Source organism: Myxine glutinosa, chromosome 7 (genome assembly GCF_964187855.1).
Source record: "Myxine glutinosa chromosome 7, kmMyxGlut1.1, whole genome shotgun sequence".
NCBI classification, from domain to species: Eukaryota; Metazoa; Chordata; class Myxini; order Myxiniformes; family Myxinidae; genus Myxine; species Myxine glutinosa.
Genome location: NC_136267.1, coordinates 33,310,848 through 33,585,635, shown reverse-complemented (window position 1 = coordinate 33,585,635; position 274,788 = coordinate 33,310,848). Strand labels below are relative to the sequence as shown.

Sequence of the window (274,788 nt, the reverse complement as noted above, 5' to 3'; positions counted from 1 at the left end):
GGAAATGAGAGTAATGCACACTGTGTATCAGTTTGTGAAAAGGGGAGTGGGGAAGGAGGGTGTGGTAGGAGGTGGTATGGGGAGGTGGTAAGAGGGGGTGGTAGGAGGTGGAAGGAGGCGGTGGTCAGAGAAAATGGTAGGAGGGCAATGGTAAGAGGGGGTGGTAGGAGTAGGTGGTAGGAGGAGGTGGTAGGAGAAGGTGGTAGGACGGGATGGTAGGAGGTGGTGGTAAGATGGGGGTGGTAGGAGATGGTAGGAGGAGGTGTTAGGAGGGGGTGGTAGGAGGGGGTGGTAGGAGGGGTGGTAGGAGGGGGTGGTGGTAGGAGGGGGTGGTGGTAGGAGGGGGTAGTAGGAGGTGGTAGGAGGTGATAGGAGGGGCGCAGAGCAGATATTTCACAAGTTTCAGAAAATGATGTCTGTTGGTATGGTGTTCTTCCTCTCATGAGTTGTGGTAGTGGTTAAATTAACTCACCTTTGCAAGGTGGTGACACACGTGTGCGTACACCTCAGAAAATTTGGATTCCTTTATCGCCTTGTCCAGGACAAGCTGTACAATGTCCTCAAGATCTTCTTCTTTGGTGATATTGACCCTCTTCATCTGATTTATGAGGCGGCCAAAATTTTCTGGTGTCATTTTGTTGAGGAGAACTCGAAACTGTCGACATACATCCTTGGGGAAGCAAATGGGAATAAAACAAAGGAGGTGTCATTGGTGAGGTGTCAAAATAATAAATGAGAGAAGAAAGGAAAGTTTGATGTTTTAACGTGAAATCGACACAAATGAGCATCCTCTCAAATAGAACACACCAAACTCACTTGATCACAACTTGTCATCCCTGTTTTCATGCTGGGCCTCCAGGCATTGTTGGAAGTTTTGAGGTCCAGACCACTTGGGATGACGTACTTAACAACGCGAGCACCCTGTGGAAACAAATGAAGAGTTTTTCAAATAAAACAGCAGCAGAAAAACATGAAATTGACAATACTGTAAAGTGGACACCGCACCTGCTCCAAAAATGATAATATTAATAATAATAATCATAATAATCATCATAATAAATGAGAGAAGAAAGGAAAGTTTGATGTTTTAACGTGAAATCGACACAAATGAGCATCCTCTCAAATCGAACACACCAAACTCACTTGATCACAACTTGTCATCCCTGTTTTCGTGCTGGACCTCCAGGTATTGTTGGAGGTTTTGAGGTCCAGAGCACTTGGGATGACGTACCTAACAACGCGAGCACCCTGTGGAAACAAATGAAGAGTTTTTCAAATAAAACAGCAGCAGAAAACATGAAATTGACAATACTGTAAAGTGAACACCGCACCTGCTCCAAAAATGATAATATTAATAATAATAATCATCATAATAATAGCAATCATCCAATTTATCACTGGAGAAGTCTTTGTTTGTGTGTTTGTGTGTTTGTTTGTGTGTTTGTCTGTTTGTGTGTTTGTTTGTGTGTTTGTGTGTTTGTTTGTGTGTTTGTCTGTTTGTGTGTTTGTTTGTCTGTTTGTGTGTTTGTTTGTGTGTTTGTCTGTTTGTGTGTTTGTTTGTGTGTTTGTGTGTTTGTTTGTGTGTTTGTCTGTTTGTTTGTTTGTGTGTTTGGTGTTTGTATGTTTGTTTGTGTTTGTTTATTTGTTTGTTTGTGTGTTTGTTTCTGTGTTTGTTTGTTTGTGTGTTTGTCTGTTTGTGTGTTTGTTTGTGTGTTTGTCTGTTTGTGTGTTTGTTTGTGTGTTTGTCTGTTTGTGTGTTTGTTTGTGTGTTTGTCTGTTTGTGTGTTTGTTTGTGTGTTTGTCTGTTTGTGTATTTGTCTGTTTGTGTGGTTGTTTGTGTGCTTGTTTGTCTGTTTGTTTGTGTGGTTGTCTGTTTGTGTGTTTGTTTGTTTGTGTGTTTGTTTGATTGTTTGTTTATTTGTTTGTCTGTTTGTGTGTTTGTTACCTCCACCACCAAAGGTGGATGGAGATTATATTTTCACCCCTGTCTGTCTGTCTGTCTGTCCGTTTGTCAGTTTGTCTGTCCGTCTGTCCGTTTGTGAACAAGATATCTCAAAAAGTTGTGGATGGATGCGGACGAAATTTGTCAGAGATGTGAGGAGGACGAAATTATTAGATTTTGGTGAAGCTCCGGATCCGGCTACTATAATTTTTAAGCGATTCTTCACCATCGGGAGATTGGGCCAAAAATGCTACAAAGCAGGATTTGTCAAAAAGTTGTGGACGGATGATTTTGATTAAATGCGATTCTGTATTGTGATTTTCTGGTCTACTCTGGGATACAAAACGTGAACTGTTCACCTTGCGGAGGTATGTCTCTACTGAGTGCAGTTATAGTTTGTTGTACACCGCACCTTTCTTATGCCATCTCCAGGCATTGCAAAACGTCATTGCCGGGCACCGAAGGGGGCTCGGCAGTGACGCACGCTGAAAGGGAGTACTCAGTTTTCACTCTGGTTGTTTGTTTTCTTGGTTGTTGTACACCGCACCTTTCCTATGCCATCTCCAGGCATTGCAAATCGTCATTGCTGGGCACCGAAGGGGGCTCGGCAGTGACGCATGCTGAAAGGGAGTACTCAGTTTTCACTCTGTTGTACACCGGTCCTTTCCTATGCCATCTCCAGGCATTGCAAATCGTCATTGCTGGGCACCGAAGGGAGCTCGGCAGTGACGCACGCTGAAAGGGAGTACTCAGTTTTCACTCTGGTTGTTTGTTTTCTTGGTTGTTGTACACCGCACCTTTCCTATGCCATCTCCAGGCATTGCAAATCGTCATTGCTGGGCACCGAAGGGGGCTCGGCAGTGACGCATGCTGAAAGAGTACTCAGTTTTCACTCTGGTTGTTTTCTTGTTTTCTTTCTTGTTTGTTTGTCCGGACGATATCTCAGCCATCCTTTGAGCTAGGAAGCTGAAAATTCGGCACAGTAGTGAGCAAGTCCGTTGTCAAAAACAGTATTTTTTGTTTTTTGATTAATCAATTAATTGAGGAGTTATTTAATTATTAGCGATTAACTATTAGCGATTAATTAGTTATCTAATCGAATCTAAACTAATCTAATCTAAACTAAACTAAGTTATAATATCTAAACTAATCTAATTAATTAGATTAATTAATTATTAGCGATTAATTATTAGCGATTGACTTCCGTTTCCGGTCTTGCTGGCGAGGGTTCGTTTATTCTCAGCTCTCCATGCTATCCATCGAAATCGAAGTTAAGTAATTGTTCCCATTTGTATTTTCGTTATAACTATTTATTTTATGGTGTATATATCGTCTCCCGACGAAGATTTTCGGTGCAAATCTTTCATACCTGTATTGAAAATCGTGTTAATTCGGGTCGTGTTTTGAGGCCTTGTAGTTGTACAGTGAATACTGTACAACCTTGAGGCTTTGTTTTTCTCTCAGCGGTCTGTGTTTTTGTGATCCAATAACTTTCGTTCTCTGTTTTCCCAATCTTTTCACCCCATAGCCCTCTTCCTTGTGTAAATCACAACTCAAAAAAATCCAAAAAAAAAACATTTCCTTCTCTGTTCTCATTCGTTTATTCATTCTTATTCGTTCGTTCGTTCATTCTTCGACCACGTGTTTCTCCCCCATTTCCCCAGATAGATTGTCAAATTTCAACTCGTTATTTTATCGTCCATGCGTTATTGTTTTGATTATAGTTACTTTTGGTTTGAATTTCCTGTAACTTGTAATTATTTAATCGTGTTCTGCTCCTCGTGTGCGGCTTGTAGTTGTACCCCCGTCGGTGTTTTGTTATCTTAATCGTGTTTTGCTTGGCTCTTAGTTTTTTTTTCCCTTCTACCCCGAACATAATACTCTGTCTAACGTTCTAAATCCCCACCTCCCCCCCCCCACCCCCAAAAACCAAACAAACAAACAAAAAAAAAAAAACATTTATTTTCCTTTCTCCACGTGTACTGTTGACTCATCCTGTATTTTCTGTCCAGGTGTGCTGTTCGCCCCGCCCCCATTAACTCCTTGCCATCCACCGTTTGCCCTTCACGTGACTCGTGGTGGTCCCTCTCGGCTCTCCCCACGTTGGTATTTTTGTGCACATAAGATTGTTCACGGTTCTGTTTAAATATTATTTAAATATGTATAACCTTTCCCCTTCAGTGTTTTACTCAGTGGTATTTTACAACACGCTGTTTTTCTTCCTATTTAAAAGGCTTTTCTCAATTTCCTCTCCAACTCATTCCATCTCAAAAAAAAGAAATTCAATATCTTATACGTCTCCCTCACTACATGGTCTAAATTCACATTCATTCCATCCCTCCTCCATCATTCTGAACCGGATTGCTAACTTGAAAATCACAACAAACCCAATTTGTTTTCAAAGTTCGTCTTTCATTAATCATCCACTTTCTAAACTCCCCTCTTGCCCCTCCCATCCAAATCCCTCCCCTTGCACCTACACTCCTAAACTCCCCCCTTGCCCCGCCACTCTTAAACTCCCCCCCTACCCCTCCACTCCTGAACTCCCCCCCTTGCCCTTCCACTCCTGAACTCCCCCCTTGCCCTTCCCCTCCTAAACTCCCCCCTCACTCCTTCCCTTCAAAACTCCCCCCCAACCCCTCCCATTCAAATCTCCCCCCATACCATTCCTCTCCAATTCTCCCTCCTCCCCCCTCCTCCTCAAAGCTGCCTCCTCCCCACTTCGTCTCCCTTCTATCTCATACCTCCACCCCCCCCCCAACCTTCTTCTTTCCTCTGCCCCCCCCTCAAACAACCCCTCTCTGTGCCTCATCCCTTCACCTTCAAACCTTTCATCCTCCTCATCCTTCCCTTTCTTGGAACTCTTCTGCAATCGCTGACACACTAACAACTGCTCTCCCTACCTCCCCCTCTCATCCTTCATCTTACCCTACTCCTCCCCTCCCCTGTACTGTACCCGATGCTCCCCCTCTCTCTTCATTAACGGTATGGACCTCAAACATCCGGGGCCTTCGCTCAAACCTGACTGATCTCTCCATACAGGTTGCTTCTGACAATCCAGACTTGATCTGCTTAACAGAGACTTTCCTCCTTCAAGATGTCTCTGATTCATTAATATCTCTTCCTGGTTACTCCCTCCTACGGTATGATAGACCTGAGCCTCGGCCTGGTGGTGGGGTGGCTATCTTTATCAAAAACTCTCTTCCTCACTCTCCTTGCACTGCCCTCTCTCCTCCTCACCCCCAGGAGTACCTCTGGCTACGTCTTCCTCTCCGCTCCCACCTTTTGTTCATATGTGTTCTGTACCGTCCCCCAAACAGTGATGACTCCATCTACATTTCACTGTCTGACAACATGGACAAACTTCTATCCACTCATCCCAACTCTCTCTTCCTCATATGTGGTGACTTCAATTGTCATCATGCCACCTGGTTGGGTGTGGGTTCCTCTCTCACCAGTCATGGCACCTTAGCAAAGGACTTCTGTGACTCACTGGGATTGACACAATCTGTCAATTTCCTGACCCGGATCTCAGCCAATGGAGTATCTTCTCTTCTAGACTTGGTTATGACTAACTTCCCTGCTAATGTCTGCTGCTCTTCTTCTGCTCCAATCGGTTCTTCTGATCATGTGCTTGTCAAAGTGGACATCTCTCTGGCCATTCTCAGAGAGCCTCCTCAGCGTCGACGCGTCTGGCATTTCACTCAGGCCGACTGGGACGGTCTTCAAGCAGCCATCAATCGTCTGGATTGGTCTCCCATCTCCACTGCCTCTGACATCAATTCTTCCTGGGAATTCTTCCAAAGCAAACTGATCTCTCTCATGCACAGATTTATCCCATCTCGCCTTCAGTTGTCTTACCCTTCCTCCCGTCCATGGTACACTGAATCTTGTGGTGAGGCAGTTGCCCTGAAACAACTTGCCTTTGCCTCTTGGAAGGCAAATCCAACTGAAGGAAATCTCAGTTCCTTCCACCAAGCTCGGAACAAGTGTGTGTCTACCCTCAGGAGTGCCAGGAAGCACTATCTCTCCTCACTCAAGAATGAACTCTCAAACCTGTCTCCTTCCTCCAAATCCTGGTGGCGTCTGGTCAAATCCGTTTCTGGTGTTTGTTCCCCCTCCATCCCCTCCCTTACCTCAAATGGCCACACAGTTGACATCGCACGTGACAAAGCCGAATGCCTCAACTCTGTGTTTGCCTCAAAATCCTTAGTCCCAAACCCATCTCTCTCTGTTCCCACCTTTCCCAGTCGAACCAAACTGCTCCTGGACTCTGTGACCTTCTCTCCTGACAAGGTGGAGGAGTTTTTGTCAAACCTCGACTCTGATTCTGCAACTGGACCAGATGGCATCAGCCCACGGGTCCTAAAATCCTGCTCTGCCGCTCTATCTCACCCTCTCTCTGTTCTTTTCACCCTATCCTTTGCTCAAGGTCATCTGCCAGCATCCTGGAAATCAGCAAACATTACCGCTTTACACAAAAAAGGTGCAAAAACAGATCCTTGCAACTACAGACCAATCAGCCTGCTCCCAATTATCAGCAAAGTCATGGAATCCATCATTGCTTCGGATATGAAATCTTTCCTCTTCTCCAATGAATCTTTCCTCTTCTTTCCTCTTCCCCTTCTCCAATGGCTTGATCTCTGATCATCAATTTGGTTTCAGACCAGGTCACTCTACTCTGGACATGCTGCTTCTGCTGTCTCAACAATGGATGGAGGTCCTCAATGCCAAACAGGAAATCAGAGCTGTCTCCCTTGACATATCACGTGCCTTCGATACGGTCTGGCACCCAGCTCTGCTCACCAAACTCTCCTCCTATGGTATCCATGGAAATCTCCATGCATGGCTTGCGGACTTCCTCTCTGGTCGTAGTCAACGTGTGGCCCTGAATGGATTTCTCTCATCTCCCCTTCCCGTTCAGGCTGGAGTTCCCCAAGGCAGTGTGCTGGGCCCTGTGCTTTTTCTGCTCTTTATCAATGATCTCTCTGACTCTCTGGAAAATCCTCTGTATCTCTTTGCTGATGACTCCACTCTCTGCCGCTCCATTCCTCTTCCCTCAGATCGGCAGTCTGCAGCCTCCTCACTCTCTGAAGACCTGGACAAAATCACAGACTGGTCAAACATGTGGAACATGTCTTTCAATCCTGACAAATCTCACACTCTTACTATGTCTCTCCGAAAAGATCGACTGGACAACCCTCCCATCTACTTTCTCAACAATCCTCTCCAAGAAGTTCTGTCGCTCAAGCTTTTGGGTCTCACCATCTGCCATGATCTTTCTTGGGAAAACCACATTTCCAAGCTGGCCTCCAAAGCCAGTCGCCGACTGGGCATCCTCCGTCGTGCGAAGTCCTTCCTAGGCACACCTGAGCTCCTCACCACATACAAGGCTTTCATCCGCAGCTCAATGGAATACTGTTCTCCCCTATGGGCTGGTGCTCCTGCCTCACACCTGGCTCGGCTTCACGCTGTTGAATCCAAAGCTTTCAGAATCATTGGAATCTCCCGCGATGAAGCTATCTCTGAGGGCCTTTCACTCACTCACCGCAGGCAGGTAGGTGGTCTTTCTGTCTTCTACCGACTCCTCTCCGGCCTTGCTCCCCCAGCTCTCTCTGTGCTCTGTCCCCCAAATATTCCTACAGGTCGCACAAGATCTGCCAGCCACCCTCTGATGGTTAAACTGCCGAAATCTCGGCTCTCTGCTCACCTTCACTCTTTCATTCCTCTTTTCTCCCGCCTCTGGAACAAACTCCCACACTCACTTCAATCACACTCCTCCCTCCAGGTCTTCAAAACAGCTGTTCACCACCATCTCTTATCTTCCCCCATCCAAAACCTTGATCTTTTCTACCCCCACTAATTCACCCCAGATCCACCTCGTTTGAAATTCCAACTTCTTTCCTGGAAGTCTTGGCAGTGTCCATATGTTTTATACCTCTACCACCCCCCCCCCCCCCCCTTCCATGCCTCCCCCCCAAAGCCCTCTCCCTCCCACAGTTCTCTCGATGTCTCCATGTCTCTCGGTCCCTGCTCTCAAATGTTGTGTTTGTGTCCTTCCCCCTCTCTCCCCATCTTGTCTACCGCTCCCGATGTTATTTGTTTTGTGTGTCTGTTTGTCTTTCTGTGTGATTAATGTTCGCTCTTTCACGAGCCTCGATCTTGTATACAAAAAAAAAACAAAAAAAAAAAATAAACAAAAAAAAAAACTAAGTACTTATTTAATTAATTAAATTTCCTTCTCTTCTGACCATTAACTCAGGCACCTTTTGAGTTAGGAAGCTGATATTTGGACATGCCATGACCAGGTGATTTGGCTGCAAAGGCTATTTTTGATTTATTAATTAATCAATCAATTAATCGATTAATTATTTAATTATTCGATTAATGACTAAAAAATTTTTTTTTTATTAGTTACAGATTCTGATGAAATGGTGGTGGTTTATGTGTTCTCTGACCAATTGATTAATAATTTAATTTGTTTATGATTATTATTTATTTCTTAATTTTTTAATTATTTAATTATTTGATTAATGACAAAATAATTTTTTTTTTTTAGTTACAGATTATTTTTTTTTGTTTTTTTTTTTTGTATACAAGATCGAGGTTCGTGAAAGAGCGAACATTAATCACACAGAAAGACAAACCGACACATAAAACATATAACATCGGGAGCGGTAGACAAGATGGGGAGAGAGGGGGAAGGACACAAACACAACATTTGAGAGCAGGGACCGAGAGACATGGAGACATCAAGAGATCTGAGAGAGGGCGAGGGCTTTGGGGGGGGGGGGGCATGGGAAGGGGGTGGTGGGAGAGGTATAAAACATATGGACACTGCCAGGACTTCCAGGAAAGAAGTTGGAATTTCAAACAAGGTGGATCTGGGGTGAATTAGCGGGGGTAGAAAAGATCAAGGTTTTGGATGGGGGAAGATAAGAGATGGTGGTGAACAGCTGTTTTAAAGACCTGGAGGGAGGAGTGGGATTGAAGGGAGTGAGGGAGTTTGTTCCAGAGGCGGGAGAAAAGAGGAATGAAAGAGTGAAGGTGAGCAGAGAGCCGAGATTTCGGCAGTTTAACCATCAGAGGGTTGCTGGCAGATCTTGTGCGACCTGTAGGAATATTTGGGGGACAGAGCACAGAGAGAGCTGGGGGTGCAAGGCCGGAGAGGAGTCGGTAGAAGACAGAAAGACCACCTACCTGCCTGCGGTGAGTGAGTGAAAGGCCCTCAGAGATAGCTTCATCGCGGGAGATTCCAATAATTCTGAAAGCTTTGGTTTCAACAGCGTGAAGGCGAGCTAGGTGTGAGGCAGGAGCACCGGCCCATAGGGGAGAACAGTATTCCATTGAGCTGCGGATGAAAGCCTAGTATGTGGTGAGGAGCTCAGGTGTGCCGAGGAAGGACTTCGCACGACGGAGGATGCCCAGTCGGCGACTGGCTTTGGAGGCCAGCTTGGAAATGTGGTTTTCCCAAGAAAGATCATGGCAGATAGTGAGACCCAAAATCTTGAGCGACAGAACTTCTTGGAGAGGATTGTTGAGAAAGTAGATGGGAGGGTTGTCCAGTCGATCTTTTCGGAGAGACATAGTAAGAGTGTGAGATTTGTCAGGATTGAAAGACATGTTCCACTTGTTTGACCAGTCTGTGATTTTGTCCAGGTCTTCAGAGAGTGAGGAGGCAGCAGACTGCCGACCTGAGGGAAGAGGAATGGAGCGGCAGAGAGTGGAGTCATCAGCAAAGAGATAGAGAGGATTTTCGAGAGAGTCAGAGAGATCATTGATGAAGACCAGAAAAAGCACGGGGCCCAGAACACTGCCTTGGGGAACTCCAGCCTGAACAGGAAGAGGAGATGAGAGAAACCCATTCAGGGCCACACGTTGACGACGACTAGAGAGGAAGTCCGCCAGCCATGCGTGGAGATTTCCATGGATACCAAAGGAGGAGAGTTTGGTGAGCAGAGCGGGGTGCCAGACCGTGTCGAAGGCACGTGATATGTCGAGGGAGACAGCTCTAATTTCCTGTTTGGCATTGAGGACCTCCATCCATTGTTGAGACAGCAGAAGCAGCATGTCCAGAGTAGAGTGACCTGGTCTGAAACCAAATTGATGATCAGAGATCAAGCCATTGGAGAAGAGGAAAGATTTCATATCCGAAGCAATGATGGATTCCATGACTTTGCTGATAATTGGGATAAGGCTGATTGGTCTGTAGTTGCTAGGATCTGTTTTTGCACCTTTTTTGTGCAAAGCGGTGATGTTGGCTGATTTCCAAGCAGATGGCAGTTGACCTTGAGCAAAAGAGAGGGTGAAGAGAACAGAGAGAGGGTGAGATAGAGCAGCAGAGCAGGATTTTAGGACCCATGGCCTGATGCCGTCGGGTCCAGTTGCAGAATCAGAGTCGAGGGTTGACAGAAACTTTTCCACCTTGTCAGGAGGAAAGGACACGGAGTCCAGGAGCAGCAGGGTACGACTGGGTATGGTGGGTACAGAGAGGGATGGGTTTGGGACACAAGATTTAGAGGCAAACACAGAGTTGAGGCATTCAGCTTTTTCACGTGCGGAGTCAGCTGTGTAGCCGTTTGAGGTAAGGGAGGGGATGGAGGGGGAACAAACACCAGAAACGGATTTGACCAGACGCTGACTCCGCAAAGATTCTGATGAAATGGTGGTGGTTTATTTGTTCTCTGACCGAATTGATTAATAATTTAATTTTTTATGATTATTATTTATTTATTTTCATTATTAATCATTTATTTATCTTCTTTCTCATTTGGCCAATATCTCAGGCACCTTTTGAGCTCAAAAGCTAATATTTGGACATGAGTGACCAAGTGATGTGGCTATCATGGATATTTTTGATTTATTGATTAATCAATTATTAATTAATCAATTAATCGATTAAGTATTTAATTATTTGATTAATGACTTCTTTTTTTTTTTTTTCCCAGTTACAGATTCTGATGAAATGGTGGTGGTTTATGTGTTCTGTGACCGAATTTATTGATAGTGCAATTTTTTAATGATTATTATTTATTTATTTTCATTATTAATCATTTATTTATTTTCTTTCTCATTTGGCCAATATCTCAGGCACCTTTTGAGCTGGGAAGCTAATATTTGGACATGACAGTGACCAAGTGATGTGGCTATCAAGGATATTTTTGATTTATTGATTAATCATTTAATCGATTAACTATTTATTGGTGAATCAATCAATTATTTAATTTTTTATTAATGACTTATTTAATTAAATTTCTAAAAGATACATCTTCGGATGAAGCATGAGTGGTTTCGTTATGCTATTAGCCAATTGATTAAGAAAGTAATTTGTGATAATCTTTTATTGATTTTAATTCTACAATTAATCAATCTATTAGCGTACACCTCTCCCTCCCAATGCAGCCTCTATGAGGTGCACTGCGGTATTGCCGGGCGCCTTAGGCGCCCCGGCAATGCCGCGCTGTAGGATATTTAATTATTTGGCATGGGGGCGGTGTACTTTGAATGTATCTGTACTTGTTGTACACCGCTCCTCCTTTCCTATGCCACCTCCAGGCATTGCAAATCGTCATTGCCGGGCACCGAAGGGGGCTCGGCAGTGACGCACGCTGAAAGAGAGTACTCAGTTTTCACTCTGTAGTGTATGCGGTTATGTTGCAATTAACAGGGGAGTGAAACTTTCATATAGAATCTTGAAACTGGTACTTATTGACTTCTTTAGATCACATAGGACTCAAAACCACCTGTTTCCAATTTTTTCCAGCATGGATACGCACTAAATCCAAGATGGCGGCCATTTAACACGATAATCGCTTAATCGCCAACTATTTTGGACATTTGTAATGGATATAGTTGTCCAGTATATCGTTTTATAGGTTTTTTTGGTCACTGAATTCATTGAAGTACTTATATCATCAATAACACAAAGCATAAAGTGAATAATCATCCAATATGAGGTATAATTGGTGCCATATGGCATGGCACACCCATATAAATACCCAATGAACAGTACACAAATATTTGGGTTATAATAATGATTATGTATATTTGTTTTTCAGCAAAATAAATCTGTCCTGATCGTTCTATGGAAGACTGCATGGCATGAGCCATAATAATGTAACCACAGGAATGGATGCATGGGTGCAATCTGCCATGAAATCAGAGTTGACCAGCTTATGAAGTGTCCATTTCTAAACATGTATTTTCTTTTCTACTTGCAGGTAAATAATGGCATCCGAAGCGGAACCTCTGGAGAAAAGGGCACGTACCGAACTAAATTTCAAGCTGTGCATCAAATGTCAAACTTCAAAAGAAGAACAATTAAAGGAACCCCCACAGTCCCAAAAGCAATCAACGTATGACAAATTTCTAACAGCGGTTTGTTTGAGAGCGCAGTTTGGAAACACTGACTTTATTGCACTCAACGAAAAAATTGGACAATTGACAGCACAAGATTTATGTGACAAACATGTTGTGTGGCACAGAACGTGCTATGCTATGAGCACAAATAAAGAACATATAATACGTGATGAAAAGCGCTACAACCGAGCGTGTGCAACATCCGATGTTACTCTCCTTAGTAGCCGAACCGTGGGGAGACCAACTGCTTCATCAACACTTAGTGCAACGGACGAAGAGCCAGTGTCAAAAAAGTACACCCGATCACAGTTAACTGCATATGACAAAACAGAATGTTTCTTCTGTCAAGGTAAAATACAAGGTCCCTTGCACGAATGTCAATCAGCAAATATTGGAAAGCAGATAAAGAACATAGTACACCACTCCAACAACCAAGAATGGAAGGTTAACTATGCCACTGTCCTATCTGACAATGATGCGCTGTCACGTGATATTGTCTACCACAAGAAGTGCATCACCGAACAGTGGCAGTTTCTAAAGCAGGGAAATGCTGCAGACAGTGGATCATGCCCTAAGACAGCTGACCGCTGCAACACAGATGCCAGTGGGCCGACAGTACACCACATCACGGCTGAAATTGAATTCTTTGCCGAAATACAAGATCGCATCAACGAGGGAGAATTTATTCCAATGGACGAAGCAGAAAAGCTATACTTATCGAAGATGGAACAATACAACATCCAGTATGTCTCGAAGTTTTCTAACGCCAAGTCCGAGCGGAGGTGGCTACGACAAAATATCGAGGAAAATGTTAATCTCGTTCAGTTCACACCATTACCGAAGAAGCCTACACTGATACATTCCAAAGCTGCACAAAATGCTGCAGTTGATGAAGCTGTCAAGAACAACACATACGATGACATGAAGAAGTTATTTGAAGCAAGCAGAGTCCTACGTAAATTGATCCAGGAAACAAAGAAAGACCCGTGGGTTTTCACCGGAACACTCGAAAATAGTGAGCATTGCGTAGTGCCACAGGAGCTCCACAGCATGGTGCTTTGGATCATGAAAGGTACAACCACAATTAAAACTGAAGCTCGTGCACAAGTGTTTAATAGATCTGCGTCAATCGTCTCTCAGCAAATAGTACAAGCCCACAAATCTAATCGGCAACTCCTGTATGACCCAAAATCACCAGTGGCTGCGTTTCGATCGACAATTGAAACTCCTATCACACTCGGCATCTCACTGTATTGTGACCACAAATGGCGAAGCCAGAAACTGTCAAATCTAGTTTCACAAGCCGGTTTGGGAGTTCCATACCGACGCGTAAAGCAGTGTGTCGCTCAAATTTCGGAAGGGGTACAGATGAACATGGAGAAGAACGATGGAAACTATTTACCACCAGGGCTTCACAAAAAACGAAGATTGCGATTCTCAATTGACAACGTTGATGCCAAGGTTGATACCTCTGATGGCAGGAATTCTTTCCATGCAACGGCAATGGCTGTGTATCAACGGGAACCCAGCATGGATGAAACCGTGGAGGTGGTCACAGAGTATGCAACCCCCACACACAACAAATCTGCAAGATCGTTGAAGGATGTCCCCATGACTGTCGTCCCACTGATTCCGAGCAACATAACAGGTACTCCTAAACCTCCCACGAGTCCTTCTTATCCGAACTTCAAACTGCGGATGAATGAGGAACAGCTCAGAGGACCTGCATTTGATGACCTATCATGGCTGTTGGTACGCCATTACCATCGCAATCATGCCAATCCAGTTAATGAGCTAGCTGAACCACACGACAGCTCTCGAGATGGTGAAATGATTCATGTGCGACACCAACCTGTCCCTGTCTGGACAGCATATAATTCACTTCTGCGTACGTCAGCATCCAACACTGAATCTATCAAACTGGACAAAGTGCATGCACTGCCCCTCATAAATGCACCAGCCCATGAGTGGACGACCCTTACCACAGCCCTGACTCAGCTCTCTAATCTCAACAAACTGATGGCCCGAGACAATCAGGACAATGAGCCAATACTTGTGTGGCTAGATATGGACTTGTATAAAAGAGTTAGAAAACTGAGCTTCCTGGATCTACAGTTCCAGGCCAACATAATCCCAAGTCCCGGTCCATTCCATGTAGTTCTCTGTGCCTTACGGTGTCTTGGAGCGACTCTTGAGAGCAGCGGTCTAGATGAAGCATGGATTGAAGCCGGCCTGTACAGTAGCGTAACTGTAGTACAGATACTGAATGGAAAGCACCACAACAGAGCCTTGGATGCTCACCAGATCACTCTGAAAGTTCTATTTGATTTGTGGATCGAGGCATTCTGCGAGTAACATCCAGTGCTACTCAACAAACTGACGTCTGCAATAGAAGATGTGAGAACAGCATGTCAAAATGGTCTGGATATAGCTGAAGCTCATCGTGAATTGGTGAACTTGGCATCCGATCTGAAGCAGGTGGAAACGCTAGAAGCATTCGACCACGAGAACGAGAAGTACCCGATGTACAAGTGGGCTCGTATGTATATGAGACAGGTCAACAACCTACTCCACGTCATGCGAGGTACCCGCGACCATAACTGGCTCTTGTACCTTGCCTCATTGGAAAAGATGTGCATCTACTTTTTCGCATATAACAGGCATGACTATGCACAGAACATTCCCGACTACATCGCACACATGTATCACCTGGAAAGCAGCCATCCCTCGATATGGCAAGAGCTCAAGAGTGGTGACTTTGACGTCAGTACGAACCCTGTTGCATTCACATCCATTGGACCTGATAATGCACAGGAACATGTGAACAAGATCCACAAAGGTGAAGGTGCCATTTCTGGCTTAACCTCCGATCCCCAGGGTCTGCTCAAATACTGCCTCGGCTCCCCAGAACTGGCAAGGCTGGCTGGAGAAACCGAGCGTATGCTAAACATATCAGATTCTATCCCAAAGAAGCACCACCAACACTCAGCATCTAAAACTGCATGACAGGAAAAGGCTGTGAGACAACTCAAGGATGTCATAGGCAGTGCAAACCCCTTCAATGCACCAGAACATGATGATGGATCTGAAATGAAGTTGGTCAACTTCGTCACCAAGCGGATAATGCCAACGGCAGTGCAGCGTGGCGTTTTGGACATAGAGGTACGCGGACACACGGCACTTGCAACATATGTTGATGAGAGGGTCAATGGAGACAAGAACATGCGGGACAAAATGTCGAAGCTCAAGTATCTGACTTGGAAAGATGGATGCAAAAGTATCAGTCTGAAGGCATCCTCCGAAGTAGTCAGCTTGAAAGCAACTAACTCCCTGTTCGTTCGCTTGCTGCTCGTTGCAAAGTCCTCAAGAGCACTGGACCTGCAGGACATTGTGGGAACACATGAATTTGCCCATTACAATGCAAGCCTAATGAGGCCCGATGGTTCTCTGCTACCTACTACAAGCAAGTCCACCCTCATCCATGAACTGGAAGGAGTGGTTTCGGGGACAGATACTTCTGAAGAATCCATAGAAGAGCCGATCATCCCACGTCAATCAGCACATGTCTTGACCAGCATCGTAATAGATGGCATGGCTCTCGTGCAGGAGATGGTTGTTCGGAAGGATGGTATAAAGTGTTGCCGAGACCTGTTAGGCTGTTTCATTCGAAGTGTTGACAACAAGTCGCGAGGCTACAGTGACATATACTTATTATTCAATAACTACACTGTTACAAACTCCATGAAAGACAGAACGAGACAGCTCTGAACAGCAGGAAGAGCACAAGACAAGGGATACACAATAGAAGATTCCACACCTATCAAAGACTTTAAGGTATTCCTAGGAACCAAGGAAACCAAAGCCAACCTCGTGCTATACCTTGCACAAAAATCTGTCCAGCTGTGCAAACTGCCGATCACTACCCACACACACAAAGGTGTTATGTCTTCCCAATCAAACATGGTGAACATCACAAGTACACAGGAGGAAGCCGACACGTTACTGGTCATGTATGCAGTAGCAGTGAGTAGTTTGGGTAATACACCACATATATACTCCTCTGACACAGATGTGTTGGTGCTCGCTCTGCGCAGGGTCCCAGACCTCAACACAGAGAGTCTCATCATCATGGGCTCTGGTGATCGACGACGGAAGATTAAACTCAAACCTATCTACATGGCCATTGGCACAGAACGTGCAGCAGCTTTGCCAGGATTCCACGCGCTCACTGGATGTGATACCACTGGCCACATCCAGGGAAAGGGAAAGCCTACTTGCTTCAAATCCTTCATGAAGGCTAGTGATGACGTAATCCATGCACAAGCTGGGCTTGGTGTTGGTGTGTATCCATCTCCGGAGGTGTTGGCTGGTTGTGAAAAGTTCGTGTGTCAGCTCTTCAAACCTGGTTATGAATCAGCTAAAGCACTCCGGTGGCATATGTTCAAGCAACTCAAGGGCAACCAGGGTGTAGAGAAACTACCTCCAACTCAAGGATCCATAACTGAACACATTCTGCGAGCACACTTCCAAGCTAACATTTGGGTGCAGGACACAGTAGCTGTTCCAAGTCTTCTAGATCCAGTATCGTTGGGATGGAAACAACTAGATGACGGACGTTGTGTTCCTGTGACGTCGAAAGTTCCACCGGTACCAGAGGCTGTCGTCGGCCTCGTGAAGTGTTCATGTATTGCCAGCAAATGCAGTGGACGGTGTTCTTGCAAGACCAATAATCTGTCATGCACAGAGCTTTGCAAGTGTGAAGGTGCTGAAGGATCATGCACTAATGTTGCAAATGAGGAGACAGAGAGTGATGATGATGATGACAGCGACAGTGATGAGGGTGATGACTAATAACGTGGCAGTAATAACTAGCATCCGGATACATGTATAATTGAGCATCCAATTTGATATGTGTATGAACACCATTTTGTTTTCCCCATGATTGTTAGATACATAACATGCCTAGGTAAATTTCCATAACACAAGTATGTTGATAAATGGTTTGATTTTTCTGTATATGGTGGCCACCATCTTGGACTTATTCTACGACATTAATGAAAACATTGAAAACTTCTTAAAGAAATAACATACTTGGTAGAAAAGAATATATTGTAATCACAAAAATGTCCTTAGGTTATCATTATACATGTACGTAAATAAATGGTTCAGATATAAAAAATATCGTATTTTTTCGAAATTTGGTGGACGCCATCTTGGATGTTGTCAATGGATATGAATGAAAACATTGAAGACAGTCTATTTCATACAACCATATGTAGATACAAATATATTGTAATCAAAAGCATGTCCATAATAAGCTTATCATTGTGCATATATTGAATACGTTGGTTCAAATATAACGATTTATTGCTTTTTCGGTATATGCTGGCGGCCATCTTGAATTTTGCCACTGGACATAAATTTAAAAATTGGAAACAGGTTGTTTTGTGTTCAGTGTGATCATAGAAAGTAAAAAATCACAAGTTTCCAGATTCTATATGAACCGTTCACTAAATAACACAACGACCTACACTATAGTCCTTGAGCCAGACCAAAAGTAATGCTCCGGCGGGGGGAGTAATTCTCATTATGATTTTCCATTAGACCAATGTCTCAAGTGTCAGAAAAGGTGTGATGTACATCTGAGAACGGTAGCTTAGTGCCCGGATGGACGCCATCTTTGAAACCACCCAGCTCGAAAATGCCCATTTGGTGGGGTACATTGTTGCACGTGTATCTGGACTTCTATACTAGCTATCGATGTGCGGTTGACGACTAAATATACGTCCGATGTGTACCGTCTAAATAAAAAATAATATGAAGCATTTTGTTTTAGATTAATTATTATAAAAATCAATTATCGAAAAAAAATCATATATTTTTCAATATTTTATTATTAGACTTGTACTTTTTTTAGTGAAACAACACTGGTATGATTTTCCAAATTATGCATTGTGCTACACCGTTTATCTGTCTATAAAAATAACTAAAAAACTAAAACATATCATCCACCACGAGTTTACAACAAATAAATGTAAAGAGGCATAAAATGACTTAGGCCGCCGCTGGCATTATCTATTCTGACGATAACGCAAGTTAGGAATGTCGTACGGAGAGGATTTTAACACCATACGATATCTAATAAGCAGGCGGAAATTGTTACATAGGAAATCTGCACTTTGGGGGCCATCTTGGATTTCAAAATGGCCGCCAATTATATTAATTATTCATTACTAGAGTTTGGAAAGACGTATGGAGCTGATTTTAACACCATACGATGTATATTCCTAATAAGCAAGCGGAGGTATCATTGAACATGTCATGTTTTAGTCAAATAACACCGGTATGATCTTCCAAATTATACATTTTGCTAAACCGTTTATCTGTCTATAAAGATTTTCAGGCAATTTGGCCTGCATTATAATAGAGAACAACATATGCTATACAATATACAGTGCACACAAAGTTAATCATCAGAGTCGCCATCAGAGTCATTGGCATCCTGAGCCACAATAGCATCATCCTGCACCATGTTGGAGCATCCCTGCAGCTTACACACAACAGTGCACTTCAACCCATTCAGTATGCAGGAACAATCTGACGGTCGACACGTCCTTCTGCATGTGCATGAGATGAGATTCAAGACGACATCTGGAGCTGGTAGACCCGCCATCCATCGGATTGTGAGCGAACCGCCATCATCGAGTTCCCAACCATGTCCTGCTGATGGTGTTGGGACGTCTGGTAGGTTTTCAAGGCTGCGTCGCCAGATAGCCGCCTGATAGTTGGCCCTAAGCGTATGCTGCATCAAGGAGTCTTCACAAGGCGGCAATTGTCCAGATTCGATCTGGCCCTTCTTTGCACAGAACATGTGATAACGGAGCGAATTAACACCGACGATCTTCGTGTTCTTGGCGTACAGCTGACACGTGAAGGCCTGAATGCTATTGAAGACGTTGGTACATTCCACGAAGATCCCAGATCTGTGAATGCTTGAAGATACAGCTCATTCGCTTGCACAAGCTTCAAAGCCTTTATCTTTCCTTGGCTAGCCAGAGCACTCACAGTGTCACACCCGCTCCATGCATGAAGCCCTGGCAATGCACTGCAAACTCCAGACCCCAATACCGCAGCCAACTTTCCAACGTCGATCATTCTGACTCGAACCTTTGTTCCTCGTCTGATGAAGAGCTGACTATCGATGGTTCTGCTGAGATGAAGACTGATGATCAGAACGTCGGTGTCATCTGCCACTAAGATGATCGTCTTGTAGTGGGTAGCGGCGTGCTTTGCGTGGAGAAACATACGCGTGTCTGCTTCCTCGTGGCTACATTCGAGTGCTTGCACCAACTTCCACCTATCGCGGGTCAGTACCAGACATTTTTCACCACAGGTGACATACAGTGTTCTGTTGCCTAGCTTTTCGCGATTTGTTTCATGTTTCCACGACTCCGCCAGAAACACAACCAGTTTCTCCTTTGTCTGGCTGCAAGCAAGGAGACGCCGCCAGTTCATGATTTTGTGTGCGGGTCTGATCTCGCTGAAACTGATGCCTTCATTTGAACCGCGGTTCACACGCTCAGCTGCTTTGATGGATTCTTCTGTGTATGTGTCAAAGACAACATTGATGCGCTCACTGCCTTGACCAGCGTGAAGCGCTGCAGCAAGGATGCGGTCAGATAGTTCTTCGAACGTGTCGTTCTCGCCATGCATCTTTTGTATGAGAGCCATCGCATCAATTATTGTTGCACTTCGCTTGTCAACATTCTCGGCTGGTTCCACAAGACCTTCCATGTGTTTCGCAAGTGCAGCTTTGTTCGTTTTTTTCATTGACCCTTTCACGCTCAAGCTGAAGTGATGACATGATGTTCAGAGCTTCTCTGAGGATTTCTTGCACTGTTGCCATATCTGTGGCAGGCGCGTTTATAGTCGGCAGGTAGCCAACTACATCTTCCGTCACCTGAACACGATCTCTAGTCATGATGTTGAAACCAGTCCACGAACTGATTGTCTGGTCGCATGGTTCCAGCATGCGAGTCATAATCCATACGTGATTTCGGCGCTGCGCAAGGGATGTTGCGCCTGCAAGAGTGTCAGAAAGATCTGCAGGCTTGATTGCAGGTGGGCCCTCTCGTTTCCCACCGCTGTATATTGGAACTAAATCGCTGGATGACGGGATAGATCGCTTCTTATCTGCTTTGGATACTGCCGATGGAGGTTGGGGCGGCAAACACGACTGCGACTTCGGTTGGACGATGATACCGTTGACGCGATGCGATGTTCCGCCACCACTCAGCGATTCCTCTAGCCTGTCGATGTTATCGAATGCTAATACAGTCGGGACCGAAGGGTGCACATGTGACGGAAGTGGTACTGTATCTTTCTCCACACTTGCTAATTTGTCTATGCATAGCGCTGTCTCGATTTCTTCCAGAACTGTGTACGAACATCCGTGCCCGAGTCGATTCAATATTCTGATGACCTCTGTATTACCGGTGAGCGTTTTCATGACCCACGGAAGTAGGACATGCTTCGATGTTCTGATGGTACCCCGGTGTACAGCATTGATGATATCTTGAGCCATCGACCATACCAGTGTGTCGGCACGCGCAGAGCTACCCCCACTCCCGCAAATCAAAGTATGCAGAAATACACGAAGAGAATCTGGTATCTTCACGTAATCTGAAGTGAGTTATGCTGGCTGAGGCGGCCAACGTTCATTGTAATGAGCATCTTTGATCTGGTGTCGCAGTGAAGTAGCTGCACGCACAATGTTACTTTCACCGTCCGTTCGTTCAAATGCTTTCACTTCTGCTTTCAGGTTTACGCACTCTGCACCAATCTCTCGCTTTGTCAGATTATCGGGCATCAAGTATACACGGTGTTTCACATTGAAGAAGATGAGCGATTCTCCAAACTCTCTTTGTAATGTGCGCTGCAGATTCTTCTTGATGGAGTCACGAACATCAACTGAAAATGTATCTGAAGACAGGATATCTGTTGCAACATCAACTATTGGAACAATCCTCGGGTTCAAGAACAAGTCAGTGCGAATGAAATTGAATATACATCGTATCATTTCTTTTTTCTCGATATTATCTTCAATGTCAGTTTCTACAATGAGGTTTTTGGGGCCGTGTGTAGTTTCTATAGCAGGAGAAGTGGTAGTGAGCCTCAGCTGCAACCATATCTCGTGTAGTCAATGCCAAAACTCTCTCATCATTGCGAGCTGTCGCAGCATCTCTTATTGTCTTATCTGCTCGAAGTTCAACAGCCAAGACAACTGTTTCACAGGTACGACTGCCTTTTATGAATTTTGAAGCACGCTGGCAAAAAATGCATTTATCATCGTAGACCGTTGAAGTTGATCCTGTCTCTTCCCGTGATGATCGCCGTCGCACCGCATCGCCAGTATCAACTGAAGAACTTCTAGCTGCATTGGTCAAAGTAGCTAGGTGGTTTTTGTGAGTGAAGTCTGATCTACAAGCCCTATGGTATAATATTGGAATATTAGGAAGTTCAACTGCGCCTTCTTGGACTAGCTTTAGAATTGGATAAAAGTTTCTAACTGCAGCTGCGTCACACAATGTCTTCCAAGAACTGTTGCCCGCTGCCTTGCTTAGTTCAGAGAGTGGCGACTTCTTGCTGCACAGGATGCACGTTCCGGACTCAGGTTCAATCTTCGCCCATTTCGCCTCGACACCGGCCATCTCAGCTGAAAGAACAAAAAGACTGACGTTAGATTACTCCGATATCCGAAAAGCTCGCCAGCTTACATAGACATACTCATCCAAGTCAGTGAACATGTTAGATGGCGCCACAATACAACTCTATAATAGAGTTGTATGTGGCGCCATCTAACATGTTCACTTTTAGTTCTTAAGCCACCCACCCCCCCCCCCCCCCCCCCCGCCCCTCAGAAATTAATCAGGTTACCGCAACAAATCTCAGACTGAGATATAGAATATAGAATATAGATATAGAATAGACTGACGTCACTTTCAGCACTGGGTTCTGTGGGTTGATTATCGGCGGGAAATTCCAACTGACATAGTTTCGGTTTGTGGAAAGTGCATGCCTTTTCATATATTTTTTGTGTACACTCGTGGTGGATGATATGTTTTAGTTTTTGAGTTATTTTTATAGACAGATAAACGGTGTAGCACAATGCGTAATTTGGAAAATCATACCAGTGTTGTTTCACTAAAAAAAGTACAAGTCTAATAATAAAATATTGAAAAATATATGATTTTTTTTCGATAATTGATTTTTATAATAATTAATCTAAAACAAAATGCTTCATATTATTTTTTATTTAGACGGTACACATCGGACGTATATTTAGTCGTCAACCGCACATCGATAGCTAGTATAGAAGTCCAGATACACGTGCAACAATGTACCCCACCAAATGGGCATTTTCGAGCTGGGTGGTTTCAAAGATGGCGTCCATCCGGGCACTAAGCTATCGTTCTCAGATGTCCATCACACCTTTTCTGACACTTGAGACATTGGTCTAATGGAAAATCATAATGAGAATTACTCCCCCCGCCGGAGCATTCACTTCAAAATATGGCCGGTTGGCTCAAGGACTACTACTGGTTGTTTGTTTTCTTGGTTGTTTTCTTGCTTTCTTGTTTGTTTGTCCGGATGATATCTCAGCCATCCTTTGAGCAAGGAAGCTGAAATTTCGGCACAATAGTGAGCAAGTCCTTTATCAAAAACGGTATTTTTTGTTTTTTGATTAATCAATTAATTGAGGAGTTATTTAATTAATTAGCGATTAATTAAATAGTTATTTAATTAATCAAATTTCCTTTCTCTTCTGACCATTAACTCAGGCACCTTTTGAGTTAGGAAGCTGATATTTGGACATGCCAATGACCAGGTGATTTGGCTGCAAAGGCTATTTTTGATTTAATAATTGTACACCGCACCTTTCCTATGCCATCTCCAGGCATTGCAAATCGTCATTGCTGGGCACCGAAGGGGGCTCGGCAGTGACGCATGCTGAAAGGGAGTACTCAGTTTTCACTCTGGTTGTTTGTTTGTTTTCTTGTTTTCTTTCTTGTTTGTTTTCTTGGTTGTTTGTTTGTTTGTTTGTCCGGGCGATATCTCAGCCATCCTTTGAGCAAGGAAGCTGAAATTTCGGCACAATAGTGAGCAAGTCTTTTGTCAAAAACTGTATTTTTGTTTTTTGATTCATCAATTAATTGAGGAGTTATTTAATTATTAGCGATTAATTAAGTACTTATTTAATTAATGAAATTTCCTTTCTCTTCTGACCATTAACTCAGGCACCTTTTGAGTTAGGAAGCTGATATTTGGACATGCCAATGACCAGGTGATTTGGCTGCAAAGGCTATTTTTGATTTATGAATTAATCAATGAATCAATTAATCGATTAATTATTTAATTATTCGATTAATGACTAATTTTTTTTTTTCAAGTTACAGATTCTGATGAAATGGTGGTGGTTTATGTGTTCTATGACCGAATCGATTAATAATTTAATTTTTTAATGATTATTATTTATTTATTTTCATTATTAATCATTTATTTATTTTCTTTCTCCTTTGGCCAATATCTCAGGCACCTTTTGAGCTCGGAAGCTAATATTTGGACATGAGTGACCAAGTGATGTGGCTATCAAGGATATTTTTGATTTGTTGATGAATCAATTAAACAATTAATCGATTAATTATTTAATTATTAGATTAAGTACTAAAAATTTTTTAATTTTTTTTCAGTTACAGATTCTGATGAAATGGTGGTGGTTTATGTGTTCTGTGACCGAATTGATTAATAATTAATTTTTTTAATGATTATTATTTCTTTATTTTCATTATTAATCATTTATATATTTTCTTTCTCATTTGGCCTCGTATTTTGGATTATGACGGGGTTCCTCGGGCGAGTGAGGCGTGCTTCGAGCTCTCCACGGCATCGAAGTTTGAGTGTTTTCCCATTCTTGTCTTTGTCAAATTTCCACTGGTTATTTTGCTGTGTACGTGTTATTGTGTGTTTCTGGTTGGTGTTGGTTTGTGGTTCGTGCAAACTTGTGTGTAGTTAATCGTTTAGTTTAGTGTAGTTAATCGTGTAGTTAATCGTTTTCTGAGTCGTACCTCGTGCGCGGCCTGGTGACTTGGGGCTTCCCTCCCCCCGTCGGTGTTTTGTCGGTTTGGGTTATTTCCTTCGCTGTATTGCTTGTCTCTTTTATTTTGTTTTCTCCCCCTCACCTCACCTCCCGAGACAAAGAATTCTATATTGATTCTTTCTCTCCTCCCAGACACGTGCTTGTTCGCTCTCCTCCTCGTCTCGGCTTGTGCCCCGCCCCCTGTATCTCGTTTTCTTCCGCCTCTGCTCCTTCTTTCTCAAATCCACGTTCTCGCTTGGAGACTTTTCCCGGATTGTTTTTTTCATCGTTCTGTTTGGATATTGTTGGAATATGTTTAAACCGCAGCCGTGATGCTGACGCCTCCCCCCCCCCCCCCCCCCCCCAGAATTTACATGTTTTAAACGTTTCCCAGTGTGTACCCTGGTCAGAATAGGTACACCGTATCCCTGCGTGTCGTAAGAGACGACTAAGAGGGTTGGCGTCAGGAAGGGCATCCGGCCATAAAAACATTGCCTCAAAAAGAGAACCATGACAATCACAAGTACATTTGGGCAGGGTGCAGCCCGAAGTGGAGATCGGTTTCTGAGGTTTGGGACATGGAATGTGGGGACAATGACAGGGAGATCAGGAGAAGTGGTGGAAGTATTGGTCAGAAGAAGAGTGGACATATGTTGTGTGCAAGAGACGAGATGGAAGGGAAGTGGTGTGAGAATGGTGAAGGGTAGGCAGGGACAGAAATACAAGTTTGTGTGGCAAGGGTGCCCGGAGGGCGTGAATGGTGTTGGTGTCCTGTTTTCTGAGGAGTTTGTAGACAGTGTGGTGAGTGGGACTAGAGTGAGTGATAGGTTGATGATGGTGAAAATGATGATTGGAAAGCTCTTGGTGAACGTCATCTCGGGATATGCTCCGCAGGTTGGTCGAAGCGATGAAGAGAAGGACAAGTTCTGGTGTGCGATAGAGAAGCTGATGGAAAACGTGAAAGATGAGGAAGTTGTTGTGGTGGGAGGAGAACTGAATGGACATGTGGGAAGGAGTATGGATGGTTTTGAGGGAGTTCATGGGGGTTACGGATATGGTGTGAGAAATGGAGAAGGTGAAAGGATTTTGGAGTTTGCTGATGGAGCTGATTTGTTGATTTGTAATACTCAGTTCCACAAAGAGGACAATAAGCTTGTTACATACACGTCAGGTGGGTCGACGACAACCGTTGACTACCTGATGGTGCGTCGGCGAGATAGGGGGCACCTCCGGGACACAAAGGTGATCCCGGGGGAGGAGGCTGTTTCACAGCACCACTTGGTTGTCTGCGACATAAGGGTGAAAGGTGCGAGGAGAGCTCGGCGGGTGAAGTACCAACCGAGAATGAAGGTGTGGAGGTTGAAAGAGGTGACAGTAAGGGAGGCATTAAAAGAGAGGCTGAGTAGGGTAGAGGATGATGTGGTTGAGCTTGAAAGTGGTTGGATGTCAATGAAAGCTAGTCTGTTGGGAGCCGTTGGTGAGGTATGTGGATGGACAAAAGGACCACCGAGGCACTCGGAAACATGGTGGTGGGATGTTGAGGTTGGAAAGAGGATTGACGAGAAGAGGAAGAAGTTCAAAGAGTGGCAGAAGGCGAAGGGTACGGGAGCAGAAACAGCAGAGCATGAAAGTTATAAGGCAGCCAGGAAGGCTGCAAAGAAAGAGGTAGCAAAGGCGCAGGAGGCATGTAGGAAAATGTTCGGAGAACGCTTGGATTTGGAAGAGGGTCAGAAAGCAGTATTCAGGATTGCAAAGCAGATAGCGAAAGAGAGGTGTGATGTGATGGGGGTGAGTTGCTTGAAGGATGAAGTGGGACAAATCGTTGTCGACCCAGATGGAATTAAAGGAAGATGGAAAAGATATATGGAAATGCTGTTGAATACAGAGAATGAATGGGATGGCAACATAGAGAGTAACCCAGTTTTAGGACCGGCAGAGAAGATAACTGAGAAGGAAGTTGAGGAAGCGATAAAAGCAATGAAGAGTGGAAAAGCGGGAGGGCCGACGGGAGTTGTGGGAGATATGTTGAAGGCAGCAGGAAGTTGGGGTGTGAAGAGAATGACAGAGATCTGTAATCTGGTGGTGAAAGAAGGCCGCATTCCAGTGGATTGGGAACTGAGTACCCTCGTCCCTCTATACAAGGGGAAAGGTGACCCTCTGGAGTGTGGCTCGTACCGAGCGATAAAGTTATTGGAGCATGGAATGAAGGTATTGGAAAGGGTGTTGGAGAGGAAGATAAGGAAGAAAGTGAAGATCGACGAAATGCAGTTTGGATTTATGCCAGGAAGAGGAACGACAGATGCGCTTTTCATTGTGAGGCAGTTGCAGGAGAAGTACATGGATAAGAGGAAGAAGTTGTTTTTTGGGTTTGTTGATCTGGATAAAGCATTCGATAGGGTTCCACGCAAAGTATTGACATGGGCATTGAGGAAGTTAGGAGTGGAGGAATGGTTGATCAGAGTAGTGATGGCAATGTACAAAAGAGCACGCACAGCTGTAAGGACGAAGGATGGGAACAGTGGTGAGTTTGAGGTGAAGGTGGGAGTGCATCAGGGGTCGGTACTAAGTCCACTACTATTTGCAGCTGTGATGGAGGTGCTGGCTCAGACCGTAAAGGAGGGTTTACCGTGGGAGTTGTTGTATGCAGATGATCTGGTGTTGATTGCGGAAAGTATGGATGGACTGAAGGAAAAGATGAACAAGTGGAAGGAATGTATGGAGACAAAAGGTCTGAAGGTGAATATCGGAAAGACAAAGGTGATGGCAAGTGGTAAAGCATGTGGTGAGGTGGAAAGAACTGGGAAGTGGCCGTGTGCTGTGTGCAGGAAGGGTGTCGGAGTGAACTCCATTCAATGTACAATGTGTGCTGAGTGGGTTCATCAAAAATGTAGTGGTCTGAGAGGGTCATTAACCAGTGTGGCAGCTACATTCAAATGTAAGGTGTGCACAGAGGGAGCTGCAGATGGAGGAAAGGTTGAGTTGGATCTTGGAGACGGCGTGAAGCTGGAAGGTGTGAAAACATTTTGCTACCTCGGAGACATGCTGAATGGAGAAGGTGGATCAGACTCGGCAACGGTTGCTCGAGTGAGATGTGCATGGAAGAAGTTTCGGGAACTGAGTGGCGTGCTGATGAGGAGGAGAGTGTCGCTGAAGCTGAAGGGAAAGGTGTATGCTGCATGTGTGAGAAGTGTTATGATTTATGGGAGCGAGACATGGGTAATGAACGTAGAGCAGCAACGAAGGCTGGAAAGGGTGGAAATGCGAATGGTTCGATGGATGTGCGGAGTATCGTTGAGAGAGAGGAAGACAAATGATGAATTGCGAAAGATGATGGGAATATTGCCTGTGATTGATGCTGTGAAGAGGAACAGGTTGAGATGGTTTGGTCATGTATTGAGGAAGGATGAAAGTGACTGGTTGAGAAGAGTGATGGAAGTTAATGTAGAAGGAAGTAGAGGACGGGGAAGACCGAGAAAGACTTGGCTAAAGATGGTGGAAGAAGAAATGCGGGCAAGGGGGTTAACAAGGAGAGATGCAGAAAATATGGCAAAATGGAGAAGATTGTCATGGGGACCGCAAGGCTAACCCCCACTCTAGCAGGGAACATGGCCTTAAAATGCATGTTGTTGTTGTTGTTGTTTCTCATTTGGCCAATATCTCAGGCACCTTTTGAGCTGGGAAGCTAATATTTGGACATGACAGTGACCAAGTGATGTGGCTATCAAGGATATTTTTGATTTATTGATTAATCATTTCATCGATTAATTATTTATTGATTAATTGATTAATTATTGATTAATCAATTATTTATTTAGTTTTTTATTAATGACTTCCTTAATTAAATTCCGAAAAGATACATCTTCTGATGAAGCACTTGTGGTTTAGTTATACTATTAGCCAATTGATTAAGAAAATATTTTGTGATAATCTTTTATTGATTTTAATTATACAATTAATCAATCAATTAGTGTACACCTCTCCCTCCCAATGCAGCCTCTACGAGCTGCACTGCGGTATTGTCGGGCGCCGAAAGGCGCCCGGACATGCCGCGCTGTAGGATATTTAATTATTTGGCATGGGGGCGGTGTACTTTGAATGTATCTGTACTTGTTTGTGTGTTTGTTTGACATCCATGCACTCCTGAACCACTGGACAGAATGAGTTGAAAACTTTTGGTTGTATGAGGGGTGTGCACAGGAAAGTTTTAGAGGGTAAAAACAATTCAGTCCCCAGGGTTCAGGGTGGACGTGTACACCAATTCTCTCTATGTAAATGTTTATCGTGTCTCGCCTCCTGGTGGTGAAAGTCGATATTACAAGTTAGACTAAAATACGCCATTTTCGACGGAATTAACCCGAACCTGAGGACGAGTTCTTCACCAGTAAATATCGTGTTCCAAAGTAAAACCAGATTGGAAAATGATTCGAATGTTCAGAAATGCGAGTTGGTTTCCGTGTTTTGATGACTGCCTAACAATGTTGTTTTTAACCTATAAAGTTAACCCATAAACTGTTATCATTAAAGATCTGGTGGACACTAACGGCGAGACTGGGTGTCGCCGGACGGGCCGGGCCGGGCGTGCCCGGGAACGGCGAGACTGGGTGTCGCCGGACGGGTCGGGCGAGCCCGGGAAAGGCGAGTCTGGGCATGTCCGGGCGGCTTGGGCGAGCTCGGCCAGGCGATCGCTCACTGGTTGCGTCTTCGGCCAGTGTAAGGCGATTGTGTATGTTCCGCGGCAACCGCTACAATATTGTATATCGCTTTTGGCGATGACATATCGCTTTTATATCCCAACGCTCAACGGTGAAGAATCACTTGGTACCCGGATCCGGATCTTCACCAAAATCGAATCAATTCGTACTTGTCACACACACATGTCCACCAAGTTTCGTCCGAATCCGTCCATAATTTTTTCAGACATCCTGCTCCTCACCCTCAACCACTGCTATTTTTACATGATATTACTGTCGATGCCTCAGCATTTTATCACGAGCAAAGATCTCAATGCGGGTATCTTGAACTTTATTCTCCTCACAATAAAACGCTCGCACACCATAATGAAGTTTCGAACTCCTATTGACACCGTAGAAACTATTACGGTGCAGACAACATACAAATAGCATGATACATGAACTCAAAAGCACACGGCTTGGGCCCAGAAACATGAGGGCCGAGGAGAAAACCGAAACTAAATAATACTAAAGCTCGACATTAAAACCCTTGAAACCACAAAATACTTTGTTCCATCGATGCCCGACATATTTATGCATTGAATTATAACCAAAGAATACCTCGTTGCCTCTTTATTCTGGGCTCGAAAGACGAGGTGCCGTGCTTGGATTATATAGGTCGTTCTCCCGTTCAAAGACGTGTGGCGAATGAATAAAAGGCGTTCGGACTACTTTCGTACATGGTCGAAATAATCACACACGTACATTACAAGATATTCCAATGCATAACTCTGGGCTTGACAAACACATATTGCGGTAACTCGGTGTTCAACCTAAAGTGTATCGATAGAAATCAGGGGTAATATACAGCACTATTTCCTGATTACGTATGTACACAAAGTTGCGATGCGGTCCTCGCCAAGAACGACGTACTGTATGACCGGAAATGCGTCAGAAATCAATCAAGATAGCAGTTGATTAAATTTAACATTACCAGTTGCAGTCGAACGAACATGAAAATATATCATATAATGAGGCGATATTTAACAACCACTAACGGCAAATATAATTATACGATGTTGTCATTTACAGTTACGTTATTATGTGCAATGCACATCAATGTGAGGTAAAGCCAGGGGCGGCTCCAGGAATTTGAAGACGGGAGGTGCATGAAACTACAGCGCTGGGGCGTGGGGGGTAAGAGGAGGGGGGGGGGGGGGGTGCGCACCTAGAGTCCCTTTATACAGAGAGTTACGACATGACGATCCGGGAAAATACGGTCACGTGACTCAGGGAGTCATTTTGGGGCCAAATTCGCGTTCGCTTAACTTCTCGCGTTCGCGTGTTATGCAAGTACAATCGATTCGACTACCTACGGAAGCCTTAGTTCACTGAAAATGCCGGGTTGTTGTGCATTTGGATGCACAAATAGACATGACGAGGGTTTCAAGATGTACAGATTCCCTTCAGATCCCAATAGACGTAAAATATGGGAGAATAAAGTCAGCCGTGTGGGCTGGAAGCCGGCTTCGTCTTCAAAGCTTTGCGAGGTAGGTCAAGTTACTGTTCAGTCCCACGTATTGTATTCCTTTAACACAGGGAGCACCCGGTTCCCGTAGAGAATTGGTTAACAAATATAATGATCAACCTGTAATGGGATGCAGCCTAGACAATCTTGAACACATATTTCTTTCCATTTCTTCTTCTTTCTTGATAAACAGGCACATATTGGTCCTCATCAGTTTGAAAGTAAAGTGAATTATTTAACTTTCACCTTGTGGCGGACACGATGGCTCGCTGGCGCGGTGACATCATTCCGCGCACCAAGAGGGTGTCGGCCACGCCCGAGGGGTAGGCGTGGCCTCGGGATACACACGGGGCGCGCAGCCCCCTGCCCCCAGCACCTCAGTGCTATAGTTGAGCTTTTGAATAAAGACTTTTTTTGTTACCCGCGTTGTTGCTTCTCTTCTTGGCAAACAAGTCGTGCGCATAGCACCGCACTTCAACCTTATAGAGACTACAAGTAATTCCCGCAACAAGTAGTCAATAGCTGTCATTGTATCATAGTGAGAACCGTTAATTTTTTTGTTTGAAAACATTCGATACTTTGCTTGACATTGTACTGTATTTTCTATATTTCTATTTCGAAAAAGAACGTTCAGTTCACAATATGCCAACAGTTTGATAATAGCTAGTATTAGGAATCATTTCTAGAGAATGGTTATGAATGGTTTTGTTGAAGTGTGGTGCTACGCACACAACTTGCTTGCCAAAGAGGGAGGCCACAACGCGTTTTATAACCAACAAAGTCTTTATTGAGAAAGCTCAAACTGTAGCACTGGGCGGGCTCGAGCTTGGAGCCCGCATATATGTGCCGGGGCCACGCCTCGTCCCCGGGCGTGGCCGATCGGTCGATGGGCGGGGCATGCCTCCAGTTCCCCGCCTGGACGTTCGCGCCACCTGCTGGTGCGTTGAATTCGTGTCCTCTTGCTTGTGTCCGCCACAATGTTGTAAATTCAACAGGGCTGGACAAAAAAGAAGAAGTCTCTGTTTGGCATTATTGTGTATTCGTGCATGCACCTTAAGAAATAGCTTGCCCATGTAGCATATCCACTTACCCTGTATTTGGTCTTGCCATTTTTTTTTTCAGGGGAACACAAAAGTTCTCAAAAAATTGCACATAATGCAATGAAAGTTTTAATGATTGTAAAGATAAAAAGCAGGAAGTTGCTATTCATATTGGGGTCTCAAACCTTACAAGACCTCTAATTTGTATCGTTCTTCAAAATGGTAGAGATAAATGCTAAAAAAAAAATCATCACATATTGCAATTTTGACAGCTGTACGACGTTTCATTTTTTCTGATTGTACCTGGATCTGTTGCTGAATGTGGTTAACTGATGAAAAGAAAGCTGAAAAGGTTAATTTACAGTATGTGTGCATTGACCGAGAGCCCGTGTGTGTGTGTGTGTGTGTGTTCATCCCGTGTGTGTGCATGTGTGTTTTAATGTGTTGATGTTTGTGTGTATGTATGAGTTTATTGGCTCTGAAAACTCATTAAATTTGTTACAGTTTGATAATGTTTACATTAAATTCATTTCTTTCAGACAAAACACGTGTGTTTTAGTCCCCCCCCCCCCCCCCCCCCCCCGCTTTTCCTATCCTCTTAATCGAAGAGGTTAAAGATTATTTTAGGTTACAAGACTACTTTGTCACATAGTATGTTCAAATTCTCTCCAGGCATTGTGAGTAACCCAAATTATTATTGCCAACATCGCGATAATGAGGATTCAGAAATCACCCATTTTCTCACTTCTCATCAACCGCTCATTTTTTCAGACAAACTAATATCCCATTATAGGCAATCTGGAACATAATGGAGCTAATACTCAGAGACCTACATCTCGATACAATTTAAAAAACCAAAAAAACATTCACCGTACTCCCTAACCCGCCCCGTGTTTGTGCAGTGGTGCATTATACACACATAGCTCATAGTGCACTGTGCATGTGCCGGTTCAGTGGTTCCACACAATTGGCCCCAAAATGGCGGCGTATTCTCAGTTGTCATAACTCTCTGTATAAAGGTATAAAGGGACTCTATGCGCACCCCCTGCCACCCCGCCCCCCCCCCCGTCCCTCTGGATCCGCCCCTGAAAGCTTTGCCAATGTGAGCAGGTTCTGTGTCTATTTATTCTGTTTCAAAGTCCACATAGTGCACAAATACAGTTTGTAACACAGTACACAAAATCCGTGACTTAGGGGCACAGACAGTTTTTTTGAAGGGCATGGACTATGGAGGAACAAGGCCGATATAGCACTGCAGATGGGTGAAACGATTGTTCAAAATGAGAAAAAAGTGTGAAATTTGGCTCAGATATACTACACAGTATACTGAATAATTTCTGATTAGGGGCCAAATTATTTTTTCAAAATGGCGGCAATTTTCAAAATGGCCGCCATTGTGACTGAAAACAGTAATTAATATAAACATGGAAATCGGTATATTAAAGCTATTTTTGTATGATTGAAAACACACAAAAAGTCTAGAAAGGGCACTGGTTGCCTGTTTCATCATTGCTGTTCTATGGTTCAAACCAACATGGTTTCTAAATTCAAAATGGCCGCCAAAATGTCATTGTTCGCTGACATGAATTTGAAAATTAATGTTTTTCTTTTACTTTGAGTGAAAGTACTGTGAAAAGTGAAAGTTTTACTCTCTGACCATTCTCAGGGAGCCTGCTCAGGGTCGACGAGTCTGGCATTTCACTCAGGCCAACTGGCACGGTCTTCAAGCAGCCATCAATCATCTGGACTGGTCTCCCATCTCTACCACCTCTGACATCAACTCATCCTGGGAATTCTTCCAAAGTAAATTGCTCTCTCTCATGCACGGATTTATCCCATCTCGTCTTCAGTTGTCATACCCTTCCTCCCATCCATGGTACACAGAATCTTGTGGTGAGGCTGTTGCCCAGAAACAACTTGCCTTCGTCTCCTGGAAAGCAAATCCAACGGAAGGAAATCTCATTTCCTTTCACAAAGCCCGAAACAAGTGTGTGTGTCCATCCTCAGGAGAGACAGGAAACAATATCTCTCCATTCTCAAGACCGAACTCTCTTATCCGTCTCCCTCTTCCAAATCCTGGTGGCATCTGGTAAAATCTGTTTCTGGTGTTTGTTCCCCCTCCATCCCCTCCCTTACCTCAAACGGCTAAACAGCTGACTCCGCACGTGAAAAAGCTGAATGCCTCAACTCTGTGTTTGCCTCTAAGTCTTGTGTCCCAAACCCATCCCTCTCTGTACCCACCGTACCCAGTCGTACTCCTCTGCTCCTGGACTCTATGACCTTTCCTCCTGACAAGGTGGAAAAGTTTCTATCAACCCTCGACTCTGATTCTGCAACTGGACCTAACGGCATCAGCCCACGGGTTCTAAAATCCTGTTCTTCCGCTCTTTCACTCCCTCTCTCTGTTCTCTTCATCCTCTCTTTTCCTCAAGGTCAACTGCCATCTGCTTGGAAATCAGCCAACATCACCGCTTTACACAAAAAAGGTGCAAAAACAGATCCTAGCAACTACAGACCAATCAGCATTCTCCCAATTATCAGCAAAGTCATGGAATCCATTATTGCTTTGGATATGAAATCTTTCCTCTTCTCCAATGGCTTGATCTCTGAACATCAATTTGTTTTCAGACCAGGTCACTCTACTCTGGACATGCTGCTTCTGCTGTCTCAACAATGGATGGAGGTCCTCAATGCCAAACAGGAAATTAGAGCTGTCTCCCTTGACATATCACATGCCTTCGATACGGTCTGGCACCCCGCTCTGCTCACCAAACTCTCCTCCTTTGGTATCAATGGAAATCTCCACGCATGGCTGGTGGACTTCCTCTCTAGTCGTAGTCACCGTGTGCCCCGAAATGGGTTTCTCTCATCTCCTCTTCCTGTTCAGGCTGGAGTTCCCCAAGGCAGTGTTCTGGGCCCTGTGCTTTTTCTGGTCTTCATCAATGATCTCTCTGGCTCTCTTGAAAATCCTCTCTATCTCTTTGCTGATGACTCCACTCTCTGCCGCTCCATTCCTCATTCCTCAGATCGGCAGTCTGCAGCCTCCTCACTCTCTGCAGACCTGGACAAAATCACAGACTGGGCTAACAAGTGGAACATGTCTTTCAATCCTGACAAATCTCACACTCTTATGATGTCTCTCTGAAAAGACCGACTGGACAACCCTCCCATCTCTTTTCTGAATAATCCTCTCCAAGAAGTTCTGTCACTCAAGCTTTTGGGTCTCACTATCTGCCATGATCTTTCCTGGGAAAACCACATTTCCAAGCTGGCCTCCAAAGCCAGTCGCCGATTGGGAATCCTCCGTCGTGCGAAGTCCTTCCTTGGCACACCTGAGCTCCTCACCACATACAAGGCTTTCTTCCACAGCTCAATGGAGTACTGCTCTCCCCTCTGGGCTGGTGCTCCTGCCTCACACCTAGCTCGTATTCACGCTGTTGAAACCAAAGCATTCAGAATCATTGGAATCTCCCGCGATGACGCTATCTCCGAGGGCCTTTCACTTACTCACCGCAGGCAGGTTGGTGGTCTTTCCGTCTTCTACCGACTCCTCTCCGGCCTTGCTCCCCCAGCTCTCTCTGGGCTCTGTCCCCCAAATATTCCTACAGGACGCACAAGATCTGACTGCAACCCTCTTATGGTTAAACTGCCAAAATCAAGACTCTCTGCTCACCTTCACTCCTTCATTCCTCTTTCCTCCCGCCTCTGGAACAAACTCCCTCACTCTCTTCAATCCCACTCCTCCCTCCAGGTCTTTAAAATGGCTGTTCACCACCATCTCTTATCTTCCCCAATCCAAAACCTTGATCTTTTCTGCCACCGCTAATTTCACCCCAAATCCACTTTTTTGAGGTGCTAACGTCTTTCCTGGAAGTCCTTGGTGTCCTTGCGTTTTATCCCTATCCTGCCTCCCCCCAGGCCCTCTCCCTCCCTCACATCTCCCGATGTCCCTGCTCTCAAATGTTGTGTTTGTGTGCTTCCTCCCCTTCTCTCCCCATCTTGTCGACCGCTCCCCTTTTTATATATTTTGTTTGCTTGTTTGTTGGATTTGTTTGTTTGATAAATGTTAACTCTTTCACGATCCTCGACTCTGTATACAAGGAAAAAAAAAAAAAAAGTAACACATTTTTACTAGTATTGTCGTCACGGGCGTCATCTGGGCGTCCGTCAACTTTTGGTTTCCGTCAATTTCGAGCAGAATGGCTTGTCCGATTAAATCCATTTTTGCAGTGTGTGTTGGGGTTGAGTATAGGAAGGCTCCTTTCGAAAATGGGCGCGCTGCGATTTTCAATATGGCCGCCAGGGCAGCCAACTTGAAATTGGTTTCCGTCAATTTCGAGCAGAATGGCTTGTCCGATTAAATTGATTTTTGCAGTGTGTAGTGTGTTGGGGTTGGGTAGAGGAAGGTTCCTTTCGAAAATGGGCGCACTGCGATTTTCAATATGGCTGCCACGGTAGCCATTTTGAAATTGGTTTCCATCAATTTGGAGCAGAACGGCTTGTCCGATTGAATCCATTTTTGCAGTGTGTGTTGGGTTTGAGTAGAGGAAGGTTCCTTTTCGAAAATGGGCGCGCTGCGATTTTCAATATGGCCGCAACGGCACCCATCTTGAAATTGGTTTCCACCCTGCATGGGCTGAGGGGTTACGCCCACTTTGCGGTGCTATTTATTGTTACTGCAATAACTTAAGAACGGCTGAAGGGAATGAATTAAAACCTGGTACAAGTATGCATAATGACGCAAAGATGAACTGATTAGATTACAGGGTGAAAAGGTCAAATGGCCAACGAGGTAAAATTCTGTTACTGCGCTAACTTGTAAAGCAGTGATGGGATTTCATCAAACTTGGTATAAGTATATATTATGATGAAAAGATGAACCGATTAGATTTTGGCATCAAAGGTCAGAGGTCATGTCAGGTAAAAATGCGATACGTGAGGACAGCTGAAGGGATTTAAATCAAACTTGAGGCAGTTGCCCTGAAACAACTTGCCTTTGCCTCTTGGAAGGCAAATCCAACTGAAGGCCATCTCAGTTCCTTCCACCAAGCTCGAAACAAGTGTGTGTCTACCCTCAGGAGTGCCAGGAAGCACTATCTCTCCACACTCAAGATTGAACTCTCAAACCTGTCTCCTTCCTCCAAATCCTGATGGCATCTGGTCAAATCCGTTTCTGGTGTTTGTTCCCCCTCCATCCCCTCCCTTACCTCAAATGGCTACACAGTTGACACCGCACGTGACAAAGCCGAATGCCTCAACTCTGTGTTTGCCTCAAAATCTTGTGTCCCAAACCCATCTCTCTCTGTTCCCACCTTTCCCAGTCGAACCCAACTGCTCCTGGACTCTGTGTCCTTCTCTCCTGACAAGGTGGAGAAGTTTTTATCAAACCTCGACTCTGATTCTGCAACTGGACCAGATGGAATCAGCCCACGGGTCCTAAAATCCTGCTCTGCCGCTCTATCTCACCCTCTCTCTGTTCTTTTCCCCCTCTCTTTTGCTCAAGGTCATCTGCCAGCATCTTGGAAATCAGCAAACATTCCCGCTTTACACAAAAAAGGTGCAAAAACAGATCCTTGCAACGACAGACCAATCAGCCTGCTTCCAATTATCAGCAAAGTCATGGAATCCATCATTGCTTCGGATATCAAATCCTTCCTCTTCTCCAATGGCTTGATCTCTGATCATCAATTTGGATTCCGACCAGGTCATTCTACTCTGGACATGTTGCTTCTGCTGTCTCAGCAATGGATGGAGGTCCTCAATGCCAAACAGGAAATCAGAGCTGTCTCACTTGACATATCATGTACCTTCGATACGGTCTGGCACCCAGCTCTGCTCACCAAACTCCCCTCCTGTGGTATCCATGGAAATCTCCACTCATGTCTTGCGGACTTCCTCTCTGGTCGTAGGCAACGTGTGGCCCTAAATGGATTTCTCTCATCTCCCCTGCCTGTTCTGGCTGGAGTTCCCCAAGGACCAAGGTAGTGTTCTGGGCCCTGTGCTGTTTCTGGTCTTCCTATCTCTTCGACTCTCTGGAAAATCCTCTCTATCTCTTTGCTGATGACTCCACTATCTGCCGCTCCATTCCTCATCCCTCAGATCGGCAGTCTGCAGCCTCCTCACTCTCTGCAGACCTGGACAAAATCACAGACTGGTCAAACAAGTGGAACATGTCTTTCAATCCTGACAAATATCACACTCTTACAATGTCTCTCCGAAAGGACTGACTGGAAAACCCTCCCATCTACTTTCTCAACAATCCTCTCCAAGAAGTTCTGTCGATCAAACTTTTGGGTCTCACTATCTGCCATGATCTTTCTTGGGAAAACCACATTTCCAAGCTGGCCTCTAAAGCCAGTCACCGACTGGGCATCCTCCGTCGTGCGAAGTCCTTCCTTGGCACCCCTGAGCTCCTCACCACATACAAGGCTTTCATCCGCAGCTCAATGGAATACTGTTCCCCCCTCTGGGCTGGTGCTCCTGCCTCACACCAAGCTCGGCTTCACGCTGTTGAGGCCAAAGCTTTCAGAATCATTGGAATCTCCTGCGATTAATAACTCCGAGGGCCTTTCACTCACTCACCGCAGGCAGGTTGGTGGTCTTTCTGTCTTCTACCGACTCCTCTCCGGCCTTGCTCCCCCAGCTCTCTCTGTGCTCTGTCCCCCCCAATATTCCTTCAGGTCGCACAAGATCTGCCTGCAACCCTCTTGTAGTTAAACTGCCAAAATCTAGGCTCTCTGCTCACCTCACTCTTTCATTCCCCTTTTCTGCCGCCTCTGGAACAAACCTCCCCCACTCCCTTCAATCCCACCCCTCCCTCCAGTTCTTTAAAACAGCTGTTCACCACCATCTCTTATCTTCCCCCATCCAAAACCTTGATCTTTTCTACCCCTGCTAATTCACCCCAGAGTCCTTGCAGTGTTCATATGTTTTATACCTCTCCCACCTCCCCCCAAGTCCTCCCGATGTCCCTGCTCTCAAATGTTGTGTTTGTGTCCTTCCCCCTCTCTCCCCATCTTGTCTGCCGCTCCCCTTGTTTTTTGTGTTTTGTGTGTCTCGGTTTGACTTTTTGTGTGATTAATGTTAGCTCTTTCACGAGCCTCGATCTTGCATACAAAAAAAAAAAAAAAAAAAAAAAACGCTGCAATTATGTTCTACATCTATATAATAATCTATATATACCGTAAGGACTCGACTTTGTTATCCCTTTTACGCCGCACCCAGTGACCCCATGCCCACGGCACTAATGCATTTTCCATCTACGAACCGCGCTCTTTGTTTATCACGTACAGCCATACTCGAAAAATCTGAATTCGCCGACTTTGGGACCCAAAAGCATCCGATTATCGGCCGATACGACGCCATCTTACGACACCATCGTATTGGCGTCTGCTGGGCGAAGGCGATGGTCAAATGGTCTTTATCGTCATTTTCATAAAGTTAAATGGAATGACGTTTTGGAAACGTTTTTTGAAGTTTGAAGTTTTTTCGAATCGAAGTGAAGAAGTTTTTGAAGTTTTGATTTTGGAAACGTTAAATGGAGAAACAGTTTCACAGGAAGAGAATGCGATGCGATGAAGAGGAATCCATCTTTATTTTATTTTTTTGAACCACAAAAGTTTGAAGCTCCACGAAGTCAAGAATGTGAAACTACGTGAATGTAATAAAATAACAAGTACAAAAAGTTTTAATTAAAACAAAAGCCGCGTCGATGTTACACAATGCCTAGATGCAGCTGTGCCTATAACGTCGATGTTATAAGCACAGGACATTCCTATTGATTCGATTACTTGATGTTATTTTTGTGCAAAGTGAAAATATATCTCGGCAATTTCCCGTGTGTGGCGACGAATTTTTAATATATCTCGGCATTTTCCCGTCTGTTATTTCAGACGGTGTATATGACTGACCATGCCGCGATTGGAAAAAAAATATATCTCGGCAATTTCCCGTGTGTGGCGACGAATTTTTAATATATCTCGGCATTTTCCCGTCTGTTATTTCAGGCGGTGTATGACTGACCATGCCGCGATTGAAAAATATATATATCTCGGCAATTTCCCGTGTGTGGCGACACGTGAACGAAGCTATGCTCCTCTCTCCACATTATTGTGACGACGTATAAATTAAATATTTCATCGTGACGATTGTCATCAAATGGACGAATTTTTAATATATCTCGGCATTTTCCCGTCTGTTATTTCAGGCGGTGTATGACTAACCATGCCGCGATGTAAAAAAATATATATCTCGGCAATTTCACGTATGTGGCGACACGTGAACGAAGCTATGCTCCTCTCTCCACATTATTGTGACGACGTATAAATTAAATATTTCATCGTGACGATTGTCATCAAATGGACGAATTTTTAATATATCTCGGCATTTTCCCGTCTGTTATTTCGGGCGGTGTATGACTGAGCATGCCGCGATTTAAAAAAAAGATATGTCAAATTGTCAATGGACTTGAAGTTACAGGCCTTTGAGAATTCATTTCGTTCTATAAAGGGCAACTTTCATCGCATTTTCTTCCCGTTTTTTTTCAACCGAGTCTAAAACTATGTTGGCGACTGTGAAAAATGAAATGATATATCGAATTTGATTTGAAAGAAAATTGTGTGAGAGGAAGACACCACGGGCCTACAAAACAGGCCTCAAAGCTATGCGAGTTAATAAAATGGTGGATATTTGTTTATATGAAGGCTCTCCCAGAATGGGTGGAGCAATGGTTCCCAGAATGGGTGGAGCTATGGTTCCCAGAATGGGTGGAGCTTTGAGGTTTTCTCTTCTCTGCAAGAACAACAAGAAGAAGAAGAAGAAGAAGAAGAAGAGGAAGAAGAAGACGTGGTAACAACAACAACAGCAGAGTGCACTCTATGAGCAGCGTCTGCGACGCGGCTAAAAATGTACATAAACGACACAGTTCTATGAAACAGTTTCACAGGAAGAGAATGCGATGAAGAAGAATCCATCTGTTCCGCCATTTGTGCCGGTGTCATCGATGGCGGTGTACGCTAACCTCATCACTCATCAGGTGGGTTTACCATAATTTCTTCCATATACTGTGATAACAACGAAGTGAAACCGATCAGCAGCCCATCAGTATCTGCTCTATTCACGGTGCTTAAGTTAATCCTTCAAATCATTTAAAAACAACCCAACGTTGAAGAAGCATGGCATACGAGGCCCGTTCAAAAAGTTCACGGAACGACGTACTCTCAAAGGTCTGAGGCCAAAATGTTTGTTTTTTTCCCCCCTTACACAACGGAAACAACAACTGGATAGGTAGGGCCGAGGCCTACGCTTACGTTTCGCTCCTGCATCTGCCACCGTTCATGATTATCAAAGTAGGCTTTACCCTGTTCACGATAAGGTAGAAATCAGTGAGGTGTATACGAAGAGATAAAAAGATGGCATTGACTTCGAGACGGTACGTGATAGTTGGCTGCGGCTGGCTGATGCCACGTTTTTTTTCCCCCTAAGTGCCATGGATGCTGATGGACATAATAAAGGTATCGGCTGATCTCTCATCGTAATATTACCCGATGGAAATGAACTGTTTCTTTGTTTGTCATTTCCTGTGCAATAATGTCAAATTGATAAGTCAGACATCCTTTTCTATTGACAGCTGCGCTCCTTTTCAATGGCATCGTCTATTGATATGCATGTTCTTCTTTCATATAATTTTACACATGCACAATCAGTATTTCAACTCTTGCAGACATTGGAAAGGAAGTTGACTCACAGGCCAACTCTCTGGCTCAATCACAGGCCGACGCACAGGCGATGTAATTGTGAGTAGCATTTTTGCACAAGTGAAAATTGAAAATACACGTTTTTGGTATGTGGCTATGTTATTTAGTGTTTGTTTTGTCTCTAACAATGTAAAATACAAAGTCAGGAGGTGACACTTTATACACAGTGTAAGTTGGATTCTACAAAGTGTCGCCTTTTTCTTGATTTTGTTCACACAAATCCAACCCACACCATATAGTCTCATAAAAAATGGCCAGAGTGGTGCTATGCCGATTCCTATTACGAATCCATTCATTTTTCAAAAGTATATCGTAGTGTTGTCATTTAAGTAGATTGCAATAAATACGTTGTTCATATACGCACTCTTCATTCTCATCTTTCTTCCTAACTCTTACTCGGACAAGCAAATCCCCTATGCCATCCATAATGGTACACTCTATCCATACACCACATCCTCCCTTCCGTGGATGTTCCACGGGTTTCGGCTAGTAATCATTAAAGCACATATTTATATCGGAAAGTAATTGTCAAGCAATCAAAGGCGAAAGGCAAAAAGACACGGAAGAGCAGACTTACCCCGAATACGTATTTCCCTCTTTCACAGACTTACTTCCACAAAGGACATGGCGCCATCATTCGTTCCCGGAAAAAAGGAGACAAGGTGCAGAAAGAGGCAGTTTGGAGCATTGGTTCGACTCGTCACTTGCCTCACGCAACCAAGAGGGGTTGCATGGGGTCAAATGTTGCGAGGTGGAGGGTGGGGGGAAGAGGTGGTGATGTTAGGAGGTGATGGGTTGAATTGTCAGTGCTGTATAGGAAGTACATGTAGCAAGAATTGGGTGACACCCAAGGGACTTCACCGCACCCTTACCTCTAATACCCTGGCTCGTGTGCTGCTTGCCTTCGGCCATGACTCAACTCACTCCTGTGCCTCGTACTACAGCGCAGCTGGGTCAAGCGCAACCCACACACAGACAGTCTCCCGCACAAGCATCCTACTCGTGCCCCTGGTGTATCAACAACAGCCACGAACAGAGCCGTGTCCTAGTCTTCATACGTACCACACCGGACGTGGCTTCAAGGGACCAAACTTCACATGGTATCCTTCCCATTTGTGCGTGTCCGACAGGGATGGGTACAGTGATGGGGTTGTGGAAAATCCCTGGGTTGTGATGTTCATATGGTGGCACAAGCCCCCGCTCCCTCCTCATGTGCAAGCACTTGAATGGCCTGGTGTTCACTGGCTATTTGCCAAACATTTGTGCACGGAAATGTTCCTTGCACTGTGTCGTGTTTGAGAAGCTTTGTCTCGTCTGACGAATGTGGAGTGCAGGGAAGGAAGAATGTGGGAAGGTAATTTGAACAGTCCGGAGGATTACTTGTCCAAAGGTGAGGGGGTTGGTTTGCCCGTTTCGGTTTTGAAGGAGGTTGGTGGTGATTTGGAGACAGAGGATCACGTCTGGGGTGGACAGACAGATGAACAGGTGGATATTGTGAATGATAAGAAGTGAATAAAAGAATGAGGGGTCTGAATGGTGAGGGAATAACCGAATGAGGAGTAACAATGTACAAACGGACCAAAGGACGAGAATATACCGACCGCGGGGTTGAAGGAAAGTCTGGTGGGGTGAAGGTGGGGTTGTTGAATTGAGGTTTGGTGAAGCGGATTATTGGTGGATTGAGGAGATTAAAAGTGGCAAATGGAGAGACATCACACCGGGAATACACAGACTAACCTCACAACACATTTCCTCCCTCAAACTCCTTGTCAAAGGGCAAAGGTCAACTTACCACATCAATTAAAGAAATAACTCATTCTGGGGAATCCTTCGTGTATATGAATGCTCTCCCCCGATGTACATTTCCGGACTTGAACTAAAAATCCGGACTTGAACCAAAATCGAATCTGCTTGTTCTTGTCACTTATGCAATTCATCCAGCAAGTTTTGTTATAACTCATCTACAGCTTTTGGAGATATCGTGCTCTATGTCGGTTTTGGCCCCATCACTCAATGGTGAAGAATCACTTAAAAAAATAAAAACAATCTCGTATCCGCATCTGGATTCGGATCTTCACCAAAATCGAATTAATTCTTCCTTGTCACATACCCAACATGTCCACCAAGTTTCGTACGAATCCGTCCACAACTTTTTTAGATATCCTGTTCACAGCCAAACAGACAGACAAACAAAGGTGTCATGCGGTATCATGACATGTATGACGACAATCGAGAGAATCTTGACCGTTGACCATGACCTTGACCTTTGACATATATCGTCAAATAACATTGACAGCCTTACTTTTTACCTTCGCAAAAGCGGAAGGTTATGTTTTGATCGCTGTGTATTTATTTGTATGTCTGTGTGTGTGTGTGTGTGTATGTTATTCGCATAACTCAAAAAGTATTCAACCGAATTGCATGAAATTTGGTGGGATGATTGGTTATTATACGGGACACATTTGATTAGATTTTGGGAGCAATCGGGTCAAAGGTCAAGGTCAAGGTCACGAAAAGGTCAAAATCGTATTTTTACCATAGCGCGGTAAATTTTTATCCAATTGGCATGCAACTAATGCCAAAATGTTCAGAATTCAATGCCCGATCTTGTGATATACGACATGACCCAGTGAAGACATTACCCTTGTTAGCGGTTGGGGGTCAAAGGTCAGGGGGGTCACGACCTTGCAAAATGTGCGTTTTTTGTCATAACTCGGTCAATTCTTATCCGATTTGCATGAAATCAGCACCAAACTGTTCACTGTTCTGTTCCCTACACTCCCATGCCAAGTACAGAACAGTAGCTGCGGCGAAGGTATGCGCTCTACCGAGTGCCCGTTCTAGTTTCCTTTGGAATCCTCTGGTAAAGTTTGACGAAGATAGCTGAAAGCGTTCGAGAGTTATTGCACTCACAGACAAACATACGTATATTCAAACAAACAAGAAGCCATCAGGTGGTAGCCTGACAGGTATGACGTCAATCGATATTAATGAAAAATTAATTATCAATGATAAAAAAATCAATGAAAAATTATTTTCTCCAAGTATCAGCTTCCGAGCTTAAAAGTTACCAAAGATATTGCCCAGCTGAGAGAAAATAAATGAGTGATTAATAATTCAAACAAATAAATAATAATCGTAAAATAATTAATTTCCTTATCAATTATTGGCTTATAGCATCCCAAAAACACCACAGTTTAATCTGAATCTGTAACTTTTTGAAAATAATTAATTCAGTCGTCAATCAAATAATTCATTGATTAATCAATAAATCAAAAATACGCTTTACATTCAAATCATTTGATCACCGTCATGTCCAAATATCAGCTTCCTATCTCAAAAAGTGCCTGAGATATTGCCCAAATGAGAAGAAAATAAACAACTGATTAACTGTGTAATAAAATAAATAAATAATATTCATAAAATAATTAATTTTCTAATAAATTGGCTCATAGCATAGCTAAACCACCACTGTTTCATCCAGATCTGTAACCTTTCGAAAATTAAGGAATTAATCGAATAATTAATTGATTAATCAATCAATCAAAATACTCTTGACAGCCAAATCACGTGCTCAATGTGGCGTCCAAATATAAGCTTCCTATACTAGCTTTGAACTGATATTTTCCTAGCTTTGAACTTCCTAGCTTTGAGCTTTGAACTGATAGAGATGTTGAACAGATGTGAAAGGAAATAAATAATTACTGAATAAATCAATAATAATTAATCAGTTAATTGATTGATCACAAAACATAAATACCGTTTTTGCCAGAGCTTTTCTTCACTACGTATGTGGCCAAATTTCAGCTTCCCAGCTCAAAAGATGGCTGAGATATCACCCGGACAAACAAATGAGAGAACATTGACCTTTGACCTATATATTTTTAAAAAAACTGACAGCCGAAACTTTAGTCCTTCGGAATCCTCTGATAAATTTTGACGAAGATATTTGAAAGCTTTCGCGAGTTATCGCACTTGCAGAAAAACAAATGAAAAATCACTCATATCAAAAACAAACTAGAACGGGCACTCGGTAGAGCGCATACCTTCGCCGCAGCTACTGTTCTGTACTTGGCATGGGAGTGTAGGGAACAGAACAGTGAACAGTTTGGTGCTGATTTCATGCAAATCGGATAAGAATTGACCGAGTTATGACAAAAAACGCACATTTTGCAAGGTCGTGACCCCCCTGACCTTTGACCCCCAACCGCTAACAAGGGTAATGTCTTCACTGGGTCATGTCGTATATCACAAGATCGGGCATTGAATTCTGAACATTTTGGCATTAGTTGCATGCCAATTGGATAAAAATTGACCGCGCTATGGTAAAAATACGATTTTGACCTTTTCGTGACCTTGACCTTGACCTTTGAACCGATTGCTCCCAAAATCTAATCAAATGTGTCCCGTATAATAACCAATCATCCCACCAAATTTCATGCAATTCGGTTGAATACTTTTTGAGTTATGCGAATAACATACACACACACACACACACAGACATACAAATAAATACACAGCGATCAAAACATAACCTTCCGCTTTTGCGAAGGTAATGAAAAATCACCAAATTCGAATGCACGCATGCATGCATGCCCGCACGCACGCACGCACGCCCGAACAGACGGACACACGGACGAAGGGGAAAACCATAGTCCCCCTTTCGCTCCGCGGTGCGACCGGGGACAAACAAAAGTGGTTGACCTTGGGCCTATGTTGACACTTGGCAAAAGAGAACAAAGGTGAATGGCACTCAGTAGACTGTAGACTGTAGAGCATCCTTTTGACCTCACAAATAATTGGTGGTTGAATTATGTGACCTGATTAGCAAATCGTCTTCAAATTTTATGTTAATCGGATGAAAATTGACTTTTTGAAAACTGGACAATGTTGACCTTTTGTTTGGCCTATGTTGACCTCAAAAATAGTTGGTGGTTGGTTTCAGTAAGCTGATATGCAAATCCTATTCAGATTTCAAGTCAATTGGATAAAAATTGAGGATTTTAGAAATTTTAAGGTGGTGGACCTTAGGCCTATGTTGACTTTTTGGCCTATGTTGATCTCAAAAATAGTTGGTGGTTGACTTCAGTTAGCTGATCTGAAATTGTTATTTAAATTTCAAGTTAATCGGATGAAAATTGAGGATTTTAGAATTTTTAAATGGTTGTTGACCCTTGGCCTATGTTGACCTTTTGGACTATTCTGATCTCAAAAATCGTTGGTGGTTCAATTGTGTTCGCTGATATGAAAATCCCATTCAAATTTCAAGTCAATCGGATAAAAATTTAGGATGTCAGAAATTAGGAAGAAAGTGGTGGACCTTGGGCCTTTGTTGACTTTTTGGCCTATGTTAATCTCAAAAATAGTTGGTGGTTGAATTTAGTTAGCCGATATGTAAATCCTTTTCAAATTTCAAATCAGTCGGATGAAAATTGAGGATTTTAGTAATTCAAAAAAAGTGGTTGACCTTTGGCCTATGTTGATCTTTTGGCCTACGCTGATCTCAAAAATAGTTGGTGTTTGAATTCAGTTTGCCGATATGTAAATCCTAATCAAATTTGAAGTCAATCGGATAAAAATTTAGGATTTATAAATTGGAACAAGCATTACGCCGAGGTCCGCCGTCGGGGAAGTGATGTGAAAGACGCAGAAAACATGCTGTGATATGATATTTCGCTCACAAGGTTCAGACATACATGGAAGCGGCCATCTTGGATTTTGACGTGGCGACACAATTTTCAATAGCGTTCTTCCATATGCCGAGATACACCCACACCAGATTAGAAGTTGGTACTTCGCTTATTTTTACCTTCGCAAAAGCGGAAGGTTATGTTTTGATCGCTGTGTATTTATTTGTATGTCTGTGTGTGTGTGTGTATGTTATTCGCATAACTCAAAAAGTATTCAACCGAATTGCATGAAATTTGGTGGGATGATTGGTTATTATACGGGACACATTTGATTAGATTTTGGGAGCAATCGGGTCAAAGGTCAAGGTCAAGGTCACGAAAAGGTCAAAATCGTATTTTTATTTAAAATGTTATGCACGAGTTATGAATAAACTTGGTGGATGCGTTGGTTAGGTGATAAGAACGAGCTGATTAGATTTTGGTTCAGATCCGAATCAAGATCCGGCCTGTCATTGGGATACAAATGTAAACTGTTCACCAGGCGGAGGTATGCTCTCTACTGAGTGCCCTTCTAGTTCAAGATATTTCGCTCACAAGGTTCAGACATACATGGCGGTGGCCATCTTGGATTTTGATGTGGCGACCCAATTTTCAATAGGGTTTTTCCTTACGCCGAGACACACCCACACACCAGATTAGAAGTTGGTACTTCGCTTATTACCTTCGCAAAAGCGGAAGGTTATGTTTTGATCGCTGTGTATTTATTTGTATGTCTGTGTGTGTGTGTGTATGTTATTCGCATAACTCAAAAAGTATTCAACCGAATTGCATGAAATTTGGTGGGATGATTGGTTATTATACGGGACACATTTGATTAGATTTTGGGAGCAATCGGGTCAAAGGTCAAGGTCAAGGTCACGAAAAGGTCAAAATCGTATTTTTGTTGTTCTGTTCCCTACACTCCCATGCCAAGTACAGAACAGTAGCTGCGGCGAAGGTATGCGCTCTACCGAGTGCCCGTTCTAGTTTTTCAAGATATTTCGCTCACAAGGTTCAGACATATATATGGTGGCGGCCATCTTGGATTTTGACGTGGCGACCCAATTTTCAAAAGCTTTCTTCCTTGTGCCGAGATACACTCACACACCAGATTAGAAGTTGGTACTTCGCTTATTTTTCAAGATATTCCGCTCACAAGGTCCAGACATACATGGCGGCGGCCATCTTGGATTTTGACGTGGCGACCCAATTTTCAATACGGTTCTTCCCTTTGCCTAGATACACCCACACACCAGATTAGAAGTTGGTACTTCGCTTATTTTTCAAGATATTCCGCTCACAAGGTTCAGACATACATGGCATCAGACATACTTGGCGGCGGCCATCTTGGATTTTGACGTGGGTTGCACCCACACACCAAATTCGAATGCACGCATGCATGCATGCCCGCACGCATGCACGCACGCCCGAACGGACGGACGGACGGACGGACACACGGACGAAGGGGAAAACCATAGTCCCCCTTTCGCTCCGCGGTGCGACCGGGGACAAACAAAAGTGGTTGACCTTGGGCCTATGTTGACCTTTTGATCTTTTGACTTCAAAAATATATCGGATTTTGTCGGACCACAAACTCTACCAATTGGTGAAGTTTCGTTAAGATCGGTTTAAAATTGTGACCTGTAGCATAGGCGAGTACAAGTGAGCGGACAAACACACACACACACACACACACACACACACACACACACACACACACACACACACACACACAACACACACACAAAAACAAACAAACAAACAAACACAAACACACACAAACAAACACACAAACAAACAAACACAAACACACACAAACAAACACACACACAAACAAACACACACACACACACAAACGAACACACACACAAACAGACACACAAACAAACACACACACAGACACACAAACAAACACACACACAAACACACACACACACACACACACACAAACAAACACACACACAAAGACACACACACACACACACACACACACACACACACAAACAAACACACACAAACAAACACACACACACACACACAAACAAACACACACACAAACACACACACAAACAAACACACACACAAACAAACACACACACAAACAGACACACAAACACACACACACACACACACACAAACACACGCGCACGCACACACACACACACACACACACACACACACACACACACACAAACAGGAGTGATCAACACTTGCAAAAAAAAATAAAAAAATTGCCAACTAACAAACGACAGACTGACATTTGACGAAAACTTTCAATTTTCACCTCCACAAACAGCCAGGGGTGAAAACAACGTCCATCCGCCTTTGGTGAATTTCTGTCTGTGCCGCAAATGACGCCCATTCTACAGAACATGCCTTCTCCCTCTCCTCAGGCCTCAGCGTCACAAGCACCGCCCATTAATCAAGCCACGCCTTTCCCTCCAGCGGGCCAGAAATCACCCCCATTTCTTTCACTCTGCACAGCAATTTGGCTTCATAGGACACTTAGTCTGTGAGATCGGTGTCTGTTACGTTTGAGAAGTATCGGGTCCGGACCACAGGCGGAAAAACAACCGGCTTTATTCGAACCACGCCATATATCAACTCTTCTTCTTCTTCACGTATTACCGTATTGGAGGTAATACCGTATTGCATTGTGAAACGCCCTCATGCATCCAAAAAGTGCAATTAGCATTTCCATCGTAAATATACAAACAGGGCACAGCGTCTTGCGGTCATGTGATCACGTAATCGTCTAATCGCAATCGTTTTCGCTGAAAACGAGTTCGCCGAACTCCAGTATTCTATGGCTGTGGAAATGTGCCCTTCTGGCGGACACGAAAGCTCACTGGCGTGAGGGCATCATTCCACGCACCAAGTGGGCGGCGGCCACGCCCGAGGTGTAGGCGTGGCCGCAGGATTTACACCGGGCGCGCAGCCCGGAGCGCGCCAGTGCTACAGTTGAGCTCGTTTAATAAAGACTCTTAAACTCACCGCGTTGTCCGCTTCCTTCTTGTTGTGCAAGCAAGCGCGCGTAGCACCGCGCTTCATTGGTGACCCTCCGACGTTCTGGTCAGCCGTCGCTGACCACCCGAATACGCCATCGCAATGGCAAACAACGCGGTCCAAATGAAACTCCCCGAGTTCTGGGAGACGCAAGCCGAAGTCTGGTTCCTGCAGGCAGAAGCCCAGTTCCGACTTCGAGGCATCACGGTGGACGAGACCATGTACTGCCACGTGGTCGCTTCCCTCGGGCCCGGTACGGCCGCCCGCGTCGTGTCGGTCCTGAGGAACCCACCGGCCGACGGCAGGTACGAGGCGATCAAGCGTCTCCTCCTCGCCACGTTCGGCCTCACGGTGGACGCACGGGCCGACCGCCTCCTGGACCTCCCCGAGCTCGGTGACATGCGACCGTCGGTCCGCATGGACCATATGCTGTCGTTGTTGGGCGACGAAACCCCGAACGCTCTTTTCCGGGTGTTATTTCGACGCCAGCTGCCGGCATGAGTCCGCCTCGCGTTGGCCGGTTCTGTGACAACAGAACCCCGGGCTCTCGCTGCCGAAGCCGACAGGTTCTTCGCGGCTTTGGAAGCGCAGGCGAGTTTTGGCGCGGCCGTCGTGCATCCCGAGGCTGACCCTGATGCTGATGCACCACACCTCGGGGATCCCGAGGCTGAGGCACGCCGCGTGGCCGCCGCCATGCCACACCCACCACCACCGCGAAAACCGCGGCCTCTGCCTTCGCCGCAAACCTGGTGCCATTTCCACGCCAGGTTTGGCCACAAGGCGAGGAATTGTTGCCCGCCGTGCTCCTTCGGCAAGTCGGGAAACTACAAAGCTGGCGCTCGGTAGCGGCCCTGAGCGTCGGCCATTCCGGCAGCCTTCTTTTTATAGCGGACACCTTGTACGGGCGCCGTTTCCTATGCGATACGGGGGCACAGGTGAGCGTTATCCCTGCCTCTACGTCCGACAAGCACACCATGGGCCGGGGCCCCGCATTGCTTGCCGCGAACGGAACACCCATACGCACATTCGGGAAGCGCTGCCTCTCCCTGCGGTTCGGAAGGCAACGCTTCGAGTGGACGTTCGTAACCGCTAGTGTCCCAATGGCACTGCTCAGTGCGGACTTCCTCTGTGCACACGGGTTGTTGGTAGATGTGAAGAACAGACGTCTCGTCCAGGCTGAAACGTTCAGCTCGCTTGCTTGCGCGCTGAGCAGCTCTTTGAGCGGCTCACTGAGCGGCTCACCGAGCGGCTCGCCAAGCGGCTTGCTGAGCGGTTCGGTCCCGGCGAGGTTAGTTTGTACACTTCCGGCAGCAGACGACTTCACCCGCCTCCTCGCCAGCTTCCCGGCCCTTACGCTGCCCACCTTCTCGGCGGGGGGCGTCAAGCACGGGGTGGAACACCACATCCCCACCGCCGGGCCACCGGTCTATGCCCGGGCACGCCGCCTCGAGCCGATGAAGCTCGCGGTGGCGAAAGCGGGGTTCATTACGCAGGAGCGGCTCGGCATCGTCCGGCGCTCCGAGAGTGCTTGGGCATCGCCGCATCACATCGTGCCCAAGCCCGGCGGGGATGGCGACCGTGTGGGGACTACCGGCGCCTCAATGACGCCACCACCCCCGACCGCTACCCCGTCCCCCACATCCAGGACTTCTCCGCCCGGTTGGCGGGCATGTCCTTCTTTTTGAAGGTGGACCTCATACGTGGCTACCATCAGGTCCCCGTCAGGCCGGAGGACATCCCGAAGACGGTGGTCATCACGCCATTCGGACTTTTCGAATTTCTTCGGATGCCCTTCGGTTTGAAAAATGCGGCTCAGGCGTTCCAGCGACTCATGGACAGCGTCTTGCGCGACTTGGATTTTGTGTACGTATACCTGGACGACATCCTCGTCACCAGCGCGTCCCGCGAAGAGCACCTTCACCATCTCCGCACGCTCTTCGAACGTCTGGGCCAGCATGGCCTCATCGTGAACCTCGCCAAGTGCCGGTTCAGCGTCGCCGACATTGACTTTTTGGGGCACCGCGTCACCAGGCACGGGGCCGTCCCCCTACCGGCCAAGGTGGTGGTGGTGAAGGGGTTTCCGCACCCCCGCACAATCAAGGGACTCCAGGAGTTCCTGGGCATGGTAAACTTTTACCATCGGTTCCTGCCCCACATCGCCCAGCTCCTGCACCCCTTGCACGAGGCCCTCCGAGGGAAGCCGGGCAAAGGTGACGTTACCTGGACCGAGCAGATGGACGCGGCGTTCGCAGGCGCAAAGCTCGCCTTGGCTAACGCCACCATGCTCGCGCACCCGGCGCCCGATGCACCGATCGCCCTCACCACCGACGCCTCGGACTACACGATGGGCGTGGTGCACGAGCAATGGGTGCGTGGTGCTTTGGCAACCGCTGGCGTTCTTCAGCCGGCAGCTTCGCCTGCCCGAACGCCGCTATAGTACCTTCGACCGCGAGTTGCTCGGGCTTCACCTGGCGGTCAGGCACTTCCGCCATCTGCTCGAGGGCCGTGCGTTCACGGCCTTCGTCGACCACAAGCCACTGGTCTTCGCGATGGGCAAGGTCGCCGAGCCGTGGTCGGCCCTGCAGCAGCGTCACCTCTCGGCCGTGTCCGAGTACACGACTGACATCCCGCACGTCGCGGGGAAGGACAACCCGGTGGCGGATTGCCTTTCCCGGTCCGTCGCCCACGCAGTCCACCTTGGCATCGACTATGCCCGGATGGCGGCGGACCAGGCCGCCGACCCCGGCGTCCAGGCCTTGCGGACCACCGCCACAGGCCTCCGCATCACCGAGGTGCCGTTCGACGGCGCGGCCCTCTTGTGTGACGTCTCCCTCGGGCGGCCTCGCCCCATCGTGCCCGCGGGCTGGCAGCGCCAGGTTTTTGACGCCATCCACGGCCTGTCCCACCCGGGCACGAAGGCCTCCCAGAGGTTGGTCGCCGACAAGTTTGTCTGGCATGGCCTCCGGAAGGCTGTCCGCACCTGGACCAGGACGTGCCACCCGTGCCAGCGCGCGAAGGTGCACCGGCACACCCAGGCCCCATTGGCCCCAGTCACGGTGCCCGAACGAATGTTCGACCACGTACACGTGGACCTGGTGGGACCTCTGCCCCCCTCGCGGGGTTTCACCCATGTCCTGACGATTGTGGACCGCACCACCCGGTGGCCGGAGGCTGTGCCTTTGGCAGCGACGACGGCGGCGGACGTCGCACAGGCGTTCATCGCCACCTGGGTCGCCCAGTTCGGCGCCCCCTCGGACATATCGTCTGACCGCGGCCCCCAGTTCACCTCGGAGCTCTGGGGGGCGGTCGCGCAGGGGCTCGGGGTCCAGCTGCACCAAACCACGGCCTACCACCCCCAGGCCAACGGCCTGTGCGAGCGGTTCCACCGCTCGTTGAAGGCCGCGCTCCGGGCCACCCTCCGCGACGGCGGCTGGGTCGACAGGCTCCCCTGGGTCCTGCTGGGCCTCCGGACGGCGACCAAGGATGACCTGCGCGCATCCACGGAGGAGTTGGTCTTCGGACAACCGCTGCGGGTGCTGGGCGAGTTCCTCCCCGACCCCACGGCACCATGGTCCGCGGCGCAGGAGCGCTCCGCGCTGCAGGAGATGGCCCGGAGGTTCGCCCCGGTGCTGACGGCGCACCACAGGCACCCGCCTCCCCACGTCGCCCCGGAGCTTCGCAAGGCGGAGTACGTCTTCGTCCGGCACGACGCCCACCGGACACCACTGCGGCCACCGTACGATGGGCCTTTCCACGTGCTGGAGACCGGGGTGAAACATTTCACCTTGGACATCAGCGGTACTCCCGACCGCGTCTCGGTGGATCGCCTCAAACCGGCCCACCTCAACGTGGACCACCCACCGCCGGTGGCCCGGCCCCCGCGTCGGGGCCTCCCCCCTGCGGGCGGACCCCCGGCACCGCCCAGGCCCACCGGCATGCCGCCCCCGGTCCTGCACCCATCCCGGGTGCAGCCGGAGGCATCCCAGCTGGCATCCCTGCACCGCGGACGCCGCCGGTCGCCAGAGGGCGCTTTGGCCGGGTCATCCGTTTGCCCCGCAAACTGGCCCTCCAGGTGCGTGGGAATTCTGGGGGGGCGCGTGTGGCAGACACGAAAGCTCACTGGCGTGAGGGCATCATTCCACGCACCAAGTGGGCGGCGGCCACGCCCGAAGGGTAGGCGTGGCCGCGGGATATACACCGGGCGCGCAGCCCGGAGTGCGCCAGTGCTACAGTTGAGCTCGTTTAATAAAGACTCTTAAACTCACCGCGGTGTCCGCTTCCTTCTTGTTGTGCAAGCAAGCGCGCGTAGCATCGCGCTTCACCCTCATCCTCCCCCTCAACTCCGCCCTTCCAGTCACTGAAATGTCATAAACTCACATTGGAAACCCCCAAATCAGTAAAGAAAGATGCCCAACATGAACACTTCAACTGCGACTATCCACTATCCAGATCTATCCACTATCCACTACTACTAACCACGATTACCCACTATTATCTCATATTATCTAATATATTATATATTATACATATTATATATTATATTGTAGCGGCTGCCGCTGGGGTTACACAATCGCTTTGCACCTATCAAGGACGCGGAGCGATCACCAGGCCGGGCTCGTCCAGGACGCCCGGGCAGGCCCGCGCTCGACTTGCCAGGCCTCGGTCGGGACGCCCGGGCAGGCTCGCCCTCAACTTGCCAGGCCGCAGCCGGGATGCGGGGCCGCGCCCCCTGGCGCCAGGCCTGGGCAAACCCCCTGGCGGAATAGATATATATTGCTGACCGTAAAACGTTTTTCCCAGAGTGCCTGAGTGTTTGATTCGAATAAAGCAGCTCAGATGAATTCAAGCTTTTTGTCGCGTCCATTCTTTCGATCGACGTGGGAGCCACAGCTCCTTCATTGGTGACCCCGACGTGATGAACAGTAAGTTGCCCGTGTGACTGTGGCCGGCGCTCATGGCAGGTAATGAACGCCGGCCTGGCCGTTTCCCGACCCGCCGAAGGTGCACGGGGGTCGGCATGTCCGGGCCTTCTGTCCGAACCTGGCATGATAGGAACACCACGCTTGGTCGGGTGGAGGCTTCGGACGTCGTGCTGGACGTGGTCGGCTCGGTATAGCGGCCGCCAATTGCGTCGGCAGTTCGGCCGTCGAACGCGCCGGGTGCTCGGGCGCCATGGATGGTGCATCAGGCGGCGGCGGGTCCCATGTCGCCGCTGCGATGCGCTGTCCCGCGGCGGAGATTTTGTCGGCTTCTCTGGCAAGGGCCCGGGGATCTGTGATCGTCGTGCTTGCCAGGGCGAGGCGTACCGGGTTAGGCAGCTGACGGAGGAACAGCTCCCGGAACAGGAATGCCGGAGAGTGCTCGCCGAGCAGCGAAAGCATGTAGTCCATTCGCTCGGAAGGGCGCGTGTCGCCGAGCTCAGGCAAATCGAGCAGGCGCCGTGCGCGTTCCGCCGCTGGGAGGGCGAAAGCATCGAGGAGAAGCTTCTTAATCGCGCCGTATTTGTCAGCGGCTGGCGGGCTCTCGCGGAGGCTCAGGGCGCGGGCTGCGGTGGCCGACCCGAGCGCAGCGACCACGTGGTGGAAGCGGGTGTCGTCCGCCGTGATGCCCCGCAGGGCGAACAGGGACTCCGCTTGTGCGAACCAAACCGCCGCGTGAGCCTCCCAGAAGGTAGGCAGTTTAAGGGCGACTGCCGTGTCCATGTCGGTAGGTCACCAATGAAGGAGCTGTGGCTCCCACGTCGATCGAAAGAATGGACGCGACAAAAAGCTTGAATTCATCTGAGCTGCTTTATTCGAATCAAACACTCAGGCACTCTGGGAAAAACGTTTTACGGTCAGCAATATATATCTATTCCGCCAGGGGGTTTGCCCAGGCCTGGCGCCAGGGGGCGTGGCCCCGCGTCCCGGCTGCGGCCTGGCAAGTTGAGGGCGAGCCTGCCCGGGCGTCCCGACCGAGGCCTGGCAAGTCGAGCGCGGGCCTGCCCGGGCGTCCTGGACGAGCCCGGCCTGGTGATCGCTCCGCGTCCTTGATAGGTGCAAAGCGATTGTGTAACCCCAGCGGCAGCCGCTACACAGCCGCTACAGCCGCCCGACGGTTTGCCCCCGTGCCGACATCCCACCACGGTGACCCCCAGTCCTACGTCCCCCCAGCACTCCGCACCGCGGAGTATGTTTTTGTGCGTCACGACGCACATCGGCGGCCACTCCAGCCGCCGTACGACGGGCCCTTCCGGGTGCTGCGACGGGACGACAAGTCGTTCGTCATCGACATCGGCGGCAGGTCGGACCGGATTGCAGTGGACCGCCTCAAGCCGGCGCACGTGGACGTCGACCACCCACCACGGGTGGCCCTCCCGCCGCGGCGAGGCCGCCCCCCGTCCACGGTGCCCCCCACTCGACCGCCCACCACCTCACCGGACCCCCTCCCACGACCCGCCAGGGGTCGCTTCGGCCGGGTCATCAGGACCCCCCTCAAGTTGACCCTGCCGGTGCAAGTCGATTCTGGGGGGACGTGTGTAGCGGCTGCCGCTGGGGTTACACAATCGCTTTGCACCTATCAAGGACGCGGAGCGATCACCAGGCCGGGCTCGTCCAGGACGCCCGGGCAGGCCCGCGCTCGACTTGCCAGGCCTCGGTCGGGACGCCCGGGCAGGCTCGCCCTCAACTTGCCAGGCCGCAGCCGGGACGCGGGGCCACGCCCCCTGGCGCCAGGCCTGGGCAAACCCCCTGGCGGAATAGATATATATTGCTGACCGTAAAACGTTTTTCCCAGAGTGCCTGAGTGTTTGATTCGAATAAAGCAGCTCAGATGAATTCAAGCTTTTTGTCGCGTCCATTCTTTCGATCGACGTGGGAGCCACAGCTCCTTCAATATATATTATTATTATATTATATATTATTCATATATATTCTATTATTATTGTTATATTATATATTATATTCTTATTATTATATTATATTATTATATTATTATTATTATTATATATTATTTTTATTATATTATTATTATTATTATATATTATATTATTTATATATATATATATATATATATATATATATATATAAATATATATATATATATATACATATTATTATATATTATATTATATTATTAATTTTTATTTATTTATTATTGTTATTATTCTATTATTGCTATTATTATATATGATATAATATATAAAATATATTATATATTATCGAATATACTATAAAATTATATTAAATTATTATTATTATATTATATATTATTATTATTATTACCTACTATTATCCACTATTATATATTATTATATTATTAGATAGACTATCCACGACTGGAACTTCAAACTATCCAGATAAAGTTGATGCAATCATGCAACACAGCACGACCTTGCATGGCTACTTGCACGATATTCTCAGGGGTTCAGTTCAGCGGAGACAGCAGGAGTGCAAGTCGGGTCGGCAGATAATTTTCGAATGTGCATTCCAGAATTGGATGACAAGTCACCTTGATCAAGATGACATATATCGGTGACTTTAGGGTATAAAACATGAAAGCAAGGTGAACATGAAAGGTATTCTGAGGAGGAGATTGTATGTGGATGATGTGGTCGTTGTGGTGGAGAGTGGGCGTGAGATGCAGGAAGTACTTGGGGAGTGGAAGGAGGCATTTTAGAAACATGGGCAGAAAATGAGCCTGGAGAAGATGGAGGTGATGTGGGTTTGGCATCAGAGAAAAGAAATGAATATCAGGCTGGAAGGGAGGGAGATCACACAGGGAAGTAGGTTTGAGTATCTGGGTGGAACAGTGACCTGGGATGGTAAGTCAGAGGCTGAGGTGCGGAGGAGGATTCAGGTGGGTGTGAATGTGTGGAGGAGGGTGAAAGGTGTAATGGCAGAAAGAGAGATTTTAAGGAGATTGAAAGGAAAGGTCCCGATGTCGTGTGTAACACCGGCCCTACCTTCACGGTCTGGAGACGGTGGCGCTGACAGCGAGACAACAACAAAGGCTGCAGGTTTGCGAGAACAACTGGGTCAGGAGGATTGTGGCAGTGAAGAGGGTAAATAGAAGGAGAATGGATGAACTGAGGGAGGAGATTGGTGTGCAGATGAGGTTGACGGGGAGATTGGTGAAATACTGGATGAGATGGGCTGGACATTTGGTGTGGATGGGGGAAGAGAGAACGGGAAAGAGAGCAGATCGGTTGAGGGTACAAGGTAGGAGGACCCGAGGTAGACCATGGTTGAGATGGGAGGATTAAGTGAGGAGGGATATCAGTGTAAGGTGGGGGTGCTTGGAGAGTGGAGGAGTGTTGTGGTCAAGGCAGGGCACGACCTCGGTGCCATCAGACCTCACCACTTATAAATGGAAGAGGAGGAGGAACAGAACAAAAACAACATTTGGGGTATAAAAACATTGGTTCCAAGAATGTAGCAAAAATCAATGCAACATTACATAATGACCTACACTATGGGGCACAGACAAACAAACATAGGTTGGCAACCATTGCGCAGGCTTCATGGGGGCTAATGGTCTCCTTCTGCGGTGTTTATAACAATAGGTTGGCAACCATTGCGCAGGCTGCATGGGGGCTAATGGTCTCCTCCTGCGGTGTTTATAACAATAGGTTGGCAACCATTGCGCAGGCTGCATGGGGGCTAATGGTCTCCTCCTGCGGTGTTTATAACAATAGGTTGGCAACCATTGCGTAGGCTTCATGGAGGCTAATGGTCTCCTTCTGCGGTGTTTATAACAATAGGTTGGCAACCATTGCGCAGGCTTCATGGGGGCGAATGGTCTCCTCCTGCGGTGAAGTTCATTTCAATGGAACTCGTGTTGGGGATTTCGTGGGAAAAGAAACGTTTGCAAGATTGATTGTGGGTTGTTTGTCTTTTCGTGAATGAACAATATCCACCTGAAAAATGAAACAAGGAAAAACATGGAATATCTGGAACAATTCAAGAAAACAGGAATTCGTCATGAGCTTCCCATGAAACAAGTTACCATTATTTTATGGTTAACCATTAAACATCTAATCTTGTGCAAACAGGGTGATTTGGAGAGTTGATATCATTGCCAGGAGTTTGGGTTCATTAATTTCGTTTTCCAAACCTCGGGATAAAAGGGTTAAGGGAGAGGTGGGTATAAAGAGGGTTCAGGACGAGCATAAAACAGACGCTGCGGAGACGGATCTTGTGGAACAGGATAAAAATGGAGGGGCTGTGGACATACTGCTTTGTGATTCTCTTCAACTCTGTTTATGGACAAGGTCAGGTTCAATCTCCTAAACTCCTTTCTTTGTCTTCTTCCCAGTAATCCTTTATGAACGTACCACCAACACTTAGCACGTAATAACAGGACATCTCAGTAGTAACCATTTTACCTGTTTGTACTCGATTCCCCAAAAAGGTAACTCTTCCAGGAGGGTTATTTACACAGTATGTCTTTTGAAAGGGGCATTTCCTTAAGGACAGACATTCCTGAATTTTACACAGAAATTATTTTATGGCTGACAATGCAGCTCCGATGTGTTGCGCTTTTCACTGTCTCGTCTGGGTGTGATTCCCAACTTGATAACTGTCATTCCAGGTGTTGCTAAAGAATGGTGTTGCAGTCACGAGTGTGCCGTCAATTGGATGTGACAGTTACCTTTGGACGGACTCTTCTGTCAGCGGTGGTTGTGCTTGTGCACGACAAAGATCCCAGTGTGTCTTTCCTATGGAGCAGGAAATTGTCACCAGCAGTTTGATCAAATTCCAACTCCATGTGCTGACGACTGCTGGGAGGAAATACCAAAGCACCCATTGTAAACCTTGCCATGAGAATGCTTCAGAAGCACAGAACCTGCCTTCGTTTGCAGATGTGAGATATCCGATGGCACCCTTCAACAAGGAAAACAAGAAGCAATCAGAGATTGCAGACCCTCGCCAGGATGTATTTTCAGTGGTTTTTAAGGCTTTAGTGTTAAAACAAATATGGCGACCGAACCACGTGACCGATGACGTCATCATTATTTTTTTCTAAACGAATTTATTCCTAGATTATGCTCAATAAATTTCATCTTGATCGGATGAAGTTTTGTACTTGTTGAATTATGACGTCATAATGGAGGCACCTATGACATCATCATTAACATATCTTATTCCCCATGGAGAGTTCTTTACAATGAGCCATGTCTGAATTTTTTCTATTCAGCGCTTTCGGAGATATAGAGGTGAAACGTTTTTCGGTTTTTCCAAGATGGCGGCCGAACCACGTGACCGATGACGTCATAATTATCATAAAACAATTCTACAGGTGGAGTTGCATCTATGGTGAAAATTTTCTGTCAATCGGACCAACGACTGCAGAGAAAATCATATTTATTCTGTGTGGACAAACAAACAAGAAGACGTCATGTGGAGTGCAAAATCCGCCCCCCCCCCCCACCCCCGTCCCCAAAAGTTTTTCATTGATACAGCAAATTGTCCATTTCATCAAGATGAAAATTGACGATCTTGATCAAAGCTCGGGTCAACAGGATGAAAAGTGACGATTTTTCAGATGAAAAATGATGATTTTGGAAAGTTGACCTTGAATTGACCTTTGACCTTTTGACCTCAAAAGTAGTTAGTTTCCCTCTTTAATGACTCGATGTGCAAATGCTGTTCAATTTTCAAGTCAATCGGATAAAAAATGGTGATTTTAGAAATTTGACCTCCAGATGACCGATGACCTTTGACCTCAAAATCAATAATCTTCTCAATTGTGACGACGTCTACAACTCGGTGAAGTTTCGTGACGTTCGGTTTGGAATTGTGACCTGTAGACCGGTGACAAAAAAACAGACAAACAAACAGACGACAGACAAATGTACTCAAATGCAATACCCTCTCCTCTGGTGAGGATAAAAAAAGACATAAAATGTCATAGCCCCGTGGGTTTAGCAATTTCGCTGTAAGGAATTAAAGGCCACCAGTAGGCCCTCTTTGGTAGGATTACAAAACAAAATCTTCTTCATATGTATACTCTCATGTGTCGTTCGTGTTATATATATATATATACTAGTGGGGGCACCTGTGCGAATCCCACGGGCGTGGACGTGTGTGACATTTGGACATCTTGAGTTTGATGCTGCACATTCAGTTTTACAAAATGATTGCTGCCAATTCATCAGATCCACAAATGATGTAATCTACACAATTTATTTACTTCACATAATATGTTACCTATCGCTCATCTCCTCTTCCCCCCTTCCCCCCCAACCTTTCCCCCGTCACTTCACGCCTCTCTCCCCCTCAATCCTCTCCAACTCCTCCTCCGCCTCCTCACTCCTCTTCTCTTTACTCCTCTCCCCTTCACTGCTTTCCATCCCCTCCCCACTCCTCTCTTCCCTTTCCTCCTCTCCCCTCACTCCCTTCCAACACCTCCCCACTCCTCTCTTCCCTTTACTCCTCTCTCCTCAATCCCTTCCAACACCTCCCCACTCCTCTCTTCCCTTTACTCCTCTCTCCTCACTCCCTTCCAACACCTCCCCACTCCTCTCTTCCCTTTACTCCTCTCCCCTCACTCCCTTCCAACACCTCCCCACTCCTCTCTTCCCTTTACTCCTCTCCCCTCACTCCCTTACAACACCTCCCCACACCTCTCTTCCCTTTACTCCTCTCCCCTCACTCCCTTCCAACACGTCCCCACTCCTCTCTTCCCTTTACTCCTCTCTCCTCAATCCCTTCCAACTCCTCCCCACTCCTCTCTTCCCTTTACTCCTCTCCCCTCAATCCCTTCCAACACCTCCCCACTCCTCTCTTACCTTTACTCCTCTCCCCTCACTCCCTTCCAACACCTCCCCACTCCTCTCTTCCCTTTACTCCTCTCCCCTCACTCCCTTACAACACCTCCCCACACCTCTCTTCCCTTTACTCCTCTCCCCTCACTCCCTTCCAACACGTCCCCACTCCTCTCTTCCCTTCACTCCTCTCTCCTCACTCCCTTCCAACACCTCCCCACTCCTCTTTTCCCTTTACTCCTCTCCCCTCACTTCCTTCGAATTCCTCTCTTCCCTTCACTCCTCTCTCCTCACTCCCTTCCAAGTTCCAACTCCTCACGAGAGATCTCGCGAGATCTCGGAGACGGTGGGAGGGATTTTCGAAGCCCCACACGGTCTCCACGTTTTTCGAAGTTAAGTCTGTTCACAATTGTATTTTGTCGAAACTGTATTTATCTTTCGGTGTGTGAAGTTATTGTGTGCAACTTTGGTTGTTTCTCGGTGTTTATCTTTCATAAATTGATCGTCTGTTTGCCGTGTCGCGAGCAAGGCCTTTGCCGCGTCGCGAACGATTTGAAATCGAAGTTAAGTGATTGTTCCCATTTGTATTTTCGTTAAAACTGTATTTATTTATGGTGTTGTACGTATATTGTGTCCCGACGAAGATTTTTCGGTGCAAATCTTTCATACCTGCATTGAAAATCGTGTTAATTCGTGTCGTGTCTTGAGGCCTTGTACAGTGTACACTGTACAACCTTGAGGCTTTGTTTTTCTCTCAGCAGTCCGTCGTTTGTGATCCAATAACTTTCGTTCTCTGTATTCCCAGTCTTTTCACCCAAAGCCTACTTCCTTGTGTAAATCGCAACTCAAAAAAACAAAAAAAAAAAAAACATTTCCTTCTCTGTTCTCATTCGTTTATTCATTCTTATTCGTTCGTTCGTTCTTCGACCACGTGTTTCTCCCCCATTTCCCCAGATAGTTTTCACTGTTATTAACCTTCAATGTTTCTCCTTCTGCGGAGAATGTTTCTCCCCTCAAGTTATGTATTCCGTCATATTTTATAACACCTTTTTCTTCTTCTTCTTTAAAAGGCTGCTTTCAACTTGCTCACCAAATCAATTCATCCCCAAAAAAATATCCATCTCCTATAGTGCCTTTTTTCTACATTCCCTAAACTCTCCTGCACTCCATCCTCCATCCAGCATCCTTAAACATATTTTTAACTCGAAGGTCACAAGAAACTCATTTTGCAATAAATGTTCGTTTCCCATAAATCGTACACTTTCTAAAATCCAATCTCACCCCTTCCCTCCAAATCTTCCCCATAACCCCTCCCCTCCAAATCTTCCCCATCACCCCTCCCCTCCAAATCTTCCCCATCACCCATCCCTTTCAAATCTCCCCCCTTGCCCACTCCCTCCTAAACTACCCCCTCACCCCTCCCCGCCAAGACGCCCCCTTGCCCCTCCCCTCCTAGACTCCTCCCTCACCCCTCCCCTCCAAATCTCCCCCATATCCCATCCCTTTCAAATCCCTCCCCTTGTCCCTTCCCTCCCAAACTCCCCCCTCACCCCTCCCCTTCAAATCTCACCACCCTCATTGCTTCTCAATTTCCCCCCTCTCACTCCCCCTCCTCAAAGCGTCCTCCCCGCTTCTTCCCCCTTCCAACTCTCACCTCCATCTCCCCCAACCTTCTGCCTCGCTCTTCCCCCTCCTCAAATAACACCTCATTGTGCCTCACCCAATCACCATCAAACCTTTTGTCCACCCCATCCTTCCCTTTCTCCGAGCTATTCTGAAATCTCTGACACACCTTCAACAGCTCTCCCTACCTCTTCCACCTCTTCCACATCTTACCCTACCCCTCCTCCCCCCTGTTCTGTATCTTATGCTCCCCCTTCCTCTTCATTAACGGTATGGACCTCAAACATCCGGGGCCTTCGTTCAAACTTAACTGATCTCTCCATACAGGTTGCTTCTGTCAAACCAGACGTGATCTGCTTAACAGAAACTTTCCTCCTTTATGATGTCTCTGATTCCTTAGTATCTCTCCCGGGCTACTCCCTCCTCCGGTATGATAGACCTGAGCCTCGTCCTGGAGGTGGGGTTGCTATCTTTATCAAAAACTCTCTTCCTCACTCGCCCTGCACTGCACTCTCTCCACCTCACCCTCAGAATACCTCTGGCTACGGCTTCCCCTTTGCTCCCACCTCTTGTTCATATGTGTGTTGTACCGTCCACCAAACAGTGATGACTCCATCTACATCTCGCTGTCTGATAATATGGACCAACTTCTATCTACTCATCCCAACTCTCTCTTCCTCATATGTGGTGATTTCAACTGTCATCATGCCAGTTGGCTGGGTGTGGGTACCTCTCTCACCAGCCATAGCTCCTCAGCAAAGGACTTCTGCGACTCACTGGGACTGACACAATCGGTCAATTTCCCTACCCGGATCTCAGTCAACGGAACATCTTCTCTTCTGGACTTGGTTATGACTAACTTCCCTGAAAATGTCTGCTGCTCTTCTTCTGCTCCAATTGGATCATCTGATCATGTCCTTGTTAAAGTGGACATCTCTCTGACCATCCTCAGGGAGCCTGCTCAGCGTCGACGAGTCTGGCATTTCACTCAGGCCAACTGGCACGGTCTTCAAGCAGCCATCAATCATCTGGACTGGTCTCCCATCTCTACCACCTCTGACATCAACTCATCCTGGGAATTCTTCCAAAGTAAATTGCTCTCTCTCATGCACAGATTTATCCCATCTCGTCTTCAGTTGTCATACCCTTCCTCCCGTCCATGGTACACGGAATCTTGTGGTGAGGCTGTTGCCCAGAAACAACTTGCCTTCGTCTCCTGGAAAGCAAATCCAATGGAAGGAAATCTCATTTCCTTTCACAAAGCCCGAAACAAGTGTGTGGCCACCCTCAGGAGAGCCAGGAAACAATATCTCTCCGTTCTCAAGACTGAACTCTCTTATCTGTCTCCCTCTTCCAAATCCTGGTGGCGTCTGGTCAAATCCGTTTCTGGTGTTTGTTGCCCCTCCATCCCCTCCCTTACCTCAAACGGCTACACAGCTGACTCCGCACGTGAAAAAGCTGAATGCCTCAACTCTGTGTTTGCCTCTAAATCTTGTGTCCCAAATCCATCCCTCTCTGTACCCACCATACCCAGTCGTACCCTGCTGCTCCTGGACTCCATGTCCTTTCCTCCTGACAAGGTGGAAAAGTTTCTGTCAACCCTCGACTCTGATTCTGCAACTGGACCCGACGGCATCAGCCCACGGGTCCTAAAATCCTGCTCTGCCGCTCTATCTCACCCTCTCTCTGTTCTCGTCACCCTCTCTTTTGCTCAAGGTCAACTGCCATCTGCTTGGAAATCAGCCAACATCACCGCTATGCACAAAAAAGGTGCAAAAACAGATCCTAGCAACTACAGACCAATCAGCCTTCTCCCAATTATCAGCAAAGTCATGGAATCCATCATTGCTTCGGATATGAAATCTTTCCTCTTCTCCAATGGCTTGATCTCTGATCATCAATTTGGTTTCAGACCAGGTCACTCTACTCTGGACATGCTGCTTCTGCTGTCTCAACAATGGATGGAGGTCCTCAATGCCAAACAGGAAATTAGAGCTGTCTCCCTCGACATATCACGTGCCTTCGACACGGTCTGGCACCCCGCTCTGCTCACCAAACTCTCCTCCTTTGGTATCCATGGAAATCTTCACGCACGCATGGCTGGTGGACTTCCTCTCTAGTCATCGTCAACGTGTGGCCCTGAATGGGTTTCTCTCATCTCCTCTTCCTGTTCAGGCTGGAGTTCCCCAAGGCAGTGTTCTGGGCCTCGTGCTTTTTCTGGTCTTCATCAATGATCTCTCTGACTCTCTTGAAAATCCTCTCTATCTCTTTGCTGATGACTCCACTCTCTGCCGCTCCATTCCTCTTCCCTCAGATCGGCAGTCTGCAGCCTCCTCACTCTCTGAAGACTTGGACAAAATTACAGACTGGGCAAACAAGTGGAACATGTCTTTCAATCCTGACAAATCTCACACTCTTACTATGTCTCTCCGAAAAGATCGACTGGACAACCCTCCCATCTACTTTCTCAACAATCCTCTCCAAGAAGTTCTGTCGCTCAAGCTTTTGGGTCTCACTATCTGCCATGATCTTTCTTGGGAAAACCACATTTCCAAGCTGGCCTCCAAAGCCAGTCGCCGACTGGGCATCCTCGGTCGTGCGAAGTCCTTCCTCGGCACACCTGAGCTCCTCACCACATACAAGGCTTTCATCCGCAGCTCAATGGAATACTGTTCTCCCCTATGGGCCGGTGCTCCTACCTCACACCTAGCTCGGCTTCACGCTGTTGAAACCAAAGCTTTCAGAATTATTGGAATCTCCCGCGATGAAGCTATCTCTGAGGGCCTTTCACTCACTCACCGCAGGCAGGTAGGTGGTCTTTCTGTCTTCTACCGACTCCTCTCCGGCCTTGCACCCCCAGCTCTCTCTGTGTTGTGTCCCCCAAATATTCCTACAGGTCGCACAAGATCTGCCAGCAACCCTCTGATGGTTAAACTGCCGAAATCTCGGCTCTCTGCTCACCTTCACTCTTTCATTCCTCTTTTCTCCCGCCTCTGGAACAAACTCCCTCACTCCCTTCAATCCCACTCCTCCCTCCAGGTCTTTAAAACAGCTGTTCACCACCATCTCTTATCTTCCCCCATCCAAAACCTTGATCTTTTCTACCCCCGCTAATTCACCCCAGATCCACCTTGTTTGAAATTCCAACTTCTTTCCTGGAAGTCCTGGCAGTGTCCATATGTTTTATACCTCTCCCACCGCCCCCTTCCCATGCCCCCCCCCCCCAAAGCCCTCGCCCTCTCTCAGATCTCTCGATGTCTCCATGTCTCTCGGTCCCTGCTCTCAAATGTTGTGTTTGTGTCCTTCCCCCTCTCTCCCCATCTTGTCTACCGCTCCCGATGTTATATGTTTTATGTGTCGGTTTGTCTTTCTGTGTGATTAATGTTCGCTCTTTCACGAGCCTCGATCTTGTGTACAAAAAAAATAAAAATAAAAATAAAAACTCCTCTCCCCTCACTCCCTTCCAACACCTCCCCACTCCTCTCTTCCCTTTACTCCTCTCCCCTCACTCCTTTCCAACACCTCCCCACTCCTCTTCTCTTTACTCCTCTCCCCTCACTCCCTTCCAACTCCTCCCCACTCCTCTCTTCCCTTTACTCCTCTCCCCTCACTCCCTTCCAACTCCTTCCCACTCCTCTCTTCCCACTCCTCTCCCCTCACTCCCTTCCCACTCCTCTCTGCCCTTCACTGCTCTCCAACACTCACTCCGCCAGTTGTTCCAAGCGAGCAGGTACGGCAAATATTAGAGGTAATTGACCTTTCTCTTGGAACAACACAGTGTAAATTCGCCCCTTGTCCTGTTCATTCATTTGTGAAATGTTTCGCAGAACAGTACACTCATGGTGACGTCATCAGACTCAGGCCACAATGATGATCTTAAACAATATTATCCGATACTTCATCCGGATTCATTACAGCTGCTCTTGTATATGTTTGCTGAGCACACATTACCTTCCAAAGTCTTTATTGCTCAGCATCCCGTGCACGTCTGTGTTAACGTTCATTGAATGTCTCGTTCAGTTCCCTCATTCTTTTATTAGTCCCCCACCGGTGAACACCGGAGGGGACTACAGGTTTGCACGCCGTCCCTCCGTCCGTCAGTCTGTCAGTCTGTCAGTCTGTCAGTCCGTCCATCAGTCCGTCAGTCCGTCAGTCCCTCAGTCCCTCAGTCCGTCAGTCCCTCAGTCCCTCAGTCCATCAGTCCCTCAGTCCCTCAGTCCGTCAGTCTGTCAGTCCATCAGTCCGTCAGTCTGTCAGTCTGTCAGTCCCTCAGTCCGTCAGTCTGTCAGTCTGTCAGTCTGTCCGTCTGTCCGTCATGCAAAGAACAGTTTTCCGGACTTTTTTTCTAAACTCTTGATGCTAATGATTTCAAACTTGGCACATGGTTTCCTCATGATAAGTTACAGATCAAGTTCGAACTTCCCACTCCTCCACTTGCAAAAAGTGCAAGTAGGCCCGGAGGAAAAACTCGTGGTCTGCCTCGGGCCCCCCGGAAGATAAGTCTGTCTTGGAACTGTAGTCTTCTGACCCCTAAAAGTCGCGGTATCAGATTTGTCCCCATAGTCCTCTCTAGGCCGTCTCCATGAAAATCTGTTCTCCGAACCTGATTTTCCATAACTCCCCTGGCTAACTCTAGGCGGGAAGTTAGATTTGTGGAGCCCCATCCTGTGTGTCAAGGCATTGTCATCTGCCACGGTTGCTGCCTCATCCAACTCTGGTACTTTCTTTTCCTCCAGATGTACTTTAATGTCCACATGGACAAACTGCTTGAATTCGTCCACCAAGATCAATTGTCGTAACAGGTTGAAGTCTTTCTCAATCTATTTCGAGTCACACCATCTATCAAACATGGTTTCCTTCATTCTGGCAAACTCCACATGGGTCTCACTCTCCCTCTTCCTGGCATTCCTGCATTTTTGCCGGTAAGCTTCAGGGACCAATTCATTGGCTTTGAGAATGGCTTTCTTCACTATCTCATAATCTGCACATTGGTCAATCGGTAAAGCAGAAAATATATCTTGAGCTTTACCCACCAGTCCACTTTGCACTAACATAGTCCAGGACCCCACAGGCCATTTTAGCATTTGAGCCACCTCAAAATGTAAAAAGAACTTGGCTACCTCCTTTTCATTGAAGGGTGGAACCAGCCTCACATGCCTACCAACATCCCAAGAGTTCTCACTAGTTGTCGAACTAGCCGGCATGGATACTACTTCTCTCCGTTCTCCCAGTAATTCCAGCTCCTTGAGTTTAAGTTCCTTCTGATACTCCATGTCAGGTTCCTTTAACTCCCTTTCGGCTCTCCTTTCCTCTGCTCTTTCCTCTGCTCCTCTTTCTTCTTCAGCTCTCCTTTCCTCTGCTCTTTCCTCTGCTCTTCTTTCTTCTTCAGCTCTCCTTTCCTCTGCTCTTCTCTCCTCGAGTTCCTTTTCAGCTCTCCTTTCCTCTGCTCTTTCCTCTGCTCTTCTTTCCTCGAGTTCTCGTTCCTGTTCTGCTCTTTCCTTTGCTCTTCTTTCCTCGGCTTTCCATTCCAACTCTTTTAACCTTTCCTGGCTCTGCAGTTGCATCTCCATTTTCCGGGGCTCCGCATTTCCTTTTTCCTCGGGTAACCAATCCAAGGCTACCTCTTCCCATGTTCCTTGTCCCACAAGAGACTCCACCACCAATGTCAGAATCTCTGCTTTCTTCATACTAACTCGGAACTCCAAGTTATAATATTTGGCCAATATCATAAGTTCCGATCTTTTTAACGCCTGGAATTGTGCCTCGTTAGGGGACGTCGCAAACTTTTGTACTTCAAACACCATTGTGACTATTAGTTAGCACCTGTTAACCTTCACACAAAAATTTCAAATTTTTAGAAATACAAATTTGGGAATTTTAGAAAATTCCAAATTTGGGAATTTTGGGAATGTTAGGGAATTCTATCCCGGACGAGCTCCCAATTTCTGTTATTTGCTCCTCCCCAAACCCCGGCCACGGTGTACCTCCGAGTCCCGAAAGGTGTCACGGCAGAAAGATGTGCTATTATGTGTGCCAATGACCAATGGTGAAACTGCACCAATCAATTGTTACAAAAACCAAGTGTTGTATTAAAACCACACAATAATAACAAGTAACGCACGTTCAAGAAAACCTCACTTGCACAGCAAACACCATATAATTTCTATGATGGTACCACCAATTTCCTGAATCAATAACTCACGGTATTCCCACGTGAGCAATCGGTAACATCCCCCAAAGTCACTGTGTCACGATACCAGGCCAAATTCGATCCCCTTGGCTCTCGCGATCACAAGAAAAGGTCGTACTGATACCTGAACCCAGAACGGCGAACAGTCGACGCTGCAGACGAGCCGCTTGGTGAAGTGTCGGGCCGACGTCGGTCCGGTAAAAGTTCACCCAAAAGGCGACTGGGAATTCACACCTTCGGTTCACTAGACAATGACGCTGACATGAACGATCAGCGGCTCCCAAGCGGAGAACCGTGAAGAACCGCGAGTTCCCAAGGGAAATCCACGAGAACCAGGCAAATGGCTGGTGCGAGGTGAAATGGCGGACGGGTCCGTAATGGAGGCGTACCTGCTCTCCAGCGATGATTCACTTTCAGAACCAAAAGCAAAACCCGTCACGCAGGTTTATTTGCCACAGCAATAACGACACTGTCACAGGAATCCCTTTCCCGGGGAAACCAATATTCGCTCCTGACCAATGTCCACCAGCGTCCGCTCGACCTCTCAAAGCAGACAGGCCTTCCTTTCCCGATATCACTCGATCCGCCTCTTCTTCTTTTTCTTCCGGTTTCGCCCTCACCCATCTCGTTTTCCTTCTGAGACATTATATTTTACCTTTGAAGACAGTTATCTCCATTTCTCACTCAAACTGTAACAATAATAGTACATGAAACTAAAAATTGCTTCAAGTGGATGACAACCACAAAGATGGAAGTGACGAATCCGTAACACTTGCCTTGGTCACGCGAGCAAACGGTCGCTTTTTGGCCTCGTGTGCGCCTGCGGAGACGTTCTGGAGCTCTTGGCGCGTCGGTTGGAAGGAGACAAGAGTGCGAGAGGACAGGCCAAACGCAATCCCTTCACGTCCGTAGCGAGATGGAGAGGAGCTCCGTGCCATTGTGTGCATCTCTCCCGCGCACGGCTGCAGGCCCCTTTGTGCTGCCGAATATATTTGACAGCCTCGCTTGAACAACGCTAAGTGCCGGCACTATAAATACCAATTTATTTTTACTTGTGTTTTCCCCTTGTTTGTATACAAGACTGAGTGGAGGGTCCCTTATTTAGGAATTTTAGTTTTTACCTCACCTTTCATTGTTATTTGCATTTATTATCATTAAATCATTATTTGTCGAATTTTACTTTCCTTGTATTGTGGATTTTGCTGTCCCGTCTTCGTGTTTGTGGGTTTGGATTAACCCCTGCATGTTTTCCGATCAGCTAAGGCCTCAAACCTTCCAGCGCTCGCGAAAAGATAATACCGCCAAGTTGGGTATATGCCTCGGTGTAAAGCTTGTTTTGGTCATTCCCAGAACGGTCATCAGACGTCATTCGTCCTCTTGGGGTCTTAACCCCAGGGACACGACATGATAATTAATTACATCTGTCACGAAAGGTGGATGGGGGTTATGTTTTCACCCCTGTTTGTCTGTCTGTGAACAAAATATCTCAAAAAGTTGTGGAAGGATTCCGATGAAATTTGGCAGAGAGATGGCGTATGTGACAATAATGAAATGATTAGATTTTGGTGAAGATCTGGATTCGGATCCGGCTAGTAGACTTTTTAAAGTGATTCTTCACCAATGGGTGATTGGGCCAGAAACGATACATAGCAGGATATCTCAAAAAGTTGTGGACGGATTTGGACGAAACTTGGTGGGGCGGTTGGGTGTGTGACAAGGCCGATTCAATTCGATTTTGGTGAAGATCTGAATATGGATTCGGATATGATAATTATTTAATTTTAAGTGATTCTTCACCATTGGGAGATCGGGCCAAAAACGATACATAGCAGGATATCTCAAAAAGTTAGAGATGGATTTTGAGGAAATTTGGCATATGACAAGGACGAAATGATTCGATTTTAGTGAAGATCCGGATTCGGCTACTATAATTTTAAAAAGTGATTCTTTACCATTGGGTGATCTCGGGCCAAAACCGACAAATAGCAGGATATAGTCAGGTTCACTATGTTTTTTCGTTCAAAATTTTGGTAGATTAGCAAAACTATACATTTCTGGAATACTCAGAGCATGAGGAATCCAAAAATTAATGTTTGCATTTGCATAAACACCTTTGCGAAAATGACCCTCAGGACAGTGATGAAGATCTGTAAAAGCAAATTCCTGAACGGTGTAGACCGAGTAGATCCTGTGTATAGGACTTATAGTTCAATCTGATACTAACAAGGCTGATTTCTTGCTTTATAAACCCATACCTATAACTTCAAAGGACTTGCAATATCATGTATTATGTAATACAGTTATATCACAAATATAAAGACAATGGTTTTCAATTACCTTTGTTTGTTGCTTTTCTATAATCCTGAGCACTATTTTGAGGCCTTTATTGGATTCCTTAACCCAGAAAACATAGGATTAGCATATTTAATTAAGTCTCTAGGTTGACGAGAAGCCGAGATAGCGCAAAATATGTATTTTATGGCGGCCATTTTGAAAATCCAAAGTGGCGGCAATGCAGGTGCCTGTGCAAATGCCAACATTGATTTTCGGATTCTCCATGCTCTGAAGATTCCAAAAATGTATAGTTTTGCTAATCTCCCAAAATTTTGAACGAAATTATATTTGTTAACATAGTGAACCTGACTAATATCTCAAAAAGTTATGGACAGATTTGGACAAAACTTGGTGGAGAGGTTTGGTTGTGTGCAAAGGACTAATCGTTTCGATTTTGGTGTGGAGATCTGAATATGGATTCGGATACAATAATTATTTAATTTTTAAGTGATTCTTCACCATTGAGTGATCAGGTGAAAATCGATATACAACATGATATTTAAAAAAGTTATGGACGAGTTATGAATAAACTTGGTGGACGAATTGGTTCGGTGACCAGAACAAGCCGATTAGATTGTGGTTCAGGTCCGAATCCAGATCCGGCCTATCAGTGGGATGCAAAACGTAAACTGTTCACCAGGCGGAAGTATGCTCTCTACTGAATGCCGTTCTAGTTCCTCATGAAAATATGACAATTCTTATATTCATGTTTCCATCAGGGGAAGTCTGCAGTCCTCCACAATCATGGATAGACAATGGCGATCTGATGAACTGGAAAATGGTGTTTCAAAAGGGTGAACGTGCAGAATATGAATGCAAAGAGGAGTACATGCTGATTGGAAGGAGGATTTGTAAGGATGGATCTTGGAAGGATGAAGCGACAGGGCGAAAGGACCACATCTGGTGCAAACGAAGTAACTTTTATGTGCTAATTTCCTGCTTTATGTTTTTTTATTTTATGTTAATTTTTTGGTGCCATTGACCTTTGCTGTAAACTTTTTTTTTTTTAAATCGATCATAGGCACGAATACTGCAGGTGAACGATAGAATGGGCAGCATGATAGCTCAGCTGGGATTATGATCACCAATGAACTGTCTACTTCCTGCTCGAAACCTGTCTGGGGCGGATTTAAATAAAAACTGCCGTTATGATGAAGTTCCAGCTCGGCTCTGTATCTCAGGTGGTGTTGTCCTTTGGATGGGGACATTAAGCTGGAGTTTCAAAGCTAAAAGACCCCATGATAAATTTCTCCCAAAGTCCCCACGATAAATTTCTCCCGAAGTCCCCACGATAAACTTCTCCCGAATTCCCCACGATAAATTTCACCCAAATTCCCCACAATAAATTCCTCCCGAATTCCCCACGATAAATTTCTCCCGAAGTCCCCACGATAAATTTCTCCCGAAGTCCCCACGATAAATTCCTCCCGAAGTCGCCACGATAAATTTCTTCCGAATTCCCCACGATAAATTTCTCTCTTGACGTTACCTGTATTATGTTGGAGAGCTGAGGGTGTGGAGAGTGCACAGGCAGGATCGGATAAATGGCCTCCTGTCTCAAAGTTTTCACTTCTAAACACAAAATGATTATTTGAAATTTTCAGCAGAAAAATGGCTGTGATTGAACATACAGTCACGTGAAAAAGTAAGTACACCCCATGTAAAGTTTTGACTTTTTCAACATATTCCAACATACAGCTATTTGATCTTCATTTAAACAATATTGATAGACAAAGGTGATATAATATAACAAATATCATGAAACATTTACATTTTGTAGTCCATTGTATAATTTAAATAAACATCAATGCAAATTTCGCATGTGGAAAAAGTAAGTACACCCTTGGCTCTAATAGGTGGTATTGCCCCCTTTGGCAGAAACAACCTGAAGTAGGCGTTTCTTATAACTGTCTACCAGTCTCTGACATCGACTGGGATAAATTTTTGCCCACTCCTCCATGCATGATGCTTTCAGCTGTGTGATGTTTGAGGGCTTTCTTGCATGCACAGCTCGTTTCAAATCCCCCCACAACATCTCGATGGGATTTAGATCAGGGCTTTGACTTGGCCATTCCAGAACCCCCCATTTCTTTCTTTTCAGCCATTCCTTGGTGGATTTACTGGTATGTTTAGGGTCATTGTCATGCTGCAAGGTCCACCTTCGGTTGAGCTTCAACTTTCCGACAGATGGCCTCACATTATCCTCAAGCACCCTCTGGTACAATGAAGAATTCATAGTGGATTCTATGATGGTGAGCTGCCCATGCCCTGATGCAGCAAAGCTGCCCCAAACCATAATATTTCCACCACCATGCTTTGCAGTTGGTATCAGGTTCTTGTGGTCAAATGCTGTCTTTGGTTTTCGCCAAACATGTCTTCTGGTACTGTGGCCAAATAGCTCTACCTTTGACTCATCTGTGCAGAGCACATTGTTCCAGAAGTGCTGGTCTCTGCCTAGGTGTTCATTGGCAAACTTTAGTCTTGCCCTGATGTTCTTTCTGGACAGCAAAGGTTTCCTCCTGGCACACCTCCCAAGTAGATCAAATTTGTGCAGCCTCTTTCTCATGGTAGACTCGTGCACTTTGACATCAACAGTGGCAAGAGCTACCTGTAGGTCCCATGATGACATTCTGGGGTTCTTAGAGACTTCTTTCAGCATCTTGCGGTCTGCACTCGGGCTGAACTTGCTGGGGCAGCCTGGCCTGAACAAGTTGGCAGTTGTTTGGAATCTTCTCCACTTGTAGATGATCTTCCGGACAGTCGAATGATTGATTTCAAATTGTTTGGAGATCTTTTTAAATCCCTTTCCAGACTCGTAGGCATCCATAACCTTCTTTCTGAAGGCCTCAGAGAGCTCTTTTGATCTAGGCATGGTGACGCCGCACACTTCAACAACAAAGAGCAAACCAAACTAAATATCTGAGGTTTAAATAAGACAGGTTCCTCCAAGATCCTCTCAAACGATGTTCTCATTATTTGCACCTGAGCTGGTGCACCTGATTCTAATTTTAGGTATTTGAAGTAGTGATAAATGTAGGGGTGTACTTACTTTTTCCACATGCGAAATTTGCATTTATGTTTATTTAAATTATACAATGGACTACAAAATGTAAATGTTTCATGATATTTGTTATATTATATCACCTTTGTCTATCAATATTGTTGAAATGAAGATCAAATAGCTGTATGTTGAAATATGTTGAAAAAGTCAAAAGTTTACATGGGGTGTACTTACTTTTTCACGTGACTGTATAATCCTGATTCCAAAGGCAGGAAAACGGATTAAAAGTGATAAAATAGTCTTGAGTGTGAAGGTTTGGAAGAAGCAAGTCTTTCACAATTTCACTTCAAGCCATTCCTTCCTTTTCTGCACTGTTATTATTTTTAAAATTGATTTTCAGCTAATCTTCATTATTAATCTTCTCTATCGACAATAACTTGGGAATCGTGTGTGCACGGAGTCCCCGTATAACCCTCCCCCAATTGTCATACACAATTTGTACATGCCGGCCCTATAGTCAGGTTCCTTGTGTAATTTCGCCGGAATTTCTTGGAGAGTAGCAAACCTATAGATTTTTGAGAAGTTTAGGATCTATTTAAATAAAAAAATGATGTTTCAGATTTTTTCAATCTGTTGGTTGCCATGGAAACAGCAGATTTGGGGTGAAAATCACTTTTTTCTAAATTTAAATTTAAAGAATTCTTAAACAATACAAGATAACCAACTGATGATGGATTACACTTAAATAGCTAACAATGGATTTTATAAGATAATGAAATGTTGCATTTTAACTGTTGGTTGCCATGGTAGCAGTAGTTTTGGGGTAAAAACGCTTTTGGGGTAAAAATCTGAAACATGGATTTTCTGTTTTGAGCTAATGAATTTTTTTTATATTTGCAGGACCAACGACAGGATGGATGAGGTACCACTGAGTGGTCAACACTAATGACTGTGCTGGAGCAATGTCGCAGATTGAAGGAGCTTGCTGTTGGGAAAGATCACCCAACTGTCATTTCTTGTGACTTGGCCCTCTATGAGAAAGTAGTTCAGCTACTGGATGCTCGGTCTGACTTGAAAGGCATAATTGTTCCCAGATTGGGAGAGCTGCACGTTGTCATGGCTGCATTGAGAGGTCTGGGTGCATCCATAGAGAACTCTGGCATAGATGATGCTTGGACAGAAGCCGATGTTTATGGATCTGCAACTACAAGACAGATACTGAAATGCACCCATTACAAACGCTCGCTACAAGCTCACATATACTCGTATGTGGCACTCTCTGAAATGGCAATCGAAGAATTCTTCAAGAACAATCCGCATCTCAAGGAAGTGTGCGTTGTTGCAACAGATAAGGTTCAAACTTCTTGTGGAGAACATGACAAAGCCCTGAAAGCTGAATCAGTGAAGAAAGCCAGCAACTGCCTGCTCCAAGTCATCATCGATGCGAACTTGGTAGAGAGACTTCATGAATGGGAGACCAGCCGCTCAAAGAATGCCATGTTTAAGGCCATGATGAACTACCTTCACAGAGTAGAGGTGATTCTGCATTTCGTTGCAGCTTCACGGAATGCTGACTTAAACCTTCATCTTCAAGCCGGTGAAGAACTCAGCAAGATATTTTTCGCCATGGACAGAATCAAGTACAAGCGGCTCTGGCCAAGGTACATATCTGACATGTATGCGCTGAAGTCCAGCCATCCAGAGACATGGAGGGAGCTCGAAGCAGGCTATATCTCAGTCACCAAGAATACTATCCCATTTGTATCGATCGGAGCAGACCACGCTGTTGAGCATCTGAACAGATTGCTGAAGGTTCACTCAGGTCTGATTGGCATATCAAATAATGCAAATGCCAGACAACGATTCTTTTTGGCTGCACCGGAACTGTCACGTCTGTCTTGCGAGTTTAAGGGACAGTTTGGACTCAAGGAAAGTGAGATTAGTGAGCACCATGGCCTTTCTCCAAGTGTCATCAAGGGTGAACACAATGCAATTGACCGAATCAAGACTGCCATACTTAGTCATGGGAATCCATTTGAAGTTGAGGGTAACCAGCTCTTCAATGTAGTCACCCATGCTTATGTGCCAGAAGAATTTGTACCACAGATACTGAATATTGATGAAACAGGACAGAAGCTCTTTGAAGAGTTTGTTGCTGAACGGATCAATGGTGATGTCAGCCTATGGGCGCCAGTGAAGAAGGAGAAGAACAGAATGTACAAGTCTGGCAATGCAACACTAGCAATCAAGATTAGGGACAAGACAGTGGATCTAAAATAAACCAAAGATTTGTATGGTAGACTGATGGTGCTCTCCAGATCCAGCAGGGATGTGAACCAAAAGGACACAATTGGCAACTTTGAGTTCACTGTGACACCGAGGGCCCTGTTTGCACCAGACGGTAGCTTACTTTCTTGCACAGACAAGTCAAAGCTTATCCACATCTTGGAGAAGTTTGCCAACGAGGCACAGTCTTCTCCAGAAGATGAGCTTGATGCCACACACATGGCACCAGTGTCCACTGATCTTGCAACCGATGGCAGTACATGCACTAGCAAGAAGCTCGCAGTCATAGATGGAATGGTTGTTGTCCAGAAAATGACCAAGAAACCAGCAAAGGTGGTGACTGTGAAGGATCTCAGTGAATGTTTCAATGATAGGGTGTTGAGTCTGACCAGGGGCTTCGAACACATAAGACTTGTTTTTGATACATACAAGCAGGATTCCCTCAAGAGCACAACCAGAGCCAAACGACGTCATAGAAAGGCACCTGTCCAGTATCAGGTCAAGGATGATACCAGTATCAAACACATCATGATGAGCCGATTTCTGTCTCATGATCAAACCAAGGCTGATTTGACGGACTACTTGGCAGAGAAAACTCTAGAATACAACCGTGATTCAACCAAGGTGGTAGTTGTCTCAGCATCTGGTCGGACGTCAAGCAACAGGAGTCTCCAATTTGAGGCAGATAACCATGAGGAGGCCGACACGCTGATGATCAAGCAAGCAATAGCCGCATCACAGCAACATAAGGGAGATGTTGAGCTGACGATATTCTCACCTGATATAGATGTCCTAGTTCTTGCAATAGCAAACTATCATCTGCTGCCAAGACACACATCTATCTCAATGGCATCTAGTGTTATCCAAATTGAGCCAATCTGGAAGGCCCTTGGTGAGGAGAGAGGCCAGGCATTGCCAGCCTTCCACGCTTTCACAGGTGCCGATAATACTGGGTGGTTCGCTAGACTTGGAAAGGCAAAGTGGTTCCAGTGCTATCTGAAGGCCGATGACGACATAGTAGCTGCCTTTGCTACGCTCTGTACGGATGCTGAACTGTCAGAGGACCTGTACACAACTTTAGCTGGATTTGTCTGCTCAGCTTATTGTCCAAAAGGTGTCAATATTTCCAGCATCCCTGAACTTCGTGGCATCTCTTCTGTAAGAACATGGCTGAGAACGACAGGCTACCACCAACTGTTGGTGCTCTGAGACAGCATATCATGCGGGTACATATCCAGGCATATGTGTGGGGTCAATCAGCCATTTCTCAGCAAACATTTCTCGATCCATTGAAGAATGGATACAACAAGGACACGTGTGATCAACTCAAACCGACTACCACAGACATTCTCCCTGCACCAAAGGCAATTATCGAGATGGTAAGGTGCCAGTGCAAGACTGAATGTTCATCACAGAGATGTTCCTGCCGGGCCAAGAACCTAACATGCACTGATCTTTGCATGTGCGGCACTTCGTGTGAGAATGACGAGGACTCAAACATTGAAAGGCAGGAACACGATAGCGATGATGACGATGGCAATGATGAGTGACATTGGAGTCAGTGATGCCATTCCTGCTTTTTGCAAATTAGCATAATTACTTGGCAGCTGTTTTAACGATGACAATAGAGTCGTTCTTCAAAAGTAGAATACGTAGCATCGAGTAGATAGTTGAAACTCTAAACCAGCATTGGACAACAGTCTGGTTCAATGATTGAGTGTTGTTTGTTTTCCGAATAATGCAACTGCTCCGGCCTATCGGCTTGTCGGAACGTTCTCGGCATCATGCAATAATCATGTTACTACTATTATTTCAATACATATAATAAGAGTTTTATCCCAAACATAGCTTTTGGCATGACAACTTTTAAGCCAAGTTGCACTCAATTCATATTCGGACTGTCACTGATCACTATATTCTATCATGCGTTACTTGATTCAAGTACTGAAAGCAATGCATTAAAAACGTTAATTTGAACAAATTTAAAGCAGTTTCCGTGGCAACCATTACTCAAAGTGCAGATATATATAATCTGGATCAAGAACAGTCCTCTAGTTAACAGTTATGCATCATCAGTTACTTCCTTGCGAGTAATTTTGAATTTTCAGAGCTAAAATTCGAAAAATTGGCTTTTTGCCCCAAAACGACCTATTTGACCATGTTATGTGCATTTAAAAAATCTGAAACATGGATTTTCTGTTTTGGCATTGTTTAAACTTTCCAAAAATGTGAGGGTTGGCAACTCTCCAAAATATTCCAGCGAGCATCAGATTATGGACACAAGGAACCTGACTACTCCATCCGCACCTTCCCACACATCCATCTGCACAAACAAAATTGTGTGTGTGTGTGTGTGTGTGTGTGTGTGTGTGTGTGTCTTGTTTGTATGTTTGTCAGAGCCATAACTCCACAGCAATTACAGCTAGAAACTTCAAACCTTGTATGCATACTAAGGGGACCCCAAAGGTGTGCAACTGGGTCAGATTTTTTAAATTTGGTTTAAAATTAATAAATTGCTTGCTTTTCCTGTCACCGGGATTGGGTACTTTTGCTCGTTATTGCCTCAGCAATGAAGTGCGTTTCGGGAAAATCCGTTCACGGGTCAGTGTTAAGCAGCCTGTGAACAAGACAGTATTGAGTAGAGTGTGACAAAAGGAAGAGCAGGGGGACGAGAAGAGGGAGGGAGTAGGTTGGGTGCAGGTATGGATGAGTGCCTTGAGAGTGGGGGTGAGGTGTTGACTGTGGAGGGAGAAGGGTGGGAGGAAAGGAACGAGTGCAGGAGAGGTGTGTGTGTGTGTGTGTGTGTGTGTGTGTGTGTGTGTGTGTGTGTGTGTGTGTGTGTGTGTGTGCGTGCGCGCGCACAGAGGGTTAGGATAACAGGCTACGTTAGTAGGTCCAGCAGATCAGCCTGGGAAAAACTGCTGATTGATGACCAGAGTGTCCCAAATTGATCATGATGGTACGAGCTATGCCAGGTTGGCCAGCGGTTCTGAAGCGAGGTCAGGCAAGGTAGTTTGAATGTGGGATCAATGGGGATGGGAGGTGCTGGGGGAGGGAGGTTGAGGGAAGGATAGTTATGGCATGGGTGGTCATACAAGGGCAAATGGTGTGAGTTATATTGGTTTATGGGCCACAGACGGGAAGGATTGGGGCAGAGAAGAAGGAATTCCGGGACGCACTGGAGAGGATGATGGGAATGGTTGAGATGGAGGGGATGCTGTGCATGGCAGGCGACTTTAATGCACATGTCAGAGTAGTGGACCTGGGTGAAGACGAATGTGTTGGTAAATTTGGTTGGGGAACGAGGAACAGAGAGGATCAAGAGCTGGTGGGCAGAATAGGATGGCCATAGCTGGTTCATTGTTTTAAAATCAGGAAAGCCACAAGAATACCTGCAAGAGTGGACAGAACAGAACAGAACTGTATGTGGTGGTAGTAAGGAAGCGACAGCTGTGGAGAGTTGGGGATTGCAAGGCAGTGGTGGGATAGCATGTTACCACCCAGCTCAACGTTGTGGTGTTTGTGGTGAGGATGAAGAGAAGTCGGGAGGTTAGGAGCAGGGGGCGGAAGGTTATTAGGTGGGGAATGCGTCTGGGAAACGTCGCCCTAGAGTACAAGGAGATGGCGAGGGCCATGCATGATCAACTTACCTAAGAAGTTGAAGGTTTGGAAAAGGAATGGAAGAAGTACGGAGAGGCATTTAGGGGAATTGCAGAAGTGTTGTGTGGACAGACGTCAGGAAAGGGTGCATCGTCGAGGGATAGAAACCAGGTATGGTGGACCGAAGAAGTAGTTAAAGCAGTTGGTGAAAAGAAGGTTTGGAAGAGGATAGGGAAGATCAAGGACAGAGGAGGGCAACCAGATGCACGGTTGCTGCACCTGTATTGGCAGAAGAAGAAAGCAGCAAGGAGAGCTGTGGATAAGGTGAGAAATGATATGGAAGAGGAGGTGTACAACAAGTTGGAAGGGGATGGTGGGAGGAAGATGATCTGTGAATTGGCTCGTGACAGGGATAGGGATGGGGATAGCAAAGACATGAAAGATGGGGGGAAGGGAGAGAGGGCCATGATTAAAGATGGTGGTGGGAAGCGAGTGACGAAGAGGGGTGCAGCATTCGAGGTGTGGGAAGGATATTTCAGAGATGTTGAATACGGAAGGAAGAAACGGCGATCTGGAGCTACCAAGTTGTGTGGATGGAAAGTGGAGTTGGTGGAAATCACAGAAGAGGAAGTGCAGACAGAATTGAATAGGATGAAAAAGGGAAGGGTGTCAGGCATTGATGAGGTGTGTACAGAGATGATAATTCAGTAGAGACATGATGTCAGTCGGACGAAAAAGTTGTTGAATATATGTCTGAAAGAGGGTTCAATTCCGGAGGAATGGAGGACAGGGTTAATTGTGCCGATATGGAAAGGGAAAGGGGATATTCAACATCCTGGGAAGTACAGGGGTAATACACTCCTTAGTCATGTCATGATGATGCTGGAGATGGTTCTGGATGGGAGGATAAGGAAGAGTGTGGATAAGGAGATTGGAGAAGAGCAGCATGAGTTTAGAAAGGGAATGGGAGCGACAGATGGGATGTTCGCGTTGAGACAGTTGGTGGAGAAGAGGTTGGAGATGCATGGTGAAATGGCATTGGGATTTGTGGATTTGGAGAAGGCCTACGACACTGTCTTGAAAGAAATGGTGATGGCAACATTGAGATGGGTGGGAGTGCTGGATGCAGAAGTTAGGTTGGTGGAAAGGATGTACAAGGGAATGAAGGGTGAGTTTGGTAGGTCCTGGGATGTCGGAGAACTTCAGTATGAACATCAGTTTGAGGCAGGGAAGAACTCTCAGCCCATTCCTATTTATCATGGTGATGGAGCTGGTAAGCAGGAAGGTAAACATGAAAGGTATTCTTGGGAGGATTTTGTATGCGGATGATCTGGCTGTCGTGGTGGAGAGTTGGCCGGAGATGCAGGAAGTATTAGGGGAGTGGAAGGAGGCATTTGAGAAACATGGGTTGAAAATGAGCATGGAGAAGATGGAGGGGATGTGGCGAGGGCAAGCAGAGAAAGTAATTGAACATCAGGTTAGAGGGGAAGGAGATCAGACTGGAAAATAGGTGGGAGTACCATCTGGGGGGAACAGTGACCGGGGATGGTAAGTTAGAGGTAGAGTTGATGTGGAGAATTCAGGTGGGTGAGAATGCATGGTGGAGGGTGGAGGTGTAATGGCAAACAGGAAGATTTCAAGAAGATTGCAAGGAAAGGTTCTGATGTAGTGCGTAATGCCGGCCTACCTTTACTGTCTGGAGATGGTGGTACTGACAGAAAAAAAACAACAGAGGCGACAGGTTTGCGAGAACAATTGGGTCAGGAGGATTGTGGGAGTGAAGAGGGTAGATAGAAGGAGAATGGATGAACTGAGGGAGGAGATTGGTGTGCAGATGAGGTTGAGGGAGATTTTGCAATGCAGGATGAGATGGGCTGGACATTTGGTGCGGATGGGGGAAGAGGGAATGGCAAAGAGAGTGGAGAGGTTGAGGGAACAAGGTAGGAGGATGACCAGTGACCACGTTTGAGATGGGAGGATTGTGTGAAGAGGGATATCAGTAAGGTGGGGGTGGTTAGAGGGTGGACAGGTTTGGCTGAGGATCGAGGGGAGTGGAGGGAAGAAGTATAGTGGTCAAGGCAGGGTAGGAGATTTGTACCAATGGACTTTACCCTTATGAGGGTAAGAGGAAGAGAAGAAAAAGTTAATAAAAAAAGAAAAGATTATTCGTTTGCCAAAAGTTGGTTATTCTCTCATCTGACTGTTTTGTGTTTGGTTTTTTTTTCTTCTGTTTTCTTCTTTAGTTTGTTGGAATAGAGATAAAATTGATGGACAGGATTGGGGAAGCTGATTTGTTATTTCCTACATTTTTACTTCCTTGAATAATGATCCCCAAGTGCAGGTTTTGATTACTGATGCAAATGTCAGCCTTTTTTAGTGGAACTCAGGCACAGATATTAAAGTGTAGAAGGATTGTTATCGGTCTTGAAAAATGAAAATAATTATTTAAAAATCCATTTCCTCATTTATTCCATGGCATTCTCCCTCTTTGTTCACCTTTTTTCCCTGTCTTCCTTCTTGCAGTAACATGTCACGTGACAAAAAATGACCTGGATGAAAAAAATCTAAATACACCAAGGTCGGTTGGAAACTTTTGGAAAGAAGAGGTAGGACTTAAATCGATGCTGGTTCAATCAAAGGTAGGATTTGTTTGATGGGCCCGGTACTGCGCCTGATGTCTGGCTGAACTGAGTGGTCCGTGGCATTCAAACCTTTTCCCAAAGTTCAAGAACAATCCAGATGGAAACTTTTTATTTCAAAAAAAAAGAAACATCCAAATTCCACTTGCCCACGATCTTGTCACCCACGATCTTGTCACCCACGATCTTGTCACCCACGATCTTGTCACCCACGATCCTGTCACCCACGATCCTGTCACCCACGATCTTGTCACCCACGATCCTGTCACCCACGATCCTGTCACCCACTATCCTGTCACCCACGATCCTGTCACCCACGATCCTGTTACCCACAATCCTGTCACCCACGATCTTGTCACCCACGATCCTGTCACCCACGATCCTGTCACCCACGATCCTGTCACCCACGATCCTGTCACCCACGATCCTGTCACCCACGATCCTGTCACCCACGATCCTGTCACCCACCACCCTGTCACCCACTACCCTGTCACCCACTACCCTGTCACCCACGATCCTGTCACCCACTATCCTGTCCCCCACGATCCTGTCACCCACTATCCTGTCACCCACTATCCTGTCACCCACTACCCTGTCACCCACGATCCTGTCACCCACTACCCTGTCACCCACTACCCTGTCACCCACTATCCTGTCACCCACTATCCTGTCACCCATTATCCTGTCACCCATTATCCTGTCACCCACTATCCTGTCACCCACTATCCCGCCACCCACTATCCCGCCACCCACTATCCCGCCACCCACTATCCCGCCACCCACTATCCCGCCACCCACTATCCCGTCACCCACTATCCCGTCAACCACTATCCCATCACCCACTATCCCGTAACCCACTATCCCGTAACCCACTATCCCGTCACCCACTATCCCGTCACCCATTATCCCGTCACCCATTATCCCGTCACCCACTATCCCGTCACCCACTATCCCGTCACCCACTATCCCGTCACCCACGATCCCGTCACCCACGATCCCGTCACCCACGATCCCGTCACCCACGATCCCCTCACCCACGATCCTCTCACCCACGATCCTGTCACCCACGATCCTGTCACCCACGATCCTGTCACCCACGATCCTGTCACCCACGATCCTGTCACCCACGATCCTGTCACCCACGATCCTGTCACCCACGATCCTGTCACCCATTATCCTATTATACCCATTCTGCACCCTCCATCCCAGTTATAAAACAAAGTTCCTGCCGACTCCAACTGAATAAGCTGAATTTTAATTATTCTTCTGATCTGTAATGAATTCAGATTCAATCATTCGTTCCATTCTTCTTTTTTTTCCTCCCTCTTCCATTCATCCCACTTAAAGACTCATTTAAAGAGATGTTCCTCACAAGCAACAGAGGACACAGGAGGCCATTCGGCCCATGAAAGCCTGCACAGTGGTTGCCAACCTCTGGTTGTCTGTCCACACACACACACACCGTGTATATATATATATATATATATATATATATATGTATATATATATATATATATATATATATATATATATATATATATATACAGATTTGGCATTTAATATGGAATATATATTTTTTCTTGACTTGGGTTTACTTTCTGAACTCAGTATATCAATCTGGTGAGTTTATTTTACCCTTCGGTGATGTCTTTGTTGAAAGAACCATGTGACTGATTGTCTTTCGCAGCAAGAAGTCAATAACAGGATTATATCACAGGTGGCGTGACAAAATGTAAGGACAGGTACATTTGACGATTGGCTTCACAATCGGGTATATAAGGGTTGTTGCGTTCTGTATTCGTGGAAAACAACTGCTGCACGTCTACAAAAGTTATTGCCGCTTCCTCTGGAGATGGTCCGTCAACTCGACAATGCTGTTTGTCATGGAGTGGTGGCTTTACGAAATTCTGGCATGAAACAGCGTGCTATTGCTCGGCAGTATGGCATCACTCAAGGTCAGGTGTCAAAGATCCTGAAACGAAATGCTCAGAGGGGTGTCCCTACTCCAATACCGAGGCCAGGACGTCCATGCAGAACCACAAGGAGAGATGATCGCCAGCTGCACCGATTAGTCTGCAATGGCCGTACCAAGTCAGCTAATCGGCTTAGGGCTGAGTGGCAGCAACTGACAAATGTGCCTGTATCCAGAAGGCTAGTCAACCAACGACTGGTTCAAGCAGGCTATCGTGCCAGACGTCCCCTGCAAAAGCCACGCTTGACCAGACAACACAGCCAGCGCCGATTGCAGTGGGCCAGAGAGCACCGTCAATGGCAGCCAGGACACTGGAATCACGTGACCTTCAGTGACGAGTCTAGATTTCTGGTCTATCGTCAAGATGGCTGTGTCCGAGTGCGCAGACAAGAGCATGAAGCCCACAACGAAGATAGTATAGTGCCAAGAGTCCAAGCTGGAGGTGGTGTGGTGACCGTTTGGGCTGCTTTTCATGCAGGGGGCAAAATTGACCTGGTTGTTCTGAATGGAAACCTGAACCAGTTCAAGTACAGGGTCATTCTGGAAGAAACATTGCTTCCATTTGCTCGTGCAGCCTTTCGAGGAAACTTTGTCTTCCAAGATGACAATGCACAGCCTCATCGTGCTCGCATGATCCAACACTTTCTTGCTGACCGTGGTGTAGAGCATAGGGAGTGGCCTGCCATGTCCCCGGATATGAATCCGATAGAGCACTTGTGGGCAGAATTAACGCGTCAAATCGACAACTTGGACCAGCAGCCTACCTCTGTGCGTGAATTGCAGCAGGCTATTGTCACTGCCTGGCAAGCGATTCCTGTCCAAACCTTGGCAAATCTCGTGAACAGCATGCCTCGACGTGTATGTGCTCTCCTGAATGCTCGTGGGGGTTACACGAAGTACTGAAATGTAATTTTACTGTCCGTAATCCCAGTCATAATTTAGCTTTTGTTTTTGTTAAAAAAAATTTTGGCTAATGTGCAAAATAAAGAGATACTTCTGGAAAACGTACAGAAGTTTAACACAGTACTGTCCATGAATTGAGTTCGATATCAGTTTACATCACTTTCAAGGATCAATTTATTTGCTTCGAAATGTCAAATGTGGTTTTTGTTTCTTTTAAAGGTCACATTAACAAAATCTAGAATAATTTCAACTTAATTTCAATGAACTTTTGGTCCCAAGTCATCTTGAAAAGTAAGTTCACTCCCACAAAAAAAAATATTCCATATTAAATGCCAAGTCTGTATATATATATATACCCTGTCACCCACATATATATATATATATATATATATATATATATATATATATATATATATATATATATATATATGTACATATATGAACTGAAACGCAAAATAAACTTACCACCTTTGAAACCTTTATCGGCCCTGGTGGACAGAGACACCCTCCACAACTCTGCAGATGACAGACCTCGATCAGGGAGGCCAAGAGTTGCAAGGCAGGACAGGCAGATGGTCCGAAGTCACCTGCGGGATCGATTCCGTCCAGCATCCCGCACTGCGGCAGAAACTCCGGGGCGTGCAAACCCACGGATCTCCAATGATACTGCACGAAGACGACTGCATGACTATGGTCTGACTGCCAGAAGACCATACAGAGGCCCCGTGATGACGGCTGCCCATCACTGCAACCGACAGAGATGGTGCCAGCAGCATCAGCGGTGGACCTTGGCGCAGTGGAACGAGGTCGCTTTCAGCGATGAGTCAAGGTTCTGTTTCAGCGATGAGTCAAGCGATGAGTCAAGGCCAATATCGTCTGGTGTGAACAGCCAAGGCGACGTGCCACCTCACGGTAGCTCAGTCCGCCTTGCAGCATGCCCAGGGCACGCTGCCGTTGATCCCTTGACAATCGTGGCATGTTGATTGAAATGCCCATTTTGCACTGGCCTTTTTAAAGCCAATATCAAGACATCACGTGCAGCTCATTAAAATCATCCCGTACCCCTTGGCTAATCATTGACAGTCAAAACGGCTGTTCAACAGCTGTGCTATGAAGTGACCATTGAAGGTTCAAGTGACCATCCGTGACGGTTTTGTCTGACAGTGAGGACACTATTGTCCACAAATAAGTTCACACATTTACTACACACAGTGTTATTGATGATATTTAAAGGTTTTAAAGGTGGTAAGTTTCTTTTGCGTTTCAGTATATATATATATATATATATATATATATATATATATATATATATATATATATATATATATATATATATATATATATATATATATATATATATATATATATATATATATATAATTATATATATATATATATATATATATATATATATATATATATATATGTATGCATATATGTATATATATATATATATATATACAGATATATATATATATATATATATATATATATATATATATATATATATATATATATATATATATATATATATATATATATATATATCTATATTATAATAGCCGTAGATGATTCTGTCTGTCTGTCTGTCTATCTGTTGGGTGTCTGTCCGGGGTGTGGCTTACTCGGTTTGCAGAGTAGCTCCACCCATAGCTCCACCCATTCTGGGAGTGGCTATAAACAAATATCCACCATTTTATTAACTCGCATAGCTTTGAGTCCTGTTTTGTAGGCCCGTGGTGTCTTGCTCTCCCCCAGTTTTATTTCAAATCAAATTCGATAAATCATTTCATTTTTCACAGTCGCTAACATAGTTTTAGACTCGGTTGAAAAAAAACGGGAAGAAAATCCGATGAAAGTTGCCGTTTATAGAACGAAATGAATTCTCAAAGGCCTGTAACTTCAAGGCCATTGAGTCTCTCTCACGCCTTTATCTCCAATCTAACTCACCATATGATTTCATTTTTATCGATGGTTTTACTTTTAGACTCGGTGTCAGCAATAATTGAGAACAATCCACACACGCGGGAAAATGCAGAGATATATTTTTTAAAATAGCGTCATGGTGTATCATACACCGCCCAACATGACACCGCCGGCAATGTGTCGATATATATTAAAAATTCGCTTTTGCTTTTCCGTTATGATATATTACTATTTCGTTTGATGATAGTCGTCACAAAAACGTCAACAATGATGCCGACATATATTTCTTCGTTTTTATTTCATTCAACATATTAGCCGGAAGTAAAATATGTTTCAGGAAATTACCGAGAGATATTTCTTCGTTTTTTTTATTAGTTATGTGCGCATACACTTTAAATAGGTTTATTTGAAATCTTTAATTTTCCACAAACATTCCACACACGCGGGAAAATGCAGAGATATATTTTTTAAAATCGCGTCATGGTGTATCATACACCGCCCAACATGACACCGACGGCAATGTGTCGATATCTATTTTAAATTCGATATATCATTTCATTTTTCACAGTCGCTAACATAGTTTTAGACTCGGTTGAAAAAAAACGAGAAGAAAATCCGATGAAAGTTGCCGTTTATAGAACGAAATGAATTCTCAAATGCCTGTAACTTCAAGGCCATTGAGTCTCTCTCACGCCTTTATCTCCAATCTAACTCACCATATGATTTCATTTTTATCGATGGTTTTAGAGTCGGTGTCAGCAATAATTGAGAACATTCCACACACGCGGGAAAATGCAGATATATTTTTTAAAATCGCGTCATGGTGTATCATACACCGCCTAACATGACACCGACGGCAACGTGTCGATACATATTAAAAATTCGATATATCATTTCATTTTTCACAGTCGCTAACATAGTTTTCGACTCGGTTGAAAAAAAACGGGAAGGAAATCCAATGAAAGTTGCCGTTTATAGAACGAAATGAATTCTCAAACGCCTGTAACTTCAACTTCAAGGCCATTGAGTCTCTCTCACGCCTTTATCTCCAATCTAACTCACCATATGATTTCATTTTTATCGATGGTTTTGGACTCGGTGTCAGCAATAATTGAGAACATTCCACACACGCGGGAAAATGCAGAGATATATTTTTAAAAATCGCGTCATGGTGTATCATACACCGCCCAACATGACACCGACGGCAACGTGTCGATATATATTAAAAATTCGCTTTTGCTTTTCCGTTAAGATATATTACTTTTTCGTTTGATGACAGTCGTCACAAAAACGTCAACAATGATGCCGACATATATTTCTTCGTTTTTATTTAATTCAACATTATTAGCCGGAAGTAAAATATGTTTCAGGAAATTACCGAGAGATATTTCTTCGTTTTTAAAAATTAGTTATGTGCGAATACACTTTAAATAGGTTTATTTGAAATCTTTAATTTTCCACAATATAATTTACTTGCCATTTATCATTTGATGATTACGAGACAAATTCCTCTTGAGGATCGTGACAATTCATGCGCTGCGTGGAAACTTCTATTTCCAAAATGAATGAGACGATCGATGAAGAACGCAGACTTGAACAGGATGCAGCAAGAAAACGAATGAGACGGGCGAACGAGTCCATCGACGAACGTCAATGCAAACTTGCGGGGTCACCCGTGGGAATCCCACGGGCATGGATGTGTGTGACATTTCGACATATTGAGTTAGATGCTGCACATTCATTTTTACAAAATGGTTACTGGCAAGTCATCAGATCCAGAAATGGTGTAAAAACCACCGTTTAGAGGCCATTTTTCCCCGCAAAGCGGGGGTTGGCCTTTTCGGGGACCGTGGTAGTTGTTGTTTTTTTGTCCCCTTTTTGAAGCAATGTTTTACGGCCGGATGCCCTTCCTGACGCCAACCCTTTTTGCCGCCTTCAACGACAAACAGGGAATTACCAGTGAACTGGTACTCAATTAGCCGACCTCGGAAGGATGACAGGCTGAGTCAACCCCCCTGGCATTAATTCGGCGATCGACCGAGATTCGAACCCAGGATCCTAAGCCGGCACCCTAGCCGCTAGCCCAACACCAGAAATGGTGTCATGAACACAATTTATTTACGCACAAGCACAAAAGCAAGACGGGCCGATTTCCGATTCCGACGGGCCGACGGGCGAGACGGGCCGATTTCCGATTCCGACGGGCCGATTTGGAGCAAGAAAAAGAACGAGACGGGAGAAAAAGGAGAGAAACGAGACGGGGAAAGCCGATTGGAGAGGCGAGTGAGGCGCGATTGGAGAGGAGTGTGAGGCGCGATTGGAGAGGAGTGTGAGGCACGATTGGAGAGGAGTGTGAGGCGTGATTGGAGAGGAGTGTGAGGCACGATTGGAGAGGAGTGATTGGAGGGGAGTGTGAGGCACGATTGGAGAGGAGTGTGAGGCACGATTGGAGAGGAGTGTGAGGCGCGATTGGAGAGGAGTGTGAGGCGCGATTGGAGAGGAGTGTGAGGCGCGATTGGAGAGGCGTGTGAAGGATTGGAGAGGAGAGGAGTGTGAGCGATTGGAGAGGTGAGGGATTGGAAAGGAGAGGGATGTGAGGGTTTGGAGAGGAGAGGAGTGCTAGGTGGAGAGAGGAGAGTGTCAGGTGGAGACAGGAGAGTGTCAGGTGGAGACAGGAGAGTGTCAGGTGGAGAGGAGTGAGGGGTCACATATTATGTGAAATAACTAAATTCACACCATTTCTGGATCTGATGACTTGCCAGTAACCATTTTGTAAAAATGAATGTGCAGCATATAACTCAATATGTCGAAATGTCACACACATCCATGCCCGTGGGATTCCCACGGGTGACCCCGCTAGTATATATATATATATACAGATATATATATATATACAGATATATATATATATATATATATATATATATATATATATATATATATATATATATATATATATATATATATATATATAAATATATATATAGTTACGGATTCGTCACTTCCGTTGTTGTGGTTCTCATCCACTGTAAACATTTTTGGTTCCATGTACTATTATTGTTATCGTTTAAGTGAAATAGAGATTACTGTTTTCAAAAGGTAACAAAAGTTAGTGTTTTAAAAGAAACCGGAAACTGGATCGGGCCCCGGACGAAGAACAAGAAAAAAAAAAGGAGGCGGAGCGAGTGAGGTCCGAGAAGGAGCCGAGCCGTGTTGAGGTTTTGAGCAAACGCTGGCGAACGGGGGTCACAAGTGAACTTTGGGGTTTCCTGGGAAAGGGATTCCTGCGACAGAGATGTTATCTCTGTGACAGATAAACCTGCATGTCAGGTTTTGCGGTTGATTCCGAAGAGAATCATTGGAGTGCCGTTACGTCTCGAGAACGGACCGTGGGCCATTTTTGCCTCGCGACCGATTTCCCATCGCTCTCGGCTCTTCACTTCGCTTCAACCATTTTCACAACCATCCAGACGTTAATCTGGTGTGTGTGTGTGTAACGTGGATTTTGAGTGGGAATTTGCGGTTCGCCGTCTGTGAGCAGTTTAACGTCGATACCCGAAGGTTAATTTGCGGTTCGCCGTTTGTGAGCCGTTGAACGTCCATACCCGAAGGTGTGATTTCCCAGTCGCCTCTTGAGGATACCTTTGCCTATCTTTGGCAGTGTGACTGTCAACTGAATGGGATTCTGGTCTCGCTACAACATCGTTCTGACGATCACTGGAGCATGGATAGACTTTGGCTTGAAGCTGGGACAGAGACTTTGGGAATGTTATTTTCACTCACTTGGAGCACAGTGAGTTATATTGTATGAAACTGATGGTACCATTGTAGGAATGATATATTGGTTGTACAATTGATTAATATTGTTATTGTACTGTTATTCTTGTGTGACCTTAATACAATACTCGTTTGTTGGTAACAATTGGTGTGGTTTCACCATTGATCTTTGACATACAGAATATCACATCTTTCTGCCATGACTCCTCTCGGGGCTCGGAGGTACACCCGGTCGTGGGGAGGAGCATGTAACAGAAATTTGGGGCTCGTCCGGGATAGAATTCCCTAACATTCCCAAAATTCCCAAATTTGGAATTTTCTAACATTCCCAAATTTTTCAAAAAATTGGAATTTTTTTGTGTGAAGGTTAACAGGTGCTAACTGATAGTCACCATGGTGTTTGACGAAGAAAAGTTTGCGGCATCCCCTACTGAGGCACAGTTCCAGGCGTTAAAAAGATCGGAACTCATGATATTGGCCAAATATTTTAACTTGGAGGTCCGTGTTAGCATGAAGAAAGCAGAGATTCAGACATTGGTGGTGGAGTCTCTAGTGGGACAAGGAACATGGGAAGAGGTTGCCTTGGATTGGTTACCCGAGGAAAAAGGAAATGCGGAGCCCCGGAAAATGGAGATGCAACTACAGAGCCAGGAAAGGTTAAAAGAGTTGAAATGGAAAGCCGAGGAAAGAAGAGCAAAGGAAAGAGCAGAACAGGAACGAGAACTCGAGGAAAGAAGAGCAGAGGAAAGAGCAGAGGAAAGGAGAGCTGAAAAGGAACTCGAGGAGAGAAGAGCAGAGGAAAGGAGAGCTGAAGTAGAAAGAAGAGCAGAGGAAAGGAGAGCCGAAAGGGAGTTAAAGGAACCTGACATGGAGTATCAGAAGGAACTTAAACTCAAGGAGCTGGAATTACTGGGAGTACGGAGAGAAGTAGTATCCATGCCGGCTCGTTCGACAACTAGTGAGAACACCTGGGATGTTGGTAGGCATGTGAGGCTGCTTCCACCTTTCAATGAAAAGGAGGTAGCAAAGTTTGTTTTACATTTTGAGAAAGTGGCTCAAATGCTAAAATGGCCTGTGGGGTCCTGGACTATGTTAGTGCAAAGTGTTCTAGTGGGTAAAGCTCAAGATATATTTTCGGCTTTACCGATTGACCAATGTGCAGATTATGAGATAGTGAAGAAAGCCATTCTCAAAGCCTATTAATTGGTCCCTGAAGCTTACCGGCAAAAATGCAGGAATGCCAGGAAGAGGGAGAGTGAGACCCATGTGGAGGTTGCCAGAATGAAGGAAACCATGTTTCATCGGTTGTGTGATTCAAAGGGGATTGGGAAAGACTTCAACCTGTTACGACAATTGATTTTGGTGGAGGAATTCAAACAGTGTGTCCATGTGGACATTAAAGTACATCTGGATGAGAAGAAAGTACCAGAGTTGTATGAGGCAGCAACAGTGGCAGATGACTATGCCTTGACACACAGGATGGGGTTCCACAAACCTAATTTCCCGCCTTGAGTTACCCAGGGGAGTTATGGTAAATCATGTTCGGAGAACAGATTTTCATGGAGGCGGCCTAGAGAGGACTATGGGGACAAATCTGATACCGTGACTTTTAGGGGTCAGAAGACTACAGTTCCAAGACAGACTTATCTTCCGGGGGGCCCGAGGCAGACCACGAGTTTTTACTCCGGGCCTACTTGCGCTTTTTGCAAGAAACCTGGGCATTTGATGTCCCAATGTTACGCCCTGAAAAGGAAAAATCAGGAGCTGAGTCAAACTAGTGAAACTCTGAATGCATTGGCCAATGCGAGAAATCGTCCTTGGAGGACAGTGCCTTGGGAAGGTTCCCGTGCCAAAGTTACGGCATCACAGAACGACCTTGTTCAAGAGGGTTACAAACCTTTTATTTCAGAGGGGTTTGTGTCACTGGATGGAGACAACCAACCAGAGACCTGTTAGGGTATTGAGGGACACAGGAGCACATCAATCTTTGATGCTTGAGGGCATTTTGCCATTGTCAGAGAAGACGGCAACTGGTGTTAATGTTCTTTTACAGGGGGTTGGTGGCTATGTTAAAGCTCCACTTCATGTCATCCATTTGAAGTCTGATTTGGTGTCAGGACCGGTCACCGTAGGTTTACAAGCCACTCTTCCTGTAGAGGGAATATCTTTTATTATCGGGAATGATTTGGCCGGTGGTCGAGTTTCTGGTAATCCGATGTTGGTTGAAAAGCCCAGTATGGAAAATAACACCGCACAGTTAGAGCAGGAGATTCCGGGTATCTTTCCATCCTGTGCAGTGACTCGTGCTATGGGTAGGAAGTGCTCTGAAGAGAAGGAGAAGGAAGGTGATGTGGATTTGGGTTCCTTAGCGATATTGGAGGAAAAGTCTGGACGAGATAATAGGAAAGGGAGTGACATCAAGGAACCGAAGGAAAAGGTGGCATCTGGAACAAAAGAGGAAATGGAGTGTCCGTCGGACACATCTGGGAACGAGGCTGAACAAACGGTGCTGGTCCGAAAGAGACTTGTTGAAGAACAACACGGAGATTCGGAGATCCGGAGTTTGATTGATAAAGCTGTAACAGCAGAAGAGGCTATGAAGATACCTGTTGGTTACTTCATGAAAGGGGAAATACTCATGAGAAAATGGAGACCACCGGAGGTGCCAGCAAGCGATGAGTGGAAAGTTCATCACCACATTGTGGTGCCACCGCCATACCGGAAGGAGATATTGAGTTTGGCGCATGAGACACCTTTGACCGGACACCTTGGAGTGAACAAGACATGTGACAGAATATTGGTACATTTTTTCTGGCCAGGATTGCGACGTGATGTAGCGGAGTTCTGTAAATCTTGCCACTCTTGCCAGCTGGTGGGAAAACCTAATCAGAAAGTCCCATCCGCACCTTTAAAACCAATTCCAGCTTTTGAAGAGCCATTCAGCCGTCATTATTAACTGTGTCGGCCCTTCACCTAAAACTAAGGCTGGACATCAGTATTTGCTGACCATCATGTGCGCTTCCACAAGGTCCCCAGAGGCAGTGCCTCTTAGAAAAATTACTGCGGTAGTTATTGCGAAGGCCTTGATTAAATTTTTCACTTTGGTTGGCCTACCTAAGGTCATCCAGTCTGATCAGGGTTCCAATTTCATGTCGACGCTTTTTCAGCAAGTGGTACACCTGTTGGGAGTGGAGCAAGTAAGATCAAGTACTTACCATCCCGAGAGCCAAGTGGCCTTGGAAAGGTTTCACCAGACATTGAAGAATATGATCAGAACGTATTGTTTTGAATGTGGCAAAGATTGGGATGAAGGAATACCCTTATTGTTGTTTGCTACGGGGGAATCTGTTCAGGAGTCATTGGGATTCAGTCCTTTTGAACTTGTGTTTGGACATGCAGTGCGAGGACCATTGAAATTGGTGAAAGAACAGTGGTTACAGGAGGAGTCACAGTCAACAGTGGTAGAGTATGTGTCAACTGTTAGGCACAGATTGGCAAAGGCTTGTGAAGTTGCAAGAAGAAACTTGAAAGTGACAAAGGATAAAATGAAAGTGAGACATGACAAGAAATCTCAGATAAGAAATTTCAGTCCTGAGGACCGAGTGTTAGTGTTGCTTCCTGTTCCAGGTCAGCCACTACAGGCTAGATATTTCGGTCCCTATGCAATCGAAAGGAGGGTAAATGAAACAGATTACGTGGTGACAACTCCCGACCGACGGAAAAAGCGGCAGCTGTGTATGTCAACCGACTGAAGAAATATTAAAAGAGGAAGCCTGTGGAGAAAATGGTTCCTGTCTCACCTGTCGTGCCTGTAGTCGGGGTGCAAGAGAATCCAGAGGTTGAGGCCGGTGTGAAGTTTGATAACATTGATGACCAGGCTTGTCCCAGATTGACGAACACGGAAGTGTTGAGTCATTTAGATGAGAAATTAGGTCATTTGACGAGGGAACAACAAGGGCAACTATCCAGCCTAATTTTTGAGTTTGCACATTTGTTCACAGATGTACCTGGTCGTACTGACTTGGTGTATCATGATATTGAGGTGGGCGAAGCCACTCCTGTGAAGCAACACCCCTATCGGATGAACCCTGTGAAGATGGAGTATCTTCGGAAGGAGGTTCAGTATATGTTGGAGAATGACATCATTGAACCAAGCAGCAGTGAATGGAGCTCACCATGTGTGTTGGTTCCAACACCTGATGGTAGTTTTCACTGTTGTACGGATTTAAAATGGGTTAATGCAGTGACCAAGACCGACTCATATCCCATCCCGAGGATTGATGACTGTATTGATAGAATAGGCCCAGCTAAATTTGTAACTAAATTTGACTTGCTGAAAGTGTATTGGCAGATTCCTCTTTCTGAGAGAGCCAAGGAAATCTCGGGTTTAGTCACACCAAATGGGTTGTATCAGTACAAGGTTCTTCCCTTTGGATTGAAAAACGGGCCTGCTACATTTCAACAGCTGATTAATAAGCTCATTGGAGACCTTGAGGGGGTGGAGGCTTATCTGGATGATGTCATCATACACACCATGACCATGGAAGATCATATTAAACAAATTCATGCATTTTTCAAGAAACTGACCGAGGCAGGGTTGACCATCAACTTATCTAAGAGTGAGTTTGTAAAAGCACAGGTGGTGTTCCTAGGCCATGTAGTAGGTCAGGGTCAGGTGCAACCGGTGACAGCCAAGATAGAAGCCATTGATCGCTTCCAAGATCCAAAAGGGAAGGAGCTTATGAGATTCTTGGGTATGGCTGGTTGGTACCGGCGGTTCTGCAGGAATTTTTCTGATGTGGTAGCCCCTTTAAAGAATTTCCTGAGGAAAGAGACTAAGTTTATTTGGGATGACAAATGTCAAGCTGCCTTTGCCCACGTAAAAGCGATATTAATGAGCTCTCCTGTCCTCGCAGTCCCGGATTTTCAAGCACCTTTCAAGTTGGCCATTGATGCAAGTGATGTGGGGGCGGGGGCAGTTCTATGACAGGAAGATGAGGATGGAGTGGATCACCTGGTGTGCTACTATTCCAAAAAGTTCAACAAACACCAGGCAAATTATGCCACCGTGGAAAAAGAGACCCTTGCTCTCCTGCTAGTGCTTCAGCATTATGAGGTGTATCTAGGAACTACTACCTTTCCTATACAAGTCTTCACTGATCACAACCCCTTACTCTTCATTCAAAAAAATAAAAATAAAAATCAGAGGTTGATGAGATGGAGTTTGGCTTTGCAGAAATTCAACGTGGAAATTGAGCATGTAAAGGTCAGGGACAATGTCGTTGCTGATGCTTTATCCAGAGTGAACTAACTTTGGAAATTCCTGTGGGTTGTTTGGAAGTTTTGTTGCTTTATTTTGGGAAATATTAATTATTGTTGCTCACGTGAATTGATCATTTGGGGGGTGAGTTTTACTTTTGTTTGTTAAAAGAGTTTTTGCATGCAAAGAAAGTTTTCACGATGTTCCAATTTTCTTTCTTGAGGGGGGGAAGTGTTACGGATTCGTCACTTCCGTTGTTATGGTTCTCATCCACTGTAAACATTTTTGGTTCCATGTACTATTATTGTTATCGTTTAAGTGAAATAGAGATTACTGTTTTCAAAAGGTAAAAAAAGCTAGTGTTTTAAAAGAAACTGGAAACCGGATCGGGCACCAGACGAAGAAGAAGAAAAAAAAAGAAGGAGGCGGAGCGAGTGAGGTCGGAGAAGTAGCCGAGCTGCGTTGAGGTTTTGAGCAAACGCTGGCCAACGGGGGTCACAAGTGAACTTTGGGGTTTCCTGGGAAAGGGATTCCTGCAACAGAGTTGTTATCGCTGTGACAGATAAACCTGCATGTCAGGTTTTGCGGTTGATTCCGAAGAGAATCATTGGAGTGCAGTTACGTCTCGAGAACGGACCGTTGGCCATTTTTGCCTCGCGGCCGATTTCGCATCGCTCTCGGCTCTTCACCTCGCTTCAACCATTTTCACAACCATCCAGACGTTATTCTGGTGTGTGTGTGTGTAACGTCGATTTTGAGTGAGAATTTGCGGTTCGCCGTCTGTGAGCCATTGAACGTCCATACCCGAAGGTTAATTTGCGGTTCGCCGTTTGTGAGCCGTTGAACATCCATACCCAAAGGTGTGATTTCCCAGTCGCTTCTTGAGGATACCTTTGCCTATCTTTGGCAGTGTGTCTGTCAACCGAATGGGATTCTGGTCTCGATACAACATCGTTCTGACGATCACTGGACCGTGGATAGACTTTGGCTTGAAGCCAGGACAGAGACATTGGGAATGTTATTTTCGCTCACTTGGAGCACAGTGAGTTATATTGTACGAAACTGATGGTGCCATCATAGGAATGATATTGTTGCGGACGTGGTTAAGATGTTATTTTGACCGAGCGGTGGTGTATTACCGCGACCGAACAGTTATTCCCCGATTAGAACCCGATTCCACCCAAACGTTGGCCGGATCGCACCGCGGCTGCTCAATGAGGGAAAAGACTAAAACGACGAATGCAAAGAGGAAGACGAAGGCAAAGAAAGGTTTGGAAATACTACTAAATTTATTTACTATTTACACACATAAGCAAAAAGAAAGCAGTCCCGTTTATTTACAACACATAAGACGCAGGTGACACAGTGCAAATACTAGCTTACCTACAGTCTTAATTAACCCAGGACAGAACAAACAAAAGACAGACTCACGCGGGGAATGACAGGAATGGCAGGAGGTGGATGGCTGGAGGTGAACGCTTGGTGGAGCCAACGCGGAGCTTGGTGGAGCCTTGGTGGAGGTGAACGCTTGGTGGAGCCAACACGGAGCTTGGTGGAGCCTTGGTGGAGGTGAACGCTTGGTGGAGCCTTGGTGGAGGCGAACGCTTGGTGGAGCCAACGCGGAGCTTGGTGGAGCCTTGGTGGAGGTGAACGCTTGGTGGAGCCAACACGGAGCTTGGTGGAGCCTTGGTGGAGATGAACGCTTGGTGGAGCCAACACGGAGCTTGGTGGAGCCTTGGTGGAGGTGAACGCTTGGTGGAGCCAACGCGGCTGGTGGGGGGTTGGTGTGACGGGTTCTCTCTCCTTCCCTCACAAGCTTCAGGACTCTTTCTCTCTCTTTCTTAGTCCCACCCAGTCCAACAACTTCCTCTCTTGCTTAGTCCAACTCAAGGCCTTTCTGTCTTCTGATCTCCTCCCTCCTCGACTCTACTCAAAGCGCATCTCTTTTGGGAAACGCCCCGCCGTGGGTTATATAGGCCCCGCCCCTCAACCTTTGTGAACCTCCCCCAAACGTTCTCTCTCCACCCTCTAAAGCCAACCCCTCGTTCTGGGTTGGTCGGCAAGGGCTGGTTCACTCCTCCCCTCTATGACGAGGTGGGGACCCGCCTTTCTTCCCCAACCCTGCCTCGTGGTCAATGGCGGCAATTGGAGCGGAGGTAGTTTCCAATCGACGAAAAGGGGGAATGGAGGTTTTGGGAATGGGAATGAAGGGAATCTATCTCTTTCACTTGGTGCAATGGAGTACTTCTATTAATGGGAGACACAGCCTTACCCTAAAACACAGAATAAGATATAACTATCGAACAGGGGTATTCTATGATTGGCTGACGTGTATGCTTGTGGACTAATTATGGGACGCCCTTTTGACCTTTACACAGCTCCGGAGGCAGGAGGCGCAGAATAACAATAATAATAATAATAAAGCACACAATCAAAAAAAAATACAGTCCTCATATCCGCAACAATATATTGGTTGTACAATTGATTAATATTGTTATTGTACTGTTATTCTTGTGTGACCTTAATACAATACTTGTTTGTTGGTAACAATTGGTGTGGTTTCACCATTGATCTAAGACATACAGAATAACACATCTTTCTGCCGTGACTCCTCTCGGGGCTCGGAGGTACACTGTGACCGGGGTTTAGGGAGGAGCACGTAACAGAAATATATATATTGTTACGGAAACGGAGCACAGCACTCCCCTTAGTGGGGGGGGGGGGGGGGTTAATCCCCCTTCTATTTGCACTGGCAGTCTCCGATCCTGAAGCCGCCCCGCTCCCTCCACGAGGCAGGTGGGCAACCTCGTTCGAGACCACGGGCAAGATGTTATTTTGCCGAGCGGATTAGCAGTCCGCGGATCGAACCGTTAGCAGGTACTAAACCCGATTCTGAACGTTGGCCAAATCGTGCCACAGGTGTTCAATGATGGAAAACTCTAAAACGAATGGATGTGAAGAAGCAAAAGGGGTAAAGAAAGAACACAGGGATTTATTAATTATTTACACACAACCAAAGCAGGGAAGAAAAGAAATGTAATTTACAGGGAAATGGAAGGAGCAGGACACAGAGCAATTTCTAGCTTATCTATGCAGTCTTACTTATACCCCAGGACAACACAGACAAAGAGACGACAATCAGACTCACACGACTGGGGAATGAAGGCAGGAACGAATGGCTGGAAGGAGAGGAAGGTTCAGCTGGATGCTGGCTGGAGCTTGATCCCGCACGGGACGTCGGGTTGGAAACGACGGCCACCGATGCCACCGCAATCTGGTTCACACAGCAAGGTTGCTCGAAAAACAGCACGTCAGGGCTTCACGCTGCTGGGCTGCTGAAACAGCGTCTCTCCCAGCAGAACCGCAAGCTCACCTCCCCACAGAATCTCTCCACTTACAAGTACCTCCAGCACGTATATCTTTTTGTGCGTCCTCCCTTGCTCATCTCTCTCTTACGCCTCTCAGCTCCTCCTCAACTGGACTCAGGTGGGGGCTCCGCGTGACGGGTTATATAACCACGCCCTAGAATCTTCTTGAACCTCCCCGAAGTTTCTTTCCTCCGCCCTCTCAGGCCAAACCCCTCATGCTTGGTTAGTTGATCGGGGCTGGCTCACTCCTCCTTCTCATGACGAGGTGGAGACATGCCTTTCTTCTTCGAGCTGACCGCGTGCGTAATGGAGGACGAATGCAGTTGGTAATGCGGTTGGCAATGCGGTTGGCAATACAATCGGCAATGGAGGTTTTGGGCAATTGAAAGGGGATCTATCTTATTTCATCTGGTGCAATGCAGTCAACTAATGGGAAACAGAGCCTTAAACTAACATAGAATAAAGAGATAACTATTTAGAAGGGCTTATGATTTTCAATGTGCATGCGATGGATTAACTAAGGGGACGACCTTTGATCTTTACACAAATTGATGGAGGTATTTACAAGAATCATGAAACTATTTACAGAGGGTGATATTTACAACAATTACAGGATTCTCAAATCCGTTACAATATATATATATATATATATATATATATATATATATATATATATATATATATATATATATATATATATATATATATATATATATATGTATATATATATATATGTATATATATATATATATATATATATATATATATATATATATATATATATATATGTATATATATATATATATATACATGTATATATGTAAAAATGTATATATGTATACTGAAACGCAAAAGAAACTTACCACCTTTGAAACCTTTAAATATCAACAATAACACTGCGTGTAGTAAATGTGTGAACTTATTTGTGGACAATAGTGTCCTCACTGTCAGACAAAACGGTCATGGATGGTCACTTGAACCTTCAATGGTCACTTCATAGCACAGCTGTTGAACAGCCGTTTTGACTGTCAGTGATTAGCCAAGGGGTACGGGATGATTTTAATGAGCTGCACGTGATGTCTTGATATTGGCTTTAAAAAGGCCAGTGCAAAATGGGCATTTTGACCAAAAAATTTGACCATTTTGACCAACTTCAAAAAGACCGAAAACGCAAAAGAAACTTATCACTTGTTTGAAATGTAATAAAATTGTAACAGTTCAAAATAAAACAAACCAACAATTGCTAATTGAAACATTGGCATTTTATTGATGACATGTCAAGTTTTTGACCAAGATACACCATCTCATCAGTTTGTTCTACAGTACAGAACAGCACAGGGTGCAATGTCAGTCCCCTATCAATAGCGTGTGTGGCCACCATTGTTTTGGATACAGGCAGTGCATCGTCGGCGTATACTGCCTACCAGTCTTTGGATGGATTGCTGCTGGATTCTGTCCCACTCAGTCCTCAATGTCTGAAGCAGCTCTGCCCGTGTCCTGGCCCTGCCAACTACGCGTCTCCCAAGCTCATCCCACAGGTGCTCTATGGGATTCAGGTCAGGGGAGAATGCAGGCCACTGCATGGTGTTGATGTTCTCGCCTTGGAGAAATGCAGTGGTAAAGCGAGCAGCATGGGGACGAGCGTTGTCATGCTGAAAGGTTCTCAGTTCTGGGTGGTCTAGCAGGAATGGCAGCAGATGAGGTCGCAGGATGTTATCCACATACCGCTGGGTGTTAAGATTCCCATCCACAACCACCAGTGGCGTCCTGTACTGGCCTGATATGGCGGCCCACACCATCACACTTGGGCCACCCCACCTGTTGGCTTGACGCACGCAACAATCGGCATATCGCTCACCAGTTCTTCTCCAGACACGCTCACGCCCATCAGGACTGTCCACACAGAACCTTGACTCATCGCTGAAAGCGACCTCATTCCACTGCGCCAAGGTCCACCGCTGTTGCTGCTGGCACCATCTCTGTCGGTTGCGGCGATAGGCAGCCATCATCACGGGGCCTCTGTATGGTCTTCTGGCAGTCAGACCATAGTCATGCAGTCGTCTTCGTGCAGTATCATTGGAGATCCGTGGTTTGCATGCCCCGGAGTTTCTGCCGCAGTGCGGGATGCTGGACGGAATCGATCCCGCAGGTGACTTCGGACCATCTGCCTGTCCTGCCTTGCAGTGGTGACTCTTGGCCTCCCTGATCGAGGTCTGTCATCTGCAGAGTTGTGGAGGGTGTCTCTGTCCACCAGGGCCGATATCGTCTGGTGTGAACAGCCAAGGCGACGTGCCACCTCACGGTAGCTCAGTCCGCCTTGCAGCATGCCCAGGGCATGCTGCCGTTTATCCCTTGACAATCGTGGCATGTTGATTGAAATGCCCATTTTGCACTGGCCTTTTTAAAGCCAATATCAAGACATCACGTGCAGCTCATTAAAATCATCCCGTACCCCTTGGCTAATCACTGACAGTCAAAACGGCTGTTCAACAGCTGTGCTATGAAGTGACCATTGAAGGTTCAAGTGACCATCCGTGACCGTTTTGTCTGACAGTGAGGACACTATTGTCCACAAATAAGTTCACACATTTACTACACGCAGTGTTATTGTTGATATTTAAAGGTTTCAAAGGTGGTAAGTTTCTTTTGCGTTTCAGTATATATATGTGTGTGTGTGTGCTTGTGGTGCTATATATATACTAGTGGGATCACCCGTGGGAATCCCACGGGCATGGACGTGTGTGACATTTGGACATCTTGTTTCGATGCTGCACTTTAAATTTTACAAAATGGCTACTGGCAATTCATCATATCCAGAAATGGTGTGATGAACACTTTATTTATTTCACATAATATGTGACCCCTCACTCCTCTCCACCTGACACTCTCCTCTCTCCACCCTCATGCCTCTCCAATCCCACCCCTCATCACACTCCCCTCCAATACCTCCCCACATGCCTCTCCAATCCCTCACACTCCTCTCCAATCCCTCACACTCCTCTCCAATCCCTCACACTCCTCTCCAATCCCTCACACTCCTCTCCAATTCCTCACACTCTCCTCTCCAATCGCTCCTCACTCTCCGCTCTAATCGGCCATCACTCTCCAATTCCTTGCTCCTCACTCTCCAACCCCTCGCTCCTCGCTCTCTAACACCTCGCTCCTCGCTCTTCATCCCCTAGCTCCTCGCTCTCCAAACCCTCGCTCCTCGCTCTCCAACCCCTAGCTCCTTGCTCTCCATCCCCTAGCTCCTCGCTCTCCAACCCCTCGCACCTCACTCTCCAACCCTTAGCTCCTCGCTCTCCAACCCCAAGCTCCTCGCTCTCCAACCCCGAGCTCCTCGCTCTCCAACCCCTAGCTCCTCGCTATCCAACCCCTCGCACCTCGCTCTCCAACCCCTCGCTCCTCGCTCTCCAACCCCTCGCTCCTCGCTCTCCAACCCCTCGCTCCTCGCTCTCCAACCCCTCACTACTCACTCCCCAACTCCTTGCTCCTCACTCTCCAACTCCTCGTTCCTCACTCTCCAACTCCTCGCTCCTCGCCCTCCAACCCCTCCCTCCTCTCCAATTTCTCGCTCCTCTCCAACCCCTAGCTCCTCACTCTCCAACCCCTAGCTCCTCACTCTCCAACCCCTAGCTCCTCAATCTCCAACTCCTCACTCTCCAACCCCTCGCTCCTCACTCCCCAACCCCTCACTCCTCACTCTCCAACCCCTCACTCCTCTCCAATTTCTCGCTCCTCTTCAACCCCTAGCTCCTCACTCTCCAACCCCGAGCGCCTCACTCTCCAACCCCCAGCGCCTCACTCCCCAACCCCTAGCTCCTCGCTCTCCAACCCCTAGCTCCTCGCTCTCCAACCCTTCACTCCTCGCTCTCCAACCCCTCACTCCTCGCTCTCCAACCCCTCGCTCCTTGCTCTCAAACCCCTAGCGCCTCGCTCTCTAACCCCTAGCTCCTCGCTCTCCAACCCCTTGCCCCTCACTCTCCAACCCCTCGCACCTCACTCTCCAACCCATCGCTTCCCACTCTCCAACTCCTCGCTCCTCACTCTCCAACCCCTCGCTCTCCAACCGCTCGCTCCTCTCCAATTCCTCGCTCCTCTCCAAATCCTCGCTCCTCTCCAACCCCTAGCTCCTCACTCTCCAACGCCTATCTCCTCACTCTCCAACCCCTATATCCTCACTCTCCAACCCCGAGCTCCTCACTCTCCAACTCCTCGCTCTACAACCCCTCATTCCTCACTCTCCAACTCCTCACTCCTCCAATTTCTCGCTCCTCTCCAACCCCTAGCCCCTCACTCTCCAACCCCTAGCCCCTCACTCTCCAACCCCTAGCTCTTCACTCCCCAACCCCTAGCTCCTCACTCTCCAACCCTTGCTCCTCACTCTCCAACCCCTAACTCCTCGCTCTCCAACCCTGAGCTCCTCACTCTCCAACCCCTCGCTCCTCACTCTCCAACCCCGAGCTCCTCGCTCATCTCCCGTCTCATTCATTTTGGAAATGGAAGTTTCCACGCAACGCATGAATTGTCACGATCCTCAAGAGGAAGTGTCTCGTAATCATGAAATGGCAAGTAAATTACATTGTGAAAATTAAAGATTTCAAATAAACCCATTTAAAGTGTATGTGCACATAACTAAAAAAAAAAAAAAACGAAGAAATATCTCTCGGTAATTTCCTGAAACATATTTTACATCCGGATAATAATGTTGAATGAAATAAGAACGAAGAAATATATGTAGTTTTTGTGACGACTGTCATCAAAAGTAAAAGTAATATATCTTAACGGAAAAGAAAACGCGAATTTTTAATATATGTCGACATTTTCCCCGACTTATTTTATGCGGTGTATTTTCGTGTGTCATCGTGGCGTGATTTTGAAAAATATATCTCTGCATTTTCCCGTGTGTGCGTGAATGTTCTCAATTATTTCTGACACCGAGTCTAAAACCATCGATAAAAATTAAATCAGATGGTGAATTCGAGATTAAATCGTGAGGGTGACTCAATGAATCGGCTTTATTTTACAGGCCTTTGAGAATTCATTTCGTTCTATAAACGGAAACTTTCATGGGATTCTCTTCCTGTTTTTTTTCAACCGAGTCTAAAACTATGTTAGCAACTGTTAAAAATGAAATGACATCGAATTAGAGTTGAAATAAACCTGTCTGAGAGAGAAAGACAGCACGGGCCTAACTAAACAGGCCTCAAAGCTATTCGAGTTAATAAAATGGTGGATATTTGTTTACATGAAGCCTCTCCAAGAATGGGGGGAGCTACTCTGTAAACGGAGTAAGCCACACCCCCGGACAGACAGACAGACAGACAGACAGACAGAATCACCTTCGCCTATCATAATATATGTATATATATATATATATATATATATATATATATATATATATATATAATTATATATATATATATATATATATATATATATATATATATATATATATATATATATATATATATATGTATATATATGTAAATATGTATATGTATATGTTTATATATGTATATATATATATATATATATATATATATATATATATATATATATATATATACATACATACATACATACATACATACATACATACATACATACATACATACATACATACACAGACTTGGCATTTAATATGGATTATTGTTTTTTTTCTTGACTTGGGTTTACTTTCTTAACTCAGTATATCAATCTCGTGAGTTTCTTTTACACTTTGGTGATTTCTTTGTTAAAAGAACCATGTCACTGATTGTCTGTCGCAGCAATAAGTCAACAACAGGATTATATCACAGGTGGCGTGGCAAAATGTACGGACAGGTGCATTTGATGATTGGCTTCACAGTCGGGTATACAAGGGTTGTTGCGTTCTGTATTAGTGGAAAACAACTGCTGCACGTCTCCAAAAGTTATTGCCGCTTCCTTTGGAGATGGTCCGTCAACTCGACAATGCTGTTTGTCATGGAGTGGTGGCTTTACGAAATTACGGCATGAAACAGCGTGCTATTGCTCGGCAGTATGGCATCACTCAAGGTCAGGTGTCAAAGATCCTGAAACGAAATGCTCAGAGGTGTGTCCCTTCTCCAATACCGAGGCCAGGACGTCCACGCAGAACCACAAGGAGAGATGATCGTCAGCTGCACTGGTTAGTCTGCAATGGCCGTACCAAGTCAGATAATCGGCTTAGGGCTGAGTGGCAGCAACTGACAAATGTGCCTGTATCCAGAAGGCTAGTCAACCAACGACTGGTTCAAGCAGGCTATCGTGCCAGGCATCCCCTGAGAAAGTCACGCCTGACCAGACAACACAGCCAGCGCCGATTGCAGTGGGCCAGAGAGCACCGTCAATGGCAGCCAGGACACTGGAATCACATGACCTTCAGTGACGAGTCTAGATTTCTGGTCTATCGTCAAGATGGCCGCGTCCGAGTGCGCAGACAAGTGCATGAAGCCCACGACGAAGATTGTATAGTGCCAAGAGTCCAAGCTGGAGGTGGTGGGGTGACCGTTTGGGCTGCTTTTCATGCAGGGGGCAAAACTGACCTGGGTGTTCTGAATGGAAACCTGAACCAGTTCAAGTACAGGGTCATTCTGAAAGAAACATTGCTTCCATTTGCTCGTGCAGCCTTTCGAGGAAACTTTGTCTTCCAAGATGACAAGGCACGGCCTCATCATGCTCGCATGATCCAACACTTTCTTGCATGGTGTAGAGCATATGGAGTGGCCTGCCATGTCCCTGGATATGAATCCGATAGAGAACTTGTGGGCAGAATTGCGTCAAATCGACAACTTGGACCAGCAGCCTACCTCTGTGCGTGAATTGCAGCAGACTATTGTCACTGCATGGCAAGCGATTCCTGTCCAAAACTTGGCAAATCTCGTGAACAGCATGCCTCGACGTGTACGTGCTCTCCTGAATGCTCGTGGGGGTTACACGAAGAACTGAACTGTAATTTTACTGTCCGTAATCCCAGTCATAATTTAGCTTTTGTTTTTGTTGAAATTTTTTTTGGCTAATGTGCAAAATAAAGAGATACTTCTGGAAAACGTGCAGAAGTTTAACACAGTACTGTCCATGAATTGAGTTCGATATCAGTTTACATCACTTTCAAGGATCAATTTATTTGCTTAGAAATGTCAAATGTGGTTTTTGTTTCTTTTAAAGGTCACATTCATAAAATCTAAGTATAATTTCAACATAATTCTAATGAACTTTTGGTTCTAAGTCATCTTGAAAAGTAAGTTCACCCCCACAAAAAAATATTCCATATTAAATGCCAAGTCTGTATGTCGGGAATTATATTGTGCGTCCATGAGTATTTGTCCATTTTGGTTCGTGCATTAATGGCTAAAGGATCTTGAGGTGTTTCAGGTGGACATTTGAGATATTGTCTGGTCCTCTAAAGTTGGAGTTTTTGGGTATTTTTATTAGCCCAACCCCCACACACTACATCCCTCATCTATACACGAACACCAATTTCACCAAATTCAACAACAACAAAAAAATGCTTGTTGGGGGAGAGACTGAAACTGCATTATCTCGGATTTTAAATTCATGAGAAACCATCGTGGTGTATGACATTGAGGAAAATAAATATTTGAAATTTGCTTTTTACCCCACACACTCCAAGGGGAAAACGGGGTTAAGCAATTGGTTTGTTTCCATCCGTCTGTCCATCCGTCTTATCAGTTCATGTTTGAAAAAGAACATATTTAAATTGAATGTTATGTTTTAAACACGAATCGAACATGAATCAGAACATGAATCAGAAGACAAATTTGCTATTTTACAGTACTTTGGCTCTGAATTTGGCCCCATTGCACATGCGCAGACAGGAGTGTGGTGATATTTTTTTTTACTCTGTCTGCCTGCCTGAAAGTGAAGCAAAATTGAAAATCATTCCAAACAGGAAGCATACTGTTTTTAGGGACGTCATCAAGGCCACAAACAACAGGCACAAATAAGTAATGTAATGTGTTAAATAAGGTGGTGTTCGCGGCCCATGGGTCCCCCAAAGCTCGAGACCAGCAACAGAATCTCCTGGCCCAAGCCGGTGACGTAACCGGCGGCCAAACCGGGGCGCCGAGGTTATAATCCTTTGCACCTGTCGGTCACATGACCACCAAAGCGTGCCTCGCCTGAGAGGCGTGGCTTTGGTTCTGATGTATGCTTTTTGGCTTGGATATATATATGCGAACCCGATAAACGGGCTTTCAGAGTTCCCGAGATGATTATAAATAAACATCTTCTCGGACGAGTTTGTGTCTTGTCCGTCACTTCATCCGTCTCAAGCAGGAGCGCTGCTCCTTCACTGGTGACCCCGAGTTTACGACACACGATGGACACGGCAGTGTCCCTCAAACTGCCCACTTTCTGGGAAGCACATGCCGCCGTCTGGTTCGCTCAGGCGGACTCCCAGTTCGCCCTGCGTGGCATTACGGAGGACACCACGAAATACCATTACGTGGTCGCCACGCTCGGCTCCGTGACCGCCACGCGCCGCCCGCTGCCTGAGCCTCCTCCAGAGCCCGCCCGCTGACGGCAAGTACGATGCCATCAAGGCACTTCTTCTGGGCGCTTTCGCCCTCTCCCTGGCTGAATGCGCACGACGCCTGCTCGACCTTCCTGAGCTCGGCAATACGCGCCCGTCCGAACGTATAGACTACATGCTCGCGTTGCTCGGCGAGCACCCCTCGGATTTCCTTTTCCAAGAGCTTTTTCTCCGCCAGCTCCCGGCCCAGGTCCGGGTCGCCCTGGCAAGCACGACCATCACGAACCCCCGCAACCTCGCCAGGGAGGCCGACAAGATCTATTCGGCAAGCCAGCTCATCGGAGCGGCGAGCCAGCTCGTCGGGGTGGCTGCCGGGAGCCCGCCCGCCACCCAGTCGGCGCCCGCGACGCAGCTTCCTTCCCAGAGGCTGCCGGGCCGGCGCGACTGGCAGCGGCGACGCCGCGTTGCCCGGTCCCGACGCGTCGACCGGAGCCCCCGCCAGACCCGGCCTGGTGTTATTTCCACGCCAGGTTCGGGCAGCAGGCCCGATCATGTCGACCCCCGTGCACGTTCGGCAAGTCGGGAAACGGTCGGGCCGGCGCTCACTACCAGCCATGAGCGCCGGCTATTCCGGAAACCTGCTATTCATCGCGGACCAAGCGTCGGGGCGGTGTTTTCTCTGCGACACCGGCGCTCAGCTGAGCGTCATTCCCGCTTCGGCTGAGGACAGGCGGGCCACCATTTGTGGCCCCTCCTTCATCGCGGCCAACGGCTCCGCCATCCGCACCTTCGGCCCATGCACCGTCGCCCCCGCTTCGGCAGCCAGCTCTTTCGCTGGGAGTTCGTGACTGCGGACGTCCCCATGGCTTTGCTCGGGGCCGATTTCCTTTGCGCCCATGGGCTGCTGGTCGACGTTAAACGTCGGCGTCTCATCAACGCCAAAACTTTCAGCTCGCTGGCGTGCGCCTTGAGCCGTTCCGCGCCCACCGAGCTTTCCTGCATTCTCCCGTTGGCAGACGACTTCGCGCGTCTCCTCGCGGAGTTCCCGGCCCTCACGCGACCGACGTTTTCGGCCGTCATGGTGCGTCACGGCATCGAGCATCACATTCCCACTATGGGCCCGCCGGTGTACGCCCGAGCTCACCGTCTCGACCCAGCCAAACTCGCCATCGCTAAGGCCGTGTTTGCCGCGCTGGAGCGCCTCGGCATCGTGCGGCGCTCCGACAGCGCCTGGGCCTCGCCGCTGCACATCGTCCCGAAGCCGGGGGGCGGATGGCGGCCATGCGGCGACTACCGCTGCCTCAACGACGCCACTACCCCCGACAGGTACCCCGTCCCGCACGTCCAGGATTTTTCCGCCTGGTTGGCGGGGCGGACCATTTTTTCAAAAGTGGACCTGATTCGGGGGTACCACCAGGTGCCCGTCCGCCCGGCCGACATCCTGAAGACGGCCGTTATTACACCTTTCGGCCTCTTTGAATTCCTCCGGATGCCCTTCGGCCTCAAAAACGCGGCACAGGCGTTCCAGCGCCTGATGGACGGCGTGCTGCACGACTTGCCGTTCCTCTTTACATACCTGGACGACATCCTCGTCGCCAGCACGTCCAGAGCCGAGCACCTCCTCCACCTCCGAACACTGTTCGGCCGCCTCAGCGAGCATGGCTTGATCGTCAACCCGGCCAAATGTCACTTTGGTGCGGCGACGATCGACTTTTTGGACCACCACATCACCCAGAACGGCGCCGTACCGCTACCGGCCAAAATCGAGGCCATCGCCGCTTTCCCGCGCCCCCGCTCCGTCAAGGCGCTGCAGGAGTTCCTCGGGATGGTGAACTTTTACCACCGCTTCGTGCTCCGAGCTGCGCAACTCATGCGGCCCTTGTACGCTGCCCTCCGCGGCCAGCCGGCGAAGCGCGACATCGTCTGGTCCACGGACATGGACGCTGCTTTCACCGGCGCGAAACGGGCCCTCGCCAATGCCACGCTGCTGGCCCACCCGGTACCCCATGCTCCCATCGCCCTCACCACGGACGCCTCCGACTACGCCGTGGGCGCGGTTCATGAGCAATGGGTAAACGGGGCTTGGCAGCCGCTCGCGTTCTTCAGCCGGCAACTCCTGCCCAACGAGTTGAAGTACAGCACTTTCGACCGCGAGCTCCTCGGGCTGTACCTGGCCGTCCGCCATTTTCGCCACCTCCTGGAGGGCCGCCCGTTCACGGCCTTTGTCGACCACAAGCCATTGATTTTCGCCATGGCCAAGGTCACGGAGCCGTGGTCGGCCCGCCAGCAGTGCCACCTCTCCGCCGTGTCGGAATACACCACGGACATCCGGCACGTCGCCGGAAAGGACAACGTCGTGGCCGACTGCCTTTCTCGAGCCGGCACCAATGCCGTCCACCTCGGCGTCGATTTCGCCCTGATGGCGACGGACCAGGCCACCGACGGCACGGTGCAGGCGCTCCGGGTGGTGGACACGGGCCTCCGCTTGGCTGACGTCCCCTTCGCGGACACGGTCCTGCTTTGTGACATCTCCCAAGGCCGACCTCGCTCCATTGTGCCGGTCACCTGGCGGCGTCGCATTTTTGCTTCGCTCCACGGCCTCTCACACCCGGGCCGGAAGGCGTCCCAGAGGCTGGTGTCGGCACGTTTCGTCTGGCACGGGTTGCGACGGGACGTCCGCGACTGGGCCAACGCCTGCACACCCTGCCAGCGGGCCAAGGTCCACCGTCACACTCAGGCTCCGCTGGCTCCTTTCACCATGCCCGAGCGACGTTTCGACCATGTCCACGTGGACCTGGTGGGTCCCCTGCCCCCATCGCAGGGGTTCACCCACCTGCTTACCATGGTGGACAGGACTACCAGGTGGCCAGAGGCCGTGCCCCTCGCCTCCACCACCACCGCCGACGTGGCCCCAGGCATTCATCGCCACCTGGGTCGCACGTTTCGGCGCACCGGCGGACATCTCGTCGGACCGCGGCCCACAGTTCACGTCAGAACTGTGGGGCGCGGTCGTCCGCACGTTGGGCGTTACCCTGCACCACACCACGGCCTACCACCCCCAGGCCAACGGGTTGTGCGAGCGGTTCCACCGCTCCATGAAGGCCACACTCATGGCCGGCCTCCAGGACGACGGCTGGGCCGACCGGCTCCCGTGGGTCCTTTTGGGCCTCCGCACGGCTCCAAAGGAGGACCTCCAGGCGTCCACCGCCGAGCTGGTGTACGGCCAGGCCCTCCGCGTCCCGGGCGAGTTCGTGCCCGACGCCACCAGCCCCTGGTCCGCCGCGCGCCAGCGCATGGACTTCCAGGAGGCCGCCCAACGTTTCGCCCCGGTGCCCACGTCCCGCCACGGCGACCCCCAATCCTACATCCCCCCAGCACTCCGCACGGCGGAGTACGTCTTTGTGCGCCACGACGCACACCGGGGGCCGCTCCGGCCACCATACGACGGACCGTTCCGGGTCCTACGACGGGACAACAAGTCCTTCGTCGTCAGCATCGGCGGCCGGGAGGACCGGATTTCGGTGGACCGCCTCAAGCCGGCCCACATGGACGTCGGCCAGCCGCCACGGCTGGCTCTCCCACCGCAGCGCGACCAGCCAGGGGTCGTTTCGGTCGGGTCATCCGGACCCCCCTCAGGTTGACCTTCCTGGACCAAGTCGATTCTGGGGGGGCGTGTGTAGCGACCCATGGGTCCCCCAAAGCTCGAGACCAGCAACAGAATCTCCTGGCCCAAGCCGGTGACGTAACCGGCGGCCAAACCGTGGCGCCGAGGTTATAATCCTTTGCACCTGTCGGTCACATGACCACCAAAGCGTGCCTCGCCTGAGAGGCGTGGCTTTGGTTCTGATGTATGCTTTTTGGCTTGGATATATATATGCGAACCCGATAAACGGGCTTTCAGAGTTCCCGAGATGATTATACAATAAGCATCTTCTCGGACGAGTTTGTGTCTTGTCCGTCACTTCGTCCGTCTCAAGCAGGAGCGCTGCTCCTTCAGTGGTTTATTTATAGACACTCCGTAAAACAGTGGTAAAACCTAGAATAAATGTATTTGTAGGACTTTTGCAATCTTTATTTTATTTATACCTTTATTATACTTAAATTGAATCGGATTGAAGAATAAATTGAACATGAATCGGAACACCAACCTGCTAGTCAGGTTCATTATGTTCAGATTTATAATTTCGTTCTTTTTTTGTGGAGATTAGCAAACCTATACATTTTTGGAAAGCTTATAGCACCAGGAATCCGAAAAACCATGTTTCCATTTGCGCAAATTTTTCTTTGGCGGCCATATTGGATTTTCAAAATGGCCACCATCGGAATCCTATTTTTCGCGATATCTCAACATCCGAACCACCTAGAGTGCTGATTCCAACACCTATACCCACATTTTTGGGGATGAGGAATCACATGAAGCCATCTAAAATAATCTACACCTACCCTGGGATACCAGGTGGCAGCCTACAGCGGATTTTCAAGATGGCCACTTTCAGGAAACATGTTTTTTTCTGAATATGTATACCACATTGAGTGATGTTTCGCCTCAGTACAGTCATAGTCATAAATGGGATCATTTCAACATGTTCAGTTCATGTACATGGAAAGTCATTATATCAGACCTAATAGTTCATTTAAAATAAACCTCATGAAGCTCACAATTACTTACCTGTTGTCGTTTTATATATTTGCAGGTCTTGAGAGAAGATGAGTGAAGTTATGACTCAGCCCACACAGTGGCAGCACTGCATAATTTGTCAAACCGCTTCAGCAAAATATGGAACGCTTGTCCAGCAGCCCAAACCGGACTCGTTTGAACACTTGCTACAAACCCTTAATGATAGAGCAGCCTACCATGATGGAAAATATGTTAAAATTCACAGTCGCTTAAAGGATGAAACAAGTGAAAGTCTGCAATTCAATAATGCAGTTTGGCATCGTATCTGTTATTCAAATGCAACCAACAAAGAGAAGGTACAACGTGCCAAAGACCGCCATCAATATCACATTTCAGCCGGCTCCTACACAGAGAAAAAACGTGGACAAAAGCGAAAAAGCACAGAACTGGACGAACCATCAACTTCCACCACCAGTCCGTTTACACGTTCTGCAACAGCTCCATTCATTAAGGAACATTGCTTTTTCTGCCAGGAAGATAACGAGCAAAAATTGTACACATTGAGAACAGAAAACGGTGGGAAAGCATTACACGATGCTGTGGAGCTGTCTGGAAATCTCACCCTGCAAACTAGGTTAAACACATCCATCTCACCCACTGATGCACATGCAATCGATGTTCAATACCACAAGTCATGTTGGACAACAAATGTATTCCATGTGTTACGTACCAAGGATAACAAGGGAACAACAGAGAGAGGTCATCCGTTTCAAACATCATGTTTGATTGAGTTGATTAGCCTTGTCGACTGTCAAACTCAGAATAAACAATACTTATCCATGGCACATATTGAAACAACATACATCAACTTGCTTGGTGGCACAGATGCATTGGCGCACCACTTCCCTGCATATAGTAGACACTGGCTCAAGGAGAGAATTCTTCTAGAACTACCACACGTAACGTCTGTTAGGCAAAAGGACAGGAGAAAACCTTCTGTTCTTTACTCCCCAGATGCATGCGAATCCGATATGGTTCAGTCTGCCATGATAGAAAGTGAAGTAGACGATCTGAATATTATCTATAAAGCAGCAAAGGCATTGCGCAGAATTATCAAGAACTTCCACCAACAGGAAAACTCATCCGATGCTATACAGGTCACTAGCAGCACAGATGGTGTTCCAGCAGCACTCCACGCAATGATCAGATGGGTTATGGTGGGGCCAACAGAAACACTAGAAACTGAAAAACGAACCACTCACGTTAACAGAGAAGTACTCACTGTTAGTCAGATGCTATTGGGTGGATTCAAATCTGACAAGCAAGTGAACTATAGGCCCAAAACTGATTATGCGACCTTCCGATCAACCAAATCACAAGAAACTCCACAGTCTCTAGGATTAGCCTTGGCAGTTCACCATGACACAAGAAACAAGAAACTCCTGGAAAGTCTCTGCTCTCAAGGTTACTGTGTCTCGTACAGTCGTGTTATGCACCTCAAAACAGCCCTAGCAAATGCCATTGTGGAAAACACCCTGAAGTTCCAAGGACTTTATGTTCCTCCATTTTTGAAGAAGGGAACTTTTGTGTTTTTTGCAGCTGATAACACAGACTTTGCTGAAGACAGCGTGGATGGCAAAGGGACAACCCATGGAACAATCATTGCTGTTTATCAAAAACGTGACACTCAAGGAGAAACATTGGCGCCACAACTGAGCATAGCTGACACTACCAGTTTGTCAGTGACCCCGTACCAGGTTCCTATGCTTCATTGTGACAAGCCGGTGCCGAAAACCATAAAGAGAACAGACACATTCCACATCAGCAAGGATGGTATATCACCAGCATATCACCTTACACATCTAGGATGGTTGGTTGCTTCTATGATCACCAGAATGCAGAAATCAAACAGCACATATATACCTGGTTGGGCAGGATACCACTCATTGCTGTCGGGTAGTCACAGTTTGACACAAGTCGGAGTCTTACCCCTTCTACCTGAAGTAGCACACGAGTGGTCGACTCTTCTGACCGTCATCTCTCAGACAACTCAGCTAAAGAACTTAGTTGTTGGTACAAGCCACCCTACAGTCATTTCCTGGGATATGGCTCTCTATGAAAAGGTGATAAGGCTGCTGGATGCAAGGCCAGACCTGAAAGGTACCGTTGTACCTCGGCTTGGCGAGCTGCATGTGGTCATGGCTGCTTTGAGAGCCCTGGGTACTTCCATTGAGAACTCAGGTATTGATGACACGTGGATAGAGGCCGACCTCTACGGACCTTCAACAACAAGGCAGATCCTGAGATGTTCGCATTACAAACGCACTCTCCGTGCTCATATTTATTCATATATAGCACTTTATGAAATGGCGCTGGACCTGTTCTTCAAAGATTATCCACAGTTGAAAGCCATTTGCTCAGATATGTCAGAAGAAATAGACGAGGCATGTTCAGAAAAGGACAAGTTCACCAAAGCCACAAGTGTGAAAGAAGCCAACACAAAACTGTTGAATGTCATCACTACAGCTGATGTTGTGAACATATTCAAGACTTGGGAAACAGAACAATCCAAAAAAGCCATGTTCAAGTCCTTGATGAATTACCTGCATCGAGTGGAGACAATTCTGTTCTTTGTGGAAGCTTCTCGGGACGCAGATCTCAAACTCCACCTCGAATCTGGTGAGGCACTCAGCAAGCTATTTTTCTCCATGGATCGTATCAAATACAAACGTCTTTGGCCGCGATACATAGCAGATATGTATGACCTGAGGAAGATGCATCCGGCCACATACAGGGAACTCGAGAATGGAAATATCTCAGTAACGAAATCTAGCATCCCCTTTGTATCAATCGGTGCAGACCACGCTTGTGAACAGGAAAACAGAGCAATGAAGGTTCATTCTGGACTTCCAGGCATCTCCAATAATGCCAATGCAAGGCAGAGATTCTTTATGGCCTCTCCAGAATTGTCACGGCTGACCAGAGAATTCAAAGATCAGTTCGACACCAAAACAGACAAAGTGACAGAACACCACGAACTTAGTCCGAGGGCAGTGAATCTGAACAATACAGCGGTTGAAAAGATCAAGGCTGCTATCATGAGTCATGGCAATCCATTTACCACAGAAGGAAATAACATATACAACTTGATCACACATGCCTATGTCCCAGAGGAGCACACGTCACAAATCCTGAATATCGACAACATTGGTCAACACTTGTACGAAGAGTATGTTGACGAAAGAATCAACGGAACAGTCAGCTTATTTGCACCCGTGAAAAAAGAAAACAACACGATGTACTTGTCTGGTGTGAAGAAGACCAAGATCATGCTCAGGGACAAGTCAGTCGACTTGAAGGAAACAAAAGACTTGTATGGAAGGCTGATGATATTGACAAAATCAAGCCGTGATGTTGACCAGAAAGACGCAATAGGCAACTACGAATTCACCCTTACACCTCGCGCCTTGTTCGCACCAAACGGTGACCTGCTTCCTTGCCTTGACAAGTCAAAGTTAATCCATCTCCTTGTGAAACATGGAGACTTAGCTCCGGGTGACTTAGCTCCGACCTCAAGTCCTCAAGCTCAAGTCCATAACTCTGCAGCTATGAAAATAGCAGTAGTCGACGCCATGGTTCTTGTACAGAAATTGTCGACAAAACCAGCTGCAACAGTAACCGTTGAAGATCTCAGTGTCAGCTTTAATACCAGATTGATGTCACTGACAAGACATTTTGACGAAGTTATCCTCGTGTTTGATACTTACAAGGCCGATTCGTTGAAGCAAAGCACAAGACAAAAAAGACGAGGGGGGCACAATCCAGTCCAGTACCAAGTGAAGGACAATACCAAGATCCAACACATCACCATGAAGCGGTTCTTGTCACACGATCAGACAAAGTCAGATTTGGCAGAATATCTGGCTGAGAAAACGTTGGAGTACAACAGAGATGCCTCCAAGCTGATAATTATATGTGCAGCAGGAAAGGCCAAGAGTAACAAAGGCGTGCATTTTGAAGACAATAATCATGAGGAGGCAGACACTCTGATGATTCACCAAGCAGTGCTGGCAACTCGCCGCAATCCCAACGCAGAACAGCTTACCTTCTTCTCTCCTGATACGGATGTCCTGGTCTTGGTCATAGCTAACTATGATGTTCTGCTCAAAAACACTGCTGTCTCCCTTGTGTCGGGCCTTGTGCAAGTACAACCAATCTGGAACAATCTTGGCGTCGAAAAGGCCAAGGCATTGCCAGCATTCCACACATTCACAGGAGCAGACAATACTGGACGGTTTTCGCGAATAGGCAAAACAACATGGTTTGAAGCTTTCGTCAGAGCCGATAGTGACGTGATACAGGCCATGAGAATGCTCGGTGATGCTGCAGATGTGACCGCAGATCAGATGTCCAACTTGGCAAGATTTGTATGTGCAGTGTACGTACCAAAGGGAATATGTATCAACAGCATTCCGGAGTTGCGCTGGTACCTCTTCTGTAAACACATGACTGAAAGTCACAAGTTACCTCCAACGCTAGGGGCTCTAAATCAGCATGTTGATCGTGTACATCTTCAGGCAAGGGTATGGGCTCAGGCTACTATCGCACATCAAGTGTTCCTGGATCCACAGCAACATGGCTACTTTAAGGACAACGATGGGGAATTGAAACCACTAATGACAGATGTACCACCAGCACCGAAAGCAATACTTGAGATGGTCAGATGTCAGTGCAAAGGAGACTGCTCATCGAGACGGTGTTCGTGCCGTGCCAATGACTTGGCATGCACAGACTTGTGTTTGTGCAGCTCCGAATGTGAAAACGATGATGACTGTCAACCTGTTCTCTGCTCTGACGACAGTGATGAGGACATTTGAAAACCTATGAGGACAAAATGTTGATGAATGTTGACAAAGATAAAATTTCATCTATGGGAAATATTCTATGTTCAAATAAAAGTAATTATTACATGTATAATTATGGATTGTATAGCCTCATCTCTATATACTTACCTCTTGAATACATAAATCACCTGTTTAGGATATATGAGGGATGTGGTTTCATAATTATGATCCGTGTGCCACAATGTAGCGAAACATCACTCAATGTGGTATACATATTCAGAAAAAAACATGTTTCCTGAAAGTGGCCATCTTGAAAATCCGCTGTAGGCTGCCACCTGGTATCCCAGGGTAGGTGTAGATTATTTTAGATGGCTTCATGTGATTCCTCATCCCCAAAAATGTGGGTATAGGTGTTGGAATCAGCACTCTAGGTGGTTCGGATGTTGAGATATCGCGAAAAATAGGTTTCCGATGGTGGCCATTTTGAAAATCCAATATGGCCGCCAAAGAAAAATTTGCGCAAATGGAAACATGGTTTTTCGGATTCCTGGTGCTATCAGCTTTCCAAAAATGTATAGTTTTGCTAATCTCCACAAAAAAAGAACGAAATTACATAACAAACCTGACTATGCTGTTTTGCAGTACTTTGGCTCTGAATTTGGGAAATTGTGTGGAATCTGGTCTCGAGCACGCACGAGCACAGAGGAAGGAGTAAGGTAATTGTTTTAGCCTGTCTGACAGTGAAACAAAATTGAAAATCATTCCAAACAGAAAATGTACTGTTTTTAGGGGTGTTATAAAGGATACAAACAACAAGCATGGAGAACTAATTTAACCTGTTCAATAAGGTGGTGGAAAAAAGATGCTGCATCAATGGCGGCAAACTTACAAAACAAGGTTTTTTTCGACATCCTTTCAAATCTTTATTTTATTTCATTTGAATTATATACCTGAACCTTAAAGAACACAAATTGCCTTCATCAATTTGAATGAACTTCTTCAATCATCAATTTTTTCGACAACCTTCCAAGAACCTCAAGTGTTTCATTACTTGGACTTATTCTCAGGTGGTGTATAACACATGAACACTGCTTCGACAGCACTAAACTTCTGGATATTTTCACAACCTTTAAAGTCATTATTTTATTGAAGTTGAAGTGCTGCATACATTTGAACACTGCACGTGGTATCGTGTTCTATGAACTCTCCAGTTACATATCGTTGCATAATGCATACATTTTCCACCATTAATTTATCGTAATTGTTGAACAAAAAAGTTAGAAACTGGAAAAAGTGGTTGAAATTTTTTACTTTCTTAATATTTCTTTCCACTACCTCCTCCTTCAGAATAAGGTTTATGTCCTCCAACCAGACACTGTTCATGTCTTCACCTGTCCTTTTTGTCTGGAAATGCGAGGCACAAACCCAACTGAGTGCTCTGAAGGGGAAATCGAACTTCCAGCATGTCAAATTGGTACGCATTCTTAGACTCTGCAGTTTTTTGTGGGTCGTACTTTCTTTCTAAATGTAATCTTGAGAGCATTTTAACCATTGTCTTGCTAACCCGAGTGTTTCTGAACTTCAGTGTGTTGCAGTGTATCACGTAATGACCTAAGAGAACGGAATCTGATGGATCCTCCTGCGTCCCAGAGGGAGGTATGAATCTCCGTGCTGTAAACTATGATGAACATTATGATGAACATAGGATGCACATAATGTTGCGGATTTGTAAAGATCCCAGGGACACATGAAAACAGCACATCCAACACATAAAAGAACACCGGAGTTTAGCTATTTCCATAGTGATTCTGTTTAGTTAGGTTGCACAACCCGTCGTAACAGGGACAGGGAGATTTAAAAAAAATTTTATGTTGGAGGCTCCAGGCATGGACTGTATAGCCTAGTGCTCTTTGAGCCCAGGCCTTAAATAAAAGAGACAAAAGTGTGTCATGAAAAGTGTATGGTGTTTGTTTGCGAGAACGAGAGATTGAAGCTGGCCCGGTAGCTATAGTTTGAGTGAGACAGAAAGTAAGACCAGCAATCCTGACATGGAGAGTAGAAGATGGTTCAACAAAAACGACCGGTAAGACTTATCTTTGAGGAAATTGGCAGAGGAAAAAGAATTTGATTGAAAATTGGATTGAAAATCAAAAATAAACACCTTTCAAAAACTATAAATGCAGAATCAATGTGTGATATAGTGGGTTCTGGGTTTGTGTTTGACAATATGGAACGAATTGGGAGAATGACCACTTTAAGATATATTTACTGAGCAGTTGTCTGTTACCCATCATCAGCCCAAACTGATTGTCTATCTCTGCACCAGGGATCTCGTTACAAGTTCGCTTTGGGTACCAACGTCAATTTTCGTTGTAAAGAACATCACAGCTCTGATACGCCTTTACAAATAGTTTGCGGAAATGAACATTTCAACCTGCCAAGATGCACACCAGGTACCCAATCTCATTGATGGTCTTTGTTAATCTGATTTCCAAAGAGTATTTGTTGTGTTAGGCTATCCTTTTTTGCACCAATATATAATTTCTTGCCTGTGTGTGATTATTACAGACTTATGTGACCTACAGACATCGGATTTTGAGAATAATCATCTTCAGGTTCCAGAGGAATACAAAAAGGTTTGTTTTTCTGGTTCTGAGTTAATCCCAGACCTCAGCGTCTTGCTTGGCAAATCCTCCATCATTATCCTCCAACGCTCGCGAAGCGAAAATAAGGGTTAGGCATTCGGTTGCATACGTGCGGCGTACATGTGGCGTATGTGCGTGTCTGTATTTTAAAAATTCATTTTCTCAGCAACCGTTGGTCCGATTGACACAAAATTTTACCACAGGATCGCCTCCGCCTGTATAATTTTTTTATCCATCAACATGATGTCATAGGTCACGTGGTACAGGCGCCATCTTGGAAAAATCGAAAAACGTTGCACCTCTCTATCTCTGAAACCGCTCCATGCAAAATATTTAAACGGTGCTTTGTGAAGTAGTCCCCATGGGGAATAAGATATGTTAATGATGATGTCATCGATATCTTAATTATGACGTCATCATTTGACAAGTACAATACTTGATTCGATCAGTATGATTTTTTTTTTCTCTGAAATTATTGATGCGATTGACACGAAATTTTTGCTATATTGGAGCACCTCCTCCTGCAGAATGTTTTAATGATAATTTTGACATCATAGGTCACATGGTACAGCTGCCATCTTGGAAAACCCGAAAAATGTTGCACCTCTATATCTCCAAAACCGCTACATGGAAAAATTGAAACGTGGCTCATTGTAAAGCACTCAATAGGGGGAACAAGTGTTGTTAACGATGACCATTTGGTGCCTTATTTATGACATCATAATTCGGCAGGGACAACACTTAGTCTGATCAGTTTGAAATTTATTGAGCGTGATCTACGCAACAATTATATTAGAGAATGTAAATTTATGATTTAATCGCTCATGTGGTCTGGCAGCCATATTGGATCAACGGAAAAAACCGTTCAAAAAGAGAAGGGTTGGTTCGCACCAAGTTGACTGTGCAGGGTAAGTATTCTAATACCATCTAGTTGTTTGATTATTCAGTTTGCACAACGACACAATTATCCTGATAATCACGCATTCCATCTTATTGAGTGACGCCTGGTTATCATGCTACTATCCATCTCGTTATCTGGTTTTAACTTCATTCTTATTCTGCAGAGGCAATACAGCTGGCCCTTCTCTTATGTCGAGTTACCCAAAGGTCAACAAGTCATACTGAAATGTGAACGAGATTACGTGACCTCAGAACCTCTCACTGTCACGTGTAAAGATGGGGTTGTGGAACTGCCTAAGTGCCACGCAGGTATCCTCTAGCAACAATGTAGAGAATGTTTCTTTTCTCATGAGCATTTGTCTGTATATTGTTACATTTATGGGGGGCATGCAATGACATACCTTAGGGCCAGGTAGGATTGTAAAGGGTAGTGTGCTCCTTATGTCGTGTAGCCACCTTGATGTACATAAGTCAAGCCAGATGTAGCATAAGGTCGTATCTTTGTCCCCATGGTGAGGGGTGGGCTATGTTAATTAGGTAGGGGTTAAGGGCAAATCCCTTGTATGTAAATTGTCTCTGTGACCTTTTCCTTTGTTCCTTATGACACTGCACTACACACACACATATCAGCCAAGCAATGGGCAATAATTATAGCACTATATAAAAGCAACCAGAACCAGGGCATTCAACTACCGCTGGGGGTGGGGGGGGGGGGGGGTCGTGATGCCCTGCCCCGAAAGGAGGATGATTGGTCTGGCCGTTGGAGTGATGAGATGGACTCTTTGATTGATTGGAGCACACGCGGACCTCATCAGATGACGTGGGAGGCCGGGAAGCAAAAGACTGCGTCCAGTCATTTTCTCTCTCTTGCTTGGGACATCGATAGCATGCAGTCGCAAGTTATACACTCTTGCGTGTGGGTACAGTTATTACGAGCAGACGCAGTTTATACGCTTTTGTGTTGGGACATTCATTGCGTGCGGTCACAGTACAGTTTGTGCGCTTGGTTCTTGCGCTGGGTTCTCATTTGCAGAACAGTTGCATTTGCTCTCTTGGTCCTGGCTTTCGTGGTCGCGAGCAGACGCATTCTTTCTTTTGGTCTGGGTGATTGGTGTGAACGGACGCACCTGCTTCTTCGTTGGTGCCGACTTCGTGGCGGCTGGGTGCACCTGAGAGACCGCGGTGCTGTGTGGAGCGGATGACGAGGACGGAGCTCGGCCTGCTCGTTGCGCGCTCAGCGGCTGGCGGTGAACGGACTTTGTGTCAAGGCGGGTGTTTTCCCGTGCACGGACTTTGCGCCAAGTCATGTGTTTTCCCGCGCACAGACGTGGGGCTCATTCGAGGACTGATGTGGTTCAAGAGCTGCTCAAAGCTGAGTACACAAACATGCAATTATTTTTCAGTTATTTATTCCCCTTGTGTGTATCTGAGTCTGTATGGAGGATCCTCAACTTAGGAATATTTTACTGTGCATTCTTTGTTCCCTGGCATTATTTTTATTAAACCCTTTGTTGTTGCATTTTAATTCTGCGTCGGTTTGATTTGTTTGACGTGGTTCGAGGATGCTCCAGTAGAAGCCGTCCAGGAAGGTTCGTCATTCTCCGTTTCCCTCGTGTGTAAAGAAGATCTGCCATTGTTTGATTGAACGCCTCGGAGGTAAGCTCGATCGGTCATCCGTCCGAGACCGGTCTTTATCGGCACGGACAGGACAATATTACCGATTACTTTAGTTTTCAATTTGACTAATAACATGAAAATAAATAACATATTCTCTCCTTTTATTATCCCTTTATTTATTGTTGTTCACGGGACTATTTTGTTATTTACGATACAAATTTTTTGACCATCCTGTTATCAAAATTGTGTGTGTGAATTTCTACTCACGTGTGGTCCTACGGTGGTTGGATGCTTGCTGGCAATCCTCCGTCTCCGTTCTGCTCGACGAACGAGACGCCAGTGGGCCAGAAATCACCACCATTTTTTTTCACTACACATATCTCTTTGACTTCATTGGTCCTTGGAGTACATTTGAAGATTGAACATTGCGTCTTCTATCATTAAATAAAGGTACCGTTTTGAGGAAACAAAGGTACATTTTGATTGCAACTCTTGCAGAGGAAACGAGGTAATGCATATTTTGTCCGGAGCGATTATGGCAACAGTATAATTTTATAAATATACACTGCCCAATGAAGGTACATTCTCATAATGCAGTGAAAAGGAAATAGTGGCCTTTAAAACAATAATAAAAATTTTGCCCGACTTTTCAAACTGTATTTCACATATAATTCATGACGTGAAGTAAAGTAAAACGAAAATCGGCTTGTTCGGGAAATGCCTGCTTACTTAATTAGTCGAGAGGTCAAGGAAATTCTCGAGAGATTTTTTTATTTTATTTCTTATTTTACAAGTTATGTCCATGTGCTCTTTAAAATGTCGTGTCCATTTTCGTACACTCAACATCATCTGAGTTTATATGTTGGAACCCATCTGTGGATCGGTCCCATCGGCCGATGGGTCTGACCCGTTTGCGGATCCGCAGATGGGTCGCCCATCGGCCGATGGGCGACCCATCTGTGGATGCACGAGAAATGACAATGCAGACACATCGGCCGATGGGTCTGCGCCATCTGCGGATGTGTTGTTCACCTTGAAGGAATGTGTTGACAGAATGGTGCTCTTCAATCAGGTACACAGTCATTGGAATTACATGTGGTAGGAATTTAACAGAGTTGATTTTTAAATGTTTTATTATCTATTTCTACCCATCTATTTATACATTTTGTCAATACATTTTGTAATTAACAGATACATGGCAGTTTTAGTAAAGCTTTACATAACATACTCAACATTCATACAAAACATTGTATGAATTTGTTGATATTATCGCCAGCTTTTTCGGGTTTACCAGGGAGAACAAGAGCGTTTGTTACTCCAAGAACCGGCAGATCCATGACTTGAAACTGTTTAGATTTCACCCAGTGTCTGAAGTGTGCGCCAACTGGATCACCAGGATTACTTAGATGACTAACAATTTTGTCGTACTTTTCGTCCGTAATAACCGGTGAGCGTTTACTGCCGATAACTTTTGCAACAAGTTCATCACAAACTTGACGTTGTCGTATTGTATCCATGTTGAATGCAATGATGGGAATGATTGAAAACGTGACCCAGGCCATATTTATACCATGTGTATTCACACGCCAGACACAAGACGTTTTACATAAACACTGAGGGCCTCATAGAATCACATAATGCGTTATTGTGTTTATATAATTGACAATGCCCCGATTACGAAGCCACACTTTCATCTTTAGCTTTGGGGTGATTAAGGCATGCCAGGAATTGCTCTATAAACAATGGAGAGCTGAGTCTGCCAGTGCCACCAGCGAAGTAGACCAGCGTTTTTAAATGGAGCGACATTATCTAAAACAAACCACATGTCATGGACTGCTTTATAAACATTTATGACATCAATTGCTTATTTTTAGGTTCAAATAAACATACTCATCCACCATTGATGCATACACATTCCTTCAAGGTGAACAACACATCCGCAGATGGCGCAGACCCATCGGCCGATGGGTCTGCATTGTCATTTCTCGTGCATCCACAGATGGGTCGCCCATCGGCAGATGGGCGACCCATCTGCGGATCCGCAAACGGGTCAGACCCATCGGCCGATGGGACCGATCCACAGATGGGTTCCAACATATATACATTAAAAAAACTAAAGCTGCATTGAAGACTGGACAAGTTACGTTTTCATTACAAGGAAAATAGTCATGATTAATATTTAGTTTAAAAAAACTCTCCTTTCGTCAACATTTTTTATATACAGTATGCTGTCCACATGTCCAGGTTTGTTTCAGTTACCAAGCAGCTAGCTAGCTTGCCAAGCTGTCCGTTCCCTCTCGATGGTTTTGAATGGAGTGCTTGTTTGCGTGCTTTAGCCACTTGAGTGTTTGAGTCACCCTTCATCCTGATCCCTGCTTCCCCCTCACCAGCCTCCTGCTCCCTCCTGATCTTCCCCATCCCCTTCCTCTCCTGCTCTTCTCCTCTCTCCCCCCCCCCCCCCCCCCTCCTCTCAATATTCCCATCAGTGAAGCAACTCTGTGTTGACCGGCAACACCGGATGCCTTTGCTAGTAGAACATACAACAAAGGGAGTGGGGGACAAGAGGGGGCAAGAGAGGGAAGCACAACAACAGTAGGGAACAGGAACATCAGGAGATCTGTGAAAGAGAGAGGGCTGTGGTGGGGTACACAGGATAAATAAGATGGACACGACATGAGGAAAAGGAAAGAATACAGGGAATTTGAAGGAGGTGGGTTTGTGGTCGATTAACGAGGGTAGAAAAGATCAAGGTTTTGGATGGGGGAAGATATGACATGTTGGTGAACAGCTGTTTTGAAGACCTGGAGGGAAGAGTGAGATTGAAGAGAGTGTGGAAGTTTGTTCCAGAGGCTGGAAAAAGACGAACGAATGAGTGAAGGTGAGCAGTGAGTCTTAATTTTGGTAGTTTCACCAGAAGTGGGTTGCTGACAGACCTTGTGCGTCCTGCAGAAATATTGGAGGGACAAAGCACAGACAGCTAGAGCAGTGGGTGCAAGGCCGGACAGTAGTCGGTGGAAGACAGGAAGACTGCCAACCTGCCAGAACGGCCAGAGAGATGGCCACTTTAACAAGCATATGGTTAAATGAAACATTTGGAAGGGAATATCACTTGAAGAACAGCAGACGTTTGCAGGGAAGTTCGTTATAACCAAATCCAGACGACATTGCCAATTTTTGTCTGAAATTTCAAGATCCCACAATTGTAAATAACTCATCACTCGCTGCCTTCAGTTTTACAGGCCATTCATATGCACTTTGGTTTCAGCCATCCAGAGCTCATTTGCTTGACCTTGATTCCATATGCCTTGTCAGTGACGGACGCGCTGAGGATTTGTTTCAGCGACTCTCGAATCCCCAGCAGCGGTCGTATCGATCTTCATCACAGTCATCGAAACCCAGTTGCAAACGTTTAGGTCCAAGCTACTCTTATTGCAAATAGGCAGGTCACCCTGCTGATCATTTCATAAGTTTTTGTCAGTTTCTTACAATTCTGGACAAGGCATTCTTCTCCATGATTTGTCAGTTCTCTGGCAAAGACCCCGATAATGACTGTCCTGGTGGTGACCCTGATGATCACAACAAGCTTTCATCAGTTCTGGATATTACTACCATCCAACCACATATTTCCACAAGGTGGGGGTCTACCAACCAACCGCTCACACATATTCTCCTTTTACAACGGCCATGCTACACCCCTCACGATAGACACTGGCACTGGAACTAACTTCATTTGTGTGACTTTGGCCCAACCAACATATCGGTCTCCTGGTCTCAAAAGGTTCACAACGTGCTGACTCAGCGCATGGTATGTCATTGGTGAAACCCATGTTGTTCTCAACAGGGCTGATCACATTTTGGCACTCGAAGCCTTGATTGTTGCAGAACTCAATGTCGACTTCCTCACGGAAATCCGTTCATGCCTCAAATTGACATTTCTATTCACCCTGCACAGCATCTCATTTGCATCGGTGATCACGATCGGTGCATGTATGATGATCTGTCCCTCAAGACAATCGGGGTCTTTTCAATCTGATGCACATACAGTCACATGAAAAAGTAAGTACACCCCATGTAAAGTTTTGACTTTTTCAACATATTTCAACATAGAGCTATTTGATCTTCATTTCAACAATATTGACAGACAAAGGTGATATAATATAACAAATATCATGAAACATTTACATTTTGTAGTCCATTGTATAATTTAAATCAACAATCAATGCAAATTTCACGTGTGGAAAAAGTAAGTACACCCCTACATTTATGACTACTTCAAATACCTAAAATTAGAATCAGGTGCACCAGCTCAGGTTAGAACATCATTAGAAAGGATCTTGGAGGAACCTGTCTTATTTAAACCTCAGACATTTAGTTTGGTTTGCTGTTTGTTGTTGAAGTGTGCGGCGTCACCATGCCTAAATCAAAAGAGCTCTTTGAGGCCGTCAGAAAGAAGGTTATAGATGCCTACGAGTCTGGGAAGGGATTTAAAAAGATCTCCAAACAATTTGAAATCAATCATTCGACTGTCTGGAAGATCATCTACAAGTGGAGAAGATTCCAGACAACTGCCAACTTGTTCAGGCCAGGCCGCCCCAGCAAGTTCAGCCTGAGAGCAAACCGGAAGATGCTGAAAGAAGTCTCGAAGATCCCCAGAATGTCATCACGGGACCTACAGGTAGCTCTTGTCACTGTTGATGTCAAAGTGCACGAGTCTACCATTACAAAGAGGCTGCACACATTTGATCTACATGGGGGGTGTGCCAGGAGAAAACCTTTGCTGTCCAGAAAGAACATCAGGTCAAGACTAAAGTTTGCCAATGAACACCGAGGCAAAGACCAGCACTTCTGGAACAATGTGCGATGGATAGATGAGTCAAGGTAGAGCTATTTGGTCACTACCAGAAGACATGTTTGGCGAAAACCAAAGACAGCATTTGACCACAAGAACCTGATACCAACTGTAAAGCATGGTGGTGGAAATATTATGGTTTGGGGCAGCTTTGCTGCACAAGGGCCTGGGCAGCTCACCATCATAGAATCCACTATGAATTATTCATTGTACCAGAGGGTTCTTGAGGATAATGTGAGGCTATCTGTGGGAAAGTTGAAACTCAACTGAAGGTGGACCTTGCAACATGACAATGACCCTAAACATACCAGTAAATCCACCAAGGAATGGCTGAAAAGAAAGAAATGGAGGGTTCTGGAATGGCCAAGTCAAAGCCTGGATCTAAGTCCCATCGAGATGTTGTGGGGGGATTTGAAATGAGCTGTGCATGCAAGAAACCCCTCAAACATCGCACAGCTGAAAGAATTCTGCACGGAGGATTGGGCAAAAATTTCTCCCAGTCGATGTCAGAGACTGGTAGACAGTTATAAGAAACGCCTACTTGAGGTTGTTTCTGCCAAAGGGGGCAATACCACCTATTAGAGCCAAGGGTGTACTTACTTTTTCCACATGCGAAATTTGCATTTATGTTTATTTAAATTATACAATGGACTACAAAATGTAAATGTTTCATGGTATTTGTTATATTATATCACCTGTCACTTTCAATATTGTTGAAATGAAGATCAAATAGCTGTATGTTGAAATATGTTGAAAAAGTCAAAACTTTACATGGGGTGTACTTACTTTTTCACGTGACTGTAAGTTGATCTGCGCTCCCCAGCGAGTGCAACCACACTATGGCCCGGTGAGTTCCTTGAAACCCTTTCAAACATCCCCAGCACAATAATGTGTTCCGACATCGCCACTGAGCTTAGACCAAGATCCCTGTGTACACAAGACTCGTCGACATGCAGATGTGACCTCAACCTGACATTGTGCACAGTGTATGCGACCACGTTCACATTCCAAATTATACTTCAAGTCCCATCACTATCAAGTGATATTCTAATTTAGACATCACACATGCTACCCAGATCCCTTGAGGTTGTGAGCCCCCATCCAGTGTTTCCTAAGTGTGCACCACCACCATCACCCCATGCCTGTGTTGACACCATCCACGTTGATCCTGACAACATCCTGGGGATGGATATTCGGGTGAAATTCCACTCCCTCTGTCGTGAGTTCTCACCTGTTTTTGACCCTAAAATTATTGATTGTAATGGGATTGTCAGGAACATTTGCGCCATTGGCAAAATGGATCGAACTCAACCCCCACGGTGCAAGAGTCATCTCCCTCAGTGTGGCTGAACAGTGAACACGCTACGTCAGCCTTCAGGCCAAGTGTGATGAGTTGGAAGATGTCGGGGTGTTCGTTGAACCTGAAGTCATTAAACTTGAGGACGCCAATTTCCCGATGTCTGTGTGGTGTGCGTGAATCCCCATGCTCCTTATCAAAAAGCCCGGTGGTGGATCTCGACTTGCTACTGCTTTCCTGGATGTTAGACATGACAGAATGCCGCATCCATCATTGATGCTGTTTGTCGAGTGCACTCTCTGCACCATTTTGGGATGGTCCTGTATCATTGTGTCTGACTTATCTCAAGCCTCTTTTCAGATGCTGGGCGCTGAAGCTGTTCTGGAGGAGTTGATGTGCCTCGTTCTTGGAGATTTACTCGAGGCTAGCTCTGTTGCTGGGGTCACAAATGGCTTGTCCTGTGGCACAGATTTGCGTGAGGAGCTATTGAGAGTTTGGTCAGCTGTGCTTCATATCCTGGATGGATGCGACCTTCGACTCTCAGCCACACAGGGTATCGTCTGCCCAAGATCCACTGCTCTCCTGGAATGGGTGTGGTCTTCGGGTCATTTGAATGCTGGTCCTTGCCAGGTCACCACTCTGCCCCTGCCATCCAGCTGCCACTGCGAGGGGCCTTTGTTGGTACCTGTAGGGTCCTTCTGCATGTTTTGCAGAATGCGGCTACCTTGTTGTCCCCCTTGGGAGATGCTTGTGCTGGCTGGCCCTCACAGGATCGTTTGTCGTGGACCGATGAATTAACAGCTGCTCTCGCTAAAGCTTGGGCAACTCTTTTTTTTTTTTTTCTTTTTTTTTTTTGTATACTGAATCGAGGCTCGTGAAAGAGCTGACATTTACTTCACAAACAAATCAACTAGACAAACAAAATATATAAAAAGAGGGAGCGGAAGACAAGAGAATGGGAAGCACACAAACACTTGAGAGCACACAACATTTGAGAGCAGGGAGAGGGCTCGAGGGAGACAAACAAAATATATAAAAAGAGGGAGCGGAAGACAAGAGAATGGGAAGCACACAAACACTTGAGAGCACACAACATTTGAGAGCAGGGAGAGGCAGGGAGAGGGAGGGAGAGGGCTCGGGGGGAGGAGGCGTGGGAAGGGGTGGGGGCGGTGGGGGGTGGGAGAAGTATAAAACACAAGGACACCAAGGACTTCCAGGTCAGAAGTTGGTGTTTCAAAAAGTGGAATTGGGGTGAAATTATCGGGGATAGAAAAGATCAAGGTTTTGGATGGGGGAAGATAAGAGATGGTGGTGAACAGCTGTTTTAAAGACCTGGAGGGTGGAGTGGGATTGAAGAGAGTGAGGGAGTTTGTTCCAGAGGCGGGAGAAAAGAGGAATGAAGGAGCAAAGGTGAGCAGAGAGTCTTGATTTTGGCAGTTTAACCATAAGAGGGTTGCAGGCAGATCTTGTGCGACCTGTAGGAATATTTGCGGGACAGAGCCCAGAGAGAGCTGGGGGGGCAAGGCCAGAGAGGAGTCGGTAGAAGACGGAAAGACCACCAACCTGCCTGCGGTGAGTGAGTGAAAGGCCCTTGGAGTTAGCTTCATCGCGGGAGATTCCAATAATTCTGAAAGCTTTGGTTTCAACAGCGTGAAGCCGAGCTAGGTGTGAGGCAGGAGCACCGGCCCATAGGGGAGAACAGTATTCCATTGAGCTGCGGATGAAAGCCTTGTACGTGGTGAGGAGCTCAGGTGTGCCGAGGAAGGACTTCGCACGACGGAGGATGCCCAGTCGGCGACTGGCTTTGGAGGCCAGCTTGGAAATGTGGTTTTCCCAAGAAAGATCATGGCAGATAGTGAGACCCAAAATCTTGAGCGACAGAACTTCTTGGAGAGGATTGTTGAGAAAGTAGATGGGAGGGTTGTCCAGTCGATCTTTTCGGAGAGACATAGTAAGATTGTGAGATTTGTCAGGATTGAAAGACATGTTCCACTTGTTTGACCAGTCTGTGATTTTGTCCAGGTCTTCAGAGAGTGAGGAGGCAGCAGACTGCCGATCTGAGGGAAGAGGTATGGAGCGGCAGAGAGTGGAGTCATCAGCAAAGAGATAGAGAGGATTTTCGAGAGAGTCAGAGAGATCATTGATGAAGACCAGAAAAAGCACGGGGCCCAGAACACTGCCTTGGGGAACTCCAGCCTGAACAGGAAGAGGAGATGAGAGAAACCCATTCAGGGCCACACGTTGACGACGACTAGAGAGGAAGTCCGCCAGCCATGCGTGGAGATTTCCATGGATACCAAAGGAGGAGAGTTTGGTGAGCAGAGCGGGGTGCCAGACCGTGTCGAAGGCACGTGATATGTCGAGGGAGACAGCTCTAATTTCCTGTTTGGCATTGAGGACCTCCATCCATTGTTGAGACAGCAGAAGCAGCATGTCCAGAGTAGAGTGACCTGGTCTGAAACCAAATTGATGATCAGAGATCAAGCCATTGGAGAAGAGGAAAGATTTCATATCCGAAGCAATGATGGATTCCATGACTTTGCTGATAATTGGGAGAAGGCTGATTGGTCTGTAGTTGCTAGGATCTGTTTTTGCACCTTTTTTGTGCAAAGCGGTGATGTTGGCTGATTTCCAAGCAGATGGCAGTTGACCTTGAGCAAAAGAGAGGGTGAAGAGAACAGAGAGAGGGTGAGATAGAGCAGCAGAGCAGGATTTTAGGACCCGTGGGCTGATGCCGTCGGGTCCAGTTGCAGAATCAGAGTCGAGGGTTGACAGAAACTTTTCCACCTTGTCAGGAGGAAAGGACACGGAGTCCAGGAGCAGCAGGGTACGACTGAGTATGGTGGGTACAGAGAGGGATGGGTTTGGGACACAAGATTTAGAGGCAAACACAGAGTTGAGGCATTCAGCTTTTTCACGTGCGGAGTCAGCTGTGTAGCCGTTTGAGGTAAGGGAGGGGATGGAGGGGGAACAAACACCAGAAACGGATTTGACCAGACGCCACCAGGATATGGAAGAGGGAGACAGATAAGAGAGTTCGGTCTTGAGAACGGAGAGATATTGTTTCCTGGCTCTCCTGAGGGTGGACACACACTTGTTTCGGGCTTTGTGAAAGGAAATGAGATTTCCTTCCATTGGATTTGCTTTCCAGGAGACGAAGGCAAGTTGTTTCTGGGCAACAGCCTCACCACAAGATTCCGTGTACCATGGACGGGAGGAAGGGTATGACAACTGAAGACGAGATGGGATAAATCTGTGCATGAGAGAGAGCAATTTACTTTGGAAGAATTCCCAGGATGAGTTGATGTCAGAGGTGGTAGAGATGGGAGACCAGTCCAGATGATTGATGGCTGCTTGAAGACCGTGCCAGTTGGCCTGAGTGAAATGCCAGACTCGTCGACGCTGAGCAGGCTCCCTGAGGATGGTCAGAGAGATGTCCACTTTAACAAGGACATGATCAGATGATCTGATCGGAGCAGAAGAAGAGCAGCAGACATTTTCAGGGAAGTTAGTCTTAACCAAGTCCAGAAGAGAAGATGTTCCGTTGACTGAGATCCGGGTCGGGAAATTGACAGATTGTGTCAGTCCCAGTGAGTCGCAGAAGTCCTTTGCTGAGGAGCCATGGCTGGTGAGAGAGGTACCCACACCCAGCCAACTGGCATGATGACAGTTGAAATCACCACATATGAGGAAGAGAGAGTTGGGATGAGTAGATAGAAGTTGGTCCATATCATCAGACAGCGAGATGGAGATGGAGTCATCACTGTTTGGTGGACGGTATAACACACATATGAACAAGAGGTGGGAGCGAAGGGGAAGCCGTAGCCAGAGGTATTCCTGGGGGTGAGGTGGAGAGAGTGCAGTGCAGGGCGAGTGAGGAAGAGAGTTTTTGATAAAGATAGCAACCCCGCCTCCAGGACGAGGCTCAGGTCTATCATACCGGAGGAGGGAGTAGCCCGGGAGAGATACTATGGAATCAGAGACATCATAAAGGAGGAAAGTTTCTGTTAAGCAGATCACGTCTGGTTTGACAGAAGCAACCTGTATGGAGAGATCAGTTAAGTTTGAACGAAGGCCCCGGATGTTTGAGGTCCATACCGTTAATGAAGAGGAAGGGGGAGCATCAGATACAGAACAGGGGGGAGGAGGGGTAGGGTAAGATGTGGAAGAGGTGGAAGAGGTAGGGAGAGCTGTTGAAGGTGTGTCAGAGATTTCAGAATAGCTCGGAGAAAGGGAAGGATGGGGCGGACAAAAGGTTTGATGGTGATTGGGTGAGCCACAATGAGGTGTTATTTGAGGAGGGGGAAGAGCGAGGCAGAAGGTTGGGGGAGATGGAGGTGAGAGTTTGAAGGGGGAAGAAGCGGGGAGGACGCTTTGAGGAGGGGGAGTGAGAGGGGGGAAATTGAGAAGCAATGAGGGTGGGGAGATTTGAAGGGGAGGGGTGAGGGGGGAGTTTGGGAGGGAAGGGACAAGGGGAGGGATTTGAAAGGGATGGGATATGGGGGAGATTTGGAGGGGAGGGGTGAGGCAGGAGTCTAGGAGGGGAGGGGCGAGGGGGTGTCTTGGCGGGGAGGGGTGAGGGGGTAGTTTAGGAGGGAGGGGGCAAGGGGGGAGATTTGAAAGGGATGGGTGATGGGGAAGATTTGGAGAAGAGGGGTGATGGGGAAGATTTGGAGGGGAGGGGTTATGGGGAAGATTTGGAGGGGAGGGGTGAGATTGGATTTTTGAAAGTGTACGATTTATGGGAAACGAACATTTATTGCAAAATGAGTTTCTTGTGACCTTCGAGTTAAAAATACGTTTAAGGACGCTGGATGGAGGATGGAGTGCAGGAGAGTTTAGGGAATGTAGAAAAAAGGCACTATAGGAGATGGATATTTTTTTGGGGATGAATTGATTTGGTGAGCAAGTCGAAAGCAGCCTTTTAAAGAAGAAGAAGAAAAAGGTGTTATAAAATATGACGGAATACATAACTTGAGGGGAAAGTGTAAACATTGAAGGTTAATGAGTGAAAACTATCTGGGGAAATGGGGGAGAAACACGTGGTCGAAGAACGAACGAACGAATAAGAATGAATAAACGAATGAGAACAGAGAAGGAAATGTTTTTTTGTTTTTTGTTTTTTTTTGTTTTTGAGTTGAGATTTACACAAGGAAGTAGGCTATGGGTGAAAAGACTGGGAATACAGAGAACTAAAGTTATTGGATCACAAATGACGGACCACTGAGAGAAAAACAAAGCCTCAAGGTTGTACAGTGCACACTGTACAAGGCCTCAAGACACGACACGAATTAACACGATTTTCAATACAGGTATGAAAGATTTGCACCGAAAAATCTTCGTCGGGACACAATATACGTACAACACCATAAATAAATACAGTTTTAACGAAAATACAAATGGGAACAATCACTTAACTTCGATTTCAAATCGTTCGCGACGCGGCAAAGGCCTTGCTCGCAACACGGCAAACAGACGATCAATTTATGAAAGATAAACACCGAGAAACAACCAAAGTTGCACACAATAACTTCACACACCGAAAGATAAATACAGTTTCGACAAAATACAATTGTGAACAGACTTAACTTCGAAAAACGTGGAGACCGTGTGGAGCTTCGAAAATCCCTCCCACCGTCTCCCCATATTGGGAAAATCCCATATTGCCTGGACATGAAAGAAAATAAACAATTACTTAATAAATCGATAATAACTAAGCAATTGATTAATCAAAAAGTAAAAATACTCGTTTTTCCAAAGCACATGCTCACTATTGTGCCCAAATTTCAGCTTCCTAGCTCAAAGGATGGCTGAGATATCACCCGGATAAACAAACAAAACAAACAAACAAGAAGACGTCATGCGGAGCACGATACTTACAAAATCTGCCCCCACCCCCAACGTTTTTCCAATGATCCAGCAAATTGTCCATTTCTTGATCAAAGCTTGGGTCAACAGGATGAAAAGTGACGATTTTTCAAATGAAAAATGATTTTAGAAGTTTGACCTTGAGTTGACCTTTGACCTTTTGACCTCAAAAATAGTTGGTTTCCCAATTCAGTGAGGCACTATACAAATGCTGTTCAATTTTCAAGTCAATTGGACGAAAATTGATGGTTTTTCAGATGAAAAGTGATGATTTTGGAAGTTTGAGCGTGAGTTGACCTTTGACCTCAAAAATAGTATGTTTTCCAATTTAGTGACTCGATATGCAAATGCTGTTCAATTTACAAGTCAATCGGTTGAAAATTGATGGCTTTATAGATGAAAATTGATGATTTTGAAAATTTGAACTTGAGTTGACCATTGACCAGTTGACCATTGACCTTTTTGACCTCAAAAATAGTTTATTTCCCAATTTAGTGAATCAATATACAAATGCGATTCAATTTTCAAGTCAATCGGATTTAAAATGGCGCTTTTAGAAATTTGACCTCCAGATGACCTTTGACCTCAAAATCAATCGGCTTCTCATTTTTGACGACCGATACAACTTGGTGAAGTTTTGTGACGATCCGTTTAGAATTGTGACCTGTAGGCCGGTGACAAACAAACAAACAGACAGAACCACAAATGCAACCGATCAATACATTTGAAAAATCTTCGATTTTGCAAGTAACAATAAATATGTCGTGCATAGCACGATACTTGCAAAATCCCCAAAATAAGTTGGCCTATGTTGACCTAAAAAATGGTTGGGGGTTGAATTCAGTAACCAGATATGCAAATCCTCTTCAAATTCCAAGTTAATCGGATAAAAATTGAGGATTTTAGAAATTCGCCCTATGTTGACCTTTTGGCCCATGCTAACCTCAAAAATACTTGGTGGTTGAATTTAGTGACCAGATATGCAAAACCTCTTCAAATTACAAGTTAATTGGATGAAAATTGAGGTTTTTAGAAATCCGGCCTATGTTGACCTTTTGACCGATGTTGACTTCAAAAATACTTGGTGGTTGAATTTAGTGACCATATATGCAAATCCTCTTCAAAATTCAAGTCAATCGGATGAAAATTGAGGATTTTAGAAATTTGACAAAGTTGGTGACCTTTGGTCTGTGTGGGCCTATTGACCTTTTGACCCCAAAAACAATAGGCTTCTTGCTTATGACCAACTGTTCCATTTGGTGAAGTTTCATGAAGATTGGTTGAAAATTGTGACCTATGGGCGACTGACATACAAACAGACAGACAGACAGACAGACAGAATAACGCACAAGACCAACCAATATACTTGGAAATCTTCGATTTTCGCAAGTAACAAAAAAACAGAGTGAAAACTGAGTACTCCCTTTCGGCATTTCCCCATTCGGCGCCCGACAATGACATCATGCAGGGCCTGGAGATGGAATAGGAAAGGGACGGTGTACAACAATGTTCAAAGCATGATGCAGGTACACCATTTCCTGATGCCCAGATTTTTCCAAACTGATAGCAGGAACCTTTATAAACAAGCATTCTGAGTATTGCGCTGCAATACATGTCCCCAACCAAAGTTCAAAGTGCCATAAGTTTGTCAAAAATGATCGAATATGCAAATTTATGCACGGTTGATGCTGGTTTTCAAACTTGATCTGAGGTATGCTGAGACACGTGTGTCACGCCTCGCCTCGTTGATAAGCCCGCAAGGTCGCTCCATGGAGCAGCCTGCACGTATTGCACTGTGTAAATTATATAATTACCAACTCACGGTCTGAGGTACCAGCGATTCAAGAGATATCCATTTAAAAATATATATATTTTCGTTTAATTAACGATATCTGCCAAACCACGTGCCCTATCACAAATTCCAAAAGGACATTTTAGTACACTGACATGCTGAACAGATCTGTGAAGTTTCCCCTCGATTGGATCAAAAATGAGGGAGGATCTCGGTTTTAAAGGTTCATGCTAAAAATGTCATAACTCTGAAACCATGTGACGCATGACATCATGCTCGTTGACTTTTTTGTTCGTCATGGGTATGCGATTCTGCCTTTAAAGTTTGGCCTCGATCTGTTCAGCCGTTGCAGAGAAAAAGGGGTTTTCGTGTTTTCACGAAAAACAATATGGCCTGTGACGTCATAATTACCATTAAAATATTCTACAGACCGAGTCCCCCCTGCAGTGAAAATTTGATCTCAATCGGTCCTATTATTGCAGAGAAAATCTTTTTTAAAGGAAATTAAAACTTAAAATGGCACTGAGTTCAGGATCATCAGAATTATCACAATTCCCAAAGTTCAAAGTGCCATAACTGTTAAAAATGATCGAAACGTCATGAAGTTTGAACTTGATCTGTAACTTATCATAAGGAAACCATGTACCAAGTTTGAAATCATTAGCATTAAGAGTTTAGAAAAAAAGTCCGGACAACTGTTCTTTGCATGACGGACTGATGGACCGACGGATCGAAGGACCGACGGACTGAAGGACAGACGGACCGACGGACTGACTGACGGACGGAGGGACGGCGTGCAAACCTATAGTCCCCTCCGGTGTACACCGGTAGGAGACTAATAAAGCAGCGAGGTACAGCACAATGAGCAGCAGCTTCATAACTATAGCAGCACAATGAGCTATTTTAACTTTAAAAAATATTTTGTGCCTTGACTTCTCCAGGTAGTAGGTTGTAGACAGCAAGCGCTCAGGGTAGTACGACTACTACCATCCAGACTTAGGAGCGTTAAAGTGGTGCCCGGAACCATCTTGCACTCTCCGTGTCAGGACTGATGGTTTTCCTTTCTGTCTCACTCAAACTACAGCTACCAGCTTCGCTTAAATCTCTCTTTCTCGCAAACAAACACCAAACACTTTTCATCATGCACTTTTCTTCACTTTTATTTAAGGCCGGCCTTGATGAGGACTACATTGGTTCGGTTAACAAAATAGTTTCCTTCGTATTATCGGATGCTGGGCTGAGGCAACCTTTGTTTCGTGTTCCCGTTGTGCCGGGAAGGAACGAGGTGCAATTATAACATCACAGTAATTTTTGATAAATACATCGCGGGGTCCCGTGCTCATGGTGTCTGTCGGCGTTTCCGGGTCGGCGCCCGGTTCATCGCGCAGTTCGTCGCACGCAGTTTCGGGTTGGTAAGTGTGAGTATCTCCGTGTTTCGTCGCACATCATGTCCGGATGGATGTGTGTTGTTCTATCGACATTTCTAGTTGTTCCCTGCTTGGCGCAGAACAAACCATCAAAGAACCAGGTGCGCATTTCTTCTCACAACGTCTTGATCGGTGCACGAAGAGCGCGACGCCGAACGGTCGAAGGACCATGTGTGTGTGTTGCGGAGCAAGGTGGCGCGAGGCCATACTCACACGCAATCCACAGTGAAGCTGCAAATTTTGCCAGTCGAGCAAGACTCATATGAACGGTGTGTCGGGCGAATACTTACATATCGGGAAGAGCGTGAGGACGCCTTTTGAGCCCTTGTTATACTGAGGAAGCCAGCCGAGAGGAATGTTCGAGCCACTCGAAGTGGAGCCGGATTCCAAGGCGGACCAGCCATTGGACAATCCCGGAGGGGACACATGAGCACCCAAGGGAACACTGCACGTGGAGGCAGATGGCCAGTATACTTTAACAAGCTTATTTAATGCTGTTCCACCCAACTGTGTTGCTCGAATGGTAACTGGTGCCGAAATATGTTTATCCAAAAGAATCCTGAAACCTTCCGGTTTGGAGAGCGGCACACATGGACAACTGAGTTTATCCAGTCTCGGAATCCTTACGTATCAATTGTGCAAAGGCTGTGGACACACGACAAATATTTCTACTTCACACTGATTCATGGTGCCAAACCCCTCCATGTCAGTACCATACCCCTCATCTGCTCCACCCCCCCCCCCCTTGTCCTGCTCCCTCTCAACTTCCACATTGTCCTGCCCCCTCTCAGCTTCACCCTTCTGCTCATCACGCCTGCCGCTCCCGGCTTCGCACGGTCCTGCACCCTCTTCTTGCAACTCTCCACATCCCCACATCCTATCAGCAGCTCCTCTCCCCCTGTTCCGAACTGTGTGGACCTCAAACATCCAAGGGCTCCATTCTAACCTGAAAGATCTTGCAATGCAGGCTGCTGCTGATAAACCGGACATTGTCTGTTTAACAGAATCCTTCCTCTCACAGGATGTCCCTGTCTTCTTAGTATCTCCGGCATTGTCTCATCTGGTCTGATTGACCTGGAACCCGTCCTGGTGCCGGGGTTAAGCTGTACATAAAAAACTCCATTTCTCACTCTTCTTGTACTGCTCTTACACTTCCCAAATCCCAGGAGTGCCTATGGCTGTGACTTTCCATCCGCTCCCAGATCATGTGTGTCTTGTAACGTCCTCCCAAAAGTGACAACTCCATCTACATCTTTCTCTCAGTTGACATGCAACAACTTTTAATCACTCATCCCAACTCTCTCTTCCTCATATGTGGTGACTTCAATAATTGTCAACGTGCTAATTGGCTGGGTGTTGGTACCTCTGTCACCAGGCATGGCACTTCTGCGAAGGACTTTCATGACTCCAAGGGACTGACTCAATCCTTGAATCTGCCCATCTGGATCTCTTGCAATGGCAAAGCTTTGCTTCTGGATTTGTTGATGACCACCTTCCCTGCAAATGTATTTTGGTGGCCTCTGCCCCAATTAGCTCACTTGTGAAGGTCAACATCCCTCTGTCTATTCTCAAAGAACAGCCTCAGTGCCAGCTAATCTGGGAGATCACTCGGGCAAACTAGCAGTGATTGAAAGCAGCAATCACACTTCAGGATTTGTGTGCGATATCTACCGACCCTGATATTAATTCAGCCTGGGAATACTTCCACAAAAACGTGATCTTTCTTTTGCATATTCATCCCATCGTGTCTTCAGTTATCTTACCCATCCTCCTGCTATTGGTATTCTGAATCCTGTGGTGAGACGGTTGCTGTAAAACAACTTGCTTTCTCTTGCTGGAAAGGAAATCCAAATGAAGGCAAACTTTGATCATTCCACAAAGCCTGCACCAAGTGTGCATCTCCTCTCAAAAGTGCCAGAAAACAACATCTGTCTAATCTCAAGAATGATCTTTAAAACTTGTCTCCTCCTCCAAAACCTGGGGGTGCCTTGTCAGGTCCATCTCTGGAGTATGCCGCCCTTCCATCACTTCCCTCCCTTCAATTGCACCAAAGCTAAATGCTCAGGAGAGGGCCGAATTCCTCAATTCTGTACTTGCTTCAAAATATTGTGTCCCTAACCCTCTCCCCCTCTCTCTGTACCCACCCTTCCCAGTCGTACCCAATTGCTCCTGGATTATACGTCTTTTGCACCTGCCAAGGTAACTATACTGGAGAGCATCAGCTCACGTGTCCTGAAAACCTGCTCTTGCACTTCCTCTCTCTGCCCTAGTTTCACCCTGTCATTTACCATTGGTCATTTTCCATCTGCTTGGAAATCAGCCAACATTACCTCTTTACACAAAAAAGGCTCAAAAACAGATCCTTGCAACTACAGACCAATCAGCCTGCTCCCGATTATCAGCACGGTCATGGAATCAATCATCGCTTCTGACATCAAATCCTTCCTCTTCTCCAATGGCTTGATCTCGGATCATCAATTTGGATTCAGACCAGGTCACTCTACTGTCAGATCTATTATGAAACAAGTGTCAGATTACTGAAACTGATGACGTTTATTGTCACACATGCAATTTTAGAATAAGAGAAAAAATATGGTGGCCCAAATGTGCCAACAAATATCTCATCCCAAGAACTCTTTGAACACTCCTTTCATAACTAACCGTATGAGGTGAATGGTCATTCAAAGATTGCCTATATTTTCAACATGATGCAATACAATACGACAGAAAGGCGTGTGAGTTTGAAATATTCAAATTAACATTTGTTTGAAATGTGAGCGATGGGGAAAAAAATCAGGAAACAAATAACAGATATAATTTGTGTCAATGATCTTCATTCATACTATGGTACCCAAGCACGCTCCCCCATTTGTACGCACCTATTAAACCTCCCTCACCTCTCCATCACTAAGTGTGCATGAGTCATAAATACATCACCCCATTACCCCATAGTATAGACATTGTATAGTTTACTAACGTGTTTGATTATTGAAACAAATGTTCTTTATTTTCTGTACTTGAACACCAATTCATTTTGTGCCGAATGTTATTTGTAAAACTTTCTGTGTGTGTTTCATATTCGTTTCTCTGTTTGTAGATTACTCCAGGGTTACAAAGGAAGAGCTGAATGCACGTTCCCTGGTTGTCCCTGAAGGATATGTGAGATATAAAATAGAGAAGGTATGAGGAAGTCTGCATTTCCCACACCTTGGTTTTTGTATTGAAGCAAAAGCCACATGTTGTGAATTCAATTCCGACTTTCATCGGATCAATAACACACTCCAAAAAGGTCTCTTCATCATCATTGTTCATCTAACATTCATCCCATTCCCTCTTTTTTGCTGCTTGCTTTATCCCTATAGTGGTACAGCTCTTCGTACCACTACGAGTTTCCCATCAATGCCGTTGTGGAAATGCACTGTGAAGATGGAACAAAATCACTTAAACGATCAATGAGGGTAGGCTGGAGCTCTGGAAAGATGGATCTCCCCTTCTGCGGAAGAGGTTTGAATTTGCGGCAATTCATCCCCTCCTACTGTCTATATAAAATTTCGATCGTTCTTTGGGAACAATTTCTATTGAACTGTCCATGGAAATTCTTTATGAAATTTCCAATGATGTTCTGTTGAACCTGTGTGTTGAAATTCCACAGTACTTTTGGACCATGTTCTGTAGAAGTGTTCCATAGAAATTCTGTATAAATTTTCTATCGACATTCAGTAAAACCTGTTTATATAAATTTCCGACAGCACTTTAGCACCAAATTCGATAGAACTATTCCATGGACCTTCTATATAAAATTTCTATGGAAGTTCTGTAGAACCTGTCGACAGAATTCTATCATACTTTAGGACCAAATACTACAGACATTCTGTAGAAACTCTCGACTTTTACTATCGATTATATTTCTATTGAAAATTTATTCTATCTCTATTGAAAACAAATGGAACAGTTATATCGATCTTTGTCCCAAAGTACTTTAGAATTAAAAGACAGGTTCTTGAGAAAATTTCGAATGCATTTATTTGAAACATGTTTTGCAGGTTTCTCTCTCATTTTGTCAAATTCCGATGACATTTGTTCACATGTAGGTGTTTAGGAATGCAGTGTTACCTTGCACTGTAATCCCATAATATATCCATCTTATCTCCTTCTTCTGAATATTTATCTCTGCATATGTTTTCCCTCCTTCCCTTAGACACTGATCCGTCCTGTTTGATACCAAGCAGGTCATTTCAAGACAATCATCTGAGATATCCGGAGGCGTATAAAAAGCAAGTACGTACCTGCGCATGTTCTCACCATTATGGACAAAATCTCAGCAGAATAAAATCTGTAAATGAGTTCTTTCTTGAACACAAAATGAACTGACATAAGATTTCTTTCGTTTTATCATTTCCCATCTGACTTGGAATAACTAAATAACTCATCGTGTTAATTGTTTCTGCGCTGCTCAGCTGGATCCTCCCAAAATGTTTGTACAGTCGTGGCCATCTGCGGAGTTTTGGGGGGTGGGCAGGGGGGCCCCGCCATTGCTTTTTTCAGTAGTTTACAATTAAGATAAAAACATCCCGTATTTAAACGTGAGTAACAAAGCGAAACGGAACCCAAGTGCGTGGATTTCTTCCTCCAGCCACGGCAGATATCGCGGTATTTGCATAGAGTGACGTGATTGGCTGCATCCTTTTTCAAATCAGATTAACGGTTAGATGCAGTCTGCAGTCCATGAGACGGAGCTGAACGGCGAACATTAACATAAAACTTATGCGATTCCAGTTTTAATTTAGAGTAGATTAATTTAATTTACCTCATCTAAAGAAAAGCCAAAATGCACATCAGGAAGTTTTTTGTGAAAACGAATGTTGAACCGCCTGCGGATGATTCACAACAGAATATCACAAGTGCACCACGGGCCCAGCTACCGCCGCATACCTCAGCTCTCGGCGCCGTATCATTGCAAGTACAGCAAGACAACCTCGAACCTTTGGAAGCAGTGAAGAGAATCTCAGAGAAAAAGGTTTGCAAAAAAGCACCTAAAGGACTCTCAGACTGTGAGAAACAAGATTCTGTGGGCTTTCATGTGTCTTTCACGAAGGAGAGGCTTCCGTCTGGCCACTCTGCCATAAAGCCCAGATCGGTGGAGTGTTGCAGTGATGGTTGTCCTTTTGGAAGTTTCTCCCATCTCCACACAGGATATCTGGAGCTCAGCCAGAGTGACCATCGGGTTCTGGGTCACCTCTCTTACCAAGGCCCTTCTCCCCCGATTGCTCAGTTTGGCCGGACGGCCAGCTCTAGGAAGAGTCCTGGTTGTTCCAAACTTCTTCCATTTAAGAATTATGGAGGCCACTGTGCTCTTGGGAACCTTCAATGCAGCAGAATTTTTTCTGTAGGCTTCCCCAGATCTGTGCCTCGACACAATCCTGTCTCTGAGCTCTGCAGGCAGTTCCTTCGACCTCATGGCTTGGTTTTTGCTCTGATATGCATTGTCAGCTGTGAGACCTTATATAGACAGGTGTGTGCCTTTCCAAATCATGTCCAATCAATTAAATTTACCACAGGTGGACTCCAATCAAGGTGTAGAAACATCTTAAAGATGATCAAGAGAAATGGGAGGCACCTGAGCTAAATTTCAAGTGTCATAGCAAAGGGTATGAATACTTCTGTCAATGTGATATTTCAGTTTTTTTTCTTTTTAATAAATTTGCAAAACTTTTTAAAATCCTGTTTTCTCTTTGTCATTATGGGGTATTGAGTGTGGATTGATGAGGGAAAAAATGAATTGAAACGATTTCAGCATAAGGCTGCAACATAACAAAATGTGAAAAAAGTGAAGGGGTCTGAATACTTTTTTCTAAATGCACTGTATGTACAGTCGTGGCCAAAAATATTGGCACCCTTGCACTTTTTTCAAATAACTCACAATTTTCTCGAAAAATAAGTTGAAATTGACAAAAGTATTTAGTCTCCACAATTCTTTATTTCACTGTTAATATTGCAGAACATTTGTTTTTGATATAGAACTTAATATATCCTTTTAAATCAGAAAATAAAAAGAAATGGCATTGACAAAATTATTGACGCCGTAGACTTAATATTTGCTTGCACAGACTTTGGACAAAATAACTGCAGTCAAGCACTTCCTATAGCCATGAATGAGCTTCCTACACCTCTCTACTGGCAGTTTGACCCACTCTTCTTGTGCAAACTGCTCCAATTCTCCCAGATTTGAAGAATGCCTTCTGCCAACTGCTGTTTTCAGATCTCTCCACAGATGTTCAATGGGATTTAGATCTCGACTCATTGCTGGCCATATCAGAACAGTCCAGCGTTTTGTTTTGAACCATTAATGGGTGTTTTTTGAAGTGTGTTTTGGGTCATTGTCCTGCTGAAAGACCCGTGACCTTCGACAGAGACCCAGCTTTCTGACACTCGGTTGAACATTACACTCGAAAATGCCTTGGTAATCTCCTGATTTCATGATGCCATGCACACATTCAAGGCACCCAGTGCCAGAGGCAGCACAGGAACCCCAAAACATCATGGAACATCATCCATGTTTGACTGTAGGGAAGGTGTTCTTTTCTTTGAAGGCTTCATTTTGTTCTTTGTAAACATAGAGATGATGTGCTTCACCAAAAGCTCTAATTTGGTCTCATCTGTCCGCATTCTCCCAGAAGGATTTTGGCTTGTTCAGGTGTGTTTTGGGAAACTCCAGTCAGGCTTCCTTATGTCTCCCTCTCAGCAGTGGGGTCCTCCTAGGTCTCCTACCAGAGAACCCCCTTTCATTGAGTTGGTGACGGATGGTGCGAGTTGAAACTGTCGTACCTTGTTTCTGAAGGTCAGCTTGAATCTGTCAGTTGATCGAGGTGCTTTCTCCACCATTCGAACAATCTTTTGCTGCAATCTTCGATCAAGTTTTCTCTTGTGGCCACGTTCAGGGAGGTTGGCTACAGTGCCATGGGCCTTAAACTTCTTGATAACATTGCGTACGGTGGACACAGGACCATCAAGGTCTCTGGAGATGGATTTGCAGACTTGAGGTTGTCCATGCTTGGCTACAATCTTGTGTCTGACCTCTTCAGATAATTATCTGGTTTTCTTTCTTTTCTCCATGCTCATTGTGGTGCACACAGTGACACAAAAGAGCAGAATGACTCCTTTTCTCGATTCAAACTGATTAAATGAGTGATTTTTATATTGCAGCCACTGGCACCTGCAACTCACCACAGGTGAGTTCAATTCCAAAGTAAAGGAGAATCACCATGCTTGAAGTCTAATTATTTCCAACAACTTCGAGAAGGTGTCAATAATATTGTCTGTGCCATTTTAGGATTTGTGGAATAAGCTAAGATTTTGGAGTTTTTTCTGCTTTTTTTGTCTTGTTCCACTGCAAACAAAAGAAATACATTTGTATTGTGGATTCCAAAAGATTTTTTTATTTCAACAATTTTTTGGACGAATTTTTTTTTTTTTTTTTTTGTATACAGAATCGAGGCTCGTGAAAGAGCAAACATTTATCACACAAACAAATCAAACAGACAAACAATGTATATAAAAAGGGGAGCGATAGACAAGATGGGGAGAGAAGTGGAAGCACACAAACACAACATTTGAGAGCAGGGACATCGGGAGATGTGTGGGAGGGAGAGGGCTTGGGTGGAGGAGGCGTGGGAAGGGGGGGGGGGGGAGAAGTGTCAAACAAAAGAACACCAAGGACTTCCAGGAAAGAAGTTGGTATTTCAAAATATTGGATTTGGGGTGAAATTAGCGGGGGTAGAAAAGATCAAGGTTTTGGATGGGGGAAGATAAGAGATGGTGGTGAACAGCTGTTTTAAAGATATGAAGGGATGCGTGGGATTGAAGAGAGTGAGGGAGTTTGTTCCAGAGGCGGGAGAAAAGAGGAGTGAAGGTGAGCAGAGAGTCTTGATTTTGGCAGTTTAACCATAGGAGGGTTGCAGGCAGATCTTGTGCGACCTGGAGGTATATTTGGGGGACAGAACCCAGAGAGAGCTGGGGGAACAAGGCCGGAGAGGAGTCTGTAGAAGATGGAAAGAACACCAACCTGCCTGCGGTGAGTAAGTGAAAGGCCCTCGGAGATAGCTTCATCGCGGGAGATTCCAATGATTCTGAACGCTTTGGTTTCAACAGCGTGAAGACGAGCTAGGTGTGAGGCAGGAGCACCAGCCCAGAGGGGAGAGCAGTATTCCATTGAGCTGCGGATGAAAGCCTTGTACGTGGTGAGGAGCTCAGGTGTGCCAAGGAAGGACTTCGCACGACAGAGGATGCCCAGTCGGCGACTGGCTTTGGAGGCCAGATTTGAAATGTGGGTTGCCCAGGAAAGATCATGGCAGATAGTGAGACCCAAAAGCTTGAGTGAGACCCAACAGAACTTCTTGGAGAGGATTATTCAGAAAGTGGATGGGAGGGTTGTCCAGTCGGTCTTTTCGGAGAGACATCGTAAGAGTGTGAGATTTGTCAGGATTGAAAGACATGTTCCACTTCTTTGACCAGTCTGTGATTTTGTCCAGGTCTGCAGAGAGTGAGGAGGCTGCAGACTGCCGACCTGAGGGATGAGGGATGGAGCGACAGAGAGTGGAGTCATCAGCAAAGAGATAGCGCGGATTTTCCAGAGAGTCAGACAGATCATTGATGAAGACCAGAAAAAAGCACAGGGCCCAGAACACTGCCTTGGGGAACTCCAGCCTGAACAGGAAGAGGAGATGAGAGAAACCCATTCAGGGCCACACATCGACTACGACTAGAGAGGAAGTCCGCCAGCCATGCGCGGAGATTTCCATGGATACCAAAGGAGGAGAGTTTGGTGAGCAGAGCGGGGTGGCATACCGTATCCAAGGCACATGATACAGTCATGTGAAAAAGTAAGTACACCCCATGTAAAGTTTTGACTTTTTCAACATATTTCAACATACAGCTATTTGATCTTCATTTCAACAATATTGATAGATAAAGGTGATATAATACAACAAATATTGTAGTGAAATCGTATTCGTACTGAACCCGGGGGTGATGCTCGCTGCTCGTTGACACCACTAGGGGCGTGACTATAAGACCCGCTGCTGCGGACGGAGCTCCGAGACTTCTCCTGTGACACGTTACATCTAGTAGACTCGCTAACGGAACGCCTGCATAGAATATCCAGCTTGCTTGCATTGAATGTTATGAATTGGTCCCATGTGATGTCACATCGTATACTTATTGTATTTCCTACTTTACAGGATGATGTCATGATCTAAATGCAATTAAACCACCCGTTGGTCTAAAGTTGTGTGGACCTGATTGGTTTTCCACAACACTTAATTGCATTTAAGATCTACCGACATGGCTGGCAACAAGACGCTGACGGTTTCCGTATTCTGCGCCGACCCGCAAGCCCCGGATGGTGGCTTGCAACTGAAGCACTGGCTCAGAACATTGGAGAATCTTTTTGATGAGCCTGAGACCGCGCCGACGGCTGCCGCGAAGCTAGCAACACTACATTCAAAAATCGACTACCGGGTGTACAACTCTATCGCTCAATGCGCGACGTATGACCTCTCCATCGCGGAGCTTAAACGGCTGTACATAAAGGAAAAAAGCCCGGTGTATGCACGATATTTGCTGCAAACGCGACGTCAGCAACCCAACGAGGCGATGGACCACTACGCCCAGGAGCTCTGGCAGCTCTTGCTGGACAGCGTCAGGGAGCCACGGACTCCCGCGCAGGCTCAGGATGATCGTCTTTTAGATGCCTTCATTGCAGGGGTCTCCTCCCAGGAACTAAGGCTCAAGCTCTTAGAGAAGACCGATCTGACCTTCGCTACGGCACTCGAGCAAGGGACAGTATACACTGAAGCGCGGATGCAATCGAACACCTATGATCGCACGCGCCTCTTGGCGGGCACCACACTACACGCCCGGTCAGAGAGTGCTACCGCCGAGGACGCGGATCCGCTCGCGGAACTCCGGGATGCTCCGGAGGAAGACCCAGCCCTGACGGCTGCCGTTACGACCAGACCCAAGGCCTTACGCGGGGCCGCATGCTTTTTCTGTGGGGGGCCACGCCATGCCCGGGTCGTGTGTCCGGCACGAGACGCTATATGCCATTTGTGCTCGCAAAAGGGACATTACGCGAGAGTGTGCAGGAAAACGGCATGCGGCTCGTGGCTCATTGACTCGCGCGGTCGCGGTCGCGCGGGCGCGGCGACCTTGAATGGGCTCATTGCGGAGCCCGCGAGCCGAGCCCGAAACCCGGCGCCTTACCCGACTTCGAAGGGGAGGGCCCCTCTCTGCGGGCCCCTGGGCGCTCAGACGTCCTTGGCGGGCGTCACCGGACAGCCACCACCGTCTCATCCTCCATCGGGCACGAAGTACGTGTCCTTGACCAAACTCCGGGCCACGCAAGGGGCTTTGAAGCCTCGCCAAGCCCCAGCGGAACGTTCTCCTCGTGTCGTCCACGAGCTAACGGTGGCCCACGCCCCGACAAAAGCGATTTCAAATACTACGGAGGCCTTTTGCTGCCAAAAGTGTCAAAAGGCGATTTCGAATACTACGGAGGCCTTTTTCTGCCAAAAGTGTCAAAAGGCGATTTCAAATACTACGGAGGCCTTTTCCCGTCAGAATTGTCAGATTTTGAATCGCGAAACACCGGAATGCTTGGGAAAGCCCTCTGATGGCGTTAATGGATTCCCCATGGTCAACGCAGACTCCGGCCATGACCGCAAAACTGCTGCTGGCGTAGGATCCACCCGCGAGGCTGGTCCGACCCATTCGGGGGGCTCAGTCCCGCTCCCAGCAGCCTCGTCTGGCCTGGCTCAAGCCCTTATTCCCCTCATGGTCGAAGGCCATTGTGTTCGGGCCTTGGTGGATACAGGGTCTACGGATAGTTTTATCGACCAGCGACTTGTGCTCAGGCATGGCTGGCGGATCTGGAGGTCTACGAGACGGATCTTCATGGCTTCCCAGGGGCTTCGACTCAGCACGAAGGGGGAATGCCGTTTGAAACTCGTGCTAAAGGGACGGGTTTTCCCTGATGTACACCTTATGGTTTTACCCGCATTATGTGCTGATATTCTGTTAGGACACGATTTTCTTAAGCTGCATGGACGTCTGGTAATGGAGTTTGGTGGGCCTGACACGCTTGTTGTGGGGGCGGACGACGCGCTTGCGGTGTGCGCCCTAGCGCAAATGGACGTCCAGCCGCTTTCACTGTTCCCCAATCTAACCTCCGACTGCACCCCTGTCGCGGTGAAATCACGGCGCTACTCTCGCGCAGACATGCAATTCATTGCGGACGAAACGGCTCAGCTCTTGAAAGACGGCATCATAGAACCTAGTAGGTCGCCGTGGCGCGCCCAGGTCTTGGTGGTATGCAGCGAGGCCCATCGCAGACGCATGGTAATCGACTATTCCCAAACGATTAACCGCTTTACACAGCTGGATGCCTACCCCCTTCCGGGGATGGACGCGCTAGTGCAACAGGTGTCCCAGTATTCGGTCTATAGCACTCTCGATCTCCGTAGTGCGTACCACCAGATCCCTATCTCTAGGGCGGATCGTATCTATACCGCATTTGAGTCGGGGCAGCGGTTGTACCAATTTACGTGATTGCCTTTTGGGGTAACGAACGGGGTCACTTGTTTCCAGAGGGCCATGGATGACCTCGTTGCGCGGGAGCACTTAACCGATGTTTTCGTCTACCTCGATAATCTTACGGTTTGTGGATATGACCAAGGGCACCATGATGCTAATCTGAAGCGCTTCCTTGAGGTCGCGCAGCGGTATCACTTAACTATGAACGAGGATAAGTGCCAATACTCCCTACGCACGATAGATCTTCTGGGGTACACCGTGACCCATGGCTCTGTCGCTCCGGATAAGGAGCGTCTGCGACCTTTGCTCGACATGGCCCCTCCCCGTGATCGGGCGTCCCTGAAGCGCCTCCTTGGGCTGTTCGCCCATTACTCCAAATGGGTGCAAAGTTTCTCCGCGAAACTTTGCCCCCTCGTGGCCTGCGACACCTTCCCCCTGAGTCCGGCCGCATTGGCGGCCTTTGAAGGCCTTAAGGCCGACATCGCCCGAGCCGCCGTGGCGACAATCGACGAGAGCGGCTCGTTCGTCCTCGAAAGTGACGCCTCGGATCAGGCCATCGCGGCGACCCTCTCCCAAGGGGGGCGTCCCGTGGCTTTCTTTTCACGGACTCTTACCACCGCTGAGCGGCGACACTCGTCCGTTGAAAAGGAAGCGTATGCGATCGTCGAGTCGATTCGGCGGTGGCGCCCGTACTTACTCGGGCGGAGCTTCCAAATCATCACGGACCAGCAAAGCGTTGCGTTCATGTACGACACCTTACGGCTTACACGCCCAGCGCATTAAGAACGAGAAAATCACTCGCTGGCGTATCGAACTCGCCGACTTCTGTTACACCATCAAATATCGCCCGGGGAAGGATAACCAGGCCGCCGATGCCTTATCACGACCGGCTACATGTGCGGGTATCACCTCTCTGGAGGGCCTACGGGTGCTGCATGCCACTGCGGGCCATCCCGGCGTAACGCGTTTCGCTCATTTTGTGCGGTGTGGGAATCTCCCATATTCGATTGACGATATCCGCCGTATCTGTCGCGACTGCGCTATCTGCGCGGAAATCAAACCGCGTTTCTATAACCCTCCCATGGGGACTCTGGTGAAGGCTACACGCCCGTGGGAACGCTTGGCGATGGATTTCAAGGGCCCATTGCCGGTGTCGAGCGGCTCTCGCTATCTGCTCACTATCGTTGATGAGTACTCGCGATTCCCCTTTGCTTATACGTGCGCGGACATGACTGCTGCCACGGTGATGCGATGCTTACAGAACTTGTTCTCAATGTTCGGTTACCCGGCCTATGTCCATACCGACCGGGGTGCGGTCTTCTTGTCTCAGGAGGTGCGCGGCTATCTGCTCCAAAATAACATTGCTTCTAGTTACACCACGCCGTACAGACCCCAGGCTAATGGGCAGATCGAACGCTTCAACGGGATTATCTGGAGGGCCGTCATGCTCAACCTCCGGACCCTCGGCCGGGGCCTCGATAAATGGGCTTGGTCGCTACCTGCGGCGTTGAACTCGATCAGGGCTCTCCTGAGTACGGCAACCAACCAAACTCCCCACGAGCGACTTTTCCACCACCCCAGGAGCTCGGGGTGTATACGGTCTTTGCCCAGTTGGCTCGCTGGGCCCGGGCCGGCCTACCTTAAACGGGCGGTTCGCGCGAGCAAGTACGACCCCCTAGTGGACAAAGTGCAGATTCTCCAGGCTAATCCTGAGCATGCTCGTGTGATGACGACTGATGGCCGTGAGACTACTGTCTCCGTCCGTCACCTTGCCCCTTGCGGGGTCGCCGACCTAAGTAGGGAATCGGACGAACCGATCGAACCCATCTATGAGACTATGGCCTCTCCCGACGCTCCCATCGCCGAAAGTCTACCGACCCTCCCCTCGCCGAGACTACCTGGGCCCGACGACTTGGAGTTACCCCCTTCGTCACCCGACCCTGTTGGCGCCTCCGACGCCGGGGACACAGGGATACGTGATGCCGTACCCGGGGAATTTCGGACGCGTGCTGGCAGAGAAATTCGCCGCCCGGCCCGATACGGTTGGGTCGACTGATGTTCCGCACCCTGTTCGTGCTGACGCTCACTCGCTTTAGCCGCGCGGCCGTATAATTCTGACGGGGGGTGAATGTAGTGAAATCGTATTCGTACTGAACCCGGGGGTGATGCTCGCTGCTCGTTGACACCACTAGGGGCGTGACTATAAGACCCGCTGCTGCGGACGGAGCTCCGAGACTTCTCCTGTGACACGTTACATCTAGTAGACTCGCTAGCGGTACGCCTGCATAGAATATCCAGCTTGCTTGCATTGAATGTTATGAATTGGTCCCATGTGATGTCACATCGTATACTTATTGTATTTCCTACTTTACAGGATGATGCCATGATCTAAATGCAATTAAACCACCCGTTGGACTAAAGTTGTGTGGACCTGATTGGTTTTCCACAACAAATATCATGAAACATTTGCATTTTGTAGTCCATTGTATAATTTAAATAAACATAAATGCAAATTTCGCATGTGGAAAAAGTAGGTACACCCTTGGCTCTAATAGGTGGTATTGCCCCCTTTGGCAGAAACAACCTCAAGTAGGCATTTCTTACAACTGTCTACCAGTCTCTGACATTGACTGGGAGAAATTTTTGCCCACTCCTCCATGCAGAATTCTTTCAGCTGTGCGATATTTGAGGGGTTTCTTGCATGAACAGCTCGTTTCAAATCCCCCCACAACATCTCGATGGGATTTAGATCCGGGCTTTGACTTGGCCATTCCAGAACCCTCCATTTCTTTCTTTTCAGACATTCCTTTTGTGGATTTACTGGTATGTTTAGGGTTATTGTCATGTTGCAAGGTCCACCTTCGGTTGAGCTTCAACCTTCCGACAGATGGCCTCACATTATCCTCAAGCACCCTCTGGTACAATGAAGAATTCATAGTGGATTCTATGATGGTGAGCTGCCCAGGCCCTGATGCAGCAAAGCTGCCCCAAACCATAATATTTCCACCACCATGCTTTACAGTTGGTATCAGGTTCTTGTGGTCAAATGCTGTCTTTGGTTTTCGCCAAACATGTCTTCTGGTACTGTGGCCAAATAGCTCTACCTTTGACTCATCTGTCCAGAGCACATTGTTCCAGAAGTGCTGGTCTTTGCCTAGGTGTTCATTGGCAAACTTTAGTCTTGCCCTGATGTTCTTTCTGGACAGCAAAGGTTTCCTCCTGGCACACCTCCCATGTAGATCAAATTTGTGCAGCCTCTTTCTAATGGTAGACTCGTGCACTTTGACATCAACAGTGGCAAGAGCTACCTGTAGGTCCCGTGATGACATTCTGGGGTTCTTAGAGACTTCTTTCAGCATCTTGCAGTCTGCTCTCGGGCTGAACTTGCCGGGGCGGCCTGGCCTGAACAAGTTGGCAGTTGTTTGGAATCTTCTGCACTTGTAGATGATCTTCCGGACAGTCGAATGATTGATTTCAAACTTGTTTGGAGATCTTTTTAAATCCCTTCGCAGACTCGTAGGCATCTATAACCTTTTTTCTGAAGGCCTCAGAGAGCTTTTTGATCTAGGCATGGTGACGCCGCACACTTCAACAACAAAGAGCAAACCAAACTAAATGTCTGAGGTTTAAATAAGACAGGTTCCTCCAAGATCCTCTGTAACGATGTTCTTATCATTTGCACCTGAGCTGGTGCACCTGATTCTAATTTTAGGTATTTGAAGTAGTGATAAATGTAGGGGTGTACTTACTTTTTCCACATGCGAAATTTGCATTTATGTTTATTTAAATTATATAATGGACAACAAAATGTAAATGTTTCATGATATTTGTTATATTATATCACCTTTATCTATCAATATTGTTGAAATGAAGATCAAATGGCTGTATGTTGAAATATGTTGAAAAAGTCAAATCTTTACATGGGGTGTACTTACTTTTTCACGTGACTGTATGTAACACCTTGGTGAAATTTGGGATGCTCTGCTGTGAACAGAATATACTTTGCGTTCAGGAAGCCACATCTACAACATTGTAGCACATGCCCATAGTCCACCTACAGGGTTGCCATTTGCAGGAGTAGTTCCGAACCATTTGGACCATGCAATGGACATCCCCTTTTGTGAAGTTGTGGTAGATGACCATCTCAGGTCTTTTTGCACCTTTTGACGACGACTTTGTCTTGGTGCATTGTCCTCAACAAAATGAAAAGCACATGAAGATAGACCTTGTAAAACTCATAAGTTAGGAAATCTTTTTATAATAAAGCAAACGTATATTGTTATGCATGTTTATATGCGACTAAAACGTCTTCTTCTTCAAATAAAATTAAAACCCTAAGCACAGTCCTTGAACTCTTAATTACGTTTAGATTGCTGAGGCCCCTCAGACCTTTGACGGCCCTTTAAGTCCCCCAAGACCCTCAAGACCACCAAGACCCCTGAAGACTCAAAATACCCGAAAAAAGACCCAAAAGACCCTAAAGAGCCAAAGGACAAAAAACACCCGAAGACCCAAAACACCCGAAGACCCAAAATACTCTGAAGACCCTGAAGGCCCAAAAGACCCCAAAGACTTGAAGACATAAAACACCCCGAAGACCTAAAACACCCTGAAGACCACAAATACCCCGAAGACCAAAAATACGCTGAAGACCCAAAACACCCCAAAGACCCAAAACACTCCGAAGACCCAAAAGACCCCGAAGACCCAAAATACCCTTAAAGGCCCAGAGGATCAAAAGACCCCGTAGACCCAAATGGCCCTGAAGACCCAAAATACCCCAAAGACCCAAAACACCCCGAAGACCCAAAATACCCCGAAGATCCAAAAGACCCTGAAGACCTAAAAGACACCGAAATGGTCAAAGATTCCTATCCCTCTGAAAGGACGTGTGGTGAGGTGTGCGGAGCGTGCCGAGTTACGCTCGTAATGAGAATAAAAAGAAACATACTTTTGTCAAAGGGAGAAACACGGTGGTTAATGATTTTAAAATGGAAAAATACCAAAAAACAAAAAACAAAATAATGTCGATGAATAGGGATGCAGCAACGGTTTGTACAACGCTCTCAAAAGGCAGAAGATGCACCGCACAGATCACTTTGTTTTCATTGTTCGAAAATAAAAATCATGTGAAGTAAAAAGAAAATACTTATTTTTGTCAAAGAAATTGAATCGCTGATCCGATTTGGAAGATCGTAAAATAAACATGAAGTTGAGAAAAAAAACTCAAGAAGTGCATGAGAAAACAAGATCTTGAAAGCACACAGAATATTTCAAAATAACTTTAATGAAGGACAAATTACTCAGGGCATTCCCCCAAAGACGGTGAACCTTGAACCCAATGTGTCATGTGCAAATTACAAAGGATACAAAGCAAAATTCAACCAACGGTCCATTGGACCCGAGCCATGTATTCTCGGGGTAGCGTTTTTATTAAATGTAAATAAATAATTCCCGTTAAAAATTAACGGAATAAAAAAAATTATGCCAGATGAAATGTTGGAAAAAAAATTGACCATGAAAGGACATGCAAATAGATATCGAAATAAGCAAAAAGGTCGTGCACAGCACGATACTTGCGAAATCCCTAAATTAAGTTGTTGGGCAAAAAAAAAAAAAAAAAAACACCTTTAGAGGCCATTTTTCCCCGCAAGCGGGGGTTGGCCTTTTTTTGGAGACCGTGGTTGTTGTTGTTTTTCGGTCCCCTTTTTGAAGCAATGTTTTACGGCCGGATGCCCTTCCTGCCGCCAACCCTTTTTGTCGCCTTTTACGACAAGCAGGGAATTACCAGTGAACTGGTACTCAAATTAGCCGACCTCGGAAAGATGACAGGCTGAGTCAACCCCCCTGGCGTTAATTCAGCGATCGACCGGGATTTCGAACCCAGGATCCTAGGATCCTAAGCTGGCACCCTAGCCACTAGCCCAACACCAGGGACTAATATGACCTCAAAAATAATTGGTGTTTGAATTCAGTGACCTGGTATGCAAATCCTCTTAAAATTTCAAGTCAATCAGATGAAAATTGAGGATTTTAGAAATTTGGCCTATGTTGTTGACCTTTTGGCCTATGTTGACCTATTGGCCTATGTTGACCTCAAAATACTTGGTGGTTGAATTTATTTACCAGATGTGCAAATCCTCTTCAAATTTCAAGTTAATCGGACAAAAATTGAGGCTTTTAGAAATAAGGGCTATGTTGACCTTTTGGCCTATGTTGACCTCAAAAGTACTTGGTGGTTGAATTCATTGTCCAGATATGAAAATCCTCTTAAAATTTCAAGTCATTCAGATGAAAATTGAGGACTTTAGAAATCTGTCCTTTGTTGACCTTTTGGTCTACGTTGACGTCAAAAATAGTTGGGGGTTGAATTCAGTGACCAGATATGCAAATCCTCTTAAAATTTCAAGTCAATCGGATGAAAATTGAGGATTTTAGAAATCTGGCCTATGTTGACCTTTTGGCCTATGATGACCTCAAAAATAGTTGGGGGTTGAATTAAGTGACCATACATGCAAATCCTCTCAAAACTTCAAGTCAATCGGATGAAATGAGGTTTTTAGAAATTCACCGAAGTTGGTGACCTTTGGCCTGTGTTGACCTATTGACCTTTTGACCCCAAAAACAATAGGCTTCTTGCTTATGAACAACTCCACCATTTGGTGAAGCTTCGTGAAGATCGGTTGAAAACTGTGATCTGTAGGCGACTGACATACAGACAAACAAACAGGCATTCAGAGACGGACAGAATAATGCACAAGACCAACCAATATACTTGAAAAATCTTTGATTTTCGCAAGCAATAAAAAGGTTATTTCCCCTCCAAATAGAGAAGTCAAACTACGCCTCTGAAGTATGCCTATGAACTATGCCTATGGTCGTTGCCAAAAATATTGGCACCCTTTCTCTTTTTTCAAATAATGCACCATTTCTTCCAGAAAATTGTTGAAATTAAAAAATATTTTGGTATCCACATATGTATTTCTTTGGTTTGCATTGGAACAAAACATAAAAAGCTGGAAAAAAGTACTAAATATTAGCCTATTCCACACAGAAATCCGAAAATGGCCCAAACAATATTATTGACACCTTTTAGAAGTTGTTAGAATAATTTGATTTCAAGCAGGTGATTCTCCTTTACTTTGGAATTGAACTCGCCTGTGATGAGTTGCAGGTGCCTGCAATATAAAAACCACTCACTCAACCAATTTGAATGGAGAAAAGGAGTTATTTTGCTGTTTTGTGTCACTGTGTGTACCGCAATGAGCATGGAGAAAAGAAAGAAAACCAGAGCATTGTCTGTGGAGCTCAGACACAAGATTGTAGCCAAGCATGGACAATCTCAAGGCTACAAGTTCATCTCCAGAGACCTTGATGTTCCTGTGCCCACCATACGCAATGTTATCAGGAAGTGTAAGGCCCATGGCACTGTGGCCAACCTCCCTGGACGTGTCCACAAGAGAAAACTTGATCAAAGATTGCAGCAAAGGATTGTTCACATGGTGGAGAAAGCACCTCAATGAACTCCCAAACAGATTCAAGTTGACCTTTAGACACAAGGTACGACAGTTTCAACTCGCACCATCCGTCGCCAACTCAATGAAAGAGGGTACTATGGTTGGACACCCAGGAGGACCCCACTGCCGAGAGAGACACAATAAAGCCTGACTGGAGTTTTCCAAAACACACCTGGACAAGCCAAAATCCCTCTGGGAGAATGTCCTGTGGGCAGATAAGACCAAATTCGAGCCTTTGCGGTAAAGCACATCATCTCTATGTTTACAGAAAACAAAATGAAACCTAAAAAGAAAAGAACACCTTCCCTACAGTCAAACATTTATGAGGTTGAGGCAGCGACCCGGGACCTGAGGCAGCGACCCTGCCTGACACCCCTTCTCAACTCCCCTACTGGCAGCCATTAACTCTGTGCAGAAAAATTACGAAAATCACGGGGGCTATGACAAATCATGTCTTTTTCTTCTTGTTTTTAATTGTGCCGAACATGAAAGATTGAAAAATACGAAATCGAGGTTCGTATTAGAGCTAACACATAGAACATATAACATATAACAAATATTATGAGCACAGAGTGCAGCTGGGGATAAGGTGACTCAGACTCAAAATACTTATTTTGAATTAATAATCATTAATTCCATGTAATCCCCATCATTATTGCAAGAAAACTGTATTCAAGGGACCTGTACCCCTATGTGCAATGGCCTAATGTGCATTGGACTTTCATGATGCAAAGAGAGTCTTGTTGTTCAGAAGAGTCTGATTTGCATGGAATAAGGTTATTGATTTTGAATGGAATTATTGGAAATTAAATGATTGGATTCTGAGTCTGTCAAAACCAACACATGTTAAAAATACCTGTTAAGAGGCATATAAAAATCAAGGACACATTGTTGGTTTAATATTGTTACGTTTGTGGGGGTCGAGGTGAAATACCTTCGGAAAGTTTGGAATGTTTAGTTTAGCATGGACCATGTGATGCGAACAAGAAGAATCTCCATGTAATAAGTAGGTAATCTGTACAGAATTAGATCGCATGTGTGTCTCCATACGAGGGGTAGAGCTATGCTAATTAGGTAGGGCGTAAGGAAAATCCCCAGTGTGTAATTGCCCCTGTGATTTGCCCTTATGTTTTATTTCATCAAAAAGGGCCACCATTACAACAACAATTATGAACAACAAGAATGGCCATAAAAGCTCCATTCACCCACAACACCGTCATGCCGACATAGACCCGAACATTTGCCAATCGGCAAGTAAACCCCACCCAGCCTAACATTCCCGAACGACGACTAGACTCCGTCCCTGATGACTCGGAACGGATAAACCACACCCCTAGCTTTGTGAGTAGCTAAGGAGATGGGATGAGGTAATGAGGCTCGGGCGATTGGTCGGAGGCTGACGTCAGAGCAGGGAGCCCGGGATGATAAAAGGAGGAGGAGGTGAAGAAGAAGAGGCTTTCTCTGGGACTGGCAGCGAATCGAGCGGTCGCAGCTTTTTAGCTCTCTCTGGCAGTCACATTCTTTGCTCGTGTGCGCTTGTGGAGAGAGACTGAGCGGGAGCGGTTCTGGGCAGTCGGCATCGCAAGGAAGCGAATCAGCGTGGGTGGTGGACTGGTTCCGTGTTCTGCTTCCCCTGGACAAAGGGACTTGCAGGAGAACCGGCTGCGAGAAGCACCTCACGTTGGGATGTCGGGGAGCGCGACTCCACATCAGTTTGTGCGCTTCCCGCGTGGTGGTTTGGAGGCAATGAACGCCAAGCCTATCGTTGAGACCAGAGCTAAGGGCCGGCCGGCAGAAACATTATTTATTTTTACTTTCGTTTTCTCCTTGTTTGTATGCAAGTCAGTCAAGTTTTAGATCGGCAGTCTGCAGCCTCCTCACTCTCTGCAGACCTGGACAAAATCACAGACTGGGCAAACAAGTGGAACATGTCTTTCAATCCTGACAAAACTCACACTCTTACGATGTCTCTCCGAAAAGACCGACTGGACAACCCTCCCATCCACTTTCTGAATAATCCTCTCCAAGAAGTTCTGTCACTCAAGCTTTTGGGTCTCACTATCTGCCATGATCTTTACTGGGAAAACCACATTTCAAATCTGGCCTCCAAAGCCAGTCACCGACTGGGCATCCTCCATCATGCGAAGTCCTTCCTTGGCACACCTGAGCTCCTCACCACATACAAGGCTTTCATCCGCAGCTCAATGGAATACTGCTCTCCCCTCTGGGCTGGTGCTCCTGCCTCACACCTAGCTCGGCTTCACGCGGTTGAAACCAAAGCGTTCAGAATCATTGGAATCTCCCGCGATGAAGCTAACTCCAAGGGCCTTTCACTCACTCACCGCAGGCAGGTTGGTGGTCTTTCCGTCTTCTACCAACTCCTCTCTCGCCTTGCCCCCCCAGCTCTCTCTGGGCTCTGTCCCCCAAATATTCCTGCAGGTCGCACAAGATCTGCCTGCAACCCTCTTATGGTTAAACTGCCAAAATCAAGACTCTCTGCTCACCTTCACTCCTTCATTCCTCTTTTCTCCCGCCTCTGGAACAAACTCCCTCACTCTTTTCAATCCCACTCCTCCCTCCAGGTCTTTAAAACAGCTGTTCACCACCATCTCTTGTCTTCCCCCATCCAAAACTTTGATCTTTTCTACCCCCGCTAATTTCACCCCAAATCCACTTTTTTGAAATACCAACTTCTTTCCTGGAAGTCCTTGGTGTCCTTGTGTTTATACTTCTCCCACCCCCCACCCCCCTTCCCACGCCGCCTCCCCCCAAGCCCTCTCCCTCCGACACATTCCCGATGTCCCTGCTCTCAAATGTTGTGTTTATGTGCTTCCCCTTCTCTCCCCATCTTGTCTACCGCTCACCTTTTTATAGACTTTGTTTGTTTGTCCGTTTGATTTGTTTGTGTGATAAATGTTGGCACTTTCACGAGCCTCGATTCTGTATACAAAAAAAAAGAAAAAAAAAGTCTGAGTGGAGACGTCTCAATATAGGAATTAGTTTTACCTCATCATGCATTTTTATTGTACCGCATTTATTATCATTAAATTCTTTATTTTGGCATTTCATTCTTGTTTTGTGAATTTTCCCTGTCATGTGTGTTTATTTGTTTGTGGGTTCGAGTAATAAAAGCCCTGCGGCGGCTGTCCGATCAGATAAGGCTTCGGGCCTTTCACCCACGCACGAACACTTAATCCCGCCAAGTTCAGTTTTACAGACTTGGCATTTAATATGGAATATTTTTTTTGTAGGGGTGAACTTACTTTTCAAGATGACTTAGAACCAAAAGTTCATTGGAATTATGTTCAAATTATTCGAGATTTTGTTAATGTGACCTTTAAAAGAAACAAAAACCACATTTTACATTTCGAAGCAAATAAATTGATCCTTGAAAGTGATGTAAACTGATATCAAACTCAATTCACGGACAGTACTGTGTTAAACTTCTGTACGTTTTCCAGAAGTATCTCTTTATTTTGCACATTAGCCAAAAAAAAATTCAACAAAAACAAAAGCTAAATTACGACTGGGATTACGGACAGTAAAATTACAGTTCAGTACTTTGTGTAACCCCCACGAGCATTCAGGAGAGCACATACACTTCGAGGCATGCTGTTCACGAGATTTGCCAAGGTTTGGACAGGAATTGCTTGCCATGCAGTGACAATAGTCTGCTGCAATTCACGCACAGAGGCAGGCTGCTGGTCCAAGTTGTCGATTTGATGCGTTAATTCTGCCCACAAGTTCTCTATCGGATTCATATCCGGGGGACATGGCAGGCCACTCCATGTGCTCTACACCACGGTCAGCAAGAAAGTGTTGGATCATGCGAGCACGATGAGGCCGTGCATTGTCATCTTGGAAGACAAAGTTTCCTCGAAAGGCTGCACGTGCAAATGGAAGCAATGTTTCTTCCAGAATGACCCTGTACTTGAACTGGTTCAGGTTTCCATTCAGAACAACCAGGTCAGTTTTGCCCCCTGCATGAAAAGCAGCCCAAATGGTCACCCCTACACCTCCAGCTTGGACTCTTGGCACTATACAATCTTCGTTGTGGGCTTCATGCACTTGTCTGCGCACTCGGACGTGGCCATCTTGACGATAGACCAGAAATCTAGACTCGACATTGAAGGTAATGTGATTCCAGTGTCCTGGCTGCCATTGACGGTGCTCTCTGGCCCACTGCAATCGGCGCTGGCTGTGTTGTCTGGTCAGGCGTGGCTTTCTCAGGGGATGCCTGGCACGATAGCCTGCTTGAACTAGTCGTTGGTTGACTAGCCTTCTGGATACAGGCACATTTGTCAGTTGCTGCCACTCAGCCCTAAGCCGATTAGCTGACTTGGTACGGCCATTGCAGACTAACCGGTGCAGCTGGCGATCACCTCTCCTTGTGGTTCTGCGTGGACGTCCTGGCCTCGGTATTGGAGTAGGGACACCCCTCTGAGCATTTCGTTTCAGGATCTTTGACACCTGACCTTGAGTGATGCCATACTGCCGAGCAATAGCACGCTGTTTCATGCCAGAATTTCGTAAAGCCACCACTCCATAACAAACAGCATTGTCAAGTTGACGGACCATCTCCAGAGGAAGCGGCAATAACTTTTGTAGACGTACAGCAGTTGTTTTCCACTAATACAGAACGCAACAACCCTTATATACCCGATTGTGAAGCCAATCGTCAAATGTACCTGTCCTTACATTTTGTCACGCCACCTTTGATATAATCCTGTTATTGACTTCTTGCTGCGAAAGACAATCAGTGACATGGTTCTTTCAACAAAGACATCACCGAAGGGTAAAAGAAACTCACCAGATTGATATACTGAGTTCAGAAAGTAAACCCAAGTCAAGAAAAAAAAATATTCCATATTAAATGCCATGTCTGTATATGCCTTGGGGTTAAAGCAACGTTAGGCTATCTTTCCAAGGCTGGTCTTTATCGACTATGGACTTGACAATATATTTGGAGGACACAAACTCAGAAGGATAATCAAATATGAAGACTGTTGAGAAATGCAGTCGATGGAAAGGGAGGAAAGAAAGAAGGTTATAAAAGGGAAATAATATTACACCTTTGAATGGAACTGCAAACACATGTTATGGGGATTTTACAGATGGAGTAAATCAAAAGTCCTTGGACTGATTCCCTTGCATGAATACATTCTTCATTTAGCGGAACGTTTACTTGATACCTGATGGAGAGCAAGTGAACTTCCAGTGCTATTCAGGCAGTGCACCCAACCTGATGCGCACATGCAGAAACGAAAATATTGACTTACCATCGTGTGGAACAGGTGATTATAACTTTGCAACCACTTCATGGTGTATTTTCTATTTATTTAACTATTGCAATAAAGCAAAAAAAGTTTTCCACTATTACAATGTTTTTGCTTCTTACTCCTAATTCACATAATTCTTGTTTATTTTGTTCTCTCTCTCCTTGTCGTGTGTGTTTCTGCTCTGCTTCACTTTCACTTCCTCTCTCTACCATTTTCACCCTGTCATTTACACAAGGTCATCTTCCATCTGCATGGAAATCCATTAACATCATTGCATTACATAAACGATCCAAAAACTGATCTACTTAACGACAGAGCTATCAGCTTACTTCCTATTGTTACGTATTACCTCCCCAAACCGGGGTTACGGTGCACCTCAGAGTCTCGAGAGGGAATGCGGCAGAAAGATTTGTTATTTTGAGTGTTCTAATAAACCATGGTAAAACCACAGCAATGCAATTGTAGAACAAAACAAGTGTTACGGATTTATGTGAATTTATGTGAATTACTATTCAGGTCTTTGCTTATTAATGTGTAGTCGATTAAAGGTTGTTGTGATTAAAGGGTCCAGAGCCCTTCTGGGGAAAAGGAGACCGGAAACGGAAGGAGAAAGACACGAGGTCCTGGAGAAGCGACGATCTTCTTCCTCTTCCTCGCCCAGCTCCGACGCGAGCGGTGTCGATATCGAGCAGCATGGGGAACGCTGCGTTTGAAAAGCCCGTCTAGCGAGAGGAGTTACCGGTGCGGGGTAATTACCGGTTACACGTCAAGTTGCCGTGGGTTCGTGCACGGAACCCAGCGTCTGGCACAGTTCGCCTCCACGTCTACAAGGACGCGTACGGGTCGCACCTTGGGCCTCGCGCGCGTTGCGAGCCCCGAAGCCGAAGAACTACAGGAGTACAGAGACATTGGGAGAGACATTGACCATGGAGGGAGTCGTGAGTGGGGCTCAGGGGAGAAATATATGAGATGGCCATCTGAGTAATATTGTTGATTGATTGTTGAGTGTGGTTGATTGATTGGGAATATATAATCCATTAATCCGGATCCTTGGTGTGGGGGTTTCTTATTGACTTGAATTGTTGTGTCTTTCATATTGATTGCATTACGAAAGCGTATAAATCATATATCTTTCTGGCGGGGTCCCTCCCACGGTACGGGGGTCACCAAGACCAGGTAGTTACCGGGAGGACCACGTAACAGAATTGGGGGCTCATCCAATTGAATTCTGGGATATAAAATTGTATAACATAATAAAATAATAATTTTTATTAATTAAAATTAATTAATTAATTATTAATTGGTAAATTTTTGAGAAATTGTGGTAAAGTCGTGGGTGAAGGTTAACAGGTGTTAACGATAGTCACCATGGCGTTTGTTGCACAGAACTTTGCGGTAACACCTAGTGAGGCACAGTTCCGAGCATTACTAAAAGCGGACCTCTTGAAATTGGCCAAACATTTTAACTTGGAGGTCCGAACTAATTTGAGGAAGGCAGAGTTGCAGACCACGGTGATACAATCTATGGTGGGATAAGGAACATGGGACGAGTTAGCCTGGCAGTGGCTACCCGAAGAACCAGAAGACGTTGAGCTCCGGAAACTGGAGTTGCAATTACGGAGCCAAGAACGGATCAAAGAAGAGGAAAGGAAAGCAGAAGAGAGGAGAGAAGAGAAACAAGCAGAGGAAAGGAGAGTGGAACGAGAACTCCAGGAAAGGTTAAAAGAAGAAGAAAGGAAAGCAGAAGAGAGGAGAGAAGAGAAACAAGCAGAGGAAAGGAGAGTGGAACGAGAACTCCAGGAAAGGTTAGAAGGGAGAAAAGCAGAGGAGAGGAGAGCTGCCAGGGAACTCGAAGCAGAGGAGAGAAAAGCCGAAAGGGAGTTGAAGGAACGTGATCTGGCGCTTCAGCAAGAGATTAAATTCAAGGAGCTGGATTTAATGAGAGAACGGGGAGAGGTACCACCCTTGCTGACTGGGTCGACACCTAGCCAGAACCCCTGGGATGTGGGCAGACATGTGAGGCTGGTTCCACCCTTTAGTGAAAAGGAAGTCACTCAATTTTTTCCACACTTTGAGAAAGTGGCTCGACAGTTAAACTGGCCGGAGGAGGCCTGGACCATACTAGTGCAAAGTGTGCTGGTGGGTAAAGCTCAAGAGATTTATTCGGCGCTACCAATGGACCAATGTGCAGATTATGAGGTATTGAAGAAGCACATCCTCAAAGCCTATGAGTTGGTTCCTGAAGCTTACCGGCAAAAATTCAGGAATGCCAGGAAGAGGGAGAGTGAGACCCATGTGGAGTTTGCCAGAGTGAAAGAAAACATGTTTGATCGGTGGTGTGAGTCGAAAGGAGTCGGGAACGACTTCGAAGCATTGTGTGACCTGATGCTGGTGGAGGAATTTCAACAGTGTGTCCACGAGGACATCAACGTGTACCTGCAGGAAAAGAAAGTACCAAAGTTGTGGGACGCAGCCACCATGGCAGATGATTATGCCTTAACACACCGGATAGGGGTCCACACACCTAGCTCCTCGCCTAGACTTCAGCAGGGGAGTTATGGAACACCCGGTGCGGAGAACGACAATACATGGCGGCGGCCTCGAGAGGATTATGGGGACAACGCGGATACCCCACCTGTTCGAAATCAGAGGGCTACGGGCCCAAGACAAACTTATTTTTCGGGGGGCCCGAGGCAGACCACGAGTTTTTCCTCCGGGCCTACTTGTGCTTTTTGCAAGAAACCTGGACACTTGATGTCCAGTTGTTACCTCATGAAAAGGGAAGACCCAGAGCGGAGTCCGACTATTACCACTCTGAATGCGATGGCAAGCGTAAGAAATCGCCCACAGAAGAGTTACCAACCATTTATTTATGAGGGGTTGGTCTCACTCAAGGGAGACTTGACTAACCCAAGACCGATTAGGGTTTTGAGGGACACAGGAGCCCATCAATCCTTAATGCTTGAAGGCATTTTGCCATTGTCAAAGAGTACCGCAACTGGTGATAGTGTTCGGTTACAAGGGATCGGTGGCTGTGTTAGTGCCCCACTTCATGTCATCCATTTGGAATCCGATTTGGTGTCAGGACCGGTCACCGTCGGTTTACAAGCCACGCTTCCTGTAGAGGGAGTATCTGTGATTATCGGGAATGATTTGGCCGGGGGGCAAATTTATGGTAACCCGAGGGTGGGTAAAGAGCCCCGCAGGGGAAATAACACCACCCCCGCTCGGAATGGCGACAAACGTTCCAAGTTATTTGTAGGGGGACTGAACTTCAACACAGAGGAAGAAGTTCTGACCTCTGTCTTCAACAGATATGGGCCGCTGGTGGAAGTGCGGGTGGTAAAAGACAGGGAAACGCAACGGTCAAGAGGGTTCGGCTTTGTCACGTTTGCAAGTACAAGAGACGCCAGAGAGGCAGAGAAGAATTGGAATGGTAAGGATTTGGAGGGTCGGACCATAACAGTAGGGAAGGCATTTCGTAGGCGTCGAGAGGTCTACAGAAGAGGACCACTTGGCAGTAGTTTTGGGGTTGGCAGCAGCCGATTTTACTATGGAGGCTCCCAGAGTTACGGCACCTCCCGAAAGAATGAATGTCAGAGCACTGGCCGAGAAGGAGACCGCCAGTCAGGTAACGGCTGGGACAGGGGGTCCCACCGTAACTGTTAGGAGTCTGGAGAAGTTGAAGCACTATATACGGGGGAGCCGCTGAGCCGGGGCTCCTACATGGACTAACCGTGAACGCCACGTTCTTAAAGGCGTCCAGGTAGTGAACTTTCCTGCACGGACTAACCGTGAACTCCACGTTCTTAAAGGCGTCCATGTAATGAACTTTCCTCCCCGGACTAACCGTGAACTCCACATTCCTTAAGGCGTCCATGTAGGGAATACTCAGCTGGGCCTCCCGAAAAAGTGCTATCGAGAGGTTTAAATTTGGGGGCTTTGGTCACCACCTCTTAACCGTCATTCAAGAGAAACTAGAAGTGGTTGACGCTTGGTCCAGAGGGAATTAATCTAGGGGATTGTGTGAAATTTTGTTGCTTTATTTTTAAGTGATAACTGTGCCCGGGGGGAACTGATGATTTGGGGGTGTGAGTTATCTGATTTGTTTATCCAAGTTGGCTGGCAAAGAAAGTTTTCGCTGGGTTCAAACTTTCTTTCTTGAAGGGGGGGAGTGTTACGGATTTATGTGAATTTATGTGAATTACTATTCAGGTCTTTGCTTATTAATGTGTAGTCGATTAAAGGTTGTTGTGATTAAAGGGTCCGGAGCCCTTCTGGGGAAAAGGAGACCGGAAACGGAAGGAGAAAGACACGAGGTCCTGGAGAAGCGACGATCTTCTTCCTCTTCCTTGCCCAGCTCCGACGCGAGCGGTGTCGATATCGAGCAGCGTGGGGAACGCTGCGTTTGAAAAGCCCGTCTGGCGAGAGGAGTTACCGGTGCGGGGTAATTACCGGTTACACGTCAAGTTGCCGTGGGTTCGTGCACAGAACCCAGCGTCTGGCACAGTTCGCCTCCACGTCTACAAGGACGCGTACGGGTCGCACCTTGGGCCTCGCCCGCGTTGCGAGCCCCGAAGCCGCGATCACGAGCACCGACCTCGGTGGGCTGCCGAGGGCCGTTCCCGGTACGGGACGTGCACGGTGGAAGCACGTCAGGAAGGGTCCGTTCAACCGCCCGCGTGCGGAGATCGAACTACAGGAGTACAGAGACATTGGGAGAGACATTGACCATGGAGGGAGTCGTGAGTGGGGCTCAGGGGAGAAATATATGAGATGGCCATCTGAATAATATTGTTGATTGATTGTTGAGTGTGGTTGATTGATTGGGAATATATAATCCATTAATCCGGATCCTTTGTGTGGGGGTTTCTTATTGACTTGAATTGTTGTGTCTTTCATATTGATTGCGTTACGAAAGCGTATAAATCATATATCTTTCTGGCGGGGTCCCTCCCACGGTCCGGGGGTCACCAAGACCAGGTAGTTACCGGGAGGACCACGTAACACAAGCAATTGTATTAAGAACTCTCACATACACAATAATAACACTCTTGAAGAAAGTACAATGAAAATATCACTTGCATCAAATGGACAATACATATGATGGTACCATCATTCCCCAATGCTCTCAAAGCAATGAACTCACGACGACAAACGTGAGTGGAATGTAACATTCCCCAAAGTCCGTGCATGGATCCCCACGCTGGGTGAAGCCGTGCAGAACGACGAGAACAGGCAGGTATCGGCACGACGGCGGACGAGGAGTTTCGAGGTGAGAGGTTGATATGGGAATTGAGCCAATTGGTAAACCAACGGCAATTAACACGATGAGGTCGATATGAAAATCCCAACGACAAAACAAGATGCCCCAAGCGGACAGTCTCTTTGAGGACAAAATGGTGTATAGGCCTGTAATGGAGGCGCTTGCTCCCTCCAACAATAACTCACTGTTGGTGATAAAACCTTACGCAGGTTTAATTGCAATCGCAATATAGGATGATGTCGCAGGCAATCCCTTTCACGGGAAGCATCAACTCATTCACGACCAATATAAAAAAAAGTCAGCTCGCTCGATGTGATTCACGGCTGTATCTCTCTGATGGCTGTCTATACTCTCTCTCTCTCTCTCTCTCTCTCTCTCTCTCTGTCTCTGTCTCTGTCTCTGTCTCTCTTCTTCCTGCTTCTTTGCCGCGTTTTTTCTTTTTCCTCCAGAAACATTTCTTTTTACCTTTTACGAAAGACATCTCCATTTCACACAGAAATCTGAACAACAATATTACCTGAAACAAAAAAACCTACAAGTATATGATAACAACAAAGGCGGAATTGACGGATCCGTAACACTCCCCACCTTCAAGGAAGAAAGTTTGAACACGGTGAAAACTTTCTTTCCATACAAAAAGTATATTTAACAACCAAAAGTGATACTCACCCCCAACAACTGTAAATCAAAAATATGGATGATCAAATCCCTTAAGCGACAAAAATTCCAAACAATGCACAGGAATCCTCAAGGTTAATTCACTCTGGATAAATCTCCTGCTGGAGATATTTCATCTCAAGAGGGTTCATCCGGTAGGGGTGTTGGTTCACGGGAGTGGCCTCCCCCACATCATTATCAGGACATACCAGATCGGTATGACCAGGTACATCTGTGAACAAATGCACAAACTCAGAAATTAGGTTGGATAATTGTCCTTGTTGTTCCCTCGTCAAATGACCTAATTTCTGGTCTAGGTTCCTTAACACTTCAGTGTTCGTCAATCTGGGGCAAGCCTGGTCATCAATGCTATCGAAATTCACACTGGCCTCAAACTCTGGATTCTCTTGCACACCGACGACAGGTGAGACAGGAGCCTTTTTTTCCACAGGCTTCCTCTCATAATATTTCTTAAGTCGGTTCACGTGACACAGCCGCCGCTTTTTCCGTCGGTCGGGAGTTGTCACCACATAATCTGTTTCATTAACCCACCTTTTGATGGCATCGGGACCAAAATACCTAGCCTGTAGCGGCTGACCTGGAACTGGAAGCAACACGAGCACTCGGTCCTCAGGACTGAAATTTCTTGTCTGAGAAGTCTTGTCATGTCTCACTTTCATTTTGTCCTGTGCTGCTTTCAAGTTTCCTATCGCTACTTCACAGGCCTTAGCCAATCTGTGCCTAACAGTTGTCACATACTCTGATACAGTTGACTGAGACTCCTCTTGTAGCCACTATTTCTTCACCAGTTTCAACGGCCCACGAACTGCATGTCCAAACACGAGTTCAAAAGGACTGAATCCCAATGACTCGTGAACAGATTCCCACCTGGCAAACAGCAATAAGGGTATTCCCTCGTCCCAATCCTTGTCACATTCAAAGTAATACGTTCTGATCATATTCTTTAATGTCTGGCGAAACCTTTCCAAGGCCCCTTGGCTCTCTGGATGGTAAGTACTTGACCTCACTTGCTTCACTCCCAACAGGTGTACCACTTGCTGAAAAAGCTTTGACATGAAGTTGGAACCCTGATCAGACTGGATGGCCTTAGGTAGGCCAACCAGGGTGAAAATTTTCATCAAGGCCTTCACAATAACTGTTGTAGTAATTTTCCTAAGAGGCACTGCTTCTGGGAACCTAGTGGAAGCGCACATGATGGTCAGCATATACTGATGTCCAGACTTAGTTTTAGGTAAAGGACCTACACAGTCAATAATGATCCGGCTGAATGGTTCTTCAAAAGCTGGAATCGGTTTTAAATGTGCTGAAGGTGTTTTTTGATTAGGTTTGTCCCCCAGCTGACAAAAATGACAGGATTTACAGAATTCCGCCACATCACGTCACAATCCTGGCCAGAAAAAATGTGCCAGAATTCTTTCACACATCTTGTTCACTCCAAGGTTCCCGGCCAAAGGTGTCTCATGTGCCAAACTCAATATCTCCTTCCGGTACGGTTGTGGAACCACAATTTGGTTATGGACTTTCCACTCGTCATTTGTGGGTACCTCCGGTGGTCTCTATTTTCTCATAAGTATTTCCCCTTTCATGAAGTAACCAACAGGTACCTTCATAGCCTCTTCCTCTGTAATGGCTTTACCAATCAGACTCCAGAGTTCAGAATCTCTGTGTTGCTCTTCAACAAGTCTCTTTTGGACAAGCACCGTTTGTTCAGCCTCATTCCCAGATGTCTCCGACGGACATTTCATTTTATCCTTTGGTCGAGATAGAACCTTATCATTAGGTTCCTTGGTGTCACTCCATTTCCTGCCGTGTCTCCCAGTCCTTTCCTCCAATATCTCTATGGAACCCAAATCCACATCACCTTCCTTCTCATTCTCTTCAGAGCACTTCCTACCCATAGCACGAATCACTGCACATGATGGAAAGATACCCGGAATCTCCTGCTCCAACTGTGCTGTGTTATTTTCCATACTGGGCTTTTCAACCAACATTGGATGACCTGAAACTCGACCACCAGCCAAATCGTTCCCGATAACAAAAGAAATTCCCTCCACAGGAAGAGTGGCTTGTAAACCTACGAAGACCGATCCTGACACCAACTCAGACTTTAAATGGATCACATGAAGAGGAGCTTTAACGAAGCCACCATCCCCCTGTAAGAGGACACTAACCCCAGTTGCAGTTTTTTCAGACAATGGCAAAATGACCTCGAGCATTAAAGATTGATGTGCTCCCGTGTCCCTCAATCCCCTAACAGGTCTCTGGTTAGTTAAATCCCCATCCAGTGACACAAACCCCTTGGAACTGAAAGATTTGTAACCCTCTTAGATAAGATCGTTCTCTGATGCAGTAGGTTTGGCACGGGGACCTTTACAATTCACTGTCCTCGAAGGACGATTTCCCGCACTGGCCAACACATCCGAGTTGAACCAGTCTGACTCCGATCCTGATTTCTCCCATTCAGGGCGTACCATTGGGACATCAAATGCCCAGGTTTCTTGCAAAAAGCGCAAGTAGGCCCGGAGGAAAATCCCGTGGTCTGACTCGGGCCCCCTGGAAGGTAGGTCTTCCTTGGACAGTCAATCTTTTGATTACTAAAATGTGAGGTAACAGATTTTGCTCGATACTCCTCTCTGCGCCACCTCCATGAGAATTTTCTTTCCAAACCTGATTTAATGTAACTCCCCTGGCTACCTCTAGGCGGGAAATTCGGTTTGTGAAACCCAATCCTGTGTGTCAAGGCGTAGTCATCTGCCACTGTTGCTGCCTCAGACAACTCAGGTCCTTTTCTTTCATCCAAATGAACTTTAATGTCTGTGTGGACACACTGTTTAAATTCTTCCACCAAAATCAATTGTTGTAAATGGTTAAAGTCTTCCCCAATCTCTTTGGAGTCACACCACCTTCTCTCTGGCAAACTCCACATGGGTCTCATTCTCCCGCTTCCTTGCATTCCTAATTTTTTGTCGGTAAGCTTCGGGGACCAATTCATAGGCTTTGAGAATGGCTTTCTTAACTGTCTCATAATCTGCACATCAGTCAATCGGTAAAGCCGAATAGATATCTTGAGCTTTACCCACCAGAACACTTTGTACTAACATAGTCCATGACTCCACAGCCCATTTTAACATCTGAGCCACCTTTTCAAGGTGTAAAAAGAACTTGCCTACCTCCTTTTCATTAAAGGGTGGGACCAGTCTTACATGCCTACCAATATTCCAAGAATTCTGACTTGTTGTCGAACTATCCGGTGCGGATAAGATTTTTCTCCACCCTCCCAGTAATTCAAGCTCCTTGAGTTTAATACTCCATGTCCCATTCCTTTGAGTCCCTTTCGGCTCTCCTTTCCTCTGCTCTTTCCTCTGCTCTTTTCTCCTCGAGTTCCTTTTCTGCTTTGCTTTCCTCTCATCCTTTTCAGCTTTCAAGTCCAACTCTTTTCATCTTTCCTGGCTCTGCAGTTGCATCTCCATTTTCCGGAGCTCCATATTTCCTTTTTTCTCTGGTAACCAATCCAGTGCTACATCTTCCCATTTTCTCTCTCCCACTAAATATTCTACCACCAATGTCTGAATTTCTGCCTTCTTCATATTAACTCGGACCTCCAAGTTACAGTATTTGGCTAACGTCCTAAGTTCCGATCTTTTTAACGCCTGGAACTGTTCTCCGTCAGGGGACATCACACAATTTTCCACATCAAACACCATTGTGATTATTAGTTAGCAAGCCTGTTAACCTTCACACAAAAATTGTCAAATTTGGAAATGTTAGGGAATGTCAAATTTGGGAATGTCACATTTGGGAATGTTAGGGAATTCTATCCCAGACGAGCCCCCAACTTCTGTTACGTATAACCTCCCCAAACCCCGGTTACGGTGCACCTCAGAGTCTCCAGAGGGAATGCAGCAGAAAGATTTGTTATTTTGAGTGTTCTCATAAACCATGTTAAAATCACACCAATGCAACTGTAGAACAAAACAAGTAATTGTATTAAGAACTCTCACATACACAATAATAACACTCTTGAAGAAAGTACAATGAAAATATCACTTGCAACAAATGAACAATACATATGATGGTACCATCATTCCCCAATGCTCTCAAAGCAATGAACTCACGACGACAAACGTGAGTGGAATGTAACATTCCCCAAAGTCCGTGCATGGATCCCCACGCTGGTTGAAGCCATGCAGAACAACGAAAACAGGCAGGTATCGGCACAACGGCGGACGAGGAGTTATGAGGTGAGAGGTCGATTTGGGAATTGAGCCGATAGGTAAACCAACGTCAATCAACACGATGAGGTCGATATGGAAATCCCAACAACAAAACAAGATGCACCAAGCAGAGAGTCTCTTTGAGGACAAAATGGCGTTTTGGCCTGTAATGGAGGCGCTTGCTCCCTCCAACAATAACTCACTCTTGGTGATAAAACCTGACGCACGTTTAATTGCAATCGCAATATAGGACGATGTCGCGGGCAATCACTTTCACAGGAAGCCATAACTCAATCACGACCAATATTTAAAAAAGTCAGCTCGCAGCCTCGATGCGATTCACGGCTGTATCTCTCTCTCTTTCTCTCTCTCTCTCTCTCTCTCTCTTTCTCTTTCTCTTTCTCTTTTTCTTTCTCTTTCTCTTTCTCTTTCTCTTTCTCTTTCTCTTTCTCTTTCTCTTTCTCTCTCTCTGTCTCTCTCTGTCTCTCTCTGTCTCTCTCTCTGTCTCTTTCTCTCTCTTTCTCTCTGTCTCTCTGTCTCTCTTTCTCTCTGTCTCTCTTTCTCTCTTTCTCTCTTTCTCTCTTTCTCTCTGTCTCTCTGTCTCTCTTTCTCTCTTTCTCTCTGTCTCTCTGTCTCTCTTTCTCTCTTTCTCTCTTTCTCTCTGTCTCTCTATCTCTCTGTCTCTCTGTCTCTCTTTCTCTCTTTCTCTCTGTCTCTCTGTCTCTCTGTCTCTCTGTCTCTCTCTATCTCCTTCCTGCTTATTTGTCGCGTTTTTTCTTTTTACCTTTTACTAAAGTCATCTCCATTTCACACAAAAATCTTCACAACAATATTACCTGAAACTAAAAATCCTACAAGTATATAATAACAACAAAGGCGGAAGTGACGGATCCATAACACTATCACCAGCAAGGTCATGGGATCCATCATCGCAGTTCAAATGAAATCTTTCCTTTTCTCCAACAATATCATCTCAAATCACCAATTTGGTTGCAGTCGATGCTGCTTCCACTCACTCCAACAATGGATGTCAGCCCTCAATGTTAGGCATGAGATCAGGGCCGTCTTTCCGGATATATCTCGTTCTTTTGAAATAGTGTGGCATCCCATCCTTGCTTTACAGTCTACAATCTGTCTGCCTATGGAATACAAGGCCACGCCACTTCCTCTGCTCTTCCTCTGCTCTCGTAGTCAATGTGTGGCACTCAACAGAATCCTTTAATCTCCTCTCCATGTCAAGGTTGGAGTGTCCCAAAGCATTGTTTATTGGAGTGCCCTATTCCTGATCTTCATCAATGATCTCTCTGGAAAATGCTTTTTATATATTTTCTGATCACTCTACCCTTTGCCGTGGAATTCTTTGCCCTCATTCTTCAAACAGGAAGGCTGCAACCTCGTTTCTCTTTTCATAACTGGACAAAATCACAAGATGGTCAAGCATTGGAAATATGTCCCTCAATGCCGACAAATCTCACACTCACTATCTCTCTCTGAAAGGACCATCTGACAACCCTCCTTTCTACTCTCCTAACAATCCTCTTGAGGAAGTTCAGTCTTTCAAACTCCTGGGTGTCACGATATTCGATGATCTTTCTTGGGGAAAACCACATTTCAAAGTTGGCCTCCAAAGCCAGTCGCCGACTGGACATCCTCCGTCATACAAAGTCCTTCCTTGGCACATCTGAACTACAATCCATCTACATGGCCTTCATCCACCTGCAAGAATAATTTTTTTTTTCAAATCATCACGTGACTGCCTTTTTTCCTTGAAATGGGGCATTTATTTTGTGCTGTTTATCACAACTCACAAGTTGATCTTTTGTCGGCAAGTTGATATCCCCTTCCCTCCCTGCCACCACCACCACCACCACCACCACCACCACCACCACCCTCAGGGGGCCCCACCTCAAGAGATTATGGACCACGATCGGTCATGGGGGAGCACTTGTTGCAGTTGCATGCGTAGTATGGCCCTCACCCCAGCATTGCTTCTTATAATTCAGTTTAATAATCAGGAAATTCCAACTATCAGAAACAATTTGGCTGTTCTTGTGCTGATAATGGATTTTGTAAGTGAATCCAGGTCTAGTAATCACACTGAATGCCTCAAAATACATCCGCTGAAAAATTCCTCATACTAAGGGAATGCAAAGAAAGCGAAGTAAAACAATTTACATTTTTCATTTTTAAGTAAAAGTAAAACAGCTCCATTTTTGTCTCTCTTCTCAATGCAAACATACGTTTGTGTATATCCATTGTTCACTGTAGTTTATGAAGATATGTTGAAACAATAAAGGTTCCTGTCTTAACAACCCTTGTCGTAACTTTTGGTTGGAGTTTGTTTGTTTGAAAAAAACGTAACTTTTATTCAACCTTTGTCTTTATTTATTTCTGTGTTTTTCTCAGGTTGCACATCGTGGATGATCAACGAAGGTGGAATGAAAAGCAGCCAGACATCATGGAGTGGCTGGGAGATTTCTATAACATGTCCTGCTGAACATCTTTCATATCGAACAAAGCTAAGGTCAGTTGTACTCTACCCCATTGGTGTTTCCTCACTCTTAAAGGGACACAATCATGAAATTTTTGAAATTTTGAAATAGCATGTTGTTTGCGAAGACCACTTCAAGCCGTCAGCGTTCGTATTTCATCAAAAGGCTCACAACCTGGGAAACAAGCCTTGGAAATTGCTGAAACATGACACTGTACCGACACCTACCGATCCGCTGTACCGATCTTTTCTACCCCCGCTAATTCACCCCAGATACACTTTTTCGAAGCCCTCTCCCTCCCACAGTTCTCTTGATGTCGCTGCTCTCAAATGTTGTGTTTGTGTCCTTCGCCCTCTCTCCGCATCTTGTCTACCTCCCCCCTTATTTTTTGTTTTATGTGTTGGTTTGTGTCGGTTTGACTTTTTGTGTGATTAATGTTAGCTCTTTCACGAGCCTCGATCTTGTATCCAAAAAAAAAAAATAATAATTGGAAAACCAACTATTTTGAGGTCAAAAGATCAAAGGTCAACTCAAAATCAAACGTCCAAAATAATCAATTTTCATCTGAGAAATCGTCAATTTTCAGCCGATTGACTTGAAAATAGAACAGCATTTGCATAGTGCCTCACTGAATTGGGAAACAAACTATTTTTGAGGTCAAAAGTCAACTCAAGGTCAAACGTCCAAAATAATCAATTTTCATCTGACAAATCGTCAATTTTCATCACATTGGTTTGGAAATTGAAAAACATTTGTACATTGAGTCACTAAATTGGGAAACCAACTAGTTTTGATATCAAAAGGTCAAAGGTCAACTCAAGGTCAAATTTCCAAAATCATCAATTTTCATCTGATTGACTTGAAAATTTAACAGCTTTGCATAGTGCCTCACTGAATTGGGAAACCAACTATTTGAGGTCAAAAGTTCAAAGTTCAACTCAAGGTCAAACTTCCAAAATCATCAATTTGCATCCAATTGACTTGAAAATTTAACAGCATTTGCACAGTTTCACTAAATAGGGAAACCAACTATTTTTGAGGTCACAAGGTCAAAGGTCAACTCAAGGTCAAACTTCTAAAATCATCATTCTTCATCTGAAAAATCGTTGCTTTTCATCCTGTTCACTCGTGCTTTCATCAAGATCGTCAATTTTAATCTTGATGAAATGGACAATTTGATGGATCAATGGAAACCTTTTTTGGCGGTGAGGCGGGGGGCGGATTTTGCAAGTATCGTGCTCTGCATGACGTCTTCTTGTTTTTGTTTGTTTGTGTGTTTGTTTGTGAACAAGATATCTCAAAAAGTTGGAGACAGATTCAGACGAAATTTGGCAGAGAGTTAGCGAATATGACATGGACGAAATGATTCGATTTTGGTGAAGATCCGAATTCGGATCCAGCGACGATAATTTTTTAAGTGATTCTTCACCATTGGGAGATAGGGCCAAAAATGATACATAGCAGGATATCTCGAAAAGTTGTGGACGGATTTGGACAAAACTTGGTGGACATGTTGGATGTGTGACAAGGACAATTATATTCGATTTTGGTGAAGATCTGAATATGGATTCGGATATGACAGTTATTTAATTTTTTAAGTGATTCTTCACCATTGAGTGATTTGGCCAATCAGGTGGAGGTATGTATGGTCTCTGCTGAGTGCCGTTCTAGTTATACTTGTAATACTTATAAATACGAAATTAATCTATGACCGAGGCTTAGGCTGAGAAAAACTCGCTTGCTACACAGCTGGAAACATTCGAATACAGACCAACTATTTGTACCTGATATCTGTAACGTTCACATAAGACAGTGGAAGTGGAAAGGTAAGCATGCCACATCGAACTGACATTATGATCAAGTCCATGTCGGTGATGTCGAAGAAACAAATATTTACCTGCTCAATACCAAGCCACTTTGAATAATGTATGAAGTGGCTTTTAATTTCAATGTGGATTTTCAATGCACGAAATACACAGGGAACCAATGATGTAATGAAGCAATTCAAGCCCTCGGCTTCACCCGTCATCATTAAAAATACGTAAGTGAAGCAATAATAATGTTACAAGAAAATATGGATCATGAAAAACACATTTTGTTGTGTTTTATAAGTAGTGGTCATAATTCTAACAATAATAATACTGTAATAAAAATCTTGCACCGCTATTGGTTTTTTCCTTTCTCATAGGTGTCTTGGCAAAGGTCCAGAGGGAGAGATCCAATGCTGTCTCAAAAAACCCCAACTCATTCAGGGGAATCTCGAGGTGATGAGACCTTTGAATGAGGATGATCATAATGTGTTCATCCTGGCGAAAGCAACATGTAATGATGGAACACGACTCGTGGGCTCTGAAGTTATAACCTGTCGAGGATCTCGCTGGCCGATGGATACCCTGTCATGCCAGCCCAATGGTAATTTTAATGATTACTCAGTGTTATCATTTTCATCCTGTGAAAGTTGCAAAGTTAAAATATTGGACCCATTGAAGGCTGGAGAACAGTGAAGCACTTACAGCTAACCAATCATTGACCCATGGGAGCCAGTTTTTATTTTGAATTGATGTTTCTGGTTCAGAGAAGGGACACCGGCACTGATGGAAGACAGGGGGCAGGAAGTGCTCCACACTTGATATGCGAATCTTGACATGGGTACCCCTGAATGCTCGGCATGCATGTGCTGAAACTCCTAGTGATGAGGTCCATCAGGATGGCTAGATGTATACCATGCGTGCCATACAAGGATTGTCCTGTGAAACGGCTCAGAAAGCTTTTAAAGAAGTCCAAAATACTTGGATAACTTACCTGTGATGAAGGGGTGTGCCTCTGCAAAACGAAAAATTTAATTAACTTTATGATCAACTCATCCAAAGAGTTGACATCTTGCAGCCCATACGATGTGGGCCGTGAAAGGCCCAAAGGTTTCCAGTTGAGCGCATTCTATCCAAACATTAGTGCTTTTTAACACCAATGGGAAGGTAATATCTAGGGCTTGTCGACGCACAGGGCAAGTTAAAATAATGATATTTACTATTTATCATGTTTGGGAGAAGAAGAGGGTGGGTGGGAGGAGGAGCTGTATGGGCTGTGAGGGCTGTTATAAATGTATAATTTTTCTGTGGTTCTGGGGCCACAAAATAGATTATGCTGAATTTTTTCATCTGTTGGTGAAAGAAGAGGCGTGTGTGTGTGTGTGTGTGTGTGTGTGTGTGTGTGTGTGTGTTAGTTTAGTTAGTTATTAACATGCCCGCTGCTAGCTAATTGCATTAACAGGAAATGGTATGAACCCAACTCCTCTCATCCATGGATATGTCTCATATTCCTATATTTCTGTGAGTTCGATTTGCATTCAGGAGCAGAAAAATTAGGGTTAACCATTTTGAAATTGCCACTCTTTTGTCTAAAATCGAAATTCTGAAAATTATGTTCAAAAGAAGATTTGAATCACACATTTTCTGCTCGTAACTGCAGGTTGAAAGTGTCCGGCGAGCATAACTGAATCGCTGTAAAAAAAAACAAAAAAAACACACACACACACACACACACACGGTATGGCAAAAGGCCTAATTTAGTATTCATACATCATTTTCACAGTAAAGAATTTTCCCAGCATTTCCATCAGACATCTGACTCCTCCACTAATTTTTAGAATTGGTGCTAAACATTGATTGCAAAGCAAAAGCACGGGTACACTTTCTTCCATCAAGATGGCAGATCTGCAGGATGTTTTAGTGCCAATTACAGGCAAACCATCAAAAAACACGGAATAGGAAATGACAAGGGAGTACACCAGGTGAGGAATGGAAGAGATCCCCACCTTCGACATGTCCACCTTCAACCTATCTAAAACTGGCAGAAGATGTTAGAGTAAGGGCCCATGCTTCGATTACTACCAAGAAAGGCCCTCAATATCCGCAAGTTAAGGCTTGTTATGCCAAGTCAATGAAATGTTTTTTTAATACAAAATCTTGTCCTATCAAAGAGCGGTGAGACAGAGGGGAACATGCCAAAGTACTGACAGTGGGGCATCAGTTGACTTAATAAGCAAGGCAATTGTGAACAGTCTCTGGAAGCCATTTAGATAAAGGGAGAAAGGAGGAATGAGAGAGTGAAGGTGGATGGGAAGGCTGGGTTTCTGCCGTTCAACCAGCAGAAGGAAGAACATGTGTTTACTGAAAGAATGCATGCATCCTGGGATGGTTAGAACGCTCAGAGAGCAGATCTGGCTGGCTTTCTTGAAGATTTGGTGAAAAAAATAGACCACCAACAATATGAACCTTCACATTATGTTGGAACGCTACATATTAGCTAGTGTGGTAATTTAGCATCATATGCATATTTGCGTAGGTTAGAGCATTTTCTTTAACCAGGAACCTGTTAGAGAGAAGTTGTCCTGTTCTTATGTATGCCGTGGTCTGAGCGGCGCTGTGAAATCAGTTGTCCCGTGTGATAGCACCACACTATGAACGAGGTTGGCGGAGCCGAGCTGTAAGAGAGGGATACATTGAGCAATGTGGGTATGGCTGTGAGGGAGGTGATAAAAGGGGCCACCCATGGGGGTGCGGATTGCTACAGTGGGGGGCAGTCAGTTAGATCGGAGAGGTACCAGAAGAAGGTTGAGTTGGTGAATTGAGCCAGGAGCTCGTGGACTGCCTCTCTTTGCCCTCTTCCTTCACCCCACTTGATATTCTCTCTATTGGATACCATGGCTGTGAGCTTGTCTGTGCTACTTGTGCGACCTAGTGGTTCCCAAGATAATTATTTTGTAGTTCGTGTTTATTATCGTATCGTTTTATGCCTTTTATCACTTGCAAAATTGAAGATGTTTCAAGTATATTGGTTGGTCTTGTGCACTATTCTGTCTGTCTGTTTGTCAGGCTGTTTGTCGGTCTGTCAATCGCCGACAGGTCACAATTTTAAACCGATCTTCATGAAACTTCACCAGATGGTAGATTTCGTCAAAAGGAAGAAGCCTATTGGTTTTGAGGTCAAAGGTCATCTTGAGGTCAAATTTCTAAAATCATCAATTTTCATCTGATTGACTTGAAAATTAAACAGCAATTAAATAGTGCATCACTGAATTGGGAAACCACCTATTTCTAAGGTCGTATGTCAACTCAAGGTCATACTCCTGAGCTTTGATTAAGATCGTCAATTTTAATCTTAATGAAATGGACAATTTGATGTATCCATGGCAACTTTTTTTTATTTTGGGGAGGGGTTGATTTTGTAAGTTTCGTGCTCTTCATGATGTCTTCTTGTTTATTTACTATTTTTATATTTTGTTATGGTGTACTTTTCTTGTCGGGATTCTCTGTTTTGGTTGTCCTAAGTCTTCTTTCAATAAACTGTTATTCCTCAAGTCGACGTGCCACCCGATAACTCAAGGAGTTGTGGACGGATTTGGACGAAACTTGGTGGCCAGGTTGGGCGTGTGTGTGACATGGCATAATTGATTCAATTTTGGTGAAGATTCGGATCCGGATCAGAGAATTTTTAAAGTGATTCTTCACCATTGAGTGATGGGGTTAAAAGAAACTTCTGGATGCATTCGGACGAAACTTGGTGGGCAAGTTGGGTTTGTGATAAAGAAGAACTGATTCGATTTTGGTGAAAATCTGAATCCGGAACCAGACACGAGATTTTTTGATTTTTTAAAGTGATTCTTCACCATTAAGCAATTGGCCCAAAAACTACATATAGCATGATATTTCAAAAAGTTGTGGATGCTTTATGACAAAACTAAGTGGATGAGTTGGGCCAGGGACAAGAAGAAGCCGATTAGGTTTTGGTTCAGGTCAGAATCCCGATCTGGCCTATCAGTGGGATACACAACATAAACTGTTCAGCCAGGTGGAGGTACGCTCTCTACCGAGTCCCTTTCGAGTTGAAGGTGATTTCAGAGCATTATTAACCATGTTCGATCACGAGAAGTGCTATCCTCTTCTATCCTCACAAATTTTTTTCTCAAAGTGCATTTGTTTCTTCGATCAAATTGTTTATTTTCCTTTTTTTAGTTTGGCCGGATAACTTGTCATTTGGAAATATCAAAAGTGTCGATTTTCCCACAAGGCCACAACCACCTCCAGCATATTGCAGAAACATTCTACATGAACATTCTCAGCCTACAATGGAACCTAGTCCATCGCTACAGTTTTGTTCTTTTATATTTGGTTTGTTGCAACATGCACAATGACCAATGTGATGAAGTAAGTTTAGCTTCTCAGCAATGCCAAAATGACTTCTTCTGACTTGTATTCTTTCTGTCATTGCAGTTTTGTTCAGTTTATATGTACCTGGATCTCACCTTCACTGTTCTTCCCTTTTGCCTCCTCAATCCCACTTAAGATTTCAAGAATATCCAAACAGGCCTGTGGAATGTGTCCCTTCATAAAGATGCAGGTAACAAGTGCATTTCAACACCTTTGTGATTTGTAAAAACATTATCCTAAGGCGGGTTGTTAAACTTGTTTTTTTCATTTACAGTGGTCTGAGGCTCATGGAGAGCTTGTACTTAACTCACATTGCGGACAAGGACACGAGGAAACATCAGTGTACTTTTAGATGAAGGACATAGATATTAATGGACAATGGAGAAACATTGTGTATGGTCGAGGTGATTTGGACCATGGTTCCCTGCTTGATTAGCGAGTGGTTCTGATCAGAATTCCAAACAAGCCAACCCACCTCACCTGTGTCTTATTTGGAGAATCTCAGGTTTAATCAAATGTGAAATACCTTTCTATCGTTAAGCTCATGAACGCTTCTCGACGGTTTCCACCTTTGTTGACGCATTTAACTTTATTAACTCAACTGGACTATGTCCAGCTGAGTTTTTGTCGACACCCAGTGTCCGTCGTCCGTCTGTCTGTCTGTCTGTCTGTCTGTTTGTCTGTCGTCTGTAAACAATTCGACGTCTACGCTCTAAAAGTCACAAATATTGATGAAATTTGATGAAACTTGTTACGCAGCATCTTTAAGACATAAACTAGTTTGGGATTGGATTTGGGCGTTTCACGCCCAAAAATGGGTGCGGCAGGGCGGCCATATTGAAAAATCAACTTTTGTCAATCTGGTACTTCCTAATGTAGCTAGAAGGCTGAAACTTGGTGTGTAGACAGTATGTAACAAACCTCAACACATATAATATTCTAACCATATTGATATAGACCAGTTGAGTTCAGGTTGCCTGGAACCTCTCTAGTTTATTTTTGGCTTGACTGTGATAAAGTAACACAAATGGCCCTTGGAACTTTGTAAGGATTTGTTGCGAGTCTGGAATAGGAGAAAAATAGAATGGTTTTCTGCATTTGTTTTTTTTAGACATGCGAGAGGGTTCTGGAGGAAATTTAAGTTTTCAAGCAAACAATTTGAGAGAGGCTCGGCTCACTTGGCTCAACCCTCATGTTTCCAAACCAACACTCCTTTGCTTTGCGGGGAAAAAATACTGGCAGATCAAGGTGGGTATCTTATACCTTTGGGAGTTTGTTTTCTCTGTACACAAGAAGGTAGACTGGGCAAAGAAATGTTTAAATGAGGACATTGTATGAAGCCACGTTGTGAAGTTTACCTGTAGATGCTGGTGGTTGTGTGCAGGTGCTAAAGAGTAATGTGGAAGTATATGAAAGGCAGGGAAGAGACGAACAAGAAGAGTGTTTGGAGATTGAGTATCATGAGGTAAGTACCTTCCTGATGTTTTCCTGTTTGAAAATTCCAAAACAGCAATGTACTCATTCATGGGAAAATTATTTTAACAGACATGAGGTGGGGGGGGGGGGGGGGGGGGGAGTGGAGTGGAGGTGGAGGAGGATGGGGGGTACAAAAGATTGAAGGTGAGCAGAATGCATGCACCTTTTATTGATTCACAAGGGAGAGATTATTGTTGGTTGGGGGAGGGATGAAAAGGGTGGAATGGATAAGTTCAGATGACACTGAGACGAAAGCTCTGTGATGCTCTTATGATAAATGTGTAATAAAACAGCAGGTCATGTGCATCACCCTCTTGGTGGGGAATGTTAACTCTGTTCAAAGATCTGGTTTCCACAGTATCCAGGAGTGAAAGAAAGGAAGGAGGAATGCCAGAACACATTGCAAAGCCGGATGTTGTGAAAGTGTTCAAAAATACCTTGTAGTCTGGAAAAAGAGTCTCGGAGTATCGAGCAAGCACTTGGATGAGGAGATAGTTTCCTTTGTTTTGGATTGAAAAGATTCCGGATTCTTGGAAATCCGATTTTACTGCATGGAAAAAGTGGTGGATGCAGGTGATGTCCAGTTAAAGGGATTGCACTTCTAAAGGGTGATCGCATAGATAAATTTGAGGGTTGGTTTGTAATCCTCGTTATCCTAAACGTCTCTTGAACAATTCCTCGTAATCATCTCCTTTCGTATGTATAAAGACCTGTCTCCTTGAGGTGCTTCTCATAACTTGGTAGAACCAAACCCCAAATCAGTCCAATCGTCCATGCTGAAACCTCTTTGTGGTAAGATGTCTTTCCTCAGCTGTGGTGACCAAAACTGCACACAATATTGTACGTCGGTGAGGCCTCCCAAATTCCTGTCCAAATTTCCGGTTAGTTTTTCCTGTGGATCGCTGGCACGGTGTTGTTTGCTTACACCCCATATTTTCGAAACCACCCCCAGATCCTTCTCGTGTGTCACCCGTTTCAAGATTGCCCCATTGCATTTTGTCCTCCATGTTTCTAATATTCTTACCAATTCCCAGCACTTTACATTTCTTAACATCAAACTGCATCTGCCAGTCAGTTGCACATGCCACAAAAGTGCCTAAAATTTCTTACATTTGATCACCTTTACAAAACCCCCAAGGTCTCCAAAACAATTGATGTTCAATCGACAGTTGTGCTTTCCCAAACTTGAGTGAATCGAAAAGATGAAAAGCAAGCACTACACAAACACACCAACACAGCACTGCACAATGGATCTTCTCTCCACTCCCTTCTCTGCTCCGCTTTTTACATTTAAAAATTTTTTTTACATACTTGGGCTAAGGCTCATCATAGAGCTGACACACACACACACACACACGGACATGTTGATGAGATAAACACTTAAAACAGCCACTGAGCTTGGGGGAAGTGCCGTCACTACCGTCACTACCGTCACTTCCCTTTCCTCAAGACATCACCATATGAAGTGACTTTTATTGGTGGTTCCATTTTTGTGTTCACGACCTGTATATGAGCCTTAACAACACACTTGTACTGAACAATACAACACATAACTATCACTCGAATAATTTTTTACGATCACCACCTTCTTAAACTGTCTGTCTCACCTCCAACCATGGTGTGCTCTGAAAATTTGGAAAGTTATCCATTCATTCCATTGTCCAAATCATTAATATAAGGTTACAAATAATATGGGTCCCTGAACTGAACCCTGAGGTACCCCACAACCATGAGGTGCCCCTGCACTTAACCCAAATTACACACACTGATGCAGACAGGGAAGTGAGATAACACCAATTTCAGACACAGTTGTGTGACCTTGCGGGGAAGTGATCGAACTTCCTGTACCACTTTTGGTGCCATTGTTGCCATCTTGTGACGTAGCTCATCTCTCTTACCAGTGGGACCAATTAAGGAGAAATCTATCCCTACCGATCCCGACCAAATGGGATGTCAACCCATGGGGTTTGAGAATATATCACATTCTAATTAATACACTGCCATTGATTTTCGATTCTTACTTTGCTATTAATTTATTCTCTTGCATATTTGAAAATGCGTGCTTTAAATATTATTTGACTTTGTTTTACTCTCTGTTTTTTCTCATTCTCCACCATCCAACTACACCTGTGCCCACCCATTCCCTCCACCATTAGAGCCCAATGAGTTCAAAGCTTGAGCTCCATCTGCTCTTTCATGAGTTCTGGTTTATTCCCAGAAATAAATACGAGGTTTATGACAGGGAAACAGAAAATTTGGATAATCACACGGGTGGAGTGACGGATGATGGAGGAACCACGACAGGAGAAGATGAAGATGAAGGTGGAGTGCAAGGCAGGTTCCACAATGAGATTTGACACAGGAAGAGGTCATTTGGCCCATTGTGTCTGCACTCTATCAACACTACCAGTTAAATCCAACAGTTTATCTCCTTAATAAGGTTAAACAAAGCATTTTCCAACTAATATTCACAAGACAGTAATTAGCTGGTGCGGGAAACGAAAAACGGGGTTATGCAAAGGGTTAACTTTGTCTGTCTTTTTGTCTGTCTGTCTGTCTACAAACGTTAGTTTTTGATTGAGGAACTACTACACTTACTTTCAGTTGAAGGTTATATTTTGAAAAAGAAGCGGAACATGAACTTACAGTTCAGCAATACTTTGGCTCTGAATTTGACAAATTGTACGGCATCTTGTCCTGATCGTGCATGTGCAGAAGGGGAGATAATGTTTTTGTCTGTCTGTTTGAAATTCATTTTAAAGAGGAAACATACTGTTTTTAAAATCATAAAGGATACAAACAACAGGTATCAATAACTATTCTAACATGTTAAATGAGGTGGGGGTAAAAGACGCTGCATCAATGGCGGAAAACTTCTAACAAAAAATAAATAAATTCTCCAACCTTTAAAATGTATATTTTACTTCAATGGAATTATATACTGTACCTGAACACTGGAGAACACAAATTGTCTCATTGGCACTTTCAAAACCTGGCAGTTTAGCACTACCTGGACAATATTGTTTCGGATTTGACTCCAACAGGGGACGTGAGTAGAAGTTCCCAGCCGACGACCCTGAAACCGACAAAGCGCGGATAACTCTGTGGCTTGACGGGTTGCTAGGCAACCACGGACACCGTCTGAGACACTTAATTTAAGAAGGGTCCAGAAATCAAATCCCGCCTTTCCTTCCTGGCAAATTAATCACCCCAGATAATGACTGCGCTTCCCAACGCTCCACTGCTATTCATCAAAACGTCTGAGCGATACTGCAAGTGGGACATTGGCTTTCGCTGATGAAACGGCGGGGCTGAACTCCCTGTAACTATTCACACACTATGTTCTAGCCAATAGAATATGACAATCAGGCAATTTGGAAAATCAAGGAAGCCCCCCCTCAATTTATATGAAACAGTTTCTCTGTATGCAACTTTAACACAGGGACTAAAAATTTGTTTCTTTGCTTCTACTGGACGAAATTGGCTGCAAATTTCAGAAGTAAATGCTTTGTACGTCGAGGTAATATGGTTCAAATTTCAGCAACGGCTGTTTCCACATTCTTGAGTTATTAACGAAAACCCTCAAAATCAACATTGATGTCTGTCAATCTGTCCGTCCATCCGTCCGTCCATCCGCCCAGAATGTGTTGGCGCTCATATCTCAAAGGCTATACATTGAAACTAGCTGAAACCTGGACTATACATCGGCCAATACGTCTAATTAATGGCTTTCAAAACAAAATCCAAATCTGCGACAAAATCCAAATCTGCGCGCATTGAGGAGGTCTAAAGGGGGAGGGGGGGAGGTTGATCCCCCCAAATAGGTATTTGCTCTCTTCTCTGAAACGACACACATGATGTTGGCCACAAGCTTCATATGTGATGCCAAAACGAAGGTGTATATATTTGTATATACTGTGGGACCCCACTATTTGTGGGGGATACATTCCTGGAAAATCCACGAACGGCGAAACCGCGAATAGCTGGGCATTGTTTCAATGGAAAAAGGGGGCATTGGTTCCCAAATCGTGAAAATCCACGAATCGTGAAGAACAAACCACGAATGTCGGCAATAATCCACGAATGTCGATGAAAATCCACGAATGCATGCTATGCCATTGTTTCAATGGGGAAAAGGGAAACAGCTAATTGCACTAATAGATACTGTGGAGTATTTTCATTATGTACAGTAATTCGTGGGGATAACATGTTATGCAGCTGGTGGGATATCCCGCGAAGCAATGTTTACCTGTGAACGGCGTCAGGATATCACGTGAAGCTATTCACAGTGTGAATGACGGGATATACCGCGAAACATTGTTTACGTGTGAACGGTGTAATATCACGTGAAGCTGTTCACAGTGTTAATGACGGGATATGCACTGATAACCACTGACTTCACTGATTTACTCACCTGCTTTAACCTCACTCAACATGTCGACTTTCCTACCCATATCCGTGGTCACATTTTGGACCTTGTCTGCTCCACTGGATTAAATTTGCACCATCTCTATGGCTCCGACCTCACCCTCTCTGACCACTTAGCCATCACTCTGACCATCAACATCCCCGCCCCAACACCAAGGCATTATCGCACAATCAACTTCCGTAAGCTAAACGCTCTTTCACCTACCTCATTCTCATCCACCCTCTCTGAAAAAATGTCCACTTCTCCCTTCATTGACCTCCACACCCCTTCCGACCTCACTGACTACTACAACCACACTCTCTCCTCCTGCCTTGACCAGCTTGCGCCTGTAAAAACCAAAACAGTTTCTTTCACCCATTCTGCTCCCTGGTTTACCCCTGAACTCCACCTGATGAAAACTCGTGCTCGCCAACTTGAAAGACTCCGCAATAAAACGGGTCTCACAGTTCACTCCCAAGCCTACAAGGACCACATACAACACTACAAAGATGCCCTCTCCCGCGCCCGCTCTGCCTACTACTCTCAAATTATCCACTCTGGCTCCGGAAACCCAAAAGCACTCTTCTCGACAATAAACAAACTCCTCCGCCCCCTGAACACCACCACCCAGTCATTCACAGTAGACAACTGCATCTCCTTCCTCTCTTTCTTCCAACGCAAAATTGACAACATCTACAACAGCTTGACCACCGCCGCACCCACTCCCCCTCCAACCACCTGCCCCCCCTTGTCCTGCCATCCCCTGTCTCGGTTCTCCCCAATCTCCCCTACTGACCTCTCTGAACTCCTCATAGGAATGAAAACTGCCACCTGCACTCTTGACCCCATCCCCTCCAGCTTTGTCAAAGCCTCCCTCCCTGCTCTCTCTCCACTTATCATTGCAACAATAAACTCCTCCCTGTCTACAGGCATCGTCCCACCTTCCCTCAAAATTGCTGCTGTTACCCCCATTCTAAAAAAACCTGGTCTAAACCCTGACACCCTAAACAACTTCAGACCCATCTCCAACCTACCCTTTCTGTCAAAAGTTTTGGAACGCGCTGTAGCCACTCAACTCAAACATCATCTCTCTGCCAATAACCTGTATGAAACATTCCAATCCGGATTCCGCTCCAACCACAGTACTGAAACTGCTCTCCTCAAAATCACCAACGACCTTCTCCTCTCCTCTGACGCTGGCAACCTCAACATTCTCGTCCTCCTCGACCTCAGCGCTGCCTTTGACACCATCGATCACACTATCCTCCTCACCCGACTTGAATCCACCTTTAACGTTACCGGCACTGCCCTCTCTTGGATTAAATCATACCTCTCTGACAGATGTCAGTTCATCTCCATCAATAACTGCAAATCCCCCACTGCTCCCCTCCCCCAAGGTGTCCCCCAAGGTTCAGTTCTTGGCCCCCTCCTCTTCATCCTTTACCTGTCCCCGCTCGGTCACTTAATCCGCCGTCATGGTCTCCAATTCCACTGCTTCGCCGATGACATCCAGCTTTTCATCTCCACCAAGTCCGTCTCCACCGACACCCACTCTATCCTGACAAACTGCATCACTGAAATAAAATCCTGGCTTCAAATCAACTTCCTCAAGCTTAACTGTGATAAATCTGAAATAATCATCATTGGCCCAAAAACGCTCACAAAATGCACCCATAACTTTGCCCTCAACATCGACGGTATCCCAGTATCCACCTCCCCTCACATCCGGAATCTTGGCGTCATCTTTGACCAAACCCTTTACTTCGACAAATACACTAAACAGATCACAAAGTCAGCCTTCTTTCACCTGAAAAACATTGCCCGTCTCCGCTCATCCCTCTCCTCCACGGCTGCAGAAACCCTCATCCACGCCTTCATCACCTCCCGTCTGGACTACTGCAATAGCCTCCTCTATGGTTCACCCTCAAAAATCACCAATAAACTCCAATACATTCAGAACTCCGCTGCCCGTCTACTCACCCATTCCCGGACCCGTGACCACATCACCCCCGTCCTTTACAAGCTTCACTGGCTCCCCATCCCCCAGAGAATCCAGTACAAAATCCTCCTCTTGACATACAAAGCCCTCCATAACCTGGCCCCATCCTACCTGGCTGACCTCCTCTCCAGACACACTCCCACCCGCAACCTCCGCTCTGCTGGTACCAACCTCCTGACCCCCTCCATCCGGACCAAATTCAGATCCTGGGGGGACAGGGCCTTCTCCATCGCTGCTCCCACCCTCTGGAACTCACTACCTCACACCATCAGAGACTCCTCCTCACTCACCACATTCAAAACATCACTAAAGACCCACCTGTTCAACACTGCATTCAACATTCAACCCACAGCATTTAACCCCTGACTATCTCTTCTCCTTCTCCCTCCTTTTGCTTTAAATATTTCCCTATTGATTCTTGTCTTTTTGCAATTGTTGTTTTCATGTATTGTTATGCATTATGTTTGCCACTCTGTCAAAGCGCCTTTGGGCTTCTGGAAAAGCGCTATACAAAATAAATGAATTATTATTATTATTATTATTATTATTATTATATCCCGCAAAAGCCATGAAAACGCGAAACACATGGCAGCGAACACAGGAGCAGGTCATGATCATGGCTCGTAGAAGATGTTTTTTTGCACATGTCCAGCTGCTTTATGCAAGGTTGGTGAAAGATGGGTTTCATCAATGTGTCAAGCTCATGGCTCGTGAAAATTTTTTTTCGCACCCATGAAAAACCGCAAATTCGTGGAACATGGCCGTGAATAGAAAAAAAGCTGCGAATTTGCGGGACACTTTTCCGCGAATAGAGAAACAGGTCGCGTTTTATCAACCGCGAATACGCGGAACCGTGAATAGCGGGGTCCGATGGTATTTCATTTTAAAGCAACAACTTTGGTACTGAGGTGGAATTTGTTTTGAAAGCCATTAATTAGACGAATTGGCCAATGTACAGTCCAAGTTTCAGCTAGTTTCAATGTATTGTCCTTGAGATATGAGCGCCAACACTTTTATGGTGGGCGGACGGACGGACTGACAGACACCAACTTGAATTTGGGGGTTTTCTTAATAAAATTCAAGAAGGCATCCACGGACATTGCTGAAATTTGGAAGACATTACCTCGACATAGACAGTAATTACTTCTGAAATTTGCAGCCAATTTCGTCCAATAGAAGCAGGGAAACGAATTGCAATCGCCCTACACCTGGCAAATACAATCCATCTACTTCTTCATGCAGCTGTATGGATCAAATGGGCACCCCCTTTATATTAAGTTTTCTCGAGCATTACTTGGTTCCTCATAAGAACACAAGGGTGGTACAGCATGCACACAATCTATTTTGAATGTCCCTTCTTTTTTGTTGTTTGGCATTTCCGACAAGCTATGGAATATCCCTTTTTTCTATAGTTTGCCACATGGCGCATACCATATAAAGGGGCCTTTTCTATGCCCCTCGCATTTTTCCCAAGAATAGTTTATATAATTTAACAAGGAGCACATATTTACAAGAAATGTCACGGAAGAAAGCTCTTACCCCAATCACAGAAGCCCAGTCTTAGTCACAATTCTACAACTCAGGTGTCTCAGTCATTCCAGGGAAACGAGGTAAGGAAGAGGTACAGAGAGAAGTAGAAAGAAGTTTGAGGTGTGTTTGCGCTCTCTCCCTCACCGGACGTACCCAGAGGGCTTATGCTGTCCGAATGAAAGAGAGGGGGGAATAAGAGGTGAGTACAGAGTGTAATGCCAAGTGTAAGGAGAGATGCAAATGGTGAATGCGTGCAGTGCTCTGAGGAAACTGTGACGTGAGTAAGCCAGCCCTGACAGGGACAAGGGCTTCTCCTTGATGCTTTGTGTGTTCAAAGGGAACTAATTAGATTTTGGGAAAGCAAGAGAGCGATGGCGTAAATCAGTGTTTATGTACCACCAAGGCATTTAGGAATTCTCTGCGGGCTGGCTCGTTCCATGCACGGAACCTCCCTCGCTCACACGCTCCACCAATCCTCTGGTCACCAGCTTGCTTGTCTCAGATCCCAGGCGTGCCAATATCAACGATCTGCTCAAATCTCCCGACTTATAAAGCCCAAGGAGAAGCGTGGCATGGGGATTGAGCAATCCCCTTTCTGTGCTCCCGAACGCTGCCTTGGTGTTTCTGACGTCTGCCTCTCTGTCGATGGAATGTGCCAGAACAGTTGCCTCATTGGCCCACCCTGTATCTAGGCACCACTCATTGGTTGCACCCAGCTCCTGCAACACTGCTGGAGATAATGTTATGATATCTCTATCTGGGGGAGCATGGGGCGATTGGGGCCTTTGGTGGAGTCTCTTCTCCACCCTTCTCCTCCCACCCCCCTGCTGTGTGGTTCTCCCCTGCACTGTCCTTTATTCTGCTCTTTTATGGATTGCTGGCTCGTACTGTTGGTTTCGCAATGTTGAGTCTTGTAAAGCATGTATGGATGTGGAGAGAGAGAGACAGAGAGAGAGAGAGAGAGAGAGAGAGAGAGAGAGAGAGAGAGAGAGAGAGAGAGATCGATCGAGAGATCGATCGAGAGAGAGATCGATCGAGAGAGAGATCGAGAGAGAGAGAGAGATCGAGAGAGAGAGAGTTAGAGAGAGAGTTAGAGAGAGAGTTAGAGAGAGAGAGAGAGAGAGAGAGAGAGAGAGAGAGAAAGAAAGAGAGAAAGAAAGAAAGAGAGAAAGAAAGAGAGAAAGGGAAAGGGGTTTGAGTCTTCCACAAAACACACCACATTTTCCTTTTCCACTGGTATGAGGGGAGAGGTAATTTAGCCACATAATATAGTACGGATATATCTACACTTGGGATTTTTCATTTTTTTGCTCTGTGCCTCCCTGGGGGTAATTCTGTGGTAATTCTGTGAATTTGAATCAACTGTACAGGTCAGCACTCTGTTGCAGGGCCACGCAATGATTGCCCTGAATCTCCATCCAAATATTAATCTTAACTTGTACCTTCCCTCCTTTCCTCAGATTCTAATCCTGGGTGTGAATTGTCAGGAGAAGTATTAGTGAAGAAAAACCTGACTCTTTCTTCTCGTTTTTTCACTGCAGTACGTACACGTGTGCGATGATGTCTGAAAATAAACTGACATAAAACACACACACACACCCACACCTCGATTTCTGAATGTACATGACAGCCCGATTTGCCCAGTCGCGTGAACTCATAAATGATTGTTTTGAACCTTTTATGTTGCTCCTCATGATGTCATGTGGCCTAAATAATGTTTTTCTCATTTAAGATCAAAAAATATCTTGTACACAATGTCTTGATATAAAGAAGTGAAGTTTTCCGATGTTTTCATGTGCATGTGGTGAACAAATGCGTGACAACGTTGGTGCAACTACTCACTCTAACTTTCTCACTTCCAGTACAATTATAATAAATTACAAAGTCACCAATTAATATGTTTATGTGGAAAACGTGCATGTGTTTGTTTGTTTGTGTGTCCACACCGAATATGCTAATGTAGGCCGCAAACGCCACCTCGTAGTTGTCAGCAGTACACGTTCTTTTTTTTAAAGTATGTGCAATTTGAATGTGAGTACATCTATAATGTATGTACAATTAGAATGTGAGTACGTCTATGAAGTATGTACAATTTCAATGTGAGTATGTCTATGAAGTATGTACAATTAGAATGTGAGTACGTCTATGAAGTATGTACAATTTCAATGTGAGTATGTCTATGAAGTATGTACAATTAGAATGTGATTACGTCTATGAAATATGTACAATTAGAATGTGAGTACATCTATAATGTCTGTACAATTAGAATGTGAGTACGTCTATGAAGTATGTACAATTAGAATGTGAGTACGTCTATGAAGTATGTACAATTTCAATGTGAGTATGTCTATGAAGTATGTACAATTAGAATGTGAGTACGTCAATGAAATATGTACAATTAGAATGTGAGTACATCTATAATGTATGTACAATTAGAATGTGAGTATGTCTATGAAGTATGTACAATTAGAATGTGAGTACATCTATGAAGTATGTACAATTTCAATGTGAGTATGTCTATGAAGTATGTACAATTAGAATGTGAGTACGTCTATGAAATATGTACAATTAGAATGTGAGTACATCTATAATGTATGTACAATTAGAATGTGAGTACGTCTATGAAGTATGTACAATTTCAATGTGAGTATGTCTTTGAAGTATGTACAATTAGAATGTGAGTACGTCTATGAAGTATGCACAATTTGAATGTGAGTATGTCTATGAAGTATGCACAATTCGAATGTGAGTATGTCTATGAAGTATGTACATTGTACAATTTGAATGTGAGTACGTCTATGAAGTATGTACATTTAGAATGTGAGTACGTCTATGAAGTATGTACAATTAGAATGTGAGTACGTCTATGAAGTATGTACAATTAGAATGTGAGTACGTCTATGAAGTATGTACAATGAGAATGTGAGTACGTCTATGAAGTATGTGTTATTATGATGTGAGTACGTCGATAAAGTATGTATTATTATGATGTGAGTACGTCGATAAAGTATGTATTATAATGATGTGAGTACGTCAATAAAGTATGTATTATTATGATGTGAGTACATCGATAAAGTATGTATTATTATGATGTGAGTACGTCGATAAAGTATGTATTATTATGATGTGAGTACGTCAATAAAGTATGTATTATTATGATGTGAGTACATCGATAAAGTATGTATTATTATGATGTGAGTACATCGATAAAGTATGTATTATTATGATGTGAGTACATCTATAAAGTATGTATTATTATGATGTGAGTACATCCATAAAGTATGTATTATTATGATGTGAGTACATCTATAAAGTATGTATTATTATGATGTGAGTACATCCATAAAGTATGTGTTATTATGATGTGAGTACATCGATAAAGTATGTATTATTATGATGTGAGTACATCTATAAAGTATGTATTATTATGATGTGAGTACATCTATAAAGTATGTATTATTATTATGTGAGTACGTCTATAAAGTATGTATTATTATGATGTGAGTACGTCGATAAAGTATGTATTATTATGATGTGAGTACGTCGATAAAGTATGTATTATTATGATGTGAGTACGTCGATAAAGTATGTATTATTATGATGTGGGTACGTCGATAAAGTATGTATTATTATGATGTGAGTACATCGATAAAGTATGTATTATTATGATGTGAGTACATCTATAAAGTATTGTTACAGACGTGGCTTAGATGTTATTTACCGAGCGGTTTTGGTATGACCACGTCTGCACAAGTTACCCGATTATACCCGAACGTTGACTAATCGCGCTGCGCTAGGCCAATAAAGGCAACAAAGGAAAAGGACACACGGCTGGGTTTCAAATGACACGACACCCAGGGTTCAGTTCTCAAGACCTCCGGAGGAGATTATATTCGTTCGGAAGGTCAGATTACAGGGACGAGAGGTACAACATAGAAAGACAAGCACTTAGACACAATCTTATATTATTCCCAACAGACGACAGATAAACGGGACAAAGCTGACTCACACGGGGATTGATGGAAAGGACAGCGGGTATCGATGGCTCAAGGTGCACTCTTGGCTCAAGGACAGGGTCGACCCGGTCCGGTCTAGAGATGCGGGGAGGTCGCAGCGCTCGGATGGCGTCTTGTCTGCTCAAGCTGGGGGCGCATCTGACGTCACATCCGGCGCGGGGCCGCGTATATCCGGCGGGGAGTGACACGCCCTCGGCCCGTTAGCTCCGCCTCGTGGAATCGGCACGTTGCTTCTCATTGGGTGCGTGCGGGGGGGTTACCGGCTCCGCCCTTGACGAGGAGCTGACAAGGAGCCCCTTTGTGGTAACCCCGTGGAGCGCATGGTCTGGAGCGCGTTGTCTGGAGCGCATTGTCGATGGCGGCTAACCGAGCCGGTGGGAGGACGCACACTCCCCCCCGCGCAGCGCCATGCCCCTCTGTTGTTGTAGACGGGGAAGAAGATGGGAGGAGGTATGGGAAAGGTCCTAAACTCACTACTGGTGCCATATAATCACATTCTGGTGCAACGAAGAGTCATAATTAATGGAAACGAGGCCTTAACTGACATAGACTAAGAATAACTAGCAAGATGTCCGAAAGTTGTCTACGTGTGGTGCGGTGGACCTGGGCACGACATTTAATGTGGGAATAAGGGGAAGGTCGGCTCTACTGATTGTTGTTTACAGACAATGGGACTAGGGAATGGGGGATTGGGGATAGTTGGGGAGTATTGGGGAAATAGGGGAATATTTACAAGCGGATATGGAGGCCAAATTCCATATTCGCAACATTGCACCCTTCTCTACCCTCGGGGCGTCCCGACCCGATAAATTTTTACCTACTTTAGTGTGGCACGCAATGTAGTTCCCTCTACTATTAACTCTACCCTGAGTGCGACAGTTTTACAGATATTCACAAATGAGTAAATATGTCCCCCTGCGACGTTGCACCCTTCTCCTCACAGAAACACACCCACAGGATAACCGAATCCGGAAAGAATCCTCAAACTAAACATACAGCCGGTAGGGAGCATTATTTACACAAGACTACGCTGATATTTACACTACGATCCAGGACCTGTTTTTGGAGGAACACATGCAGATGTTATGCATAGAGAGAGCACGCATGCTAGCATCGATACACCAACCCACGAGTGCTCTGTGGCCTACGGCCTTTAATAATGTGCAGAGCACCCCTTCCAAGCATCAAGCACCACCCCATCACACAGTGAGCACCATCCGGTGCACCAATAAAGTGTCTATGAATCATTGTGTGGCTGCTGCTGGTCTTGCCTTCGTGTGGTGCACTTGGCCTTCTTACTTCTTTTCAAAAATAAAGAAAGGCGGCAACCGCGTCCATTTCTATATTGCGGCCGTCAGGGGGCCAACTGTTAGTGGTTCACCTGTTTGGCATAGGTGCCACGTTGACCCATAGGTCCTTCCACGGGTGGTGCTTGGCCGCAAAAGAACTGCGGTCCATTGTGGGTGGCCACAAACATTGCGGTCCGTATGGTGTATCGATCCAAGCAGCAAGCAGCGAAAGTGCAGGCCCACAACTGCGTAGCAAGCACCTCTCTCTCCTCTCTCTCTACCCCAAAGCCAGATCCTCGGAGGTGGGAGACAAAAGAAGCAGACAAGTGAATAAGGTGGTAAGGGCGCAAAAGTGCACGCAATACAAGATGATGCACACTGGGGGCACATGGGAACCAGGTGAGACAGGTACGTTCCTATCGTACGCCCCCCCCCCACCAGGTAACCTACATGGCCCCTCCCTTACCCCTTACTGCATCCACAAAACACAACACTACCCATTAGGGCGGGTCATACTCAGGTGCCAAAATCAATCTGAAGGAAATACTAACATGAGGGGTGTCTATATTATGTGTTTTTTTATGGGGAATTCAAATATGAGTTTATTTTTTGGATAGGATAACTCTAACCTACATCAATTTGTATTTCTAAATTGCCAATTTTACCCTTTCGAACCCCTTTATAAGATATTAAAAGATATAAGGGAAATCATTCATATTGACACAGCCAAATCAAATGTACATATTTATTAACAGGTGAACTGCATGTATATCACTGGTTACAATTACAAAGATCAATCTCCTTACTTCTTGAACTTTACCAGGTTGCACAAGTCCTGCTTTGACTCATTCTTGGACATCAGCCTCCTGCTGGTCTCCTGAGCCCTGATGCCTCCATCCCTCTTTTCCTGTGAGAAGTACTTAGCAGAAGCCTCAGTCACCATTTTAACAACCCTCTCAATGTTTTGTGTGTGGCAAAGCCAGTTGAGCACCTCCATGGGGGTGTTGATGAAGTTTTTCACCTCCGAGGTGCTTAGGGAGCAGGTGAGAGGTGGCTCTGACACACCTTCTGACCAGCTGATCAAGTTACCAATGCTGAAGCATCACAGTTGATGTCAGGTGTCTTTCTGGTCCTGACAGAGGAGTCCCCCAGCTGAGTGTCTGGGTCTCCCTCTCCCCTGATGGCCAGGATTCTCTCCACCCCCTCAGTCCTCTCCTTCTGATCCTCAGAGCACAGCAGTGTTTGGAGGATGGCTTCACTGTGGGCATACCAAGCAGATCTTCTCACAGTCGGCATCACAAGGTCCAGCACCTCCTTCCTCTGGGACTTGAGGCAGTCCAGCTGAAACAAGATGTGCCTAGGCCCTTCGATCCAGGAGTGCTTGACTTTCACGTTGAACCAACATGGATAATACACTCCAATGATGAATTCCACAATGAATTGCAGATTCTTCCGGTTCTTTCCTTTCAGTCCATGCTTTGACACCCAGAGCCTGATAAGTCTGTTCGCTGTGGTGAGCCAGCGGCTGTGGTTTACTGGTCCAATCTCCACTAGAGCCAGCCTTGCAGGAAGCACTCCATCCCTGATTGCACAGACAATTTTATAGCCATAGTGTTGATCAGTTGAGAGATCTTCAATGGCCTTGTCAGACAGCTTGATCAGTGGAGGGCCAACAAAGATCCGGGTGAAGTTTGGATTGATATCCAAGTCTGTAGCAGAAGCAAGGAGCTTTCCTATTGGCCCGGAAAATGTGTTGTCTGACAGAGTAGGGCCATCAAGGTGAACAATGAGATGGCGCAGGGGAAGTTCACCAGTGTGCAGGTTGCACACGAACCAGACCAGCTTTCTCCCCAGGTGCAGCTCCAGCTTCCGCATTACTCCAGCTTTCACACCAGTGTTGACATTTGTTGAGTCTCCTCCAATGGCCCACAAGGTCTTATCAAAACCCCTCTCTTTCAGCCAGGCAAACAGGACCTTAGCAATCTGCTCCGCATGTGACTCCTCTTTAGTTGCTTTCTCTGGGGTAAAGTGGAACAGATAGTAGTTACCAGGCTCACTAACAACAGTATAGTGTTCTTCCTTGATCTTTGCAGGAAAAGATTGGTCATTGCCCTCAGCTTCCATCATCACATTGGTCAGGTCAATCCACCCATCAAAGAGGATGCAGGAGATCCCCCCTACTCCCTGCACTTCTCATCAAACTCTTCCCCCAGCTCTGTCATCAACCTCTCCTGTGCTCTATTGACCTTGTTCTTATGAATCACTTTACTTGTATTGTCTTCTGTGATGATTCCTGCATCAATCAGAGCTGCAGTTGCTATCGCTGCAGTTGGCCTCAGCCCTATGCCATACCTTACACTAGCAAGGGCAATGTTTGGAATCTCATCATAGTTTTTCTGGACCTTTGCTGAAGCTGCAGGCTCAGTGTCAGTTTCAGGGAAGAGCTCAACTTCAGTGACAAACTCATCTTCAGCACCACTTCTCTCCAATTCCAGATCCTCATCACCATCTGACAAAAATCTCTCAACATCCTTCCTGGCTGCCTTCTCTGCTGCTGCAGCATTTTCCTCCTTGCTCCTTCTCCTTTTCTCTGCATTCTTTTTATTTTCCTGCCTTTCCAATGTCCTCACCTGTCTCTTGTGCTCTGGCAGATCAGGGCTCCCCATTTGGTGGGGTCCTTTACTTCCAACCTTCTTTTTCTGTCCCTTAATGTAGGCAAGATCTTTCACAGGAATCATTTTCTCTCTGCTGCAGGAACAGTTAATGTGGGCTTGGATCACACAGCCCTCACCGGCCTCACAGCCTCCCCCCTCACAACTGGTAATCTGACACTTGCTAGTCAAAATATCAAATAACTTGTCTAACTTGACAATGAACCTCTCTTTGGCATCAAGTTTGCCCTTCCCAAGAGAAACCTTCACTGCCTGATTCCAGACCTCATTGAGCTTGGACATGATGGTCACCTTTTCATTGATAACAGGAGGCTTTAAAAGAGCATTAGCTTTGCTCCACTGGCAAATCAGACCAGGGTAGATGTCAGACACGAGCTGGTCCACTGGGTAGTTCCTCCTGTCATCTTCACTTTGCTCCCTCAAGTAGATGCCATACCTCAGGATATCCCTCACAGTTGGCAGTTCAGACACCAACAGCTCCTGCCCAGTGCCAACAAGATTACTTAAATGAGAACTTGATTTCATCCTTGTTCTGACTTGAGCCATTTTTAGTAGTTCACACTGAAATAAAAACAATAATACACAGGTAAGTATCCACTACAGACAGATATTAAGGTATTACACAGGTATTACAGAAAACCATCAAAATATTCACTTCACAGGTCACTATTTTCCTTCACATGTAACTCAGGCTGGCAATAGGTAAGTACACAAATCAATTAACAAATATAATATAAAACAAGGTAATTTACATCTAAAATTATTATCTATTTGTTCCTCAGGTTCCTTATCAAAAACGTACTTACTGGCAATGCCATAAGAAGAGAAGAGAAGACGGATGGATAAGGATTGCCAACCTCCTCAACATCGAGCTTTCAGCAACAAGATGGCTACAACTGCCGTCCCAACAGGAAGTTACCAAAATAAAAGCCCGAACTTCAAAATAAAAAACTTCTCTTTTTTCCAGAAGAATAGCAAAATAATCAAAAATTTAATAATAATCAACTGCAAATTGATGTAGGTTAGGGTTATCAGAATTTTTTAAAAACCTCAGATTTGTGTTCTACACACCAAAATACGTAATATGAACACCCCTCTCGATTGATTTCCAAAAAAAAAAAAGTATGGCCCGCCCTACTACCCATAAACATCTACTTTACAAATCAACAAACATCCCTACTGTCTTCCCCGTTCCTCCCATAAACCAAATTCGTCTTCTCTCCCTCCTAACCAATCAAATTTGCCATTTTCAACTCTCATCAAAATTTGCCATTTTCAACTCAACATCAAAATTTGCCATTACCAATTCATCATCAGTCCCTCCTAGGGAGGGAGAGATGGAATCACCCCAATGTCTCATCCACGTCGTGATGCGTCTCTCAATTCCACAGCAATCTCATTTCCTGCTACAAACCAAGAAAACACAGGTGTGGAGTCATCATCATCACCTCAGGTAAGTGGCTGCGTATGGTGCGACAGGTTCATCAATCCTAACTATCTCCTAAATGACTTTAACAACTTTACACTACCCGGGGTCTTTCTCCGGCCAAACCATTGGCCCTCTTACACTATGGGTTCTAAAAACCAATTCCCATTGGCCAAACTGTGGTGCTCTTCAATTTGGGGTCTCACTCCCCCGATTCATCTCCCGGTGCCCTCGCACAATTTCTGGGCTGCGACGTGTACCTCTCCCAGTGGGTCTACCCACCTGCACACCTCCACCACTGCAGTTGCCACCCGAGCTTACCTAGCTCCTCACCCTAACCTAACTAACTGGGGCAGGCCCTCTGGCGCTCTCCCCACTCGGTGCCCTCTCTGGCACTGGGCTACCCGATCCACACCCGGGATCCTCAGGCACCCACTCACAACTACCGGCTCCCAGAGCCCACCTGCGGCCTCACCTGGCCGACATCCTCACAGTGGTGGAGTGCCCAACCAACTACACACACTAACAGGCTACACGCCCAGCCATTTCCACAACACTAATGCACCCATCCACAACACCATTCTGCAACCGCACCACAAATGCCAATATCCAACCACAATTTACCTGTACCCTCTACCTAACACTTACACTACCCGCCCCGGGTATCCGTGATGGGGGTCCACTCTTCCCCCATTCACACCTTCGCACCATGCACACCACTCCGTACCACTTACTCCAACTCTCTCCACACACCTGTACTTGCACACCTGTGCTCTCACACCTGGTGCCACCTGCACCCTTCTCTCCCCAAGCGCATTCGCGCTGATCCACAACACTCACTACTCATACACTGCTCCACACACCTGTCCAATTGCACACCTGTGCTCTCACACTTGTTCCATCCTCACACACACGGCATCATCTCAGCTAACTACTCCCTTCTGAAACTTGCGCTTCCCAGTCGTCCCTTTAAACTATTGCGCTCCCACGTCATTATCATCCACACTAATCTACCTGCGTCCCCACTACAGGTATCAGTCACTAACTAACCTTAACGTTACCTAAGGTCATCTTCTCTAGATCCCTACACACAATATCCTAACCCACCCGGGCTAGTTTTCACTGCCATACACCCCATAAGCTATTGCTCCTTTGCCCCCCGCATGGGAAGGGTGGCAGATTTGCCATCCCACCCCATCGGGGGTCTCTCACTACCAATTTTGCACATCAAATTGCAACAAATTAAAAATTTGCCAATCACTACCCATCATCTGCCAATCACTACTGCCAATCCCTTGCCAATCATCAAATTTTGTTTTTCTCTAATTTTGGGTCCAAAACACTAACCTCATCACCCAGTCGACTCACTAATACCTCTCGGTGCGCCAATCCCTGTCCAAAGCCCGGCTTCGTAAAGCCAAGCAATGGATGCTGGTTGTTTTGTGCCATCGGCTGGATACGTCCCGCATTCGGTGCAGGGAAGGAGGTTTACCCGGGCCGAGATCCCACGCACCATCTCGGCACGGAGCCATCCCATGGCTCGATCTCGACCTGCCGGAATGCCTCAACAAAAAGTGGTCGCCATGACGACCCTTTCTATCTGGCTGCCCGCTCCGCCTAGTGGAGCACGGACGCGGCCGTTCCACGCGAGGCCCAGCACGCACCGAGGGCCCGCTTCGGCTAAAAGTCGACCTAACCTCTAACCTGGTTACCGTCGATGCTTCACCTGGATTCTTACACCCCGCAGCCCGTTCCTTGCTCACACATCCAGCCGTCTCCATGCTCCTCGTCGTACCTTTCCTTACACACCCAGGTACTCTCATTCCACTCACAGACTTGGTCACACACCTGACCACCGAACACCTTGGCACACATTCGTTGGTCGCACACCTCACTAACACACCTCTTCGCGCCCCCTCCTCTGTCACCTCCTCTGTGACAATCACAGGTGTGCTCTCATTCGCACACCCAACCACGTGCCTCACCACCAACTCCAGCGTGCATTCCCACTCACGCTCTACCATTCCAGGTGTGCATCCTTCCATCCCAGGTGTACATCCTCGCTCACCTGTCACAACCAACTCACTCTCCTTGTCACTCTCACTACTCTCACCTCCATTCTTGACAGCGCACTCACCCTTACTCTTGACAGCGCACTCTTTCCCCATGCACCTGTCCGTCACACACCTTTCTCGCGCACACTCCTGCGCACACTCTCCCGTCACACCCTCTGTAACACTCACCCCACCACGCTTCCATGTGCTCCCTCGCACACGCGCTACGACCGACTCACTCTCGCCAGCACCCTCACTCCTTGGCACGCACTTTTTCCTCACACACCCCAGAGTCGGACTTTCTCGCTCACCTCCTTTTTCGCACACCAGACCTGTCGCACACTTCACCCACGGCCTCTCACGAACACCCGGGTCCATCTCGACCCCCAAGCTTCTTAAATCCCCTGGCGCATCATACGCACGACCATATTGGTCACCACTTACACCGGGTCCTCTTCCTCTTCGCTTCTCCTCCATCACCTGCGAATCCCTCATCCGGTTAATGAGCACATCATCACGATCCAAACACAGACTTTGGACCAATTCTTTTATCTCCTCTTTTATCTCTTTCTTATCCCCTCTCCGTCGCTTCTTAATTTCGCTCATCCCTTCTTCCACTTCTTCTAATTTGTGCTTCACTTCTTTTATTCCCCGGTACGTCTCCTCAAGCTCGTCCTCCAAGGCTACCTTGACCGTTTCCATGTGCGTCCTCACCTGCCGGTCCTTCGTCTCCATTACCTCTATCACCTCGTCCAACCTCGTTGTCAGTCCCTCACGTACCATCTGACATTCCCTCTTCGTCGCCACCAAGTCATCTTTTATGTCGTTTTGTGTCGCTTTTAACCCTCCTAATACCGCAGTGTTCCTTTGAACCTGCTCCACTAACTCCGTTTGTCCCACCGTCAGCTGCTCCACCTCCTGCGTCAGGTCCTCTATGCCCCCTTGTAACTTTACAGTCCCCTTTCTCACCTCCTTCTCCATGTGCTCCTTACAGTGCCTCACCTCCTCGCGCACTCCTCCGACCTCCTCACTCACACCTCTTCTGATCTCTTCTCCCATCACTTGCATCTCCTGCCCAGATGCCACCCTCATCTGCTCCATTTCCTCCCTGTGAGCATCCAGTTTGGTTTCTACCCCCATTCTGACCCCCTCTATCTGCTGCCCCATTTGGTTAACTTCCCTTTCCGCTTGGTCCCTCATGTCCCTCAATTTGCCTTCCATGGTGTTTTCTAACCCCTCTAACCCTTTTTGCATCCCTTCCATTTGATTCTCTTGAGCGGCCATTCTGTTTTCTACCCCCGTTAACCCCTCCTGTATTTCCCCTAATCTATCGTCTAATTTCCCAAATTTCATGTCTAATCCCTTAAAATTATTGTCTAATCCCTTAAAATTATTGTCTAATCCCTTAAAATTATTGTCTAATCCCTCACTGGTACCCCTCGCTTCGTCCCTCATTACCCCTATTTTGCCCTCCAATCGCTCACCCTGAGCATCCATCCGGTTCCCCATTACCCCCATTTGGTCCTCCAATCGCTCACCCAATCGCTTACTATCAGCCCTCATTTGCTCACTATTAGCCCTCATATCGTCCTTCTGCAGGTTGAGGGACGCCTGCATTTGCGCCATAAATTGCTCCATGAGGGCCTGCATTTGGGCCATCCCTCCCACTTGTGCAGCGGGTGCGGCCGCCGTAGCTATTTGCGAGGCGCCATTTCGCGCGCCCGTTACCTCGTGCGTGACGACGCTATTTTGCGAATCTGCTACCCTCACTGCTTCGCTCTCCTCTTGTCCCATAATTTGGTCCTGGATCGACCCTGCCTCACTCTCCCCTACCGGACCCCAGCTGTCTTGGTCTGCCATAGCGCGACTTTCAAAATACGGGTTTTTATACAACAAAACAAAATTTCGACCGTTATAATTTCGTCGAGCGCAGTAAACGCGCTCCGAATCGATTCTACTTGTTACAAATTTGGGCCTAATAAATTTAGTCCCGGGTTCGAATCCCACTCCTCGACACCAATTGTTACAGACGTGGCTTAGATGTTATTTACCGAGCGGTTTTGGTATGACCACGTCTGCACAAGTTACCCGATTATACCCGAACGTTGACTAATCGCGCTGCGCTAGGCCAATAAAGGCAACAAAGGAAAAGGACACACGGCTGGGTTTCAAATGACACGACACCCAGGGTTCAGTTCTCAAGACCTCCGGAGGAGATTATATTCGTTCGGAAGGTCAGATTACAGGGACGAGAGGTACAACATAGAAAGACAAGCACTTAGACACAATCTTATATTATTCCCAACAGACGACAGATAAACGGGACAAAGCTGACTCACACGGGGATTGATGGAAAGGACAGCGGGTATCGATGGCTCAAGGTGCACTCTTGGCTCAAGGACAGGGTCGACCCGGTCCGGTCTAGAGATGCGGGGAGGTCGCAGCGCTCGGATGGCGTCTTGTCTGCTCAAGCTGGGGGCGCATCTGACGTCACATCCGGCGCGGGGCCGCGTATATCCGGCGGGGAGTGACACGCCCTCGGCCCGTTAGCTCCGCCTCGTGGAATCGGCACGTTGCTTCTCATTGGGTGCGTGCGGGGGGGTTACCGGCTCCGCCCTTGACGAGGAGCTGACAAGGAGCCCCTTTGTGGTAACCCCGTGGAGCGCATGGTCTGGAGCGCGTTGTCTGGAGCGCATTGTCGATGGCGGCTAACCGAGCCGGTGGGAGGACGCACACTCCCCCCCGCGCAGCGCCGTGCCCCTCTGTTGTTGTAGACGGGGAAGAAGATGGGAGGAGGTATGGGAAAGGTCCTAAACTCACTACTGGTGCCATATAATCACATTCTGGTGCAACGAAGAGTCATAATTAATGGAAACGAGGCCTTAACTGACATAGACTAAGAATAACTAGCAAGATGTCCGAAAGTTGTCTACGTGTGGTGCGGTGGACCTGGGCACGACATTTAATGGGGGAATAAGGGGAAGGTCGGCTCTACTGATTGTTGTTTACAGACAATGGGACTAGGGAATGGGGGATTGGGGATAGTTGGGGAGTATTGGGGAAATAGGGGAATATTTACAAGCGGATATGGAGGCCAAATTCCATATTCGCAACAGTATGTATTATTATGATGTGAGTACATCTATAAAGTATGTATTATTATGATGTGAGTACATCTATAAAGTATGTATTATTATGATGTGAGTACATCTATAAAGTATGTATTATTATGATGTGAGTACATTGATAAAGTATGTATTATTATGATGTGAGTACATCTATAAAGTATGTATTATTATGATGTGAGTACATCTATAAAGTATGTATTATTATGATGTGAGTACGTCTATAAAGTATGTATTATTATGATGTGAGTACGTCAATAAAGTATGTATTATTATTATGTGAGTACGTCGATAAAGTATGTATTATTATGTTGTGAGTACGTCTATAAAGTATGTATTATTATGTTGTGAGTACGTCTATAAAGTATGTATTATTATGATGTGAGTACGTCTATAAAGTATGTATTATTATGATGTGAGTACGTCGATAAAGTATGTATTATTATGATGTGAGTACGTCTATAAAGTATGTATTATTATGATGTGAGTACGTCTATAAAGTATGTATTATTATGATGTGAGTACGTCGATAAAGTATGTATTATTATGATGTGAGTACGTCGATAAAGTATGTATTATTATGATGTGGGTACGTCGATAAAGTATGTATTATTATGATGTGGGTACGTCGATAAAGTATGTACAATTATAATGTGAGCACATCTATAAAGTATGTATTATTATGATGTGAGTACATCTATAAAGTATGTATTATTATGATGTGAGTACGTCGATAAAGTATGTGCAATTATGATGTGAGTACGTCGATAAAGTATGAACAATTATAATGTGAGTACGTCGATAAAGTATGTGCAATTAGAATGTGAGTACGTCGATAAAGTATGTACAATTAGAATGTGAGTACGTCGATAAAGTATGTACAATTAGAATGTGAGTATATCTATAGTATGTATGGTTCAATTTGAATGTGACTACATCTATAAAACCACACAAAACAAGTCCGAGCAAGGGTATGCAAATCTTTGATTTCTTGTTTTCTTGTTTCAGTATGTCCTCCTTTCCTTCCTTCCTCTTCTCCTTTACTGCTCATTCATTTCCTTGGTGTTTGTCCACTCTCAGCTCCATCTTGCTCTTCCATGAGTTTCTGAACATGTAAAAAGGCTGTAGCTCTGTTCGTTTCGTGTAAAAAAAAGAAAAAGAGAGGGTGTGTGTGTGTGTGTGTGTGTGTGTGTGTGTGTGTGTGTGTGTGTATGTGTGTGTGTGTTTTGTTATCTCCATATGCGGGTTTTAGAAGGTGGAACGGAGTCCTCCCATGTCTCGAAGTATCCACCTCCATTTCAATGAGGGATCGTGATTCATGGACCAGTTTGCGAAGTTACCTTATTCTCAAAGTTTTGTTCCGAGGGCTCTTTTGAGATTGTCGCCGAGCCCCAGACATCTTCCAACTGCAGTTCATCTGTATAAATATTCCTAGTGATGGTTTTTAAGAATACTGTCAGGTTCTTTTTTATCATGCCCATTGCTCCAATAATCACTGGTACAATTTTGGTGCTCTTCATCTTCCAGGATGTTTTCACTTCATTTTTGAGGTCTTGTTGCTTGGTCATTTCCTGGATTTCTGCATTGCTTAGGCCAAAATTGCTGGGGACTGACACCTCCCTCAGCAATGCCTTCTTTTCTTTATTGTACCTCAATACTATATCTGGTCGCAATGCTTTGTTTTCTGTGTTCTCTCTTGATGGGATCATTAGGTCATACGTGGGCATGACTTCCTTGTTTTCAGTGATTGCTTTTGGTTCATGTTTCCACGAGTCTCCTGGAAATGGGATATTGAGACTTTTGCAGATGTGCCAGTGGATTACTCGATATACTTTGTTGTGCCTTTGGGTGTACACCTGCTCTGAGATGAGTTTTTTTAAACCTATTTTCTTAAAGCCATTGCTGTGGTGTCCTTGGTCTTGGGCATTTATAATGATTTGTTCTCCATCCCAGTTGAGATGACCTTTTCTTAGCCATTCCAAAAAGCCTTGTTGTCGACTCCCAATCTGTCCAACTCTTGTTTTTTAAAATATCTTCCTGCTCTTTTGTTGTTTTCCCAGTGTATATGTTTTGATATTTCATTTTATATTTTTCTTTATTCTTTTTTGCAATTGTTGGGGGTGTACTCGTTGTTGTTTAGGTTTCTTGTGTGACATCTTCCATTCACACCTCTCTTTGGATTTTTTTTTTGCTAAGTGGTTTAGAGATACATTCTCTGGTTTGTTGTCTTCATGTTTGGTTTCAAATTGGATTCGGTAGTCTGTTGCACTTTTTACATATTCGACCAATCCTGCAGTTGTCATCCTGTGCACTTCGTTGAGCTTCATCAGGCCTCTACCTCCTTCTCATTTCGGCAGGTACATTCTCGGGATGTAGTGATTGTTGTGCAGCATTTTGTGGATGGTGAGGTTTCCTTTTTTTGATATCCAATTTATTATTTTTGATTTTGGCCAGATTATTATTCCACAGATGTACTGGAACACTAATATTGCGAGTTGGATTTAGGCTTTCATTTTGCTCCTTGGAGATGGGTACGTTCCAGGATCAGCCTCGTTCTACACATGTATTATTTGGGAATTGTTTTGTGACGTATGTGGTCACTCTCTTTTACTCCAAGATATTTGCATGATGCTTCGTCTTCTCACTGTTGTATCGTTGTGTCTAAGTACATTTTTATGTTGTCCGCTTTTTGTTGGTCTTCCCAATTGGCACACTTATCTAGGCCAAATTCCATTTGGATGTCATCAGAGTACTGTTTCACTAACTTCAGTTGTTCTGCCAATTTTTCGTCGTTCAGTGCAAGTTGTTTAAAATAATTTATGTGCAGTAGATTGTCACCTTTCTGAGTTATTCGGATGTTTCTTAGATGTTACGGTGTATGCATGTCCATGCTCATTGATGAGGCTATATTGTGGATCCAGAGCCAGCAAAACAGGAGGGGAGAAAGGCTGTCTCCTTGGAAGATCCCATGTCATATCTTCACTCCTGGTATTTCGATCTTTCATTCCAAGTGTTGCAGGATTCGTGTGGTATTCCATAGATCCCTTGCTTTCTCAATCAGCTTGATCAATTGGGGCTTGGTCTTGTACATTTGCATGCACTTTATCATCCATGAATGTGGCATGCTCTCAAAAGCTCTTTTTTATAGTCTATCCATGCCATGGACAGTTTATTTCTTCTCATATTTCATTTTCAGAGTATGGCCTTCTTTAGTAGTAGGTGGTCTATTGTTCCATAACTGCACCTCTTACATCCCTTCTGTTCTGTATATTGGCCTCCTTGTTGTGTTTGGTGGTAGTACATCGTATCTGTGAGTATTTCCTTTGAAAGTTTGGATGTTGTTGGTAGGCAAGTTATTGGCTGATACTTGTGAGGTAGTTGGGTTTCTTCAGATGTTGGGATGAGTGTTACCTTCTGTGAGCCATTCTTCTTATATTTTCTGCATCAATTATTGCTGGGGGGGGGGGGGGGCATTTCCTTGAGATGTTGCTTCTTCTCTTCCAGGCTTTGGATCCATTCCACCTTCTTATTGTGTTATTGTCGATCTTTGTAAATTCCTTTCCAGAATTGTTCCAGTTCATCTTTTTCAGGATGGGATGACACATTCTGCTTTCGTTTCCCTCGTTCATGGTAGAATATTTTCGGGTTGTTTTCAAACATCTGGCCTTGTTTTCTCGAAGACCCTTTATGACCATAACACCCTTTCAGACCCCAAGACTCCAAGGACCCTTAAGACACATAGAACCCTTTACAACCTGAAGACCCTTATGGACCCTAAGACGCAGCAGACCCAATAGACCCCGTTCGGCCTTCTGTCTGAGGGCCTTCTGTAATACCAATTCAGGGTCACTCGTCATAATCAAAAGGCCCCTTCTCCCCCATTGGTAAACCACCTTCAGTACCAAGCTAAGAGGGTGCAATATAAAACAAATTTAATAAATTTCTCCTTTTTTCAGGTTGTTTAGTGACATCGGGAAAAGTCCCTCGTGGAATATAAAAAGTCCCATTTTGCAAAAAGAAAAAACACACATGGCAAAGAGAAAACAGTGTCCATGACAATAATTTAATCCCATTATAATAAAATGGGATATTTTTGTGATTTTATAATTGCCAAACCTCAGGACATTCCCAAGATATCAAATTGAAACCGACAGCTTATTTGTACATATGTGTAGTATATTTGTCCAAATTCTGGTCTGAATTAGTTCAACATCAAGGCCAATGCTGTCCAAAACATGTAAAACGCCTTTTTTGCGGCAATTAGAAAATGTGTTGATCAAATTTGTTGTGCACACAATTCCATCACTTGATTCACTTGATGCATAATCACAAAACACTTGATAGGTCAAATTTTTCAAATCACCAAATTGCTGTTTCGATGGTAACCATTGTTTATTGGATTTCGCAGGTATCGTGCTATGCACGACATCTTTCTTGTTTGTCTGTCTGTGAGCAGGATATCTCAAGGTTTTGGACGGATTGGAGGGTACTGTATACCATGTTTGGACACATCTTTCAATGGTGAAGAATCACTTATAAATTATAGTATCTGGATACGGATCTTCACCAACATCTAAACAATCGGTACTTGTCACAAATCCAAACTGTCCACAAATTTTCATCCGAACCCATCCATAACTTTTCAGAAATCCTGCTCACTGCCAAACAGGGGTGAAAACATAACCTCTGTCCACCTTAGTGGGTTGAGGTAACAAACAGGTGTGAAAACATTACCTCATTGGCGGAGGTAATTAGTTTTTGTTGAAGGTTGATCCAAACTTTCATGTTTGTATAACTCAGCCGTATGGGGTTAATGTGCAGAGAGATACACAGGAAAGTGTTCAAGATATGACATTTCTTGATGAGATAAGTCACATAGTATGAAAAACAGGTCGTATTTTTTTTTTGTATGCAGAATCGAGGCTCGTGTAAGAGCTAAAACGTATGTATGTGAGAATAAACAACAGAGATGCAAGATGTTTTCAGACCAATTGTCTTAATCCCTTTTGCATGCAGTATAGTGGAGGTGTTAAGAATTACACAATACCTGGAGGAGTTGAAGTCACCTTCGGATGCAAGAAAGGTACCGGGGGACCAAACCTCATCCACACCTGCACAGATGGTGTTATCTACCTCCCTTCTTGTGATAAAGGTGAATGTCTCCTTTCATCCTTTCACTCCTTGGAGTTGTGAGCATACCTTCAAAATATTCCTGTTGTATGACAATGAGGTGTAACATTTTTGGTAAATAACATTCTTTTAATTTCAGCATAATTTGTTGGAAAATAGTCTTCACAGGTTTCTATTTTCAGAGCAAATTATTCTGCTGTAGTTGGGCCTTTGTAAAATAACAATTGTTTTTACCCTTGCCAGAGGAGAGGGTATTGCATTTGAGTCTGTTTGTTTGTCTGTCTGTTTGTTTGGCTGTCTGTTTCTTTGTCCGCACATAATAAATATGATTTTCTCAACCGTTGATCCGATTGACAGGAGATTTTCACCATGGGTGCATCTCCTCCTGTATAATTTTTATTGTTAATTATGATGTCATAAGTCACGTGATACTGGCACCATGTTGGAAAAACCGAAAAATTTTGGGCCTCTTCATCTCCCAAAGCGCTGCATAGGAAACATTGAGACGTGGCTCATTGTAAAGAACTCTCCATGGGAAATAACACATGTTAATGATGATGTCATAGGTTCCTCCATTATGACATCATAATTTGACAAGTACAAAACCTCATTTGATCAAGATGAATTTTTTTTTCTCTGCAACCGTTGGTCCGATTGACAGGAAATTTTCACCACAGGTGCAGCTCCTTCTGTAGAATTTTTTTTTTCGTACAAGATCGAGGCTCGTGAAAGAGCTTACATCAATCACAAAAAAAGACAAACGAACACACAAAACATACAATAAGGGGTCATATAAAAACATATATAAAACATAATTTAATGATAATAATGACGTCACAGGTCGCGTGGTACTGGTGCCATCTTGGAAAAACCGAAAAACTTTGCACCTCTCTCACTAAAGCGCTGCATAGAAAACATTAAGACATGGCTCATTGTAAAGAACTCTCCATGTGGAATAACATATGTTAATGATGATGTCATAGGTTCCCCCATTATGATGTCATAATTCGACAAGTACAAAACCTCATCCGATCAAGATGAAATTTCTTGAGCGTCATCGATGGATAAATTGGTGGAGAGAAAAAAATGACGTCATTGGTCACGTGATTCGGCCGCCATATTTGTTTCAACACAAAAACCTTAAAACCACTACAAACACGTCCTGGTGATCTCTGATTGCTCTTTCTTGTTTTTATTTTAATTTTATGTTGTTTGACCTACTGAAACTCTGTGTAAATTACAACATGATGTTCAACGTTCTTTTTGTTTCCTCATTGTTTTCACCAAACTATTTTGTATGTCGAGAATGTCAGTGATTAATTGATGCATTTGACTGTTTTTCTGTCTCCATCTGCAATGCGGACTGATGATGCGGGGGGAGGGGGGGGGGGGAGATTGTGGAGGCAAAAAAATGTAGAAACTTCAACTGGTTAACATGATTGGTGAGAGTAAGCAGTAAAAAATATATTACAGGAAAGGAAAACAATTAAAATACTCTATTCCAACACAAGTAGTTTAATGCGCACGCGTGATCGGCATGAATTTTGAGCAAACATACGGTGAAACGAAAGACTTATCTTCCGATTCATGTTCTGATTCGTGTTCCAAATATAACATTCAATTTAAATTAGCTGTTCCTCGATCATAAATTGATCGGACGGATGCACATGAAACAATTGCTTAACCCCGCTTTTTGCTTTGCATGCCTGGGGTAATTACCCCCTCATGAGACATACGCCTTAGATAAGCATGCACGGAAGTCTTGGGCATACACTCGGATGCTTAACTAACACTTAATACACTGGGCTAAGCTATGGACAGACCAGGTGAAAAAAAACCATCAGAATGAGATAATGAATAACTAACTCATGAATCACTGCCACACGAGACATCGACACAAGATAGGCACGTATGTAAGTCTTGGACAACTACTAAAAGGCGAAACTAACACATAACACACCAGGCTAAGCTATGGCTAGACATTTGGAGAATAAGTATCAGAATGAGATAATTCAAGAGAATCTTCACAATCACTTCTTTTTTTTGCTGTTCGGTCAATATTCTGAGCTTGATGCGAAGTGATATGTACATTGTTATCACTGATGCAAAAAAGCTTGAAAGAACAATCAGAGATTGCAGACCTTCACCAGGACGTGTTTTCAGTTGTTTTAAGGCTTTTGCGTTAAAACAAATATGACGGCCGAACCACGTGACAGATGACGTCATCATTTTTCTTTCTCCACCAATTTATCCCGAGATGATGCTCAAGAAATTTCATCTTGATTGGATGAAATTTTGTACTTGTCAAATTATGACGTTGTAATAGAGGCACCTATGACATCATTAACATATGTTATTCCACATGGAGAGTTCTTTACAATGAGCCATGTCTCAATTTTTTCTATGCAGCGCTTTTGGATATATGGAGGTGCAATGTTTTAGGTTTTTCCAAGATGGCGGCCGAACCACGTGACCCATGACGTCATAATTATCATAAAAAGTTTTTACAGGTGGAGTTGCATTGATGGTGAAAATTTCCTGTCAATCGGACTAACGGTTGCAGAGCAAATCATATTTATTCTGTGCGGGCAAACAAACAAACAGACAAACAAACAGACAGACAAATGAAAAATCACTCATAGAGCGACACTTGGCAAAACAGAACAAAGTAGAATGTCACTCAGTTGAGCATCCTTTTTTGACCTCAAAAATAATTAGTGGTTGAATTCAGTGACCTGATAAGGAAATCGTCTTCAAAGTTTAAGTGAATCTGATTAAAATTGACAATTTTAGAAATTTGGCCTATGTTGACCAATTGGCCTATGTTGACCTCAAAAATAGTTGGTGGTTGGTTTCAGTTTGCTGATATGTAAATACCATTCAAATTTCAAGTGAATCGGATAAAAATTGCAGATTTTAGAAATTCGAAATTGTTGTTGCCCTTTGGCCTATGCTGATCTCAAAAATAGTTGGTGGTTGAATTCAGTTAGCTGATATGTAAATGCCATTCAAATTTCAAGTGAATCGGATAAAAATTGCGGATTTTAGAAATTCGAAATTGTTGTTGCCCTTTGGCCTATGTTGATCTCAAAAATAGTTGGTGGTTGAATTCAGTTAGCTGATATGTAAATGCCATTCAAATTTCAAGTCAATCGGATGAAAATTGAGGATTTTAGAAATTCGAAAAAAGTGGTTGACCTTTGGCCTATGTTGACCTTTCGCCTATGTTCACCTTTGGCCTATGTTCACCTTTGGCCTATGTTGACCTTTGACCTATGTTGACCTTTGGCCTATGTTTACCTTTTGGCCTATTTTGATCTCAAAAATATATAGGATTTTGTCTGACCACGAACTCTACCATTTGGTTAAGTTTCGTGAAGATCGGTTTAAAATTGTGACCTGTAGGCAAGTATAAGTAGGCGGACAGACAAACACAAACACACAAACCGGAGTGATCAACATACTTGTCAAAAAAAAAAAAATATATATTTTTGCCAAGTAACAAACAAACAGACAAAAAACAAACAAACAAACAAACGGACTCAAATGCAATACACCCTCCTCAGGCGAGGGTAAAAAATGTAGTGGGATTAACATGTACATGAGTTACTCAAATAAATAAATCTTTCAAATCCTGAAAACATATTTCATAATCCTCATCACAAATCAGGGTTATATTTGTGTTTCCTTTAAAAAACAAGACCAAAAGTCAAACAGCGGCGTAGCCGGGCTTGTAAAATGTTATAAACCACAAACACACATGTTTAGCTTTTCAAGCAGGCGTTAATGCTGTTTATAGCATTAAAGAAAGAGGTTTGGAGGAATCCCGACATCCATGAGGTAAGTTTTACTTATAGCACTGAGCGATGATCGACTGTAATCTATATACCCCACAAGGGTGGGAAGTGTGCTCATTTACCAAGCAGCGAGCCAGCGCTTGCCAAGCCAGCCGTTCGCTAAGGGTTTTGAATGAAGTGCTTGCTCGAATGCTCAAACCACTTGGTGATCTCTTCACAAGAAACTTGGTAAATGAACACACACCCAATGTTCTTGAGATCCGACCAGAGATCGACTGTACTCTAATTAAAATGTTGGTCGGTGGAGTAAGCCGTCGTAATGACATCATAGACGTAATGACGTCCCGGACACAAAACGGATATATTTTAACTTCCAGTTCGTTTGGAGTCACGACGAAGGGATTAGTGTTACGATTAGATTTACTTTAATATTAACGTTACGTTATAATTATTTCGAAAATGATAAATACCATTAAAAAACTGAGGCTAATGCCTTACTTCCTCGGTTATTAATCATAAATGCCAAACACCGCTCATCATTGATCATGAACCATACACCGCTTCAATCCATCAACTTTCCATTCACAACATTGGGATTAAATAAAGTGTGATGGTTATATTTACGATGTAATAATTATCATTATTATTACAAAAACGATACTACTGAAACGATACACTACTGTATTAAGAAACCTGGGCTTAATTTGTCTGAAGATAAGTCATAACGCCTCAGGCCTATACATACCGTTTTGTTGCTAGAGCCGTAACGTCTATGCTTTCCATATTTGATGATCATTTTAACAATCGGTTTGTTTGTGTTTCACACTGAATGAAAAGCGTAACGGTAGAGCATGGCGATTGTGATATATGACAGGTTCGACAATATGTTCGGCATGAACAGCATATAAATCAAAATGGCGGATTGTGGAGAGTCAGCCGCATACGCTGTAATGACATCAGACGTAATCACAGCACCCTGTCATGTGACCATATCCTGAGCTCTGATTGCTATACGTTTGATGGGACATACAGTCATGTGAAAAAGTAAGTACACCCCATGTAAAGTTTTGACTTTTTCAACATATTTCAACATACAGCTATTTGATCTTCATTTCAACAATATTGATAGATAACGGTGATATAATATAACAAATATCATGAAACATTTACATTTTGTAGTCCACTGTATAATTTAAATAAACATAAATGCAAATTTCGCATGTGGAAAAAGTAAGTACACCCCTACATTTATCACTACTTCAAATACCTAAAATTAGAATCAGGTGCACCAGCTCAGGTGCAAATGATTAGAAGATCGGTAGAGAGGATCTTGGAGGAACCTGTCTTATTTAAACCTCAGACATTTAGTTTGGTTTGCTCTTTGTTGTTGAAGTGTGCGGCGTCACCATGCCAAGGTCAAAAGAGCTCTCTGAGGCCTTCAGAAAGAAGGTTATGGATGCCTACGAGTCTGGGAAGGGATTCAAAAAGATCTCCAAACAATTTGAAATCAATCATTCGACTGTCCGGAAGATCATCTACAAGTGGACAAGATTCCAAACAACTGCCAACTTGTTCAGGCCAGGCCGCCCCAGCAAGTTCAGCCCGAGAGCAGACCGCAAGATGCTGAAAGAAGTCTCTAAGAACCACAGAATGTCATCACGGGACCTCCAGGTAGTTCTTGCCACTGTTGATGTCAAAGTGCACGAGTCTACCATTAGAAAGAGGCTGCACAAATTTGATCTACTTGGGAGGTGTGCCAGGAGGAAATCTTTGCTGTCCAGAAAGAACATCAGGGCAAGACTAAAGTTTGCCAATGAACACCGAGGCAAAGACCAGCACTTTTTTTTTTTTTTTTTTTTCTATACTGAATCGAGGCTCGTGAAAGAGCTGACAACCGCGAGGGAAAGACAAAGACAGTACATGGGGACCGCGAGGGAAAGACAGTACATGGGGACCGCGAGGGAAAGACAAAAACAGCACATGGGGACCGCGAGGGAAAGACAAAGACAGCACATAGGGACCGCGAGGGAAAGACAAAGACAGTACATGGGGACCGCGAGGGAAAGACAAAAACAGCACATGGGGACCGCGAGGGAAAGACAGTACATGGGGACCGCGAGGGAAAGACAAAAACAGCACATGGGGACCGCGAGGGAAAGACAGTACATGGGGACCTCGAGGGAAAGACAAAAACAGCACATGGGGACCGCGAGGGAAAGACAAAGACAGCACATAGGGACCGCGAGGGAAAGACAAAGACAGTACATGGGGACCGCGAGGGAAAGACAGTACATGGGGACCGCGAGGGAAAGACAAAAACAGCACATGGGGACCGCGAGGGAAAGACAAAGACAGCACATAGGGACCGCGAGGGAAAGACAAAGACAGTACCAACTTCTGGAACAATGTGCTCTGGACAGATGAGTCAAAGGTAGAGTTCTTTGGCCACAGTACCAGAAGACATGTTTGGCGAAAACCAAAGACAGCATTTGACCACAATAACCTGTTACCAACTGTAAAGCATGGTGGTGGAAATATTATGGTTTGGGGCAGCTCTGCTGCATCAGGGCCTGGGAAGCTCACCATCATAGAATCCACTATGAATTCTTCATTGTACCAGAGGGTGCTTGAGGATAATGTGAGGCCATCTGTCGGGGAAGTTGAAGCTCAAACGAAGGTGGACCTTGCAACATGACAATGACCCTAAACATACCAGTAAATCCACCAAGGAATGGCTGAAAAGAAAGAAATGGAGAGTTCTGGAATGGCCAAGTCAAAGCCCGGATCTAAATCCCATCGAGATGTTGTGGGGAGATTTGAAACGAGCTGTGCATGCAAGAAACCCCTCAAACATCGCACAGCTGAAAGAATTCTGCATGGAGGAGTGGGCAAAAATTTCTCCCAGTCGATGTCAGAGACTGGTAGATAGTTATAAGAAATGCCTACTTGAGGTTGTTTCTGCCAAAGGGGGCAATACCACCTATTAGAGCCAAGGGTGTACTTACTTTTTCCACATGCGAAATTTGCATTTATGTTTATTTAAATTATACAATGGACTACAAAATGTAAATGTTTCATGATATTTGTTGTATTATATCACCTTTATCTATCAATATTGTTGAAATGAAGATCAAATAGCTGAATGTTGAAATATGTTGAAAAAGTCAAAACTTTACATGGGGTGTACTTACTTTTTCACATGACTGTACATACATACATACGGACAGACAAACACTGTTCGAAACGGCTTCGCCCAGTGGGCTACTCCATAAAAACAGGACATCTTTTGGGAGCAAGGTGATATGGTATATATTGGATCCTTACAATGGTTGCTTCCTTCGGATATTTTCCTGTGTTATTTGAAAAAAAGAAAAGAAAGCACAAAACTTGCACTTTGTTTTTTTTCATGTCTCTTATTCTCAGATTGCAACTTGTGGAAGACAGAGGAAGGTGGAATACGTTTGGAGATGGAAAAAGCATGGAACCAAAATGTAATTCTGCATGTGCGATGTCCTCCTAACCGTCTCACTTACTCCGATCCCATCAGGTCAGTTTCGTTCTTCTGTTGTCAAACGTGAGCAGTGTTTGTTTATTCACTGAAAAATTGCAGGCATTCCTTTTCATTGGCTTTATAACAATTCTCTTAAAGCACGAAGACTCACTTGATGTACGACTTATTTTTTGCATGCATGAGCAGAATGCTATATCAGAATGGAATGGAAAGAATGGAATGGAACACAGAGGAGGACATTGCTCCATCAAACTTGAAATGAGGCCATGTTTGTTGTCAAAAAGTTCAGATTGACCAAAGAAAGACCTTGCACAGCGGAGGATACCCAGTCATTGGTTGGCTTTGGAAGCCATCTTGGAAATACGGTCTGCCCAAGAAAGATCATAGCTGATGATGATGCTGATGAGATCCAAAAGTTTGAGATATTTAATCTCTTCAAGTGGTTTGTGTATGAATAAGATGGAAGCACTTGCCAGATGGTGTTTTCGAAGAGACAGGGAAAGCAAACCTATGTGGAAGGATTCTCAGGAAGTATTAATATAAGGAGAGGTGGAAATGGAGGACAAGTCTTTACATGCAGTCCCTGTCAGTCAGCCAGACAGATCAGATAAGGTCTGGTTTACAGGTCAGGTCGGGTCTGGTTTACAAGTCAGGTCGGGTCTGGTTTACAGGTCAGGTCGGGTCTGGTTTACAGGTCAGGTCGGTCTCTTGACTGCCACTGGTAACATGTAACCCAAGTGCTACCTGCCGCATGGTCGGGTAGTCCGCGACTAAACTGACTACCCTCAGTAAAGGTAGTCCACTGAGTGTGTGAAGGAAGCAGAGAGGAGATGGGGAGTGAAGGAAGCAAAGAGGTCAAGGGGCATGGGGTGGAGGAACACGGAATTGTGGAAGGGCATATCTGGATGGGGGGTGGGGGGGAGGGGTGTCGGGGGACCCGGGTGTAAAAATGACGTGGGGAACGGCACTGATGTGAGGTAGCTTGATGGAGAAGACATTGATGGAGGATGAGGCACGAGTTTACAAGTGATGCAGCGATGGAGAAACAAGAATGACCGCACTGTGGTTACACCTGTGACAGAAAATAGACTTTTTTTGCTTCGTCTGTCCTCTGGACTCCCTCATCCTTGCTGTTGAAGTTATTACACATTTTATTTCTGAGAGTCTTCACGGTCTGGTTCTATAGCAATAAGAAATCTTACGGACAGCTGGGTCTGGTTTCAGGCATCTACAGCACCCACTCCAAACAGGAGCAGCAGGAAGGGTCATGTCATCTCCCCTTTGGGATCTATATATTACAGTAGATCGAGGCTTGTGTCTCAAGACCATCATGGGTGAGTTCAGTCACTTTAGTTAGGAGTTTCTGGTATGGATATCTGTTACCTCAGTTTTGTCATGTGTGTGTGTCTCTCTCTGCCATCTCTTCTGCCCTCCCTCTCCTGGTCTCTCTCTCTCCCCCCCCATTCATTGTGGTAATAACCCTTTTTTCATAAGAAGCTGTCCGTAGTCATTCGAGGTACGAGATTTGCCATTAAGTGCGACTTTATTGGCTTAAAAAATCTGGTAAAGGACCGATTGGGAAATGTACTTTTAAAGAGGCGCATACGTGCTTTATTAAACCTGAAGAATAATTAAACACTCGGCCCAATCAAAGCCAATGGAAATCTGACACAACAAAGCCAGACAGTGTATAATATCAGCAGAGGTCTACAAGCCGAATGTTAGGCCCATCAGGAAACAAGGTGGCGACCATATCATTTGGTCCCGGCACTATGGTGGGTGGAGTCAAGTGGCAGATGTGGGTGTGGTCCGGCGGCTGTCCGACCAATGGGAATGGATGCGCATTTCAAAAACCGACCCGCAACAAGAACAATAACAACAGCAACGTAAAGCTCTTGTCAACCTGCGGCATTTCGCAGGTAAAAAGAAAGGGGAGAATGGAAAGCAGAGTGAGAGAAACGTCTTTAGAAGTAAGTTTGTTCGAAGATTGAACATTAAATTGTCGTTTAAATGAAGCTGATGAGGTGAGGTGGAAGGAGGAAGAAAGAGTGCTGATGAAAAAGGAAAATTCTGGACTGAGTGAATTAGGAATGACATGAAAATGAATGCAGATGATTAAATTTAGTTCGGATCATAATTAACCCTTCCCCGTGCAGGTTTTTAAACTTTTTTTTTTTACCGTTTGAGCTTTTGTCACAAAATCTTCAACAAATATTTATTATGAGAATATGGGGAAGACAAATTTATAATTTTGTCAAAAGGTCAAAGTTCATTGTCACCTTAAATAATCAATTTTCATCCGATTGACCTGAAATTTAAAGAATTTGCATATTGGGTCACTGAATTGTTTCAACAATCAAAAGCCAGAAGCTAATTGTTTTTTTACAGATCAAAAGGGTCAAAGGTCAAGGTTGCATAAAATCGTGAAATTTCATCCGATTGACATGAATTGAAGAATTTGCATAACGGGTCACTGTATTGGTTCACTAATCAAAAGCTAGAAGCTGATTGATTTTATTTCGATCAAAAGGTCAAGGCTGCATAAAATCCTCAATTTTCATCCGAATGACCAGAAATTTAAAGAATTTGCATATTGGATCACTGAATTGTTTCAACAATCAAAAGCTAGAAGCTATTATTTTTTTATTATTATTATAGATCAAAAGGGTCAAAAGTCAAGGTTGCATAAAATCGTGAAATTCTATCCGATTGACCTGAATTGAAGAATTTGCATAACGGGTCACTGTATTGGTTCACTAATCAAAAGCTAGAAACTGATTGGTTTTATTTAGATCAAAAGGTCAAGGCTGCATAAAATCCTCAATTTTCATCCGATTGACCAGAAATTTAAAGAATTTGCATAATGGGTCACTGAATTGTTTCAACAATCAAAAGCTAGAAGCTAATTTTTTTTTCCTAGATCAAAAGGGTCAAAGGTCAAGGTTGCATAAAATCGTGACATTTCATCCGATTGACCTGAATTGAAGAATTTGCATAACGGGTCACTGTATTGGTTCACTAATCAAAAGCTAGAAACTGGATTGGTTTTATTTCGATCAAAAGGGTCAAAGGTCAAGGTTGCATAAAATCGTGAAATTTCATCCGATTGAGCTGAATTGAAGAATTTGCATAACGGGTCACTGTATTGGTTCACTAATCAAAAGCTAGAACCTAATTGCTTTTTTATAGATCAAAAGGGTCAAAGGTCAAGGTTGCATAAAATCGTGAAATTTCATCCGATTGACCTGAATTGAAGAATTTGCATAACGGGTCACTGTATTGGTTCACTAATCAAAAGCTAGAAACTGGATTGGTTTTATTTCGATCAAAAGGGTCAAAGGTCAAGGTTGCATAAAATCGTGACATTTCATCCGATTGACCTGAATTGAAGAATTTGCATAACGGGTCACTGTATTGGTTCACTACTCAAAAACTAGAAACTGGATTGGTTTTATTTCGATCAAAAGGGTCAAAGGTCAAGGTTGCATAAAATCGTGACATTTCATCCGATTGACCTGAATTGAAGAATTTGCATAATGGGTCACTGTATTGGTTCACTAATCAAAAGCTAGAAACTGGATTGGTTTTATTTCGATCAAAAGGGTCAAAGGTCAAGGTTGCATAAAATCGTGAAATTTCATCTGATTGACCTGAATTGAAGAATTTGTATAATGGGTCACTGTATTGGTTCACTAATCAAAAGCTAGAACTGATTGGTTTTCCTTTTTTAGATCAAAAGGGTCAAAGGTCAAGGTTGCATAAAATCGTGAAATTTCATCCGATTGACCTGAATTGAAGAATTTGCATAAAGGGTCACTGTATTGGTTCACTAATCAAAAGCTAGAAACTGATTGGTTTTATTTAGATCAAAAGGTCAAGGCTGAATAAAATCCTCAATTTTCATCCGATTGACCAGAAATTTAAAGAATTTGCATATTGGGTCACTGAATTGTTTCACCAATCAAAAGCTAGAAGCTAATTCTTTTTTTTTATAGATCAAAAGGGTCAAAGGTCAAGGTTGCATAAAATCGTGAAATTTCATCCGATTGACCTGAATTGAAGAATTTGCATAACGGGTCACTGTATTGGTTCACTAATCAAAAGCTAGAAACTGATTGGTTTTATTTCGATCAAAAGGTCAAGGCTGCATAAAATCCTCAATTTTCATCCGATTGACCAGAAATTTAAAGAATTTGCATATTGGATCACTGAATCCTTTTGCTTTTGAAGTCAGCAGGTCAAGGTCACCTAAAATTGTCAATATTTTTGTATTTTTTAGCTGTTTTCGTCATGTTTAGCATACAGAAGAAGAAGAAGTCTGAATACAAAGCAGACGCAGACAGGATTTGCATTTTCAGATGCTTTTAAGTTTGAGTTTGTTTTGAGAAGGAGGAAGGAAAAAAAGGGAACGGTTTTGAGGCAGAGTAGAAAGGGGCCAGTTTAAAGGGGGCAAAATTTAGCAAGACATTGGTAATGAGCGAAGGCCTGTGGACACATGTGCTCAACAGAAAGCGAGATAGCCAAACAATATTGTAACGAATTTGAGAAGTGTAACGAATTTGAGAAGTGTAACGAATTTGAGAAGTGTAACGAATTTGAGAAAGTGTAACGAATGTGAGAATTATGGTTTTGTTGTGTGTAACTGACCCTCGTAATGTAAAGAAAGGTCGAAGCTCGTCCTCTTAGTTAATTCCATAAACCTACACACAGGACACCATATATCCTTTTAAATAGTTAGTCCCTTATTCTATGTAGGCTAAGGATGTGTTTCCCAATATAGTGTGGTCAGTTATGGCAAAATACCCAACGAATATTTACCTGCTGGACAAAAGCACCAAACTTGGCATGTGTCTTCTATATGTACCCAAGAATAATTTTTTATGAGGAGACAATCGCGACCTTGACCGTGAAGGTCAAGGTCAAGGTCAAAAGGTCAAATTTAGTCATTTTCAAAGAAACGTATTATTCATTAGCCACAAACCGGGTCTTTCAAAAAACGAAGGTCCTGACAAAATCTAATTAGTTATTGCTCATTTGTGAGCAGTTAAAGATGGCAATTTAATTGAAAAAACGTTACGTCACCGACGAAAAAGTCTACTTTTCTCGAAATGTTTCTCCAAAGCCATGAGTGGCTACAAGATGTTTCGTACATGACAATCGGTGTTCACCATGAGGTTTAACAGGCAATAAGGTGAAATTTGGCGAGTTTTACTGTACATACCACAAGACTGGATGCTTGAGGAATATTGCAATTATGCAATAGGACTCATTTTTGGCACGCACATTTGCAGAGACTGGTGCACTTCAAATTAGCATGGAAGCAGCGGCAGACTTTGCATGGCATAGCACAGGCACACTTGATGAACTCCCGACATGCCAAGGAGACCTCGGGCTGCGGCATCCACAGAGGCTGCCATCCGCCATCACACCTGACCCATCCGAATTCCGAGGGGCACGTTGTTGGTCTTGTTGGGGTTGTGCTCATTGTCCATATACCTGTCTGATATACGGCACGTCTGGTGTGGTGTAGCAACGCGTTCTGAAAAGAGGCAATGAAGATAAGAAAGTCAGAAAGTGAAATGAAATTGAGAATGCGCATGCGAAAAATTGAGGATTCATTACGCGTCTGTCTAGTCGCTGTCTTGATATTTTCAATCTCACCTGTGTTGGTGGCAGATTGTTCAGTGGTCTTGGTTTGGTCTTGAACATCATCATCCTGGCTTCATTGATGGAAGTTGTTCTGAGTTTGCTGTCGTACAATAAGACGACAAACCTTTCCAGGACGGCAAAGACCGGCGATTCCGTTGTCACATTCAGAAACGGTTCTCGTGCTATAGCCAGAAAAGCATCAGTCAATTCGGGTAGCATGTCCCATACGCGCCAGGCTTTCTTCTTACTCGACCAGTGAAACCCAGAAGTGGTGTCACATCCAGTAAAGGCATGGAAGGCTGTAAGCGCTTCGGCACGATCTCCGAGAGTAGCAGAGAGCGATCCTATGTCCACACAAGTGTAGTGGGCACCCATGCCAAATGCTGCCCAGAGCTGAAGGTCATCGTGTTGAGACCGCAGTTTACTGTACATGCCAAGAAGAATCACAACCACATCCGTATCCACCGAGCGTACTTGAATAAGGCTGTGTCCACTTTGCAAGGCGTCCAGGATGTGAACCACAATGCGTGTATCGGCCTCTTCATGATCACATCTGGCTAAATCGCTTTCAGCATCTTGCCCTGAAATGAACACAGAAATGCAAAATTAGAAACGAGAACGCTTTCACAAAATGTAGTTGGTAGGAAATCGTCATATAATGGTTTCTCATCAGAATTCCTAACCTGTCATAACAAGTCGTTTTCCAGGTGGAAGCGCCATCTTCGTAGCTTCAGCCGTGAGGTAGGCAAATAGTTCCTCTTTGTTTTCTGAAACTTTCAGGAATTCCTCCCACTTGGCGGGAATCTTAGTCTGGTTACCAACTTTGAGTCGGGAGCCTGTACCGCGCTTCTCGTGAGCTGCCTCCTTCAGACTGTCTTGAAGAAATCTATCCCAAACGACGTCAAGGCGGTTGGATGTACGGAGTTGTTGACATAGGTATGGGTTGAATATGTGCTGAGCGTAATCTTGGAATGTTGACGCCGATTTTCTGGGTAGCGAATGAATCATTACGGCTCCATCGATTATTTTGCAATCATAGACGCTCGGTGGTTCCTCACTGTCATTTTTCGGTAGTAGGCATTCGAGAAGCTGGGATTTCGTGGTAAAAAACATCTTACCCTGATCAGAAATCGAAGGAGGATAGGATTTGCTTTCATGCGAAAAAAATTCCGCCATGTCTCCTGATCGATTCTGGACTGACACGTACAACTGTCCAAACACAGATATATCATCTTTCAGTTCTGCCATCTTTATTTTTGTCTTGGAAGCCGCTTTCGGTGTAGGTTTGAAGAGCTGGATGTTATTCCTCTTGATGGTTTGATGAATAGATGTCGACTTTTCGGTGAGTACATCCTTGACGAAACACTGGAATTTCTCAGTTCCGATATTCTCTAGCATCCGTAGGCAGTCAATGGTGGTCTCCGAGGCACATGTTCGATTCAGACTGATCAGCTCAGAGAAATGGTCCGAAAACGGATTCCGCATATCTGCAATAGCTCGGTACAGAAGCCGAACTTGTCTATGAAAAGTTTTCTGACTGGCGAATCCAGAATCGTAATTCTCATCTGATAAGTCCGTAGTCAGTCCCAGATCCACTTCAAATTGCATTAATAAGCGTGACTGTTCCGGGGCACACAAGAGCCATTGTCTCAACATTGCCGGGTTCTGAAGGAGACCAATGGCACCGCCACATCCTTTCACGATTTTATTCATTTGTTCGTGCGCCTCGTCGATCGGGATTGTTGAAAATTTCTTCGAAGTCTTTGCAATCACCCATCCGCCATTCTGGAATTCCGTCGCTACTTCGTCCGGCAGCAGTTTCATATCCTTCAGATACACGGGCAACCACCGAGCGTAGTTTGTATGATTGAATGCGAAAGCGAATGGGATTAACTCCTCCAAAACTCTCAGAAAGAGTTGGAAGTTACGCTCCCTGTGCGCCTTCACCATGGTCAAAACGAGTACCTCATATCGTCGGACCAAATCCCAGAAATAGTAGGTCGGGTGCTGCCTGCACATGAGTTTTCGCCAGGATTCCAATGTAATCATGTCGTCGTCCGAAGCCCCGTCAGCGATAAAGGTGTCTTGTTCCAGCAGAGACAAGCAGATGACAGTAACCTGGTGTGCGTGTCTGTAAGTATAAAGATGAGGAAATGGATTATGTGTTCATAATAATAGAAAAAATCGTTAAGATGGAAAAAATCGTCAGTGTCGTCACTTTACAAACTACATACTCAGAGCAAACTCACCTGGTTCTCTTCAGATGAGAGACATTCAAGAATGACTCGGCAGTACCGGACCCCGTGATGTTTGCCTTCGTCAGAGCGTCTGTCCACCCAGAATGGTCAAAGAGATTTCCTGCGATATTCCAGAGAGACATTTCTATGTGTAGCCCTCCCAGCATGACGACGAAATGTTCCGCACCGTATTCCAGAGGCCATTTCCATTGTATTGACTTGGCAATGGCATAGAGTGGCTGATCGACTGTAAGAACCGTGACCTGTCCAGGGTTCAAGAAATTGATGGCCGTTTTAACGACGTCCATACCATGTTTGATCATCGACGGTGTTGCAGACTTTTCGTAGAACAGTGGAAGCATAGCTGATATCGTTGTACAATTTATGGAGTCTTGGAGAGCGGCGTGGAAGGCAGACCATGTTACCATATCTCCCTGAGAAATTTCGCATTCTCGCATTTTTTGGATGCAGTAATCTATCCACTTGCTGAGCTCCGGTGCGGTTTCGCCAACTGTTTCCGTTTCTGCGGGCGTCAAAGATGGCTGGGTAGCGGGAGGCATGTACTCACATTTTGTTACGTTTGTTGGCACTTCCAAGACATCATGATAGCTCTTGAGCATCAGCGGCTGGGTACCCTTTGGTGGAAATCCTATCGGTTCTCTAACTTCACCGGGATTGGTTTATGAAATCTTCTGGAACAATGAAATACCAGTGCCGTGGAATGAAGATGTAGCAGATGTGGAGGATAAATTGTGGTCAATATTGTCCAGAGCCGCGACAGTAAAAATCTGTTTTCTGAGCTGAACTGGGCACACGACACCGTCCTCAATGAATCGCTCACTCAAAGACACAGCCATTGCCGATTCTATTTCCAGGACACGAGAATAAGAAATGCTGAGCCCTAACTTGAAGAGGGCCTGAATGAGTATTTTGTCTCGAAACTGTGCGTGAATTCTCAGGCCAATATAGATCGGCAGCGGTGGAGGATACGTGTGCCTGTGGCCGTGATCTGTGTCAGTTCCCTTTTTTAGCATAAGAAGTATTGTTTGACACACGGTCAAATACGCTTGTGACTCCACTTTAGTTTGGTCCTTCAAGTCCGACCCATTCAAGATCATTGCGATCATTGACAGAAGAGACGTGGGTATGGCTTCCTTTTGGCATCCCGGATGAAAATTTCCAGAAAAGGTGAATTTCTTGTGTTCGAACAGGTCTCTGCGAATGATATTGGCAGCTTTCATGAGTGTACGTGCTTCTTCATCATAGTCCCGTGACGTCATATGGTCCTTCAGCAAGTACGATAGCGAATCTCTGTAAACTCTCAACAAATTGCGTCCTTCAGAAACTGTCGTTGCTTCCGGAAAGTATTCCAGTATTTCATTCTTTAGTCTGCTCCGGTTTGTCAGCTTGTCTATACCGAGGTCACTAAGGCGAGCTTGATACAAGTCATACAATTCACTGAGTTTGAACACAACTTGACCGTTCATAACAGAGTTTTCAACATACGTGAAAAGTTCAACACGAGCTCGCGACTGGGACATCATTTCCGACTCATCTGCCGATGTCTTTTGTTCGTTTCTTTTCAGCGACCGATTGCGATTCCGAAACTTCGTGAGGCAATCGAAATGATATTTTGCTTCGATTGAAATCAAATCAGAACCTCCAGTCAATCTAGCTAATAAATCGCCGTCCTGCAATTCTGTGGCCATTTGGCGAATTTTTTTATCAGCACCAAAAGTCATGCACTCGTGAAGATCAGTTCCAACTGTACCGTCCCTGCCACAGAACAAACATTGTCGCTTTGTGTCGTCCACAGACCTGTGACGTTTGCTACGTTTTGTAGTTGTGGCGGCGTCGTCGAAGTCCAGGCTGGCCCGTTTCCGAATTCGTTCAAGCTTTTGATTGTTGAATTTTGAGTAGCACGATTTGTGCCACTTCGCGGTGTTTGAGATCAGCTTGCTAACGTCTTCCGGGATGAAGGGCACATTTACTGGCATAGCTTCAAGCTCTCGGAATATGCGAACGTTCTCCAGGAATTTAGTATACGCTTCTGACTTTTCATCCCTTCTGTTGAACGCATCCAGCGGACATCTCAGATTTTCCTGAGTTATTTTCTGACAAATCAGGCACTTATTCCAGTCGGTAGGCCGGCTGGTCTTGGCCTCCGCGAGTAACTGAAAGAGACCAAAAGATACAATTAATATCTCAATACAGAAATGTATCCCAAAAAAATTTGTTTAATAAAATACTTGTTTTGTTATAGTAAAAATTCTGGAGCATGCCCCCGAACCCCAGCAGCTCGAGGCACCCTGACCTACTCATCTAAAATATCTGCCACCCCTCATAATAAAAAGTTCCTATCCACCCATGAAAAGGTTTGAAGAATTAATAGAAATATGTAATTATGTAATTTAACTACTTCACTTGAAATAGCTAATTGCTATATAGAATATATCCATCAAAAAAGCAATTTCTGTCAGGTTTGCTGTCACAACAGGGGATGGTCTGTTTTACTAAATACACAGCAGGCTTGCCTAGGAGAAAGATGGGTGTTGTAAGCATTCAGTCTATTTTTCTCTGGGGATGGTATTTTTTTCAAAACCCCATTTGGAGAGTCGCGAGAGCAAAAATAATGGTAGGCTGACTTGCCTTACCCCTCCCTTTTTTAGATTCGGGCCCAAAATTTCTCGTGGTGGAAGGGAGGTTAACAGAGAATAACTCCACATAGAGCACATAAATGGCATATTATAAAGCTGAAATGGCTCATGTGCAGACCCTTTTCGCCAAATTACTTCCCTGCTACCCACACCCACTCGCTATGGGTGTAACAACATCGTTTCTTTTCGGAAATAACAGGAAAAAAATCCAACCAAAAAAACGTCTTGTTCGTCACATATTGCCCACAACAGATGTGTATTTAGGATTAAGACTCACAAATACTACGTAATACATCAGCTACATCAGCTAAACAGCTAGTTTTACTAAATCTGAACCTTCAAAATGTCTCAACTGCATCAATAAATACTCAAAACAATTCAAAATTATTCAAAATCGCACTTACCGCCGCCATTTTGCGAAGAAATGCTCTGCCCCCATCGGAAGATCAAGCACGAAAAGAGCGTTCCCGTCGGTTCCGCACTGCGGCGACGCCCATTTTCCCCTACCGTACATAGCGCCCTCTTGTGGGCGTATAGTAACTGATCTCGATTGTCTCCTCATTGAAATTGCTTGTAGGCATGATAGGGAACCCACACACAAAAAATGGTACTTTTGTCCAGCAGGTAAATATTGTTCCCTTATCTGACCACACTTATAGGTTGACTCTTCATTGCACCGAATTAAATAAGAGTAGGCCCCTCCGACGCCCCATGGCAGCTTCCAAGTGCCAGGTTTGCCAGGTTTGCTGCAATTGACTCTTTAGGCACTTTGCTGCATTTTCATCTGCCGTCCACTTTGCTGCATTTGACTCCATTACGCACGAGGTAACGACGAAGAAGAAAGGCGGGTCTCCACCTCGTCATAGAGGGGAGGAGTAAGTCGGCCCCGCTCATCCAACCCAGAACGAGGGGTTTGGCTTGAGAGGGCGGAGAGAGAACGCTTGGGGGAGGTTCGCAAAGGGTGAAGGGCGGGGCCTATATAACCCGCCGCGGGACGCTCCCCATGCAGATGAGCTGAGAGGAGAGATGAGTTCTGAGTCCAGGAGATGCGCTGGAGATGAGCAGGTGTGACCAAGCCGCCGTGAGACGTGCCGCGCTGCAGGAAAAATGGACCGAGGCAACGCAAGGAGCGCGCGAGGCCGCAGTACGGAGAAAGGAACTTCGCCCACGCAGTTTGGGACCAACGACCGCGGCTCGGCTTCTTGACGGCGGTGCCTTCTGGCCCGACCGTGCCCAGTACCCGCTGAACCTTCCTTGCTTCTCAAAGCCACCCATCTCCAAGCCATTCATTCCTGCCTGCATTTCCCCGTGTAAGTGTGATCGTCCGTCTGTCTTTAATGTTGTCCTGGGGTTTATTAATTAAGCTTGTATAGGTAAGCTAATGATTTCACTGTGTTTCCTGCTCCTTCCATTTTCTGTATATAACCTTGACTGCTCTCTTTGCTTTGGCTTGTGTAAATAATTAATAAATCCTGTTATTCCTCCGTACTTCTTCTTCTTCTTCATTCTTGTTCGGTCGCTTTAGAGGTTTCCATATTGAGTGTACGTGGCGCGATTCGGCCAACGTTCAGGATCGGGTTTAGTGAAGGATAATGACTCGAACTTCGGGTTGCTAAAAACCGCTCGGCAACTAACTAGACCATCCAAACCGGGGTTCGAGCGGTACTTGTCTCCCTAGTCTGCGGAGGGACGGATAAAGGTATTCGGGATAGACCCTGGGCCCATAACCCTGATCCGTTCCATCCCGCGGGATAGCGTTACAAGTACCAGGACCGGGGAGACGGCCAGCTTAACAGGACAAGGGGTAATCCCCGCTTGCTAATGGGAGAGCCGTCCCCCGTAGTTGTAACAATATGTAAGGTCAGTAAAGTTTTTAATTTCATTTTTTGAAACAGAAGGGAAAAGGAGTAAATTAAAGCGAGGGTGGTGAATAATGGGACAGCAGTGATGGACACATGGTGAGTGGGTGTGGGAAACAGTTGGAAAAAAAATGGGAAGGCCAAAAACTATCCTGGATGAGATGCAGGATCAAAATACATAGACTGAGCACAAAAAAGACATGGGAGTTAGCATTCAATACGAAGAACAATCAACACAAACAGAGAACAAAAAGTGACGGCAGCACAGACGAATCTGGATCACTTAGCTTTTGGAAGCAGATCACTCAGAGGACCAAAGGAAGCAACTACGACCAGGAAACCGGAAGTTAAATTAGTTCTCATATGGAGACCTAACTCCCTCAGTGTATTAAATCTCAGTCAAGAGTTGGTTTTGTACAGTGGAGCCACTCTGAGAATCCACGTGAATCAAACTCACCAAAAGCAATGCAACAGGTCTTTAGCTACTCAACCACCAACATGAACTACACAGAAAAAAAGATGGACAATCAAAATTGATACAGAGACGTGCAAGACAAACGTTTGTGCAAACGCGCAAAACAAAAAGTGTTTTCTGCAATATAACTTGTGTGTAAATCATAAGAAGCAAACTCACAAAGCCAGTTCCAAATGTTAAAGGGGAAATCGATGACATTATATTTTGAGGAAAGGAGGAAAAGAGATGAGTGCAGCACGTTTGGGAATAGTTAGGAAGAGGAGGAAATGTTGAGAGAGGATTGAAGGAATGGTGGGAGGGGGGGGGGGGGCGGGGGGAAGTTTCTTGTAGTTGGCATGCAAGGGTAGATTCAAAATCAAGGGAAGTTGCTTGTAGTTGGCATGCAAGGGTAGATTCAAAATCAAGGGAAGTTGCTTGTAGTTGGCATGTGATGGTAGATTCAAAATCAAGGGAAGTTTCTTGGAGTTGGCATGTGATGGTAGATTCAAAATCAAGGGAAGTTTCTTGTAGTTGGCATGCAAGGGTAGATTCAAAATCAAGGGAAGTTGCTTGTAGTTGGCATGCAAGGGTACATTCAAAATCAAGGGAAGTTTCTTGTAGTTGGCATGCAAGGGTAGATTCAAAATCAAGGGAAGTTGCTTGTAGTTGGCATGTGATGGTAGATTCAAAATCAAGGGAAGTTTCTTGTAGTTGGCATGCAAGGGTAGATTCAAAATCAAGGGAAGTTGCTTGTAGTTGTCATGCAAGGGTAGATTCAAAATCAAGGGAAGTTGCTTGTAGTTGGCATGCAAGGGTAGATTCAAAATCAAGGGAAGTTGCTTGTAGTTGGCATGTGATGGTAGATTCAAAATCAAGGGAAGTTGCTTGTAGTTGGCATGCAAGGGTAGATTCAAAATCAAGGGAAGTTTCTTGTAGTTGGCATGTGATGGTAGATTCAAAATCAAGGGAAGTTGCTTGTAGTTGGCATGCAAGGGTAGATTTAAAATCAAGGGAAGTTTCTTGTAGTTGGCATGTGATGGTAGATTCCAAATCAAGGGAACTTTCTTGTAGTTGGCATGTGATGGTAGATTCCAAATCAAGGGAAGTTTCTTGTAGTTGGCATGCAAGGGTACATTCAAAATCAAGGGAAGTTTCGTGTAGTTGGCATGTGATGGTAGCTTCCAAATCAAGGGAAGTTTCGTGTAGTTGGCATGTGATGGTAGCTTCCAAATCAAGGGTAGTTTCTTGTAGTTGGCATGTGATGGTAGCTTCCAAATCAAGGGAAGTTGCTTGTAGTTGGCATGTGATGGTAGCTTCCAAATCAAGGGAAGTTTCGTGTAGTTGGCATGTGATGGTAGATTCCAAATCAAGGGAAGTTTCGTGTAGTTGGCATGTGATGGTAGCTTCCAAATCAAGGGAAGTTTCGTGTAGTTGGCATGTGATGGTAGCTTCCAAATCAAGGGAAGTTTCGTGTAGTTGGCATGTGATGGTAGCTTCCAAATCAAGGGTAGTTTCTTGTAGTTGGCATGCAAGGGTTGATTCCAAATCATGCCATTTTTGTGAATGGAAGAAAGAATTGTCTGCTATTGTGTAAAAGACATTCCTCCACAATGTGTTAGAGATTTGAAGGTGCAAACACAGCTCATGTGCCAAAATGGCTCCATGACCACTCCAGCTCTGACCATGTTGGATGCACAACTGGACAGATGGGGTTTAATCGCCACTGGTAACGATTGTAAAATGAACTACATTGCCCTCTCCAGCATTACATCCCCCAACCAGTTGTGGAAATACCTTGTTGATACCCTTGTCATTCACTTGATATTGCACTTATTAGGCTTCCAGTGAGGTTCCCACTCGAGGCCTAATATTCTTGCAAGGATTACTGTTGTTATTCGCACACAATTTGTGGAGACGAATTCCCGAGAAAACCGTCATAGCTCGCTCTACGAATCTTTAACTCATTATAGATACCAATGTAACTTGGTGCATCATGTATCTTGTTTGTGCAATTTCGACTTACATTGGCTGCCATTGCCTATTACGTCATAAACCGAAAACATCTTCTTCTCCAGAACCGCTGAATGGATTAATGCGAAAAACCAACTTCTATGAAACTGCTTATCCAATCGATACGAAACTTGAAATATATGTTTACACACAAATGGGAGAAAAATATTTGCAAACTATGACATCATCATTCAAGTGGTTTGGCCGGCATCTTGAATTTAAGCAAAATAATAAATAAATCTTTTCTCCAGAACCACTCAATGGATCAATCCGAAACCTCATAAGTATCATTGAATGCATGTGAGGATTTTTTTTTTTTGCAAGCTATGACATAATCAGTCACATGGTATGGTGGCCATCTTGGATTTAAGGGAGAAAATTGAAAATCTATATCTCCAGAACCACCTAACGATCCAAACCCAAATTTACAGATATTTTCGAATACCCATGACGAAAATTTATTGAAAATGATGACGTCATCAGTCACGTGGTATGGCGGCCATTTTTCCTGGAAGCCTGCCATCACTGCTCGCAGTTCTAGTCTTGCTTTTGTTATCGCTATCCCTGTGGTGCTCAATGCTCAAGGATCTTGCACTCTATAGTTTCCTTCTCTTTCATGTAGGTGTATTGATGCACGACCAGAGGCCGAGATCCAATGCTGTCCACAGGAGCCCACAATAACTGAGGGGATTCTCGAGGTGACAAGGCCGAAGAATGATTTTAATCGTAATGTGATGATCCAGGCAAAAGCGACGTGCAATGATGGAACCCGACTCGTGGGCTCAGAAATTATCAGCTGCCAAGGATCTCACTGGCCTACAGAAACCCTGTCATGCCAACGTGATGGTAATTATGATCATAAATAATTATTATCATTTATATCTTGTGAAAAGTGTAAAAGTAGAATGCTGGACACAGTGAAACATAGATAGATAACAATTGTTCGAGTTTGAGTTTTTCAATTTCCTCATCAAATCATTCTATTTCAAACAAAAATTCAATCTCTTACAGTCATTCCTTTCTACATTCTCTAAACTCACCTTCATTCCACCCCTCCTCTATCATTTTGAAAGGGATCTCTGACCTGAAAATCACAATAAACCATGTTTGTAATAAATGTTCGTTTTTCATTAATCATCCACTTTCTAAACTGGTGTTGGGCTAGCGGCTAGGGTGCCGGCTTAGGATACCTAGGATCCTGGGTTCGAATCCCGGTCAATCGCTGAAATTAACGCCAGGGGGGTTGACTCAGCCTGTCATCCTTCCGAGGTCGGCAAATTGAGTACCAGTTAACTGGTAATTCCCTGCTTGTCGTTAAAGGCGGCAAAAAGGGTTGGCGTCAGGAAGGGCATCCGGCCGTAAAACATTGCTTCAAAAAGGGGACCGAAAAACAACAACAACCACAGTTCCCGAAAAAGGCCCACCCCCGCTTGCGGGGAAAAATGGCCTCTAAAGGTGGGTTTTTTTTTTTGTTTTTTTTTTTAAATCCACTTTCTAAACTCCCCCCTCACCCTTCCCCTCCAAAACTCCCCCTCACCCCTGCCTTTCAATTCTCCCCCTCACCCCTGCCTTTCAATTCTCCCTCCTCATCCCTCTCCACCGAAACCCTCCTCACCCCTCCCCTCCTAAACTCCCCCCTCACCCCTCCGCTTCAAAACTCCCTCTCACCCCTGCCTTTCAATTCTCCCTCCTCACCCCTCTCCACCGAAACCCTCCTCACCCCTCCCCTCCTAAACTCGCCCCTCACACCTCCCCTTCAAAACTCCCCCCTCACCCCATCCTTTCAATTCTCCCCCTCACCCTCCCCTCCGAAACCCTCCTCGCTCCTCTCCTCCTAAACTCCCTCCTCCCTCCTCACCCCTCCCCTTCAAAACTCCCCCCTCACCCCTCCCCTTTAAAACGCCCCCCCTACCATCTTTCTCCAATTCCCCCCGCCCCTCCCTCCTCCTCCTCAAAGCTCCCTCCTCCAACCTTCGACTTTGCCCTGCTCCCCTCAAACAACACCTCACTGTGCCTCTTCCCATCACCATCAAACCATTTGTCCTCCTCAACCTTCCCTTTCTCCTAACCCTTCTGCAATGTCCGACACACCATCAACAGCCCTCCCTACCCCCTCCCTCTCACCCCTCATCTTACCCTGCCCCTCCCCTCCCCTGTCCTGTACCCGATGCTCCCCCTCCCTCTTCCTTAACGGCATGTACCTCAAACATCCTGGGCCTTCGCTCAATCCTGATTGATCTCTCCATACAGGTTGCTTCTGACAAACCAGACATAATCTGCTTAACAGAAACTTTCCTCCTTCAAGATTTATCTGATTCCTTAATATGTCTTCCTGGTTACTCCCTCCTCGGGTATGATAGACCTGAGCCTCGTCCTGGTGGTGGGGTTGCTATCTTTATCAAAAACTCTCTTCCTCACTTTCCTTGCACTGCCCTCTCTCCGCCACTCCCCCAGGAATACCTCTGGCTACAGCTTCCTCTCCACTCCCACCTTTTGTTCATATGTGTTCTGTACCGTCCTCCAAACAGTGATGACTCCATTTACATCTCCCTGTCTGACAACCAACTTCTATCAACTCATCCCAACTCTCTCTTCCTCATATGTGGCGACTTCAACTGGCATCATGCCAGCTGGCTGGGTGTGGGTTCCTCTCACACCAGCCATGGCACCTCAGCAAAGGACTTCTACGACTCATTGGGACTGACACAATCTGTCAATTTCCCGACCCGGATCTCAGTCAATGGAGTATCTTCTCTTCTAGACTTGGTTATGACAAACTTCCCTGCAAATGTCTGCTGCTCTTCTTCTGCTCCAATCGGTTCTTCTCATCATTTCCTTGTTAAAGTGGACATTTTATCTTCAGCGCCGATGAGTGTTAAAGTATCCTCAGCACCGACGAGTCTGGCATTTCACTCAGGTTGACTGGCACGGTCTTCAAGCAGCCATCAATCATCTGGACTGGTCTCCCATCTCTTCTGCCTCTGACATCAACTCTTCCTGGGAATTCTTCCAAAGTAAACTGCTCTCTCTCATGCACAGACTTATCCCATCTCGTCTTCAGTTGTCATACCCTTCCTCCCGGCATGGTACACTGAAGCTTGTGGTGAGGCAGTTGCCATGAAGCAACTTGCCTTCACCTCATGGAAGGCTAATCCAACTGAAGGTAATCTCAGTTCCTTTCACCAAGCTCGGAACAATTGTGTGACTACCCTCAGGAGAGCCAGAAAACAATATCTCTCCCCTCTCAAGACTGAACTCTCAAACCTGTCTCCTTCCTCCAAATCCTGGTGGCATCTGGTCAAATCTGTTTCTGGTGTTTGTTCCCCTTTCATCCCCTCCCTTACCTCAAACGGCAACACAGCTGACACCACACGTGAAAAAGCCGAATGCGTCAACTCTGTGTTTGCCTCAAAATATTGTGTCCCAAACCCATCTCTCTCTGTACCCACCTTTCCCAGTCGAACCCAGCTGCTCTTGGACTCTGTGTCTTTCTCTCCTGACAAGGTGGAGAAGTTTTTGTCAAACCTCGACTCTGATTCTGCAACTGGACCAGATGGAATCAGCCCACGGGTCCTAAAATCCTGCTCTGCCGCTCTGTCTCACCCTCTCTCGGTTCTCTTCACCCTCTCTTTTGCTCAACGTCATCTGCCATCTGCTTGTAAATCAGCCAACATTACAGCTTTACACAAAAAGGTGCAAAAACAGGTCCTCGCAACTACAGACCAATCAGCCTGCTCCCAATAATCAGCAAGGTCATGGAATTAATCATCGCTTCTGACATCAAATCCTTCCTCTTCTCCAATGGTACACGGAATCTTGTGGTGAGGCTGTTGCCCAGAAACAACTTGCCTTCGTCTCCTGGAAAGCAAATCCAACGGAAGGAAATCTCATTTCCTTTCACAAAGCCCGAAACAAGTGTGTGTCCACCCTCAGGAGAGCCAGGAAACAATATCTCTCCGTTCTCAAGACCGAACTCTCTTATCTGTCTCCCTCTTCCAAATCCTGGTGGCGTCTGGTCAAATCCGTTTCTGGTGTTTGTTCCCCCTCCATCCCCTCCCTTACCTCAAACGGCTACACAGCTGACTCCGCACGTGAAAAAGCTGAATGCCTCAACTCTGTGTTTGCCTCTAAATCTTGTGTCCCAAACCCATCCCTCTCTGTACCCACCATACCCAGTCGTACCCTGCTGCTCCTGGACTCCGTGTCCTTTCCTCCTGACAAGGTGGAAAAGTTTCTGTCAACCCTCGACTCTGATTCTGCAACTGGACCCGACGGCATCAGCCCACGGGTCCTAAAATCCTGCTCTGCTGCTCTATCTCACCCTCTCTCTGTTCTCTTCACCCTCTCTTTTGCTCAAGGTCAACTGCCATCTGCTTGGAAATCAGCCAACATCACCGCTTTGCACAAAAAAGGTGCAAAAACAGATCCTAGCAACTACAGACCAATCAGCCTTCTCCCAATTATCAGCAAAGTCATGGAATCCATCATTGCTTCTGATATGAAATCTTTCCTCTTCTCCAATGGCTTGATCTCTGATCATCAATTTGGTTTCAGACCAGGTCACTCTACTCTGGACATGCTGCTTCTGCTGTCTCAACAATGGATGGAGGTCCTCAATGCCAAACAGGAAATTAGAGCTGTCTCCCTCGACATATCACGTGCCTTCGACACGGTCTGGCACCCCGCTCTGCTCACCAAACTCTCCTCCTTTGGTATCCATGGAAATCTCAACGCATGGCTGGCGGACTTCCTCTCTAGTCGTTGTCAACGTGTGGCCCTGAATGGGTTTCTCTCATCTCCTCTTCCTGTTCAGGCTGGAGTTCCCCAAGGCAGTGTTCTGGGCCCCGTGCTTTTTCTGGTCTTCATCAATGATCTCTCTGACTCTCTCGAAAATCCTCTCTATCTCTTTGCTGATGACTCCACTCTCTGCCGCTCCATTCCTCTTCCCTCAGATCGGCAGTCTGCTGCCTCCTCACTCTCTGAAGACCTGGACAAAATCACAGACTGGTCAAACAAGTGGAACATGTCTTTCAATCCTGACAAATCTCACACTCTTACTATGTCTCTCCGAAAAGATCGACTGGACAACCCTCCCATCTACTTTCTCAACAATCCTCTCCAAGAAGTTCTGTCGCTCAAGATTTTGGGTCTCACTATCTGCCATGATCTTTCTTGGGAAAACCACATTTCCAAGCTGGCCTCCAAAGCCAGTCGCCGACTGGGCATCCTCCGTCGTGCGAAGTCCTTCCTCGGCACACCTGAGCTCCTCACCACATACAAGGCTTTCATCCGCAGCTCAATGGAATACTGTTCTCCCCTATGGGCCGGTGCTCCTGCCTCACACCTAGCTCGGCTTCACGCTGTTGAAACCAAAGCTTTCAGAATTATTGGAATCTCCCGCGATGAAGCTATCTCTGAGGGCCTTTCACTCACTCACCGCAGGCAGGTAGGTGGTCTTTCTGTCTTCTACCGACTCCTCTCCGGCCTTGCACCCCCAGCTCTCTCTGTGCTCTGTCCCCCAAATATTCCTACAGGTCGCACAAGATCTGCCAGCAACCCTCTGATGGTTAAACTGCCGAAATCCCGGCTCTCCGCTCACCTTCACTCTTTCATTCCTCTTTTCTCCCGCCTCTGGAACAAACTCCCTCACTCCCTTCAATCCCACTCCTCCCTCCAGGTCTTTAAAACAGCTGTTCACCACCATCTCTTATCTTCCCCCATCCAAAACCTTGATCTTTTCTACCCCCGCTAATTCACCCCAGATCCACCTTGTTTGAAATTCCAACTTCTTTCCTGGAAGTCCTGGCAGTGTCCATATGTTTTATACCTCTCCCACTGCCCCCTTCCCAAGCCCCCCCCCCCCCAAAGCCCTCGCCCTCTCTCAGATCTCTCGATGTCTCCATGTCTCTCGGTCCCTGCTCTCAAATGTTGTGTTTGTGTCCTTCCCCCTCTCTCCCCATCTTGTCTACCGCTCCCTATGTTATATGTTTTATGTGTCGGTTTGTCTTTCTGTGTGATTAATGTTCGCTCTTTCACGAGCCTCGATATTGTATACAAAAAAAAAAAAAAAAAAAAAAAAAAAAAATGGCTTGATCTCTGTTCATCAATTTGGTTTCAGACCAGGTCACTCTACTCTGGACATGCTGCTTCTACTGTCTCAACAATGGATGGAGGTCTTCAATGCCAAACAGGAAATCAGAGCTGTCTCCCTCGACATATCACGTGCCTTCGATACGGTCTGGCACCCTGCTCTGCTCACCAATCTCTCCTCCTACGGTATCAATGAAAATCTCCACGCATGGCTTGCGGACTTCCTCTCTGGTCATAGTCAACGTGTGCTCTTGAATGGTTTTCTCTCATCTCCCCTTCCTTTTCAGGCTGGAGTTCCCCCAAGGCAGTGTTCTGGGCCCTGTGCTTTTTCTGGTCTTCACCAATGATCTCTCCGACTCTCTGGACAGTTCTCTCTATCTCTTTGCTGATCACTACACTCTCTGCCACTCCATACCTCCTCCCTCAGATCGGCAGTCTGCAGCCTCCTCACTCTCTGCAGACCTGGACAAAATCACAGACTGATCAAACAAGTGGAACTTGTCTTTCAATCCTGACGAATCTCACACTCTCACTGTGTCTCTCCGAAAAGGCCGACTGGACAACCGTCCCAGCTACTTTCTCAACAATCCTCTCCAAGAAGTTCTGTCCCTCAAGCTTTTGGGTCTCACTATCTGCCATGATCTTTCCTGGGAAAACCACATTTCCAAGCTGGCCTCCAAAGTCAGTCGTCAACTTGGTATCCTCCGTCGTGCGAAGTCCTTCCTTGGCACACCTGAACTTCTCACCACATACAAAGCTTTCATCCATAGCTTGATGGAAAACTGCTCTCCCCTTTGGGCTGGTGCTCCTGCCTCACACCTAGCTCGGCTTTACACTGTTGAAACCAAAGCTTTCAGAATCATTGGAATCTCCTGTGATGAAGCTAACTCCGAGGGCCTTTCACTCACTCACCGCAGGCAGGTAGGTGGTCTTTCTGTCTTCTACCGACTCCTCTCCGGCCTTGCTCCCCCAGCTCTCTCTGTGCTCTGTCCCCCAAATATTCCTACAGGTCGCATAAGATCTGCCAGCAACCCTCTTATGGTTAAACTGCCAAAATCAAGACTCTCTGCTCACCTTCACTCTTTCATTCCTCTTTTCTCTCGCCTCTGGAACAAACTCCATCACTCTCTTCAATCCCACTCCTCCCTCCAGTTCTTTAAAACAGCTGTTCATCACCATTTCTTATCTTCCCCCATCCAAAACCTTGATCTTTTCTAACCCCGTTAATTCACCCCAGATCCCCTTTTTGAAATACCGACTTCTTTCGTGGAAGTCCTTGCAGTGTCCTTCTGTTTTGTATTCCCCCCCCCCCTCTTTCCTACGCCTCCTCCCCCCAAGCCCTCTCCCTCCCACAGATCTCCCGATGTCCCTGCTCTCAAATGTTGTGTTTGTGTGCTTCCCCATCTCTCTCCATCTTGTCTACTGTCGACATTTGGATCTTCAGTCGACATTTGCTATCTAGACATCAGCAAAGCCTTTGACTCGGTCAACCACTGACTTCCCCTTCAGAAATTTACCCGCAGCGGAATCACAGGAAATGTCAAGGAGCGGCTGCCGACATTCCCAACTCCGAGGCAGTTTTGGGGTCCCTTTTCAGTGTCCTCTCCGACAGGGCTCCTGCACCGAGCGTTGTCCCTCAAAGCTCTGTCATTGATCCCCTCCTATTCATAATCTACATGAATGACCTGCCCGATTGCCTTGTTAGCCAATGCCTGCTCTTTCCTGATGATGTAAAACTCATCTGTAACAGAAGGGAGGCCCTGATTATGCAACGAGACCTCCACTCAATCTCCGTCTGGGTAGCACTCTCGGAATTGCATCTTAGCATTTCCAAATGCCAACACCTGTACACAAAGGTACAAATAATGAACCGATTTTATCCCTACATGATTAGTCTGAGAATACCTTTCCCTTCCCAGCAGCAATTCAAGTTTAGGACCTGGTGCTTCTATTTGACGGTTCCTTGAACTCATCGGCTCAATGTGATGCGGTTGTGCCAATGGCCCAGCGGATGTTATTTAGCATTAAATGTGTCTTTCATCATCTTCCACCAATGGTGTTTGTTTATCCCTGCCTGTTCAGCGTTCGTCCAACCTCTAATTGAATATTGTGTCCAAACATGTCCCTTAGTCTTCAACGCAACAGCGTCAAAATCAAACGTGTCCAAGGCTTCTGACCCAGATGGTTGTCAGACTCTCTGCCCTCTCGTACCACGTCAGCCTTTCCCACCTAAACCTCTTCTCCATGGAGTACCAGCACGTCAGAGGGGATCTTATCGAGGTCTTTAAGATTGTATGGGGTTATGAAAACCTTGTCCGAAATCAGTTTTTCATTTTTAGTCAAGATAACGCCTGGCGTGGACACCCTCTGAAAATCTTCAAGCTGCGAGCGCGAAGGAATTTCCACTCCTCGGCCTGTTCCCATCGAATTGTGAACCTGTGGAATTCCGTCCCTTCCGATATGGTTCTAGTGCCATCAATTGCTGCTTTTATAGCTAGACTGGATACCATGTGGGCCCAGCTAGTCGCAGACATTATCTAGCCTTCCTGTCAATAAAATTTCATCCTATTTAATGGGTTTTTTTAAACCTTTTTTATTAACCTTGTCTGTACTGTTCTTCGGTTACCCAAACTAGTGAAGTTTATGGTCGTGTGAAGGAATCGTTTGCATATTGCTGCTCTCTTTGTTATCCGAAGTGATGTGTTTGTGATTGCCTTGTGTGTTGGTTGATTTTGCGTGAGGCATTGCAATTGATATTATTGACTGTTGACTGAATGCCATGTGCATGGAGAGTGAGGTGGGGATTGTCAGGTATCTCTCCAGCAGGAGAAGTTGGTTGATTAATATTGAGGTGGTGTAAGTGGGATTCACATCTTTCTGAGGTGAGGAAAGTTGTGGATTTTGAGGGTTTTTCTGTCATATGGTTTTGGGTTGGATAATGTTCCATAATGTGTATACAGTATATTACTAAACCTGGTGTTGGGTTCATGGTTAAGGTGGCTGACTTAATATCTTAGGGTCCTGAGTTTGAGCCCCTGTCATGCCATTGATGTGGTGGTGGTGGTGTGGGGATCAAAACCATGTTCGGAGGAGGCTAGGGAGGATGTGCGGGTTTATGTCATCGAGAATTAATCTTTCCCACATCTTCGATGGCATACAAGGGAGGAACATCATTGGTCTGTATGAGGCTTCGTTATGAACTGTCACCGAGAAGCTTCACATATCACTTCCTGCCTTTTATCCTTTTTATTTTACTTTCCTTTCACAATGTCTATCTTTTGAATGTCATTTGAAACATGTTGCAATTTTTTGCAATGTATTAACACTTTATTTCCGTCTTTATCAATCCCCTCCCACCAATGCCTCCCATTCAACAGGCCGCAATCGAAAATACCATTGAGCTCCATCTGCTCTTCCATGATTTCACCTTCAATTCCACAATGCAAGGAGACTTTGAGGGAGGAGAAAGGGAAGAACACTTTTAAAGTAAAGGATGATCAGACCCAACATGTACACTCGTTTGCAACAGATAGAGAAGTGACTCAAGTGAGGGAGGGTGAGGATGAAAAGATCTGGGTTCCTCAGGTGTGAGCAAAATGGCCGATGGGTTTGATGAAGGGGAAGAAAAATTAAATTCTGAAAAAGGGAAGTGTGAGCGAGAGCCTGATCGTGAAGATGAGGAGCAGGTAAAATAGAATGCTCACACCTATTCAATATTACATGGGCAAGGGTTCACTCGATCATGAGGAAATACATAGGTTTGACACATAACTGGAGACTCTAGCCGAATGCCGATGCAGCAAAAAACAATCAAATTCAAGGGTGACTTAAGTTAAAAGGTTAAAATTGCAAAAGAAGTCGTTTTAAGACATTATCTATCTCACTACAAAAAGTTAAAATTTAGACAATCATTTCCTGAATGTCAGTTCATGATGATGTAATCACCCTTTGTGCTTTTTGGGGTTGAAGGTTTGAAAGACAAATTTTATTTACTTTGAACTGAAAATTCAACAAGGTCGTTATTTCATGCAAAGGGAAATGAAACAATTTTCTTTAATCAAACTGAACAAAACGATGTTCTTAATCAAGAAAAGATGCAAATTGCGGTTTATGAAAACAATGTCTGATTGGATGGTGTGTCAATCTCTTAATAAACATCCTTTGTTATCATAGACTGATGTTTTAGACCTAACTCATGTGTACGTGTATGCACACATATGTACATACAAGCTGCATTGTGTGCATCGACAACATGCTGTTACCCTGTCTGCACACGCGTCTGGCTCACGGAGTGCGTACTTGGATCCACCGCCACTACTGACCTTGAGGCCTCTTGACCACGGATATATCGATGGCCCAGAGGGTTGTCAAGCAACCGTGGACGCCGGCAAAAGGAATTGCACAGAGCAGGATCCTCACGTACACGGTCACATTACCTACTCATTGGTACAAGTAGCTGAGCTAGGGTTCACACCCTCAACAAACACCTGAGTACTTATTACGGTCGAGCGGAACCGTGGGGCAGCATTGGCTAATCGTGGGGCCAATCAGTGAGGCAAAACTCTCGTCTATCTATTACATATTATACACTATATCTAATCAATCAAAGAAAGGACACAGACGAGCAGTTTTGGAATGTAACAATTATTTATTTACACACACACACAACCAATCTATATAATAATACCGTAAGGACTCGACTTTGTTATCCCTTTTACGCCGCACCCAGTGACCCCATGCCCACGGCACTAATGCATTTTCCATCTACGAACCGCGCTCTTTGTTTATCACGTACAGCCATACTCGAAAAATCTGAATTCGCCGACTTTGGGACCCAAAAGCATCCGATTATTGGCCGATACGACGCCATCTTACGACACCATCGTATTGGCGTCTGCTGGGCGAAGGCGATGGTCAAATGGTCTTTATCGTCATTTTAATAAAGTTAAATGGAGTGACGTTTTTTGAAGTTTGAAGTTTTTTCGAATCGAAGTGAAGAAGTTTTTGAAGTTTTGATTTTGGAAACGTTAAATGGAGAAACAGTTTCACAGGAAGAGAATGCGATGCGATGAAGAGGAATCCATCTTTATTTTATTTTTTTGAACCACAAAAGATTGAAGCTTCACGAAGTCAAGGATGTGAAACTACGTGAATGTAATAAAATAACAAGTACAAAAAGTTTTAATTAAAACAAAAGCCGCGTCGATGTTACACAATGCCTAGATGCAGCTGTGCCTATAACGTCGATGTTATAAGCACAGCACATTCCTATTGATTCGATTACTTGATGTTATTTTTGTGCAAAGTGAAAATATATCTCGGCAATTTCCCGTGTGTGGCGACGAATTTTTAATATATCTCGGCATTTTCCCGTCTGTTATTTCAGGCGGTGTATGACTGACCATGCCGCGATTGGAAAAAAAATATATCTCGGCAATTTCCCGTGTGTGGCGACACGTGAACGAAGCTATGCTCCTCTCTCCACATTATTGTGACGACGTATAAATTAAATATTTCATCGTGACGATTGGCATCAAATGGACGAATTTTTAATATGTCTCGGCATTTTCCCGTCTGTTATTTCAGGCGGTGTATGACAGACCATGCCGCGATGTAAAAAAAAATATATCTCGGCAATTTCCCGTATGTGGCAACACGTGAACGAAGCTATGGTCCTCTCTCCACATTATTGTGACGACGTATAAATTAAATATTTCATCGTGACGATTGTCATCAAATGGACGAATTTTTAATATATCTCGGCATTTTCCCGTCTGTTATTTCGGGCGGTGTATGACTGAGCATGCCGCGATTTAAAAAAAAGATATGTCAAATTGTCAATGGACTTGAAGTTACAGGCCTTTGAGAATTCATTTCGTTCTATAAAGGGCAACTTTCATCGCATTTTCTTCCCGTTTTTTTTCAACCGAGTCTAAAACTATGTTGGCGACTGTGAAAAATGAAATGATATATCGAATTTGATTTGAAAGAAAACTGTGTGAGAGAGGAAGACACCACGGGCCTACAAAACAGGCCTCAAAGCTATGCGAGTTAATAAAATGGTGGATATTTGTTTATATGAAGGCTCTCCCAGAATGGGTGGAGCTATGGTTCCCAGAATGGGTGGAGCTTTGAGGTTTTGTCTTCTCTGCAAGAACAACAACAACAAGAAGAAGAAGACGTGGTAACAACAACAACAGCAGAGTGCACTCTATGAGCAGCGTCTGCGACGCGGCTAAAAATGTACATAAACGACACAGTTCTATGAAACAGTTTCACAGGAAGAGAATGCGATGCAATGCGATGAAGAAGAATCCATCTGTTCCGCCATTTGTGCCGGTGTCATCGATGGCGGTGTACGCTAACCTCATCACTCATCAGGTGGGTTTACCATAATTTCTTCCATATACTGTGATAACAACGAAGTGAAACCGATCAGCAGCCCATCAGTATCTGCTCTATTCACGGTGCTTAAGTTAATCCTTCAAATCATTTAAAAACAACCCAACGTTGACGAAGCATGGCATACGAGGCCCGTTCAAAAAGTTCACGGAACGACGTACTCTCAAAGGTCTGAGGCCAAAATGTTTGTTTTTTTCCCCCCTTACACAACGGAAACAACAACTGGATAGGTAGGGCCGAGGCCTACGCTTACGTTTCGCTCCTGCATCTGCCACAGTTCATGATTATCAAAGTCGGCTTTACCCTGTTCACGATAAGGTAGAAATCAGTGAGGTGTATACGAAGAGATAAAAGGATGGCATTGACTTCGAGACGGTACGTGATAGTTGGCTGCGGCTGGCTGATGCCACGTTTTTTTTCCCCCTAAGTGCCATGGATGCTGATGGACATAATAAAGGTATCGGCTGATCTCTCATCGTAATATTACCCGATGGAAATGAACTGTTTCTTTGTTTGTCATTTCCTGTGCAATAATGTCAAATTGATAAGTCAGACATCCTTTTCTATTGACAGCTGCGCTCCTTTTCAATGGCATCGTCTATTGATATGCATGTTCTTCTTTCATATAATTTTACACATGCACAATCAGTATTTCAACTCTTGCAGACATTGGAAAGGAAGTTGACTCACAGGCCAACTCTCTGGCTCAATCACAGGCCGACGCACAGGCGATGTAATTGTGAGTAGCATTTTTGCACAAGTGAAAATTGAAAATACACGTTTTTGGTATGTGGCTATGTTATTTAGTGTTTGTTTTGTCTCTAACAATATAAAATACAAAGTCAGGAGGTGACACTTTATACACAGTGTAAGTTGGATTCTACAAAGTGTCGCCTTTTTCTTGATTTTGTTCACACAAATCCAACCCACACCATATAGTCTCATAAAAAATGGCCAGAGTGGTGCTATGCCGATTCCTATTACGAATCCATTCATTTTTCAAAAGTATATCGTAGCGTTGTCATTTAAGTAGATTGCAATAAATACGTTGTTCATATACGCACTCTTCATTCTCATCTTTCTTCCTAACTCTTACTCGGACAAGCAAATCCCCTATGCCATCCATAATGGTACACTCTATCCATACACCACATCCTCCCTTCCGTGGATGTTCCACGGGTTTCGGCTAGTAATCATTAAAGCACATATTTATATCGGAAAGTAATTGTCAAGCAATCAAAGGCGAAAGGCAAAAAGACACGGAAGAGCAGACTTACCCCGAATACGTATTTCCCTCTTACACAGACTTACTTCCACAAAGGACATGGCGCCATCATTCGTTCCCGGAAAAAAGGAGACAAGGTGCAGAAAGAGGCAGTTTGGAGCATTGGTTCGACTCGTCACTTGCCTCACGCAACCAAGAGGGGTTGCATGGGGTCAAATGTTGCGAGGTGGAGGGTGGGGGGAAGAGGTGGTGATGTTAGGAGGTGATGGGTTGAGTTGTCAGTGCTGTATAGGAAGTACATGTAGCAAGAATTGGGTGACACCCAAGGGACTTCACCGCACCCTTACCTCTAATACCCTGGCTCGTGTGCTGCTTGCCTTAGGCCATGACTCAACTCACTCCTGTGCCTCGTACTACAGCGCAGCTGGGTCAAGCGCAACCCACACACAGACAGTCTCCCGAACAAGCATCCTACTCGTGCCCCTGGTGTATCAACAACAGCCACGGACAGAGCCGTGTCCTAGTCTTCATACGTACCACACCGGACGTGGCTTCAAGGGAGCAAACTTCACATGGTATCCTTCCCATTTGTGCGTGTCCGACAGGGATGGGTACAGTGATGGGGTTGTGGAAAATCCCTGGGTTGTGATGTTCATATGGTGGCACAAGCCCCCACTCCCTCCTCATGTGCAAACACTTGAATGGCCTGGTGTTCACTGGCTATTTGCCAAACATTTGTGCACGGAAATGTTCCTTGCAGTGTGTCGTGTTTGAGAAGCTTTGTCTCGTCTGACGAATGTGGAGTGCAGGGAAGGAAGAATGTGGGAAGGTAATTTGAACAGTCCGGAGGATTAATTGTCCAAAGGTGAGGGGGTTGGTTTGCCCGTTTCGGTTTTGGCGGAGGTTGGTGGTGATTTGGAGACAGAGGATCACGGCTGGGGTGGACAGACAGATGAACAGGTGGATATTGTGAATGATAACAAGTGAATAAAAGAATGAGGGGTCTGAATGGTGAGGGAATAACCGAATGAGGAGTAACAATGTACAAACGGACCAAAGGACGAGAATATACCGACCGCGGGGTTGAAGGAAAGACTGGTGGGGTGAAGGAGGGGTTGTTGAATTGAGGTTTGGTGAAGCGGATTATTGGTGGATTGAGGAGATTAAAAGTGGCAAATGGAGAGACATCACACCGGGAATACACAGACTAACCTCACAACACATTTCCTCCCTCAAACTCCTTGTCAAAGGGCAAAGGTCAACTTACCACATAAATTAAAGAAATAACTCATTCTGGGGAATCCTTCGTGTATATGAATGCTCTCCCCCGGTGTACATTTCCGGACTTGAACTAAAAATCCGGACTTGAACCAAAATCGAATCTGCTTGTTCTTGTCACTTATGCAATTCATCCAGCAAGTTTTGTTATAACTCATCTACAGCTTTTGGAGATATTGTGCTATATGTCGGTTTTGGCCCCATCACTCAATGGTGAAGAATCACTTAAAAAAATAAAAACAATCTCGTATCCGCATCTGGATTCGGATCTTCACCAAAATCGAATTAATTCTTCCTTGTCACATACCCAACATGTCCACCAAGTTTCGTACGAATCCGTCCACAACTTTTTTAGATATCCTGTTCACAGCCCAACAGACAGACAAACAAAGGTGTCATGCGGTATGATGACATGTATGACGACAATCGAGAGAATCTTGACCGTTGACCTTGACCTTTGACATATATCATCAAATAACATTGACAGCCTTACTTTTTTCCTTTGGAATCCTCTGGTAAAGTTTGACGAAGATAGCTGAAAGCGTTCGAGAGTTATTGCACTCACAGACAAACATACGTATATTCAAACAAACAAGAAGCCATCAGGTGGTAGCCTGACAGGTATGACGTCAATCGATATTAATGAAAAATTAATTATCAATGATAAAAAAATCAATGAAAAATTATTTTCTCCAACTATCAGCTTCCGAGCTTAAAAGTTACCAAAGATATTGCCCAGCTGAGAGAAAATAAATGAGTGATTAATAATTCAAACAAATAAATAATAATCGTAAAATAATTAATTTCCTTATCAATTATTGGCTTATAGCATCCCAAAAACACCACAGTTTAATCTGAATCTGTAACTTTTTGAAAATAATTAATTCAGTCGTCAATCAAATAATTCATTGATTAATCAATAAATCAAAAATACGCTTTACATTCAAATCATTTGATCACCGTCATGTCCAAATATCAGCTTCCTATCTCAAAAAGTGCCTGAGATATTGCCCAAATGAGAAGAAAATAAACAACTGATTAACTGTGTAATAAAATAAATAAATAATATTCATAAAATAATTAATTTTCTAATAAATTGGCTCATAGCATAGCTAAACCACCACTGTTTCATCCAGATCTGTAACCTTTCGAAAATTAAGTAATTAATCGAATAATTAATTGATTAATCAATCAATCAAAATACTCTTGACAGCCAAATCACGTGCTCAATGTGGCGTCCAAATATAAGCTTCCTATACTAGCTTTGAACTGATATTTTCCTAGCTTTGAACTTCCTAGCTTTGAGCTTTGAACTGATAGAGATGTTGAACAGATGTGAAAGGAAATAAATAATTACTGAATAAATCAATAATAATTAATCAGTTAATTGATTGATCACAAAACATAAATACCGTTTTTGCCAGAGCTTTTCTTCACTACGTATGTGGCCAAATTTCAGCTTCCCAGCTCAAAAGATGGCTGAGATATCACCCGGACAAACAAATGAGAGAACATTGACCTTTGACCTATATAGTTTTTAAAAAACTGACAGCCGAAACTTTAGTCCTTCGGAATCCTCTGATAAATTTTGACGAAGATATTTGAAAGCTTTCGCGAGTTATCGCACTTGCAGAAAAACAAATGAAAAATCACTCATAGAGCGACACTTGGCAAAAGAGAACAAAGGCGAATGGCACTCAGTAGACTGTAGAGCATCCTTTTGACCTCACAAATAATTGGTGGTTGAATTATGTGACCTGATTAGCAAATCGTCTTCAAATTTTATGTTAATCGGATGAAAATTGACTTTTTGAAAACTGGACTATGTTGACCTTTTGTTTGGCCTATGGTGACCTCAAAAATAGTTGGTGGTTGGTTTCAGTAAGCTGATATGCAAATCCTATTCAGATTTCAAGTCAATTGGATAAAAATTGAGGATTTTAGAAATTTGAAGGTGGTGGACCTTAGGCCTATGTTGACTTTTTGGCCTATGTTGATCTCAAAAATAGTTGGTGGTTGACTTCAGTTAGCTGATCTGAAATTGTTATTTAAATTTCAAGTTAATCGGATGAAAATTGAGGATTTTAGAATTTTTAAATGGTTGTTGACCCTTGGCCTATGTTGACCTTTTGGACTATTCTGATGTCAAAAATCGTTGGTGGTTCAATTGTGTTCGCTGATATGAAAATCCCATTCAAATTTCAAGTCAATCGGATAAAAATTTAGGATGTCAGAAATTAGGAAGAAAGTGGTGGACCTTCGGCCTTTGTTGACTTTTTGGCCTATGTTAATCTCAAAAATAGTTGGTGGTTGAATTTAGTTAGCCGATATGTAAATCCTTTTCAAATTTCAAATCAGTCGGATGAAAATTGAGGATTTTAGTAGTTCAAAAAAAGTGGTTGACCTTTGGCCTATGTTGATCTTTTGGCCTACGCTGATCTCAAAAATAGTTGGTGTTTGAATTCAGTTTGCCGATATGTAAATCCTAATCAAATTTGAAGTCAATCGGATAAAAATGTAGGATTTATAAATTGGAACAAGCATAACGCCTCGGTCCCCCGTCGGGGAAGTGATGTGAGTTGACAAAGTGGCAGACGCAGAAAACATGCTGTGATATGATATTTCGCTCACAAGGTTCAGACATACATGGAAGCGGCCATCTTGGATTTTGACGTGGCGACACAATTTTCAATAGCGTTCTTCCATATGCCGAGATACACCCACACCAGATTAGAAGTTGGTACTTCGCTTATTTTTCAAGATATTCCGCTCACAAGGTTCAGACATACATGGCGGTGGCCATCTTGGATTTTGATGTGGCGACCCAATTTTCAATAGGGTTTTTCCTTACGCCGAGACACACCCACACACCAGATTAGAAGTTGGTACTTCGCTTATTTTTCAAGATATTTCGCTCACAAGGTTCAGACATATATATGGTGGCGGCCATCTTGGATTTTGACGTGGCGACCCAATTTTCAATACGGTTCTTCCTTGTGCCGAGATACACTGACACACCAGATTAGAAGTTGGTACTTCGCTTATTTTTCAAGATATTCCGCTCACAAGGTTCAGACATACATGGCATCAGACATACTTGGCGGCGGCCATCTTGGATTTTGACGTGGGTTGCACCCACACACCAAATTCGAATGCCCGCATGCATGCATGCCCGCACGCACGCACGCACGCTCGAACGGACGGACGGACGGACACACGGACGGAGGGGAAAACCATAGTCCCCCTTTCGCTCCGCGGTGCGACCGGGGACAAAAAAAAGTGGTTGACCTTGGGCCTATGTTGACCTTTTGATCTTTTGACTTCAAAAATATATCGGATTTTGTCGGACCACAAACTCTACCAATTGGTGAAGTTTCGTGAAGATCGGTTTAAAATTGTGACCTGTAGCATAGGCGAGTACAAGTGAGCGGACAAACAAACACACACACACACACACACACACACACACACACACACACACACACAAACAAACACACACACAAACAAACACACACAAACACACAAACAAACAAACACAAACACAAACAACCAAACACACACACAAACAGACACACAAACAAACACACACAGACACACAAACAAACACAAACACACACACACACACAAACAAACACACACACAAAGACACACACACACACACAAACACACACACAAACAAACAAACACACACAAACAAACACACACACAAACACACACAAACAAACACACACACACACAAACAAACACACACACAAACACACACACAAACAAACACACACACAAACACACACACACAAACAGACACACAAACACACACAAACACACGCACACACACACACACACAAACAGGAGTGATCAACACTTGCAAAAAAAAATAAAAAAATTGCCAACTAACAAACGACAGACTGACATTTGACGAAAACTTTCAATTTTTACATCCACAAACAGCCAGGGGTGAAAACAACGTCCATCCGCCTTTGGTGACGGAGGTAATAAGGTGGTGAATTTCTGTCTGTGCCGCAAATGACGCCCATTCTACAGAACATGCCTTCTCCCTCTCCTCAGTCCTCAGCGTCACAAGCACCGCCCATTAATCAAGCCATGCCTTTCCCTCCAGCGGGCCAGAAATCACCCCCATTTTTTTCACTCTGCACAGCTCTTTGGCTTCATAGGACACTTAGTCTGTGAGATCGGTGTCTGTTACGTTTGAGAAGTATCGGGTCCGGACCACAGGCGGAAAAACAACCGGCTTTATTCGAACCACGCCATATATCAACTCTTCTTCTTCTTCACGTATTACCGTATTGGAGGTAATACCGTATTGCATTGTGAAACGCCCTCATGCATTCAAAAAGTGCAATTAGCATTTCCATCGTAAATATACAAACAGGACACAGCGTCTTGCGGTCATGTGATCACGTAATCGTCTAATCGCAATCGTTTTTGCTGAAACCGAGTTCGCCGAACTCCAGTATTCTATGGCTGTGGAAATGTGCCCTTCTGGCGGACACGAAAGCTCACTGGCGTCAGGGCATCATTCCACGCACCAAGTGGGCGGCGGCCATGCCCGAGGGGTAGGCGTGGCCGCAGGATATACACCGGGCGCGCAGCCCGGAGCGCGCCAGTGCTACAGTTGAGCTCGTTTAATAAAGACTCTTAAACTCACCGCGTTGTCCGCTTCCTTCTTGTTGTGCAAGCAAGCGCGCGTAGCACCGCACTTCATTGGTGACCCTCCGACGTTCTGGTCAGCCATCGCTGACCACCCGAATACGCCATCGCAATGGCAAACAACGCGGTCCAAATGAAACTCCCCGAGTTCTGGGAGACACAAGCCGAAGTCTGGTTCCTGCAGGCAGAAGCCCAGTTCCGACTTCGAGGCATCACGGTGGACGAGACCATGTACTGCCACGTGGTCGTTTCCCTCGGGCCCGGCACGGCCGCCCATGTCGTGTCGGTCCTGAGGAACCCACCGGCCGACGGCAGGTACGAGGCGATCAAGCGTCTCCTCCTTGCCACGTTTGGCCTCACGGTGGACGCACGGGCCGACCGCCTCCTGGACCTCCCCGAGCTCGGTGACACGCGACCGTCGGTCCGCATGGACCATATGCTGTCGTTGTTGGGCGACGAAACCCCAAACGCTCTTTTCCGGGCGTTATTTCGACGCCAGCTGCCGGCACGAGTCCGCCTCGCGTTGGCCGGTTCTGTGACAACAGAACCCCGGGGCTCTTGCTGCCGAAGCCGACAGGTTCTTCGCGGCTTTGGACGCGCAGGCGAGTTTTGGCGCGGCCGTCGTGCATCCCGAGGCTGGCCCTGATGCTGATGCACCACACCTTGGGGATCCCGAGGCTGAGGCACGCCGCGTGGCCGCCGCCACGCCAAACCCACCACCACCGCGAAAACCGCGGCCTCTGCCTTCGCCGCAAACCTGGTGCCATTTCCTCGCCAGGTTTGGCCACAAGGCGAGGAATTGTTGCCTGCCGTGCTCCTTCGGCAAGTCGGGAAACTACAAAGCTGGCGCTCGGTAGCGGCCCTGAGCGTCGGCCATTCCGGCAGCCTTCTTTTTATAACGGACACCTTGTCCGGGCGTCGTTTCCTATGCGATACGGGGGCACAGGTGAGCGTTATCCCTGCCTCTACATCTGACAAGCACACCGCGGGCCGGGGCCCCGCGTTGCTTGCCGCGAACGGAACACCCATACGCACATTCGGGAAGCGCTGCCTCTCCCTGCGGTTCGGAAGGCAACGCTTCGAGTGGACGTTCGTAACCGCTAGTGTCCCCATGGCACTGCTCGGTGCGGACTTCCTCTGTGCACACGGGTTGTTGGTAGATGTGAAGAACAGACGTCTCGTCCAGGCTGAAACGTTCAGCTCGCTTGCATGCGCACTGAGCAGCTCGTTGAGCGGCTTACTGAGCGGCTCACCGAGCGGCTCGCCGAGCGGCTTGCTGTGCGGTTCGGTCCCGGCGAGGTTAGTTTGTACACTTCCGGCAGCGGACGACTTCACCCGCCTCCTCACCAGCTTCCCGGCCCTTACGCGGCCCACCTTCTTGGCGGGGGCCGTCAAGCACAGGGTGGAACACCACATCCCCACCGCCAGGCCACCGGTCTATGCCCGGGCATGCCGCCTCGAGCCGACGAAGCTCGCGGTGGCTAAAGCGGGGTTCACTACGCAGGAGCGGCTCGGCATCGTGCGGCGCTCCGAGAGTGCTTGGGCGTCGCCGCTTCACATCATGCCCAAGCCCGGTGGGGGATGGCGACCATGCGGGGACTACCGGCGCCTCAATGACGCCACCACCACCGACCGCTACCCCGTCCCCCACATCCAGGACTTCTCCGCCCGGTTGGCGGGCATGTCCATCTTTTCGAAGGTGGACCTCATACCGGTGGACCTCATACCGGTTTCGAAGGTGGACCTTTCAAAGGTGGACCTCAGACCATTCGAAGGTGGAAGGTGGACAGCCACGTGGCTACCATCAGGTCCCCGTCAGGCCGGAGGACATCCCGAAGATGGCGGTCATCACGCCATTCGCACTTTTCGAATTTCTTCGGATGCCCTTCGGTTTGAAGAATGCGGCTCAGGCGTTCCAGCGACTCATGGACAGCGTCTTGCGCGACTTGGATTTTGTGTACGTATACCTGGACGACATCCTCGTCGCCAGCGCGTCCCGTGAAGAGCACCTTCACCATCTCCGCACGCTCTTCGAACGTCTGGGCCAGCATGGCCTCATCTTGAACCCCGCCAAGTGCCGGTTCGGCGTCACCGACATCGACTTTTTGGGGCACCGCGTCACCAGGCACGGGGCCGTCCCCCTACCGGCCAAGGTGGAGGCGGTGAAGGGGTTTCCGCGCCCCCGCACGATCAAGGGGCTCCAGGAGTTCCTGGGCATGGTAAACTTTTACCATCGGTTCCTGCCCCGCATCGCCCAGCTCCTGCGCCCCTTGCACGAGGCCCTCCGAGGGAAGCTGGGCAAAGGTGACGTTACCTGGACCGAGCAGATGGACGCGGCGTTCGCAGGCGCAAAGCTCGCCTTGGCTAACGCCACCATGCTCGCGCACCCGGCGCCCAATGCACCGATCGCCCTCACCACCGATGCCTCGGACTACGCGGTGGGCGCGGTGCACGAGCAATGGGTGCGTGGTGCTTGGCAACCGCTGGCGTTCTTCAGCCGGCAGCTTCTCCTGCCCGAACGCCGCTATAGTACCTTCGACCGCGAGTTGCTCGGGCTTCACCTGGCGGTCAGGCACTTCCGCCATCTGCTCGAGGGCCGTGCGTTCACGGCCTTCGTCGACCACAAGCCACTGGTCTTCGTGATGGGCAAGGTCACCGAGCCGTGGTCGGCCCGGCAGCAGCGTCACCTCTCGGCCGTGTCCGAGTACACGACGGACATCCGGCACGTCGCGGGGAAGGACAACCCGGTGGCGGATTGCCTTTCCCGGTCCGTCGCCCACGCAGTCCACCTTGGCATCGACTATGCCCAGATGGCGGCGGATCAGGCCGCCGACCCCGGCGTCCAGGCCTGGCGGACCGCCGTCATGGGCCTCCGCGTCACTGAGGTGCCGTTCGACGGCGCGGCCCTCTTGTGCGATGTCTCCCTCGGGCGGCCCCGCCCCATCGTGCCCGCGGGCTGGCAGCGCCAGGTTTTTGACACCATCCACGGCCTGTCCCACCCGGGCATGAAGGCCTCCCAGAGGTTGGTCGCTGACAAGTTTGTCTGGCATGGCCTCCGGAAGGCCGTCCGCGGCTGGACCAGGACGTGCCTCGCGTGCCAGCGCGCGAAGGTGCACCGGCACACCCAGGCCCCATTGGCCCCGTTCACGGTGCCGGAACGAAGGTTCGACCACCTACACGTGGACCTGGTGGGACCTCTGACCCCCTCGCGGGGTTTCACCCATGTCCTGACGATGGTGGACCACACCACCCGGTGGCTGGAGGCCGTGCCTTTGGCGGCGACGACGGCGGCGGACGTCGCACAGGCGTTCATCACCACCTGGGTCGCCCAGTTCGGCGCCCCCTCGGACATATCGTCCGACTGCGGCCCCCAGTTCACCTCGGAGCTCTGGGGGGCGGTCGTGCGGGGGCTCGGGGTCCAGCTGCACCGAACCACGGCCTACCACCCCCAGGCCAACGGCCTGTGCGAGCGGTTCCACCGCTCGTTGAAGGCCGCGCTCCGGGCCACCATCCACGATGGCGGCTGGGTCGACAGGCTCCCCTGGGTCCTGCTGGGCCCAAGGACGACCTGCGCGCATCCACGGCGGAGTTGGTCTTCGGACAACCGCTGCGGGTGCTGGGTGAGTTCCTCCCCGACCCCACGGCACCATGGTCCGCTGCGCAGGAGCGCTCCGCGCTGCAGGAGATGGCCTGGAGGTTCGCCCCCGTGCCGACGGCGCACCACAGGCACCCGCCTCCCCACGTCGCCCCGGAGCTTCGCAACGCGGAGTACGTCTTCGTCCGGCACGACGCCCACCGGACACCACTGCGGCCACCGTACGATGGGCCTTTCCACGTGCTGGAGACCGGGGTGAAACATTTCACCTTGGACATCAGCGGTACTCCCGGCCGCGTCTCGGTGGATCGCCTCAAACCGGCCCACCTCGACGTGGACCACCCACCACCGGTGGCTCGGCCCCCGCGTCGGGGCCGCCCCCCTGCGGGCAGACACCCGGCACCGCCCAGGCCCACCGGCACGCCGCCCCCCGGTCCTGCACCCATCCCGGGTGCAGCCGGAGGCATCCCAGCTGGCATCCCTGCACCCCGGACGCCGCCGGTCGCCAGAGGGCGCTTCGGTCGGGTCATCCGTTTGCCCCGCAAACTGGCCCTCCTGGTGCGCGGGAATTCTGGGGGGGCGTGTGTGGCAGACACGAAAGCTCACCTGCGTGAGGGCATCATTCCACGCACCAAGTGGGCGGCGGCCACGCCCGAGGGGTAGGCGTGGCCGCGGGATATACACCGGGCGCGCAGCCCGGAGCGTGCCAGTGCTACAGTTGAGCTCGTTTAATAAAGACTCTTAAACTCACCGCGGTGTCCGCTTCCTTCTTGTTGTGCAAGCAAGCGTGCGTTGCACCACGCTTCACCCTCATCCTCCCCCTCAACTCCGCCCTTCTAGTCACTGAAATGTCATAAACTCACATTGGAAACCCCCAAATCAGTAAAGAAAGATGCCCAACATGAACACTTCAACTGCGACTATCCAGATCTATCCACTATCCACTACTACTAACCACGATTACCCACTATTATCTCATATTATCTAATATATTATATATTATACATATTATATATTATATATATTATTATTATATTATATATTATTCATATATATTATATTATTATTGTTATATTATATATTATATTCTTATTATTATATTATATTATTATATTATTATTATTATTATATATTATTTTTATTATATTATTATTATTATTATATATTATATTATATTATTAATTTTTATTTATTTATTATTGTTATTATTATATTATTGCTATTATTATATATGATATAATATATAAAATATATTATATATTATCTAATATACTGTAAAATTATATTAAATTATTATTATTATATATTATTATTATTATTACCTACTATTATCCACTATTATATATTATTATATTATTAGATGGACTATCCACGACTGGAACTTCAAACTATCCAGATAAAGTTGATGCAATCATGCAACACAGCACGACCTTGCATGGCTACTTGCACGATATTCTCAGGGGTTCAGTTCAGCGGAGACAGCAGGAGTGCAAGTCGGGTCGGCAGATAATTTTCGAATGTGCATTCCAGAATTGGATGACAAGTCACCTTGATCAAGATGACATATATCGGTGACTTTAGGGTATAAAACATGAAAGCAAGGTGAACATGAAAGGTATTCTGAGGAGGAGATTGTATGTAGATGATGTGGTCGTTGTGGTGGAGAGTGGGCGGGAGATGCAGGAAGTACTTGGGGAGTGGAAGGAGGCATTTTAGAAACATGGGCAGAAAATGAGCCTGGAGAAGATGGAGGTGATGTGGGTTTGGCATCAGAGAAAAGAAATGAATATCAGGCTGGAAGGGAGGGAGATCACACAGGGAAGTAGGTTTGAGTATCTGGGTGGAACAGTGACCTGGGCTGGTAAGTCAGAGGCTGAGGTGCGGAGGAGGATTCAGGTGGGTGTGAATGTGTGGAGGAGGGTGAAAGATGTAATGGCAGAAAGAGAGATTTAAAGGAGATTGAAAGGAAAGGTCCCGATGTCGTGTGTAACACCGGCCCTACCTTTACGGTCTGGAGACGGTGGCGCTGACAGCGAGACAACAACAAAGGCTGCAGGTTTGCGAGAACAACTGGGTCAGGAGGATTGTGGCAGTGAAGAGGGTAAATAGAAGGAGAATGGATGAACTGAGGGAGGAGATTGGTGTGCAGATGAGGTTGACGGGGAGATTGGTGAAATACTGGATGAGATGGGCTGGACATTTGGTGTGGATGGGGGAAGAGAGAACGGGAAAGAGAGCAGATCGGTTGAGGGTACAAGGTAGGAGGACCCGAGGTAGACCATGGTTGAGATGGGAGGATTAAGTGAGGAGGGATATCAGTGTAAGGTGGGGGTGCTTGGAGAGTGGAGGAGTGTTGTGGTCAAGGCAGGGCACGACCTCGGTGCCATCAGACCTCACCACTTATAAATGGAAGAGGAGGAGGAACAGAACAAAAACAACATTTGGGGTATAAAAACATTGGTTCCAAGAATGTAGCAAAAATCAATGCAACATTACATAATGACCTACACTATGGGGCACAGACAAACAAACATAGGTTGGCAACCATTGCGCAGGCTTCATGGGGGCTAATGGTCTCCTTCTGCGGTGTTTATAACAATAGGTTGGCAACCATTGCGCAGGCTTCATGGGGGCTAATGGTCTCCTCCTGCGGTGTTTCTAACAATATGTTGGCAACCATTGCGTAGGCTTCATGGAGGCTAATGGTCTCCGACTGCGGTGTTTATAACAATAGGTTGGCAACCATTGCGCAGGCTGCATGGGGGCTAATGGTCTCCTCCTGCGGTGTTTATAACAATAGGTTGGCAACCATTGCGCAGGCTTCATGGGGGCTAATGGTCTCCTCCTGCGGTGTTTCTAACAATATGTTGGCAACCATTGCGCAGGCTTCATGGGGGCTAATGGTCTCCTCCTGCGGTGTTTATAACAATATGTTGGCAACCATTGCGCAGGCTTCATGGGGGCTAATGGTCTCCTCCTACGGTGTTTATAACAATAGGTTGGCAACCATTGTGCAGGCTTCATGGGGGCTAATGGTCTCCTCCTGCGGTGTTTCTAACAATATGTTGGCAACCATTGCGTAGGCTTCATGGAGGCTAATGGTCTCCGACTGCGGTGTTTATAACAATAGGTTGGCAACCATTGCGCAGGCTTCATGGGGGCTAATGGTCTCCTACTGCGGTGTTTATAACAATAGGTTGGCAACCATTGCGCAGGCTTCATGGAGGCTAATGGTCTCCTTCTGCGGTGTTTATAACAATAGGTTGGCAACCATTGCGCAGGCTTCATGGGGGCTAATGGTCTCCTTCTGTGGTGTTTATAACAATAAGTTACCAACCATTGCGCAGGCTTCATGGGGGCTAATGGTCTCCTTCTGCGGTGTTTATAACAATAGGTTGGCAACCATTGCGTAGGCTTCATGGAGGCTAATGGTCTCCTTCTGCGGTGTTTATAACAATAGGTTGGCAACCATTGCGTAGGCTTCATGGAGGCTAATGGTCTCCTTCTGCGGTGTTTATATCAATAGGTTGGCAACCATTGCGTAGGCTTCATGGAGGCTAATGGTCTCCTTCTGCGGTGTTTATAACAATAGGTTGGCAACCATTGCGTAGGCTTCATGGAGGCTAATGGTCTCCTTCTGCGGTGTTTATAACAATAGGTTGGCAACCATTGCGCAGGCTTCATGGGGGCTAATGGTCTCCTACTGCGGTGTTTATAACAATAGGTTGGCAACCATTGCGTAGGCTTCATGGAGGCTAATGGTCTCCTTCTGCGGTGTTTATAACAATAGGTTGGCAACCATTGCGTAGGCTTCATGGGGGCTAATGGTCTCCTTCTGCGGTGTTTATAACAATAGGTTGGCAACCATTGCGCAGGCTTCATGGGGGCTAATGGTCTCCTACTGCGGTGTTTATAACAATAGGTTGGCAACCATTGCGTAGGCTTCATGGAGGCTAATGGTCTCCTTCTGCGGTGAAGTTCATTTCAATGGAACTCGTGTTGGGGATTTCGTGGGAAAAGAAACGTTTGCAAGATTGATTGTGGGTTGTTTGTCTTTTCGTGAATGAACAATATCCACCTGAAAAATGAAACAAGGAAAAACATGGAATATCTGGAACAATTCAAGAAAACAGGAATTCTTCATGAGCTTCCCATGAAACAAGTTACCATTATTTTATGGTTAACCATTAAACATCTAATCTTGTGCAAACAGGGTGATTTGGAGAGTTGATATCATTGCCAGGAGTTTGGGTTCATTAATTTCGTTTTCCAAACCTCGGGATAAAAGGGTTAAGGGAGAGGTGGGTATAAAGAGGGTTCAGGAAGAGCATAAAACAGACGCTGCGGAGACGGATCTTGTGGAACAGGATAAAAATGGAGGGGCTGTGGACATACTGCTTTGTGATTCTCTTCAACTCTGTTTATGGACAAGGTCAGGTTCAATCTCCTAAACTCCTTTCTTTGTCTTCTTCCCAGTAATCCTTTATGAACGTACCACCAACACTTAGCACGTAATAACAGGACATCTCAGTAGTAACCATTTTACCTGTTTGTACTCGATTCCCCAAAAAGGTAACTCTTCCAGGAGGGTTATTTACACAGTATGTCTTTTGAAAGGGGCATTTCCTTCAGGACAGACATTCCTGAATTTTACACAGAAATTATTTTAAGGCTGACAGTGCAGCTCCGATGTGTTGGGCTTTTCACTGTCTCGTCTGGGTGTGATTCCCAACTTGATAACTGTCATTCCAGGTGTTGCTAAAGAAGAGTGTTGCAGTCACGAGTGTGCCGTCAATTGGATGTGACAGTTACCTTTGGACGGACTCTTCTGTCAGCGTTGGTTGTGCTTGTGCACGACAAAGATCCCAGTGTGTCTTTCCTATGGAGCAGGAAATTGTCACCAGCAGTTTGATCAAATTCCAACTCCATGTGCTGACGACTGCTGGGAGGAAATACCAAAGCACCCATTGTAAACCTTGCCATGAGAATTCTTCAGAAGCACAGAACCTGCCTTCGTTTGCAGATGTGAGATATCCGATGGCACCCTTCAACAAGGAAAACAAGGAGCAATCAGAGATTGCAGACCCTCGCCAGGATGTATTTTCAGTGGTTTTTCAAGGCTTTTGTGTTAAAACAAATATGGCGACTGAACCACGTGACCGATAACGTCATCATTTTTTTTTTCTAAACTAATTTATTCCTAGATTATGCTCAAGAAATTTCATCTTGATCGGATGAAGTTTTGTACTTGTCGAATTATGACGTTATAATGGAGGCACCTACGACATCATCATTAACATATCTTATTCCCCATGGAGAGTTCTTTACAATGAGCCATGTCTCAATTTTTTCAATTCAGCGCTGCCGGAGATATAGAGGTGCAGTTTTTCCGTTTTTCCAAGATGGCGGCCGAACCACGTGACCGATGACGTCATAATTATCATAAAACAATTCTACAGGTGGAGTTGCACTTATGGTGAAACTTTTCTGCCAATCGGACCAACGACTGCAGAGAAAATCATATTTATTCTGTGCGGACAAACAAACAAGAAGACGTCACACGGAGTGCAAAATCCGCCCCCCCCCCCACCCCCCCCGTCCCCAAAAGTTTTCCATTGACACAGCAAATTGTCCATTTCATCAAGATGAAAATTGTCGATCTTGATCAAAGCTCGGGTCAATAGGATGAAAAGTAATGATTTTTCAGATGAAAATTGATGATTTTGGAAAGTTGACCTTGAATTGACCTTTTGACCTCAAAAATAGTTTGTCTCCCTCTTTAATGACTGAATGTGCAAATGATGTTCAATTTTCAAGTCAATCGGATAAAAAATGGCGATTTTAGAAATTTGACCTCCAGATGACCAATGACCTTTGACCTCAAAATCAATAGGCTTCTCAATTGTGACGATCTCTACAACTTGGTGAAGTTTCGTGACGATCGATTTGGAATTGTAACCTGTAGGCCGGTGACAAAGAAACAGACAAACAGACAGACAGAACCACAAACGCAACCGACCAATATACTTGAAAAATCTTCGATTTTGCAAGTAACAAACAAACAGACAAACAAACAGACGACAGTCAAATGTACTCAAATGCAATACCCTCTCCTCTGGTGAGGATAAAAAAAGACGTAAAATGTCATAGCCCCGTGGGTTTAGCAATTTCGCTGTAAGGAATTAAAGGCCACCAGTAGGCCCTCTTTGGTAGGATTACAAAACAAAAGCTTCCTCATATGTATACTCTCATGTGTCGTTCGTGTTATATATATATATATATGTATAAAACACCAGTAGGCCCCCCGCTCTCCCTCATATATATATATATATATATATTGTTGCGGTTTTGTAAATAAAGGCAACCCCTCCCCCCCCATAGTTAGTTACACCACAACATGTAGCCTCACATAGTTAGTTCTTTCTCATTAAATGTGAAGTATAGTCTCCTTCCCAGTGTTAGTATGTGTTGAGGCAGGCAGGGTAATGGTAGGCCTCATTGCAGCCTAAAGTGCCTTGTCATGGGCCTAGGCCAGGCCTTGCAGGCCCGAGGGAGGAGCTGGAGGGCGTGACCGGTGAGCAGCGAGTAGCCAATGGGAGCTGAAGGGAGTGGCCAAGGGTGACCAATAAGGGGCTGTCATGACACGTGACCCCAGGTGGCCAATGGAGGCCTGTGGAACGTTCGATTGAGGGTGTCGGGGGGCTATAAAACCCGGCCCGGACCCCCGCTCTCCCTCTCTCTCAGACTCGTGCCAGGCTCCTGAATATACTCTCTGCCTCGCTCTCTCTTGCCGGGTTCCAGCGACTACCAGCTCTCTTCTTGCTGGGGTTTGAGATACGCTGCTCCTCTTGTCAGGTTCCTGCTACGTGCACGTCCTTGACCAACGTCCCTGCCGTTTGCCGTGATCATCTCCGTCTGTGGTATCCAAGGTTGGAGCGATCCCTGGGGGGTTTCCGTCCAACGAGCCCGTCCAGGCAAACTGCACGAAGCGGCCGCGCTATGTGCGCATTCTCCACTTCCTTCCCTTCCCCGAACGAATCTGAGGGCCCTTGTCTGGGCACGAAGGTAAGGCCGCTAAGATTCTTCGCTGTGTCCCTTTTCTGTAAATACTGTGAATGTAAATAAATCCTGTGGTTTGGTTTCCAACCTGGCCGTCATCGTCCTTTCAACATTGGCCTAGCATTGCACGAATTAAAACCGCTCGATCGGGTTCAATAGTGTTAACGGCACGAGTTACGCAACGCACAACCGCTCGGGCGTTCAGTACCAGCGTGACTCGTGCGAGGTTCAGTCCCCGTTCTCACAGCTGCGTGTGTCGAAGGTACTCGGGTCGTGACCGTTAACCCTTCCATGCGTAGTTGCGGGTTCGGAGGCTGGAATTGCTTAGCAATCCGTCCACCACGAGTGTAGTGTGGGTGGCAGCCTCGTGGACTCAAAGTTCGAGGGGGAGTAGGGCTTAACCTCCCCTTAGTACATCGACGAACCCGAGATCCGCAACAATATATACAGTCACGTGAAAAAGTAAGTACACCCCATGTAAAGTTTTGACTTTTTCAACATATTTCAACATCCAGCTATTTGATCTTCATTTCAACAATATTGACAGATAAAGGTGATATAATACAACAAATATCATGAAACATTTACATTTTGTAGTCCATTGTATAATTTAAATGAACATAAATGCAAATTTCGCATGTGGAAAAAGTAAGTACACCCCAACATTTATCACTACTTCAAATACCTAAAATTAGAATCAGGTGCACGAGCTCAGGTGCAAATGATTAGAACATCGTGAGAGAGGATCTTGGAGGAACCTGTCTTATTTAAACCTCAGACATTTAGTTTGGTTTGCTCTTTGTTGTTGAAGTGTGCGGCGTCACCATGCCTAGATCAAAAGAGCTCTCTGAGGCCTTCAGAAAGAAGGTTATAGATGCCTACGAGTCTGGGAAGGGATTTAAAAAGATCTCCAAACAATTTAAAATCAATCATTCGACTGTCTGGAATATCATCTACAAGTGGAGAAGATTCCAAACAACTACCAACTTGTTCAGGCCAGGCCGACCCAGCAATTTCAGCCCGAGAGCAGACTGCAAGTTGCTGAAAGAAGTCTCTAAGAACCCCAGAATGTCATCACGGGACCTACACGTAGCTCTTGCCACTGTTGATGTCAAAGTGCACGAGTCTACCATTAGAAAGAGGCTGCACAAATTTGATCTACATGGGAGGTGTGCCAGGAGGAAACCTTTGCTGTCCAGAAAGAACATCAGGGCAAGACTAATGTTTGCCAATGAACACCTAGGCAAAGACCAGCACTTCTGGAACAATGCGCTCTGGACAGATGAGTCAAAGGTAGAGCTATTTGGCCACAGTACCAGAAGACATGTTTGGCGAAAACCAAAGACAGCATTTGACCACAAGAACCTGTTACCAACTGTAAAGCATGGTGGTGGAAATATTATGGTTTGGCGCAGCTTTGCTGCATCAGGGCCTGGGCAGCTCACCATCATATAATCCACTATGAATTCTTCATTGTACCAGAGGGTACTTGAGGATAATGTGAGGCCATCTGTCGGAGAGTTGAAGCTCAACCGAAGGTGGACCTTGCAACATGACAATGACCCTAAACATACCAGTAAATCCACCAAGGAATGGCTGAAAAGAAAGAAATGGAGGGTTCTGGAATGACCAAGTCAAAGCCCGGATCTAAATCCCATCGAGATGTTGTGGGGGGGATTTGAAACGAGCTGTGCATGCAAGAAACCCCTCAAACATTGCACAGCTGAAAGAATTCTGCATGGAGGAGAGGGCAAAAATTTCTGCCAGTCGATGTCAGAGACTGGTAGACAGTTATAAGAAACGCCTACTTGAGGTTGCTTCTGCCAAAGGGGGCAATACCACCTATTAGAGCCAAGGGTGCACTTACTTTTTCCACATGCAAAATTTGCATTTATGTTTATTTAAATTATACAATGGACTACAAAATGTAAATGTTTCATGATATTTGTTGTATGATATCACCTTTATCTGTCAATATTGTTGAAATGAAGATCAAATAGCTGTATGTTAAAATATGTTGAAAAAGTGAAAAGTTTACATGGGGTGTACTTACTTTTTCACGTGACTGTATATAATATATATATATATATATATATATATATATATATATATATATATATATATATATATATATATATATATATATTGTTGCGGATCTGTCGCCGGCCTTCTCCCCTTATCAAGGGGGGATTAATCCCCTTGTCTTTACTGACCTGGCGCGACCCGAGACCTATTACGTCCCTTCCCCACAGCGCCAAATAGGGTTTCGGGACCAAATTCGCTCGTACCTAAGTATTAGCGCTGCCCTGGAAGCGAGGAAATAAGCTTCGCATGAACTACGTGTGATGGTGATACGCAGAGCGGTTTGCGTACATGTGACCCGCGCCGTTATAGATAATGGAACCCGATTCAAGCGGTTTTACCCGTGCCATGCTTAGTCAATGGAAAAATCACAAAGACGATCGAATTCAGAAGAAAAGGCAGAACAAATAGATTTAATTATTATTGCACGTATTTACAGCTCAGGACGAAGAGACACCGGGCAGCTTAGACAGTCTTAATTCTTAATACCCAAGGACAAACGGGCCCATCTGACACACTCACACGGGGATTGCAGATGGGCAGGATGATGTTCTCCAGCGCCGCAGTGGTCGTCCAGGCTCGGCCCCGTCCGGCTCTCCACGGTCCCTGGCACGTCCCGTGAAGATGGAGGTAGGCGAAGGCAGGAACTCGTATCGTGTCGCTCGAACAAACGGGTAATCTCGGGGCGAACGGTAGAGGGTGGACTTAGCGTGGCTGGCGGTTATTCAGCCGCGTTCACTCGCTTTGGCTGAACCGCGCAAGTTATCAACGCCCTGGCTGCGCCCACGTATCTCTCGTAACCAAGTCATAAAGTGCGAGTGATCCTCTTCAAGCGCGTCCTCTCTCTCCTCTGCCAGTCCTTTCAAGCGCCTCTCCCTTCTCAGAACTGAGAACTCGTAACTTCTTTCAGCGCACCTCTCTCATAACTGGGGTGGGGGCTTCGCGCAATCGGTTTTATTGCCAACCCTCTTAGCCCGATCGATGTTCCAACCACGCCATGTGACGCAGTGCTGCAGCCACACGCTGTGAGCCCTGATTGGAGGCTCATTCTTACCGTCATCGCCTCGCCGCTGCGCCGACCTCAACCCTCCTCCACCGTCTGAGGCCCACCTCATGTTAACTCGTGCCCAACACAACCAGCGCTTTTTAGCCGCAATGGATCGAGCCTATGGACGTAGAATGGTTTGTAGAAGTAGGGCCTATCCTCCTGTCTTAACACAATGCAGGATTAACACTGGAAGGGGCCTACTCTCACATATACTAAGACATAACTATACTACAAATGAGGCTACATGTTGCTCATGTGACTAAATATGGGGGCAAACCTTTAACCTTTATTGAGTTTGCTGTACAAATCTCAAAACCGTAGCAATATATATATATATATACATATATATATATATATATATATATATATATATATATATATATATATATGTATGTATATATATATATATATATATATATATATATATATATATATATATATATATATATATATATATATATATATATATATATATATATATATATATATATTGTTGTGAATATGAGGATTGTGTTTTTTTTTTGTTTTATTGTGGACCCTCCTGCCTCCAGTCTGTGTATAAAGGTCAAAGGTCGTGCCGTAGTTATTTCATAAACATCCACCAGCCAATCATAGATTTCCTCCTTGTTGGTAGTTATTTCCCTATTCTGTGTATTAGGCTAAGGATTTGTCTTCCATTAATTAATATTCCATTGCACCGAATTCAGACAATGTAGATTCCCTGCACATTCCCCTTTCCTCAATTGCCAACTGCATTGAGCGGTTCGCTGAATTCTGCTGCAGCTGTGGGTTGTTGTTTTCGCTCCAAGTCTCCATGAGCCACGAGGTCGTCTCGGAGCCAAAGGTGGGAGGAGTCGGCCCAGCGCCGGGGACAGGCGTGGTCTAGCCAACGCCCCTATAAGGGCGGGGTCGGTGAGCCCTCGCAACCAATCAGGGCCGAGGCGAGCTCACCGATGGGCGTGTCCTAGCGGCCGGCGGCTGGATCACCGGGGGGCGATATAAAGTGCGCATGCGTCAGGACAGTGGTTAGTAGTGGTTGTCGGTGGTGAGGGGTTGGTGGTTGGTGGCTGAAAGTACAGTTGTTGCTGAAGGAGGAAGGGTTGATGAAGAAAGAGAGTGGCGTTGGAGGAGGACGAGTTGAGTGTGGCGTTAAGTGGCATTAAAGTGGAGCTGAAGAGCCCGGAGTCCAGCACGAAGTGCCCATCCACTCGCGGTGAACAATACGCGCCGCTGCACACCAAGGCTTTCCCGCCAAGAACGCGAGTCGACTCCTGGAGCGGGACCTCGACGCCTGCAGTGGCCAGGGCCTTCCCATTCCTCCTTCCAGCCAATCCACTCTGCAATTCCCCGTGTGAGTCCGTCTTTTGTTTGTTCTGTCCAGGGTATAAGTTAAGCCTGTGTAGATAAGCGAGAATTTTCACTGTGTCTTTCTGGTCCGTCCCTCTTTCTGTCTTTATTTTGTTATCCTTCCTTCTTCCTTGGTTTCTTTGGTCCTGTAAATAGTAATAAATAATAATCGTATTTAAAACCTTTTTTTTTGCCTTCATCTTCCTCTTCTTCACATCCGTGTCGTCGTTGTCTTTTCCCTCATTGAATATCTGCGGCACGATTTGGCCAACGTTTCAGAATCGGGTCTAGTCATTGTTAACGGTTCGGGCCGCAGCGCCATCCGCTCGGCAAATTAACATCTTATCCGCGGTCCGTAACAATATATATATATATATTTATACATATATATATATATATATATATATATTGTTACAGATACGACTTTGATGGTATGGTGGGCCGAGCGGGATGGCCGCCGTATCCGTACAAGTTACCCGATTGTACTCGAACGTCGACGAAGCCGCGCTATGCTGGCTCAATAGGAAAGAGAAGACACCCGGCTGGGTTATAATGACACAATACGACACCAGGGGTTCAGTTCTCAAGACCTCCGGAGGAGGTTATATTAAGGCGGAAAAGGTTAGATTACAGGGACAAGAGGGAAACATAGGAAGGTGGGCACTTAGACACAACCTTATATTAACCCTAGACAGACCACAGATAAACGGGACAACGCTGACTCACACGGGATTTGATGGCAAGGAAAGCGGCAGTCGATGGCTCAGGTGCACCTGGCTCCGGGACAGAATCACGTACGGTGGTGTCCAGCAGATGCGGGGAGGTCGCTCAGCGCTCGTGGGTCGCGACTTTGGTGGAGATGCCGGGGAGGTCGCTCAGCGCTCGGGAGGGTGGCGTCTTGTCCTTCCAAGCTCGGGGCGCATCTGACGTCACGTCCGGCGCGGGGCCGCGTATATCCGGCGGGGAGTCACGCCCTCGCTCGTTAGCTCCGCCCCATATGGCATCGGCCCATGGCTTCTCATTGGGTGCGGGGGTTACCGGCTCCGCCCTTGACGAGGGGCCGACAGGGAGCCCCCTTCTGGGTAACCCCGTCGAGCACATGTTCAATGGCGGCCAACCGAGCCGGAGTGAGGACGCAAAGCCGCTGTTGTTGTGGTTGTTGTTGGAGCTTGAGATGATGGGAAGAGATGCGGGGAGGTATGGGAAGGTCCTAAACTCCTACTGGTGCCATATCATCACATTCTGGTGCAACGAAGAGTCATAATTAATGGAAACAAGTCCTTAACTGACATAGATTAAGAATAACTAGCAAGATGTCCTATAATGGTCTACGTGTGGTGCGGGGGACCTGGGCACGACATTTAATGGGGGAATGAAGGGGAAGATCGGCTCTAATGGGTGTTGTTTACAGACAATGGGACTAGGGAATGGGGTAAGGGGAGAGTTGGGGAGTATCGGAGAAGATAGGGGAATATTTACAAGCGGATATGGAGGTCAAATTCCATATTCGCAACATTGCACCCTTCTCTACCCTCGGGGCGTCCCGACCCGATAAATTTTTACCTACTTTAGTGTGGCACGCAATGTAGTTCCCTCTACTATTAACTCTACCCTGAGTGCGACAGTTTTACAGATATTCACAAATGAGTAAATATGTCCCCCTGCGACGTTGCACCCTTCTCCTCACAGAAACACACCCACAGGATAACCGAATCCGGAAAGAATTCTCAAACTAAACATACAGCCGGTAGGGAGCATTATTTACAAGACTACGCTGATATTTACACTACGATCCAGGACCTGTCTTTGGAGGAACACATGCAGATGTTATGCATAGAGAGAGCGCGCTTGCCAACATCGATACACCAACCCACGAGTGCTCTGTGGCCGACGGCCTTTAATAACGTGCAGAGCACCCTTCCCGCGCATCAAAAGCACCACCCCACCACCAATCGGTGCAGTCACCATTGTTCATTGGAATAAAAATAAATTCGACAACCCCTAACCCTGCAGGTGTCTCTTGCTCTTCTTGTGGTGCACTTGGTGTTACTTAAAAGTGGTTCACCTGTATGGCATAGGTGCCACGTTGACCCATAGGTCCATCCCCGGGTGGTGCTTGGCCGCAAACGAACTGCGGTCCATTGTGGGTGGCCACAAACATTGCGGTCCATATGGTGTACCGATCCAGGCAGCGAACAGCGAAAGTGCAGGCCCACAACTGCGTCGCCAGCACCTCTCTCTCCTCTCTCTCTACCCCAAAGCCAGATCCTCGGAGGTGGGAGACAAAAACAAGACAAGTGAGCAAGGTGGTAAGGGCGCAAAAGTGCACGCAATGCAAGGTGATGCACACTGGGGGCACATGGGAACCAGGTGAGACAGGTACGTTCCTACCGTACGCCCCCCCCACCAGGTAACCTACATGGCCCCTCCCTTACCCCTTACTGTATCAACAAAACACAACACTACCCATAAACATCTACTTTACAAATCCACAAACATCCCTACTGTCTTCCCCGTTCCTCCCATATACCAAATTCGTCTTCTCTCCCTCCTAACCAATCAAATTTGCCATTTTCAACTCTCATCAAAATTTGCCATCTCCAACTCAACATCATAATTTGCCATTACCAATTCATCATCAGTCCCTCCTAGGGAGGGAGAGATGGAATCACCCCAATGTCTCATCCACGTCGTGATGCGTCTCACAAATCCACACAGCAATCTCATTTCCTGCAACAAACAAAGAAAACACAGGTGTGGAGTCATCATCATCACCACAGGCAAGTGGCTGCGTATGGTGCGACAGGTTCATCAATCCTAACTATCTCCTAAATGACTTTAACAACTTTACACTACCCGGGGTCTCTCTCCGGCCAAACCATTGGCCCTCTTACACTATGGGTTCTAAAAACCAATTCCCATTGGCCAAACTGTGGTGCTCTTCAATTTGGGGTCTCACTCCCCCGATTCATCTCCCGGTGCCCTCGCACAATTTCTGGGCTGCGGCGTGTACCTCTCCCAGTGGGTCTACCCACCTGCACACCTCCACCACTGCAGTTGCCTCCGAGCTTACCTGCTCCTTGCCCTAACCTAACTACCTGGGGAAGGCCCTCTGGCACTCTCCCCACTCGGTGCCCTCTCTGGCACTGGGCTACCCGGGTCCATCCTCCGGATCCTCGGGCCCCATCCACAACTCTACCGGCTCCCAGAGCCCACCTGCGGCCTCACCTGGCCGACATCCTCACAGTGGTGGAGTGCCCAACCAACTACACACACTAACAGGCTACACGCCCAGCCATTTCCACAACACTAATGCACCCATTCACAACACCATTCTGCAACCGCACCACAAATGCCAATATTCAACCACAATTTACCTGCACCCTCTACCTAACACTTACACTACCCGCCCCGGGTACTCGTGAAAGGGGTCCACTCCTCCCCCATCCACACCTTCGCACCATGCACACCACTCCGTACCACTTACTCCAACTTTTCTCCACACACCTGTACTTGCACACCTGTGCTCTCACACCTGGTGCCACCTGCACCCTTCTCTCCCCAAGCGCATTCGCGCTGATCCACTCACTCACTACTCATACACTGCTCCACACACCTGTCCAGTTGCACACCTGTGCAATCACACCTGTCCAGTTGCACACCTGTGCAATCACACCTGTTCAATTCTCACTCACACGGCATCATCTCAGCTAACTACTCCCTTCTGAAACTTGCGCTTCCCAGTCGTCCCTTTAAACTATTGCGCTCCCACGTCATTATCATCCACACTAATCTACCTGCGTCCCCACTACAGGTATCAGTCACTACCTAACCTTATCGTCACCTAATGTCAATCCTCGCTAGATCCCTACACACCATATCCTAACCCACCCGGGCTAGTTTTCACTGCCATACACCCCCATAAGCTATTGCTCCTTTGCCCCACATGGGAAGGATGGTGGATTTGCCATCCCACCACATCGGGGGTCTCTCACTACCAATTTCGCTCGTCCAAATCCAACAATTCAAGAATTTGCCAATCACTACCCATCATCTGCCCATCATCTGCCAATCACTACTGCCAATCCCTTGCCAATCATCAAATTTTGTTTTTCTCTAATTTTGGGTCCAAAACACTAACCTCATCACCCAGTCGACTCACTAATACCTCTCGGTGCGCCAATCCCTGTCCAAAGCCCGGCTTCGTAAAGCCAAGCAATGGATGCTGGTTGTTTTGTGCCAGCGGCTGGATGCGTCCGGCACTCGGTGCAGGGACGGGGGCTTACCCGGGCCGAGATCCCACGCATCACCTCGGCGTGGAGCCATCCAATGTCCCGATCTCGACCTGCCGGCACGTCTCACCAAAAAGTGGTCGCCATGACGACCCTTCCTATCCAGCCGCCCGCTCCGCCTAGTGGAGCACGGACGCGGCCGTTCAAAGCGAGGCCCAGCACGCACCGAGGGCCCGATTCGGCTATAAGTCGTTCTAAACTCTATCCCGTCTAACGTCGATGCTTCACCTGGACGCTTACACCCCGCAGCCCGTTCCTTGCTCACACATCCAGCTGTGCCCATGCTCCTCGTACCCTTCCTTACACACCCAGGTACACCCATTCCACTCACAGCCTTGGACACACACCTGACCACCGAACACTTTGGCACACATTCGTTGCTCGCACACCTCACCAATACACCTCTTCGCGCCCCCTCCTCGGTCACCTCCTCTGTGACAATCACAGGTGTGCTCTCATTCGCACACCCAACCACGTGCCTCACCACCAACTCCAGCGTGCATTCCCACTCACGCTCTACCATTCCAGGTGTGCATCCTTCCATCCCAGGTGTACATCCTCGCTCACCTGTCACAACTAACTCACGCTCCATGTCACTCTCACTACTTTCACCTCCACTCGTGACAACGCACTCACCCTTACTCTTGACAGCACACTCTTTCCCCATGCACCTGTCCGTCACACACCTTTCTCGCGCACACTCTCCCGTTACACCCTCTGTAACACTCACCACAGGTGGACACTCTTCCTTACTTCTGACAGCGCACTCTTTCCTCATGCACCTGTCGGTCACACCCCTTTCTCGCGCACACTCTCCCGTTACACCCTCTGTAACACTCACCACAGGTGGACACTCTTCCTTACTTCTGACAGCGCACTCTTTCCTCATGCACCTGTCGGTCACACCCCTTTCTCGCGCACCCTCTCCCGTTACACCCTCTGTAACACTCACCACAGGTGGACACTCTTCCTTACTTCTGACAGCGCACTCCTTCCTCATGCACCTGTCCGTCACACACCTTTCTCGCGCACACTCCTGCGCACACTCTCCCGTCACACCCTCTGTAACACTTACCACACCGCGCTTCCATGTGCTCCCTCGCACACGCGCTACGACCGACTCACTCTCGCCAGCACACTCACTCCTTGGCACGCACTTTTTCCTCACACACCCCAGAGTCGGACTTTCTCGCACACCTCCTCTTTCGCACACCAGACCTGTCGCACACTTCACCAACGGCCTTTCACGAACACCCGGGTCCACCTCGACCCCCAAGCTCCTTAAATCCCCTGGCGCATCATACGCACGACCATATTGGTCACCACTTACACCGGGTCCTCTTTCTCTTCGCTTCTCCTCCATCACCTGCGAATCCCTCATCCGGTTAATGAGCACATCATCACGATCCGAACACAGACTTTGGACCAATTCTTTTACTTCCTCCTTTATCTCTTTCTTATCCTCTCTCCGTCGCTTCTTAATTTCGCTCACCCCTTCTTCCACTTCTTCTAATTTGTGCTTCACCTCTTTTATTCCCCGGTACGTCTCCTCAAGCTCGTCCTCCAAGGCTACCTTGATCGTTTCCATGTGCGTCCTCACCTGCCGGTCCTTCGTCTCCATTACCTCTATCACCTCGTCCAACCTCGTTGTCAGTCCCTCACGTACCATCTGACATTCCCTCTTTGTCGCTATTAAGTCGTTTTTTATGTCGTTTTGTGTCGCTTTTAAACCTCCTAATACCGCAGTGTTCCTTTGAACCTGCTCCACTAACTCCGTTTGTCCCACCGTCAGCTGCTCCACCTCCTGCGTCAGGTCCTCTATGCCCCCTTGTAACTTTACAGTCCCCTTTCTCACCTCCTTCTCCATGTGCTCCCTACAGTGCCTCACCTCCTCGCGCACTCCTCCGACCTCCTCACTCACTCCTCTTCTGATCTGCTCTCCCATCACTTGCATCTCCTGCCCAGATGCCACCCTCATCTGCTCCATTTCCTCCCTGTGAGCATCCAGTTTGGTTTCTACCCCCATTCTGACCCCCTCTATCTGCTGCCCCATTTGGTTAACTTCCCTTTCCGCT

At 45.7% G+C, this 274,788-nt stretch overlaps 1 protein-coding gene and 2 long non-coding RNA genes across 13 annotated transcripts; all 3 read left to right on the top strand.

Annotated features, from left to right (window-relative positions):
- The first annotated feature begins 59,203 nt into the window (after positions 1-59,203).
- LOC137430452 (complement factor H-like) lies at positions 59,204-243,889 on the top strand. 11 transcript variants are annotated; one of them, XM_078781413.1, is made up of 24 exons: positions 59,225-59,355; positions 62,157-62,243; positions 72,718-72,912; positions 83,409-83,491; positions 120,037-120,163; positions 120,275-120,345; positions 121,016-121,142; positions 121,258-121,325; positions 122,399-122,543; positions 142,182-142,264; positions 142,447-142,588; positions 143,283-143,362; positions 163,364-163,484; positions 176,034-176,151; positions 178,308-178,531; positions 182,465-182,518; positions 183,440-183,576; positions 183,713-183,793; positions 185,961-186,138; positions 193,202-193,281; positions 211,340-211,475; positions 218,674-218,797; positions 234,250-234,473; positions 243,095-243,889. In XM_078781413.1, exons 1-24 carry the CDS (start codon positions 59,298-59,300, stop codon positions 243,115-243,117), a joined length of 2,766 nt encoding a protein of 921 aa, XP_078637539.1. In that variant the 5' UTR covers positions 59,225-59,297; the 3' UTR covers positions 243,118-243,889. The 11 variants fall into 11 exon arrangements, 7 of the variants coding, with proteins under 7 accessions (XP_078637540.1, XP_078637539.1, XP_078637542.1 ...); XR_013624045.1 differs by lacking the exon at positions 243,095-243,889 and adding an exon at positions 241,162-241,308 and having other exon boundaries at positions 59,238-59,355; positions 234,250-234,544; XM_078781414.1 differs by lacking the exon at positions 62,157-62,243 and having other exon boundaries at positions 59,204-59,355.
- On the top strand, positions 219,988-230,792 carry LOC144892919 (uncharacterized). The gene is made up of 2 exons (XR_013624051.1): positions 219,988-220,095; positions 230,314-230,792. It is a non-coding gene; the product is annotated as an uncharacterized LOC144892919 (long non-coding RNA).
- Positions 243,890-261,202: 17,313 nt separating the features above from the next.
- On the top strand, positions 261,203-264,031 carry LOC144892790 (uncharacterized). Its single transcript, XR_013623945.1, has 2 exons — positions 261,203-261,317; positions 263,741-264,031. It is a non-coding gene; the product is annotated as an uncharacterized LOC144892790 (long non-coding RNA).
- Positions 264,032-274,788: the final 10,757 nt, after the last annotated feature.

Excerpts from the sequence above, each read along its gene's own strand:
- LOC137430452 (XM_078781413.1), top strand. The coding sequence starts at position 59,298 with ATGGAGGGGCTGTGGACATACTGCTTTGTGATTCTCTTCAACTCTGTT. Across the intron at positions 183,577-183,712 it reads AAAAATACTGGCAGATCAAG|GTGCTAAAGAGTAATGTGGA; the intron begins GTGGGTATCTTA and ends GGTTGTGTGCAG. Across the intron at positions 234,474-243,094 it reads CCTGTCATGCCAACGTGATG|GCCGCAATCGAAAATACCAT; the intron begins GTAATTATGATC and ends CCCATTCAACAG.